Below are 288358 nucleotides of genomic sequence, written 5' to 3'. Positions count from 1 at the left end.
AGTGATTGACCTCATCAAAGTTAAGTTTTCCTTCTCTATTGAAATGTTTCTTCACTAAATTGCTTGTGGTGTGCCTATGTCAATGGCTTCAAAGCATTTTATTGTCTTAATGTTAAAATGTCTGTTCTCCCTACAGAAATTTCATGCAGTCCTTTAAGCTGTTGGAATTCAAATCCCTTAATGGCAGTAATAATGATGTTAGCTGACATAAATGTTCAGTAGCTACCCCAAAGCTCTGCATCAAACTCTAAGTGAAAATAGGATATTTCGTGTTTTATTCTAAAGACTTAGACACCTTTGTAAATGGGCATCAAGAATTAATAGGTATTTGTGGTTTCCTAGGGAAATTCTGCCACCTAGAATTTAAATGCAGGAATCTACATGAAATAGACCTCATCGTTTTAAGGGAGAAAACATGTAGTGTGGAAGAAGGGAGAAAGGAGGAGAGGAGATCTGAGTGATACAATCACAGTGTTTTGGGACAAGAATCATGTAAAGTTCACAAAGCAACTTTAATTCTGGTTTGAGCAGCTCTTAGGGTATAAATACAGTTAGCAATCATAACACTAGGTCTCTCTCAGATAAAACCTCCAGGTATCTGTAGAGTGTGGAATATTTAACAAGCCTTCATTAAATTACTATATGTCAGGAAATGTACTATTCACTAAAGATGTAAAATTCAGTTCACATTCTACTGAGAAAGAGCTACCTTTAAAAGAAAATTACAGCCCTAGCCGGTTTGGCTCAGTGGATTGAGCATCAGCCTGCAGACTGACCAGTCAAGGGCACATGCCCAGGTTTCAGGCTCAGTCCCCAGTAGGGGGCGTGCAAGAGGCAGCCGGTCAATGATTCTCATCATTAATGTTTCTATCTCTCTTTCCCTCTCCCTTCCTCTCTGAAATCAATAAAAAAAATATATTTTTAAAAAATTTACATTTAATACCCCCCAAAATTGAAAGCAGGGTCTAGAAGAGGTGGTTGTACACTCATGTTCATAACAGCATTATTCACAATAGCTAAACAGGGAAGCAGCCCAGGTGTCCCTGGACATATGAATGGATAAGCACAATGTGGATATACACACAGTGGAGTATTATTCAGCATCAGTGAGGAAGGAAACTGACATAGGCTACAACATAGATGAGGACATTACACCAAGTGAAATAAGCCAAAATAAAACTAATCGAGTGTGATTCCACTTATATGAGGTACCTGGCATAGTCAAAATCATAAAGACAGAAAGTAGAAGGGTGGTTGCCAAGGCTGAGGAAAGGGGAAATGAGTTGTTATTTAATGGGTAGAGTTTCAGTTTTGCAAAATGTAAAGGGTTCTGGAGATGGATAGTGACAATAGTTGCACAACAATGTGAATGTATTTCATGCGACTGAACTGTACACTGAAAATGCTAAAAATGGTAAATTTATGCCAGGTGTACTTTATCAATAAACTTTTTTGGGAAAAAAACCTACATTTAAAAATTATGAATATATAATAGAAACACAAAGAACATAAGGCTGAGTCCTGAAAGGAAGAAATTACCTCTGTGTCCAATGGGGTGGTGGCCAGAGAAAGCTTCCAGCAAAGGGGCTGGCTGAGTGAGGCCTCAGAGGACACAAAATTCATTAGTGCCTGTTTAATCACCTCCACTTAACACACTCCTCTGCCCCCCCTGTAAACCATGTGACTGGTTGCAGTTATAGTAACCGCCTTCTTGAGTGCCCCGGACTTCCCTGTCCCCCATGGCTTGTGTGCCTCTCAGGAGTCGGAGGCACTGATTCTCCAGTGTTATACTACTGTACTTATGGTAATTCCCCAACCAAATGATATATTGTGTAAACCAATTCTATGTCACCATGAGGAAGAAGAGACTTGTTGGTCTACAAAAACAAATGCTTTGGAAAGGCTCCATAAATTAGTCACTATAAAAAAGTTGAAATTGGGTATAGCTAAGCCACCTATCAAAAGCTGGGAGAAAATTGTAAACATCTAGATGGATTTTGCACTCAGGTTACTTTGCAAGTGCACCTAATTTCTCTCCTCTTCAGTGAAATCAAAACTAGAAATTGTAGAACCCTGCAAAAAGGACACAGGTAATGCACAATGAACTCTAAGGAACTTGAGAGAGCAGACTCATTCTCAAAGAAAAAAACCTTGATCACTAAGATTTGACAAGGAAGTGAGACATTTATATGTTTTAATTTTAAATATACATATGATCTTGTATTAAATCCCTTTTTCTACCACACCATCAGTTGCAGGTGTGATTTTCTTGGTTAAGAAGACACCATGGTTTGGGGCGCAGGCTCTGGAACGAGATTGCCTGGGCCGAATAATGGTCCTACTACTTAGAAGCTATGTGACCTCCGGCAAACGAATCTCTTTATACTTTAGTTTTATCAGCTATTAAATGGGGGTAATAACAGTACCTATCTATGATATTTCTTTTAAGGATGAACTTATTTAGAATATGTAAAGCACTTAGAAGTGCCAGACACAATAAATGCTGTGTGTTAGCGGTCACCAGTACTAGTAATGGTACTGATACTACTAATACCAACTGTATTTTGCCAGGGAGAGAGGAGCCAGGTGAAGAATGGGACGAAGAGAGAGCATTTGGAGAGGGAACGGCCTGCGGACCATGGAGTTGTGATCATGCCAACGGGAGGTACAGTACATGTGGGAAAGACGAATGATGAGGGGTCTCAGATCTACATGGTGACGCCACTTTCCTGTTCCATTTCTAACCCACCCTGTGCCTCTAATTCTCTCTGCTCTCTTGGTCATTTTTTAGGTGTCACATTATAAGATACTAATGAACATAGAGACTGAGTGGTCTCAAGTCCTAATGAATTTACAACTCAGCAAGAGGTTCTGATACATAAATAATATGAGGTAATACACATTAAGAATACATTGTATATCCTTTATGTAAAAATGTACTGATGCAAAGAAGAGGGTATGACAACTTGGCCTGAGAGAATATGATAGAAAATGATAATTGAACTGGATGTTAAAGATGAATAAGAATTTGCAAACGATAGCATCCAGCATGCATAATTGCCATCACTAGAATTACTAGTAATAGACAAGGTAATCAATGTGCCCTTTCCAAGTAGTTACAGCAACAAAGAAACCTCTGTCCTGCACTAAAGATCTGGAACGTGTAACATCTGTATCCCAAGGTCACGGCTATTTTCTCTTTGACGTATCCTTGATAAAACTCTGAAATATGTCATTGAGCCAAACCGCTTATCTATGATTAAGTCATCTAGATGGCTCCTGAAGTGTTCCTCTCGTCCATCTTCCTGTATTTTAGCTCTCTAGTTTAGACAACTGGCAAGATAAAAATGAACATGAAATGTTGAGTACAACCCAGAAAAAGCTATAATCATTGTTCACTGCCTCTCCCTTCAATACAACACAATAAAAGGAGATTCCATAAAAATCATTCCACTTTGGTATCATCTGTTATGGGTGGTGTCATTCTGGCATTTTTGTTCTGTCTCCTGTTGGTAGTATAGACATAGGAAGGCGGAACTAACTTTTTCCCGAATGCTCACTACAGGTTAGAAATGGGCAATGAAGAGATCAAGCACCAGGCAGGGGGTTCAGCACAGAAAAGCAGCCACAGCATAGACACTGGAGTCAGCCAGACTCCTACCTCACAGTGTGTTCAGGAACACTGCAAAGTCATGGAACTTCTGTTAAATGTAGACACTGAGTCCTATCCTCTGGCTTTTCTGGAGGGTTAAGTAAAATACTTATTATAGAATACCCGGAACATTATAGGTATTTAGTAAATGCTTCTTGAATGAATAAGCTTACAAAATACAGTTCTTTTCATTTTTCATCTTTTTCAAGAATATTGTATTGGTTTTTATTTTTATTTTTTTTAAATATATTTTATTGATTTTAGAAGAGGAAGGGAGAGGGAGAGAGAGATAGAAACATCAATGATGAGAGAGAATCATTGATTGGCTGCCTCCTGCATGCCCCCTACTGAAGATTGAGCCTGCAACCCAGGCATGTGCCCTTGACCGGAATCGAACCTGGGACCCCTCTGTCTGCAGGCTGACACTCTATCCACTGAGCCAAACCAGCGAGGGCAATATTGTATTGGTTTTTAATTTCAACAGTAATTGTATTCATTTTCCTAGGATGCCATAACAGAATACCACCAACTGGATGGCTTGATCAACAGAAATTTGTCTCACAATTTTGGAGGCTAGAAGTCTGAGGTGAAGTTGTTGACAGCAATGGTTGGCACTTTCTGAGGCCATCGGGGAAGGACCTGCTCCGGGCCTCTCTCCTGGGCTGTAGATGGCTGTCTTCCTCCTGTGTCTGCCTGTGTGTCTAAGTCTCCCCCTCTTTTAAGGACACCAGTCGAAAGGAAACCTACTCTAGCATGATCTCATCTTAGCTTAACTAATTACATCTGCAACTAATTTCCAATAAGGTCACACTCTGAGATACTGGGGATTAGGACTTCAACATGTGAATTTAGGGGTGGGGCACAATTCAACCATAAGAGTAATGAAGCCTTTGTGTAATAATTCAAGCAATATAAAGATATAAAAAATTAATAGTCTCCTCTCCCCCATCCAATCCCATTTCTCTGCTTTTAACATTTTAAAATGAATCCTTCCATAAGTCTTTCCATACCTACACACACACCTCATATTACATTATATAGTCTTATATTTAGACACACACATATATAGTTTTTTTCTTTTTATTTAATCCAGTCATATTAAACATATTACTTAGCCCCTTGCTTTCTTCACTTCACATGGATATTTTTCTAAATATATGAGTATAGACCTATGTAAATATTTGCCTAATATTCTATAGTATCCTATCTAATAAAGAGGGGATATGCAAATTGACCATCACACTGTGACAAAGATGGTGGCACCCACAGCCACAAGATGGCGGCGCCCAGTCTCCTCAGCCTCGCCGGAGTCCCACAGTCCTTTCAGCCCAGCCGGAGGGCGACAGGTGCATGGTGCAGCCAGACCCGCCCTCAGCCCCCCAGCTGCCCAGGGCCGGCCCGAGGCACAGGAAAGCCTCAGATGGTGGCTTCCCAGCCGCCCAGGGCCACCCAAGGCTCAGGTAACCAGGGCCGGCCAAGGCTTGCACTGCCAGCAGTGGCAGCAGCAGAGGTGTGATGGGGGCATCGCCTTCCCCTGATTGCCAGGTCGCCTCCCACCCCTGAGGGCTCTTGGACTGTGAGAGGGGACAGGCTGGGCTGAGGAACCCCTCTCCAGTGCATAAATTTTCATGCACCAGGCCTCTAGTGAATTAATAATAATCTATTCTGTACTTTTCCTATTGGTAGATATTCAGAGTAATTCCACGGTTTGCTTTGTTCATTTTTTTAAATTCAGCAATATGCAGTTTTACTCAGCTTTTCCCATAAGACTAGTGCTTTTCTTTATGTAAGTTAGATTCCTAACATAGCCTTTTTAAGTCAAAGATATGCACATTTAAATTTAATATTACCAGGTGACTTTCAAAAATGTTTTAGCTATTCACACATTCATCAGTAGTGCCTAAGAGGTATTTGTTTTCCCCACACTTTTGCCAAAGTAGATTTGATCAGATTTTTAAATTTTCTGCCTCTCTGATACATGAAAAATAATCTCTTTATTTCTTTAATATACATATCTCTGACTACCACTTAGGTATAGCAACTTTTCAAATGTTTACTGGCTGTTTGTATCCCTTATCTCAGAATTGCTCCATCATCACGTATACCTATTTTTCTATTATATATCTTGTATTTTATCCATTTGCAGGAATCATTATATTTAAGGGAAACTAACATCTTGTCAAATATGCTGCAAATATTCTTTCCCAACTATTATTTCTCTTTTAACTTTACACTGGTGCCTTTTGCCATTCAGAAATTTTAGATTTTTAGGTAGTGAAGTCTCTCCATTATTTTTTTTAATGATTGGTGGATTTTTCTGTCTTGCCCATGAATGTTCATACACACCCCCGCCTAAGATTCTTGATCTCCTTAATTATATTCTAATATTCTGTTTGCTGTAAATTACAAGTCTATCTTTTTATGCCAGGTGAATATTCCATTACTTTAACACTGCATATAAAGTAACTCTTCCTTTTCTCACTAAATTGAAATGTAAGCATCACTACTAGTATATACCAAGTTGTTATTTTAAAGAATGCTTGAATCTGTTTCAGTACTGTGTCTGTTTCCTGATCATTTTGTTCATCCTTGAGCCAATGTCCATATTACTTGGATTGTAGTCACCATACAGGGAGTTTTAATATGGCAAATTCTCCTTCACTCTTTGTTTTATTTCATAACTAGTGCCCCAGTGAACAGATTCGTTCACATTGAAAGGAAATTAATTAGAAGGTGGCTAGCAAGGTGGGACTGGGCAAGAAGGGCTGGACACGCCCTGGAGCCAACCTCCCGCGATTTCTCCCTGGCCGGCTGCATCTGGGGTGGCACTACAGTTCAAAGGTCCACTGTGGAGTGAGCAGGGTCCCTCTGGCAGGTGGGGTCCTGTGGCCTGACCAGCAGGAATCGGGCTGAAACTGGCTCTCCGACATCCCCAAGGGGTCCCGGATTGCAAGAGGGCAGTTCTTGGGTGATGTACCCCAGAATCAGGCTCCCTCCTCTCTGGTTCCAGGTGCATCACCGAGAACCACTGCTGCCAAGTCACCGCAGCTCAGCAGCTCCTGCGTTGAGTGTCTGCCCCCTGGTGGTCAGTGTGCATCATACCTACCAGCCAGTTGGAGGGTCAAATGGTTGCTTAGCCTTTTATATATATCAATTTTCTTGACAATAATATACACTTTTTCTTCCATATCAATTTTAGAATTATCTTGACCAGTTAAAATAACAACAATGGGACTCTGATCCAAATTGCTTTAAATGTGTATACATATTTGGGACAGTTGATGATTATCCCTATTCAGGAGTCACTTACATCAGCCACATGAGTTTAATATGAAAGCTGCAGCTTGGAAAGGTTTTGTTACTTATCCAAGACCACACAGCTGGAAAAAGACAGAGGCTGCCTTTAATGTCTCCCTGATGCAAAGTCCACAGCATTAGTTACCTTCTCTGTTCATATCAGAGGAGGAAGATGATAAATTAAATTACTGAGATTGTCCTGACTAAAGTACACAGCAGCGTAACCATTTACAAGGCTGTCAGACGCAGGCAGAACTTGACGGAGCCTGACACCCGTTTGTAAGCAAATCGTTAGCTTTTATACTAAAACAAAAAAAACAAAAAAACAAAAAAAAACAAAAACATTTATTTTCCTTCAAAAGACCTAGGTGGAATAAGAATGAGAATAGACTTCCACTGAATAAGTTCCTGGAAGATTTCTGATTGAAATACATCTTTACTGATAGGAAATTCTGTCATTGTATCTTCATTTTTTGGTTTAAAAACTTACTCTTCTAAAATGCAAATACCCTTAGAAAGATTACTACACATATTGGTGTGAATTGATTTAATTGCTACTCTTAAAACTAACTGGTGAACTCCCTGTTGATATAAAATTTTGGTCTTGGACAGTGGGGCACGGGGATAGAAGCGGATGTGGAAAATGGGACAGCGCCTCAGGGTGGCCGAGGTTAAATAGAATGCTGGTGGCCGGGAGCCTGGAAAGTTGGACAGGTTGACAAGCAGATAACTGCAAAGGCTCTCCCATCTGGGAAGGAGTGCAGTGTAAGAGGCAGAGGGCCACACCTTCACACTTCACTTTGGCCAATAAGTTCTGCTCGACCATCGGGGGACATTGGTAGTGAATCGCCTTGAAGAAATCAGTTGGCTGGCCTTGCTTTGCTCTGCCTTTCTGCATTGCCTGCACTGATCTCCCTCCTATTCCCAGAGCAGCCACTACAGCCACTGCTTTGCTTAACAGGACATCTGGTCACAATTTAACATCTCTGCTGCTCAAAAATAAAGCTGTTTCAAGGACATTTCAAAAAATGAAACAAAAGAGCAGCTAGAAGTTCATTTTCAAGTGAAAAGCCTAGCCTGAAGGTGGAAGCTAGTTGTTAAGAGATGGACCCACCAGGCAACAAATAGGAAAACAGATAAGGACTAAACCAGCCAAATCAATACCTTATCACAGTCAGTTAACTGACCAGTCAGTAGTATTGAGCACCCACTCTGTGCAAAGCGCTGGCTAAATCGAGTTTTAAAAAAGTACTCAGTGTAATGGACTGATGTTGGAGACACATCACCTGAATGTCCAATGCTTCGGCATTTCTCCACCTCCTTTTTATTCTTGGCAGAATAAAATTATATTGTGCTGCACTTAGTAAATGAAAGTGGTGATGTTGACCATAACTTTTTCTACTCGTCCTGCTTGTGTATTATGCATATTTCTTTAAACTATTGGATCAAAGGCATGCTTAGAATATTTCCTCAAAAAAAATCAATGGGCCTGGCATAATCTGATGAGTGAATAATTTTCAGTATAGAGAGAAGTAATGTCAAATTAGTACTCCATGATGTAGGATGAAATATTAGTCAAATATTTGTGTTGTATTGTGGTGTGCCTCAGTAAAAATGCTAAATGCCAATATCAAAAGTCAATAGAATATTTAAATCCAATGCTTAAATTCAATAGAAAAGCCCACTACTTGAAGGATTTTGTAGTTTTTTGTAATGCAAAAACCATTCTAAATCAGTTTGTTTTGTGAATTTATTTGGTTTTCTTAAAATGAGGTTGCTTTATTGAATATATACAGGATAGCTTCATTTTTGTTCATATCATTGATTCAAAGCATTCTGTGCGCAGAGGTCTCCTACATGCTCAGTTTGGTAGTGACTACTTTCCGTCCAGCCCTCCTATTCAGGACACAGAAAGAAAAGGCAGTGCTGCCACCAACAGGAAAATGGAAGTCCCGGTAACTCCACTTAAACCCCACGTCTCCATTTTCTCCACTTAGAACTCTCGTTAAATAAACTAAGTAATAGTATGCACAACAGAAAAAAAAAAATGGAAAAGAGCTCTTCAGATGAATGAAACTTAAATGTAAAAACGAAGAAAAATAACATTCTATAACAACAAAAACAAACAAACAAACAAAAAACAGTGTCCTGGAATAATAGACCAAAAGGCAAGTGTTCTGCATTAGAGTGCAGCACAGTAAGTTAAGAAGTCTCCATGAAAATCTTCTTCCTTGTCTACATGATGGAAATACAGATTTCTTAAAAGCCAAAGAAAATACTAACATGCATTAGGAAGGAATTTGATTGGCAAAATATAATTTCATTATAATACTGTTGTATAAGAGTATAGATGTATAATCTGCACTCCACATGCTGCAAAGTTTTGCTTTTATTGCAAAAATAAAGGTTAAATGTTACAAAAGCATCACTCAAAATTACCAGGAAAAAATGGAATACTAACATTTAAAAAGTATATAATATAATTTTCTTAAAACTAAAAGGTTTATGCAATTATAAATTATAATTATATACATTTATATGTTATAATTTGTATTTTAAAGTTTGGACACAATTGAGGGGTAGGTTTAGATATACCCATGTAAGATTTTTCCAACTCTTACACTCAAAGTCTCTCACAGTCCTTGATCTATAATCATCTTTTTGATCATTAGAAAAAATTAGAAATGTCCTTTCTTTAGTCACAGACATGAGAAGAAAAGTGTGGGGTGCCATTAAGCCCCCAGCTCCTCCCATCCATTTTTTTAAACTACTCAACCCTTCTCATTTCAAATAGATCACAATTACAAAAGACCAAATTTCTCACTCAGTTACACCCACACAATTCCCACTGGGGTTCTTTCTTTCTTTCTTTCTTCCTTTGTTTCTTTATTTTTCAGTAAATTGTATAAACACATCTGAAGCTACATTTATCCCAAATGAATATGGGCACTTATATATTTTACTTTCAATTAATATTTCTTTGATATTACAGACATTTCTTAGAATATTAATGAAAATTATCAAAGGACCTAGAAAATCTATTTTAGTCAGTGTGTTTTTCAATTACAGTTTATATTCAATATTATTTTGTATTAATTTCAGGTGTAGAACATAGTAGTTAGACAATCATATACTTTACAGAGTATTCCCTCTGATATTTCCAGTACCCCAACTATGTAATATTGCAATAGATAGTTATTACAATATTATTTCCTATGCTGTACTTTACATCCACAGGGCTATTTTGTAACTACCAATCTATGCTACTCAATCCCTTCACCTTTTTCACCCAGCACCCAACCCTCCTTCCCTCTGACAAACATCAGTCTGTTCTCTGTATTGATAAGTCTGTTTCTGTTTTATTTTTTGTTTATATTGTCCTTTAGATTACACATATAAGTGTAATAATCTGATATTTGTCTTTCTCTGACTGACTTATTTCAGTTAGTATAATACCCTCTAGGTCAGTGGTTGGCAAACTGCGGCTCGCGAGCCGCGGTTTGCTGCTCTGTTGACTAATGAGTTTGCCGACCACTGCTCTAGGTCCATCCATGCTGTCGCAAACGATAACATTTTGTTCCTTTTAATGGCCAGGTAACAATCCATTGTATATTTGTACTACCACTTTTTTATCCACTCTTCTACTGATGGGCACTTGGGTTACTTCTATAGCTTGGTTATTATAAATAACACTGCAATGAGCATTGGGGTGCTTATATTTTTTCAAATTAGTGTTTGGGATGCTTTGGATATATAACCTGAAGTGGAATGGTTGGGTCATAAGGCAGTTCCATTTTTAATTTTTTTAGAAACTTCCATTCCATAATGTTTTCCACAGTGGCTTCACAACTCAACACCAAAAAAAAAAAAAAAAAAAAATCCAATTAAAAAATGGGCAAAGGGCCTAAATAGACACTTTTCCAAAGAGGACATACATATGGCCAATAGACATATAAAACATGCTCAACATTACTAATCATCAAAGAAATGCGAATTAAAACCACAATGAGATATCACCTCATATCTGTCAGAATGGCTATCATCAATAAATCAACAAATAGTGAGTATTGGGGAGGATGTAGAGAAAAAGGAGCCCTCATACACTGTTGGTGGGAATGAAGATTAGTCAGTGTGGTTTTAACTCTTGACTTTCAACCGCCTATTAAGCACTTGCTATATGACAGTCTCTGTCTGAGATACGGGTGTGCCAAAATGAACCAAGATACAGTCTTCTTGATTCTAAAACTAAGAATTAATAAAAGGACACATTTTTTAGCTCTAACCTATGCATATATTTATTTGTAGCTATTCCATGTAGAATTCACAAGATGAAAATGAAGGTTATAATAGCAATTGCTGGGGAAAGTTGACAACGCTGATAATTTTCCTAACTTGTTTCATCCACCTTTTAAGTACTCAGATGTTAGTATTCAGTGTTGAGTAACATTTTCCTTCTTTCACATTACATTATTTAGACCACACCATTCTGAGTATGTGATTCTTCAAAAATGAAGATGACATGATTTAATTCCAGACCAGTTCAAAATTTCTCCACCTCTATCTCTTCTTTTTTCAGAAAGCTTTTGATCCACTGAACACAACTGTGAAGAAGGTGTGAAATGTTGCTGATTTGATATATGGCCCTCTAACCCAGCATGCTTTCTCAGCTTGCATTTTTTCAATAGTCCCTCAACTAGAATCCTTGCCCCTAGACTCACCCGCATGCCAATCCATTCTCTCTACACTTATCATTTTATCTACTTAAAACCCTTCAATGTTGTTTTATAACCAACTATATAAAATCCAAACTTCCTGGAGTGGCATTTGAAAACCTTCACATCTGATTCTTTTTCCTTAGCTACTGAACAATAAAGACTTATTTAAGAAAATCCAATTAAAAAAGAAAAAAGACTTAAATAAGTCTTTATTGTTCAGATTATTACAGTTGTTCCTCTTTTTTCTCCCCATAGCTCCCCTCCACCAGGTTCCCAACCTACCCCATGCCCTTACCCCACTCAATGTCCTCATCCATAGGTGTTTGATTTTTGTCCAGTCTCTCCCCGCACCCCCCACATCCCCTTCTCCCCGAGAATTGTCAGTCCACTCCCTTTCTATGCCCCTGATTCTATTATATTCACCAGTTTATTCTGCTCATCACATTTTTTTCACTTGATTTTTAGGTTCACTTGTTGATAGATATGTATTTGTTGTCACTTTGTTGTTCATAATTTTTATCTTTACCTTTTTCTTCTTCTTCCTCTTCTTAAAGAATACCCTTCAGCATGTCATATAATACTGGTTTGGCGGCAATGAACTCCTTTAGCTTGTTCTTATCTGTGAAACTCTTTATCTGACCTTCAATTCTAAATGATAGCTTTGCTGGGTAGAGTAATCTTGGTTGTAGGTTCTTGCTATTCATCACTTTGAATATTTCTTGCCACTCCCTTCTGGCCTGCATAGTTTCTGTTGAGAAATCAGCTGACAGTAGTATGGGTACTCCCTTGTAGGTAACTGTTTTTCTCTTGCTGCTTTTAATATTGTCTCTTTGTCTTTTGCCCTTGGTGTTTTAATTATGATGTGTCTTGGTGTGGACCTCTTTGGATTCCTCTTGTTTGGGGTTCTCTGCACTTCCTGGGCTTGCAAGTCTATTTCTTTCACCAGGTTGGGGAAGTTTTCTGTCATTATTTCTTCAAATAGGTTTTCAATATCTTGCTCTCTCTCTTATTCTGGTACTACTATAATTCAGATGTTGGTATGCTTGAAGTTGTCCCAGAGGTTCTTTACAATATCTTCATATTTTTGGATTCTTTTTGCTTTTTGCTTTTTCGGTTGGATGTTTTTTGCTTCTTTGTATTTCAAATCTTTGACTTGATTCTTGGGATTCTCTAGTCTGCTGTTGGATCTCTGTATATTATTCTTTATTTCAGTCAGTGTATGTTTAATTTCTAATTGGTCCTTTCACAGATCCTTGAGGATCTCACTAAATTTCTTGGAGGTTTCTAGAAGATTCTTGAGTAACCTTGTAACTGTGGTTTTGAACTCTATATCCTGTAGTTTGCATTCCTCCATTTCTTTCATTTGTGACATGTTTCTTTGTCTCCACATTTTGGCTGCTTCCCTATGTTGATAGGGTGGCTTTGTGTGCTAGGTGTCTTATAGGGCCCAGTGGCCCAGCCTCCCTAGTCACCTGAGGTGGATGCTCTTGGTGCACCCCTTTGTAGGCTGTGTGCACAGTCTTGTTGTAGTTAAGCCTTTATTGCTGTTGGTATCACTGGGTGGAATTGAACTCCAGACCAATGGGCTATGAGGACCAGTTGTGTCTACAATGGGAGAGCTGCTGTATTAGAGACACCCTTATGTGGCAGAACTTGCTTCAGTGGGGCTTTGGTGCTCACTGAGTCTACCCCCTGAGTGTATCTCTTATGGATCTGAAGATTTGTAATCTGGATGGTCTCACTTTGACCACTGGGTGCACTGGCTCTTGGATCTCCAAGGAGATGGTAAGTCAACCCCTGCCTGAGGCCACCCAGCAGGAGCTACAGAGAGATCTTCAGTTTCCTCCTCTTAGTTTGGGGTTTGGAGGTGCCCAGATGGGGCGCAGCTGTGAAGCAATGCAGGCTGATGATGAGCCTTAGGCAGTCTTTTGGAAGCTCTGGGGTTCTTTGACCCAGCTGCAGTTTTTAAGGTTAGGTTGCAAAAGGCCAGGCTATTCATATGCAAACGCCTCTGCACTCAGCTTGGGTGGGGTTGTAAATTGGGTGGCGCAGGGTCTCAGGGAATCACAGGGCGGAGCAAACAGCAATGGCTTCCTGTCAGCCCTGCCCCAAAGAGGCCCCTGGGTCTCTGTGTCCCGCAGCACCGTGCAGGAACAATGAATGCTGCGACCACCTCTGAGAGAAAGCCACCCTCATGTTCCGGCCCGATGCCAGACAGTCCAGTTTCTCCCCGTATGAATCTGGGTCCCCAGAGTCTCGCCCGGTACTGGAATTCAGAGCAGTCGGGAGTTTGTATCTCCCTCCTGATTGAAAAGGAGCACAGCGTACTCAGTTGCCAGCCCGGTTCCATGCTCGCCTCCATACCTTCACTCTTGGCACTTCTGCACCTCCTACCAGTCTAGGTGCACTTTTCTCTTTCCTTCTTGCTATAGAACTTCCTCTCAGCCAGCCTTCCCGTGGTTCTGGATGATATCTGTTTTTTCTTTTAGTTGTAGTTTTGATGTGGTTGTGCGAGACAGCAAATTCAGGTGTTTACCTATGCCACCATCTTGGTTCCTCCTCTATACCGACTTCTTGTAGTCCAAGAAATCTATTCTGCTGCCTGTCATATCCTGACCTTTGCATATTTTAGTCCTTCTACTTGGAATTCTCTTCTTTCCTTCTGTTCCCTTGTTCTGGATATACTTCATATCCTTCAGTGCTCTGCTTAGCTATCTTATTCCCCAGAACCTTCTGTGGTCTGGAAAGGGGTCAAGGGACTATTGTAGAGTACGTTAGGAGCCTATTGAAAATTTTCCTTAGAACCATGTGCTCACCCCATCCTGTCTTTGTGCATATCATTTTGGGGGAATTATCTGTTTAATTATCCATTTTTCCAATTATAAAAGCAGGGTGTCAGCCTTATTCACCTTTGGATCTTCACTCCATGACACACAGTAGGTGCTCAGTAAACATACTGAAGAATTAAGGAGTAAATTTGCTCTCCCTAAAATGAAGACGTGTCTGCTCATATTAGCATGAGGTTCTAATCTACCAAACAGAGTGCTCATGGAGATTGATAACTCACAAGAGAAGATTCTCTTGCTATAAATTATGCAAATGGAATCTGTATGAGGATAATTGCTTAAAACATTTTCTTTGTTTAAGCATTAAGAATCAACTTACTCTGGTTTTTAATGTGCTGACCAGCAGGGCAATTCAACATATCAGAGAAGGGATGGGGAGCTGAATGCAGATTGAGGAGCCATAAATCATGTCTCTTCGTCCTAACAGGCTGCTCATTGAGTTGATTAACAAGCAGCAATCAATTGGCTACTCACCTTTCAGGCTTTGTCAAATGGCCAGCTGTCCTCCCCAGGTGACACCGTTGTCATCTCCCAACTGTAACATACCTCTCTACATATGAGTATCGAGAATTAGAGTCATTACTCACATAATGAAAGGTAGGTCAATCCAGGCTGACTAAAGACCCAGTCCTGAAAGTGGGCCAAGTCATAAGGCATTCCCACGGCTGCCATTGATACTAGACTTTCTTCATCACCCAGATAGGTACACTTAAACCAGGGAATTCTTCCCAGCACCAGCAGTCTGGAATTCCATTCTCGTTCTTTACACTTCTGTTCTGCATTTATGTGCTGCTGTTGCTTTTGTTTGTACAACTTATTGCACTTTAAAAAGAAAACCAGGTTTAGCATATTTCAAAAAATGCTTGGCACTGATTAAAACAAGGAGGATTAATGATCAGTTCCAAGAAACCATTTCTGCTGCTGCTGGTAACACTGTCTAGAATTTTCACTTTAAATGCTGAAAATAAAGCTGAAAAAAATCTGAAAATGAAAAATAATAAATTTTAAAGTGTGCAAAATAATAATACTCTAAGTTTTATATTATGGAAGGGTAAGGTTTGCCACCAAACACAAGCAGTATAGATATCTTGATAAATCTTCATTTTCATGTATAAGCAAAATATCTATATAAAATAATTTTTCATATTAGCTTAAATAGTATCACTAGCAAAAAGCAATATAATGGGGTTTACTCCAAGGGTTGTCTCGCTCTTCTAGGATTTAATTAACAATTTTTCAACTGTTATTTCTCTTAGCTACAGGATGATAAATGGCATACATAAATGTTAGCCTAAGGCACTGTAAGATTATGTGACTTGGGAATCATCAAAGAGTAATTAAATAATGGTTAATCCTGATCTAAGATTTAAGTGTGTTTTATGGTATTTGATAGCTGCAAAGAAGAACAAAGGTACTGAGCTCTGAGTCTCAGTACCTGTTTAACTTTAGGTTTGTGATTTGGAGCAAGTCAAGTCATTCTCTCTGCCTGCCTTCATTTGTTCCCTGTGCTAGCCAGTGAAAATACAAATATGATTTAGCCAAGGTCTCAGAAGTTTCTTATTCTCATTTTCCTTATCTGTAAAATGGGGCTTTCATGATGATAATTAAATAAAAGATGTTAAAGTACTATTTTTAAAATGTATTTTTATTGATTTCAGAGAGGCAGGGAAAGAGAGAGAGATAGAAACATCAAAAATGAGAGAGAATAATTGGTCAGCTGCCTCCTGCACACCCTCCACATTGAAAATGGAATCCTGGAAGTTAACCACAACTGATCCTTGCCTTTCTGAGCTGGTATTCTTTAAAGGCGCCATACCACATTTCTATTCTGTTCTATTTGAAACACAGTCCAACAAAATAAAACTTCAGGGATGGCTTCACACGTGGCGGTTGACCACGAGTTTCATCAAGCTATTTTTTTAATATATTTTAATTGATTTCGGAGAGGGAGTGGGAGAGATAGAAACATCAATGATGAGAGAGACTCATTGATCAGCTGCCTCTCATACTCCCCACACTGGGGATCGAGCCCTCAACCCAGGCATGTGCCTTGACTGGGAATCGAATCATGATCTCCTGCTTCATAGGTCAACGCTCAACTACTGAGCCACACCGGCTGGGCTTGAAGTACTTTTTAAATGGTTAGCAGTCATACAGATGTCAAATGTTATTACAGCTAAAATAATGACAAGAATGTTTAATGAATAGAGGACCTCATTAAAATATTTGCTTCACTTTTTGAAAATTTTATGTGGAAATAAAGTCAAACTTACAGAAAGACAGGCAAAGAATCTCCATATATCTTTAATCAAGGTCACTTATTTATAACATTTTACCTCATTTGCTCACTCTTTCCCTCTCTATCTCTCTTTCCTGAACAATTTAAACATAAGTTACATGCATCATGGCCCATCACTCCTGAATATTTGTGTTTCCTAAGAGTATAGGTATTTGCTTACATAACCACACTACAGTTTTCAGCTTTTGTAAACTGTGTTGATATAGTACTGTTATCTCATTTGCATCCATATTCCACTTTGTCAATTGACCCAATTACCTTCCTTTTTGTCTTCTCTAGTCCAGGCTTCAGCTTAGATCAGGAATTGCATTCATGTTAGTTGTCATGACTCTTTAGCCTCCTTTAATCTGAAACATTTCACACCCTTTCTTTGTCTTGTCTGATGTGGACAATTTTTAAGAATACAGTCCTCCTATATTTTGTAAATTAGAAGATTTCTTTAGTTGTTTCACATTTTAATGGTTATTTTATATTTATCAACTGAAGGTTCTCTTCCTCCCACTGGGAATCTAAAAGCCATCTCTTCATGTAAAACAGTAGCATGCACATGGGGTCTGGCTTGCCACAAGTGATAATGTAGTGTTCATTTCATCCCCTCCTCTCCTGCCCTGTTTCTTCCCTTCATTCTTCTGTTTTTCTATGGGTCCTTAGACTGTGACATCCAACTTCCTCTCTTTTCCTGGTATCTGCACAAAATGGATCATGGACGGAATGTCATATCTGTTCACATCATTCCCACAAGGGGGAGAGGGACCAGAAAGGCTCATCCTTGATTCTTCCACTGTATCTCTCACCTTCTTAGTCCCCTTAGTTTCTTCCTACTAAATGACAGATTCCCATCATATTGCACTTTTCCAGCATGCAACTTGATTTCACTTGAACCTTTGAGCAACCAAATGTGTTTGGCAGCATTTATTATCACCATTTTGTAGATAATGAAACAGAAGCTCAGACCCATTGAGCCTTTTTCTCCATTCTCAGGTGCCTAGAGGGTTATAGGTTCAGGCTGAAATCCATGGGTTTGGGTTGCTATCCAATGCTTCCCCACTACAGCTTGATGCCTCCTTATAGTAACTTTCCATCTATAGATCCTGTGTGATCCCATGGCATGGTGGCCGAAGATGCAGGACACTGAGGTTAAGCTGCCTTTTCTTTTGCGGAAATAGTAGAGGTAGTTATAGCTGGCACATTTAGGACATATGGTGCTTAAACTCTTATTTAAACAAACTTGAAATTTGGCAAACATAGAGAAATATATTTGTTGTAATATGCACTTAGCAAATTTGAAAGATATAGCTCAGAAATTTTCCATAAGTATTCATCAAAATTAATGTGAGATATCACGAATAATAGCTTTTAAATGAGTTCATATTTCAAGATATTAACTTGCAAATACACACAGTCATGAAAACATCAAACAAGAGACAGGGAAGGGATTGAAGGGATCCTGCCCAACTTTCTTATTAACAGCATAACATGCTCCTTAAACAAAATTTAGAAATACACAAAATTTTTGAAGGGGGGTTACTAACTACAAATGTGGAAACTAAGAGAGAGTCTTAAGTATCTTGTATGTGGCCACATTGGGTGTTAGTGACAGACGTGGGCTTAGACCTTGGACCTCCTGCTGTTAGTCCAGTAAGTACTTGCCTACATTTTTATGAGTTATTTGTTATATAAATTTGAAAATGTTCTAGTCCTCTCATATAGAACAAAAATATGCACTGACCTAAGCTATATAGAGCCAAGATAGACTTTTAGCAAAATTAAATATTAAATTGAGGAAATACTATTTTTTTAAAAAAAAAGAATGTCATCGTTTGGAGCCTCTACCGAGGAAAATACAGTGAGATGCCTTTAGCCTCAGGTAAGTAGGAGAGAGTAAGGTGTACTTCAATTGTCTTGTCTCTTTAAGGATGTTCTCAAATTGGAGAGTCAGCTGAGGCTTGGGGTATTTGTGATAATCACACCCATTTTAAATTAACTGTTGTGTATGCTGCAAGATAAGAGTTGAGGTTCATTTTTTGGTACATGGATGTCCAATTGTCCCAGCACCATTTGTTTGATATTTTGAATAATAAGATATAAAATTAACTCCAGAAAATCTCAAACATCAAATCTGCACATAGGCAACATGCATATTCCATAAGCAAGCTCTTTCCCCCTTTAAATAGACCTCTCTAGGAAATAGAATTAATCTTTTATACAAGTAGCCAGAGGAAAATGAGGAACTTGCTTTCTCTCAAAATATGCTAAAATAAGGTAAGTGCCCATATTGTTGTATGTCATAAATGCTTTCATTGGGAATTTTCTTAGAGAAAAACCACAAATAGGAGTTAAAGAGAATAGGATTTCAAGAAGCATAAGTGAAGCAATTATTCTAATTTATCAAGCATCCAAGATATACAAATGCAGAGTATCAAATCTGCAATTCTGTAAACCAGCTGGTCACAAATGCTCCAGTTCCAAAATGATTTGCAGTTCATGGTGACTTGAATGTTTTCAAAAACTGTCCACTTGGTGGCACCGTGGTGCTGCTTCAAGAAAGAGCCTGTTGATTTGGATAAAGGTCCAGTTAGGGGCTGATTTCTTATGGAGGGTTTTGCGATTCTTAAACATGTGGTCATACCACAATACGTGCCAACAACTGACAATTGCCCTAGTCATTTGTCCAAGAGAAGAACAAGAAAAAAGTATGTGTGGGTTGTTCAAGTAAAGACAGGGCAGGATTTAAGTGGACTTGTAGGGCAGGTTGAACAAGTGGATGGATGGAAGTCTACCGGACCTATCTTTTACCTATATTCTTAAACAGAAATGCCTCCACGGAGTTTTTTTCTTCTCTCTTCTTATCACTTGATTTTGAGCAGAAAATTTGACACTAATAACTTTAGCACAAGTGAAAATGCAAGTTGAGCTTCATTTGCTCCGTAATAAATATTTAGAACCCGCGGTGCCATCATTATTGGGCAGCATAAGTTACATATGAGAAGGCTAAACACAGTCCTTACCCTCAGTGTCCTTGCAGTCGACCTGAGAAGACACGATGTATGTGTAAAACAGTAATTGCTGAATTGTGTGCTAGAGAGAGAGCCAAGGGGAGGCCATAATTATGAAAGCCTTCGCTGAGCAGGTGGGACTGTCGCTGGTCATAAAGAATGGCTTCACTGTGGCAGGCAGCCTGTCGCTGCACAGCTGAGTGGAAAGAGGGCAGGAGGGAGCGGGACTTGGCAGGTGTTCTGGTGGCCTGGCTGGGAAGGGGGAGGTCAGAGCCTCCTGCTCTGCAGCAGTCGTTGGAGAAGCAGCCATCCCAGCTGGATCCTCTGGCCTCTCCATCCAGCTGGTCCGTTACTCAGTGCATCCACTGACTCACTGATCCATTTGTAAAATTATGTACACTTACTTCTTCCAGATATTGGGGTGAATACAAACTATTGATTCATTTAATTTATATTTTTTGTAGTTGAATTAGAAATTTGTGATAGATGCTCCCTTCCCCCAACTGATGGACGGAGTATGACGTAAACTCCACCTGCAGCCGGACATTCCTGAACACCTTATATGGACTGTACATTGAACCATCAATCAGCACCTGCCATATACCCTAAGCCCCCAATTCCTAAATCCCTAGGCCCCTAACCATGTACCTTACATGAAACCACCAATCAGCGTGGGCTGAGTACCCTAAGCCCTGTCCCCTCCTTTCCTCCCCTCCAAAGGCCCTCTCACCCCTGGCTCTCCCCTTTTCCCCTCCTGAAGGCGGCCGGCAGGGTGATCTCCAATAAAGCCTGTGTCCTGGTAACCCATGGTCTCCGGCCCTCTGTTTCATCTTTCAATCTGAATACCAAATGAGTGAGGTTTTTGTGAAATAATTTGGTAAATAATGAACCTAGAGAATAAAGTCCCTACTCCTTAGAAAAGTATTGATGACATTAAATGCGAGTGTCGTTCCCCGCCCCCCCCCCCCCACGTCCCGCGTGGTTCAGGGTTCAGGTTCAGGGTTCGGGCTCTGGAGGAGGCCGCACGCAAATGAAAGAGACTAGAAAATATTAATTTGGAAATATTGGGGGCCAGGAGGGAGCCCAACTCAAGGGGAAGGACTCCACCCTGCTCTGGCCTTGCTATCCCTTTTATTCAGGTTTTGGGATACACCCATAGCCTTTAGGCAGGCAATTCCAATAATAGCCAATCAGCAAGGATTTACATAAAACTAAAAGGTGGAAGTTGCTTTAGCTACCATTGTCTCAACTAAACAGTGGGTGGTTGGCTCTGACCTTTCAGAACTTCAAGGTTGACCAGCCTTCTGGGTTCCTTGTCCACACCCCTCTGCTAGTGAAGGCAATGGGCAGCTTCCAACAATTAAACATCTTTATTTCAATCCATATAGGGGTGAAATGACATGAAGCCTTGGGTATACTTTAAAATATTTCAGCAAAGGAAAAACAGTACATATAGTAGTGTTGTATAATTTTGCTAATTATTGATTTTGGATGATGGGTATATAGGGATTTATAGTACTATTCTATTTTTGTGTACGTTGGAAATGTTTTATAATTCCTTCTCCTTACAAATTAATTGATCGTTTGAAAAGATAATTCTGGAAATGGGCAAGACTGATCCTGAAGTTAAGGTAGGTGGGCTCAGGTGAGGGTGTGAATGATGAGGAAATGAAGCAGAAGTTAGCACTAAGACCCTTCAGCTGGGAAAACCCCATTTATCAATGTATTCTACCCAAAGCATGATGAAAATAATGTGCTTCCTCCCAGAGAGATTTGCCAGATAAAAAAGTCTGCAGGAAGTGGACTGCTGCTTCATACTTCAGTTCACTTGCCCAAATGTGACAAGGAGTTAAAGAGATGATCAGTCACGTGTAGATTATCAGGGACTGTGCAATGGGAAGCGATTAAATTGTTTCTAGTGTTTGGCTGTTGCTAGTAGATTTTTAGGAAACACCCTTTATTAAATTTAAGAAGATTCTTTGTACTTATCATCATGTAGGACGTTTTTACAATAACTAAATCTTAATTTTTATCAGATATTATTATTATGATTATCTACTAAGATGTTTATATATGTTTACTTTTTAAATAAGTCAATGCATTAAATTAACCTGGATAGAGTTTTCCAATATGAAACTATCCTTGCTTTGTGATATAAACTCAACAATGGTCATGATTACTGTTTTTAAATACTGCTACCTGGATTTAGTTTACTAATAATTTGTTTCTTAATTTCCCATTTATATCCATAGATGAGATTTGTCAATAAATTGATTACTTAGTTTCAGTGTATAAGGTTATGCTGATCTTATACCTGAATTGAATATTTTTTTTCTTGTCTAAAAATGTTTATCTACCTGTTTCTTGAAACTTTCATGCAACTCATCCTTTGTTCCCTAAAAGATATTCTTTTGGAAGAGTAGAGTTGTTAAAATTGATACCATTTATCTAGTGGTTATTCATTTATTTGGGTTTTCTATTTCTTCTGAGTTTGTTTTAATATTTATTTTTTCCAGAAAATTGTCTATCTTATTTGTTTTTAAATTCATCAGCAAAACAGTTGGTTAGACTGTACCCAGGTGTAGTTTTCTGTATTGAATTTAATCAGTTTTCATAAGGATATATATTTTTATTTATCTTTTGGAAAAATAGGTTTTGAGTTTGTTAATTATTACCATTGGTAACTTTTCTTTGCTTGTTTTCTCTGTTCATTTTTACTCTTATGGTTGTGAACTTCTTATATTTTTCCCCCATAGGTTTATGTTTTATATTTATAGCATCTTCAATTAATTCATGAAATCATTTCTTGAAAATAATATTTATTGTTTATAAGTGAATACACTAAAGTATAAATTTCCTCCTAAATATTGTAGCTGCATAATACAAAGTTTGAAATATAATGTTTTTTTGTTCAGTTTCTTTGAAGTTTCCTCTTTAACCCATGGATTTTTTAGGAGTACTGGTGTTTTGTTTTGTTTTTAACTATCATTTTGTTATTACTTTCTAATTTAATTACATTATAGTTTAAAAAATATATGGTCTATCTGATAGTAATTTTTTTAAATTTGTTGAAACATTCTGTAACCTAATAGATGTTTAATTTTTATAAATATTTTATCTATGCTTGAAAAGAATATCTATTCTTCATACATTGGGCAAAAGGATTTGTGTGTGATTTGCATGTCTGGGTACGATAAACTCTTATATCAGTAAACCAAATATTATTTATTCTTACAAATTTTTATTTTTGTCTATTTTATCTATCTGTGTTTGATCAAGGTATTTTTTTAATTATTCAAATATCATTGTTGATTTTTCTACTTCTCTTTGTGGTTTGTTTGCTTTTTATAGTTTGAAGCTCTGTTGTCAAATCTGTCCTTGCTCATGATTACTGTGCTCTTTGTGGATTGTTCTTTTATCATGTGTAGGTCTGCTTCAGTCCTATTAATGCGTCCTTTTGGTCTGACTTTAACCTTGCATAATAGGTTCTGTTTTGATTATGATCCTGGTGTACTTTACCTAGTGGTTTTCTTTTATGGGAATGTCTATACACAGTAAGTAGTTTGATTTTATGAAATCCTTTATTGGTATTTTAATAGCTGAGTTTAATCATTTGATACTTACTTTGATTATTGAAACATTTAGAATTACTTGTCATATTGTGTTTTCTATTTACCAGGCTTTTCTTTCCTTCCTTTTTACTCTTTCTTTTCTTTAGTTGATTTGATAAAGTTACTTATTAAAAATTAAAGATTTTGGTATCTCTTTCCTCATATTAAATTATAATTTTTTTGCTATATACTGAGCTTCCCTTTCTCATATACAAGCATTAATTAATTTATGAGTGTGTTTATCAATTAGACATCATACTTTTTCCCTACAAATTTGTTTTGTTGTTAATCTTTATAAAAAGCTCTTTAGTTGAGGGACTAGGGACAGAAAATTATTTTTGTGGATCTGAATAATGTCTATATTTTAAATTAAATCTTGAACAGTAGATTGGCTGGGCATAAAATTATATTTCTGTCTTCCAACAAAACTCCAAGAAATTGGAACAAACCAGTCCTTCACTGAAGGGGAACGTAGGCAGTACATCACAGTGTCCCCTACACTTCTGTGATGACATGATTTGAGGGACATCAGTGGTTGAGTCTCCACACGAGCAATTTGGTGCACATGATAACTGCTCAAGTGTTTTATCTTATCTTACCACCCCATATAGACCACTTTATGTAAATTATAAAGCTCTGGCAGGTGTCATGGCCCCTTTTGAGCTTACCTTTACAGTCTGGGGGATCTACTATAGTCCCCATTTCTTTTACACACAATGAGTCTGGCACAAGTCCCCAATAATACATGAAATTTGGTGTTGAATTTTATCAGTGCCATTTCACTACCCATTGATGTTATTTTTTTCCTGAGCCTATTGATTTGATTCATAGTATTAATAAAAGTCCTGATAGTAAATTATTGTTGTGGTGGACAAATATTGTAACACAGTGTGGAATTCAGTTTGCTAGGCCAACTGCACAACAGAATATTAAATACCCAATTAATGGGAGGTTCTGAAGAAACTTTTATGACATTATGAAATAATGTTTTCTTTATTCTGTTTTGTTCCTTCTGGTGTGTAGAAAATTATACATCTTTATTCTCAACTTTAAATTTCACCTCGTCTGAAATGAACACTGCCAGTGTGGTTTATTGATAACTGGTTGTCTCCAGGAGTCTGTCAAATGGTCTGCTGGTAGTTTCTCAATTTTAGAGGCAAAAGTAATGAAACCATGTTATGCACATACATTTCCCCAATTTGAAATGTTAGAATGATTAATTCTAATTAAGAATGATTTTCACAGGAATCCCACCACCCTCTAATAACCACTGTGTTTTCTGAAAGCTGTGCAGTCCTGGAAGGACATGTGTCAGTTCATTTCCGCTAACATGAAGTTAATACATGAAGTTCCTCTCAGTTAATGTATTTCACATTATTGCACATTTCTGTTTATTACAGGACCTTATCCAAAGGAGCTGACAAGTTAGACCTCTTTTCTCTTCCCCAAACTTAGCAACTGGTAACAGGTCATTTGCCTCCAGATTAAAGTTGTAACAACTTCTACCTGTGAGTTCTACTTGTAGAAATTAGCTTTTTCCACATTTATCTGCATAATATTCACATATTGGCCTTGTTTGCATGTTATTTGCACTTGCTATATTTGCATTTACTTTTTGTGTTAAAGCTCAAGTTCAATAAAATGGGTCAGCTGGTCAAGGGTGTGATATTAAAGAGTAAGAGAAGTAATTGAAAAGCTGATTCTGAGATGCATATGAAAATACAAAGAATCTAGAAGGGTCACAACTAAATAAAGGATGAGGTTTATTTATTTTTATTGATTTCAGAGGGGAAGGGAGAGAGAGAAATATCAGTGATGACAGAGAATCATTGATTGGCTACCTCCTGCACGCCCCACACTGGGGACAGAGCCCGCTATTTGGGCATGTGCCCTGACCAGTGAATTGAACCGTGACTTCAGAGTTCATAGGTCAAGGCTCAACTGCTGAGCCATGCTGGCCGGGCAAGGATAGGATTTATTTTATGAATTTAAAAAGAACAACTTTATGATTTTGAATGACTGTGCAACATATTATTATCTTGAATAGTCTGAACATGTCACTTTAGATTGAAATACCTTTGACCCTTGAACAACATGGGTTTGAACTGCACTGGGCCACTTCTATGCAACTGTTTTTCAATAAACACACACAGTTCTGTAAATGTATTTTCTCTTATGATTTCTTAAATAATATTTTTCTCTATTATTTAATTGTAAGAATGCAGTACATAATACATATAGCATACAAAATATGTATTAATCAATTGCTTATATTATCAGTAAGGCTTCTGGTCAACAGTAGGCTATTAGTAGTCAAGTTTTGAGGTTGTCAAAAGCCATATACATATTTTCAGTTGTGTGAGGAGTCAGCAACCCTAATCCCTTGCATTGGTCACGAGTCCACTGTATATGGGAAATAAGATGTCAGAATTTTTTTTTTTTCCAGACAAGAAGGTAAAGGGAGAGATAGAAACATCAGTGATGAGAGAGAATCATGGATCGACTGCCTCCTGCACTCCCCACTGGGGATTGAGCCCACAACCCGGACATGTGCCCTGCCCGGGAATCGAACCTTGACCTCCTGGTTCATAGGTCAACTGCTCAACCACTGAGCCATGCCAGCCGGGCAGGATGTCAGAACTTTTAATGAGACAAAGCAAATGGCACAATGGTAGAGCATGTGACCTTTCCCATCACCGGCTGATTTTCTTCACTTGTACAAAAAGAGAGTACTGGGGTCTGTTTAAAATCACATCTAAATGCTGCAACTTCTTGCCTCCTCTGACTGGAAGAGGAGTCCAGCTTTCAGTAGGGCAGAGCATATGGTGGCCAGTCCACTGGAAGTAGGACTTCCCTGTGCTTCTTCCGCCCTAGCTCCCGGCTGTGTGCCTCCCATGCCACAATGTCTGCTCAACTCCGTAGGTCTATGCTAGGAGAATGTACTGAAGTCTCTGGTTCCCTTGCCTCTTCCTCCCCCTAATGGTTGTAGAGTTCCAGACAACTCTGATCCTTCCTCTAGACGCCCAGTTCAGGCTAGACCAGCACCAAGAATTTTATTCACTGTATTTAAGTAAAAGTTATTGCCCCTTTAATCTAGAGCAGTGATTGTCAACCTTTTTCATCTCACGGCACACATAAACTAATTACTAAAATTACGCAGCACACCAAAATTATATTTTTTTGCTGAGCTCACACACACACAAAAATAGGCATAATTGTTACTCACCCATACCGGACAGCCATTGTTGTGCTGGCTGTTGTCATTTTTATTTGACAATCTAAGGGAAAAGAGGTCAGTGCCCTAACTAAATAGTCAGGTACTGCATGTTTTAAAAGTTTTTGCAGCACACAGCTTAAAAATCGCTGATCTAGAGGCAACCAGCTTGCTCAGGATGGGGAGAGAAAAGGAGTCCAGCTCCATCAGATAGGATTAATTATCCTGATCATTGTCCCCGGCCCCCGGCCCCTTCATGCTCTTCATGTTGGTTGACCCTGAGCTGGAGTATGACCCTGAGCTGAGGAAGGAGCCTGGCTTGTGTGAGGGTGCTCCTGGGAGTATTTTGAGTTTTGTTTATTATTCTCTTTTTACCCCCGCTGAGGAAAATGAGCTAGCAGAACAGAGACTGACAATAAAGAAAGGAAGAAGTAATTGACCAAAAAACGTTCCCAGAGGGTCTGGGAAGGATAGAATTGAGAACACAGGTAGAATTGGAATAGGAACGCTTTCCTGCTCTTAAGTGGAAAGCAGATGGGCAAGCAAGGAGCCAAGGCAGCCTTGGGTAAATTATCAAAGTGCCTGTACTTAATAGGGACTCAAGTGCTCACTGAATTCAGTGGAGGGTAACTAGCGACACAGACTACCAGCTCCTGGGCATAAGGAAAGCTGTCAGTGAAACATCCAGGAGTCAGCACATGGGAAGTTAATGTAGGTATTTAGAGTCAATGTAGTTGACTTAGTAGAGCAAATGGTATCCTTAGTAGTCACCCATTCTTTTAATTATAATGATTACCAAGTGTACATTGTTAACATACCAGGACTGCCCTGCACCAGCAGCACAAACCCTCTCCCACCTTTAAACATTTCCAAAAGATTAAAGGAATAAAGTAACAAGGATTGAGACCTTAAGTGCCAGGCTCTATGCCAAATACCCTAACACACTGTTTTATTTAACTCCTCACTACGACACTGTTGAAGAAAATGACCCAAAGAAATTAAGTACTTTGTCAAGTCATGGATCTCAAAAGCAGAGGTGGGACTCAAATTCAGATCTGCCTCGTTTAAAAGCCCACTCTTTTTACATTCAACAGTACAGCAATGCAAACATAAAAAGTAAAGTAAAAGCAAGTTTAATCTCCAGTAAATTCATTTCATGGCAGAAAGAGACAATTCAAGTATCTAACAAAGAAAATGTCCAGCCGAAAAACATTCCCACTTAACCTGACTCTTCTCTGTAACTCTATAAAATGTCATAGATTTGTGGGTATTTTCAGGAAACTGACAACTTGTAGACGGAGCGTAACTTTTGTTCGTCTATAGACTTCCTCTATTCCAGTGAGAAAGCAATTTTAAAAAGCCTTCTATTTCTCTCCCTCTAAATGTGAGGTCCTCTATTATTTTCTGTTGTCAAAACTCAGACAAACCTTATTATTTTATTAGGTCATTGGCTATGATTTATATGTCTCCTAGGAGCAGTGACTGTAGACAGAGAGAGTGATAGGACTTACCAGGCCCCGCGTGGACTGAGCTCACCCATTAAGTTAGCCTGTCTGCCCTGCTCTTGACAGTTATTAATGCTTCCACTTCCAGGCGCTCCCAGTGCTTTTCCTTCTGGAGTGCCAATTCCAGCTGCTATGGTTACATGTGGCAGCACTTACAACCCAAGCATGCCAGTGGTTTCTGTGTCCTGGGCATAGTCTTGCTGTAACAGCTCCCTGGTTGGCTCCCTTCCAATGCATTATCCAAGAAGCACAAAATGACCAGTCAGAGCCCCTGAAACAACCAGCGTGTCCTTGCTCAGGCAGTTCAAACTGTCTCTCAGTAAACAAAGCATTGTGTGTTGCTAACTCCCCACTAACCTGACAGTCCTTGCTTTACCTTCATCAGCCTGCATTGTGTCTGTAGCCAACGAGCCCGATGAACCAGCTCTTTGCCCACAGTAAGAACTGCTTCCTGTTGCAGGGTGGGCGAATAGGGACAGTGAGAGATGTGATTTCCCTGTATCAGTCAGGTGTGCTTGGTTTATTATGCTGTGGTAACAAATGATCCCCAACGGCTTACAATAATAATAAATAGTTCTATTTTGCATTTATATTTATAGCCGTTGTGGGTTGGCCTCAGCTCTACACTATGTTGTCCAGGACCCAGGCTAATGGGGCACCCTCTCCGGGGAACATTAAGTCTGTGGCAGAGACAAATAAAGCATGACGAACACAAGCTCGTTCTTAAAGCTTCTGGCCCCACTTGGTCAACAAAGCAAGTCATACAGCCATTCCTGGCATCAACAGAGAGGGGATGTGAAACCCTCCTTCAGGGAGCAGTACCCCAGGGCAGGGCAGCAAACATTTTGAGCATTAATACAATCTACCACTCTCACTTTGATGGAGACCTCTCCTGCCTAAAAGGAGCACCATCTATGGAGCCCAAGTCTCAAGATTTCACAGGATTCTGCCAGGGCAGGGGAGACCCGCTCCTTTTCTCGGCCTCACCGGCCGCCTGCCACATTGACTTGAGCTCCTGACATTGACAGATCGGGTGGGTGTCCTGGAGACTCCCTGAGGTGAGGCAAGGCATGGCTCCTGGTCTTTGTAATTCCTAGGCTGTGTGATCCCGATGCCTGAAGAAGCAGACCTCAGCCCTCGCCAGCCCCTGGGGCAGGGTGGGGAGAGGAGCCCCTACATCAGAGCCCACATTGGTGTCAGCAAAGGACACTCCACTCTGAGTCACTTATTTCTGCAGCCTGTCAAAGACCAAATTAGATCACTTTGAAGGAATACATTATGACCATCTGTCCATTCAGATAAATCACTGACCTTCCTTTTTTTATTTTTTTTTTAGCCTAGCAGTCGGGTGTTCATGACAGTTGTCTCTGTGATAAATCTTTACCAGTTTAGTAGCATAAACATGGTTGTGCTTGATGTTTTATGCTATGATTATTGCCGTGTTGAAATGTATAGGACTTCAGGAGTTAATGCTGTCCTCAGCGTCGTGAGACACATATGGAATAAAAATAATTTAACGATTTGAATTATATTAATATGCAGAAAATGCCTTGCAAGAAGTTCTTCTAAATACAACCACTCCAAATCTGGTTGAAAATAATTTCAAAAGTGTTAATAACATAACAATTTTAAATATATCATTTTGGGGCTACACGTATGCACACACACAAATACCTTTATATATAAAATTCATTAAGTATCAAGCATTTATTACTCATGTGAGTCAGGGAGACAAAGAGAACCAACTTAAAAAGTGTCTCCCACAATGATTATTATAAGTAGCCTATAATTGCAGTACCTTTGTTGAGTTGTTAAACGCAACATTAAAACAACTGCTATTCCTTCATTCAAAAACAATATTTATCGAGCACCAATCATGAGCCAGGCACAGGGGATACAGAAGAGAATGAAACAGGTAAAAATCCCAGTCCTCATGGAACTTAGGTTCTAGTTTGAGGAGAAGTATCTTGTGGATATTTCTAGTTGGAGGAGAAATGTCCTTCTGTGGATATTTCTACTCAGAGCAGAAATATCCTTCTGTGGATATTTGTACTTCGAGGAGAAATGTCCTTCTGTGGATATTCCTGGTTGGAGGAGAACTAGCCTTCTGTGCCAGTCTTCTGTGTGCTCCTCCTGACCCCCTCTCCAGCCTTCTCCACCTTGATCTGTGCATCTCTACAGACCTCATCAACAAGCTCACGTGGTTTATCTCCAGTTGGATTTGGCCAGTAGGAGGCACTTGAGGCACAAGAGGAGAATAAAGTTGTAGTGTTTATTCGTCATAGCTACATTCTTCCTCCAAAGGCAGCCCTCTCCATGCTGCTGTGCTCTCTAGGTTCCTCTCTCCATCCCCATAACCACTCTTTCAGTTTTTCCTTCAAGCTCCCCCCGACCACCAGCATTGTTGCTAGTCCCAAGTCACTACATTAGCCCCTGCCGGTTTCCCTGAGACTTGCTCACACTTTTGTTCATCATTCTGTTAGTATGTTATCTTCAGATCACCCTGTTCAAGGATACTTTTCCTGTTATAACCCTGACCAATACACAAGATGAAAAAATCATATAGTAACTTAGGTATTGATAAGTGCTGATGAGAAAACGGGTACAGAAGATAGAGCATGCTGAGTCATGCTGAGGCAGGTGGGTGCTCTTTAAATAGCGTGGTCAGAGAAGGCTACATAGTAAAAATATATTACACTACAAATTTGCACATCTCCCCCCAGCACTTTGCTTTCAGAGGAAAGTTGGCAAGAAACCCCAAAAGGTAAAACTTAGACTCGAGGAACATCCCTGGTTGAAGCAGAGGTAGAAGTAGAGGTGAAGACCGGTCTCCCACTGCCACGTGGCCGAGTCCTGCCTCTGCCCTCAAGGCTGCACAAAGTCATCCACCATCCCACGCTTGGCTTCTGACACACCTCTATCGCCCTAGGCTCTGAGCCACACAGAACCGAGGCTGATACAAAATAGTCAGTTCTTAATCCTCCCAGTTTTATGCCACATCATTTCAAAGAAACATAAAACTACTCATCTCACCCCCAGGAATAGCTTCCATAGAGCCATGATTTAATGCTATGTCCTAATCTCTCTCCCACTGCTTTAAAAAAAAAAAAAAAAGTGACCTCACATATATTTGCTTTTCATCTTTATTTGTAAAATGGGCATTAAGGATCGTTTCCCAATATTTCTCAACGTCTTCTTTACAAACACCCATATGATAAATTATCCCAGGAAAAGGTTTCTCTCTCCTGATGGACATACATGGTCCTTCTACTGGAAATGAGAAGTATGTTTTCCTCCCGGCATTGGCAAACAGGAAAGTCAGAAGCAAGTGTCATGCTAAATTGCTATGACTTTTCTCAAAAATTGTTTTTTAATGTGATTTTTTTTCTTTTCTAGTTTATCTTCTCTGGTTTTTGTCATATATGTTTTATTCTATTGTATTTATGATTTTCTTATAAAAGTAGGTAAACTAAATAAATATTATAATGCAATTAAATTAAGATATTTTATTTTTATTTTAATTAACTATTTTTCCTGACTGTCTACATAAAAATAATCTATGAATTTGGAAATGTTAGCCAATTAATAATTTTTGGTTTCTATGCTAACCAAAATGACCAATTTGACTGATTTTTCTTTTTTTTAAATTACTTTATTGATCAAGGTATCACATATTTGTCCTCATCCCCCCCATTCCCATCCCCTCCCCACGCATGCCCCCACTCCCCTGTTGTCTGTGATCACTGGTTAGGCTTATATGCAAGCACACAAGTCCTTTGATTGATCTCTCTCCCTTATCCCCACCCTCCCCTACCTTCCCTCTGAGGTCTGACAGTCTGACCTGTTCTTGTTCATCAGTCTATGTTGTTCATCATTTCCCCTAGATAAGTGAGCTCATGTGATACTAGAAATATACTTATAAGAACTGAAAATGAGACAAGCAGTAATGGTTATGCTGAGAGGCAAATGAATCAGTCTGTAGTGAGTTTCTTTCTGGGCCAACAGTTCTTTTGAGTCCCAATTTCTATGTCAAACAGTTCCTTACGTGTACATGTCAGCAATGATATTTCAGTTCTGGATGGTGGACAAATGGTGGTAATGCAGGTCCGACCCTCTCTGGTTTGGTCCTGGGCAACCTGCAGCGACGCACAGCTGCTAACTGCTAGTGTGGGAAGGCGTCGTCAGCGTCTTCCATCTCTGGACTGTTTCTCTTCTGTCTTCATGGCTGGAGCACTCCTGTCAATTCTGATTTTTCTTTCCCATTCAAGAGATTGTGCTTCTTCATTCAAGAAAGGACAAGCAGTACTTCTAGTTAATTCTTTATTTCCAGGATCAGTGCTCAGTACTGGGAGGTGAATGTGGAACAGACCCTATCCTCAAGGAGTTACTTTTCAAATTCCTCATTCAGAACCAGTGTTTATTTGTAGCTAAAAACTAATTTATAAAGGAACACATTTTGGGGGGTAATAAAAAAGAGTTTTCTCACTTAGTTCTCTGCTGCCGACAGATACAGAGGTAAAAGAAATAAAAATTCTAAACCATCTACCACTGTAGGTTGCTCCCAAACAAACATAAGACTGTTTAAAAAATACTTCCTGCAGTAAGGATTTATGGAGGGCGGCCTAGGCTTCCGACAAGCCACTGGGGCCATGGTGCTTTTGCTCCTGATCCATCCTACTTCCGTCAACATCAAATCCCCTTAAAGCATTTAAAATCAATATTTGGCTTTGAAAGCTGAAATGTGTCTGCCTAATAGGTCAAGCTACATTTTTATGTCAATCATAATTCCTAGCAAGTTTTGTAGCTTTCCGAGTTTGACAAATCACTTTCTGCCATTGACTATGTGAAAACTACAAGGTATTTGAAGGCCTCCAGGTTACAGATGTGGTCAGCCCCAGTGAATCTCCAACTTCTAGTATACTATTCCTCCACTTGACAAAAATTTGCTAAGCACCTACAGTATTCCAGGCTCACTACTACGTGCTGGGATATAAATGATAAACAATACAGATGTGTTCTCTGCCCTCATGAAGCTGCATCTAACAGAAAACACAAACAGTAAACAAATAACTTGAAGTGTAAGGAAGGCCAGGATTTTTGTCTGATGCCTTCACTGTTGTCTCTCTCATGCACATAACAACGCCAGGCTCAATACATATTTGCTGGGTGAACAGTAGGAAAGAGGAAGCAGAGCGTGCACAGGAACATGTCAGGGGCGTCATCTAGTCTGGAGAGCTGAGGAAAGTCAACCTAAAGAAATGCCATTTCATCTGATACCTAATTGAAGAGTTGAAGAAGCGAGGGAAGCGCGATGCCAGTGGAAGAAAACAAGGTCCCGGATGTAAAAGAACTGAAGTTTTATAAATACACACATACCTACCCATATTGGCTGACGTGAAAAGAGCATAGAGCGGACTGACAAGAGATGGGGTTGAAAGCTTGATGTAAGTGGCAGCTCAGACGATCTCACCAAGCAAGTTATGAATTTTGTACTTTATCTTACAGGCAGTGGGAAACCAGTGAAGTGTTTTGAGTAGATGGGTGATATACAGTGCAATATACAGATCTTGTAACATAGAAACCCACACCTGAAACCTATGTGTTCATTTTGACCAATGTCACCCCAATCAATGTAATAAATAAATAAATATATTTTTAAAAAGTGCTTCCTTCATTCGCATTATCTTCCTATTGCTCTACACTCTATTTCCCCCTTCTGCTTGCTCTGTAATGTTCCATTATTGACACATCTTTATCTCAATTCCGCACCTCTCCTGAATGCCCAGCGTCCCCCACAGAGAGGGCAGCATTACTGTCTCCCAGACAGTGACCTAGTTCATTCTTCCATGATTTCTTACTCCAGGTACCCTTTCAATCATAAGCATATATCTTAATTGACAATACAATATACCTGTATTTTATATACCAAGACTCTCCTCACTTGTGTCATGACTTAGTGCCCATCTACACTAATAAAAGGAACATGCAAATTGACCATCCCTCCGCTACGCCCACCAGCCAATCAGGAGTGTGTATGCAAATTAACCCAACAAAGATGGTGGTTAATTTGCATAGCAGGCACTGAGTGAAGACTGAAGACAGCGTAGAAGGAAGCCAAGCACTGCAGAAGGGAGTGAAGCGGTGGAGACAGGAGGGAGCAGAGACAGAAGGGAGCGAGGCAGCGGAGAAGGGAGGAAGCCCGGTCACAGGAAGCCCTATTCTTGCAGGAATCTTCCTGCAACGGGCCTCTAGTATAAGGTGACCAGAGGTCCCGCTTTTGGCGGGACAGTCCGATTTTTAACAATTTGTCCCGCGTCCCACGGCATTTTAAAAAAGTCCGATTTTTGGAAAGAATGCACAACAAGCTAGGGAACAGCGGGAGAACTGGAAGGGAATATACGGTTTTCGGCGGCCATCTGGCTATTTAGCCAGGATATGAGTTTTATATTATTTTTGTTAATTTTATAATGTTAAACTTTAATAATAACAAATAATTGTTGAGAACTGATTATCAAGAACTACTTATCAAAGTTCGCATTGTTGATCAGTTGTTAGAATTCGACCACCATTGTTTGGACTTAATGAACAATGGCATTTTTTGGGATTGGCAATGATGAAAACATTTTGTAACTGTCTCTCAGACGATACACATCGTACTGCGTGCTAGTAAGCTAGTTAAACAAGTGATGTCATTACAAATCAGCTATTCAGATAATTTAGGTAAATTATTTATTTATTTATTTCATAAATACATAAATTTTCTTGAATTTAGCAGACAGTACTCGTATTATTTAAATTTTATAGTGGCGGCAAAAAGTCTAGCGCTGGCCTTGAAAGTGACACTTATGATTTACGTTACGGCAAATTCAGAGGAAAAATAATACAAGTTAGTATTGTTACTATTTAGAAAGAAATATAGGATTAAAATAATTTTTAAAATATAGTTACTTTATAACAATCAAATTAATTTAATGTATAAACTAACAATAAAATATGTTCATGTAATTATGTACCTACTTACTGTGTTTTTAAGCAATATGTATATAACTAGAGGCCTGGTGCATGAAATTCATGCACAGGGGGTGGGGGTCCCCTCAGCCCAGCCTGCACCCTCTCCAATCCAGGACCTCTTGGGGGATGTCCAACTGCCGGTTTAGGCCCAACGTCCCTCTCACAATCCTGGACTGCTGGCTCCTAATCGCTCACCTGCCTGCCTGCCTGGTCACCCCCAACTGCCCTCCCGCCGGCCTAGTCGCCCCTCACTGCCCCCCCTGCCAGCCTGGTCTCCTCTTACTGCCCCCCTGCTGGCCTGGTCATTCCAACTGTCCCGCCCCCTTGCTGTCCTGGTTGACCCTCATGGCCCCCCCACTGGCCTAGTCACCCCACGAAGCCTGCTGTTCAGTCATTTGGTCATCCCTCACTAAACCCCCTGCTGGCCTGGTCATAAACAGCCATCTTGTGAGGGCATGAGGGTTAATTTGCATATTACCTCTTTATTATATAGGATAATTTATAATATAATTTTAAATTATTTTTTTTAGATTTTTAACATAATGAGTAAGAAAAGAGGATGCAAATTCAACGATGATCTAAGAAGTGAATTTCCTTTTATTAAAAAAAACAAAAGCGATTACAATATAGACCAAATTTTTAATCAAGAACCACCCCCCCACCACCCCCCCGGGCCGAAACCAGTTTGGCTCAGTGGATAGAGCGTTGGCCTGCGGACTCAAGGGTCCCAGGTTCGATTCTGGTCAAGAGCATGTACCTTGGTTGTGGGCACATCCCCAGTAGGGGGTGTGCAAGAGGCAGCTGATCGATGTTTCTCTCTCATCGATGTTTCTAACTCTCTATCCCTCTCTCTTCCTCTCTGTAAAAAAAATCAATAAAATAAAATAAAAAAGAACTCCCCTCCCCCCTTCCCCCCCCCCCCCCCGGGTCAATGGTGTCCCGCTTTACCAATGTTAAAAATCTGGTCACCTTACTTGAGTAATATATAAACAAGTAAGTTTGAAGTCCCCTGCCTCAGAAAATAGAGAGCCCTGCACAATTCTGAGAACATTCAGAAAATGTTTCCATTCCCCTGTTGTTGTTTGTTCTCTCATTCCAATCTGCTGCTCCCCAGATTTCCCTAATCATTTCTCCTGGTCTCCGCAGCAATTTATATGCTGTCCCAGAATTCGGTCACATTGCCCCCGAACACAGACCTCCCTTCTTCCCCCCTAAGCACAGCTGGAGGCTCAGGAACAGAGGATAATTTCAGGGAAGAAAGGCAGAGCCCACATTTGGTTATCAGCTCACTGTTACCACGCCCTTTGAGTGGCAGTCTGCGCCATACCCCCCAGCCAGCGCTATGTTGCTGGAACCAATGTTAGTTCAAATGAGTCTCCTGTTGCCTTATTTATACAATTTTATAGCAATTTCTATTCTGCAACCCCTAAACTTAGTAATTAAATATGTTTGCCTATACAGTTGTCTACGTCTTGTGTAATACTTGCCCCTCCCATCATACTTTTGGATGCTTTAAGTCAGGGACCAAAATAATATAGCATAATAGTTAAAGAAATGGATATGGGACAATTTACTAACCATTATAAGCCTCAGTTTCTTCATAAAATTCTTCCTTTATAAGTAGTAAATGAGATAATGCATTAAAAAATGCAATTTTGCCGAAACCGGTTTGGCTCAGTGGATAGAGCGTCGGCCTGCGGACTCAAGGGTCCCAGGTTCGATTCCGGTCAAGGGCATGTACCTTGGTTGCGGGCACATCCCCAGTAGGGGGTGTGCAAGAGGCAGCGGATCGATGTTTCTAACTGTCTATCCCTCTCTCTTCCTCTCTGTAAAAAATCAATAAAATATATTTTTAAAAAAAAATGCAATTTTTTTGGTAAATGCCTGGCACATAGCACTTAAGAAATATTTTATGTTGTACTGTCATAATTGTTATTAATAATTATTTTTCATACCACAAATCAATAAAGTGTGGAATGTACCATAAATGTTTAATAAGAAATTTGTTGAATGATCCATGTGGGCTGTGCTTTTTAAAATAATGCTTCTATACAGAAGGAATAAAATACTTCTCTGGGTCTTTTTTATTTATTTGCCTAATGAAGGGATTAAACTCAATTCTCTCAAAACTCATAAAGATATTCATTAGTAGAGTTAATTATTTTTTGTTGAAATATCTATTTGCAGTTTCTATTAGTTACTAGCAAGCAAATACAACAACATATACTATTATGGAGAAATTATGAAATAAGCTCTGGGTGTGTAAGATATGATTCATATGATGACACAGGCGATGTTCCACTTAGATATCTAACCCTTATCAAAACTGAATATATATCACTCATTTATGGATAGTAAAGAACATTATAAAGTGATGAACAAAAAGATAGATACAGAGACAGTAAAGCATCAAACAGACTTTGAAATTACAGGGGGAATGTTAGGGAGAGGTGGGGGAGATATGAAATCAAACAAAGGATTTGTATGCATGCATATAAGCATAAACAATGGACGCAAAACTCTGGGGGGTGAGGGCATGTATGGGTGTGGGGTGGGGGGGGTAATGGTAAGATATGTACACATATAATACCTCAATAAAAAAAATAAATAAATAAAATAAACTGAATATATACAAAACTACATCATCATCTCCTCCCCTGCATCATCATCTCCTCCCCTAAAACTTATCATTGTGTCTCTAGCCCAAGGACTACTACAGCGATTTTCAACCTGTGTGCCACAAGATTTTTTAAAACATGAGATACCTGACTAGTTAGATGCACTAACTTCTTTTCCCTTAATTCTCAAATAAAAAATGACAACAGCCAACACAAGAATAGCTGTCTGGTGTGAATGACTCAAAATTATACCTATTTTTTTATCAGATTGGCAAAGTATATAATATATATTTTTAGTGTACCACAGAATTTTAGTAAGTAGTTTATGTGTGCCATGAGATGAAAAAGGTTGAAAATCACTGCTCTAATCCATTCTCCACATACCCCAATAAGCCCATTTTAAACTAAATCTATCTCCTCCATAACTGGGTTTAATCCCTCAGTGTCTTCTGTGGTAGATGAGATTATGGTAGAAAAAGTACTTCCTCCTTCCCCCATCAACCTCCTTTAGGAGATTATCCACTGTACTCCATTGATGTTGGACATGCCCATGTGACTTACTTTGATCAACGGGATGCTAGTTCTTCTGACATGAACTGAAGCTGTGTTGTTGTGTGCTATCAGGCTTACTCTTTTGTGCTTCTGCTCTCACCATGAAAAGAGTTTCCTTGGGTAACTACTGGCCCTTAGGCCTGTGCTCCTGTATGATACATGTGGAACAGAGCTTCTGTAGCGATCCTCAGACCTGTAGCCTGACACCAAGCCTACCCATTTGACTTGTGTAACCAAGAAATAAATGCTGTTGTCTTATACTCTTGAAATTTGAAGGTGGTTTGTTACGAAGCTATAGGTAACTGATATAACTTCATATAAAATCAATTTAAAAATTCTTACCATGACCTAAAAGGTCTATTATGAGTTTCTAGACTCACCATATAGCATGCTCTCTCTTCTTCCTCCCCACACTATACTGTAACCACTCTTTTAGTCCTTTCAGTACACCAAAGCCCTTTCCCAGCCTGCAGTCTTCTCTTGGCCTGGATGTTCTCTCTCTCTCTCTCTCTCTCTCTCTCTCTCTCTGTCTGGCAAACTTCCAACTTCCATTCTATTTATCCTTCTATGTCCCTGCCTCAGGAAAACCAGCCCTAAAACTTCTCTTCACCCAAGTACCAGACTAGGAATCATCCCCATTTTACATATTTCCACCTCACTCTTCACATTTCTTTCATAAGCAATCATACAAATTTTAACTTACTAAGTTGGGAAAATGTTTATGTCATGGCTCTTACACTAAAGAGTTAGCTCCATCACAGCATGACAGGGTCCGTCTTGTTTACTTCTGTACCTTCACGGCCAGCACATGCCTGACATGATAAGTACTTGAGTAAACAACTTGATTGGAACAGGCTTTACACACTGTTTATCTTATATCAATGTCAATAAAACTATCATATTTTAGAGCCCTTCTGATATGACAGGTGGCCTTGGTAGAGCAAACAATTTTCTTGTCTTTCTAGAATCTAGTCTATTTCTCATATTCTTATTATTACAATACATTTAAGTATGTCACCGATCTGAAATGATAGCTAACAATCTACCTTTTCCTTATTATATCTCTAGCAGTAACATTGGACAAATTGATTTATGGTACTCCATATGCAAACAAAAATATTAAAAGAAATTGTAGCCCTGGCTGGTGTGGCTCAGTTGGTTAGGTGTCATCCTATGCACAGCTCAATCCCCAGTGGAGGACATATGGGAGGCAGCTGATGGATGTTTCTCTCTCCCCATCCCCCTCTTCTCTCTCTAAAAATCAATAAGAAATAGTAATTAAAAAAAGAAATTATGCCCTAGCTGGTTGGATGAGTGGATAGAGCATCGGCCTGCGGACTGAAGGGTCCCAGGTTCGATTCCGGTCAAAGGCACATGCCCAGGTTGTGGGCTCCATCCCCAGTAGGGGGCATGCAGGACACAGCCGATCAATGATTCTCTCTCATCATTGATGTTTCTATCTCCCTCTCCCTCTCCCTTCCTCTCTGAAATCAATAAAAATATATTTAAAAAGAAAAAAGAAAGAAAGAAATTATAACATGCCAGAGCTTATTTTTTTAGTGTGTTAAGGGAATTTTTAAATTAAAATGTTACTAAGGAAGAAGGGTAAAGTGAAAATATCTTGAGTCCAGAATTGTGATAGTGGAGGAAAGGGCATACCGGGTAACTTAAAAAAAATCGGTATCCCCCCCCCCCCAAGAAAAATAAATAAATACATTTTTTAAAAATCAACCTGTTATCCCATATGTGTAAGAAATTGTCATTGCAACAAAAATAAAGAGGTCGGGAGAGAGAGAACAAGGAAGGAAGGGAAAGAAGGAAGGAAGGAGGAAAGGCTAAGAAGGTAAGGAGGGACGGAGGGTGAGGGAGAAAGAGGAGAAAAGGAGACTTTCAGTATCATAGATCCCACTGGTTCAAGCTGAGTTGGAAGAGAAGCTCCTGCCTGTAGAATCCTGTCCCTCACCAGGCTTCTGAAATAGCTGCTAAGGGGTTAACAAACAGTCTGAGGCTGGAGCTCTGCCTGGGGCTCTCTGCCAAAGCAGCTGTGTAAGCAACTGTACCCTTCAGAGCAGCTGTTAGGAGCAGCAGAGAATAAGGGTCAGCCCACAAGGGGAGAAGAGGTCAAATCAGCATTTTTACACAGGAAAATTCAAGGTAAACCTCGCAGAGTTTTTTGATGGGACTTCCTATGGCATCTAAAATCTCGAAACCGGTTTGGCTCAGTGGATAGAGCGTCGGTCTGCGGACTGGAAGGTCCCAGGTTCGATTCTGGTCAGGGCATGTACATTGGTTGCGGGCACATCCCCCGGTGGCGGGGGGGGGGGGGTGCAGGAGGCAGCTGGTCGATGTCTCTCTCTCATCGATGTTTCTAGCTCTCTATCCCTCTCCCTTCCTCTGTGAAAAATCAATAAAATAAAAAATAAATAAATAAATAAATAAATAAAAAATAAAAATAAAATAAAATAAAATCTGTTCTCCCATCACTATGAACCATTAGCAAACAAGACCAGGAAGGTAAGATTTTATCCCGCTTCTCTTCAAGGATGGGCCTTCAAAGCACCTGTGTTTCTATACCTGGGGACAAAGCCATTGGGTGATAAACTGAGCTGAATCTTAAGGGTTGTTTGCATACTATGGCCAGATTCTCCTAAGTAATACGCATAAGATACTTAACACTACGCCCATGTGGTGAATGTGCATCGTCTAATCCACCCAAAATAACATCTGTTCCTGGGTTATTCTATTGCCTCTCCTTAGCCATATGATTAAAAGGGAAGTTACCATTTTCTTACATATCTCAGTCACCACCATGGATTGGCCCAAGGTTGTTTATCCAACAGAAACTAGATTAGCAAGAATATTCTACATCCTGGACACAAGTTATTGATCTGGGAGAGGGTACCTGACATCTGTTGAAGTAATTTCAAGTTTTCCTTCTGGGGGAGGAGAGAGAGACAGAGAGGGAGAGAGAGAGAGAGAGAGAGAGAGAGAGAGAGAAGCACTTTGGTCCCTTTCAGTGGCACATTGAGAAGGAAAGAGGAGAACAGCTGCTGTTTCCTGCTACATAGAGAAAGCCAGTTTGAGAGAATGAAAGTAACATGCCAAGAAAAGTCAAGAGAAGAAAGTTAGAACAACCTAGGAGCTGTTGAGTCCATGTTCCCGTTGCCTCTAACACCAGCTGGGTCCTGGTTTCTGTCACTTGCAACCCAAAGTTCTGACTAACATACACCAGTATCTAGCAACAATTCAATAATGATGAATACTCTTGTTGAGCCTGTTGACCATATGTTAGAGACCCCCCTCAAATCAAGTGCTTAGTCTGAAACATGATTTCTCACATTTGGGATTTTCCTATATCAAATTCTTACAATTAATGTCCAGTAATACTTAGTCAAATATTTAATACATCATCTTTTTAAAAAGGAATACATTTATATGCCTGAACTAGCTGGCAAGTTTGGGTGCCATAATCTGGGGTGATGAAAGCAATAGACATCATATGGGAAGACACAGATTGGACTGTTCTTTCATAAATGAAAACAATTCTGAATTGAAAAAATGAGTCCCAGTGCCCAAAATTTAGATTAAGATTGTTATTATACTCGTAGGAGTGCCAGAACAAATTATATATTATCTGATTATTGCCCTAGAGAATTTCATGTACAGAACTATGAAGAAAGAATATTTATAGATGACACATATGATATTAAAATGCATCTAAATGCTCTCAATCTCTAAGCAAAATAACTTCAGTAGCTAAGAGTCCAAAACTGTTTCTCCACCCAGTGTGAAAATCAAAAAGTGTGAAAGAGGCAAAACTTATCTTCAGTGCTTTTCTCATGAGGACTAACTAGATATGTGCATCTTCCAAATCTAACTGTGAACAGATTTTTTTAGGAAACTCTACTCTCAAAATTAATTTCTCCCTGCTCTGGACTCCTATAAGATTGAATCAACCACTTTCCCTGCTGGAATGCAAGCTTTTCAAGAGCAAAGATTGTTTTTGAAAACAATGTGTTAACCAAATTGTTTGTTCTCTCCTCAAAAAACAAACAAACAAAAAACTGAATTGAAATGAGTGAAAATTCAATAGCCAAAAAATTACATTTAGATAAGCTCCTTATATTTCTGTTCCCTGGGGACAAAAACAGTGGCTGTTTTTGGCCATGACCCAAAGTAAGAAATACATTTTACTTTGTAACACAGTATACATGTCCATAGGTATATAAAATTGAAACAAATTATATAAAACAACTAGAGGCCCGGTGCATGAAATTTGTGCACTGGGGGAGGGGTCCCTCAGCCCCTCTCTGTGGGAGGTGACCAGCTGATCAAGGGAAGGTGCCACCCCCATCACCCTGCTGCTGCTACCACTGCCGGCTGTCACAGTCACTAAGGTGTTTTCATCAACACAGACTCCAGTTCCTTCACCACAAAAAAATGACAACTTTCTTTAGGCATTTTCAAGATGTATCTTTCATAGGATATGACATTTCTTTCTTCTTCTTTTTTTTTTTTTATCCTCACCTGAGGATATTTTTCCATTGATTTTTAGAGAGCATGGAAGAGAGAGGGGAAGACAGAGAGAAACATCAATGTGAGAGGGACACTTCTATTGGTTGCCTCCTGCATGAGCCCTGACCTGGGCCCCAGCCAGGGAGGAGCCTGCAACCTAGGTACTTGCCCTTGATCAGAATTGAACCTGGACCCTGCGGTCCGCAGGCCGAGGCTCTATCCACTGAGGCAAACCAGCTAGGGCAGGATATGACATTTCTTAGCCCCTCCAGCAGTGGACCTTCGTTTTTCCCTTCAGGAGTGAGGTGGAAAAACTCTAGATCACCTTCTTGGATTCTTATTACCCAAGTTACCAAGAACACTGAGAGTGGCATACGGGGAGCTTAGCCAATGAGCAGTCAGAAAAGGCGTTTCCTCTGCAGCTCATGCACAGAGGCGGGCCTGCTGGCACACCATCTCCCAGCAAGGGCGGGCCCCCCTGTGTGTTGTGTCTCTGCTCCGGGCCCATCTGCGCATGCAGCCTCCTCCTGAGCTGGTCGTGACTGTTACGGCGTCCTGGCTAATTTGCATATTACCTCTAGATAGATAGATAGATAGATAGATAGATAGATAGAGATAGATAGATAGATATTCATTCTTAAAACATGTGACAAGGTCTAACATCTAGTCATTTTTTTTCTTTAATAATAATGGTTCTGATCCATTAAGTCAATCTCATGCCTCCTTATGAGTCATGACCCATAGTTTGAAATCATTGTGCTAATGAGAACCTATGGTTTGGTGCATCTATCAGAGAAGGTGGGAAAATTAAGTGGAATCCTCAAACCAGGTGAAACCTCAAAAGCAGCCATTATGTCTACATGGTTACTTAATGTATAGGCTGTAGAATTATAAACTCAGAAATACTAACCCAGAAGCAAAATTTAGAGGACTTATTCTCCCACTCTCAGAATATTTTTTATCTAAAGGTTACAAGATCTGTATACAGTAAAGTAAACAAGATCTTGGAGGATTTATTCGTATCTTCACCAATGTATTGAGCACTGTGTTTTAAGTGTTGGAGCTACAGAGGTAAGTAAAATATACAAAGTCCCTGCCTTCATGAAGTTTCCATTTTAATGAGGGGCACAAAGAATAAACACAGATGTGTCTAATATAATTTCAAGTAGTGACAAATCTTATGAAAGAAAAATAAAACATGGGAAAGGGCTAGGAAGTAATGAGGAAGAGGAAAGGACTATTTTAGACAGGAAGTCCATGAAGGCTTCTCTCTGAAGGTGATATTTGAACAGAATATAAATGAGCCACTTGAATGCCTAGAAAAATGTATGAAGCAGAGGGAGCAGCAAGTGGCATAATTATGTTCTCTAAAGAAAGGGGGCTGTTAGGCAGGTGGCATGGTCAGTAGAGTTAGCAATCAGATCTATGATACAGATGAGCCCAACCACAGCTCCTTCCAAGGGAAACTACCTTGAACATAATCATGGGCCATCTGGCAGATATGGGCAGTCATTGTGACATCTCCCACCCTCCTCTTCCAGCCACAACCATTTGGACCAGGTATGAACTCCTGACCCTAGGTATCAGAGATTTGGAACTGGTTTCAGTAACTGAATAGAAAATAGAGGTTATAGCTTGTTATGGGTCGAATTGTGTTCCCCTCCAAATTCATGTATCGAAGTCCTAACCCCTAATACCTCAGAATGTGGCCTTATTTGGAAATAGAGTTGAAGATGTCATTAGCTTAGATGAGGTCCTGCTAGAGTTGAGTGGGCTCCTAATCCAAATTCTGGTGTGTCTTTCCAAAAGGGGGGGAATTTGGGCATAATGTTCATCCAGAAACAAGCCCTGTGGACATGACAAGGCTCTTCTACAAGCCAAGGAGACAGACCTGGAACAATTCTTCCCCTCACAGCCCTCAGAAGGAACTAACTCCACCAACACCTTGACCTTGGCCCCCAGAACTGTGAAATAACAAGTGTCTGTTGTTTAAGCCACCCAGCTTGTGGTATTTTGTTACAGCAGCCTTAGCAAACTAATACATCTAACCTGGGGAGAGTGGAGTGTATTCTATGTATAGTAAGACGGATAATACATGGATGAATTGTGGGGCGTGGCGACTGCTACCTCTGTAGTTGCATATTGCGACTTTGTAACTGAGACAAACTACATTTCCTCCTCTCTAATGCAGCTATCTGTGCTCTCTCACTAAGTTCTGGCTAATGAGCTATAACCAGTTGTACCTGGTGGCAGCTCCCAGCAGCCTTTTGTAAAAGATAGCTGGTAGCTGTCTCTTGCCCTTTTTCTGCATCCTTCCTCCTTCCTGGTGGCTATAATACGGATGTGATGGCTGTGTTTAAACTAAGAGTGGCATTGGGAGTGGAAGCCATGAAGGATGAAGAACCAGAATAAAAGGAATGTGGGTAATTAAAAGCTTTGTGGAGCAGAGTCATCATACCAGTACTGGACTGCCCACATCTGGACTTTGACATGAACAAGAAATGGCCTTTTAGCTCATCTAAACCACTGTTTTGTTTTGTGTTGTTTTGTTTTGTTTTGGAGAGGAGGATTACTGTTACTTGCTGTTGAATCTAATCTTAACCAACACAGGCATGCAGAGTCCAGACAGGAGAAAAACAGAATCTGAGAGGATTTTAGTTTAGAGGCAGAAAAATCAGATTGAGAAGGAGCAATCAAAGAAAAGCCAATAGAAAACTTTATCTGGGAAGCTAAAGGATATCTAAATGAAGAGAGAAACAAAGCATTAGATATTCCTGACTCTAACAGAAGGACCAAGCCATATCTAACGGTAGGTCCATGTTTCTCAAACCTTAATGTGAATAAGAGTCATTTGGTATCTTGTGAACATAGAGAATGTGACTCAGGAGGCCTGGGGCGTGGCAGTTCAGAAAGCTCTCAGGTGATGTCAGTGCTGCTGCTACACTTAGAGTGGCAGAGGTTTAGTAAGGAGGGGTCTCAAAGTGTAGTTCTGAACCAGCAGCATCAGCATCAGCACCAGGGAACTTGTTAGAAATGCACATTCTCAGCCCCAGCCCAGACTCACTGCATTAGAAGCCCTGGGGTTGGGGCCTGGCAATGTGTTTTTACAAGCCTACCAGGTGGTTCTGATGTGTTCTAAAGTCTGACAGCACTGGTGAGAGCAATAGTGATAATGATGATGATGATGATGATAATAATAATAATAATATTAAACTGCTACAGATGTTGCTCACCAACTGTGGGCCGGCCCTTTAACACTCTTCCTACATTATCTTTTTTAAAAAATATATATTTTATTGTTTTTTTACAGAGAGAAAGGGAGAGGGAGAGAGAGTTAGAAACATCGATGAGAGAGAAACATCAATCAGCTGCCTCCTGCACATCCCCAGTGCCCACAACCAAGGTACATGCCCTTGACCGGAATCGAACCTGGGACCTTTCAGTCCACAGGCCAACGCGCTATCCACTGAGCCAAACCGGGCTTCCTACATTATCTTATTTGGTCATCACAACAATCTATTTCATCAATGAGGAAACTAAGACTGAGAAGAAGTTAAATGTGTTGCCAAGGTCACAGAAGGAGCATGTGGATCCAAGAAACCACATCAGTCTGACACGTAGGCCCATTCTCGGGCCACCTTGCCACTCACCTTCAAGGGTCAACATTGATACTCTGATAAATAACTTCAGCAGGGTATGAGGACAGAAGCCACATTGCAGTGGCTTTGGAAGGGAGGAAATGGGGAAAGTGAGTGCAAAATACCTTTTAAGAAACTGACTTTGAAAGAGAAAAGAAATAAAATGAAAACTAGAATATAATGAGAGAGAGAGAATTCATTTGCTAGCTTGTTTGTTTGTCAGAGAGAAAACACTCAGAGATAAAAGAGGAAAAGAGTTTCAAGATGCAGGAATGTGCTTGAATTTTCAAAAGATCAAACTTGAGCACAATCAGGGGAGAATGAATGAGGAAGGAAAGATGACTGATTATGTTCTTCATGCTTTGAGGAAATAGGATATTTATCAGGAACGAGGAGAGACTTGGGCAGAATGTAAGAGTTAACTTTGAAGATCTAGGAGGCTATTACATAGAAGGGGAACAACTCTTATTTTTATAGCTCCAGAGAGTAGACCAGGGGATGGAGGTTACAGGGGATAGATTTCACCTTAAAGTGAGAAAGAAAAGTCTAATGATTCAAGTTATTTGAAAACAGAATTACTTGCCCTTTGAGATGGCGATTTTCTTATTACTGAAAGCAGTTAAGGAAAACCTATTTGACATCCACGAGGCAAGTTGTAAAAGGGATTCCTGTGAATTCACTGGGGGGTTTTAACTCTGCCAAAAGTCTATGCTATGTTCCTACACTGCCCGTTCCTTTAGTAAACCAATGAAGAACAGCGTTGCTTACGGTAAGGAGGATTTTCTCTGTGAAGTTTACAGCTTGAAGCCTTCCCCTTACAATTTACAAGTAATGGAGGTGGAAAATAGGTGATTGCCTACATCTCTGACATTTTCAAAACAATTCATGTATTTGGAGTAATTTAAGTCACCATTTGGACTTCAAATCCTCACTTTTTTAATAGATCCTGTTTCTAAGCCTCCACTCACTTGTCTTTGCCTAAATGATTTTGACTACCTAAACAACTGACTGGATTTTTCTATGCCATACGGGAGCCCCTTTGTTATGTATTTATCTCAGCATTTCTGCCTCCAGCAGATTTTGTTCAGAGCATTCTGCAAACATCACCATGATTTACTAGGTAGAATGTCTCCTCTCCCATGTTACCAACACCATTATTTCCAACGCAGAGGAAATCATAGTTTGACAAATTTATGAGAAGAAAACCACAGAACCCACATGTCTCCTAAACTGAACCTGCAGAGGCTCGATCTGTTTGTTCTTTTTTTCTTGCAGCCGAGAGACAGTGGTGTGACCTGAAGACTCCCTGGTATCTTCACTATGGACAACGAAGCCATTGGAAAAAGGGCCAAAACGGAGCCCTCCGCCCTCCCAGGAGATGAACACAACTCATCAAAGTAAGTGGTAGCTTTTGTGCCCACTGGTGAAGGGCAGCACAAAGGCACGTGTGCGCTGGGGGCGGGGGGGGGGTGGCACCATCTGTTGCACCTGTTGTGAAGAACAGTTGATCCCCAGACCATGCTGTCGATTGCAATCAAGAGTTGGCATTTACTGAGTTGCTATTTCCTCTTGGATTCAAGTGCTTTGTAAAACTTGCTTTAAACAGATTTTGCAAAGTTTTGAGTGACCAGAACCCGCCATCTCTTAGGGTAAACTGAGGAAAAAGGACATCAACCCTTTGTTCTTGGCTTGTGAATTTGGAACGATGGTTTCTAAGGTTACACTTGACTTTTCAACTTGAATCACAATATGTGGGTTTGCTTTTGAGAAGAATGTCTTTAATATTTAATTGTACATGCATGCATATGTATACATGTGTGAGTGTGCATATGTTATATGTGAAATTTTGGACCTTTATCTCTGAAGCTTCAGATTGAAAGTGGGAATTCCACTTGATATATTGTCACATGGTTTTTGCATGCATATATATTATTAGGGGCATAGGAGAGAATGAAAAGAACATAAACCAAGTGTAGTCTATTCCTTTGAAAGACTTTATTTTTTTAAATATTTTTTATTGATTTTTTACAGAGAGGAAAGGAGAGGGAAAGAGAGTTAGAAACATCGATGAGAAAGAAACATCGATCAGCTGCCTCCTGCACACTCCCTACTAGGTATGTGCCCACAACCAAGGTATATGCCCTTAACTGGAATCGAACCTGGGACCCTTAAGTCTGCAAGCCGACGCTCTATACACTGAGCAAAACCAGTCAGGGCTCCTTTGAAAGACTTTAAAGAGAAACAGTATTTTTATATGGCAGAATTTATATCCAATATTAAGAGTCCTTCTCACAGTCTTGAAGGTCAATAAAATTTTCAAACAATATAGTCTAGAAAGACAGAATCCTAAGATTCTAGGGTGTCTCTTGAAAATAATTCCAGGGTGTCCCTTGAGCATAATTTGCAGGTGAAAACACACTATAATGTTTTCCAATGCTATTGTATTTATTTTCCTCACATTTTAAAATACCAAATAATCCTCAAAGGGGCCTTTTAAATTTAATGCAATCGTGGCATTTTAGCTAAATTAGAAGAATTTTTGATAGGGTCATTATTCCTAAAAACATTTGAAAGAACTAGTTTGAAAACTAATGTAAACCACGTATAAGATTTCTTTCTAATTTCTTCTGTGAATCAGTTAATTTATCTCTTTTGATACGTCTTCTGAGGGAAGGGAAGAGGGGCTATTAACAGGAGACCACTAGGGGGCAGCACAAAACTAGGAATCAAGAGCCTTGGCTTTGGGCCAACTGGTCACCAGCTGTGTCTCCTTGGGTGCTGGCCATCTAAACTCCCAGCTTCATTCAGCCTTTGGTGGATGGCTCAGTTAGCAAGGGAGCCATGTCTCCCTCGCATATTGATGCCTCTCTTTCTCTCATTCTCTCTCTCTTCTTCTCTGTCTAAAATCAAGAAACATACCCTCCAGTAAGTATAAAATATTTTTTAAAATAAACTCTGAGCTTTAGTTTCCTCATCATAACCATGCCAGAATTTGATATATCTATTGTTATTGCTGCTTTTAGGATTTTGTTGTGACTATGACCAATTAGGAGGGCCTGACGTTCTGGGGGACACGAGATGGGAACCCAAGGGTGGACCACGAAGAGTCTAGTTGTTTGAGGAGAGGTGGAGCCTCCTGGAGACACTCCATTCTACAGCACAATGGTTTGGTCCAAGTTCAGTGAGAAGCCCAGGAAAGGGAGGGACTCTGAGTGCAGGCAGGGGTGTGCTCCTTCCTCTGACGCATAATGCAGGATGTGATGTGTTCAACTCTGTGGGCAGAGCACATGCAGATGAATATCAGTCTGTTAATTTGTAAGAGGACATTACTGTGTCAGGGGTTAGAATACTCCTGTTTCTGTAATCAGAGCGCTCTCTCCCTTTGGGCAGACTGACGTGAAAAGCCAAACAGCAGTCGGAAGGCTGCCGGGTGACAACTGGGGAGTAGCATCTGGGTATGGTGCATCTGTCTCCCCTGGCCCAGTCTTCCTGGGACCAGAACTTTTGAAGTCTGATGAAGAAAGCCCCTTTCTGTTCTTGGTGTGGCATACACACTGGCCACCAGTGCTGTTTTATTGACGGGCTTTGGAGAACAATGGTTATGTGTATTTTAAAAAACTTGAATAAATGATCCCTGATTTCTCTTCTGAGCTATTATTTGTGTCTAGACGTCCGGTGCACAAATTCATGCACAGGTGGGGTCTCTTGGGGTGGCCTGTGGGGATTGAGCCCCAGCTCACGCCCCCAGCCTCACAGCCCCATAGCCCCACCTGGCACCCCGCCCCCCCTTACCTGTTCCACCATCCGGCCTGCAGGGCGATCAGTGGGGGCTGGCTCCCACCCTTCCCCCCACCCCTCCCTCAGCACATGGGAGCTGGGCAGTAGCCCTGCCCCCCCCCTCCCTCCCCCCCCCCCGCACCACCACCGCTGGTCGCCATCTGCGGGCTATCAGCAGGGTGATCAGGCCCATGCTCACACCCACCTTGGCCTGGCACCGCCCGCTCACCTGCTCCACCATCTCACTGCAGTCCCGCTCTTGTTGGGGCCCATGGGGCCAGCAGCACCTCAACTGCCGCCGCTGCTGCCAGTACCACGTCACTGATGCCCACCATGTTCCGCGCCGCCTCCTGGTGGTCAGCGCACGTCATAGTGAGCAGTCAAACTCCCGGTCGAACAATTTGCAATTAGGCTTTTATTATATAGGATTCTGGAGTGTCACCAAGCAGTGGCATAGCTGAATGGTAGAGGAGTTCTGGCCCTGGCGTCAGACTGCCTGGGTTCAGCCATGCCCACTGGACAAGTTACTTGATCATTCTGTGACACTATCTTCTTCATCGCTAAAATGGGAGAATAATAGTATCAGGGTCCAAAACTGTCATGAAGATTAAATGAGTTAACACATGAAGCATTTGACATTCTTCTTACCACATAGTGAGTGCTTAGATGTTCGCTATTTTGAGAATGCGCTTGCCTTTTTCTTTGCAATTTTTTGGGTCTTAATGAGTTTAATATAAGTAACTACTTATTGTGTTTTATAACAAGGTGGTTTTATAACACAGTCAAGTATTTAATTTTACATGCTTATTAGTTAGTTGACATACTAGCCAATTTTTAACAGTAATAGTATTATTACTAGTATCATTGTAATGAATCATACTAAAACAAAAGTGTAAAATTAATGAGCATGTATTTCTTAGGCACAAGAAAATACAGTAGTCCCCCCTCTTATTCACAGTTTCCCTTTCCACATTTTCAGTTACCTACAGTCAACTGCTGTCTGAAAGTATTAAATGGAAAATTCCAGAAGTAAATAATTCATAAGATTTACATTTTGGGCTATTCTGAGTACACGAGGAAATCTCGTTTGGCCCGCTCCATCCCACCCGGGACGTGAATCAGCCCTTTGTCCAGCATCTCCACGCTCTTGACACTCCTGCCTGTTAGTCACTCAGCAGCCATCATGGTTTTCAGATCAGTCACAGTATCACCGTGCTTGTGTTCAAGTAACTCTTATTTTACTTAATAGTGATCCCCAAGTGCAAGAGTGGTGATGCTGGCAATTTGAATATGCCAAAGAGAAGCCATAAAGTGCTTCCTTCAACTGAAAAGGTAGGTACCGTACAATGAGATAGTTTGAGAGAGAGAGAGAGAGAGAGAGAGAGAGAGAGAGAGAGAGATCACCCTCATTCACATAACTTTTATTACAGTATATTGTTATAATTATTCTATTTGATTATTAGTTATTATTGTTACTCTCTTACTGTACCTGATTTATATGTTAAACTTTACCATAGGTGTGTATGTTTAAGGAAAACATAGTATATATATATATATGGTTCAGTACTATCCATAGTGTCAGGCACCCATTGGGGTTCTTGGAAGGTATCCCCCATGGATAATGGGGGACTCTATTTACACCTGGTTGAAGTTCTTTTCAACAAGAGTCATGGCCTTCCAAGAGAGACAATCTATTGATCACAGCCAGAGTTGTGCCATGGAAAAAGAGCCTTGGGGACATGTCTTGCACACATTAGTCAAGTTCAATATGAGCTTTTTGCATCAGTTAGTTGACATACTAGCCAATTTTTAACAGTAATAGTATTATTACTAGTATCATTATATGTAATGAATCATACTAAAACAAAACTGTAAAATTAATCAGGGTATGTTTGTGCTCTCTATTCCCATTCCCATTGTAGGGTCAGGTCAGAGTAATTAAGAAAAACAAGTAGTTCTATAAAGTACTGGGTAGCACTGGCTGAGTAGGTAGCTCAATTGGTTAGAGCATTGTCCCAATACGCCAAGGCTGTGGCTTCAATCCCTCGTCAAGGTACTTACAATTATCAACCAATGAATGCATAAATAAGTAGAACAACAAATTGATGTTTTCCTCTCTCTTCCTTCCCTTCTCTCTTTAAAATCAGTCAATAGCCCAGCCGGTGTGGCTCAATGGTTGAGTGTAGACCCATGAACCAAGAGGTTACTGGTTCAATTCCTGGTTAGGGCACATGCCTGGGTTTCAGGCTTGATCCCCAGGAGTGGGCATGCAGGAAGCAGCCAATGGATGATGTTTCTCTCTCATCCATGTTTCTGTCTCTCTATTCCTCTCCCTTCCTCTCTCTCTCTAAAAGTCAATAAAAATATATTTAAAAATCAATCAATAAATAAAAATTCAAAGCACTGGGTAAAAATAAAAATAAAACACTAAATAAAAATAGAGGACAGTTTTAAGTCCCATAAATGGAGCTTTTTTAGCAATTTTAAGTAGATGCAATTAAATTGCTTCTTTTGCAGTTGTTTTTGAATCATTTTATTCATGTAAAATATATTATTCCAAGCAATTTTTAATCTCATCTTTTAAGGGTTTAAGACTTAATAAGCAGAAAGCAAAAAAAAAAAATGTAGTAAAATGTGTAAATCATATGTACAAATTATCGATAATAGGATTTATTAGAGAATATAATAGCCAGTATAACACTTAATCTTGAGTAACTGAATAATTTGTGAAGGACTTCATGACTTTTTAAGAAATTTATAATCGCATGGTTAGATTTAGATCAGTGCCTGGGTAATTTCAGGATATAAAATAATAAAAATATTGTAGAATTAATTCTTGAAATTTGGAATGTAAAGACCTTGATTGATGCTGTGCAATCATTGTTTTCATCACACTTTCTTTAACTGTTGGATTAGATCCATTGGCTTTTAGCGCCAGTTTTTGTACTTAGAAAAATCCCCCTCACATTCATCTCTGTTTCCAGCACCCTCTCCCTGCTGCTTTACCTGTTCAGAGTTGCACGTGCACAACACACGGAAAGTCTGGGGCAGGGCAGGAGACACTGCCACTAAAAACAAAAACAAAAATCAATGTTTGTGTTTCATATTTTTCAAAACACGTGCATTTGTATGGCAGTGTGTATGAAATGGAATAAGAACTGCTCCTTGCAAACCCAGCCAGCATGGCTCAGTGGTTGAGCATCAGCCTATGAACCAAGAGGATCCCGGTCAGGGCACATGCCTGGGTTGCAGGCTCAGTTCCCAGTGTAGGTCGTGCAGGAGGCAGCCGATCAATGATTCTCTCTTATCATTGATGTTTCCATCTCTCTCCCCCCTCTCCCTTCCTCTCTGAAATCAATAAAAAATATATATATTTTTTTTTTAAAAAAAAAGAACTGCTCCTTCCTGGTGAAAGTAATGAGAGTGGGTTAGTTCTCAGAGAAATGTGCCCACAGAGGCAGTGCCTAGGCCACAGGTCTTCCGTGTGCCTCCACAGTTGATGGTTTGGCTCTTGCTTAGTAGGTTTAGAAACTCAATTTGGTCCATGTATCTAGATAATCAGCCTCTTACGGACTCACATTAACCAATTTATTTCAGATTGATGCATAAATCAAAATCCCAATTAGGTTGCAATAAAGAAATATGTAGTCTTTCCTGCTACCATAATAACTAAGCTGGCCAGAACAGGGTCTCTTTTTGCTCTGCTGTGATCAAGGTGCCGGGCACAGAATTTTGCACACAGCAGCCGTTTAATAGGTATTACCTAAATTTGCCAAGAAAGAGAAGAGAAAGGGAGTAGACTAAGAAGGGATATAATTCTGAGTGAAATGTCATCCAGATCATAAAAGCTTTATATTCCATCTTGCCTCCTCAGAAAACATAGTTGTCGATTTACTAGTTCATACTAGTTCATACTAGTTCTTCAGATTCCATTTCTCCCCTTGAGAAAAATAAAATTAATTGAATTATTTTTGCCTTTTAGCGTTGCTATTCAGCCTTCCTCATTCTCTTTATAACTTGGTCTTTCTTCAGAGAGATTACACTAGAGGTGATGAAATCTCAACTTTTCCAGCCCTATCTCTCAGAGACTCAACCCTGGTCATGTTGCCCAGACTTCCCAAATCTCCCTGGGTGCATATTAACAGATAATCCCTTTGTTCTTGGAGGTAACCTCTTCCAAATTCAGGGTCCCCTTCCTCACATGCATGTATAATCCACGAAAAGCATCTGAAAGAGGAGCTAATGCTGCACTAGAAGATAGTATATGTCAACACCCCCACCCTCACACACAAGGTAATGACAAAAAAGAAAAAGGATTTTTCATATCTAATTTGTAAATTACTGTATTTGAAACAAATGGCTAAACTTGTTACTTCAGAGTTACAGCTATGTACAGTATTGACAATACAAATCTCATCCTGTCTGACTTTTGGGGCTCAGGGTTGTGCAACAGCTTTCTATGTGAAAAAGTTAAACAGTCTAATAATTCCCTTATTCTAATTATTGGCTTAAATCAGGACTATGCATACCTGAAACAAAGAACCACTTAACTGACAGCTCAAAGCTCCCATGGCTGATCAATAACCTAAATAGCTCTGAATCCTGCTTAGAAAGTGTGCAGGAGGCAGAGACCAGATGGGGTCCCCTGGGCAATGCCAAGGAATCCTGCAGGCCTTTCCCTGTCCTGGGCCACAGCCTCTAACACAATGTGTATTGAATTGGGAAGGAGCATGCACAGAAGTCAGGCTTCTCTTAGCTTTCTATCCCAACAAATAGTTAGGGAAATTCTCCCTGTTAAGGTTGTTACTATTATCTTTATTATTAATGCTAAAAATAATAATATAATGTTGAGAATTATGCCAATTGTTAGTGGTGCTAATAATGACTTATATTAATCAAAAGTCTGTTCTGGCCAAGCCTTTTCCTAATATTTTACAGATATTGTTTCATTTATTCTTCAAGCCCTAGCTGATTTACGTCAGTGGTTAGAGCATTGGCCCACAGACTCAAAGGTCCCAGGTTAAATTCCGGTCAAGGGCACCTACTTCAGTTGCAATGGCCCCAGTCAATCCTGGTGCGTGCTGAAAGCAACCAATCGATGTGTTTCTCTCTCTGTCTCTCCCTATTCCTTCCAGCCTCTCTAAAAAAAAAAAAAAATAAAAGTCAATGGAAAAAATAAAAAATAGAATAATAAAACAACTCTATGAAGTTGTATCTCTTTCATTAAACATGAGGAAATTGAGGCCTGGAGGGTTTAAAAACTCGCTTAAGATCATACAACAATAAGTGGCATAACCAGTATTGTTTGACTCCAGAGCCAACTTTCTTAACTAATACTTTTGGCCTCTCCTATCTTAAATTCCAGGAAGGTAATTAGCTGCATAACACATATCAACAAGGGAAATCTCAAATTTCTAAAAATCTCATTAGATTGTTTTTTACATTGACCCTTTGATCAGTCTTGAGTGTTCTGGGGGGCATATATGTGTAGCTCATCTATCATTATGCTCTGCTAAACTTTTTATCCCTTTAGGATGTACATCCCATCCTATTAGGAGGAAAACTAGGAGAGGTAGACGATAGATCAGTTACTTGTGTTACCATAACAGCTTTGAGTGCAGCTGAGAGCCTTTGAAACTGATGCATAAAATTAAGCTTCAGGATTATCTACTTCTTTAGTTCTTCATTCATCTGGATATAATGAGATGAGTCAGCCAGTAACCAAATCCCACTTACAATTGTGACGTATTAGGAAGAAAAACTTCATGTATTATACTTCTGCCGTTGTTGCCCTAAGAACATTTGCTTTAATCTTTTCTTTTTGTGGTTGGAATTCTGTAAATACAATTTCTGAATAGCATTTAATTACTATGGAATTATAGTTTTCCAATGTCTTAGTATTGACTTCGTTTTTTCAATTTTTTATAAAGGCAAGCTAATATATTAATTACTTTCATGTCTATTTTTTTCTATTTTGCTTTTGTATGATGTTTTAGAAATTGTCAATATTAACAGAAAGATGTGCAGACAAATGAATCTATCCCATTTTTAATGATGCTTAGAGAAGACAATATTTCTTTCTCAAAAATTTTAGTACTTATTGAAGAAATTACTCTCTAATATCTAATCTCTATCCCTGTGGGTGAGTTGCATTTTTCTGGCTTCATCCCCTTGCAGATGGAGAATAGTTTGTCATAGGAACAGGGAAGGGTTTGCTTATACGCTATAAAATATTCTGACTTTTAGATAGGTGGAGAAGACCCAGAAATTAAATTTTAATAGGCCTTCAGATTTGGGCAGCAATCAAAGATTTTCTCTATAGCAACAATTATACACACCACTGATCTGAGATCAAATATTTATGTCTTCCCCGCCTGCTAGAGAACTAGCGTTTTGCTAGTTATTGCTATTACCAGGGCAATTCAATAGAGGGCAAAAGAGACTAAAAATGTCATTTCACAGGGGAAATTACAAGGGAAAGTAGTAACGAGCCTGGAACAGATTAAGTACAATTGGAAATGAGTCTGAACTGAAATAAAATAGTATATTTGAGTGCATTTTTTAGGGCTGTAATGTTAACTTCTACTAAAGAATTTTTGTTTTGCTTATCCCTAAAACACATACACACACACACACACACACACTCACACACACACTCACACACACACACTCACACTCACACACACTCACACACACACACTCACACACACACACACACACACACACACACACACACACACACACACACTCACACACACTCACACACACTCACACACACACACTCACACTCACACACACTCACACACACACACACACACACACACTCACACACACATTCACACACACACACACACACACTCACACACACATCACACACATCACACACACACACACACAAAGAAGCCTGATGCCAGCAGGAAGCAAAAGCTCTTCCTCATTTCCTAAAAGTATAGTTTGAAGAAGACTCATTATGCCATGGGGGAAAATGTCACCATTTTAAAAAATGAAATAGAAATTATACTTTCCTTTGGAAAAACTTTGTTTCCTTTGTTGTTGCAACCTAGAAGGCAGTAACAGAGTAAATTCTGCTGACGAGGTCTCATCCACCTCCAAGGACTAGAGCTCTCTTCACATTGCTGCCATCAATCACCGCCTCTATGGTCACCACTTTACCAATTGCTACACTGTAACATCTTTGGGGGTACAATCTTGCAACAAATTCCCCCAAACCAGGTACTTTTCCGGAACTATTATAGGGCTGCCTTGAAGAATTTATGATTTAGAAACTTGCATTAAAGTATTATATTGCCATTCTTTCATGACTTTATTTCTTTTCTGTTGACATTTCTGGTGATTTTATTTGGTTCCAGGGAAGCTGTGAAATTCTGTTATTTCTTCCCATTTGGCTCCAAATATACATTCCAACAGATCTTGTTAGGATCTCTACAATCTCAACTGGGGGGCTTTAAACTAGGGATGGCTCCAATAAGGGAGAGTAGTCCCTTGGAAAAGTGCTAGTGTAACCCAGAAGGGCAGAAGGACCAGAGACAAGGGAAGATAACTAGTAATAGAAGGCAGTTCTGAATGAATGGTGTGCCTGGAGAGAGTTCAAAAGAGGGAGGGAACGCTGGGTCTGCTGGAATCTGGGAGGGCTCCACGGAGAAGGCTCTTGCAGAGACAGGCGGAAAGTTGATGTCTAGATGATGTAAATAGCAATTGTGAAGGCTGGGAGGATGGAAGGAGTGAGGATGCTCACGGAGCAGTAAGTAGATCTGTCTGTGATGGGATGTTCATCAAGACAAGAGGTAGGAGATAAGGATGGGAACAGCTGTGGCAGGCCTTGAACCATAGGCTAGGAGATTTGAACTGTATTCTCCATTCATGTGGACTCAAGTTGTTGAAGATTTCTGGAAGAGGGAAGTGACATCATAAAGGAGGTATTTTCGGAAGATTCATGTGGAAGCCAAGTGCAACACACATGTGAGAGGAACGGGAATTCCCTCCTTAGAATGGGAAGACACATTAGGAATTCCTATAAAATGTCAGGTATCATTCATTCATTAGCAAGCATTTATTGAGTGTTTATTCTATGATAGGCAGCACTCTAGGTCTCCGGAATACAGTAATTAAGAAGGTGGGTCTAGATTTTGCAGGGCCTGAAGTTCAAGCAATTTGAGGGGCCTTCTTTAAGAAAAAATATACAAAATGAAAGATAGGGTTTTATAATTTACTCAAAAGATGAAAAATAAATAAATAAAAACAAAAGCCTGCCATATTATAGAAACAGTAGATTTAAATGGATAGGGTAGTTTTTTTTACCCCCCTTTAAAAAATATCATTATTTCTTTCTTTGCCAAGAATATACAAACAAGGTATAGTCCTTTTTTATCCTAAGATATACTTTCAAGAATCTCGGTTTAGAGGAGCGATGGGAAAGAAACCTTAAAAAAAGAGGAATTTCACTTAGTCTTCCTGATGGACTCTTCCATATTAGCCAATTTTAAACACATCTATAGTTTGCTGCATTGTACTGCCTTTAAAATATTTCCTCTTAAGGATTTAGCAAGGAAATGGCAATTTTATTGAAATGGCTGTATTATTTCCTCTTTCTTTTGTAACTTACTTAACAAGTAGTTCACTTGCGTCACAAGGCCAGACTACTAGAAGTTTGAGATATTTCCAGGAAAACTGGGTGTGGGGAGGAATATCAGAATCTATGGGAAGAAAAGTTAAAAAATAATAACCCTATGTTTCTGCGAAGTTGACACACAATTCCAATTGCTTACTCCTAAACTATAACAATAAAATGTTGCTGTTGTTATTCTGCATTGCAGACAAATGGATGGGGAACCGGAGTTCTCTAGCTCTAATGTCTAAGAGGCAGTGGCATGAAATTGGCTTCAAGCAGAAAATCTGAGTTTGAATTCCTGCTTCATCGTTTACTAGCTATGCCAGGAACTACTAACTGACCTAAGTACTCATTGCCAACTTATATTTAGTAATAGAACATCATGTGTTTTAGCAGGGCACATGGCTTCCCAGGCATAGGCTACATTTCCCAGGCTTCCTTTGCAGCTAGGTGTGGCCATACAACCAGGCTGAGGCCAGTGGGGTGTAAGTAGAAAGGATTTCTCATCTCCTTCAGGACAAAGCTACTTGCCCTAAATGTTGTCTTTCCCCCTCTCATAGGCTAGAATATAGACATGGCAGTCACCGACCTTTGGCAACAAATGGCAGTGGCAAGATGAAGGGAACATGGGTACTGGAATGACATCATGGAGGAGAGCTGCTCCGACAGCCTGGATTGTTCACGTTGGGACTGTTATGAAATAAGCATTAATTTAATTAATTAAGCCACGATGTTTTATGGTCTTTTAATTGCAACAGTTCCAAACTGTAACCTCGAAAATACACTTGTTAAGTGCCATTTCTGATCTCCATTTCTTTTCTGTAAACTGACAATCATGTCTATCTCACCTCCTAGCTGTGAAGATTAAATGAGAAAATGCATGGGAGGATGACAGGAAAGCCACGTGATAAAAATTTGTTGTCTTCCCTTTATCCATTTGGGAGCTTGTGTTTTATTTATCTTTTCAGAGAATGTAGAAAATGCAGAGATTTCATGTCAAGCTGCTGAATAATAGGATTCACACTGTAACAGGAGACACTCACTCTAAAACATTCCAACTGTTGTTTGAATATGCTCAGGAAATAACACATTAATCAGATGAAATCCAGTTGCTCCAGCAACAGATTTCCCATTAAGTCTCCAGTACCTAGCACAAAGCCTGGCACACAGTAGGCCCTCGATAGATATTTATGGAAAGAACAACTGCTCAGCCACAGACCATTGGGAGTGGAGGTGTATGAGTGCTCGGGAGTCTGAGCGATAACAACTCCTTTTGTGGGGAATTGGTTAATGTTAATGCACGTGAAAGTTCCTAGCAATTGCATGATGTACATATATTGGCACTCAAAAGTTTTAATGAGACCATAAGTTTCTTGAGGGCCAGTCCTGGGTCTTGTTTTCTGCTATATTCAAAGTGCACAGCACATAGTAAGACTAAGTAAATATTAGTTGAGTGAGAAGAACACTGATATAAAATGAGAGTTAGCCATTTTTATCTCCATCACTTCCCTCTTCTACCCTGACCCCTGCTCCAATGAATTAGGAAACTGACATGCAAAAGTGAAGCAACTTGCCCACATCGACACAGTTAACAAGTAGCAGAGTCAAGATCTGAACCAAACCCAGGACATACTGGGTCCTCATTTTGAAGTCTTTCCACCTTGAGCCTAGGTAGATATCCTTTCTTGAGAGCAGCCTTTGAGATAAGTAAGATATTTGTATACCAGTGGGTGAAGAAAGGCAACTTGAAGGAGAAATGAGGTGGTTGGAATACTTTTTTTTTTTCTAATTTTACAGAATTGCCTTGGTAATGCACAACCCAATAGCTGTGGTCATTCTTTCCATTCCTTGCTTCTTAGATGGTATAAACAGTTCTTTAAAAAAAAAAAAACCCTCTCATTTTCTTCACCAATCTATGGTGTAACTAGAACTTTTGAATCCCTATGGGCAAAAAGTTTAAATAATTGTTAAAGACTCTGTTAAGTGACCAGAGTAACAAATCTCCAGCCCTCAGCCCTGGGTGGTGTTTACACCGGGAGAGGAGAAAAAGGAGAAGCCACGAGCAGGGCTGTCGCGCTCTCACTCTAGCTGGTTTGCAGTGCCCTTACTTGGCATCCGAGATATCAGAGCAACAGATGAGCCACTGATGCTGAGCAAGATAATTCACTGCCCTTCAGCAGAGCCAGTTCCCCTGAGCCAATGTGGCGGAGGAGTTGCTTGTGAATGGCTTGGTTAGGACCGGCTTAAGATGAAATTCTGAGGAAGACAAGGTTTTTCTCCCCAACACATTGCCCCTCCAAACGTATCTCTGCTACCACTGTTTTTAGAGGCATGTTGTTTTTAGCAACTATCTGATAAGAAAGATATTGGCCAACTAGGTTTTAGTTGGATGCTTTTACAGGGATATTTGTATATTTAAGAAGCTGGTGAGGCCTGGCCGGAGTGGCTTAGTTGGTTGAGCATTGTCCTGTGCACTGAAAGGTTGCCGGTTTAATTCCCACTCAGGGCATGTACATGGGTTGCGGGTTCAATCCCCGGCTGGAGCATGTATGGAAGGCAGCCGATCAACGTTTCTATCTCACATCAATGTTTCTCTCTTTCTCCCACCCTTCCTCTCTCTAAGTATATCCTCAGGTGTGGATTAATAATAATAATAATAAGTAACATTTTTTTTAAATAGCTAGAGGTCTGGGAGGAGAGCGGTGGCTACTGAGCATGGAGGAGTCAGATGAGTGAGATGTCCTGGAAGCCTAGAGAAGAGTTCAAGAAGGAGGAAGTAGGATCACTTTATGAAGCATCTCCTGTGCTAGGATTTAACTTTTTCAATAACTTTATTGGGTGACATTGGTTAATAAATTTATATACATTTCAAGTGCACAGTCCCATGATACATCATCTGTACATTGCACTGTGTGTCCACCACCCAAGGCCACACCTTCCGTCACCATTTATTTAGCCCCTCTGCCCTTTATTAGCTGCCCTTCCCTCTGTTAACCACCACACTGTTGTCTGTGTCTATGAGTTTTTCTTGGCTTGTTTTTTCTTGTTTGTTCATTTGTTGCTTTCAGTTCTGTATCCCACATATGAGTGACATCTTATGATTCTTAACTTTTTCTGTCTGACTTATTTCACTTAGCATGATATCCTCAAGACACATCCACATTGTCACAAATGGCAGTTATTTCATCTTTTCTTCTAGCTGAGTAGCATTCCACTGCATATAGGTACTATATCTTCTTTATCCAATCATCTATAAAATACCATGTGCTTCATATATAGAGTAAGCTATTCATACAAGTTCTCCCTCCCCAATAGAAAATACAGAGAATTAAAATATAAGTAACAAATCAGCATTAATATTAAATGCCAGCATGGGAAAATACAGGATGCTTTGCCAGTGTATATCAGAGGCATTCAATATAGACTGGGGCAACACCAAGGAAGTCTTCCAGGAGGAAGTGAAATTGAAGCTGAGACCTGTTGGGTGAGTGAAAGCCAGTTCAAGACGGGAGAGAAGTGGTCAAAGTAAGAGAAAGCATGGGCATAGTCTTGAAGGTATGATAGAGAATGAAATCTCAACGGAAGGTTCTGAAGGTATTCAAGATGCTGAAGAAGGATGTGAGGGCGATCTGGCTGCAACATCTGACACCCCATTGATCGCCAGGGTTGATTCGGCTGATCTGGCTGGCTAGGCGGGTGTCCCCCTCCTCCCTCACCGATCCATGTGCGTCCCTCCCGAAGCTGCGCGCTCGGTCGAAGAGGACGACCGTCCCCCCAGAGGAGAGGACCGGTCTTCGGTCAAGGGTATACGAGTAGCTGCGCTCCCCTGCTAGAACCTCCAAACAAGCTCTCAAGATGCTGAAGAAGTACTGAGGATGAGGCTTGGGATATGGACAGGAGCTCAAGTGATGGATTGAAAAGGAGTCATTTCATCAGATTTTCGTGTCAAGATCACACCAGTGAGAATGGATTGGAAAGAATAAGAAGTAAGGAGGCTTCGGCAGCAACCCAGATGAGAAATAGCTGCAGTGATTTTCATAATCCCACCCATCCACCAGAATATACAACTTTCTGATCTTACCTTTTTTTTTTTTTTTTTTGGAGTCAGGTCCTCACTGCTCTATACTTTGGATCCTGTTAAAAGCATTCCTGCCCTAGCTGGTTTGTATCAGTGGATTGAGCGTCAACCTGTGGACTGAGGGGTCCTGGGTTCGATTCCAGTCAAGGGCACATGCCCAGGTTGTGGGCTCAATCCCCAGTCTGGGACGTGCAGGAGGCAGCCAGTCAATGATTCTCTCTCATCATTGTTGTTTCTATCTCTCTCTCCCTCTCCCTTCCTCTCTGAAATCAATAAAAAAAAATATTTTTTTTAAAATAAGTATTCCCTTGCTTATACCATCAGCTCCCTCCCCTTCCATCCCTCTGTTGAACTTACTTGACAAAACCCTTCCATAGTTATAGCCATGCCCACCTATTTGACATACAGTAGCGAAACATGACTAGGGGGAAAATATATGACAATGCTGACAGGTTTCAACTTAAATTCATGACCTCACGTGAGTCTTAGGTGTGATCCTGTGCATTGCCTCTAGTTGTCCTAGATAACGGTTCCAAACCCTCTCTCTGCTTAAACCTCGCTCCACATTCTCATCTTCTACTAATGACATTTTTTTTTTCTATTTTACTAAGAAAATAGAAATTATCCAAAGATAGTTTCTGGGCCTTCAACACATTGTGTAAATAAAGTAAGCCAGTCACAAAAAGATAAATACTGTATGAGCCCATGTATATGAGATATCTAACATAGTCAAACTCAGAGAAACAAAACGTAGGATGCTGGTTTCCAGGGGCTGAAGGGAGGAAGAAATGGGACTTGTTCAATGACTATGGAGTTTCAATTTTGCAAGATGAAAAAGTTCTAGAGGTCTGTTGCACAACAATGGGAATATGTGTGACACTGCTGAACTGTGTACTTAGAAATGGTTAAGATGGTAAATTTTATATTGTATGTTTTTTATACCATTTTAAAAAAATAGCTTTCAATTTTCAATCTGGTCTACCCTCGGCTAGATGCACTGTGCCCACCCCACATATCCTGTCCCTGCCACTGCCTCCCCACATGGCCAGGGGGTCTGATGCCCTTTCATATTCAAACAGAGGTGGCGATGAAAACAAACCAGAGGTGTGTGATACAGTGACATCTTAGCAGCGATCAAAAAAGCCTTCCCTCACCACTTGATAGAGAGTCTTCTCCACCCCCACCAACCATTGTTCTCTGTTGCCCTTGCCCTGCTTCATTCTTCTCACTAGTATCCATCATTTCCTGACATGTACTTATTTGTCTCTCTCCACTAGAATGGAAAGTCAGGAGGGCAGGGATGTTTTCTATCTTTGTTTTTTGTTTTTCCTATTGAGTCCCCAACACCAGAAAAGTAACCAGCAAATAGTTTGTCTTCAGTAACTAAGAATAAAGAATGACGGTAGTGTTCAAGAACAAAATTCAACCCATTAAGTTTGAAGATATAATTGGCTTTAATAAACAATTCATGGATCGGGGAACATCCCATTTAACAACTAGAAGGGTGCTCCAAAGAGCTTTACAAAATGGAAGATGTTTCCATGCAGAGAGAAGGAGGGATCTGAAGTTAAAAGAGTGGGTTACTTTCCCTTAGGAGAAGGCAGGGGGTCTTGTTGGGCAGACCACCTCACTAGAGTTGATCAGGAAATTCCAGATGAACTGGTTTAAAGTTTCACTCCTGGAAGAGACTGAAACTGCAGTTAGGTCAGTTAGTACGTTTTGGTTTGGTGGTGTGGCTTACCAAAGGTGAGTCCGTTTTGGCCTGTTGTCCCATTTTAACAACAGTGACACTGAAGATGTGTGGCCCCCAGCCTCCAAGATGGGTCCCAACCGTCCCTGCCTCCGCTATTCGTGTTCTTGTATGAGCCCCTCCCACAGTGAGTGCAGCGGACTGACCCCTGGAACCGATGGCAGAAATGACAGTGTGTGACTCCCGAGCCTAGGTCATAACGGATGCTGTGGCGTGCACCTCGCCTTCTCCCGTGGGTTGCTCCCGGTGTCATGGGGACGCTCAGCAGCCTGTGGACAGGCCGGTGTGGGAAGGAACAGTGCTCCTGCTCACAAGCAGCACGACTTGGGCGTGAACTGCTTTGAGGGTCAATTATCTCAGGAGCAGATCTCAAACCTCTCAAGCTTTCAGGCCAGAACCCCGTGACTATGCTACTCCCAAATTCCTGACCCACAGAAGCCGTGTGATATAACACAAGTTTGTTTGGGGGTAACCTATTATGTCACAGCTGCCGTGACCTCTGCTGGTTCTCCTCCGGACTTTTGCCTTTGCTTTTCCTTCTGCCTAAGTCTCCATTCCCTCAGAGAGTTGCATGTCTTCTCTCACTTCCATCAGGTCTCTGCTAAAATGTCCTGCGATGCAGTTATACAGCAATGCAACAATAGATAACAAATACAGGATGTGCTTGAGATATCCAGGAGGTAGATGCAACTGGATGTAGCCACTGATTGGATATGAGGGATAAGAGAGAGGGGAAGGAGTCAAAATGATTCTCAAATTATTGGTTTGTGTAACTAGTTTCCTGGGTTTAGGGAAACAGGCTTGGGAAAGAGATTATAAATATAGTTTAGGACCTGCTGAATTTGAAAGGTCTAACAAATATCCAAGTGGACATGTCCAACATGCAGGCAGATACACCATTTGTAACACAGAAGACAGATCTAGTCTAGAAAGTAAGATCTTAGAATCAGGGCCAGCTATACAATGTTCAGAACCCAGTGCAAAATGAAAATGCAGAATCCCTTGTTCAAAGACTGCATGATATCCATCAGCGGCCAGGGCCCCCTCCTACCAATCTGTAGCACTGACAGACCATGCTCTGGCTGAGGGTAGGGAAGTTCAGTCAGGTATCTCCTCTTCTCATGGACTCTATGCTCCAAATTACATTGGAGGAGCAACATCCAAGAGATTGGCACTTCTCTGCCAGGATGCACAGGAATAGGGGATGGGCAAGAGACTCATCTCCACTGAGTCACTTCTGGGTACCCTGTGACACTGCCAGTCTAGGGCAGAAGTAGATGCCACCATGCCCCAGCCTAAGATACCATGGGTACATACACATGACCTTGACCTTCCCCGTGCCCTTGCCCAGGTCTCCCCAGGCCTTGGTGATCCTGGTCCTGAGTGGGGCAAAGGGGAGGATGGGCAGGGCTGAGGTGCCAGGGAATAGGGGAGCTGGCACTGAGAACCCACCCCAAGGAGGCAAGACTGCATGTGAACTCACACAAGCTCTACTGTCTCTTTGAACTTGACTTACAAAACAAAATTCAAAGGTGACATTATTAAGAATTTCAAGCCAGCAGCCACAGAGCATTAAGACCCCAAGCATTAAGCCTGTTTGCGTGCAGGACCCTGTGTGAATGCCATGTTTGAATGCCTATGAACCTGGCCTTGCTTGGGATAGTCAAGTTATAAGACTGAATGAGTTTAAAAGGGGCGCAAGGACTGAAACCAGAGAAACACCAAGATTTAAGGGATGGGCAGAGAAAGCACATCCTGTGGCCAGTCAAAGGTTGTAACTAACCAATGAAGGAGATCAATGACGGAGAAAATACTTGGCCTATGATCTCTGACTTGGGAAAGCTTTGCAAATCCAATAGCCTGGCCACATGAATTTCATGTGCCGGGCCTCTAGTTACCATAATAATTCTGGTACCTCAGTGGAAAAAAATATTAAGGACATTTTATTTCACAAACTATTCATGATATAACTGATATTTTTTCAGGGTCATAGGTGTGGTTCTTACAAACATCTGGCCTATTACCTTGATTATTTTTGAAGCATATATTACTTGGTTGAAAAAAAATGCATGAGAGAAACTGCAAGGAAGAAAATGTGTTAAATGAAATAATGGCGTTTACTAATAATAGACTCACAGCTAACCTAAGTAAATAATTCACTTCCCTTCCAGCCACAGTCACCTTTTTACATAAGGCCAGCAGAGTCTCTCTGCAATGTTTATCAAGCAAGAAAAAATGTAAACTCTAAAATCTGTGAAGAATTTTAGATGACTCACTCAAACCTGTTGCAAAATCGACCGCAGGAGTTTTCTAACTACTAATTAACTTTGAGCGAAGTCTTAGGCCGTAAACACCAGACCATTTGGTGAGAAAACCCTGGCTGGGAGTTGATGAGCATTTGGGAGTTTGGAATTGGTAGGGAGGGTGTTGGTTTGTGCGTGTTTGTGTGTTTGTGTGTGTGTGTGTGTGTGTGTGTTTAACAGATTTAGAAATGTCTTTGGAAGTGGTTTCTAACATGGCTAAGAACAGAGATTCTGGAACAAGCTGTTGGGTTTGAATCCTAGCCCTGCCACTTACTCCCTGTGTGATTTTGGACAAGTTACTCCATTGCCCTGAGTGTGGTAATGACCACTAAGGTTGGTATGAGAATTAAATAACTGAATGTAAAACATTTAGAACTGTGCCTACCACATAAAAAGCACTGTCTATGCACTTGTTAAGTGAAAATAGTGAAAACAGATCACGTAACTAAAATAGCTCTGGAATTTCTATTACAGTAGATCCCACAAGTGCTGAGGAGAGAGAGTTCACTAAAATAAAATATTTTTTTTTTGCCCTGACCAGTGTGGTCAATTGGTTGGGTGTTGTCCTGTACACCAAAAGGTTGCTGGTTTGATTCGGGTCAGAGCACATGCTGGGGTTGCCACTGGATCCTCAGTAGGGGGCTGTGCAGGAGGCGGCTGATCAATGTTTCTCTCTCACTCTCCTTCCTTTCTCTAAAATACACACACACACACACACACACACACACCAGTTTTTTCTTCTCCTTTTTTGGTGTATTCTTTCATCTTTCCCTCCCCCACCCATCTTCAAAGTACTATATTGTTTTCTCTTTATATTAAAAGGAAATTTCTTTATTCAGAAAGTTTTCCTAAGAAGTAAGTATAGTGTTTCCTGGATATTTTCTTAGAAGCAATTTCCTCATGTCTTAAAATGCATAATCATGGCTGTTTTCCCACTTATGATTCATCTCAATGTTTTATTTCTTTCACATAAAAACATCAAAAATATGTGTATGGGAAAATAAAATGCACAGAAGCTTTAGGGTTCTCATAATCCTATATAATAAAAGGGTAATATGCAAATTGACCCTAATGGCCCAACAACCACTGGACCAGTCACTATGAGGCACACTGACCACCTTTTAGTCCCTTTCCCTGGCCTGCAGGCTCCTATCGCCTGATGGCCACCCTCAATGGGGGTGGGGCCCGGTGAGCAGGCGGGAACAGCTGACCTCTCAGTACTTTCCCCCAGCACCCGAATCACCCGATGGCAAACGGGGACCTGGGAGTGGGTGGCGGTGGGCGGGGTTACTGCAGGCAGCTGGGGAAGATGGCCCTGATTGCAGGCCAGGCCTAGGGACCATACCTGCACATGAGTTTCATGTGCAGGGCCTCTAGTTATCATAATAATTCTGGTACTTCAGTGGAAAAAAAATACAAAAAGTTTCAATGAGAAGTGTTAGAGAGACAATGACTATAACAAGAATTTCAAATATACCTCTAGCCCTTTTGAGAAGTCAAAACTGACCCATCTAAATTCCCCAGCCTTCTTGAAAAAAAAAAAAGATCCACAGAAACGTGATCCTAGGAGCCTGCAGTTCAAACTGCGCCACGTGTGTTCAAAATAGAATCCCTTTGGATTTGTCCTATTGTTCCCTTTGGTCTCCAGGAATGCATTCTTCTACTCTGTGCCTCAATCTTATTTCAGCACCTTCTTGATTTCCTCGGGTTGTTACCGTTTTCCACAGGACCTCGGCTTTCACAGGGTGGAGGTCTTGGTTTCCTTCGCCTTTCTGACACGTAGGACTAAGCTTCACCAGGCCCTGATGGGAGAACGCTCAGCGATCCTCTCCTGACCACTCCCTGCGCGTGCCCAGCGGGCGGGGCTAGGGGGCGCCTCTCTCCCTCGCTAACCTCACTTGGGGCGGAAATCCTCCTGCCTTTTGAGAACAGGCTTCTTTAAATCTCGCTCCTTTCTTCTCGTGTTGCGTCTCATCTACGAGTTTTGCCCCTTTCTCTGCCATCTCCCTCCCCACTTCCCCTACCGAACATTCGTTTCCCCTTTCGAGCCAGAGACATTGATACTGGAAGTTCCTCCATTGGCTCCACGTCGCCTTTTAAAAGCACCATTCAAATGGGCTCGCCCTCGGGGTTCTTCTCCCCGCGAGCCGCGGCGGCGTCTCCCCCTCTGCAGTGACCGCATCAAAGAAAGCAAGCCCCGTGCATGTGTGTATCTGTGACCTTAGAACAGAAAGCCGCCGCGCCCCGGGGCAGCGCTGGAGAGCTGTGCACGCCCCCCCCCCCCCCGACCCCCCTCGCGTGCTCCCGCCTCGCCCTTCCACGAGGTCACTAGCGTGCAGAAGGCGAGCGCAGACTACACCCTCAGCCTCCCGACTTCTCCCGCCGCCTCCCGACTTCTCCCGCCGCCTCCCGACGTCTCCCGAGCGCCTAGGAAGCGGGGGAAGGCGAGCGTTCCGCAGCAGCCTCGCCGCGCACTGGGCATGCTCAGTGGCGCGGGGTAGCCCCGGGCGCTGGGTTCGGATCGGCGGCCGGATCGGCTTCCCGGAGCGCGGGCTGGGCAGGGCGCAGCGGCCCCTGAGCCGGGAGCCAGACCCGCCCCGCGGTCCCCATTCGGGCGCCGGGCCCGCGACAGCTGCGTCGTTCCGGGACCCGGGAGCCCCAACTTCGTGCCAAGTTCGGAGCCGCCTCCGGAGGGAGCAATGATGACCAGGGACGTTCTGTTAGACCTGGAGCTGGATGAGGAGGACGACGAGGATGGAGATATCGGTGAGCCAGGGGTTCCCATGGGGCGCCGGCCCCGCGTCCCCGCCCGAAAGCCCCGAGCCCACGCGGAGGAAGTGGGGGACTCCGCGGGGGAGGTTTGCGGGGACCCTCGGCCGCTCCGAGGAGCGCAGGCGGGCGGGCGGGCGGGCGCCCGGGGCCGGGAGAAGGAAGCCCGCGCCGCCGTCCGGGGGGCCGCATTGCGGACGCCTGGGGCCGCCGACCGGGGTCGCCTCCCGGCTGCGCTTGCGGAGGCCGACGGCCCCCGGGGAGGCCAGGGAGGCGCGGGGCGCGCAGGGGCCTCGAGAACAGACTCTGGACGGGAAAGGACGCAGCCCTGGAACAGTCACGGGAGACAGGGGGCCGCCGCTGCGTGCGGAAGTCTTGACTCAGAAACAACAACTTTTGGGTCATTTCCTCCGCCTCGAACCGGCGCTGGGGTTCCTGCAAAGCCGGCGCGGGCGGCGAGCCTGTGGGTGGGGTGGGGGCAGCCGGTTCGGGCTGGGAGGACTGGGGTGTGACCACCTGAATCCTCTTTAGGTGGAGGCGAAGGCCGGGCTCCGGGGGGCAGGACTGGGGCGGGTGGAGCGGCCGGGGAACTGATTTGTGGCCGCGGGCCGGCAGCCTTCTTTCATCCGCAGAGCCCGCGAGGTGGTAATCAGAGGTGGAAGCCCTTAGGTAGGTGGACCGCAGGCATTTCCTAGAGTCCAGAAGGCCCCTGGAGCTTGTGGGGCGGGGCAAGCCCATTCCTAATTAGAGTTAAAAATGCACAAAGTTGTAAAAGGGGTGGAGGGAGAGCTGTTTAACAGCTAACAAAAGGGTAGGAGGAAGCGGGGAAGGGGGAGAGCAATTGGAGGGGTAAGGAGAAAAATCAGGTCTCAAGAGAACACTCTCAGACAGTGATGGAGACCTTGGGTCCCTCCAGAAGACTGGCAATTAAATTACCAGGCTGGTCTGCTCCACAGACTCCGCCTCAGTTTCCTGGATGCAGATCACTTTAAAACATAACAGTTCTTGTTCACGTCTTAAAGCCCTAGTCTTCTCTAATAACTTTAGAAAGTAACTTAATTTTAGGAGTTAGGTGTGGTTTTTTTCTTCCTTTCACAGCCTTGGCACTGCTAATTTATTTGTTTAATTCTTTTTTTTATTTCTATCGCGATATAGTTGACATGTAACACTGTATAAGTTTAAGGTGTACAGTGTGTTGGTTTGATTCTCATATATTGCAAAAATGATTACTACCCGAGCTTTACTTAGCTAACACCTCCATCACGTAACATAATTACCATTTCTCTCTCTCTTTTTTTTGCTAAGAACATTTAAGCATCTACTCTTTTAGCATCTTTAAAGTATATGACACAGTATTATGAACTATAATCACTGTGCTGTGCAAAAGATCCCCAGAACTTACGCTTAACTAGAAGTTTGACCAACATCTCCATCCCCCCCATTCTGTTTCTATGAGTTCAGCTCTTTTAGATTTCACATATATGTGCAGTATTTGTATTTCTATGAGTGGTTTATTTCACTTAGCATAATGTTTTCAGGTTCCATCCATGGTGTCACAAATGGCAGGATTTCCTTCTTTCTCATAGCTGAATACTGTTACTTTATCTCTCTCTCTCTCTCTCTATCTCTATCTCTCTCTATCACACACACACACACACACTCACACGTCATATCTCCATTCATCTGTAGCCAGACAGTTAAATTGTTTTTATGAATCATCTATTATAATCACTGCTCATTTTAAAATTCATAGAACATGATAACTTACTTGTTGATTAGAGACAAAATGAATAGAGGGGATTTTACTCCATGGTTCAGCTTTACTTGTCATTCAGTTGAGAACAATTTATTAGGTATCCATCCTTATGGAGGGAGCGAATAGTGTTTTCCTTTTGTATAAAAGAGAAGACTGAAGCTCACAGGTTGATCTACCTGCTTCTCCCACAGCAAGTTCAAGTTCAAACCCAGGTTTTCTGATTTGCAAGACCTGTACAGATTAATGCACTTTCCCTCTGGTGACTCCAGCTGTTAGATATAATGCTATTGGCAGGCATTAGTAGTAAATCATCCTATCTAATAAAGAGGGACTATGCTAATTAACCCTCACACCATCGCAAAAGATGGCGGCACCTACAGCCAATAAGGAAGGAATATGCTAATTGACTGCTCTGCCCTCAAAGATGGTGGCACCCACAGCCAATATGGAGGAAATATGCTAATTGAATTCCCTGCACTCAAAGATGGTGGCGCCCACAGCCAATAAGGAAGGAGTATGCTAATTGCTGCCCCACCCTCAAAGATGGTGGCGCCCACTGCCACAAGATGGCGGCGCCTGGTCCCCTCAGCCCCTCAGGGGCGGCAGGTGCACAGCAAGGTGGGCCCGACTGCTCCATGCACCTGTCTCCGGAGTCCCCCAGTCCCCTCAGTCCCCCAGCTGCCCAGGGCCAGCCCAAGGCGCAGGCAAGCCTTGGATGGCGGCTGCCCAGCCGCCCAGGGCCGCCCGAGGCTCAGGTAACCAGGGCCGGCTGAGGCTTGCGCTGCCGGCAGTGGCAGCAGCAGAGGTGTGATGGCAGTGGCAGCAGCAGAGGTGTGATGGGGCGTTGCCTTCCGCTGATCGCCGGGTTGCCTCCTGCCCCTGAGGACTCCCAGACTGTGAGAGGGGACAGACCGGGCTGAGGGACGCCCCTTCCAGTGCATGAATTTTCATGCACCAGGCCTCTAGTGATTACATAAAAATATAAATCATAGGAGCAAACTTTAAAAAGTTATAAAATTAGCAGTCTGTTTCATTGGAAAATACTCTTGTTTATTATGGTGAAGTGTAACTGTTTATATTGAGTATGGTGAATAAATAATGTTAAAAACCCAAATGGAAATGAAAGTAGAAAGGACACTCTGAGCTTTGTTTGTCCCTCTGTGCTATTGGTACATCTCAGTTTAGAAAGAAAGCTAACTTGGTCTAGTCTGTGCTTGCATGATGAAGCATCATAAAATTCATCTTTTTATTTATAACTAGAGGCCCAATGCACGAAATTCGTGTAAGAGTAGGCCTTCCTTCCGCCAGCTGCCGGCACTGGCTTCCCTTTGGCACCCAGGACCTGGGCTTCCTTCGCAGCCCCGGCTTCATCCGGAAGGTTGTCTGGAAGGACGTCCGGTCTAATTAGCATATTACTCTTTTATTATTATAGATTACAGGTGTAATCTATGCTAGTTCTATCAAGTCAAACAGGGTAGATAAATTTAAGAAAAATTAAATATCTTTGCCTCTCCTTCATCCTTCCCTCCATAGGCTACAGATATGAATACTTAAGTGTGTGTAAGGATCAATTTAACATATTTTATGCTAGGCACCAAATATCACTTAAATATGTCTCAGCAATTTTTGGTTATTACATACATTTAAAGTGGGTTGCCGTGATTTTATATCAAGAAAAAATGTTTACCATACCAAAGGAAAGTTGATGTCATTGTAACATAAGCCTTTCAAAAGGTTACCAGAAGTAAGCTGATAGTATACAGCCTTTTATGAAATAACTGTAATTTCCAACTGTGGGAGAGGAGACTCTGGTGAAATGAAGATTATAAATTTAACCTCTGACTCTAGTTTTGTAATGCAGGGCCATGTTAAAGCTGTTGGCTAACCTATTTTCCCTAGTATTTGATTGTCACTACTGATAGCTGTATAATAATTTAAACCTACTCAGGTCCTGAAGATTTCTGTGAAATCTCTCTATAGTGTTAACTTTATTATTCAGAACAGAAGAGTGATTTTGATATAAGTTCCTAGAGAAGACATCTACCATCAGCTAATTTATAAGAGGCAAAAAAGAAAGACAAACTTTTAAACTACATGTAGTCCCTGGTTACATCATAGAGATGTTTTACATACATATATATGCCTTCTACTAGACTGGGATTTGGGAGCCTTTTTTTTTTTTTTTTTTAATTAGTTTTGAAGAAATGTTCATTATTTTAAGCAAAAAGATGTCCTCCTTGTTTGGCATGAACCAATCTAGAGAAGCAAAGATGGTATGTCTTACCATGGGTATCTTTTCCATATTTACCTAACTCGTGCCACCAGACATTATGCCCAAAGATTTGCAAATGAGGCAATCTGTTGGCACGGGAGCACTTTTACAAAAGGCCACTTATTTCCCCATGAGCTTCAGCAACCAACCACAGATGTTGTTACATCCAGGATGTAGTGGTGGAAGCACGCGGCCTGCAGCCCTGTTGCACTGGTGCTGGTGGAGGTCACATGTTGAGGCAGCTGGTGTGTGCCTGGTGTGCGAAGAGGGTCTGTGGCTGCCGTGCCTCCGGGAGCACCCTCCGCCACCCCCAGTTCATCGGAATCGAATCCAACATCTCTACCCGTTGATGTAGAAAGTGATGGAGACATCTTTTGTAGCCAGAATGTAGCTGTTGTATTTAGTATGCTGTTTTGTTTTGTTTCCCACATTTCCATGGTTCAGACTTTACTGAGAGAGGAAAGTGTTCTTGAAAAAGAAGGGGGCTACAGAAACAAGTCACATAGTTCAGGCAAAAAGTCTCCGGTGTAGGGTTGGTTGTTTTGCACTCCCAGGCTGCTTATGGAAAGCACTTCCTGTCTGATCCCCACAACTAATGGTCATGTCACTGGGGTGGGCGGGGTGGGCAGAGGCCCATTACCTCTGAGAGGTGATGGTTCAGCTGTACCTCTCAGTTTTTATTGGCTCCCTTTTCTCTGTCTTCCCACACAGTCTCTATCCCCTTGCTACCTACTTTATGTTTTGTTTTGTGTTTAATCCTTACTGCAGGTTATGCTTTTATTGATTTGACGAAGAGAGAGAGAGAAAGAAGAGAGACATCGATATGAGAAACATCCATCTATTGGTTGCCTCCAGTAAGTGCCTCGACTGGGGATTGAACCACAACCTAGGTATGTGCCCTACCAGGAATGGAACCTGCAACCTTTTGGTGTTGGGGATGACACTACAACCAACTGAGCCACCCGCCCAGGGAGGGCCCTACTTTAGGCTTAATTGTCTGTAAATCTTGTCCTAGCTTCAATTTTGCTTTATCAGCATTAATTGAGCAAAGCTGCTGTGCCAGGTGCAGGATTAGGTGCTGGGCTGGGTGTTGGGTGACTAAAGATGCACCTCTTGGCCGTGGAGAGATAGGTTCCCTGGAACCGGACATTTACAGGAAGTGCCATTATTGAGGTACATGTACAGCCGAGAATGGGAGAATGGGAGACAGCTTCTCAGGAGGGATTGGTGGGCCAGGTGTTGAAGGACCGGGCAGGGGCAGTGGCATAGAGAGCAGGAGAGTCTGGAATTCCAAGCAGTCAGCTCTGGTGGAAGGGAGCCGGCACAAGCCTGGGACCGCAGGAGGGGGTGGCACCATGAAGAATCTTCCGCCCGTCTTAAGGATTTGGGATTTTACTGTGTCTGTGATTTGGAGTTCCTGAAAGGTTTCAAGGAAAGGAGTGATAGGAGTGAATTTGCTCTTGGAAAGCTCTCCCTGACAGCATATTGGAAAATGGATGGGAAAGAGCTGATAGAGGTTAGCCTTTCGAGTAGTCAAGTTCAGAAATGCCCGCAGTGGCCATGCAATTAGAGATGAGTGAGTCTGAGAGCTTTTGAAAGATCCGCCATCTGTAAGGTCTCAAGAGACACTGGATGCTTCCAGCAGAGAGGAGATCTGGGTGAGTCTCAGACTTGAATAGAGTGATTAGGAGGAAAGTGGTGGCCAGAGGAGGAGGAGAACAGGTTTGCAGGAGGGGAGAATTTTTTTCTTCTTCCAACAGGTCTTACACATGTCTCCTCTGCTTTGGCTCTGACATCTCCCTCCCTTGTAATACCAGACTCACATCCTCGTTTCCTCAAGCCTGGCACAAACAGGCTATTACTGACCCTCCTAGCTATTACTGACCCTCCTAGCCCAGGGGTGGGGAATGTCCGGCCCTCGGGCCGTATAAGGCCCCTGAAATCATTTGGTCTGGCCTCCCAAGGCAGTAGGGGTGAGTTAATTAAATGTTTGACCCAATATAGCAGGCTAATTTTTAAGTTGATAATTTTGTATGTCCCTCCAATGATGTTATAAATATCCAAATGGGCCTTGGCAGAAAAAAGGTTCCCACACCTTTGACCTAGCCCCGTGGTCGGCAAACTGCGGCTCTCGAGCCACATGCGGCTCTTTGGCCCCTTGAGTGTGGCTCTTCCACAAAATACCACGGCCTGGGCGAGTCTGTTTTGAAGAAGTGGCGTTAGAAGAAGTTTAAGTTTAAAAAATTTGGCTCTCAAAAGAAATTTCAGTCGTTGTACTGTTGATATTTGGCTCTGTTGACTAATGAGTTTGCCGACCACTGACCTAGCCCAACGTGTCCACCAATGAATTCTCACACCCCTTATCTTTCTGTTCTACCCAATTAGTATTCACCTTGTTTTTGGTCTTTGTTGTTCGTTATCTTTGCATTAATTATCCCCACAACTAGAGTGTAAATTTCTTGGGGATTGGGACTAGGTCATTTGGGCTGTCTAGGGATCATGCAAAATAGCTCAAATCTTGTATAGTTAAAAAAATTTCTTTCTCTTCCTCACTGTCCTCTACATTGTAAGTTCCTTGAGGGCAGATGTCTGTGTGCTTTGTGTTCTAAGCTATGTCTCTGGTGTCTAGAATGGTGCTTGATAGTCAGTAGAAGTCAAGCACATCATTGTTACAGAATGAATAAATGAATTGCTCTTTTAAAATAATTTGATTAACATAAATGCTTAGGGTTTTATGGTCCTAATAGAATTCTCTTCTATGGCATTTGAGATTCCCTTAGTCATCTGTGATAAAAATGTTGATACTCAGACCTAGCTGACCTTCAGTGCCTCACTATCTAGGGAAGAGGCGGATATGGGAATAGATAATTGCAGTAATCTGCAATTAGTGCTGTAATCAAGATGTGTACCAGGGTCAGTCCTGGTACCAAGGAGAAAGTTTGCAATGTTGCTTTGGCAAATCCAAGGTAGTTCTACAGAGGCAGTTCCTGATCCAGCCCTAGAAGGAATGAGACGATAAGGAGGGGAATGGGACAAGGACAAGGGAGTGTCCGGAGTATTTCGAAATGCAACATGATTTCTCAAAGAATAAACCTTGATGCTGCACTTGCCTTGTTTGCTAGGGCAAGGGGATCATTCATATATATATGAAAAAAGTCCCCCCCCCCCCTTTTTTTTTCCTATCAGGGTGATGACAGCTGAAAACAAAACAAACTGTCCTTAAAGTGTTTCTTTTTGAGCATAGTCAAGTTGACCCTTTTTCATAAACCTTTTGTTATTTTCAGTTTAAAATCCACAGTCACAATTTACCTTCTAGATTTTAACTCATGGGTCAGATAATTACTTTCCAAAAGATTCCTTTTATAATTCTCATGATTCTTTGGGTCTGACAAGTCAGCTCTAGAAGAGTAAAGGAGTTCCACACACACCCCTTTCTTTTTTCTTGAGTGGCTACAACAGTCACATATGTTGATTGCTGTACATTTCATTTTCCTTTTAGAAGTCAAGAAATTCAGACTAAAAGCTCCTATGAAGGTTTACATCAGAGATACTATTTAAATTCAGAAATTCTTGAGGGGGGATTATAATATATTATTAAGAATCCCACAATCTAGCTTTAAAGGATGGTCTTGATCTCTCAAAGTGGTATTTGTGGCAGGCTGAATTAAAAGGATTATATTTTAATAGAAGTTTTCACTCTGGCTAATAATACTTTAGATTTTCTTCTGTTACCATACTTCTTAGTTGTTTTGTATTCCAGAGTGTCAGTAGGGCTATCTTATTGACCTTTGTACCCCACAGCTTGCATATCATAATGCTTTGCAACATTCTAAAAAACCCAACACTTATTATAGATACTAATTTCCTATAAGTTTGCTGTGCTATCATAGACACGTCAAGAAATGAAGAAACCATTAAATATTTAGAAACATTTAACATCAGAAGCCTTAAAATCTAACTTTATGTAGTAGCCCCTCAAAAAGCTACAGCCTGCAATTTTTTAAAAGTATTTTCTCTACAAAGAATCTTATCGGTTATACAAAAATCTGTACAGGTTTTATACTGAAACTAATATTGTGCTGCACTTGAATTCACATTCTTCACAAAACAATTGCCTGAGCGCACACACATTCCACAGACATCATTACAGGATAGCCTTTTAGTGGTCGTCATCTTCCTTTTCCCATCTTCAATTGTAATGGAGGGTTTGAAGCTGCTTGAGCTGCTTTTGATACAGTGCATTTAGGTCTGGGTCTGGGGAAAAATCACTAGTTTTAGAACTGGAAAATATCATTCCCAATTACCTTCAGCCAAGGAAATGCACTTCTTTTTTTATGTTTTGAATAAGTGTTTAATGGTCTTCATTAAAATCTCTTAGAACATAAAAATCATCTAAAATTGCTCCAGTAGTCTTCTTAACAGCAGAATGAGTACAAGTAAAATTGATCATTTGCCCAAATTACTAGTAAACAATGCAGCCCCCCATATTTTGGTGACTCACTAAAGACAGAAGATGCAATCATAATACACTTTTTTATGGAGAGAACAATAATCTCAAGAGAATATCAGTTCTTGAATACTCTTATTCTTTTAGACCAAGCTTGTCAAACTTGCGGCCTATTGGCCTCAAGTTTGACATGCTTGTTAGACAGTATTATATCAAGCATAATATGATATATTTCAACCCAAGGACAGATCAAGAATCAGCACACTAGAAAAATGTTTGCTTTTTTCTGTACTTCTTGACTAATAGGTTACTCATATGTAAAGATGGAGACTGAGAATTTAATAAATCAAGTGATTAAGTCATTATCATTACTTTTATTATTGCTTTCCTTTAGTTTGATCTTGCTTTTTAATACTGCAAGTGAAATTAATTAGCATTCATTCTAAGAAGCAGCCAGTTTAAAGAATACTGGCTGAAAAAGTCAACAATAAAATATTTTGGACGTGTACCAAAGAGCAACTCAAATACTATTCAGCCAAAACATCCAAAGAAATGTATGCATGGAAGGCAAGGTGAAGGGTTAATAGGCAACTTTCTCTTCCATGTATTTATTACTGCCCTGGCTACACATCTGAATACTAATGCAAAGAACTTGCTGCAGTAAGTTATTCAGTAGCCAAAAGTACAAATGAAAGAAAATGTATTCTTTTGTGAAGTCCAGATGTTGCTTTTATATTTAATGCTTTCAATCTAGGACATTGAAACTACTATTTCCCACATTGTTTTGAGATACAAATACTTGAAATTGGAGGGAAAAAAGGATATTGGTCTTTAAAATTCTCTTTTCTATAGTTTTTATTTTAACTTTGGCAGAACTTTAGCCACAGGTCATAGGCATCTAAATAGATGTTCTTTCACAAAGTATAATTATGCAAATTATAGGTTTGTTTATCAAGCTTGTTTTATATAAACTAAGATTGTGTTTACATAATTTAATTTGTTACGATTCCTCCAGACATTCTATCTAGCTGTTTGTAAAACAGTCTTTGAACAGACAAAATGATGGCTACATTTTCCTTGTGGCATCACACAGACACACCGTAAGCACGCCCCTGCAACTCTGACTTGTGCTAAGTCTTTAGGAAAAATTACTTCCCATTAAAGTCTAAACAGAAATGATGCACCCTTCCCACATATAAAACATTATTGTAAAGGTTTTGTTATTTATATTCTGAGTGGAAACAGTCGTGTTCCTTATTCTATTTCCTTCTGTTACTTAGGAAACAAACCCTGCATGTTTAATGTGTGTAAAACATCATAAGATGCTCTTTCTCGGAAAAAGAAAAACCAACCAATGAAGCCCACCATTGTTTCCAAGTCATACAAGTAGTAAAGAGACAGCGTTTCTTGGAGGGGGGTGGGGTTAATCCCTAGGAGGATAGGAAAAAAAAAAAATTAAAAGAAGAAAGCAGGAGTGAAGGCTGTGTTGATCTCAGCAGTGAGGAGGGAAAAGGAACATCTTGTTCTCAGGAGACTGGAGTTTGCATTTGACTCTGTCACCTGGAATCGATCACCTGGGGCAAGTTCCTGGGCTTCTCAGGGGCTGTTTTCCAGCCTGTGGGATTGTTAGGAGGAGGAAGGTGGCATAGGCAGTGCTGGCACTGAGCTTTTTCACTCACACTCCAGGAGGGGCAGTTACAGTTTTACCATCCTAATGAATTGTTGTATTTAAACGCAGTCATGGGAACTGTTACTCTTAATCTCAGCGAGCTCTAAGTCCTTGCCTGCTGCCTGGCGTCGCTCTGGGTCACGCTGTGTGTGCAGGCGCTGTCTGGTGAAGGATGATCATGACAGTGGCTGTGCTGCAGACACGTGTATTTAAAGATAAAGGACTTGAAGAATAGCACGTCGTCTCTGCAAAGAGATAAATGACGGTGTTTCCTGTACTCTCACAGATCTCCAGACCGACTGGGTTCTCCGAATTCCAGGAAACCTATTTCAGGGGGGATCTTGGCAAGAGGTCCTGGGGCCTATCTTTCCAATAAATGGCTCATGAACGTAGGCATTGTGGTTCCATCAGGGGCGCCTGTGGCCTATCCCATGCTCCCAATTGCTGCCAGGCAGTTGTCACCAAAGTCTGTGTGCTCCCCTGTGTCACCGTAGCATCGAATGCCCAAGAAATGAGTAAGGAGACAAGAAGTAAATGGCTTTTATTGTAAAGTAAGCCTTTAGAATATGACAGGAGAAGAGAGGAGAAGAAGGTTAATGGTGAGATTCTCAGGGTTCTCCGTGATTCCATTGTCACCACTGAATTGCGGAAACTTGGAGGCTCATTCAGAGAGTTCACCGTTCACTGGAGGGAAGGCAGTCACGAGGCACGTGAGGGGAGTGACCTTTGACCTGATATTAAAAACCCATTTGACTTTGACATCCTTCCCTCCATCCCCTTCCCAGGTTTTGACCATTGTGTATGCAGGCAGCTCACTTTTGGCACCTCTTCTCTAAGTGTCTTCAGAATCGGAGATTATCTTGGGTCTCTGAGAGAGGACCTTCTCAGCTTCCTTATTGTCCTGCACACCCAAACCCCACTCTCGGAGGGCAGTGGGGATACTTTGGGAATCTGCACCCCCTTGGGTCTGGAGGGGTGAGAGAGAGTGGGTCCTTCGTTTCTCTCCCTGAGGGGCCCCACCTTCTCCCTCCCCAAGAGCCTTAGATGAGTGTAGGTATGAGGGACCAGGTGAAAGTGATATTTTCTTGAGGTTTGGATTTGTAGATGAAAGCCTGAATTTGATTAGCAGTACGTCTCCTGGAGATTGAAGTAAAAAGATGACTCCTCCCTGTGTTGAAAGATGAACTTCATTCACCTGCTGCAGGTGGCCTCACTCGACTGGGCCAGGGTGTGGGCCAGCGTCCTGTTGAATTGCAGCTGAGTGTGGATGAGGAAGGAAAGGGCCCCTCTTCTGGCCTGTGGTCCTTTTTATTTATCCCAGGTCAGCTCCTTTTCCTGCTCTTCAATTGCCCAGCAGTCTCCGGAGAGTCCTTTATCCTTCCTCTGTCCCAGTATTTTCATCGGACACTTAGCCTGCTTCTTCAGAGAAATAGAGAGCACCAGTATTCAGGAGCATCAGACTAAGGAAAGTGAGATACTGTTTTCCGTTTGGGTAGGAGACAACAAAGGGAAAGGAAGAAGGCTGTTTTTATCCCCAGATCTGGTAGAATTTAAGGTATTTGCTGTATAGATAAGCCTTCCATTGTAGTGACTTCTCAGTAAAAACCAAAATTCCATTCTTCAGTGACTGCACTTAGAATTGCAGTTCTTGTCATCCAGGGGTTTCAGCCTGGACTCCATTCAGAAGATTGCCAGACTGTCTCGTATTTCCTGCTGCCATTTAAATTGAAATAGTATTCAGTACCCACCGGGTCCTTGCTTCTCTAACCAGCACATCGCAGCTTACAGAACACAGGAGGCGTGAATGTTTCTAGCTGGCCTTGTCATCCGCTGTAAGGGTAAGCAACACAGCAAATGGCTTTAGAGCAACAGGGTAATCATGGTTTTCCTGAGAGGCACAGTTCTCTGAACTGTGGCTGCAGGCTTGTTTTACACTCCAAAATACTTACTTTGAGGCGTTCCATCACAATCTCGACTTACTTGGCACACACAGAAACGTCCCTTTGAAAGCTGACTGTGGAATTTCCCAGCACTGGCCTTCATAAATCAGGTCTGTTGCCCTTTTAAAAACTCATGTGCATAGAGATTTAATTTAGCTCAGAGCCCTGGATTGATCTTGTCTCACAATCTTTATTCATTCAGTATTTACAGAAGACCTCCTGTGGGTCATTTTAGGGTTTGAGGATCCCAAATCAGGTATAGAGGACCCTGTCTTCATTGCAGCTTATATTCTAATAAGCGATAAAATAAATCAGAAATGCATGCTGAAATTCATTCATTTTCCCCATGTCTATCCAGCACCTTCAGTGTGCCAGGCATTGTGCTCAGCACTAGGTATTTAGCAATACACAAGGCAGAAGCAGCCTCTGCCCTTGACGAGTAGGCAGACTGGCAGGGAAGACAAATGTGCTGACAGATTACCAGCAAATTATATTTGAAGACTATGAAAAGGAGACTGAACCGGGATAGCACTGCTGAGAACAGAACTTGGGTGTATCCGAAGCCAGGATGGGCCCTCACCTCGGGATGGCTAACCAGTGCAGCTGCTGTTTTCATAATTTTAACAATAACATGGCCATAGACCCTTGAAAAAGCAGGTCTATGAGAAGGCTCAAGATGTACATTAGATTAATGTGTAAAACACAAATGTTTTTAGGCTCACAATTCCATCTGCGCTGGGAGAATCCTCCATTGGGAGCTTTGTTTATATTAATTCCTAGAGCTATTAATGCACCTTGCAAAGGTGAGCAAGTAGCATTGTCACTGTACACTGAGTGGCCAGATTATTATGATCTCTGAACGCATAATAATCTGGCCACTCAGTGTGTGTGTGTGTGTGTATTCATACACCGAGCCTCTAATATACATATATATATATATATATATATATATATATATATGTATATATATATATATATATATATATATATGTATATTAGAGGCTCAGTGTATGAATTCGTGCATGGGTGGGGACCGGCCAGCCTGGCCAGGGGGAAGGGACATGGGCAGTTGGCCAGCCTGCCTGCTGGTCTAACTCCTGGTCGAGGGGACAATTTGCATATTAGCCTTTTATTATATAGGATATACACTGAGTAGCCAGATTATTATGCATTCAGAGATCATAATAATTTGGCCACTCAGTGTATGGTCGTATGTCCCTTTTTTTCTTGGTAGATGGGCTAAAATGTTAGTACTGAGTAGGGAAGGACCAAAACTTGGCAGGTCATTTCCAGTTCCCTTTATTCTCCCTTTGTAACTCAGTGCAGCAGCATCTTCTCCCTTCCTGTAGTTAAAGGAGAAGGAACTGAGAGGTTGGGCCTAAGCAATCTGTGCTGCTGCCTTGAGTTGACAGAGGAGGAGGAAAGAGGAATGAAGCAGGTCCAGCTGTTCCCTGCACTCCACCTTTCCTTTCCCTGCTTGAAAAGGGCAGGGAGCTAGGAAAGAGCCCGTTTCCTGGATTCTCAGCCAGGAACTGGTTCTTTAGTCTTCCTGCCATGCTGCTGAGGGGTGTGACTCATTCCGGTCGGAAGTGACTGGCATTGGCTGGGAGTCATAACCAAGCCCCTGAGATATGAATCAGAATGTGTGTGAGCATGGAAAAGCCCCACCGGGACTCTGACCTGCTCCACCAAGGATTTTCCCTTTGAGAAATCCTGATATTAAGTAGTGTATCTCCCCTCCCCTCCACACACATACACACACACACACACACCCCTTATCTGAGGTTTTGCTTTACATGTTTTCAGTTATCCACGGTCAACCACGGTCTGGAAATATTAAATGGAAAATTACAGAAATAAACAATTCCTAATTTTTAAATTGTGTGCCAATCTGAGTAGCATGGTCTTGCTCTGTCCCGCCCAGGCCAGCGTGTCCACACTGTATATGCTCTCTGCCTTTTAGTCACTTAGTAGTCATCTTAGTTTATCGATTGGTGATCAGAGAGAGAGAGAGAGAGAGAGAGAGAACATATAATTTTTATATTTATTATTGTTAATCTCATACTGTGCCTAATTTATAAATTAAACTATCATAGGTATGTATATTTAGGAAAAAAACATGGTATATATATAGGGTTCAGTACTGTCTGTGGTTTCAGGCATCCATAAGGGTCTTAGAACATATCCCTCATAGATAAGGGGCTGGAGGTGGCAGGGCTACTGTACTAGAGAATCCCTCTCGAGAATGCCTTCCCTGTGAATAGCCAGAGTACCCTGGTAGTAGAGTGATGTGGAAGATGCAAATGAAAACTTTTGTTTCCAGTTGATAGGGCAGAAAGAAATGGATGCAAATTCTGTTTTCATTACTATTTTAAAACCCTGTTAGTTTTCCATGTTAGGATCTTCCACCCATGACTGAAATCTGTGAGGCAATATGACTATATTATTAAACTTCTTGTCATAGCCATTACATTAAATTCTTTCCAAATTGGGTATATTTTCTTTATAAATGCTGTTGAGATCAAGTATACCAGATACTACCATTAGCCCTTTGCCATGATTTTATCTGACCACTCTGTTCCTAGTAATATTTATGTAGTCCAAGGGTATTTTTTAATATTTAAAAGTCATATTTTACATACAATAAAATAGTTAAATCATTCAGTTTGGTAAGCTTTGTATAACTTTGGCCTTTCCACTCAAGCCTTCTCCCCACATTCCAGATGTCACACGTGACTTCTACTGCCATAAATTTGTTTGGCCTGTTCTTGATCATCATATAAATGGGGTCATATGGAATGTAGTCTTTTGTGTGCCTGATTTCTTTCCCGTAGCATAATATTTTTGGAGATTTATCCATGTTGATGTGATTACAAATAGCAGCCTAGGCTATTGTATTTATAAGAATATCTGGAAAAATATTTTGAATTAAATCCTGAAGTATTATATCATAGATAGTGAACTAATAATCCTTAACCTTTAAATTCTATTTTTACTTTAAAGTAAGTTTTTTTTTCTTTTTGTCTTAGTTATTTTTGTAATCCCTTTAGCAGCTCACACAATGCCTGACCTATAATAGGACATTAGCAAATGTTTTCTTAAGCTGGAAGCGGTGTGTGTGAGAAAATGAGCTCATCTCACTTTACAGAAATTCAGATTTTAATTGCCCAGCTGCGACCGTGAAACCATCCTATGCATTCGTTCTGAGCATTGGTTTTCCTGGTGAGGGGAGACCAGTCCGGAGTGGATGGTTGACGGACGCCTTCCTTCTGCGTAAGGAGCTCAAGTGTAATACTTTGATTTGCCAAAAGGTCAGCTCTTATTGCTGTTTTATATCAGTAAAAGTATTACGAGCCTCATGTGGTAACCAAAGAGCTCTGAGGACAGAAAAGTAAGTGATGACCTATCCAAAATGAAGGAACGATTCCATGTTGATGCAAGACATTACATTCCAAAATATTTGTTCAAGCACATGTGTTCCAAGTTCCCAGAGAAGGTACTGACGCTGACGACGGTTTCCCTTAAGGGTGACTCATGATTTCTTGAGTCTGGTTTCCACTATTAGTCATCTTCACGGCTGGAGTTAAAGCAGGCGTTCTGACTCTGCCTGGACTCCAGACCCCACCCCCTCTGTGATTCCCATCTCCTGGCTTAGCCACACAGCCGTCTCGAACCAGTTCTGACTCCAGGCGGGAGGGATTTTAAGATTCTGCATTTAGCTATTGGTTCAGCATTAACCTTGTGTTTGTGTTTCAGTTTTGATAATTTGGCTTGTCCTCCCCCTCACCCCCCATTTGCCCAGACTCCTTTCTCAGAAATACGCTCAGATCCCTGGTATCTTTACTCCTCAGGTCCTGTCTTACTCCTGTGAGTGTCTCCTCATTGCTCTCATGCCTGGAAATGAAGTCCCCCGCCCTCCGTGGTGCTACCTGTCCATGCCCCCCCCCCCCGCCCCCAACCTGTAGCAGACCCAGATAATAGTCTGCTTGTGTCCCCAGATTGAATAACATCAACTCTACCTCTGCGCCCTCCTCCAACTGCTCTACCAGTTGTACCTTAAATCTGGGCCCTGCTCTGTCATCAAAGTGTCGTATTTACTTTCACTCCTTCATTAGCCATGCCCTGCTGGCTGCCGCTAGCTGTCCCTGACTGAGAGTGGGATTCGGTTTCCTGCAGTGAGAGACGGGAGACTTAAGCCTGGCACCTGAGAAAGATCAGGTGTTTACTGGAATGTGGGGAAACGGCCTGGAGGGCACCCTGGTGCCTGGCAGTGAACTTCTATTCTCAGTCGGTTCCCCAATACCGAGAAGTGACCCGTTGAGCAGCGGGACATCCAGCAGAGTAGCTCTCAGCAGCCCTCATAACACTTACGGTTGTGGCTGTCCGCCACTCCTCGCTAGTTTCCAATATGGAAACCAAGTATTTTTCTCAATCGTATGCACATACAGCTCGAAGAAAAGGCTCCTGTTCAGAATTTCCCATGTTTGAAAATGCTCTGGGAATCTACAAAGTTGAGAACCACTCCTGGCTGTTCCCGTCCCTGCCTGACGCTGGTGGCGTTCCTGAACTCGCATGCCTGTGTGTTCCCACTTTTCTTGGTTACCACATCCTCTCTCAGGTGGCTTCCCCGGGCTCGGCTCCCGCACTGGCTTTCTTCCCGGGGCCTAGATCCACTCTGGAGGCAGGCCGCCTTCCTCCCAGGCAGCCTCAGCCCCACCAGCTCCTGGGTCTGTCCTGAGCCAGAGCCTGGCTGTCTTTGGGAGCCCGAGAGGCTGTATTACAGGGAAGGCAGGGAGAGGCTCTTGTCTGCCTTAGGAAAGGGAAGTGAGCTGTGGTGAAAGCACAGGCCAAACAGACCTCACCTCCTTGTGACAGAACTTCGAAGGCATCTGGTTCAAAGTGGAACTTGGGGGAGAGGGGAGCAAAAAATGCTGTGACCTGGTAAGCTGTGGGGTTCACTGTCTGACCCCGGTAGAGCTAGTGTGTGCCCCTGAGATTTGGTTAAGCTTTGTGTGAGCTCGCACGTAGAAAGTTCAACGTGGATCGAGAAAGGTTTCCTTCTGCACTTTTTATTTTATAAAATGAGTAAGGTGCTAATGTTTCACATGCCTTTTAAAAAGTTGATTGTGATTTCTGACTGTTGATCTGCAACTGGAATAGGGAAGTATGTATTTGTCATTGTTTCACAAATACAGTGGACCCTTGAGCAACACAGGGGCTAGGGGGGCCGACTCTTAGCACGTTGACAACCCACATAATAACTTTTGATTCCCACAGAATTTAAGGACTAATAGCCTACTGTTGACCGGAAGTCTTACTGATAACATAAACCATAAATTAACATATTTTGTGTTATATGTATTATATACTGTATTCTTACAATAAAGTAACCTGGAGAAAAGAAAATGCAATTAAGAAAATTATAGCCCTGGCTGGTGGGCTCAGTGGTTAGAGCAGCATCCCACACATTGAAGGGTCTCCGGTTCCCCACCCCCAGTCAGGACTCGTGCAGGAGGCAACCAGATGATGTCTCTCTCTTGCACACATGTTTTTCTTTCTCTCCCCCCTCTCCCCACTCTCTCTGAAAAGCAATGGGAAAAATATCCTCAGGTGAAGATTAACAACAACAACAAAGAAAGAAAATTACAAGGAAGAGAAAATTGAAAAAAAATTTGCTTATAAGTGTACACACATAGTTCAAACCTGTGTTGTTCAAGAGTCAACTGTATATGTAGCAAAGCTATCATCTGTAATTTCTGCTGTGTACCATGTTAGTATATTTGTCCATAATTAGTGAGAGACTATTTGGATAATAAAATAATTGTGGCATTTAATTTTCTTGTAGCTTTTTGAAGTGTGACATATTTATTGTACGTAGGGATCACCTTGGCCATGCATTCTGAACTTTTAAAAGCACCACTTTCTTAATATTATTCAACTAAGATAGCTGGGAATAAAGCATTTAATTCTTCTGCATATCTCTTGTTTCCTGATATATAAAGCAGTGATTGAACTTACTGGCTTCTAAGTCATATTAGAGATGCTTATAGATGTATTTTAGTGTAATTAATTACTGCAGATTAAATGGTAGAGATTCAGATATAGAACTCTTTGCCTTCTCATTTACAGCAAGTCATCTCCTGGAAGTGTGCATTATAGGAAAAAATAAATTGAAGTTCATTTTTTCAAAGGAATAGTGTATAAAGGAAGAATATACTGTGTTTTTGTCCTGTGTTTTATAGAAATAATTACAAGTACTTTCATGAAGCTTTTTCAGTAACTTAAAATTGATTGGTCAGGGAATTGTAGAAATAATATAAAAACATATTTGATAACAGAATACAAAACGTTCTGTTCATGTTTTTCATGATTTCTACCTTATTTTTGTTGTAACCACTGGAAGGTGAGGAATGAAAGCCTTTACAGTTTGGTGGGATGGAGAAAGGTTCTTGAAAGAATGACCGTTAGGCATCTTCGAGGAGATGTGTCGGGGACTCCCGGCACAGAGAAAGACCTTTTTGAGAAACCGACCAGGAAGATGCTTGTTGCTCTATTTCTGTTTCCCAAATTGCCCAAGCATTTGGTACTACATGAGTTTTTACAATGAGGTCTGTGGATCTACATGGTTGGGCTTGAGGTGGGGGAGTTCTTGAAACCCCTAAATTGTCTGGGAAATGTGTCTATTTGCATATTTTCACGTCTCTGATGAAAGGAATCTGGAATTTTCATCAGATTCTTAAGGGGATCCTTGATCCAAAGGGACTGAATTGCCAGTGTAATAAAACTGTGATGATTACGATACAGAACTCGTGAGTTTAAGGTTTGTCAACTGCACAGTGCTGTAACATTGTTAACCAACACTGCTGCTTTTTGAAACTGAACATCTCCATTTTCCTGTGCTGTGTCATTAGCTCCAACACTGACTTTTCTTAAGGTCCGTCCATACGCTTTAAAATGTGGGCACTATAGTGGATTCTCTTCGTTTTATTGGCGGGAGACCAGAGAAGGAATAGAGGGTATAATTTTTTAAAATATATTTCTTGACTTTAACTGCCTGTTTTAATTAGGAATCTTTGGTCAGAGGGGACTGGAAGCCAGAACAAATGTCCTGACTAATAAAGGGGACTTATTAGTGCCTTAACTGAGAGGTATAGAGGTAGTTTTACCGGCAGGGGCCAGCCTCGCCCTCAGGTTGCATACCAGGGAGCCCAGCAGCTCCAGCTCCTCCCTCGTAGCTAAGTGGCAGTGGTGGTTTCCATCTGTTAATCCCCCTTCACCATGCCATCCACAGGAAGGAAGAGTTCTGGTAACCTTTTCCCTAGAAATCACAGCTAAAGGCTCTGATGGGATTATATACTCATTCCTGAAACCAATAGTGGATATGACTATAGGGTATGTTGATCACTTCTAAATGAGAGTGGAGTTACTTAAGCCCCATAAATGAAAATGGGGAATGCGTACATTTTTAAAAAACTTGTATCATTACCTTCTAAACCTAAAACTGCAGTGAAACCATCTGTTAATTCACTGTACTGAAATGTAATTTTTAATATTCATAATAATCTAGTTGTTTATGTTTGCTTTTAAAAATATTTGATTGATTGATTCTAGAGAGAGAGGAAGGAAGGGGGAGAGAGAGAGAGAAACATCAGTTTGTTGTTCCACTTACTTACGCATTCATTGGTTGATTCTTGTATGTGCCCTGACCGGGGATTAAGTCCTCAACCGTGGCCTATGGGGATGATGCTCTAAACAATCAAACTACCTGGCCAGGGCACGTTTGCTTTTCTTAATATAAAAAATAGAGATAAATAATATTTTTTATTGCTCTGTCTTTAAAAAAAAATTAAAACTGATTTGATTGGGAGACTTCATAGGAGCCCTCGTCTCTCTCTCCTTGGGTTGGTGTGGTGGTGACTCCTTATAGAAAAGGTATTTCCCTAACTTCTTTTTCACTCTGTTACCACAATTATTTTTCAAATATCTCTGCAGTGCAAGCTGTAGAAAAGGCTCATTGGAAGGGTTTTCTGATGTTAGAATGACTGAATTAAAATTTTTACTCTGCTGCTTGCTGATGGTACAACCTTAAATTGTTGAATCTCTGAGCTATTTTTTTCTCATAAAGATAAGATGAGGTAAAGTACATAAAAGACTTAGTACAGTCCCTGTGTACATTAGCCAAATTATGCAAATCTCATAATTTCAAATAAAATTATTATAATATGTACAAGAACTTAATTACAGGCATTTATGAATAGGCCCATGGCTAATTATGATGTCTGTGGAATCAATCTGTTCATTGTAATTTTGCATAGATTCTCTTGGGTAGGATTCTAGAAGTTAGATTGACATTTTAATAAAAAAAAAAACACCAAGAAGATATTAAGTTGACAGAGATAGAATATGGTATATTAATATTATTAATAAGTATTACTTGTGTTACTGAATTAGAGCTGAAAATATCAAGAGGGAAATTAGCTTAAAGCATTGAATATCCAAGTCTGTCTGCGTGTAAGTACACAGTACATCTTTAATTGATTTTATTCCTTGGGTGACTTTTTTCAGTTTATACTGGGGCTCATTTTTCATAACATTATAATAGGATTGAATAAAAATGAATATATTCATTTACCTTCTAGAATAAATAGTTCCTGTCAGAATTGTTGAATCAGTGACGTCCTTTGGAGCCAATGAGGACAAGACTGACACCTACGGAAAGTTTACTTTGTGGTTTTTGGTTTTCTTGCCCTTTCCAGTGTAATCCTTTTTGAGTTCTACAGGATTTTTTTAACCTGGGTCAATATGGTGCCTGAAATATTTCTACATTTGGGAATTCAAGTAAAAATAAACATTGCTAACTGTGAGGAAGGAGTAATGGGCCCAGGTTGTTGGGCTTTGAAAAGGAAAGCTGCCCAGTAGCCTGTCATAAGGAGAAACCAGCTGGGGAAATGGATATAGAGGGAAAACTACTGGATTTAAGGAATTCATCCTTATAATGAACCTAAATGGTTTAGATTGTTAAACACGTAATGAGGTCCAAATATAGACTTTTCCCCTGAAGATGTTTAAAAATAGACAAGGCAAGGATTGGCCCAATTGTTTGGATACAGCCTTGCTTCCCATGAAGTCATATGGGAGTAGACCAGATGACTTCATGTGGGGTATTTCCATCCTACTTTCTAATGAAATCCATCAACCCAGGGATTATTAAGTGTCTGTTCTATGCCTATCAGTGTTAAAGATTAAGATGGTATATAAAAACAACATTTGAAGTGCCAGGTATAAATATGAATACTTTATACATATTAACACATTTAATAGTTATAACAGTGCTATTAAGTAGGTACTGTTATAATACCCATTTTATGGATGATAAAATTGAGGGTCAGGAAAGTTAATTCACTAAAGTCAAACAGCAAGTAAATGGTGAAGGCAGAATTGGAACTTAGGCTCAATTATTAAGCTGATTCTTGGACAGTCTAAATGTGGGTACAAGAATGAAAAATAAAACAAGAACAGTAAACATTTGATTAGCTAATGTATTGGGGGATTATGAATGTTTTTCATAATCTATAGAAAGCTCATTTTTATTAATTTTGTTGTATGCACTTGAAAATCCTGCCTGTTTCCTCTTACGGAAGGCTGATCTGGACATGATGGGGAATTTTTGGAGTTATTGGAAAGAAAAGTTTGATAAATATTACTGGAAAGTTATTTTTTTCCTGGCATGCTTATATAGTGGAAGTTACTTCATTTTGTGTAGCTGTGGCACTTTACAGTTAACAGAGGACTTGTCTCACTTGATTCTTACAACAGTCATGTAAAGTGGGCAGGACATCTGTTTTATGGATGAGCAAGCTGAAGGGCTGAGTCACCTTGAACTTTGGCCATACACTGTTCTGTTACTCAGTTTAGAAAGCTTTTGCCAAGTAGTACCGCTGAATCATTTGTGAGCGCACGCGCGTGTGTGTGTGTGTTGTGTGTGTGTTTGTGCGCTCGCATGTACAGGAAATATACATGAAGTCATAAAGAAAATGTATGTAACGGTAACTAAACTTACAAACGAAGCAAAACCACACATTTGGAGTGAGTTGACCTGAAGGAATATGGAGGAAGACACCAGCAAGTCATTTAAACAAAGGGTCGTGTCACTGAGGAGATGCTGGCTCCACTGAGTCAGCCCTAAAATGCTTCTCCAATTCCCTGTGTTTTTATTTATATCCCTGTGACTATTTTGTAACTGCCAATGTGTACTTCTTAATCCCTTCACCGTTTTCACCCAGCCCCCACCCCTCCCACCTGCCAACCATCAGTTTTGTTCTCTGAATCTGTGAGTCTGTTTTGTTTGTTCATTTATCTTATTTTTAGGTTCCACGTATAAGTGAAATCATGTGGTATCTGTCTTTCTCTGTCTCACGTATTTCAGTCTAGGTCCATCCATGTTGTTGCAAATGGAAAGATTGCATTCTTTTTTATGGCCATGTAATAACCGATTGTATATATGTACCACATCTTTTTTTTATTGATTGATTTTAGAGGGAAGGAAATGGAAGGGGGAGGGAGGGAGGAAGGGAGGGGATGAGAGAGAGAGAGAGAGAGAGAGAGAGAGAGAGAGAGAGAGAGAGAGAGAGAAATCAATTTGTTGTCCCACTGATGTATGCATTCAATGGTTGGTTATTGTATGTGCCCTGATGCTGACCTGGGGATTGAACCTGTAACCTTGGCGTATTGGGACGATGCTCTAACCAACTGAATTACCCAGCCAGGGTTGGTTGTACCACATCTTCTTTATCTGCTCATCTATTGATGGACACTTTCATATCTTGGCTATTGTAAGTAATATTGCAGTGAACATAGGGATGCATATATCTTTTCTAATGACTGTTTTGGATTTCTTTGAATAAATACCCAGAAGTGGAATTGCTGGGTCATAAGGCAGTTCCATATTTAATTTTTTGAGAAAACTTCATATGGTTTTCCACAGTGGCTGCACCAGTCTGCATTCCTACAAACACTGCACGAGGATTTCCTTCTCTCCACATCCTTGTCTGCACTTGTTTGTTGATTTATTGATGATCGCCATTCTGACAGGTGTGAGGTGATAGCTCATTGTGGCTTTAATGTCCATTTCTCAGATGATGAGTGACATTGAGCATCTTTTCATATGTATTTGACCATCTGTATGTCCTGTTTGGAGAAATGTATATTCAGGTCCTCTGCCTATTCTTAAATTGAATTGTTTAGTTCTTTATAAAATTTTTATATTAACCCATAATCGGATGTATCACTGGGGAATATCTTCTCCCATTCAGTAGGTTGTCTTTTTGTTTTGTTGATGGTTTCCTTTGCTGTGCAAACACTTTTTAGTTTGATGTAGTCCCATTTGTTTATTTTTCTTTTGTTTTCCTTGCCTGAGGAGATAATCCAAAAGGATATTACTAAGAGCAGTGTTAGAGTTTACTGCCTGTCTTTTCTTCTAGAAGTTTTGTGATTTCTGGTCTTACATGTAAGTCTTTAATCCATTTTGAGTTTATTTTTATAGGTCATGTAAGAAAGTGGTCTAGTTTTATTTTTTTGCATGTAGTTTTTCCATCACCATTTATTTAAGAGACTGTCTTTTTACCTCATTGTATATTCTTGCCTCCTTTATCATAGATGAATTGATCATATAGCTGTGGGTCTATTTCTGGCCTCTCTATTCTGCTTCATTGATCTATGTTTTTTTATGCCAGTACCATGTTGTTATGATTCATAAGGCTTGTAGTATAGTTTGATACTTCTAACTTTGTTCTTCTTTCTCAAGATTGCTGTGTCTCCTCGTTGTTGTTGTTGTTGTTTGTGTGTGTGTGTGTGTGTGTGTGTGTGTGTGGTTCCATACAAATTTTTGGATTATTCTAGTTCTATGAAAAAATGCCACTGGTATTTTGATAGGTATTGCATTGAATCTATAGATTGCTTTGGGTAGTTTCAAGTTGTCTTAAAATCATTATAGTATTTAGCAATGGTATCGTGTCAGACTTTTTGTGAGAATGAAATGATAGAGTACATGTTAAACTGCTTTGAAAGGTTTTGAATTGCAAGTTGAAATAGAGCCTTGTCTATAACTTCTGGAACTAGAATGCCTTGTAAATACAATAATTTAGTTTGAACTGGAGTTGCAATTTTAACATCAAAGAAGCAGAACAGCAAAATGGGTAAAGACAATTATTTGATAATAGGAAACAGTATATTTACAGGAAAATGGCCTAATTTATGTCACGTTCATGAGATATTCACAAATATTTTTTAAAGTTATGGTTAGCATTTCACCTTGAGTAATTCTGAGATGTTTGTTTCTTTGGATTACAATCTGCCATTTTGAATTTGGTTTATTAAATATCCTGCAAGTGTATATAGGTTTGCAAATTTGGAAAAAACCTTTTTAATGTGATAGGATTCTTCTGATTCTTGGGATGCAGCCACGCATTTGAAAATATGTTTTCTCAGGATAATTCATTGGTAGGACAAGGCACTCCCATTTTAAGGCCTTTGAGGGATCTCTTTGTATTGAGGATAGAATATGGAGAATATAAGTCTGTTGAGGGAAGAGGAGGATATCCATCAGATAATAAACTTGATTTTCAAAAATTTGATCGTATTCCATGCAAATTTAGAGTAAAGTTTCTTCAGGGGGAAATGTTAGATACTGATGATTCTCCAAATCAGTCAGCCATTCATGGCCATATAATCTCTAGATACTAACAGGGGAGCCAGGTGCTTGCATGCCAGTATCTTACCTACTTTTCCTTTTCCAGTGGCTGCCAGAACTTGTTTATCTTTGGAATTGTGTTCTTTTCTTTACTGATTAACAGTTTAATGAGCACAGTATCTAAAAGACTTAAATACTCAATGACAAAACTTCCTTGTTAATGACAAAACTTAATTGTTAATCTGCAATTTCAGGTTCATATAGAGCCTAAAGAATACCTGAAAGGTTTGCTGTAAACTGCTCATACGAAAAGCTAACCTTGGTACAAAAATAATAATAATAGTAAGCTAACCTTGGGAAGAAGCTCAGGGTTGCCTTGTAATGTGTTTTTGGCTGACTGAAGAAATAAACTTAACTATGTTACTAAATCTAATAAAAGGTCATATAGTTGGAGCAAAACATTGACTCCTATAAGTGCCAGAGGTCTAGTTTACCTGAAGATATTTTTCCTGAAATGGAAATAAAGAGGTGAAATCTTAGGCATACTTTTCGGAGCTAACACTACTGTCTACATAGTGAAGCTAATTTTGGTTCAAAATTTTATTCCATACTCTCCAAATAGTAATTCTTTTCCCATTTCACGCAAGGAAAATGTTTTTAAGATAAAGGCATAAGAAAGGAAATAGGTCAGAATTATCCTTAACTTTTAAAGATAGATAGAAGATACAACTTCTGAGACCATGGCCTGAGTTCACACAATAACAGTGAAAGGGGTAGAGGTGGGATGTGATGGAATCAAGATGAGCTCTTTCCCAAAACAGAGCTGGAGACCTAGATTCTAGTTTTAACCTGACTGCTAGCTAGTAACCTTGGATGCTTAACCAGTCTGGATCTCAGTTTGCTCAAAAGCAGTGTTTCACCGGCAGATCGTTAAAGTCCCTTCCAAATTCTGTGACTTTCTATGCTGCATAGCTAATTATCCTAAAGCTTAGTGACTTAAAGCAGCAACCATCTTCTTCTGTCTTGTGGTTTTGCACAGAGATTCAGCCTGGGCTCAGCCGCGTAGTGTTGAGCTGTCAGATGGTCTTCACTCACGTTTCTCTGACGGTGGCAGGGTTGTCTGGGAAGGCTGGGCTCGGTTGGGTCTGTTCATCAGAGTGACTACATGTGGCCTTTTCGGCATGGTGGCTCCAGGGTAGTGGGACTTAACTAGACTCAGAGACTAGTTAGTATTTCAGCGCACAAGACGGAAACTGCACGGTCTCACGGATTTAGCCTTGGAAGTCACAAGTAGCATTTCCACCATCCTCTCTTAGAGGAAGCAGTGCAAGCCTGCTCCAAATCAAGGGAGGCTAATAGCCTCCACCACCTAATAGGAGGAGTTTGAAAGGATTGGTGGCCATATTTTATTTTTATTTATTTTTAATATATTTTTATTGATTTCAGAGAGGAAGGGAGAGGAAGAGAGAGATAGAAACATCAATGATGAGAGGGAACCACTGATCGGCCGCCTCCTGCACGCCTCCCACTGGGGACCGAGCACGCAAACCCAGGCATGTGCCCCTGACCGGAATCGAACCCGGGACCTTTCAGTCTACAGGCCGACGCTCTGTCCACTAAGCCAAAGCAGCCAGGGCGATGGCCATATTTTAAAGTTGCTCTAATCCCATTCACCATGTATGGTAAAGTGTGTTCAGCTGTGGTAAACTTGCTGTTTTAAATTTAGCCTTCTCAAACACTTGACCAGATGGAAAAGCCATTCTTGTGCCCAAGGAGAGAGTGCTGATGACCAAAATTAACACCCTGTTCTGCATTCCTTCTTTCTTCCTCGTACTCTGTAATATTTACTTATTCATTTAATTTTTTTTTAATCTTGGATTTTATTTGTTCAGCCTACATCCCAGGTTCCTCAACCACGGCTTCAGCTTTTTATTTAAAAAATATTTTTATTGATTTCAGGGAAGAAGGGAGAGGGGAGAGAGAGATAGAAACATCAGTGATGAGAGAAAATCATTGATTGACTGCCTCATGCACACCCTCCACTCCCCCACTGGGGATCAAGCCAGTAACATGGGCATGTGCCCTGACCAGGAATCCAACTGTGACCTCCTGGTTCCTAGGTCGACACTCAGTCACTAAGCCATGCCGGCTGGGCTGGCTTCAGCTTTTTAGTTTATTATTAGAGGCCCGATGCACGAAATTCGGGTAAGGGTAGGCCTTCCTTCCCCCGGCTGCTGGCTTCACAGCCCCAGCTCTTGTAGCCCTGGCCCCACCCCTGCCCGCATCCCCCTTGGCCTGGTGCTGCCCATATCCACTGCCATACACCTCAGGTTCCGTGGAACCCCCGATCGATCACCCCGCAGAGGGTGGCCTGGGCCTCCCCCTCTTTGGGGCGATCGTGGAGCTCCCCGATTGATTGTGCCGCAGGCCAGTGGCTTGGGCCTTCCTCTGTGGGGCGATTGTGGGGCGATGGCGGGGTCCCCCCGACCAGTCGCATGGTACCCAACTTGGCTGGCCTGGTGCCAGTACGTGTCATAGTGTGGTCGTCTGGACGGTTGTTCTGCTGTTCGGTCAATTTGCATATTACGCTTTTATTATTGTAGATTGTTATTTAATGTTAAGAATACTGATTCCTTGAAAAGTGGACTTTGAGAGCATTTTCTGTGGGCTTGACTTGGGGTGAATGAAGCACACAGGACATTTCCCAGCCTTTTCATTTCCAATTCGGGGGTGCTTGAAGAAGCTGATGATGACTCTGTCTTCCTTGGGCAAAGCACACAGGCAGTCACCAAAAATCATTTCAGCTGTTGGAAAATAGAGAGTAATTTGGGATTAAATAACCAAACTGCCTGGTGGTTTCATGCATCCTATTTCCATAATTTTGAAGTTCACTGAAATAATTTGAACTCATTTGTCCAGGAGACCCATATTTATCCTGAATATAACAAGCAGTGTTATCAAGAAATTATTTAAGCAAATTTTACAGGAAAGTCTAAACACAAACACATCTGTATTTCCAAAGATGTTTAATCATTTAAAAAAAAAAAAGTCTAGGTGATTTTTTTAAAAACTACCATTTTTATTGACTACTAGAGGCCTGGTGCCCGGTGCACAAAATTCGTGCACGAGTAGGGTTCCTAGGCCTGGCCTGTGATCAGGGGCGATCTGTGGGGCAACCGGCAGGGCGATTGGGGGGCCCCCCGCTGGCACCCACCTTGGCCAGCCTGGTGCTGCCTGCTTGCCAGCCCCATCCCCCGCTGCCGCTGCTGGTTGCTTCCCTCTGTGGGGTGATTGGGGGCCTCCACTGGCACTCGCCTTGGCTGGCCTGGGGCCTGGTGCCTGCGGGCTGGGGGCAGCTCCTACATTGAGCGTCTGCCCCCTGGTGGTCAGTGTGCATCATAGTGACCTGTTGTTCCACCGGTCGTTCCACTGGTCATTCCGCTATTGGGTTGATTTGCATATTAGGCTTTTATTATATAGGGTAATTTATAAGAAATGGCATCTCTTCATTTTTTCTTAGACAGGGGCACATGCTGAAATTTGGCTGGCAGGCCATGTTTTCATTAAATACTCATTTCATAGCTATACCTAGGCCCATAAAGCTTAGTCTTGTTGGAGCGCAAAGCCATAGAAGTGCACTTAGCCACAGGTTGGAACAGCTTTTACAGTTAACCAGAAGGAGTTGGTAGGAAAGCATTTATTTTATTTTAATTTAATTTAAAAAAATACCATGTTGTGTTATTTCATTTCATTACATTTTGTATGTAATGGTTTGGTCATCAGCATTATTACATAGAAATATCGGCTCTGAGGGGAAAATCACAGTGAGGATGCAATCTTAATCGCTTTCTCTAAATTAGCTTTGGAAATTGTGGAAACCTTTATGCAAGGAAATTGTCATGGTTCCTGACTAATTTGAATGTTGATCTATTTCTTTTGAGACTTCTTCAGGGAAAATACTAATTACTGTATTTTTTCTTGCTTACTCTGCAGTAATGACATAATTGACACTGTTTTATTAAAAAGCTGATCATGTCTGCTTTTTAAACTGACTGTCTTTCCTTGTCTGTCAATAAATATCTTTGCTTTAATGATAGAAAGATGTGCTGTAGACTGGCATAATGTATATTAAGATCCTTACAGGGAGTAGGGAGCATTCTATAATTCAGGCTATTTAATATCACATTTGTTTAATTGCATAAGTATTGTTTGATTGCTGGAAGAAAATGAGAATATACAGAGGAAGAAAAAAATAACAACACCTGATAATGTCTGTTAACATTATGGATTATTGCAAAAGTGAAATAAAAAAATATTTAACAAGCCAGTATGGCACAGGCACCAACTAGTCAGAATAGACTCCAGCCTTGCACAACACATGCCGCCTGGTCACCACTGGTCTCGGGTTGTATTCGTCTGAATGGTTTCCCATCCCTACAAAGATAAGCGGTATGTTTTAAGCAATGAGCTTTCTTCCCTTCACCAACAAAAGCATCTGGAATGTTTCATAGACTGATTCTACCAACTTAAATCTACATATAAGAAGTAGAAGTTGAGTCCGCAGAATTGAAAAATAAAATTATTTATTTGTTTAGTTTATGAATTTACTTTTGACTTAGCTTGTTAAACACAATGATGGAAGATTTTTGCTTAGTAAATGTAAAATGATACGTACATCTTTTAAAAAGCAGAGCACATCTTAGGAAAAGGGTAGCCTTACGGAGCATCTGATCCTGCCCATTCCCAGAGGGCTTTCCCCATGAAGTCAGTGGGGGTCCGCTTTTCATCTTGCCACTGATTCAGTTGCAGAGAATAATTCAGAAATCTTTAACATTTGCACAGTTGTTCAAAAATAATTTATGTGAGGCATGTTGATGCCATTAATAACAACAAAATGTGAAATTGGGGTCCATGAAAGAAGCAGGTTTTAAACAGTTTAAGTATTGCTCTCAATCAGCATACGATTACAAATTAAGAGATACACAATATCATTAACATTCTGGATTTAGATGATTAACCTCTTGCAACATTAAAACATAAAAATGTGTAATTAAGGTGTGCCTTAATGATTGCGTTAGATTCCTTTGAGTCAGTTGTTATTTTGGTGATAGGCAAACACAGCATCATAGTTCCCTTGTCTGTAAAACGAGGAGTTTAGACTAAACTATATCCAAGATTCCTCCCAGCTTGCTGATTCCATAATTGTATATTAATAACACCTATAATGAACGAGCTAGTAGTATTTGAGTATTTGGTTTACACTTTAAATTTTCAAAAGCTTTCCAGAACTTTCCATGTAATTTCAGAAAATTCACCAATCTTCGGAGGGGCTTGATGGATGCTGAATGGTACAGACAGGAAAGGGCAGTAGGGAAAGATGCATGAGTTATATAGTCAGGTGAACCAGGGGAAGGTTGCTCCAGGATCCTGGAAACCCATATTTGTCACAGCTTCTGAAGGTGGGCTGCGAAGTAAGGGGAAAGACGGGGGTGGGAATGTTGTTGCTGCTCATTGCCTGGGAGGCAGGACCTGCTAGATCAGTGATGGGCAACCTTTTGAGCTTGGTGTGTCAAACTTCGCCAGAAAACTGAGCATAACTCGGGTAGTGTGTCACTTTGAGGAAAAAACTAACTCCAAGACTCTAGTTGCAAATGTTTCATCCTCAGGAGCAGCAAGTGTTTCATCCTCGGTATGCGGCCGCGTGTCATCAGAAATGGCTACGCGTGTCAGTGCTGACACGCGTGTCATAGGTTCACCATCACTGTGCTAGATCATGGCTTTGACCCAGTGACCATTATTTTCTTGTCCTGTTTTCACACACCATCACCATGCGGCCCAAACTGTGCACTGGGATGTTTTGACTGTATCTCCACTGTTTTTACTGTGATCTTTGGGGAAATATTTAACTTCGTGTGTTGTTTATTTATGGTCTTATTTTTGTAGCTGGTGCTATAGTTTACTGAAAACCTACCGAGATTAGAGGCTACCATGAGAAGGAGCATCAACATGACTCAGAATACCTGGTCCAGCCCTATGTCCACCCCACACTAGCCGGTGATTAATAATTGTTTTCTGTATTTCACCAAGTCATGGGCAGATCTCACATTTTAACTACGGTATGCTAAAAATGTGGTGGTCTATCAATTTAGGAAGAATCACCAATAGCCATTTTTGGATTATTAAATTCGTCTCATTAGTCTTGACTAGTTGTGACTCTCAGTTCTAGGTGGTTGTTAAGAGGGCTTGATCTTGCAGATCCTTCTGACCCAGGTCTCTCTGTGACAATCTTGACGTTATTGCATCTCTTCTTATGATCGGGATACCATCAATTTGAGTGTGCACGTTGCGCACAAATATATATGCATACATCCTTTAGACAAAGATGACAAAAGAGGTAGATTTCCCATTATTTTGCCTTTCCTGGCTTTCTCAAACACTGCCACAGTAATCATTTCAGATCCTGGTGCTCTCCAAACCACATTTACCTAAGGCAGCGAAGGCCATTTATTTTCATATCTGTCTGTTGGTACCTTGGAAGGGCTAATGTTTTTTATTTATTTGAATGTTACTACTCTTAATCATTACAAAAATCTTATTACTGCCCATATATAAATCAGGAAAAACAAATTTGATTTTTAGCATTCTAATGTGGTTAAAAAATTCATGAATAAAAGAAACTTCTTATGCAAATGTAAGCTACTGACAGAATAAATATGGGTATAAACGCTTGCTATTATAACAGTCTTTTGACCTTAGCCATCCTTTATATAGCCAAAGTAATGACTGTTTGATATTTATTATAAAGCATATTAAATCCCTTGATTAACTGAACCTTTCATTTCTCCTTTTTTTTGTTTCATGTAGCAATGAAAATAGATTGTTCTATTATTATTCTTGCCAGGAAATTTATAAAATATATAAAATTATTCATAAATGTATTTTAAACTGGAGAAATATTAATGTATTATTGGGTGTACTGAGCAGAAAACATTTCTTTTCACATTTGAATGGCAGGCACATGATTATAAATTTACTTCCTACTGAATATTAATCATCAACTCCAAATGGCTGGTGGATAAAGCTCAGAGAGGCAGCTAAGAGATGTAAATTCTTACCCTCATCATGGACTTTTTATGTGATTTTGATTAATATTTAAAATTGAGTGACCTCCGCTTTAAAAGAAAAAAAGAAAATCACTTTCCTGAGAAATCCAAGGGCAGGATGGTCTCAAGATGGGTTATCATCCCTTCTGCTCCCCTCTTGGCTACTGTGATCTAGGCTCTCTCGTTCCTCCTCCTGCATATGACTTCCTTCTTGGTCCCTTGCTTCCTCTGCTCCACTTAAAACCCTGGTGTACATAGCGTGCCAACCTCAGTCCACTTCTGTTCTCACTCCCCTGTGCACATATTCTGAGGACGTTCTCATTCATACTTACAGTTTATAGGCGCTTGCCTGTCCTTGGACTTCAGACGCCTCTCCAGGCCACCTCTACCAGGACAACTCCCTCTGTACCCCCTTCGCTCTCATTCACCTTGTCACCCTCCTCCCACTTGTCCTGTGACCTCTTCAGTCTGGTTCAGCACTGACTCCCCCGCACTCAGCAAGCCCCTAGCATGGAGTAGGCACTTGGAATGTGTCCGCTGATTTAATGCACACAATTGAACTCATTATTCTCCCCACTCCCAACCCTGTCTCTTCCTCTCTCTCTCTCTCTCTCTCTCTCTCTCTCTCTCTCCTCTCTCTCTCTCTCTCTCTCTCTCTCTCTCTCTCTCTCTCTCTCTCTCTCTCTCTCAACAATGCATCTATTTCCTGTGTTGTGTCTCTCAATGAATGACACCCACCATCCAGTCTCCCCTACCTCCTCTCTCGCCCAGCACCGCGCTGCTGCTTCTTTTGCTCCATATCCAGTCTTTTAAAGTCTGTCTTCTGTGTGTTCTGGGTCCAGTTTTCCCCTTCACCCAGCATACCACTGCCTTGGTCCTCGGCTTTCGTGTATCTCACCTGGATTGTGGCCAGATCTTTCATTTTGTACTTCAGCCTTACGATCTGGTTTTCTCAAATTCATCTTCTTCATATGCTGCCAGACTAATCTGTCGAAAGTATATATCTGAACATGTACCTCCTAAGGTTACAAGAAAACTGGAAACATTACTAGGACTGCAAAGAGATCCAAATAAATGCCAGGGGTTTCCTGTGCTCCCTGTGTAGGAAGACAGTACAGTGAGGTGGTCATGCTTTCTGGATTTATGTTTTCGCTTTATTACAAGGCTAATCAATCAAGAGCACAAAGCAGTTTTCTGAGAAAATTGGATAAAATGATTCACTTGTCTTATAAATTAAATGAGTGAGAAGAAATGAAACTTGAAATGTAAGTTTATAGTCTTTGCAGTAAGAAAACTTGGTGTTAAATCTCAGTTCTGCTACACATTAGCAGTGTGGACATGCATAGGTGTACTAACTCCCACCCCTTCCCTATGTCTGTCTCTTTAAAATAGGATTACAATAGGAACTTTTTCCTAAGAATTTTTGTGAGGATTAAATAACATGACAGAATGCCTGTGGTGTGTTTAGCACAATGTCTGATGCCTAGTAAATGCTTAATAAATATTAGCAGAATTACAAGAACATGAAAGTCATACTCACACACATACACGTTTATCTTACACAGAGATGAAAGAATAGTAATAGTGGTTGTCTCTATATGGCAGAGTTATAATTTTCCTCACTTGTGTCTTCATTCTCGACAATTATCATTTGTTACTTTTAAGTAGAAAAAAAAAATCTTTCAGTGACTTCCCACCTTCACATAATAAATTCCAGCTCCCTTAGACCTCATTCAGTGTCCTCCTTAACCTCACCTCTCCTTACAGCTGCTTCCTGCCTACCTCTTTAGTCATCACGAATCCTGAATTAATTAATTCCTTGCTCACATTACTTCCTGTCTGCAAGCCTTGCTGCCTCCTCTGCCTAGCATGTCCACTCCTGACTTTGATTTATTGTAGCTCCTCTGTCTAAGATTCAGCTTAAAATCTCTCATCCCATCAGGTTCAGCATTAGGATTTCTGTGTTTAAGTTATCTGGTTTTGTGTCTGTCTCCCTCTACAGAATGTTTTTCTCCAGAATGAGGACTTTACCAGAACCTGAAATTCAAGATAACCAAGTTAGAGTCCCTGCCCTCAGGGTGCTTCTAGCAGAAGGAGAAAGGCATGCAAATGCATGAAGGTGATAAATGTTATAGGATCTCTGACACTGGCACCGTAGAGCATAGTAGGGCAGAATCAAGGGTTCAGTTAGGTTCTCTCGGGGCAGGGGTGGCGGGGTGGTGGTGGTGGGGCGGTGAGTTAGGGTGCAGAATGTTTTCATTCAGGAGGTGAGATGCTTCTGAATAGGTGTTTCCTGGGCAGAAGACTTGGGGACAAGTGTTCCAGGCAGCCTGTGGGAAAATGTTCCAACATTCAGGATGGCGATGAGTTGAGTTTGAGGTCGGGTCTCCATGCAGCTTGGCACATAGACGCTCAGACCAAGGTGAACAGGATTCCTGCTCCTCCTGGTAGCTGTCTTTGGGCCTCTGGGGTTTGGGCATCCCCAGAAGTTATGTACAATCCCTGATGTTTATGTGCTTCTGAGAGGTTTTCTAGGAGAAGGTCCTTGAATTCCACCCATTGTACAGATTGTCCCAAAGCGTTGCACGGCCTCTGAAAGGTTAAACCACTCTTGACAGACAGAGTGCGGGAGGTGAGGGTGAAGGCTAGAAAAGAATTTGAAAGTAAACTGTTCCAGCTGCAGCAGGTGGGGTGCCCCTGGGCATCCACAGGGCACTTACCTGCTGGAGCCATTAAGGGTCTGGTCACGAAGGGCAATTCTGTTCATGGTTCCAGTCACCGTTTTCTAGCTCCTTTCGGCAAGCAGGCTCAGTCCTGCATCTTTGGTTTGCCCCAGCTAAGTCAGTTCCAGCATTCTTTCCCTGGTAGTAGTCAAAGCAGCTCTCCAGGGCGGGAAACAATGGAAGCACCATAAGTTTTATTCTGAAACTAAATTGAGGAGGTGAATATGTGAGGAGGAGAAGAAAGCAAACACGGTAACCAAAGCAGGTCAGTGGCAATGCTGTTCCATCGGCTACATGAAAAGATAGAAACAGCATCAACCCTCTTTCCCCCGCCCCCGCCTCCCGCCCCCGACTGTGCAGGTCAGCTCATTCATTCCTCAGCCGCTGATGAAGAGAGATGTGAATTATCTAACTCCCAGAGTCTTGCCCAGGCAGATCCTCTGCCCTGCTGTGCTGCTGTAGTAATACCCCGTACAGACCTTTGTTCTAGAACACATACCACTGTGGTGTAACTGTGGATATCCTTTTCTTCCAAAGGCAAGCCTGGCTTCTTTTTGAATGCCCAGCGTTTAGCGCTGGGCTCAGTTCATGTTTTTCAAAAGAATGAACTCCAGCTTCCTAGCCTGAAGATACTGGAATTCATAGTTTACCATACACGAAGGAAACCCCAAACTGCTGAAAATGTCCATTATCCCTTTGCCCAGTGAGGCACTCAAGTGGAAGAGCTAATCAAGGAAGAGAGAGATCTGCAAAGATAAGGGCTGCTTTTTTGAAGGGAGGGTTTGGCAGGACGTGGGATCTGATGCCAGACACTCAGCTTGCCAAACAAACGTTGATAACCACGAGGCGAGGCAAAGGGCAGAGGTTACAGGAGCAGACCTGGAGGGCACTGTTGGTCACACTAGGATCTGGCATCTGGCTCAGAGGCACCCTCTCCTCCCTCCTCCCCATCTGTCACCCAAAGGCATGTAACCTTCAGAACCATAATGGTTAGTTGTATTTTCCAAGGTTGTGCCCTGGGATGCTCAGCTCTGTTTAGAGGGCGTCGGAGGATCCCAGCAGACAGTGCGGGGTGAGCGTGCAGAGGGCTCAGAGGAGCCACAAACGTAAAGATGTAAAAATGGGAATGTTGAAGAAGGAACTGAAGGGTGGCTTCATGATCTCAGGTCTCAGGTATTTGAAATTCTCAGAGAATAGTGATTAGTCTTTCCCAGTTACTGGAGAACAAAGAACAGGAACATTGTTTTGAACTGTATCGTCAAGGCTCCTGAATTTGATGGGGTGAATGAGAAGATTGTTGAAACGATCTTCCTATCCTCCTGTCATGTCAACTTTATTATAGATAGTTGGTCACTTTTAGCATTCAAGTCACGCCCACACTATTGTTTTCCCAGACCAGACACTTGATCTGGAGCGGGAAAGGGAAGGGAACTCGTGACACTGATTGAGCACCTGCTGCCAGCAGGCTCTAGGTTTTCCTGCCTCCCTGATTTGAAAACATCATCCCATTCAGTACCTAAGGGGTAGGTATGATGATCCCCATTTATTTGTGGGGAACCAGACCAGGAGTCCTCAGGATGACAAGCATAGGTGGCAATCCTGGGTCTATAGTATGTGTTCCTTCAGTGCCGAATCTGTGTGACTCCAAAGTTCTAGCTTCTAATTTATCTGTAAATGGGATGAATTTAGTGTTTACCAAGGCCGTGTGGATGCCTCCCTCTCTCTGAGGCCTGTCCCAGGTCCTGAGAGCCTTCCCCTCTAGAACAAATGCACTTTTGATCCAGTTTGGCACTTGTATGTCCAAAACAACCATCTATTACCTCTCAGTCTGCACACAGCATACTTATAAAGCAGCAAATCTGTAATGCATGCTTTCTGGCACAGCAAAATGAAAAAGAAGAAAAATACACTCCAATATAATAAAGATAAAATTGGAACTCCCACAGCAAGCCTTTGGACTGTGCACAGGGAAGGCAGGCACAGATGTGTGCCACATACAGGCACATCAGGATCATAGCAACGTGAACGGTCCCCATCCAGGTTAAACCTGCTGGTGGCCAGACCTTCCTGTCCCTGCTGTCTGCTGTGCCTCATCTGTTTCTGATTATAAGCGTCATACGCCAGCCATTGTGGATATTTTGGAAAATACAGAAAATTGCAGATAAAACAAAAATTACCTCTAATGCTACTGCCCAAACAGAAAACAAACATGAATACCTTAGTGTGCTTCTTTCCAGCTTTTTAAAAACGCAGATGTAATTTAATATAGTTTAGACATACAGTTTCCTGCCTTTTCACTTACCTTGCCTCACAAGCATTGTGGCAAAATACACGTAACACAAAATTGACCATTTTACCCATTTTCAAATGTACAATTCAGTGACATTAAGTACATTCACAATGTTGTACAACCATCATCACTATCCATCTCCTGAACTTCTTCATCATCCACATTCCCTATACTTAAAAATGCTTCACAGGCCACATTTAATAGTGGTGGAATACTTCATCATGTAGTATTTACTTGAAAGCATTTCTCACAAACATTCAACAGGTAACTTATTTTGTGATTCCCTATAAGGTCGATTTTATGGCTAAGGCAGTGAAGCAAACATGGTTTTTGCCTTCTGGGACCTTAAATCTGGTGGAGGCAATGGCCGTCAGCAGGCAGTTTGAGTCCTGGAGAGCATGTAATGGGAGAACCTTGCAGTATAATTTCCACGCTCATTTCTTGATTATGGCACATCTCGTGTGTAGCAGATTTCTTTTATAAATAATGCGAGATATTTGTAGGCATAAATATATGTTCACATTTCAGGTTATTTTATGAAGATGGCAAGAAGAAGTGGCATTAGTGGGCTACTCATTGTAAGGCGGCAGTCGGAGGTGTTCTTCTGGAATGCTGGTTAGCACTACCCACGGTGCCATTCCCAAGATGGGGAGCTGCTGCCCCAAACATCCTCTTTGCCTTTTACACGTGATAAGCTCTACTAACCTTTTTTTTATAAATGTGTATCTAGTTTGCATTGAGCAGGATTGAGGGAAGAGCTAAGGAGGGAAGAGACAAGGGATCCTGGCTGAGGTGGACACTGTGTCACAAGTATCCTGCCAGCGGTCCAGCTGTTTGTACATTTCCAGGCTCGGGCTTGACCCCTGCTTTCGGGCTGTGCTCCAAGTGCATGTTGACTGAGCGTGGCTCCCTTCGGTGAAATTCCAGACGTGGGAATTCGAGGCCCATTGTGAACTAAAAGTAGCCTCAAAAAAAAAAACCCACAAAAAAAGTATGTTTATCATTTGAACAGAAACTCCATCTGTTATCAGAGCAGGAAGAGACCTCTGAGTGTCACATAATCTTCTCTGTTCAGAGGAAGATTCTGAGGCTTACAAAGCTAAGAAATATTCTGAAGGAAACCAGTTGGATAAACATCAAAGAGGGATTAAAACTTAGGTCTCTTGATTTATCTGGTGGTCACCCCATGACCTGCCCGAGGTTGTCTTAGCCTTTGTTCTTCTGTTTACAGGAATTCATTTCTTCTTTTCCCTTTTAAATTCCTGACTTTATTCGCTGCTGTTTGGTTCTGTGACGGTACTCATTTTCAGTATTGAAGACCATGCTCGTGCTGGCTAATGTCTGTCAGCCGTCATCTCATTATGCCAGTGTGTTGCATGCCTTATTCCATGTTTGTCCTTAGCCTACTAATTTGTTTGACTACTGACTGCTCTCTTTATCTTGGCCCCATTGGTGACTGGAAAGTTTCTGTTGACTGTGGCCAAAGTAATCGGTAATGTCTTATTTTGCTTTCTTTGGATCAATCAGTAATGTCTTATTTTGCTCCCTTTGCTCTCTTCATGTTAGTCCCTTTGGGTAATTTTGTTGGGTTTTGTATTTTTTTAAAATTAATTTTAAGAGGTAAGACACCCTCCTGTGATACAGTAAATGTGAACAACTGGTCCAGGGCCAAAGAGGAAACAGTTTTTAAGTAGATCATTGATGTTGAGAATAGGAATATTAGCACAGATTTCTGACGTATTCATTTCGTCGATAGCGGGTAGATAATGATTAGTTGGTAAAGCTTTACCATGGATACATGTGACTATATGTACATGTACATGAACTATTTTTATGTGTAGCCAATCTTCCTTCAAAGATCAAATTTACAAAAAGAAAAAAAAAGTTAGCATTGCTTTGTGTTAGACAAAGTGCCATTATCTTCAGTAGAACTTTATGTCCACACAATGACTCTAAATATAGGACCATGGACCCCTGATAATAATTAGAAAAAGGAACTTAAAAAGCACAGCACCAAATTTGGTCTGAGGCTGTCAACCCCAATAGGAAGTGGTTGTCATGCAGTTGGAAAATCCTATAGCTTAGTTTCTGTACAATTTCTGATAATCAGTCTCTCAAAATAATTCAGGTCCTTTCATTTATGAGAGAAAGGGACAGTCTCTCATTTATCTTAATCTTTTATGTTCATAAATTCACCCTTAATGAAAAAGGCAGTGGCATTTTCAATGTGCAAATCGTTTTCCTGAATTTATACCTGAGTCTATTATTGTAGTGTTTCAAAACCGATTGGCATTAGCCTGGATACTTATTTTTATACAAAAGCAACTTAAAATTTGATTTTGGAATGTCTTAATTTTAAAGATCTTTTCAGACATCTGTGCCTCCTGTGTTGGGTCTACTGTAGGGAAGTATTAACTAGAGATCTAAGGAATAAATATAGCAAACTCCACTTCCAAGAAAGTTGGGTAGCCACTGCCATTCCATATTCAGCCCAAAGAGACACACCCTGGCTATCATCATAACATTTAATTTTTTTAAGTGCCCAGCAGGCCATGTGTTACGTCCCATTTAGTATTCATAACAGCCCTGTTAAGAGAGGTTAGGGTGATGCCCACTTTCCAGATTAGGAAACTGGGATTTTTCTCAACTAATCATCTGGTTAACATCCTGATGACCCTTGATTGATTGGTTCTTGTCATTCTTATCACCCCCGCTCCATTCTGAACACCACAGCTGGTCCCATCCATGGTCTTTATAACATTCTCCTGAAACTCTTTCAAGATTCCACCCTGCATAGGGATAAAGCCGAAACTTCAGTATATTCAGCTTGGCCCTATTTCTTTAACCTTATAACCTTATATCGCACAACCTTCTGCTAAGAACTTGCAGTACATACCCACCCTAAGGTGATTAATAAATACTGTGTACTTTCCAACCTATTCCCCTGCCCCAGCATGCCTACTTTGCCAGGCACTCTGCTAGAATCTTAGGGAGACAGTTCTTGCCTTCAAAACTTTACGCTTAGTGGCAAGATTAACCTGGGCATAAATCACTTCTCCTTATGTAGTTATTGCAATATTATTAACTACATTCTCTGTGCTGTACTTTACATCCCATGACTGTTTTTTAACTATCAATCTGTATTTCTCAATCCCTTCACCTTTTCACACAGTCCCACAACCTCCCTCTTTCTTTCTGATAACTATCAGCCTGATCTCTGTATTTATGAGTCTGTTTCTGTTTTGTTTGTTCATTTATATTATTCATTAGACTCCACATTTAAGTGAAATCAGGTGGTATTTTATCTTTCTCTGACTGACTTATTACACTTAGCATAATACCCTCTAGGTCCATGCTTGTTGCAAAGGATAAGATTTCATTCTTTTCTTTTTTATTAACCTTGGAAATAATTTTCAACTTAAAAGCCTTCAAGTTGTTTTGAAACCAGTGATGACTGACTAAAGCAATGCAATGAAATGCATTTAGTTTTCACCTTTTTCAAGTAAAGGTTTGAGGCAACTTACAACCAAAAACATGCATAATAAAATTAATAGGTTAGAAATTAAACAACAACAGCAACAACAACAGTACCCAAGAAAAAGAAAACAGCAAATATAACTATCCCATGCTTTATGGTTCTCAAGATTGCTGTGAATGAGTTGCAAGCACTGCCTTGGTGTTCCTGGCAAAGTATAATTATTCTCATTATCACACAAAAATAGTAAACCTCTACCTACGAAATGATGTAGAAGAAGCTCACATTTTCTTTCTTTTGTTAATATTAAGAATAAGGAGGATCAACATTGATCTCTGCCCTCTTTGCAATCCTGCAGCACTGCATGTGCTAATCCAAGTGCTACCCAAGACCAGCAGCCGTGGTGTGACCTGGCAGCTTGTTAGAAATGGAGACTCTTAGGCCTCACCCCAGACCTGCCAAGTACTATTCCATTGTATATATGTACCAATGCTTTTTTTTATCCATTTGTCTATTGGTTCCATAGTGGGAACTTCGCTTAGCCACAAGCCGGGCCTAAGCCACAGTCAGACATCCCCCAGGGCTCCCGGGCTGCCAGAGGGATGTCTGACTGCCAGCTTAGGCCTGATGCCCTGGGGAGCGGGCTTAAGCCGGCAGGTGGACATCCCCCAAGAGTTCCCAGACTGCGAAAGGGTGCAGGCCAGGCTGAGGGACGCCCCCCCCCCAAGTGCACAAATTTTTGTGCACTGGCCCTCTAGTAACTTACAATGGACATAAAATAGGAGTGTATACATCTTTTTTAATTAGTGTTTTGGGTTTTTTCGGATAAACCTCCAAAAGTGGAACCATTGGGACATAATGCAGTCTCATTTTTAATTTTTTGAGGAACCTCTATACTATTTTCCACAGTAGATGCACCAATATGCATTCTGACTAATCATGCATGGGGATTCCCTTTTCTCCACATCTTTGCCAACACTTGTTGTTTGTTGATATATTGATAATAGCCATTCTGTCAGGTGTGAGGTGATATAGTTCATTATGGTTTTAATTTGCATATCTTCGATGATTAGTGTTGAACATCTTTTAATATGTCTATTGCCCATCTCTTTGGAAGAATGTCTATTTAGGTTCTTTGCCCATTTTTAAGTTGGGTTGTTTGTGTTTTTTGGTGTTGAGTTGTCTGAGGTCATTATGAATTTTGGATATTAACCCCTTATCAGATGTATCATTGGTGAATATGTTCTCCCATTCAGTGAGTTGTCTTTTCATTCTGTTGATGATTTCCTTTGCTGTGCAGAAGCTTTTTAGGGGGAACACTTTATAAAGTATATAAATGTCTAACCACTGTACTGTACACCTAAAACTAATACAAAATAATATTGAATAAATAATGGGGAAACACCTTTTTAAAATTTTAAATTAAAATATATCGGCAAGTTAAATGAAAACAATGTAAAAAAGAAAAAGGGTACAATTTTAATTATTCTATTAAAATAATCTTATTTACATATTTTTTTAAATCACTTGTCCTTTACCTTTATTGCAATTCTAGATTGGCGTAGAGCTCTTGCCCTTGGTGGAACTTGCTCTAATTGCTCAAGGCAAAGACGATCCTGCCTTCCTCTGAAAGCAGCCTGAGCTGGCATCTTCAGGTTTTGATCTTTTCCTGTGATTAGATATTAACCCACTTTTTGGTTATAGACTCATAGGCAAAGTCTGGATTTTAATCTATCTTTGATGTCTAAACTCTCATATTTAAAGGGCAGATTGATTAATTTGTAAAAATCCATAAAATTTTACAAAGAAAATTTTAGCCTTGGACTACCATACTTTTGATGCATTGTATTGTGTTCTGAGACCACATGTATTAAAGTATAAAATATTAGGCTGGCACACATATATGGCATATCATTTATTTTTCTGGATGTTTAAACCCTGGTGCCAAGTCTTTTTAAAAAATCAAGTTATTAATATTAATACTCCTTCCTTTCATTAGTTATCAGCACGAGAAGAAAGCCTTTTGGATATAAGCCAAGCCTTAAAATGGCACTAATAAATAAAGTGTCCTGGGCTCTAGTCCTTCACGTTGTGGGATTTGTTAAAATGACCATAAAAGAATAAATGGCGTGAGCAGAAAGAGTCCTGAATCAGGAAGTAGGAAACCTGTTTTAGTCCTGGCTGCATCCCTTAGCGGGTGACCTGATGTCATCAGAAGCACCATGAGCTTCAAGGAGACCATCTGCATCATTGCGGACACAGCGGGTTTCTGACCCAGCAAAGACTTTTATGGGTGCTTCTCTCCATGGTGTTAGGTGAATTTTATCCGTGTACTTATTTATATGTTCTGTTAGCTGGCTAGGGCTACCGTAACAAAACACTCACAGACTGGGTGGTTTAAACAGCAGAAATTGATTCTCACATAATTCTTGAGGCTTTAAGTCCAAGGTCAAGGTATTGGCACATTTGGTTTCTTTGGAGGCCTCTCTCCTTGGCTTGCAGAAGGCACCTTCTTGCTGTGTTCTCATAAGGTCTTTCCTCTATGTGCTAATCCCTGGCATCTTTGCATGCATTTATATTCCATGTTCTTAAAAGGACGCTGGTCAGATTGGATTAGGGCCCACCCTAACAGCTTCATTTTAACCTCATCACCTCTTTAAAGGCCTTGTCTCCATATATAGTTGCATTCTGAGGTCCTAGCGGTTAGGGCTTCAAGCTATGAATTTTGAGGAGACCCGATTGAGCCTATAACATCTATTTAAAATAGCATTCTTTGTTTTACATTATATATAAAGAAACTAGGATAAAGGAGAAACTGAAAATAGCTTTCTACCCACTTAATGCCTATTATTAAAAGGATTAGGATATAAGTATAGGAAAAGATAATTAAGACTGTACTAAAGGGTATAAAAGGCAAAATAATACCCTCCTGGCCCTTCCTTCTCCACTAAGGCAACTTCTTTCAACACCTTTACATCGATGTTTGCTATACAGGCAGCAGGCACATTTTTTTCATGCCTTAATGTTTCATACAGAGTACAGATATCTCTGTATCTGCTCATGCTCTCTGTTGGCCTTCTCTTAAAAGGCTGCATAGTATTCCATTGTGTATGTACCAGATTTTAATTTAACTAATCACCTACTAATGGGCATTTAGGTTGTTTCCAGGTTTCCTCCTCCTTGCTCCTCCCCCCACTGCAGCAATTGCAAGCAATAGAGTTTGATTCCTTTAAAAAAAAACAACAAACCAGGATCAAAAGAGTAGCGAGGAGTCACCTAACAGAAATAACTAGCCCCCTCTTTGGGGGAAGCCAGCCTTTTCTCCTTTCTGTTTATTGGTCCTTACCAGAGGTGTGGTGACAGGTGTTCCGAGCTTTCCTACCTCCCCATACCTGACCGTATGTGCCAGGGCATACCTCTCCGTCCTGGCTTCCTTTGGCGGCATCAGCTCCTCTCTACCCAGCAATCCCTCCTCCTCGGGAGGAAAGGTCAGTTCGAATCATTAACAAGCATAGGCTATTTTTGTTAAGGAGAACAGCTTTTTTTCTAAGAATTGCTGTTTCCGTGCCCAGGGCGGCCCATGAACCCTTCCTGGCTGCTTCCGCCCTTTGGAGAGGGGCCAGCTTGCTAATGGAATGCGAGCAGACTTACTGCTAATGAAGATTTACTGTTGAGACGGGGATGCCTGGCGCTCCTTGCATTTGCAGACCTTCCCAGCTAACAGTGCAGCCCTGCGATGCAGTGCAGCGCAGAGCAGTGTAGTGCGGAGGTCCCAGTCCTGGGCACCCGGCCCTCCCTCCCTCCCCCCAGGCCCTACCGCTTCTTCGCCACAGGTATCATCTGGCATTGTTTTGCAAGCTGCGCCGCGATGCAGATGTTCTCTGCTGAAGAATTACTTTCATTTCTGACTCGTTTTAGGAAACGAGGCAGTCTGTCAGAGGTGTTTCTTCATTTCCAGACCCCCCGAGAGTTCATTTTCTCCTGGGATTTCTAACCACATGTGGGCAGCGCTTCATTTACCCAGATGCGAGGAACAGGAGGAATGAACAGTCCCCTTCTAAAGGAGCCCTTGACTTCCCCGTAGAACCCGAATGTGGAGGCTCCGAATTAGCTTGTGCTCTTATTCATGTAAATATTTCTGAGGCTTTGGTTTCATGAGGCCTGTAGACGTGCTGTGTGTACGGGCTTTGGTGCAGAAAAAGTATAATTTAGCAACAGACTGAAAAGGTAGTCTGGAGTGTTTCTAATTACTGTTTGTTCAGTTCACTGTTACCTAATAAGAGGATTTAAGTAACCTTGGGGGTGGGGAATGTAATGTTCATATTGTCGTCAGCCATGCAAATCACATTCTAAGTATTGCAGAGAGCGCACCATGGAGCCAGTTTATAGATGTGTTCCATTGAATGTTAAATTTAGAACTGAGAGCATTTTGGAATGGGCTTCTTCTGCCTGTCATTCGCCACCAAGAATTATGCACGTGTCCAAAACCAGCCCTACTGTGTGGTGCAACCCCATTTAAAATGCACCGGTGGCCTCTGGCATTCAGTTCATAAACATATGAGTTAAATGCTAACTTATTTCCTTTACCATATTGCATCTGTAGCTTTAAGCATCCACATTTCGTTAGCATAGTTGAATTAAATCCTTAGGCTTCTCTGGATTAATATGTTAAAGTCTTTTCAGTTGGTTAAACAAACTATTAATTTCAGGCAGGAATGAGAGAACAAGAACTCAAGAGCTTTCCTTTGCTCCCTTTTCTCATCCTCCCTCAGGGGCCGTAATAGGAAACGGAAGTACCAAAAGGGCCTGGAAGAGTGGCTCTTAGCCTTGGATGTACCTTGGAATCAGCCTGGGAACATTAGAACATACTGATGCCTGGGCCCAACCCAGAGATTCTGGTTTAATTGTCTGGAATGCAGCCCTCACTGGGATATTTAAAAGCTCTGCAGAGGAGGCTGTGGGGCACTGTTGGTTGAGAGCCACAGACATAGATGTCTGGGACTTAGGAGGTCATTGCATTCAGTGGTTCTCAGCCTCAGTTGCAGACGGGTGTTACCTGGAAAGGTTCTTAAAGACACACCGGTGTCCCACTGGTTGAAACCATATTTCTAGGGGAGGGAGCTCCTAGATGATTGTTAGAAAGCTTCTAGATGATTCTTATGCACAGCAAGGGTTAAGGTCAACTGACATATCTAACCATCCCATCTCACAGAAAATGAAAAAGGAGAGCAAGGAAGGCCACACAGTTTGCTCAGGTTGTTGTGGAGCTCAGGCCTGGGGCTCAGGCCTGAGGCCTCCAGCTGGTCTTGCTGCTGCTGACACTGCCTCCGTGTATATTGATTAATGCCTCCTCATCCTTAGGTGATGTTCCCGCCTCCAAGAGGCCTTTTCTGAGAACTCAGACTCTCCCGTCCGGTCTGGGTAAGATGCCCTCTTTATTTGAACCGCACCCTTCCTTATCTGTCCCGGGTGTCAGTCACCTCCTGAATCTCTCTTGTTCTTTCTGGAACTTGCTGGCATGTCACTGAGTCCCATTACGCTATCCTCACACTTTTGGATTCTTCTTTCTTTCCGCCTCTCTGGTTGGGTGTTTTTTTCTTCCTCATATTCCAGATCTTTGGTTTGACTCTTCGGGTACGGTGGTCTACAGTTGAGTGTCTGTATATTCTTTATTTCAGATAGTATATGCATAATTTCTGACTGGTCCTTTTCCATTTTTTTTTTTTTTTTTGGTATTCTCATTAAGGTCCTTGAAGGTCTCTTCAAGTTTCTCAGCAGTTTTTAGAAGATTCTTGAGTAACCTTATAAATATGGTTTTGAACACTGTGTTGTCCATTAGTTTGCTTTCCTCCATCTCTCCTACTCGTGACATACTTCAGTGTCTCCGCATTTTGGCTGCCTCCCTGTGTTGATGGAGTGGCTTTGTGTGGTCAGTGACCTATAGGGGCCGGTAGCTCAGCTTCCCCAATCACTCTAGGTGGTCGCTCTTGGTACACCCCTTTGTGTGCTGAGTGGAAAGTCTTGGTGTAGTTAAAAGCCTTGATTGCTGTTGGTACACTGGGAAGAATTGACCTCCAGGCCAGTTGGCTGTAAGGACCTGCTGTGTCTATAACGGAAGAATTGCTGTGCTGAAGACACAGTAGGGCTTTGGTGCTCACTGAGTCTGCCTCTTGAATGTGTCCCTTATGAGAGTGGTTGAAATCTGGTGTCGTCCACACCAACCACTAGATACCCTAGTGTCTGGATCTCCAATGGGGTGCAGGTCTGAGGCCTCCCAGCAGGAGCTACAGCAAGAGCTACAGTTTTCTCCTCTTTGCTTGGGCGGTTTTGGAGCAGTCTGACTGGAGCTGCAGTTAATTTGGTTGAGCTGCCACAGAACAGGCCATTTATATGTAAAAGCCACTGTGTGGAGCCTGGGCGGGTTTGTAGAATGTGCAGAGTGGGGTCTCAGGGCGGGGCAGGGTCTCAGGGCGTCACTAGGCTGGGGCATGGCCAACGGCCATGGCTGCCTTCAGCCGTCTCTGCCTTTCCACATTTCCAAGTCCCCGTGTCCCGCGCTCCAGCGCAGCAAACCCTGATTGCTGGGCGTACCTCTGCAGAAAAGTCACTCTCACTCTCCGACCGATGGCCGAGAGTCCAGCTTCTCCCCATACGTATCTGGGTTCCTCGCGTGTCCCCAGAAACTGGAGTTCAGAGTGATCGGGAGTTTGTCTCCCTTCAGTTTGAAGAAAAGCCGCGTGCCCAGTCGCCCACCAGCCCGCTTCGCGCCTCCGTACCTCAACTTTCCAGCGTTTGCGCTCCCTTCTCTTCTTAGTTGTAAATCTACCACTCAGCCAGCTTTCCCGTGGTTCTGGGTGGTAGACGTTTTGTTTTTTAGTTGTATTTTTGAAATTATTGTGCGAGGCGGCAGTTTAGTTGTTTAACTTTGCCATCTTGGTTCTTCCACTAGACGATATTTCTTGGCAAGAATTTTTTGAATCTGACACCAAAAGAAAAAGCAATGAAAGCAAAAATAAGTAAGTTGGACTGCGTCCTGCCACAAAATTTCTGTGCAGCAGCAAAGGAAACCAACAAAATGAGAAGACAGCCTACTGAATGGGAGAAAATGTTCACAAATCCTATCTCTAATAAGGAACTAATCTCCAAAATATGTAAAGAACTCATAAAACTCAATAGTAAAAGAAAAAATAACAATGCAATTAAAAATCTGAATGGACCCTTTCCCAAAGAAGACATACAGGTGGCTAACAGGTACATGGAAAAATGGTCAACATCACAAATCATCAGGGAAGTGCTAATCAAAACCACAATGGGCTGTCACCTCCCACCTGATAGAATGGCTGTTATCAAAAAGACAAGACGTAACAAGAGTTGGTACAGACGTGGAGAAAAGCGAACCCTTGTGCACTGTAGGTAGGATTGTCAATTGGTGTAGCCACTATTGAAAACAGCAGATATTCCTCAGAAAATTAAAAATAGGACTTTCATATGATCCAGCAATTCCATTTGGGTAGTTATGGAAGAAAGTGAAAATTAACTAGAAAAGATATATGCACCCCTATGTTCATTGCAGCATTATTTACAGTAGCAAAGATATGAAAAAAAACACACCTGTGTTCATTGATGACTGAATGGTTAAGAAAATGTACATATATAATGGAATATTACTCAGCCATAAAAAAAAATGAAATCCTGCCATTTGCGACAACATGGATGGATCTCCAGGGCATTATACTAAGTGAAATAAGCCAGAGGAAGACAGATATGTATGGTGCCTCTTATATGTGGAATCTGAACAACAACAAACCATGCTTATAGATACAGAGAACAAATTAGCAGTTGGCAGAGGTGGGGGGCAGAGTATTGGGAGGAAGGGGTTGAGGGGGTATAAATTGCTTTAAAATATCTGTTACAGATGCATGACATAACAAAAAAAATAACTCTGATTATATTGTGGAGTAAAGTGCAAAGATTTTGTGACTTTTTAAAAAAATGGTAAAGTATGAAATTTTAAAGAACCACTGTCTTCCAGTTTCTCCTTTGTTGCTATTTGGATACAAAACTAACAAACCAATAAAAGTTTTTGCTAAATAATCTACTTCTATTATCCTAATTTCAGAGGCTCAGCAGTATATTCTGGAAGAGGAGAAAAAGAGGGAGGAGGGTTTGTTGACTAAGAAAGGCATCAGGGTCAGTGGTTTCACCCAGGTTGTGCCATAGGATCTTTATGACTACCTGCACATTAGGCCTATTCACACAGATTTCAACGTGTGAGGAGCTATATGTGCACCTGTCCACTAGGGAACAGGTCTGTCTGATTCCAGAGTCTGTATTTTTTTCACCAAAGGTGGCCTCTTATGTTATGAGAGTAGCAATGTCTGCAGAAGAGATGTTGTTAATTATGAGTATTTACCATGCTGATAGAGGATGGCTGACTCTTGCTCCTCTTAGGGTTTATTTACCACCAATAAAATTAACATTTATAAACGTCTATGAAACAGTTAAAAGCATTTCCTCATAGTATCCTATAAAGTTCTGACTTTAAAAATGACATGTTATTATTGCAATGGTGTCATTGTCATGCATTAAAAGGAAGGAAAGGAATAGCAATGGCCATTTTTGTTCAGAAGACATAGAGCATCAGGTAGGATTCTGTGCTCTATCTCTCAGACATGCATTTGACTTGGGGGAGGCAGCAAAGCAAAATGCTTGATAATTTGTGGTTTGCCATGCAATAATTCCTGGGTGTGAGCATCCTGACTCTGCTACCTGCTACTAGCAGTGTGATCTCCGGCAAGTGACCTGACCTCTTGGTGCCTTAGTTTCTTTTTAATAAGACGGGAACAATAATAACTTGATGGCATTTTTAGAATTGAATAACCTAAAGTATACAAAGAGCTTAGAACATTGTGTGATGCAAAGTTAGTGCTCAGTAAATGTTTATCTCTTCTTAGAGGACAAAGGCTAGATGCCACCTGGCCCGGTGATCCACTCCCTGGTATTGACCCCAGAGAAATGAAAACCTGTGTTCACCTAAGACCTTTTGGCCAAGGTTTATAGAAGTTTTTTTTTTTTTTTCATAATAGCTAAAACCTGGAAACAACTCAAGTGTTTGTCAGCTGGCAAATGGATAAACTGTGGTACCTTCATGCTATAGAATACTATTCAGGAGCACAAAGGAACAAATTCCTGATCCTGGCAACTCCAGGGATAAATCTCAAAAGCGTTATGCTAAGTAAAAGAAGCCAGAAGCATCCCATGTGGTTCCATTTATACGACTTTCTAAAAAGCCCAAACTGTAGACACAGAAATCAGATCATTTCTCGCCAAGAACTGGAAGTGGGTGGAGGTTGACTGCGCAGGGGCAAGAGGGAGCATTTGGGGGTAATGGAAATACTCTCTCTCCATTGTGGTGGCGCTCACATGATTGTATATATTTGTCAAAACACATCAAACTTAAAATGAGTAGATTTTCACCCTATGTAAGTTAAACCCCAGTAAGTCTGATTTTTTTAAAGTCAGGTGCTGCAACATGAACAAAGAATGGTGGCAGAAAAGGGGTGGGACACAATGGATAACCAGAAACTGCAGCTGCTCTTTGGTTTCAGTGATTGTATAAGATGGAAGGAGTGGTTTCCTTCGTTTATCTCTCACTGGCTGTGAGTTAGAAAAATGTAGTGTCCTGTGAAATAGTTCTGTCCTGCCCTAACATATGTGACTCTCTGCTGTGAGCACTGGTCTGCGTCCCATTTCTGAGGCCTACCCATTTGGAGCTGTCTCTGTTTTGCAGGCGCAGGGCTCCCCTGGGTTGCTTCCTGGGAGAATCCTGAAGGAGGGCTTGCCATGTGGGAAGGCATTTGTGGAAACAGACCGTTGGCGTTCTAGGTGAACAAAGGGTTGCTTTTCCAGATTACTAAGTAGTCTGGGTACACGTATGAGTAAGGGATGTTATCTCAGAGCATTGTTCATTCATCATGAGTCACAGCGACCCTTGGCACTTCCTCATGGAGCTCATGTCTATCTCAGCAGCTCCCTCCTTCCCGAAATTCTTTTCTCACTTGGCATCTGTGATGCTACTCCATCTTGATTCTGCTTACTACTCTCTTGTTTTTCCTTAATCTCCCCTGCTGGATCCTCCTCTTCCTATTCCCGGCCTGTAAACGTTGAAGTGCCATGAGTTTTGTTCTCTGACCACTTCCCTAGCTCAGCTCATCCTTGAGATGATCTCATTCATTTCCAGGGCCTGAAATACCATCTGTATGTTGATGACCTCCACCTGGTTGTCTAATAAGACATCTCAAATGTAGCATGTCCAAAACCAGCTTCTTGAGTTATTTTCTAAATCTACACTTGCTCCATGGTTCCTCATCTCAGCAACATGAATGGACACGGGCCAAATAAACCAGGCATGCGGCCCGCAGCCAACTCCACCCAGTGGCTCAGTCCAGAAACCTGAAACCTGAAACCATCCTTGATTCCTGCCTTGCTCCCACACTCATGTTCGATCCATTAGCATCTATCCCCAATCCAGGCTCTCCTAATCTCCACCCTCCACCCCTAAATCTGAGCCCAGGCCACCCCCGAGTCTTCCTAGAACTTCTGCAAAGGCTTCCTAAGCCATCTTCCTGTCTCTATCTGTGTACCAGATGGTCTGAGTTCACACAACGATCACAGCGATTACTCTGTTTTATACTTTTTTACTCCTTGCAGTGGCTTCTCTACAATCAATATAGTGTCCAAACTCTTAGTCATGCCCTGTAAGGCCCCTGCTACCTCTCTGCCCAACAACTGAAGGAATAAGTGAATTAGTGCTCTGGTACCTTAACATTAAAAAACTAAAGAACCAAACATCCTCCTGGACCCTCATATACCTCTCTATCTTTCACCCAATTTTAGTGTTCCCTTTTAAGGCAGAATTTCTCTCAAGTGTTATCTGGAGGTACTATAGCTATTTATTATTCACTTACTCTTTACTCTGTTACAATTTGGTGTCTTTTCCCAACACTCTTGTGAAATTCCTCAGGGTCATTCAAGATTTATGTGTTGCTGCTACCAATAGATGTAGTCCTGTCCTGTCTTACCGGGTCTCTGAGTAGCTATAAGAACAGTTTGCCATTACATTTGAAATTCCCTTCTAACTTAGCTTCCCCCTTCCCAAGTAGTCATTCCTTGATCCTTTTCTGCCATTTCCTTCATTTTGGGACCCCAGTTTTGAGAATTCTTGTGTGGCTTAGGCCTTCTTTTCTCTCTACACACTCATCTGTTCCCAGGCCTTTTGATACTATTAATGAGCGGATGGCTTCCCAATGTATATGTACAACCCTGACCTCTTCTGAGCTCCAGACCCTACCTCTGACTGCCTCCTTGACATCTCTTTGGATGTATCATACCCAAGGAAGAACTCTTTAAAAAAATTATTTTTAATTTTTCAACTACAGTTGATATATAATAGTTTTAGGTGAACAACATACTAATTAAACATTTACATAACTTATGAAATGATCACCCTGACAGGTCTAGTATCCATCTGACATCATGTATAATTATTATATTATTGACCATATTCATTACACTGTACTTTACATCCCCATGACTATTTTTGCAACTGGCAATTTGTACATGTTAATCCTCAGGAAGGAACTCTTGGTTCACTTCTATGTTCAATCTACCTAAACCTGGCTTTCTACATCCTGTCTTTGCTATCTCAGTCAGTGCTACCACCCTCCTCCCAATATCCAATGTCAGAAACCTGGGTGTCATTTTTAGTTTCGTCTTCATTGTCCCCCTTTCCCAGCACTTTTAGTTCTACCTTCAAAATATATTTTGGCCCTGGCACGTGCAGCTCAGTTGGCTGGAGTATCATCTCGTACAACAAAAAGTTTGCAGTCAGGGCACATACCCAGGTTGTGGGTTCAGTCCTTTTCAGGGTGTGTACAGGAGACAACCGATCCAAGTTGCTCTCTCATGTCAATGTTTTTCTGTTTCTCTCGCCCTCTCCCTTTCTAAAATCAATGAAAATGTATCTTTGGGTAAGGATTAACACACACACACACACACACACACACACACACACACACACACACACATCTTAGGCCAACATTGTTGCCTGGACCTCAACAGTATCCAGTAACAGGTCTGTTGTCTCTGCTCTGCCACAGCAGAGTGCTCTGCCATGCTATCGCGCCAGACGCTGCTTACCTATCCGCATGTGGTGGAATATGGCGCCTGTCTCCTCTTCAGCCTGGTTTTGTTCCTAGCCTCTTGTCTCTTCATTACTTCTCAATCACACTAACCCACTCCCCTTTTTTATTTTAGGTAGAGAGGGAGGGAATGAGGGAGAGATTGATTGATTGATTTGTTGTTTCACTTATTTATACATTCATCGGTTGATTCTTGTTTGTGCCCTGATGTGGGATCAAACCTGCAACCTTGGCATATCTGGACGACACTCTTAACAACTGAGCTACCCAGCCAGGGACACTGAACTCTTGGCCATACCCTTGAGCACACCAAGATATCTTCTGCTTCAGAACCATTGGCTTACTTCCACCACTTCCTTGCATGTTCTTTCTTTAGCCCTGCGTGGCCAACTCCTCATCTTTCAAGTCTCAACTTAAATATCACCCCTCAGGGAGCCTCCTCTGACCACAGTGCCCAAAATACTTCCCTCTCTTACGCTCTCTCATGGAAACCTATTTATTTCCTTCTTATCCACTAAGCAAGTCAGTCATTTAAAAAGTATTTACATTTAGATTTTATTATAGAATACTAGAGGCCCAATGCATGAAATTCATGCAAGAGTAGGCCTTCGCAGCCCTGGCTGCCTCGGCGCTCACAGCCCCAGCTTCGTCCGGAAAGTCATCCGACGGTCATCCGGACAGTCATTCCGCTGTTCAGTGGTTCGGTAGATTTGCATATTATACTTTTATTACTATAGATAAGTACCCTGAAAAGGGACTTTCTCTGTTGTGTGAACTGTTCTGTCTTCTGCATCTAGCACAGTGCTTGGCAGTAGTGGGTGCCAGAACAGTGATGCTTATGTTTCCATGTCTCACCGTATGACGTGTTTGATGTGAGTCCTCACCTCCATTTTTTTTAAATAGAGAAAAACTTAAGTGTTTATTTTTTCAAGGTTTTGTATAATTAGTAAAGTTTACATAATTAGAAAATTATATAATACTATAAGATTTGTTACGAAAACAACAGCATCTTCCCTTCCATTTTCTGTTTGCCACGGCAAGTGGTTTCAGCTTTAGTTGATTATCTTACTAATGACATCTATATTTTTCATTAACATCCATAGAATGTTACTTACCTACTTTTTAGTTTTAGGAATTATCTCTTGATGAAAAAGGGAGTATTCAGCTCACTTTTATCTACCTCTGCTCCTCTCCCCTTCTCACAAAAATTTTCCCAACCCTCATTCTCCCATTGTAATTGTAATTTTGGTGAGATCAATATGCAATGTGTATTATCCCTATGTAATACTTTCCACAGAAAAGCCCTCAAACACAGATTGATTACTTTCCCTCATAAGACGACTCAGCAGGCATGATTTTTCTCTAAATTTTGATGTACTTATAAATATTTAACCCCCGACACTACCCCAGTTCTAAATCTCCTCTCATTGTAGTCAACTATTTAAGAGAATCTATCCAGCTCCCTGAGCCTTCTGATCTTCTATCTAGATTGCTTTCTCGGCCCCCCAAAAGCTAGGGGTTCCCCTTCTCACCCGCCCTGAGGACTCTGTTTGCCTCTCTTGCCTTGGAGCTGTCGGTCTCTGGAGCTTTGGGCTTCCTCTCTGTTGGTTTACTGCTGCATTTTGGTGGAGCACATTCTCCAGTTTCCTGTGGACAAAGGAGGTAAGAGGTGATTTTTTGAGACTTGCAGATCTGACTGCCTTATGGCTCGTCACTACTGGCTTTGATGAAGTTTGTAATTCTAAGGTAGAAACCGTCTGTTCTCAGAGTTTTGAAGCCTCTGCCTTCCAGAGCTGCTCTTGCGAAGTTTCCGCCATTCTGACTTGAAATCTTTTGTATGAAACTATTTTCTCTCTGGAAATTCCATAATGATGCACCTTGGTATGGGTCTGTTTGCACTGAATATGGTGGTAACTTGGCTGGCCTTTTCATGGTGGAAACCTCAGTCTCTACTCCTCCCCCAGCCCCACCTCTGTCCTTTCTTTAAACAGAAACAGTCTCCTTCAGTTCTGGGGGGAAAATGTCCTTAGTCCTGGGGGAAAGATGTCCTTAGTTCCAGGGGAAAGATGTCCTTAGTTCTGGGGGAAACATGCCCTTTGATTCTGGGAGATTTTTTTCCTTGACAGTTATTTCCCCTCCATTTTCTTTGATAATGATCACTATTATTTTGATATTGGCTATCCTAAATTAGCCCCTAAACTCTCCATCTGTCCTGTATTATATCTGTCTTTTTGTTCAACTTTCTTGGACATTTCCTAAGTTGTATCTCATATTGAATTTTTAATCTGCCATCATTTTATTCTAAGCTCTTTTTTATTCTCTGAACGTCTCCCCCCCCCCGCCCCCCCCCCCCCCTCTGTCTCTCACACACACACACACATATCTTGTTCTTATTTCATGGATGACCTTTTCTCAGATCTCTAAAAATGTTACAGTTTTTATTTGTTTCTTTAAATTGCTTCTTCTTGTGATTTTTTTTTCTCCTCTAAGTTGGTTTGATGTTTCTGTTAGATGGTTTCCTTAGTGTTGGAAAGTCTTGTTGTTCCCTCCTGTTTTAGAGTAACTATCTAAAAAGACCTCTAGAAGTTCTTTGAATAGTGGATAGGGTTGGCAATTCTGGGCTTCATTCTAGGGTAATCAGGCTGTTTTGTTTAGAAAACCCTGATGTTAGTATTCTTAGGTTGTGGGTTGTTTTTGTTGTTGTTGTTTTTGTGTTTTGTTTTGTGTGTGTGTGTGTGTGTGCGTGTGTGTGTGTGTGTGCGTGCGTGCGTGTGTGTGTGTGTGTGTGTTTTACCTCATGCAGCAGTAATCTTTGTTGTAATCTCTCCTCAGTATGGAATCCTCCATCCAAGGATCCTTCTTTGACTTTTCAGACAGTACATTTCCAGTCTCCTAGGTGGGGCCTGGGGCTGTGGAGGCAGTCACTTGTCCATAAGGAGAGAGGGACAGATTCTGGGGGTCTAGCTACTTAAATAGACTTTCAGCCAGTTTTCCAGCCCACATTCGCCCCCATTTCCAGAGGAACCTGGTGCTGCCAGCCCTCAGCCTTCTGGGGGTTTTATAATGTAAATGAAATTGCTTCTTAGGTGGTCCTAGTTTTGGACCAAGCTTTCTCCAGTCTGCTAAGCCAGTTTTGCCCCTTGTCTATTTGCTCTCCATCTTCCAAAATTGTGTTGCTATCTCTTTTCTACTCTTTTTGTTTTACTGGTATTTGAGGAGAGAGCAGAACTAAATGCATGTGTTCAGTACTCTATATTCAAATAAAAGTTTCCCTCGACATGAGTTTTTAATTGTTGTTTATGAGGCATTTGATCACACGTGTGAAACAGGTTTCTGGGTAGGCTGCGAATCTCTATTTCCCCTACTTCAATCTTTTCTTACCTAAGGTGGGGTGGGGCATGGTGGAAACCCCTGAACTGGGAATTAAGACACTTGGGTTCGATTTCCAGATTTGTTACAAACTGATATGGGCATTCTCTTGTCATTATTTCCTCATCTGTAAGACCAGGGAATTGAAATAGAATAGATGATTTTAAAATCTCTTTATGTATACAGGTTGATTTTATTTCCAAGAAATTAAGATACTCATGTGTAATTTTATTTTATTTTTACATAAAGTGGAAGAGAGAGAGAGAGAGAGAGAGAGAGAGAGAGAGAGAGAGAGAGAAAGAGAGAGATGTGAGAGAGACACATCGATTTGTTACCTCCCGCATGCACCTTGACTGGGGCTGGGATCAAACCTGCAACCCAGGTATGTGGCATTGACTGGGAATTGAACCCACGACCCTTTAGTGTGTGGGCCAATGGTCTAACCACTGAACATAGCCAGGGCTTCATGTGTAATTGAACACCAGATTAGGAAATAGAGTTGTAGCAACCAGCTGAAGAAATGCAGAATGTAAGCTTTTCCTTGTGTATGTCAGTCATTCTCTGTAACTCTGACATTTTGAAAGTCCCAAGTAAAATTGCAGCCCATAATCTATGAACAAGAAATTGGTAAAAGGTTAAAAATTCTAAAGTTTTTTCCTCTGGGCTATTTTCAGCTGTTAATAGTTCAGCTCCAATGCATACTTGGACTCATATTCTCAATGGTTAGATAAAATGTTAGTTTTGAGCCAGAAAAACAGGAGAGAGAATAGAGAATGAGGCCTATTTTCCCCCTTTCCCCTCTGGCAGGGATGGCCATCCTGGTAGCACCCCACCAGGAAATGTGTCCTTCTCATCCCAGCCATGTGTGAGTAGATAATAGTCCCATCGATATTATTTCTCTCCTCCACGTTGCTGTTTCTGTCGGATGGAAAGGCAGAGTGGACATTGCATGTCACTGTGGTTTTGACTGCTGGCTTTGATCACGAACCCAGTGTGCTCAGCGGTGGTTAGTATAATGACTGAGGAGAACATGCGCTCTGTGAAGCCAGTGAGCTTGTGCTCAGAGACCAAAGGGAGACCTTAGGATCGTGCTTCACTGAGGGGTACATTACAGCCGCCCGCCTCCAATTACTAGAACAGTCTCCATGCGTTGGGGCGTCAGAGTCATTTTGTCACAGTTCCCCAGCTTATTAGGATGCACTTGATTCTTGTACTGACTGGGAACTATCGTGGTAGGGACAGGAGGCCAAAAAGAAAATCTGAGTCCTGAGCATTTGCAGACTCAGGGAAAAAACAGCAGGACAGAAACTGAACCCAGCACACCTAGCAGGCTGCCACTCTATCAGTCACAGGAACTGTTTCAAATTCTCTGCTTTCCTCTTATCTCTGCTCTACACCCTTTCTCCTCATTCTTAGATCATCTTGCTTCTGAAACCAGAGAGGAAATAGAAACCTTCTCTCCTTCCCTCAAAAAAAAAAAAAAAAAAAGTGTGTGTGTGTGTGTGTGTGTGTGTAATGCATATATAAATGTGTATTTATACTCATCTTCACTTTTCTAATGAGGGTTAACCCCTCTACCTATGCCTCTCTTTATCAATGATCCCTCTATGTATTTTTCACTGTTTTCCATCATTTGTGTGTATGAATATGTGATATATGTAAATGAATGCATATTTCATTTTATAAAACAAGGCACAACAAGCAAAAATGTACTTTCCTCAACTCTATGGCCATCCTAGGTTCTGATGTGTATCTCATTCATTCATTCATTCATTCTATTTATTAGGGTCAGCCTTGGCTAGGCCCTGGGCTTCTCCAGCAGACTGAACAGGCATAGTCCCTGCTCTTGGGATGCTTCTAGTCTCTTTTAGCCAGACTCCTTTAAAATTTACTGTTCTAATTTCCCCTCATTACAGAAAAAAGACATATGCTTGTATCATAAATTTGAAAGTCGGCTCCTAATGGGAAGTCTTCTAAAGAGTTTAAAGCAGAAAATTACTGGGTCAGAATTTCATTTTCAAAGATCACTTTGACTGCTGAAGGGAGAAAGGATTGGGAGGGGGTGAAAGCTCAGCAGGTTATGGGTCAGGAGATTCGTGCTATAGTCCTAAGCGGGGCTACTAGGGGGTTGGCAGCGTAAGATGGAGAGAGGAAGGCAAAATCAAGAAATATGCAGCACCAATGATGGTAAAAGCTTGGCTGTGGGATGAGAGAGTGAGGGGAGTCCAGGATGACACAGGGCTTCTGGCTTAACCAGCTGAATAGATGGTGGTACCATTTACTGAGACAAGAAATAATGAAGAAAGAGTAGGTGTGTGTGTGTGTGTGTGTGTATGTGTGTGTGTGTGTGTGTGTTGTGTATGTGTGTGTGTACACACACATAAGCCCTGAGTGCACACTCTGAGTCTGAGATGCTGGGAGGTTTCCAAGTAGAGGCGTCCCATAGGCAGTTAGATGTGTGAACCTGGCGTTTAGAAGAGACGTCTGACGAAGAGATGCATTTGGGACCCTTAGCCTAAATGTCTTAATATGCCATGGGATAGGTTACAGAGGAGCGGGCTCCGTGGAGCCCTGGATATCTTAAGAAATAAAGGTCTAGGCAGGGAGCAGGCACCAACAGAGGAGGGAAAGGAAAGAACCTCTAAGAGAAGGAAAGCAAGAGAAGAGAGTCATCAAAAGAAGTCACATTCAGCTGTATCAAAGATTATTGCAACGTCAACTAAGGCAAAAGTGTGAAATGGAGGTTAGGATTAGCAGTGTGCCAGTCATGGGTGCCCTTAGCCCGAGCTGGGTGGTGGGAGTGGAGGCTGAACCCATTGGCAAGGTGCCCACTCACCTGAAACGCTGTGGCAGCACTGGGAAGACTTTCAGACTACACGGTGGACAAGGCTGATAAGGTTGTCATGTTTCCTTTTTATGATAGCCTCTTTATTGTTTTATTCTGATTATCAAAGCAGAATGTGCTCATTGTAAAAGTTTTAGACATTGAAAAATAGGACAGAATAATCCTCACAATCGCACTCCCTCATATACAATCACTGTTAATCATTTGAGGCATATCCTTCAAGATTTTTCTGTGCCCATGCTACCACATACACACACTTTTACACCTTTACTTTTAAAAATCGGGTTGACTGCCCGATAGTCTGTTAAAGCTTGTATTTTGGCCTGTACATCTCAGACATCTCCCTATCTAAGCAGATGTATTCTGTTGTGCTATAGTATATTCTCTGGGCATTGGAGTTTTATTTAGGCATTTTTGCTTCTCACATAGTGCTCCCCTGAACATGCTTGTGCATATTGTACATTCCTTTCAGATGTGTACAGGAATTTCTGTGGGACAAGTTCCTAAAGTGGAATTGTGGGGTCAAAGGGCAAGTACATTTGACATTTTGTTAACTGCTACAGTGCCCAGAGAAAAGGGCTTTACCTTCCTTTTTTTTTTTAAAGATGGAAGAACTTTGAGCATGAAAAATGTCAATGAGGTGCAAGTGAAGGGTAGATTGAAGTCACAGGAAAAGTGCTGAATGCTCTATAGTGAGGCCAGTGGGAATGGAAACCAACGCACGGGTGGAGCCTTTGGGCTGAGGGGGTGGATAGGATGAAAGGGGGCAGGGCCTCAGTGCTGGCTTGTGGCAGGCACTCAACACATACTTGTTGGTTGACTGCATAAAGGAATGTTGTTTGATTCAGCAACGGACTTACTGATGTTTCCATCAGGAAGCATCTAGTTTCTCTCTTCCTCTGCATAATAGAAGATTAGGATTTCCTACTGAAACTGGGAAAGGAGGAGTTGGAGATTTGGAAGGCTATTCTTGCTTAGTGAACCCAGTTGCCCTGGTCAGATGGGATGCCAAGTCTAGGTATCTCTTACCTTCCTCTCCAATCACCCTGTAAGGCCTCTTGGTTCTGAGGCCTTCATATCTCTGGACTCTATCTAATTCTGTTCACCCCCACTGTTATGGTCATTCCAGCCTGTATCCACACATTATTGATTTCAGAGAGGAAGGGAGAGGGAGAGAAAGATAGAAATATCAATGATGAGAGAGAATCATTGATCGGCTGCCTCCTGCATGCCCCACACTGGGGATCGAGCCGGTAACCCGGGCATGTGCCCTAACGGGGAATCAAACCGTGACCTCCTGGTTCATAGATTGATGCTCAACCACTGAGCCTCACTGGCCCGGCCAGCCTGTACTCTCTTATCAGAGCAGCCTCTCAGAGGGTCTCCCATCTCCTCTTGTGCATGGCTCAGGACTCTCTTTTCCCACTCCCCAGCCCTTTGCAGGCAGGTGCCTATTCTCCCTGGATGGTTACTTCTTACGTTTATTTACCTACAGCCTTAACAAGTAAACGCCTTAGTGGCCATTTTTACATCCCCTAAGACCTACTGTATTGCGTAGCTCATAGTGCATGCTAAATAAATGAGAGATATTGTTTTATATAGGGAAGTCTGATGCTTATATTAACTTGGTACATGAAAAGGAAGAACAGGGACAAAAACAGGCATGAGATGAACTCACAGAGGACTGGGAATTTAAGACATTTGATCCTTGAACAAACTTCAGTATTATTACTCCCTCGCTAGGAAGAGGCAATCTGATTTACGGGTCATTTGTATTATTTTTATAATTAGCATGATAAATGCATATTTTGAGAAAATTTAAATGCCTCACATCTCGGGTGTGATATTAGCTATATTTAGTTGATCTGTATATTTTTTAAAATTACAACTAAAGAACTATGCTTTGTGGTATTTCCTAGAGTAGAAATGCCTCAACCTTCTTAGCTGCTTCTGGCCAGCCAGAGGTTAATCACACGGTTGAAATCCCTGGTGGGATTCTAAAAGGAATGGCCTTCCAACCCACTAAATAAAGACCTCCCAAATTGGGAAGGAATGTTCCCATTTGGATCTTCCTGCTCCCTTGCATCTGCATACACCACCCCCATCTACTGGGAGAGTAGTAGCAAGTCCTTACCAGCTGGCAACTGAACTAGAATTTCAAGTTACATAATCAAAGTGTAATGAGAGAAGAGACACAAGGAGTTGCTTATTTTTTTGTGGAGCAAACAGCAGGGTTCAAAGCTTCTAAAGCACTATCGCAGCTGAGAAATGCTGTGGTCAGAAGACCATGAGAATCATTGGGACCTTGCAGAGAGGTGCTTGTCCCGAGGGTTGCAGTCTTGGAGAAGGAGACGTGTGGCCTGGGATCAGATGCTTCTGGCTGTGGCTCCTCCCTCCCAGCCGGGTCCAAGTTTCCCTTAAACAGCCACCTATTCGTAGCACAGTGGATGTGTCCACAGCAATTAGAATGGCCATCACCCTGGCCACTTCTTCAGCACAAGGGAGTGACTGGGGTCGGATGTGGGTGCCCCACTTCTGAACACTCTCCTGAGGAAGAGGAGGCTTTGATGCCAGGGTTGCACTTGACTCCCTCCTTGCCTGTCCGCTGAGTAGAGCCAGCAGAATGGGTGGTAGTTGGATATAGGCACTTACACTATTTTGCCTCAAATAATAGCCTGACTTACTAAAATCAATTTATTTGGAAGGAAATTTTGTCATTTAAGTGCTTTCTTAACTGGTGGCTTAAGAAAATGTGCCCATACATTCAAAATTTAAAGAATGGATGTGATTTAGAAATCTATACTAAAAGGGTAATATGCTAATTAGACCGGATAGACCGGACATTTTCCCATTGTCTGGTCCTCCTTTTGGACAAAACCATGGTGGCAGGGGCCGAGGCAGAGGCTGTTAGGGGCGATCAGGCCAGCAGGGGAAGGCAGTTAGGGGCGATCAGGCCGGCAGGGGAGGGCAGTTACGGGTGATCAGGCAGGCAGAAAGGTTAGGGGCAATTAGGCAGGCAGGCAGAGTGGTTAGGGGTGATCAGGCAGTCAGGCAGGTGAGCGGTTAAGAGCCAGCAGTCTCAGATTGTGAGGTGGACATACCCCGAGGGGTCCTGGATTGGAGATGGTGCAGGCCGGGCTGAGGGACCCCCCCCTCCCACCCTGTGCATGATTTTGTGCACCAGCCCTCTAGTATCTAAATAATAACACAGTATAAAATGCATAAACATGAGGTCTACATGTTTCTTGAGTTTTCTTAGTTTTCAATATTAGATTGAATTTATATGCACTTTCCTCATTTCTGTTGTTACACAACATTTAATAAACTGCCATTAGCATCTTTATTACTTGCCATATCCCAAAGGCTATATACTATATGCCCCTTTAAAAAAAATAAATAACACTTTAGGGAGGTTCAAACATAACATTTTTCCCTCTCATTATGTAACACTTGCAGCTAATACTTACTTAGTGTTTACTATGTGCAGATTCAATGCTAAGCACTTCATATGTCACAACTCATTTCATCTTCAAAACAACCCCACGGGGAAGTGCTGTTCTTCAGGGGCAGACACTGAAATACCGAAAGCTAGAATAGGCTGCCCAAGGTCAATAGTTAGGAAGTGGTGTCTGAAGTTTGACTTCAGGTGTGTCTGACCCCTGCGGCCAACCTTCCTGACAGAAGGCATTCTTTCAGCAGGTAAGTATGGAGGGCCTAACATGGCCCAGACGCTGTTCTAGGTGCTTGGGACTCAACTACAAACCAGGTGAAATCTCTGCCCTCATGGAACTCAAAGAATATAGAACAAGTAATTATTAATTATGTGCTAAAGGAAAGTACACAGGGCGAGGTGACAGAGAATGGGGTCTCGGTTCTGAGGCTGTTAGAATTTCAGCAACGGCCTCTCTTGAGGCAGGGATATTGAACAGATAGCAAGAGAGCAAGCTTCCTAAGACCAAAAAGCAGTATCAGATAGTAGTTACAGGCATAGCAGCCTACGGTCAGATCCCAGTCCTCCGGCTCATGAGCTGTGTGATGTTGGGCAAAGTACTTGACTTCTCCGTGCCTCTTCATTGGTGATGTAAAGCTAACCATAGTACTTACCTTTACCCTATGGGGCTGATGTGAGGATGAAGTGGGTTCATATATGAAAAGAACTTAGATATAAAACAGGCACTAGAATTTGATAAGCACTCTTACCATATTAGTGTTAAGTGCCAGTTATTATCTAAGCCCTATGGGTGGTGAGAAGTCAAGAGCTGGTTTCTGGGTAGATTTTGAAAATTCAGCTGACTGGTTTTAGAGGAATTGGGTGTATGAGGGAATGGAGTCAGGGATGACTCCAAGAATTTTGGTCTGATTAATCTGGTGGATTTGGGGGCCATTTATCAAAACGGGGAAGATATGGGGTATAGTACAGTTCAGTATCATTAAGAACATTCTCATTGTTGTGCAACCATCCATCTCCTAAACTTTTTTATCTTGAAGAACTGAAACTCTGCACCCATTAAACAACTCTCCATTCTTCCCTCCCCCTCACCTCTGGCAACCACCGTTCTATTTTCTGTATCTTTGAATTTGACTACTCTAAGGACCTCATAGTAGTGGTATCACATAAAATTTGTCCTTTTGTGGCTGGTTTATTTCACCTAGCATAATGCCCTCAGGATTCATCCACGTCATAGTGTGTGCCAGAATTTCCCTTTTAAAGCTAAATAATACTCTGTTGTATGTTTTGTTTATCCATTCATCAGTTGTTGGAAACTTGGATTGCTCCCACATTCTGGCTATTGTGAATAATGTTGGTGTGAACATGTGTGTGCAAATATTTGTTCAAGTTCTCCTTTTCATTCTTTTGAGTACATACCATATAGTTTTATCATCTAGTTTTTCATATTGAAATATATTATTGGAATTTTCTGTGTCATAAATATTCTTTTACAAAATGATTTTTAAATGATTACATTATATACTACCATTTAGTGTATTTAAGCAAGCATTTATATTTCCTAGAAATACAATAAGATTAAAGGATATGACTGATAGTAAAGCTTTTGCTACCTTTTGCCAAGTTGCCACCCAGAAAGCTCATACTACCTGACATGGGCGATACCTGTGTGTGCTCCCTGTCCCTCTGCTAATTAGACAGCATTAACTCTTTCCTGTCACTTTGATAATTAAAAATGGCATATCAATTCTGGTTTTCCTTTTAGACAAATTTAGGGTTCACTTTCTGGGTTAGAGTTGATTACTAGGGGAAATCAATTTGGTAAATACTCAACCTGTGAGACAATGAGAAAAAAATGAAAATCTGTGGAGTTCTTTCTTCTTAGTCTTTCATTCTAAGGCAGTTGCAAGCCTTTTTCTCTGTGTATATGTGACAGACTGCTGCAATAGGGTTTTGAGTTCTGCTATTATGTGCTGAATACATTCTTAGTTACAGTTCCACAATTTCTTAAAATTCAAAAATCAAAAAAGTGCTGGAAAACAGTAGTTTCTGCTCACTCATTTGCTGATAGAACCTGACAAGTCTGAACTCATTGGATGGAAAAACCTGACCTCAACCAACATGAGACTGTATTTTTTTTTATTCCACTTAGAGTGACTGTTCATATTTTTTAGTGCAAAATAGGGAGATGTTTGTGTAAGGGGTGCTATCCCAGAGCCTACTAGGGGTGCGTAGTAACATACAAGTAACATGTAAGAGTTTTTTTCTTTATTAATTTATTTTTCAATTACAGTTGACATACAATATTATATTAATTTCAGGTAAACAACGTAGTGATTACACACTTATATAACTTAGTGATCACCCTATAAACCTAGTACCCATTTTCGCCATACATAGTTATTAAAATATTATTTACTGCTAGAGGCCCGGTGCATGGGCTCCCTCCTCTCTGGTTCCAGGTACGTCACCTGAGAACCGCAGCTGCCACGTCACCGCAGCTCGGCAGCTTCTGTGTTGAGTGTCTGCCCCTGGTGGTCAGTGCGCATCATAGCTACCAGTCGGAGCGTCTGCCCACTGGTGGTCATTGTGTGTCATAGCTACCAGTTGGACGGTCGGATGGTCGCTTAGGCTTTTATATAGATACTAGAGGCCCGGTGCACGAAATTCGTGCATGGGGTGGGGAGTCCCTCAGCCCAGCCTGCACTCTCTCCAATCTGGGACCCCTCAAGGGATGTCCGACTGCCCATTTAGGCCCGATCCTACCAGTAGGATCCCAGTAGGATTGGGCCTAAATGGGCAGTCAGACATCCCTCTCACAATCCAGGATTGCTGGCTCCGAACTGCTTGCCTGCCTGCCTGCCTTCCTGATTGCCCCTAACCACTTCTGCCTGCCAGCCTGGTCACCCCCTAACCACTCTCCTGCCAGCCTGATCAATGCCTAACTGTTCCCCTGCCAGCCCAGTCATCCCCAACTGCCTTCCCCTGACAGCCCTGTCACCCCCAAATGCTCTCCCCTCCATATTACCTCTTTAGTAGATAGGGTTTTTTTCTTTAACATATTGGACAGTGTACCTGCCGTGGTCTTCACAAACCAGTAAAAATGTAAACCCAAACTAAAAGTGTCATAAAATAAACTTAAACAGGAATTTCATGAGACCTTAGAAAGGTGATATGATGTGGTTGTTTCTTCCTTTTTTCTTTCTTTTTCTTGATGTTTCAACTTTTGTCCTTTCTTTCTTTTTTCCTTTTATTTCTTTTCTGTCCTCTCTTTCTCTTAACTTTTCCGTTGGTAGAATTGTCAGTACTTGAATCTGTCTTGCTTCCAGAAGACAAAGAAGAGGGAAACACACAGTCATCTGAAGAAAAAGATGGTCTATGATGGGATCGGTGGTGTTTCTGGTTTTGCTCTTTTCCCGGTTTGATTGTCATTTCTGCCGGCCCCAGCATCTTCAGGACTTGTGTGTGGGCACTTCTTATTCATGTCTACAAAACCTCCCTGCCTTGGTGAAAACTGTAGGGGAAAAGGCCTTCCTGGGCGGGCTCAAGCCCTGCCCAAGGTGCTGAGGAACCAGGGTGGGTAGCACTCTGCACCGCCGCTGCAAGAGCCAACCTCCGGACCTCGGGGTACTCTCCAGTAATGTAACTGCAATGTCCAGGTTTGCCTTCAGAAATTGGTTGTAAGTTACTTCCGATGTGAAACCCTACCTCAGACATTTCCATGTGGTTCCTAAAGATTTTAAACAAAACTCATTTACCTCCCTAACTTGATCAGAAGTTTCTACCCAATGGGAGAGGTTTGCTGGGCAGCATCATTCAGATATCACCGCCCATCTCCAATCACTCGGCTGGCGGCAAGGGAAGTTCCAAGGCTATAGTGTGTGTGTGGGATCACTCCATGGGGGTGCAGCCTGACACCCCAGGCTGCCTCTTGGAGGGAATAGCTCTGGGGGGCACGGCTGCCTCCCAGGCCTACACCCCCCAGCTGCAGATGGGAGCTGATCTCAGAGGGGGCGGGGTGGGGAGGTGGGGAGGGAGGTGTATAAGCAGCTCCTGGGTCTCCCAGGCCCACAGCCCAGGCTGGGACAGGCAGCAGATGGCTCCTGCCCTGCATGGGCACCTCGCAGGCCCAATGCCCAGGCCGCTGTGGGCAGCTGATCGCGCCGGCCTTGCGCAGTCGCCTCCCAGACCCACAGCCCGGGCCTCGGCAGGCAGCTGATTGTGCACGCCTTGCACAATGTAACTGCAATGTCTAGACCAGACCCACGGCCCTCCCAGACCCACGGCCCGGGTTGGGGCAGGCAGCTGATGGAGGCGGCCATGCGCGGGCACCTCCCAGACCCACGGCCCGGGTCGAGGAGGGCAGCTGATCATGGCAGCCATGTGCAAGCGCCTCCCAGACTCATGTCTCGGGTCAGGGTGGGCAGCTGATTATGGCGGCTGTGTAAGGGCGCCTCCCAGACCCACGGCCAGGTTCAGGGCTAGGAGAGGATCTGGCCGGAGGGCAAAGCTGCCTCCTAGGCCAACAGGCTGGGCTGCTCGCTGCCTGCTCTCAGCGGCAGCCTTCCCTGGGACTGGGGGACTCCTGTGGGCCTGAGAGGACTGGGCGCCGCCATCTTGTGTCTATGGGCGCCACCATTTTTGTCGCGGAGTGATGGTTAATTTGCATATTACTCTTTTATTAGATAGGATTTCCTATGCTGTACTTTACATCCCCATGACTATTTTGTAACTGCCATTTGTGCTTCTTAATACCTTCACCTTTTCACCCATCTCTCAATCCCCCTCCCATCTGGCAACCACCAAAATGTTCTCTATCTTTGAATTTGTTTTTGTTTTGTTTGTTGTTATTTCAGGTTCCACATGTAAGTGAAATCATCTGGCATATTTCTTTCTCTGACTTATTTCACTCAGCACAATGCCCTCTAGGTCCATCCATGTTGTTGCAGATGGCAAGATTTCATTTTTTTAATGGCTGAGTCATATTCCATTGTTTATATATGCACCACTTCTTTGTCCACTCATCTATTAACAGAAACTTTGATTGTTTCCATATCTTGGCTATTGTAAATAATGCTGCAATGAATATGTGGATGTGGATGTGTTTTTGAATTAGTGTTTTAGGTTTCTTCAGATAAATACCCAGATGTGGAATTGCTGGGTCCCTACTTGTCTCTTATTATATATAGCCTTTGTTTTAAAGACTATTTTGTTAGTATAAGTATTGCTACCCCAGTTATTTTTTTGTTTTGTTTTTTTAAATTCTCACCTGAGGATATATTTTATTGATTTTTAGAGAGAACAAGGGTGAGAAAGTGTGTGTGTGTGTGTGTGTGTGTGTGTGTGTGTGAGAGAGAGAGAGAGAGAGAGAGAGAGAGAGAGAGAGAGAGAGAAAGAGAGAGAGAGAGAGAGAGAGAGAGAGAGAGAGAGAGAGAGAGAAACGTTGATCAGTTGCCCTCTGTACACCCCCTGACTGGGGGTCGAACCTGAAACCCATGTAAGTGCCCTGACTGGGAATCGAACCAGCAATATTTTGGTGCACAGAACTATGATGCACTAACTGAGCTCCTCTGGCCAGGTTTGTTTTTGGTTTTGTGAAATATCTTTTTTTATCCTTTTACTTTCAGTCTGTATGTGTCTTTTGATCTGAAGTGAGTCTCTTCCAGACATCATATGTAAGGAAGGGTCTTGTTCTATTATCCCATTCAGTCACTGTATGTCTTTTTTAATTGGAGCATTTAATCCATTTACATTTAAAGTAATTTTTGATAGATATTATTGCCTTTTTATTATTCATATTTTTTATCTCTCTGTTTTCTACTTAAGACCCTTTAACATTTCATATAATACTGGTTTGGTGGTGATGAACTCCTTTAGCTTTTTCTTATCTGGGAAGCTCTTTATCTGTCCTTTAATTGTAAAGGATAGCTTTGCTGGGTAGAGCAATCTTAGCTTTAGGTCTTTGCTTTTCATCACTTCACATATTTTGTGCCAATTCAGTGTTGAGAAATCAGCTGGCAGTCTTATGGGAGCTCCCTTGTAGGTAATTAACTGCTTTTCTCTCACTGCTTTTAAGATTCTCTCTTTGTCTTTAACCTTCAGCATTTTAATTACAATGTCTTAGTGTGGGCCTTTTTGGGTTCCTCTTGTTTGGGACTCTTTGTGCTTCCTAGGCTTGTATGTGTATTTGCTTCACCAGGTTAGGGAAATATTCAGTCATTATTTCTTCAAATAGGTTTTCAATTCCTGGATCTCTCTCCTCTCCTTCTGGTACCCTTATGATGCAAAGGTTTGCATGCTTGATGTTGTCCAAGAGGCCCCTTTAACTATCCTCATTTTTTGTTCTTTTTTTCTTTTTGCTGTTCTGATTGGATATTCTCTGCTACCTCGTGTTCCAAATTGCACATTCAATCCTTCCTCTGCTTTATCTAATCTGTTGATTTTCTGTAATGTATTCCTTCCTTTCTGACTGGTTCTTTAAGTAGTTTCTATGTTCCTTTTTATGCTGTTGAAGTTCTCACTAAGTTCCTTGAGCATCCTTATAGCCAATGTTTTGAACTCTGTATGTGATAGATTGTTTGCCTCCATTTAATTTAGTTTTCTTTCCTGGAGATTTCTCCTGTTCTTTTATTCAGGGCATGTTTCTTTGTCTCCTCATTTTGGCTGACTTCCTGTGTGGTTTCTATGTATTAGGTGGAGCTGTTATGTCTCCTAGTCTTGGTAGAGTGGCCCTATTTAGTAGGTGTCCTGTGAGGCCTTGTGGTACAGTCTCCCTTGTCACCTGACTTGGTGTGTCCCTTGTGTGGGTTGTGTGTGCCTTCCTGTTATAGTTGAGCCTTGATTGCTGTTTGGAGGGAATGACCCTCAGGTTGATTAGTTGTAAGAACTGTCCATAACTACAGTGGATGAGCTATTGTATAGGGACTGACCATTTGTAGCAGGATTTACTTTAGCGGAGCTCTGATTCCTCCCTAATCTGCCCTTTGAGTGTGACATTCATGAAGGTGGTTGGGTGGTACTCTGGTGTGGTCTGAAGTTTCCCATGGGGGTATGTTGGTTCTGGGGCTTCTTGGGAGGTGCAGGCCAAGGTCAGCTGCTGCCTGTGCCCTGCCTGGGGCCACCTGGTATGAGCTACAAAGTGATCTACAGATGGTTGCCACTTGTGCTGGGCTTGGAGATGCCTTGGAGAGGCTAAGCTGTGAACTGAGGCTAGCTGCTGCTAGTCCTCAGTTGGGGCTGCTCAGCAGGAAGTACAGGGCATGCCAAGGCCAGATGCTGCTTGTTTGGGGTTTATGAACCTTTGAGAGATTTTAGAAGAGTCGTCCCAGTATGAGACAAGATAGGCCGTTTGTATGGAAAAGCACCTGGACAGGCCTTGGGTGGGCCAGCAAGTTGGGTGGGGGTAGGGTCTCAGTGAATTACTTGGGCGGGCTAACAGTGTTAGCCAGGTTGATGGAAACTCAGATATGGTGCCAGTCTGGGCCTGCAGGGGGAGGGCTCAGCAATGATCCCTGGCTTCTTCTTGCGAGAAAGCTGCCCCTCCCACCCTTGCCTTGAAGCCAGACAGTTCAGTTCCTCCCAGTATGTCCCTGAGCCTTTCAAGCTGCTGCCCCAGCACTGGAGCTAAGATCTAGTGACTCCTTCAACAGGTAAGTCCATGTGGGCCCTTTAAGAGGGCACCCAAGACTCAAGCAGCCTTCAGTCTGAGCCACTGTTCCTGCTGGTTTTCAAGCCAAAAGTTATGGGTACTTCTCTTCCTGGCACTGGAACATTGTGCAGGAGAACCTGGTGTGGGGCTGGGGTCCCCTCACTCTTTAGGGGAACCTCTGCAGTTGAGATATCCCTCCCAATTTTTAAACTGCTGAGTGTGTGTGTGTGTGTGTGTGTGTGTGTGTGTGTGTTTTGTGTGTGTGTGTGTGTTGTGTGAGTGTCCAGCCCATTTCATGCCTTTGCCACTCCTGCCTGTCTCAAAGTGGCTTCTTTTGTATGTCCTTAGTTATAGGACTTCTGTTCAGCTCGACTTCAGGCAATTCCCAATGCTGGTTATTCTCTCGTTTAGTTGTAGTTTTAAAGTGGACATGAAAGGAGGCAACGGCAGTGCTTACCTATTCTGCCATCTCCATTGGAAGCCTGTCGAGTTTCTTTCTTTCCGAATTCTGAAAAATTCTGACTTCTGAAACACAAAAGTCTTTGCATCAGAGGTGTTGGATGAGGGAATGTGGACTTACAGGTTTTTCTTTTCCCTTACGTTTTTATATTCTCATCCCTCCTATCCATCAAAAACTGATTTTGAAATCAGGCCAGCTCTGGTAGTGAAGTATGGAGTTATGACTCACACGTGCTCTGAGTTTAAAAACAATAGAAATTTAAGAGTGGTGTCTTTCATCCCCAGGACATGTATAATCACTGTAACCTGGGAACTGACAGGTCAGTGGCTGGAACCAAGTTTCAGCTGAGCCATAGCCCACTGCTAATTTGGGGTGATGTTCAGCTGGGAACCCTGAGAGTCTTAGGAGATCTGAAACCGTTGAACTGTGAAGGGATAGTGATAGCTTTCCAAGATGTTGTTGGAACATCTATAATAATAAAAGCATAATATGCTAATTAGACTGGACATCCTTCCGGACGAAGCTAAGACTGCAAGGGTAGCCCCAGGTCCTGGGTGCCTGCAGGTGGCCAGAGGGAAGCCCAGGTCCCAGGTGTCAGAGGGAAGTCGGGGCCCGCAGCCGGGAGAAGGAAGGCCTACTGTTGCATGAATTTCATGCACTGGGCCTCTAGTATTTCTATAATTAAAACCATTTGTCCTTTAAGAACATCCGTTGTCTTAGCCAAGTTTTTAAAAAGCAACAACAGCCCTAGCTGGTTTGGCTCAGTGGATAGAGTGTTGGGCTGCAGAGTGAAGGGTCCCAGGTTCGATTCTGGTCAAGAGCACATGCCTGGGTTGTGGGCTCAATCCCCAGTAGGGGGCATGCAAGAGGGAGCCAATTGATTCCCTTTCATCATTGATGTTTGTATCTCTCTGTCCTTCTCCCTTCTTCTCTGAAATCAATAAAAATATAATTTTTTAAAAAGCAACACCAAATTAGTTAAATGAAATAAAATCACTTAATTATATGATTGCCTATCATTAATGTTATTAAATCTAAATAAAAATTTTATTAAAATAGTAAATATTGCAGAAGTGGAAAAGTTGACTCAAATTCATGTGGAATTGTAAGAGGCCCTAAGTAGCCAAAACAATTTTGAAAAGGATGAATGAAGTTGGAGGACTCACATTTCCTGATTTCAATACTTTTATAAAACCACAGTAATTACAATAGTGTAGTACTGGCATACAGATAAACATATAGACCAATAGACTAGAATTGAGAGTTCAGGACTAAATCTACATATCTTTGGCCAATTGATTTTTGAAAGGGTGTCAAGTATATCTAATGAGGAAATGAGAGTCTTTTAACAACTGGATTTCCACATGCTAAAAATTGGAATGAAGTTGGACCTCTGCCTCATATTGTATACAAAAATTAACTCAAAATGGATCAACAACCTAAATATAAGAGTTAATACCATAAAACTCTTAGAAGAAAACTTAGAGATAAATCTTCATGACCCTGGATTTAATGATGATTCTTAGATACTACACCAAAAGCCTAAGCAACAACAATGGATAAATTGGACTTTATCAAAATTAAAAACTTTTGTTCTTCAAGGACATTCACAAGAAAATGAAAAGACAACTAACAGAGTGGGAAACTATTTGGAAATAATCCTATTAATAAAAGGGTAATATGCAAATTAACCATCACTGTCACAAAAATGGCGGCGCCCAGTCCTCTCAGCCCCGCTGGAATCCCCCAGTCCTGGGGGGCAGCCACTGAGAGCGGGCAGTGTGAGCAGCCTGGTGGAATGCTTGCTTCATTGCCCCAACGATGAGGCAAGAGTCCCGTGTCCAGCCGCGATGGGCCTCTGGACTGCGGAGAGCCTTTGGGCAGCGGGCGCTGAGTGGCCAGGCCCCGCTGAGAGCTACTGGCGCACAAATTCGTACTCAGGGCTACTAGTATATCTTTAAAGCTTTAATACCCAGAATATATAAAGAACTCCTACAACTCAATGAAAAGACATCCTAATTGAAAATGGACAAATGATTTGAGTAGACATTTTTCCAAGAAGATACACAAAGGGCCATTAAAAGATACTTAGCATCATTTGTCATTAGGGAAATGCAAATCAAAACCAGAACACCACTTCACACCTGCTAGAATTACTGTAATATTTTAAAAAATTAGAAAATAACGTGTCAACAAGGATGTTGAGAATCCTCATACATTGCTGATGGAATGTAAAATGGTACATCAACTGTGGAAAATAATTTGGCGGCTCCTCAAAAAACTAAACATAAAATTACCATATGACTCAGCAATTCTACTCCTAGGTTTATACCCAAAAGGATTGAAAGCAGGATCCTGGCCTGTGTGGCTCTTTGGTTAGAGCGTCAGCCCATGCACCAAAGGGTCTTGGGTTCGATTCCCAGCCAAGGGCATGTACCTGGGTTGCAGGTTCAGTCCAGACACATCAATGTTTCTCTCTCTCTCCTTCTCTCCCTTTCTCCCTCTTTTCCACTCTCTCTAAAAATCAATGGGGAAAATGTCCTCAGGTGAGGATTAGCAACAAAAAGAATTGAAAACTGACTCAAATAGATATTTTATGCCATTGTTCATTGCAGTATTATTCGCAGTATCCAAAGGGTGAAAACAACTGAAGTGTCCATCAGTAGATGAATAGATAAACAAAATGTGATATATGCATACAATGGAATATTAGTCATAAGGAATGATACATGCTACAACATCAATGAATATTGACATCATTATGCTAAGTGAAATAAGCCAGAAGCAAAAGGACAAATATATGATTCTACAAATATCTAGAATAGGCAAATTCATACAGGCAGAAAGTAGAGGCTGTCATGGACTGGGGGGCAGGAGAAAATGGGGTTATTGCTTAATGGGTTACAGAGTCACTGTGGTAATACAAAAATTTTGGAAGTACTGGTAATGGTTGCACACCTGGGAAATGGAACTAATGCCACCAAATTGTACACTTACAAGTACTTAAATTAACTAAAAATTTTATCTTTAGTATATGTTACCACAATAAAGAATTTTTTTTTTAAGATGGTAAAGGAACCAATGAATTCAGCTGAAATCTGATAGGTTTGTGATAGTCATTGGGCTTTTCTACAGAGGCATTAGCTCATCTGGTTGGGGTGTGAGAATGAATTATGTGACGGTTGTTCCCAGCTCTTCAGAAGGGATGTGTTTCACTTCTGGGCACATTTTATAGAGCTGAATTTGAAGAAGGGGGAGGATTGTGGAAAAAAGGGAAGGCAGTGCATAAGGGGAGCTAAAACAACACCAGACATCACTGGAAATGCAATAAGATGGAGAAAATTGTGCTTACCGGAGATCTTCTCAGGGGCAGGAGTGTTATTTGTGAATGGAAGAAATCCTTAGAGTAATCACTTAGGGTAGGGCTGGGAAGGTGAGATGCCCAAGGGGCTCCCGGAACCGTTCTGTCCCTGGTTCAGCTGTGGAGTCTTGTACTGGGTAGGGGCATGTGTCTGATGTGTTGCTGGAGCAGTGGGCAGAGTGGAGGAGAGACTGAGCCCCTCCTTTTCATAAGTATTGTCCAAATATTTGAAGAATATAATCATGAAGGGACTCCATATTATTAGCCTGCTTTGTGTGTGGACATTATCTCAGTGTGGCCCAGGGCAATGGATTTCTGGAAATACAAAAACTCTCATTATTATGTAGGTAATTAAATTGCATTCTGAGGAAGTGAAGAGCACTATTAACTTTCGAGAGTGACAAAGAGCACTTTTGTCTTTCTCAAGATGGGAAAAATGAGAACTCTAATGGAAACCATCAACTTGAACTTGGAATTTGCATTCCAGAAATGATTAGAGGAGAATGCCTCATTTTTTTTCATTTAAATATTATGGTCATTGAATTTATAAGCCAGTAACAAGCTGGCGTCAAATTGAGCCATCCAGATTCAGAAAAAAAGGAAACATTTCCTGATTTACATTTCTTTTTATTAAAAGTAGTAGCCAAGAGTGCTTAGAACATTGAGGTCATTCAAAAATATTTGCTAAATTAATGTTATATTTTTCTATGTTGTAATTTATTTTATTTCTATGTTCAAAAGGGAGTGAATGACAGGGATAGCCAAGGTAAAAAATAACAGAAAAAAATTGGTGCCTAACAATGTTAAGGGTGCCAAAATTTATTAGATATTAAAGTAAAAAAAGTAATAATAGCCAATATTTATATAGTACTTAACTGTTTTCAAGTCACCTTTATGTGTCCACCATTTATTCTTCACAATGGCCTTCTGATGTAGGTATTATAATACACATTTTATTTATGTGTTCTCCACAATGATCTTCTGGTCTAGGTATTATAATAAAGCTTATATTGATATATTCTCTCAGTGACCTTCAGATGTAGGTATTATACATTTTATTAATGAGGACACTGAGTCTTAGGGCTAAGTGATGTGCCTAAAGCCACAAGGTTATACTGTGTAAAGGTCTTAAAATCCAAGTCCACCGTCCTGGGTGGCTGTATAGCCATCTTAGTCTTGAAAGAAAGTCTCCCGTCTTTGTGTTTTATGTTTCATTATTGACTTTCTTTTCACTAGTATCGACACTTTGGCTCTATTTTAGAATTTAATATCTCATTTAATGTTATAGGGCCTATAATCTGCAGGTGTACAACCTTTCTGTAATATGGGAAATTGATTTTTCCCAACCTAATATTCACCATAATACTGTACATCCTGCTAAACGGAGGCCAGAGAAAGAGATACTGGAAACCAAATATGACTGCGACAGTATGAGGTGAGGCCTGAGGGATAGACTGAGCTGTAAGTGATGTGTGGAGTGAGTCTGGGCAGGCCTCATAATATTTGGAAAGTATGGAATGATGGGAAATGAAGGCTCAGGGGTGTGATTGCTTTAAGAATAGTGGTTGGGAGTGTTGGCATTCAAGTCAAGCATTGTATGTATTCTGAGACCAGTTTTAAGAGACTTCTAGTCATTGGGAGAAGAGTTTTCAGGAACAGGACTGTTTGGCAGATCACTAGACATCCTGCCTAATCTGGATATGTGAGCACACCCTCATTCCCAAGGGGATATGGGCCATTCCTTTGACATCTCTTTAGTTGTACATTCACTAGATCATGGGATTCTGGCTGGAGGACAGTTTCTATACTTTTTTCATCTTAGTATTTATGCTCATATTATCTAACTTATATCCTTAACACATGAATGAATGTCTTTAGCTATTTGCCAGAATTTCACTGCTTTGGTTTTCAAAATATGTTAGGCTGTTATTTGTTAATTCTTTTGACTTATACTTACAATACTATCTTAATTCTTTTTTAAAAAAATGTATGTCAGAGAGGACGGGAGAGAGGGATAGAAACATCAGTGATGAGAGAGAATCATTGATCAGCTGCCTCCCCCACACCCCTTACTGGGGATTGGAGCCCACATCTCGGGCTTGTGCCTTGCCTGAAACAGAATGGTAACCTTCTGGTTCATGGGTTGATGCTCAACCACTGAGCCACACCTGCTGAGCTATGTTAATTCTTTTGTCAACTTAGATTTAGCATTGGTGCCCCCTTGGAATTATTCACAATAGCTCAAGAGACAAACTATTTAAAAATTGGAATTGGAAAGATTAAGATTCTTATTGTGTCAGTTCTGGTGGGTGACTTCAGGCAACTGGTAACCTTGAATGTTCATCTTTGGTAAAAACAAGGATACAAAGAAGATTAGATAAGATCAGACATTTAGAAGTGCCAGGTACCAAAAAACCCCCACATTCACGAAATTCTGATTACATTTTTTTCATAATCTCTGGGTTTGTGTACATGAACTTTATATTTATATAATGCTTTGTGGTTTTACAACATGCTTTTGAATTGTCATTTGTATCCTTTACACCAACCCTGTCAGATAACCAGGGAGAGTAATTTTATTATCAGCTTCAGATAAATAAACTGAGAATAAGTTATTGCCTATGATCATGCAGCTAAGTTGCAGAATCAGGACTTGAACCCAGGCAGTCCCCTTCATCCATGCCCAGTGCCCTTTGCACCAGACCCCTGTTGAGGTCTGTCATATATTCACTACATCTCTGATCATTTCAGTGTCAAGCAACCACCATAATAGACATGTCCCTTGGATCCAACCACCTCCAAGCTGCTGCTGTAGTTAGATGGCGTGTAGATGTATAATTCTGATTACATTTATTTCTAGGGAACTGCTTATCAGGCACTTCGGTTTTTACCCATGAACTTCCTGAAAGGTCATTTGTGTTTTATGATAGATAGTAAATTATCTTTGTTATAAAATTCTAGATAATGGTTAAAAAAAAAAAAAAAGGGCCATTGCGTTGTCAAACCTGACTTTGAATTGTGCTTTCATTGTGCACCCATACAAAATTCCCTTGACATGTCCATACCAAAGATTTTCCAGCATATCAGAATAACTGGTTTTCAGTTCTCTAGTCAGCTTTTTATAAAACGATGTGTGTTTTTTAATTGGTTTCTGAGAGAGGAGGGGAGAAGGAGAGAGAGAAATATCAATGGTGAGAGAAGTCATTGATCAGCTGCCTCCTGCATGCCCCACACTGGGGATCGAGCCAGCACAACGGAATCAAACCATGACCTCCTGGTTCATAGGTGGACACTCAGTCACTAAGCTGTTACGGAATTGACCAGGCGACCGAAAAATAGGCAGGAGTCCCGGAGGCACAGGACACACCCACTTACTTTCAGGTGTTTCTCATGTACTAGTGCAGGACTTGGGAGGCCGTTTCTCTCCAAATCCTAAGCAAGCTGATATGGAGGAAGCTTTCCCTTTATACCCCTTTGGTTTCTTTGTCCCCCAAATACGAGATGGGACTTCCAGACCTTTTGCGGGCTTTGCAAAAAGCCCCGTGTGCTGGGATGGTGGCAGTGAGACCACAACTCAAGGCCTGGCCTGGTGCCAGCACTGATAACTCCATCTGGGGGTTGTGTATTTTTCATGGTTGTGTATTGTTCATGGCCTCTCTAAAATGGGGGTAGTACTTAGGTAAACAGGTCTTGCAGAACCACATAATTAAAGGGGCAGTGACTACAGTATAGGCTAACAAGAATGTGCATTAGGTTAATAGCACAGATTCAGATTGCTAGCCAAATGTCTCATTTTCCCCATCAAAGCCATGCTGGCTGGGCTCTCTAGTCAGCTTTTTGATGAGCAGATAACATAGAGGTCCCAACTATTTTTATATTTCAAGTGCCCAAATAAAATGAACTAGTCACAATGCTATTCAAGGTGGTACATTTCAAAATATTACATTTAAAAAATGATTTATATAAAGAAAGAAAGAAAATGAACGTTTTTGCCTTTTTGGAATTCCCCTTGCCCCAACCCCCGCCTTAATTCTGCCCCTATTTTAATAAAAAGCCCCAACAGCATCACCTTGATTTTGATTATTTTATTTTTGCTGAGAAATAAACTTTTCAGCTGCATTAGATGACCAGAAACAAGAATGTCCAATTTTAACTGGAGCCCTTCAGTAGTGGAAGTATAATTATCATATTAGCTTCATAAATTATTTCTTTCTCAGGACTGTATTAGGTCCTTAGAGCAACAGCGGCAGCTTTTTTCTACCTAGGTGATGTTTCAATAAAGCTGTTTCTGTTTTTATTCACTCAAATTTCAGTTTCTCCTTTGTGTTGACATTAAGCAGTGAATCTATTAGTTCCCATTACCAGCAGAATAACACTGCAAATAGTTTTATATTTTCTCTCACAAATCCTTTCCAGTTGCATGTATGCCTTTAATTTGATAGAATGTCTGGGTAATACATCTTGTTTCTCAACTCTGTCTTCAGGCAAAATGTATATTTTGTTAAGTTTGTCCTTTCATTGAAAAAAAAAAAAAGAAAGGAAAAAAGGCAGCTTTGTCCCATCTATTGATCCCAGATTCACCCACTTGCTGGTTCTGTTCCCACCCTCGCCCCCAAAAAAAACACACAAAAAAACAACACAACAACAATGTATCATAGACACCAAAGATATAATTTTTTCAATTTAAATGCTATAAAATGGTTAGGTCTTTTCTTCCTAATGTAAACCAAGCTGCAAAACACCAATTAAAACACATCCTCATAGCCAGTAGTATAAGCACGTTTTAGCAAGTTTTAAAGGCGGTCTGCAGGGATGTCATTATCTTGGACAACTGTTGCTCTGATGTTGGAAATAACCGGTTTGTTACATGCAGTTCTCGAAGTGTAACTGACTGTGCAGTCCTTGCCCTTGCCCTTGCCCTCGGGGAGCTCTCAGAGGCGAGCACCTCAATCTGGCTTTGGTTGCAGCTCTGAAAGGCTTGGCCGGCCTCATCTGTTTCCTGTTTCTGCTTTGGTTCACATGTAGGGGTCCTGCGATGAACTGAGTTTTTTGGGAAGAATGGGAACCATTTGTTTGTGTTGTCAGTGGTATGAGTTTAGCGGACAAGACTCTTCGAGTGAACCTAAAATCAAATCCAGATATTGAGAGGTTTCTTAGCGCTCTGCCAAACCCAGGTATTGGGTAGCTGAACTGTTAGCTGATATTTTGGTTTTGTTAAACAATCACTTAGAGGGGTCTTGTGAATCTACCCTATACATGTCCAGCCTTCTTTTGGGCCACTGAAGGGAATTTTTCTGGAACCCTAGGAACCCATCCTTTTCTTTTACATAACTTTTAATGGATTTTTAAAAATTAGATTGCAGCCCTACCCAATTTTGATTCCCTCTATTGCAGGCCCAATCCCTGGGCCACTTGGGGCTCACGTGGGAGGCAAACAATTGATGTGTCTCTCTCACACCGATGTTTCTCTGTCCCTGTCTCTTCCCCTCCCTTCCACTCTCTCTAAAAAAAATCAATGGGAAAAAAGTATTTTTGAGTAAGGATTAACAACAGCAACAACAACAACAAATTAGATTGCATTAAAAAATCACTACAAAAGCAAAATAACATCATACTTCATAAAATTAAAAGTAATTTCTTAACATAATTTAATTCTATCCAGCTGAGTGCCACATATTGTTAATGATTGTTTTGGTATTGTGATTTATAATAACAAATACAGAGCCCCCCAAAACCCTAGGAGTTTCTTATGGGATAAGAACAGAGTGATAAATGTGCCTTTTAGGTTAGAGAGGTGACGTTTGCAAAGCCCCTAGGTAAACAAATTTGGGGACTGGTTGCCAGAAGAACCCACCAGGTGATCAGAGGGTTGAAAATTTTCAGTCCCCCCGCCTGACCTGGGTGAGATTTAATCAGTGGCCAGTGGCCAGTGGCCAGCGGTGATCACTCATGCTTATGTAATGAAGCTCCCTAGAAACCCAAAGGAGGGGTTTGGAGAGCTTCAGGTTGGTGAGCGTGTGGCGGTGAGGAGTGGCGCACTGGCGAGGTCATGGAAACTCTGTCCCGCTTCCCACACACTTGGCTTAGGTCCCGCCTTGTCTGGCTGTTTGTCTGGGTCCTTATGTTACCTTGTTGGGAGAAATAATTTTTCCTCCACCATAGAAAGGTGTGTTTTTTTTGTTGTTGGTCTAATAATCAAATCAATATTTAAAAGATTCATAGGGGAAAAACAAATGTTTACTTTTGTGCATACAGGAACCCACATAGACATGAGAGGCTTGGAAACAAAGGGAACAGGAGGCATAAGTGTAGCAAGGTAACTTTGGCTGCGTAGGAACATGTTCTTCATGAAATAAACTTAAATAACTACTCTTAAATATTTAAATACGTTTAAATAACAATGACAAACAGTTAAATAAGTTTAAATAAAACAGGTCCAACCTCTTAAACAAATCAATGACATGAAAAAGGCAGACTGTTAGAAATTTAAAGAGCCCACACCACCAAACAATTAACTGAGTTCTGGCACTATCTGGAGAGAGCACCAGATTCCACAGGTGAAGGGCTCAGTGCCACAAGACTTGCCATATTGAGCCAAGGAATGGGATGGGACAGGGCTTCCGAGGGGAGGAGGGTCATTCACGGGATGATAAGAAGAGCAGATGTTCAGTGACTAGACATTTGCCCTGCCATACAGATGGGTCATAAAAATTTATTTCTGGTGATAGCTTTAATTATGGGCAAGGCCTCCAATTTCAATTCTTTAAGGGAGAGATTAAAGTTTCTCTTGAGTCCTCAGGGTCTTGATTGCCTTCAGATCAGAGTAATCCACATGCCATAGTGGTACATCTTGGGGAGGCCTGTTCTGAACTCCTTCAAACCCTGTGTAATAAACTGGTAAATGGAAGGAAACGTTTCTATGAATTCTGTGCTCTGCTCTCACAAATTAATAAATCCCAAGGAGAGGGTGGTGGGAACCTCCGGTTTAGAGCCAGTCAGCCAAAAAGCACAGGTGACAACCTGAACTTTCCATTGGCGAAACCACACTGCACATGGTTGCTTTGTTCTCTCAGTATCTTTTAATCTGGAACAAAAACTGTTCATTCATGTCAGGAACTTGCCGATGAGAGTAATATCGTGCACAGTGGCCCACTTGGATCTGGTTCCTTTGTCCCTCTGACACTGTGCTGTCCACTACAGTGACCACTAATCACACATGGCCACTGAGCTTTTGAAATGTGGTTCGTCCCAATTGCAATGTGTTGTGAGTATAACATTCACATTGCATTTCTAAGACTTGGTACCCAAAAAAAGGTAAAATACTCCACTGATAATTTTTTGTATTGAATACAAATTCAAATGGTAATCTGAACATATATTATCCATCGGTCATACTACTAAAATTAATTTTATTTGTTTCTTTTCATTTTCTTAGTGTATTTAATGGAAAATTTTATTTGCCTCCCAGTATATTTCTACCAGATGGTGCTATTCAACAGTGGTATTCAACAGATTTTAAAACAAAATTGCTCCCCCAGAATCACTTCACAATCAGTTCTCTGAGATGTCTTGGAAAAAGAACATGGGTAGACTGAAGTGTTTTTTAGCTAGAGTGTGATAACATAGTTGCTGTGTCCTTCTAGGTAGGAGCTAACAGATTTTCCATGATAGGTCTAGCCTAAAGCATTTTCAGACCTAATTTCCTCCAAGCCTGGCATTGTTCAATAGATGAGACAGCTGCTGAAGTTTTTGAGTGTCTTTGATAGCTGAAAGTATTAAATAATATAAACCTATAAGTGTGCCACAAATGCTAAATATAGTTGGTAAGCCAGTGCTGCTGATTTAAAAACAAAAAGTATGTGAGCCGATGCAACGTCATGCTTCATTTGTTCATGTGTTTGTTTATTTTTAGCGTTGGAAAACTTCGATCAGATGGTTGGCTCCAGTTTTGGAACTCGGGAAAATCAGCCTGATTTCCGATCCCCGGAGTTTGTGAGTATTACTACTCTGTCTTAAGTCTGTAATGGTCAGCCAGAGCTTCCTCACCAAGCGGAGGGAAAGGTGTGGCTTTTTTCATGGATTCTTGCCTTCAGTGGCTCTTCACCTGGCACAGGTCTCGCTGGCAGTGCTGTGGTTCTTTGGGGAACAGGTGACTGTAGAACTGTGGTGTCTTGGCATCATGCTCTGTTGGCTCATTCTGCTACTTGTAATCGTCAGTGGGAACTCATTCTGCAGCACAATAGCATCGTGTTTCTGAAGTCCCCCCATCATCCGTTCCTACCCTTGGTATCAGCTTCTGTTGTTAGTAACTCAGGAAACCAGTCTTGACTGAGTACAGGCCCATTAACCAGTCTGATTCCCATTTCATTCTGGAACCTTCAGTCATACAACCTATACAGGTATATCTTCTAGGGCTAGGATTATTGTAGTGGTTATTCCTACCAAGAGAGGAACTAAATGCTTCCACTAAATTAGACTCATTAAAGGCTAGCCATGGTTCCTACCCTTAAGGAATTAAACATATTATTAGAAGCTACTGTGATTTTATTAATGCCTTGTTAAAAGAAAATTAAGCACATATTATGCTTTATGCAGAATGTCCTCGCTAAATAGATTTCATATTAGATTCACTTGAGGAGGGGGTGGGAAGAAGTGTTTTCTCTGACTCCTGTACCCTGTTATTCACCAGACGTGTAGGAAAGCATGCCAGGACCCACCGCCATGGATTGGTTTTTGCCCCCTGCTGCAGGCTTGTCTACCACTTTAGCAATGCAAAAATCTTTTCTGATTTATTTTCAAAGTGTAATATGCAGTCACCACTCCGGCAATTGGCAGAGCACCATTGTATTATTGATAAAGACAAAAAAAAAACCCAAAACTCATTATGTGTTTTTCCTCTCTCTTCTCACTCACTCTTTATGGATTGCCCACTCGATTCAGCCAGGAGGAAGAGCTCTGGACTGAAAAGAGATCGCACATCAAACTGTACCCACAGTGCCATTGTATTTCAAAGTGTGGGCTCCTGTGGTGTACTAGCAGATTGCCTACTGCGAAAATCACTTGGCTGTAATAGAAAGACATAGTGTTCGATGGCTTCCCTGTTATATTCAATGAGAGTTTCAGGGAAGGAAAATTGGGAGGGCTCACCAGTATTCCTGCATCTTAAAGGAGCAGAGCACTTTTGTGGTGGTTCTAATTTCTGCAGTTAGAGGCCGAAGTGGAATTGACGCAGATGTTTCACCTTTGAGTACGATATTGGTACAGGCTCGTGGAGGTGGCCCTCTTTGGTTCTGTTATTTTCGAATTGCTTTTTTTCTGATAACCTGTAAGCAACATATCTAATCTGAAAAAGAGCTCTGTGCAGGAAGGCGGTGTTGTGCTTGGTAAGCACATACAGTTCACGCCAATGCCCTGCGTGAAAATAAAAGTATTTTTTTCTCAAGAACAGATCTTAGTATATTATGACGTTGGAGATTGGCATGCCTCAGTGTTGTCTTTGCCACAGACAATTTACACTGGGAATCTTGTTTTACCTTCAGTATTAACTGCCTGCCCCATGTCCCTTTTTTCAGGTGTGAGGACTGGCCAGTCCAAGCTAGAATGACCAGGACTGGAACTTGGGGATCACAGAATAGACTTACTGTGACTTGTCTTAACAATGAGTCTGAGAACCTCCAAACTGAGAGTTTTAGGCTCTGTCTTCATATTTTTATTTTCCACTCAAGAATATCCAGTCATTTCTTTAGACCACAGTAGAAGAGCTGAAGTTGTAAATCACAGTTTCCTTCTATGTACGGTTGATATCGATGTCTATAGCCTCGCTATTATCTTTCTCTAATTGTGTGTTCGCACCCATGTTCAGGAAGGAATCTGTGATTTTTCTTGTGCTTTATGGATTTTCACGCATCCGATGCTCACTGCATGCCACATCCCTGTGTGGCCTGTGCGTAGCTGCTTCTATTTTCTCCTCAGCATCACTGTAGGCTGTATACTCCCAGTTCCACAGTAAACATGTCTTTCCCCAGTGCTGTCTCCATGGTAAAAAAACAGGAGGTGTGCAAGGTGCCTGGAGAATAGGTCCTCGAGGGAATCAGGCGTAATATTGAAGGGTAGCCTTTTTTGTAGGCAGACTGTTACAGCATCAGTGAAAATGGGTGGCTCACTGGGCCGTATAGGCAGGCGGATTGGGCAAACGCCAGGACAAAATCCTGTAAGTTGATCCAACCCCAAATTTAAAATCAGAAACAGGTGATACTGTGACCCTGGGAGCAAAGAGAACCCAACAGCAAAGCAAAATTGAAAACAGGGAGAAGACAGAGAAGAGTAAAAGGAGCTGTAAAGTCAGCATTCTGTTCTCCATCTGGCAGTTTGCTGAGCTGAACTGAAATAAAGCAAGGCACAGACTATGTTTACTCAGGCCTTATCCTCAAATAGTTCAGATTTTAGAAGGATCAAGAGTCTAGTGTTCTTATACAACGGGGTGTATTTATATAGTTTGGCCAACAGGGAGAACGAAAATGCTTATCATTATTCATTTGTTTCCTCCAGAATTTCCGTTTTTCTTTCCCTTAAAACAAGGCCTCAGAGAGCAGTGCTAGTGGAGTAGCCTTGGTTACCGGCATGATAAGCACATTAAAGGTTTCCTTCGCAGCTCAGGTGTCTATGAAGTGACTAGTCAGGCAGAGCCTGTGTTGCCAGATGGTCCATGTAAATGACTGTAAGTGACGGGTAAACAGATGCTGTTTGTGAACCCCTGTGTGGCCTGGAGACAGCAGCCCACTCTGTGCTCACCTCGTTCACTGCAGAGATTACCCATTCATGCTTTTGTCACCAGCGTGTCTGTGCTGCTCCTCTCCACCTCCCACCCCACTTTGCAGATGAGGCAAGTTTAGCCAAAGCATGCGGAAATGGAAAGGGGTGCACAGAGATGTGGACACAAGGTGGGGGGGGAGCGGGGCGGTGTGTTTGCTACTCTGAAGCTTGTGAGGTGCTGGGAACATGTTGAAACTAAACATGGGCCCACTCTGAGGTGAGGTGGACATGGGAGTGAGGTGGAAGAGACCCGGCTAAATGCTGACCTTACAGAGAGGAACTTGGTGATCTTGCTATGCTGGGAAACCATGTCAGTCCAGTGCAGGTTTTTGTATAAGCACAATGAAAATCAGTTTCATAACCTGCTTTCTTAATGTTTCATCCTGAATGTTTCCCTGGCTGTCTTTCCCCAGTTTTACTGAGATTTAATTAATATATAATTGACATGTAGCACTGTGTCCATTTAAGGTATACAGCACCATACTGTTTTTTCCCCCTCTAACATTGTTCCTTTGTGTCAATAAAGTATAATTAAGTTATAATTTTCAAAATAGTTAGTTTATGGGAGACCTAGTCAAGGAAAGAGTGGTATGGCCAGATGCCCTGGAACCAGGTGATTGGCAAGTATTGTTTTGGGACATGGACCCCAAACATAGACTAGGTACATGATGACAGGCCTCAGACGCTGGGGAAGGGGACTGGCCAGAGTGAGGCTGGGGATCGAATATCCCTGATAACCTTGCAGAGTTCAGACTTTGAAGCAGAGACGGCAGACCTAGGCTGTCTGTTCAGAACTGAGGGTGGAAGGCATCCACATGGCTGTGGAGCAGACAAAGGTGGTTCTGCAATGTGGTAACATGAAGATAGCGGGCACCTAAGCTCCCCCAGTGCTCTCAGTTTCAGGTCTGGTTAAGAACAAAGGTGACCTGAGGGTGCAGTCATGGCTGACCTCGCAAACCTCAGGTTTGTTCCAAGCCTCAAGGAGTGGAGGGGTTCGTAGGGAGAAGGGTTGGGTAGTGGTCAAGTCTGTTTCTAGAAACCCCATCTCTGTTGGTATTGGCCCGGGTACTCACATAGGCCTGATTGCCTGGGCACACCTGGGTGAGGGATGTGGGTGGGAAGAACTCGGATCTAGCAGTGGGGACTCTGCTTGCAGCAAGCTGGAGAGAAACCAGCCTGGGTCAACAGGAAAACACGTGGAAGGAAAGAGAAGGCTAAGGGATTGTGTTTTATGATTTGAGTCTCGCTAATAATATCCCCCTTTCAGGCCTTTTCAGACTTAAGATTTATATTTAACTCTCCTGGCTTTTTGGAGGCAGGAAGATTCTTATCACCTTTTGTCTCATGTTGTTAATGATGTTTTCCTTTGTTTAGCTTCTACCAAATTTAGAGTAAATAATGAGTGTGGGCTGGCAAAAGAATTTTAGGATTACAATAGGATGAACCAGGGGAGATGATGAGAAACCAGGATTTAGAGAGACTAAACTAGAAAAATAGACTCAGGAAAATGAGGATTAAAGTGAAGTAAGGATACTGCATGTCCCCTTCGTTCAGCACTCATGGTTACGCAGAGAGAAGGAGGTCTGAAGAGTATCCCATTGTGTAACTGACTCCCTTTTTTGAGGGAAGATACTACTTTCTAGAAAATACTGCTGATTCCCTGAAATTCAAATTTGATTGTCTTTCACTAGATGAAAATACAGTAGGTCCTCGGGTTACGTCGGAGAGCCGTTCCTACAGTGCGACGTAATGTGATTTTCGCCGTAAGTCGGACCCACCTACATAAGCACCTACATCACTCACATGGAGCACATACACAGCAGTAATGAAGTGAAACAGTAAAAAAAATTTAAAAGAAAGATAACAATTCCTGACCTTTACTTGTAGTAAATAAACATAAAGCACATATGTACATATGTCAAAATGACAGAACTTTATTTTTTTAATAAATGGAGATGGTGATGTAACCACGAAACCACGTATGTCAGGTCTGACATAACCCAAGGACTGCCTGTATATGTGATCCCCAAGAAAGAGTTAAAATATTAATTCATTTAACAAATATATATTTGAAGTCTACTATTTTAGGCTCTATAGTGAACAAACAAAATATCCCTGTACGTGTGGAGCTTACATTTGGTGGGAGAAACATGACAAATTAAATACATAAAATACACAAAATAAGTAAAATACATCACATGCCAAATCGTGGTAAATCCTAAAGGAAAATAAAGTAAGGCTTGTATGTGTACATTGAGGGGGAAGGGTTACAGTTTGAAATAGTGTTCAGGGCACATCCCACTGCAGAGGTGACAAGTGAAAAAACCTGAAAGCAGGGGTGCATACTATTTGGAAATCTAGAGGAAGCGCAGCTCAGGCAGAAGGAAGAGCTTAGACAAAGGTCTTGCGGTGGGAGTTTGTGATGTTTGAGGAAATGGGAGGAAGCCAATTTGATTGGAGTAGAGAGAAGGATGGTGAGAATAGCAGACAGTGGGGGCTTTATAGGCCATTCTAAACACTTCGGCTTTACCCCGAGTGAGGTGGGAAGTTACTGGAGGATAACGGGCGGTTCTGAGTAGAGGAGAGACTCGACCTGACCTGTGGTTTAACAGGATCACTTTGACTGTGGGGAGTGTAGACTGTGGAGGAACAAGAGCAGAAGCATGGAGACCTGTTGGACTTTTCAGGAATCCAAGTGAGAGAGGATGGTGGCTTGGTCCTGAGTGTTAATGATGGCAGTAATGAGACATATGCTCGTTCTTGATGTGTTTTGAAGGTAGAACCAAGAGGATTTGTTGACAGATCCGATGTGAGGTGTGCAAGAAAGAGCAGTCAAGGATGACTAAGGTTTTTGACCTGGAAGACTGCGGAGGAGCAGTTGGGGGGGAAAGTGTGCAGTGGAAAATCCCATTTCTGTTTTGTATCTGTAAAGTTTGAGACATCCAGGTAGAGAAGTTGATATACAATTGGATATATGAGTCAAAAATTAGAGAGGAGTCTAGCTAGAGGTGTGAGGTGCCAGCACACAATGGTGTTTAAATCTGTGGGACTGAATGAGAGCACCAAAGGAAAGAGGGAGACAGAGTTAAGAAGAGATCCTGGAGTGAGCCCTGGTCCAGTGTTTATAGATCAGGGAGATGAGGAAGAATCAGCAGAGGAGACTGAGAAGGAAGAGTCAGTGGGGTAGGAGGCAAGTGAGGAGAGTCCTGGAAGCCAATGAAGAAAGTACAAATAGGAGGGAGTGACCAAATACTGCCGGTGAGGATGGGAGATTGGATGTAGTAACATGAAGTTGACCTTGACGAGAAGTTTTAGCTGAGTGGTGGGATCCAAAACTCATTAGAGAGCATTCAAAATGGAATGGAGGAAGAGGAATTGGATACAGGGAGTTTAGATAACACTTTCCAAAAGATTTTGCTGAACAAGATGACAGAGAAAGGAGGTATTATCTGGAAGGGGATTAGGATGAAAAGAGTTTTATCTTAATTAGTTCGTTTTAAGATGGCAGGAATTACCTTTTGTAAAATAACCGAAATAATTCTGTAAGGAGAGAAAATCTGGCACTGCGGAGTGAAAGGGAAGAATTCCTGGCATGCCCTCTTGAGAGGACAGGAAGGGGATGGAATCTGGTCCATAAGTGGAGTGGGTGGCCTCCCCCCATAGCTAAAGAGATGGTTCATTTTAGAGCCACTATGGGGCCTCTAGTGGGAGGAATCACTTTGTTAGACTGGCTAGTAGGAACTTATTGAACTTTTTCTCTTGATTGCTTTTTATTTACCAGTATAATGGGAAGCATAGCATTAGCTAAGATTGAGAAAGGAAAGAGAAAGGAAAGAAGAGAGAGAGGGGAAGATATGAGATAGAGTGAATGCACTGGGAAATGTGATATAATTGCTGGATGGCCCTATGAGCCCACTTGAAGTGGGCATGATGATTTGTATGCTTTTTCCATTCAAGTCCAGCTTTGGGGAGCAGGCATGAAATAAGAAAAGAGTTTGATTTAACTTATTTTGGAGTTTCACCAGGTCAGTTCAGTGAAGCAAAACAAGACTAAGAGAGTTACTAGATGTTTGCAAGAGAGTATTCTTGCAAACATCTAGTAACTCTCTTAGTGTATAGGACCAGGGATAAGAGGAGGTGAGGCAATAGGATCAGTAGATTTAGATCAATAGGCTTAGTGGGGTTTGATCATTTTTGGAGTTGGGGTATTGGGGAAAAAGTGAACTGGAATAATAAAAGGCAGTAGGTGGAGAGTCAGATGTTTATAATTGAGGGAGGAGTTACAGTAACAAGTACAGACAAAGTCTGGGGTTTGAATATTGGAATGAATGGCTGAGGCAGGGTGGAGTTGCAAGAACAGGGTGTTGGGAGGATCACATATGTGGATATGAAAATCCCCAAGAGTTATGCCAGGCGTAATGTATTTAAAAAGTAACAGTGAGCCAAAGCTTAAATTTCCAAGGAATAGGGGGCAGTTACTCAGATCTGCAGATGGCTGCAAAAAGAAATGACCAGAGAGAAGGAAGAATTTGGGAGAATGCAAGAAGCAGATGAAGTGTTGATAGTTTCGGGTGTCTTGTAGGGATTCAGTCATATCAGGATTGCTCAGCCTCAGCGCCACTGAAACTCTGGGCCGGATTTCTCTTCATTGTGGGGAGCACTCCAGTGCATTATAGGATGGTTTAGCAGCTTTCCTGGCCTCTGCCCACAAGGTGCAAAGGACCCTCTCCCCAGTTGTGGCAACCAAATGTTTCCAGACATTGCTAAATGTCCCCGGGCGGCAAAACGATTCCCATTTGAGAACCACTGAGTTAGATGAATATGGAAAGGGTGTTGAGGTCTCTGGTGTCCTTTTAAAGATCTATTTCTAGGGAGTGTTGGGGACTCGTGGAACCTCTGAGGATTATGGAATGAGCAGGAGAAAAGAAAATAGAAAATATTGACCTATCTTTCAAGGAGTTTGACTGTGAAGGTTTGTGGAATGGTTTGAAGGATGATTATGAAGGATGAGGGAGATATAACTGGAGGAGAATATGAGAGTCAAGGATGATTTTCTTCTGTCAGATGCAGAAACTTTGAACGGGTTAAAGGATTGAAGAAGGATCCATGCGAGAGGAACAACTGAGTCTAGAGAGCAGTGGCTTTGAAAGGGCTGTGGAATGGTTTGCAGAGCGCAGTGGAGGAATCAACACTAGATAGGAGGCGCAGTGTCTTCTAAGAACCAGGAAGGAGTGAGAAGGTTGATGCTATTTGTCTGTGGATTTGATGGAGAGAAGCTGAGGGAATTCCCATCCTATAGCTTCAATTTTCAGCTGCTGAGAGCATAGAGAACATTGGGAGGAGAGGGAGGAGTTGATGCTCTGAAGTAGTTGTGGAGAGCAGAGACCAGGCTGACCTGGAAAAACCTAGAAAAAGCTCTAGGGCTTCTGGGCTGTGGTGAGGGCCTGTGTGGGGCCAGGGAGCCTGAACTTACAGAGATACCCAAACGCCCTGCTTTGGTTTTCTCCAGTATCACTCAGACGGCGAGAACGCAGGAGGCTTCAGCCAGAGGTGGAGCTGTGCTAAATGGACATGGTGGCCTGGCTGGTGTGGCTCAGTGGTTGAGCCTCGACCCATGCGACAGGAGGTTGCAGGTTCGGTTCCCCATCAAGTCAGGGCACATGCCTAGGTTGTGGGCTCAATCCCCAGTGGTGGGGTGTGGAGAAGGCAGCCCATCAATGTTTCTCTCTCATCGATGTTTCTATCTCTTTCTCCTTCTCCCTCCCTGTCTCTCTAAAAGTCAATAAAAACATTTAAAAAAATGGATATGGTGGAAAGAGTGTTGCTGAAGTGATGAGCTGGGAAATGGAACCTTAAAAAAAGAAGGGAGGGAAGGAAAAGGATTTGAAGATCGATGAGAAAAGATCCCTGGGCTCAAGAAGTCACTGAAATGAGAAGCAATGTTAGTTGTGGTCAACAAGAGGGATTCTCGAATAAGTGACTTTGGACAGAGAATTTTTCAAGTGATGACAAGGTCCACGGTGGGACTCTAACAATTCATGAAAGGGGGATGACCATTAGTAATAAGAAGTCAATTGACTGAGGCGCCAACGTATATGGGCCATGCCCGTGGATGCGGAAGTCCGGGTATGATGGAAGACTCGAAGTGGAGAGGGAAATTTGAGCCGGGCCAGATTTGCCGTGAACCAGGAGCAGCCGCTGAGAGGAGGAGATGATAGACTCTGGGGAACTCTGGGAGTATATTCTGTTGGCATGGACCTAAACGTTTTTCCCCAAGAGCATTGGGAGTAATGGTCTGCCAGTGACCTAGGGAACGAGCAGCCCTCCTTCCTGGCTCTGGTGTGTGAAAGGTGTGAGAGAAGAACCAGAACCAGCTGCCCACCGATCTGCAGGTTTTTGCAGGTTTTGTTTCAAGATAGTCAGGTTTGTTTCAAAATGGATTCAATGGAGTCTTCTGTTTTTCTCTTTCTGTAGAAATCCAGACCTCAGTTTGGTTATTTCTAGTTTAAGTAGCCCTGCAGTGAGTAACTCAGTGCTGGGGCTATTGAAAGAGATTACCGTTGATTTTATGGTCAGTCCATGGCCTTTCTGGCTAATCCCAGAAACCCAGCATAAATCACAAGGTCTGCCTCAAGCTCCCAGGATTTTCAGGATCTGGAAGACGGGCTAAAAGGAGGACTCTTCCATTCAGGCATTTCTTACTGGGCCTGCTCTGAACAAAGAAATAGGGCGATTTGCCTTACAGCTTTTGGCACTAAGTTCAGCAGACCAAAAAAGAAAAGAAACTCTGCTTCAAAGGGAAACCAAACAAAGGAACATTATTTTGGCAAAAAGGACGGTTAGAAGAGAAATGAGGTCAAAGATAAACTAGCTAGTAAGAATGGCTCTATTGGCTCATTTGCTAGGAGACGACTTCTCGTGGCATTTCCCCGTTGAAAGCTTTTTGTACATTCAAGAGCAAAGGTAATGGAATGTGTGCTTTTCCTGAGTATGGAGGAAAGGGGACCTCCTCATTTGCTTTATGTGGTTGATTCAGAAGCTACATTTGTTAGGATTAGGGGGTAGGAAAAAGCAGGCAGTCCCAACACGCACAGATCTGGGTCAGAAATTTATTTCTGAGTCACTTCGTTGGAATGCAGCATGCATTTTCCCAAAGAAACAGTCATAAATGGTGATTATGCTTTTAGGCCCTGCCAGGATAGACCCACTGAAGCCAATTTGACTTAGAGCAAACACACTATCATTCTGTACTAATAATTTTTTGGAACACCCCAATCTTTTCCATTTTGACTCACAAAAGCGAGTAAAATCCAAGTCAAGAGTGAGTGAGTTGAGGCTTGTTTAAAAAAAATATATATGCTTAACGTGATAGAGATTGATTGATTTTGAGTTATGTTAGACCCTGAAGAGGCAGCCAAGGGTCGAAACTTGAGGAAGACAGCTTAGTGGTACAAGAAGACAGAGAAGAGAGCTCATAGGCTTCTGTATTACTTCTGTCTTTTCTGCTAATGAAGGTGAACTTCAGATTGATAGAATGGTTCGAGCCCTGGGTGTGGGGGGGTGCTGCAGAAGCCCTTTCTGCAGGAAGCTACTTTAGAAAGAAATATAATTATTCCAATGAGTTTAAATTTCCCGACTAGAAAAATTATGTATCAACCAGGGTATTAAAAGAGCTTGTAGATTTGCTCATGGAATCACAATTAGTAATCTCAAGGCGATATGGAGAACAGGACATGTTCTAGAATAGTAAAGGGACATTTGTGACAGTTTTCACAAAGGGGTGAGGTTAGGGTAGAAGTTGGGCATAAACTATATTCTGATCAATAGAGACATTGAAGCTGGAGCATTAATCACCAGGAATATTACAGAATGAGATTTTTTAAAAATATATATATTTTATTGATTTTTTTTACAGAAAGGAAGGGAGAGGGATTGAGAGTTAGAAACATCGATGAGCTGCCTCCTGCACGTCCCCTGCCCCCCCCCCCGCCCCCCCCCCCTCCCCGCACTGGGGATGTGCCTGCAACCAAGGTACATGCCCTTGACCGCAATCGAACCTGGGACCCTTCAGTCCGCAGGCCAACGCTCTATCCACTGAGCCAAACCAGTTAGGGCCAGAATGAGATTTTGAAACACATGGTTGGTGAATGTTAGCATCAGGAACCAATATGAGTTCAATGTCATGTCAAAGTGAGCACATTGTTCCCCCCCCTCCCTTTTTTTTTTAAATAAGGGGAATTACTAGACAGAGCAGAAGAAAGCCACAGATATTTTTGTGTGTTTTGATTTTAGCAAGTTGTGTGGAAAAAATTGCATTTAATACAGAACGAAGAAATGCAGGCCTAGTGAGTGTGTGCTTATCTGGGCAATTGATCTTACCAAGACTGTGGAATAATGGGTGGAAATCAATTTCTAGAGGAGACAAAAATCAATATGAATTAAAGTGAGCTCCTGCTCCTAATTCATAAATATCAGCTGCTTAACAAAAGATCACAAAGGCCGAGCCTACTGACTGATCACGTGAAAAGGCTAGGTATTATGCTAACTAAACTAATTATGAATTGAGAATGTAATAGTACCTCTAGGTTGCGTTCATACCTCTGTGGCCAGAACAAAGGAAGTACTAGGCTTCTCCCGTTCAGTATTGGTAAATCCACCTCCTAATCTGGGTTCTCCATTTTAAAAGGAAGACTATTGAAAGAAGAATCAACATGGTGGTGGCAAGAACGTACTGACAAGTTTAAACATTTGACAATAGTAACTGGTAAATGTAGTGTTAAGACCCATGAATAGAAAGTATATATAGGCAGATGGATTTCATTTCAGAAAAACGTTCTCATAAATAAAATAACTTAATTCCTTGGAGTAGTTCAAATACAGATAAACTAGATAACAATCTAGGTAGGACATGATGAGTGCTTGGACCAGGATGTCAGTGGGGACACATGCTGTATGTGTAGCTGGACTTGGTAGTTGGTGGAAAGTAGGGAATGAGAAAAAGAGAGGATGTTTCTGGGACTGGACCACCCCAGCGAGATGCATGTGGCTCACCGACGTATGAATTGCTGTTTTATTTTTTTCCTTCATTTAACCTATTATCAGCTGCAGCCAAATTGTGTAATTAATTAAAACCCTTTCCTCCATATAGCAGTGTTCATTCTACCTGGTTTTATTCCCCGATTTTCTGAAACCCTTGACTGCAAAATGCTTTGTGAATTCCTGCCCCACAAAGTAGCCCAAATGAAATTCAGCAAGCTATCTATTATTATCTGGGGGATGTCAAATTTAATTTGACAAAAACATGCGTGAGGAAGGCAGGGAGCCCTGGGCATTCTGGGGGCATTCTGAACAAAGATGTGATATCATATTTACCAGAGAACTCATTTGATTATAAGTCGTCTAGAAGCATATCACAATAATGCCAAAAAGCCCACAGAGGCAAAAGAATTGAGTTAAAATTGAGAATCTGCTGGTAAATAACCTGACCGTGCCATGACCTTAAAAAAAAAAAAAAAGCCACATTAAATTAAAAATTTAAAGAGAAATACAGACTTGGTGGAAATGGATATACAATATGAATTCACAGAATTCTTGGAAAGTCAAAAGGGAAACTAGTGGGATTTCAACTGCAGTTGTCCATCCCAAATTTTGAACTCTTAATTTGGAAGTATTAAGGGCTTTGGAGAGATGATTTAAAATCATTTTATTTCTGAAGTTCAACTAGTTAACTGTCGTTTTCCTTATTTCAATAATAACTATAAATAAAATAAATATATTTTTATTATAAGTCTCAAATGTATTCCTTAAGTCTGTTTCTGGTTAAAATAAATAAATAAATAAAACTATAAATATGCTTTTACCCAGAAAACTCTAATAGCTCCTTCAAAAGGGAAAAATGCATTTTATAGTGCCTTCTCCCAAGTCATTTTTTGAAATGTAGATTAATGTGATCTGACAGATGTAGTAACTACCAAAGAGCATTTTCATTAATTATAATGGGCAGGCCAATAATGTGGCTCTTTATATGATGTTAGTATGAATTAGAATATATCAGATCAGGACTATCATTATAGCCGGAGTAAAATTTGACTGCAAAGTCCAAATCCCTTAAAATAAAAACACATCATGAAAATTTGGACAGATCATTCAGTGATGCTAATGGTATCACCACCATTTCATGTACTTTCGTTAGTCTTAAGTGTTTTTAAAAAGCAAATGTACTGTCTTGTAAAATAGGAAGTAATAAGATTGAAGAATAGAGGTTAATGAGGTGAGATATTTCTGAGACTTTGAGAAGTGTTTTTACTTTTTTTTTTTAAACACACATGCTTTCTTTTTAGTAAGGGAAAGTCATTTTCAAAGTCGTTACTCCCTCCCCTCCCCTCACTCCCCCCAAGCTGAGAGGAAGATGGAATTTCAGGGAATTAGGAGCCTCTATTCCCAAGAAGCTCTGCTCTCTGTCCCCTGTGGGCAAATTGCTTTTCCTTTTCGGACCTCAGTCTCCTCCTGTATAAAGAGCTGGAAAATCAGCAGATTTCCTCACCGAGGTGTCGTTCTGTGACTGCACAGTGATTGGAAAGCATTTTAGCTATCTTAAAAGCATATTCATAAAATAATAATATAGCGAGAAGTCTTAGCTCACATTTATGGATGCTTATAGTTGGCAACGCACCTTGCAAGCTCGGGGCTAGCCAGCCTTGAAATGGCCATAGCCCTCCCTTGCTCAACCCAGCCATGCACCTTCCCATTTCCTTTCAAATGAAATCAGATTGTGTTGGCATCAGGACTTGGTTCTTATGAGCACACAGGAGCACGTGTAACTTATGCTCCTGAGAAAGTAGTCGGGCCCTTAGGTGCCTCCCAAATTATCAGTGGGTTGAGAATTAATCATAGACAGCAATCTTATAAAATACCCACAGTACAGTCTGTCAATAAATAAATATGTTGAGCATCAGTAACACTTGCTAATAGAATTTTCAATAGAACTAGAAATAAGAGCTATTTAAATTATGCACTATTTTGAATAAACCCCTATCAGCTTCACTAAATTTTGCAGTAACTTTTTCATTTATTTGATCATTTAGTGTTTATTAATCAATGTAGTTCAAGGAATGCCAAGCTGTGTAACTCAATATTTACCCTCAAGGCCAACATTGCCTCTGTCTTATTATCTGACAAATGTTAGTCATGCAACTAATGCTGGTTGGTTGGTAGGTTGGTTAAATGGAAAATATCCGGCAGTGTGCAGTGTTTGATTAGTCCCAGCGGCACTTTTACAATAAAAGTGCTGGAGGAGTTTAGTTAGGACTGGAGCTCTCAACCCCGGCTCTGTGTCACAATTACCTGTAGAGCTCTTTTGAAAAGTGGAGGCCCAAGCTCCACCTCCATGAGCTAATCTTGCTCTTTGTTAGAACCCATATATGTTGGTATAAAGTTTACAAAGGTGACTTTATTATTTTCAACCTGGCTGGTGTTGTCCAGTGGTTAGAGCGTTGGCCCGAGAACCAAAGGGTTGAGGGTTAGCTCCCAGACCCTGGTCCAGGCACATGCAGGAGGCAACCAATGGATTTGTCTCTCTCACATCAGTGTTTCTCTCTTTCTCTCCCCCGCCCTTCCTTCCACTCTCTCTCAATGGAAAAATATCCTCTGATGAAGATTAATAAAACAAAGAATCATTGTTTTTTAAAAAACAGGTGTGTAGGTACTGAAATCTGTGCCAAAATCTATACCAATCAAGGTTTTACCAGAAAAGAGAACAGTACAATATATATTTACATACACACATGTGTGTACATATATGTATGTATGTGTGTATACACATATATATGTGTGTATATATCTATATCATCTATATTTATATCCATATCCACACGTGGCACAGTGAGCAAGAGAGTTATTAAAGAATTTATCTCCAGACTTGGCTTCTGCAGTTGTGGGGTCTGATCCGTAGGGCACTCCAGGAGGCAGGGCAGGCTGGAAACTCTTAGGCTGGCACTGCAGTCTATAGATGGAATTTCTTCGAGAGAAGCCTCAGTTTTTCTCTGAAGGTCGTTCATCTGACTGGCTGAGTCCTACCCAGATCATTGAGAATAATCCCTTTTACTTCAAGTTCATTGACCATTGATGTTAACCACATCTGCAGAATACCTTCACAGCAACACCTAAATCCGTGTTTGGTTGCATCACTGGGTACTGAAGCCCAGCCAAGATGACGCAAACCTGCCTACAAGAGGGTCTCCTGACAGCATTGCATGAACAAATGAATGAAAGTGGAAAGGCGTGTGCCCAGGTTGCAGAGTTGATCTAGGAGAGTGGGAGGAGATGAAGTTAGAAAGATAGCGTAGGGTCGAATGTAGAAGCCTTGAACTCAGGGTTTGGATTTGTGAGCTGAAAGGACAAAGCAATGCGATAGCAGCACTGTCCACAGAACTTTCTCAGATGCAGGAAATGTTCTGACTCCATGCTGTCCACCACGATTGCCATTAGCTGCATGTGGCTGTGGAGACCCTTGAAATGTGGCTATTGAGACAGAGGAACTGAATTGTTAATTCTGTTTAATTTTAATTCATGTGAATTAGCCACACATGGAGAGTACAACTGTAGAGAGATCGATCTGACAGGAGTAGACAGGATTCACTGGGAGGAAAAACAGAAAGCAAGCAGTCCGGTTAGACTCCTCTCACAGTCCCGGTGTAGGGTGGGGACAGAGGCAGGGAATGTAGAAAGGAAGACAGATGAGAAGTGAGGAAGAAGGGAATCAAAAATAATCTTATGGTTGGCCACTTCTCTATCTTGCCAGCCACTTCTCTATCTTGCCAGCCACTTCTTAAGCCTCCCAGCCACTTCTCCATCTTCTCCTTCCACCCGGGCCCTCCCTCTGTGTCAGGTTTCCTCAGAGCTCATCCCAGCTGTCTTTTCTCACCTGCTCTTCTCATGCTCACTTCTTTAGTTTCAATGACAAGCTCAGTGCTCACAAGTCTCAAGTTCATACTTGCAGTTCTAGATCGTTCCTCTCTACCCCAGACCCCTGTTATCGCCACTTGGAATCTCACAAACTCTTCGTCTTCCCATACTACTCATATTTCTGTTTCAGTTTCCTGAATTTGGGCAAATATAATTGTCATCCTCTCAGCTGCTCAAGCTGGTCCCCTGAGAATTTTCTTGACACCTTGTTTGTGACCTGCTGATGCTCAGTATAAGTTACAGCTGCAATCTGTTTCTTTCTCCTCCTCCCCATTGATACCCACCCTTTCCCTGTAGAATAGGTTGCCCACTTTCTCTGGGCTCTCTCATTCTCTCCATGACCATTTTTGTTACTCACTGTTTATTCTCTAAACAATTCCTTTAAAAACAGAAATCATACTGTGTCCTTTTTTCTGTGATGTGTAATGGAATTTCCCCCCGTGGCTTTATCTGTCATACTACAAAGTGTCACAGGACAAAGGGTTAATGAATTTCAGTTGATTTATTTAACAATATTTATCCATTTAATAGTTCTATAACCCTATTAAGCAGGGACAGTTGGGAAACACAACGGAAATATCCCTCGGGGCATATGTGCTAGTGAGAAAGACAGGCATTAATCAAATAATTACACAAATAGCCAGGCAATTAAAATTGCAAGACGTGACATTTCAGGAGGAGTATGTGGTGCTCTGAGAGTATATCAATACTAGTGTAGAGAAGGTCGAGACCTAAGCCAGCCAGGAAGGTCAGGGAAGGGCTCCATGAGGAGCAGTGAGCCAGGGAAAGGGAGAGAAGATTCCAGGAAATGGGAACTGCATGTGCAAAGATAGGAGGGCAATACTGTACTTTGATGGAATTCAGTGTAATCATTACAAACCTTCACTGGTGTACAGAAACTGACATCTGCGTGGGGAGGAAATGGGGTCTTAAATTTTCCAAGCCATCCGGAGCAGCCTTTGGAAGCCAAGGATACTGAGCCTCTATAAAACATGAATAAGATGTTTCTATTAAACACTTTGACTTGAATCTGTTATCTCAAGTCAGTTCAGAAAGTACCTCTGGTGGCTTACTTTCCTAAAAAAACAAAAATTAGGGTTTCTTTCCTTTATTGCTAAATACAATTAAAATGATAGTATGTGCACATAAAAATAGATGACATTATACTATATATGTATTATATCTTGCTATTGTAATTTATATAATGCAAAATTAGGAGCCAGAATGAATGGTATAGAACATATATATTCTTATATTCTTAGAGTTTACACTCTTAACCTTTTGCACTCGGATGTCGAGTGTGACTCGACACGGTTAGCATTAGAATAAAGGAATCGAGAAAAAAGCAAGCGAGTGCAAAGGGTTAAAGTATTGACACCAAGGAACATTTTTGATGTGGGTGTATCAATCGAGATTTACTGTATTGGGACTTACAACTGAAATTTTTAAATATTTATTAATTCAAAAAAAATTTATTAATTCATTTAAACATAACCAATAATAAACTCAATGCACATTAACATAATTAAGGCATTTAATGAAAAATAACTGTTTCCCAAAACAAAATTTAGTAAGAAAGGTGGCATTATTTTGTATACTTTACAAATCTCTTTAAGAGAAGATAGCTAGATTCTTTTTTGTTGTTTTTATTGATGTAAAATTGGTTAATAACATTATATAAATTTGAGGTACACAACATTATAATTCACTATCTGTATACACTATAGCGTGCTCACCACCAGAAGTCTAGAGTCTGTCCCTATACATTTGACCCCCTTTACCCATTTCACCTTCCTCTAAAAGTTACCAATCTGCTGTCTGTATCTATGAGTTTGTTTTTGTTTATTTTATTTTTGTACTAAATTTATTTGGGTTTTCCCTAGCTCAGTGGTCGGCAAACTGCGGCTCGCGAGCCACATGCAGCTCACGAGCCGCAGTTTGCTGCTCTGTTGACTAATGAGTTTGCTGACCACTGCCCTAGCTGGTTTGGCTCAGTGGATAGGGCTTTGGCCCACGGCCTGAAGGGTCCCAGGTTCGATTCTGGTCAAGGGCACATACCTCATTTGCAGGCTTGATCCCCAGCCCTGGTCAGGGTGCTTGCAGGAGGCAACCAATCCATGTGTCTCTCTCAATGTTTCTCTCTCTGTCTCTTCTCCTCCCTAAAAAAAATTATGTAAGTTTCAAGTGTACATTTCTATGATACATGTTCTCTATATTGCATTGTGCACCTACCACCCAAAGTCAAATCATCTTCCGTCACCATATATTTGGCCCCCCTTTACCTTTACTATCCCCCATCCTCCCTTTCCTCTGATAACCACCACACTGTTGTCTGTGTCCGAGTTTCATTTTTATATACCACATACCAGTATTTCTTTTTTGTTTTCTTTTCCACGTGAGTGAATTCATACGGTTTTTGTCCTTTTCTATCTGACTTATTTCACTTAGCATAATACCCTCAAGTCCATTCATGTTGTCACAAATGGCAATATTTCATCTTTTCATGGCTGAGTGGTATTCCATTGTATATATATACCACAACTTCTTTATTCATTATTAGTCAGTAGACCCTTAGGTTGTTTCCATATTTTGACTATTGAAAATAATGCCATAGTGAGTATCTGTGTGCATATATCTTTTCAAATTAGTGTTTTCATTTTCTTTGGATAAATACCCAGAAGTAGACTTGCTAAATCATGTGGTAGTTCTGTTTTTATTTTTTGTGTGTGGAACTTCCATACTGTTTTACAAAATAGCTGCACCAATTTACAATCCCATCAACAGTGCACAGGGGTTCCCTTTTTCCACATACCCACAAACACTTGCTATTTGTTGACTTTTTTTAATAATAGCCTTCCTGGCAGGTGTAAGGTAATATCTCATTGTGATTTTGATTTGCATTTCCTGGTGGTTAGTGATGTTGAGCAACTTTTCATGTGTCTGTTGTCCATCAGCATTTCTTTTTTGGACACATGTTTATTGAGGTCCACTACCCATTTTTAAAAATCTGATTAGTTTTTTTATGTTGAGTTGTAGGAGTTCTTTTTATATTTTGAATATTAACCCCTTATCAGATACCTCATTTGCAAATATTTTCTCCCATTCAGTAGATTGTATTTTTATTTTATTATTGGTTTCCTTTGAACAGATGGATTCTTATATCTGATCTGCTTCTGCAGTGAGAAACTTACAATATGTTTTTTGAGGTTGAAGTATGTGAAATAAATCCAGCCTTACACAGATAGTCAGAAAAGACTTGTATTTTATTTAATTATTTAAAATATATTTTTTATTGACTTCAGAGAAGAAGGGAGGGAGAGAGAGAGAGAAACATCAATGATGAGAGAGAATCATTGATTGGTTGCCTCCTGCAGGCCCCCTACTAGGGATTGAGCCTGCAACCAGGTCATGTGCCCTTGACCCGAATCAAACCCAGGACTCTTCAGTCCACAGGCCAATGTTGTATCCACTGAGCCAAACCAGTTAGGGTAGAAAAGGCTTATATTTTAAAGACTTGTTAGGCAATTGTGGATATTCTTCTTTGATACACATTAAAAGAATGTAGTAGTTTCGTAAAGTAGTTGGTTGCAATGTGGAATGTAAAACCATATCAGTGAACTTTTTGTTTATTAAAAACCTATGTTACATTTTGTACCCAAGCATGATTTTTATCACCAACCATAGGGCACGTGGAAAACACAGGTTCACTGAGTTCAGTAGCTCTTATAAATGTTGACCTATTTTCTTATACAATGTGAAAGAAACTCCATTTGTTAGCACACGTCCAATCTCATCAGAAAAGCCATGGAATATTGAGAAGCTGTCAAGTTCAGTGGTGAATACAAGTTGCCTTAAATTCTAATACTTGCTTGAAAGCTCTCATTTTATCATTAGCAAAAATAGTGTCCATTGTTTTCCTTGAAATGACAGTTTCATTGTCCACTTCCTGGAAGAATATCTGCCAAATACCCAAGTCTGTATAACTGCATTTTCTGTCAGTCATCTGTCAAGTAAAAGGAGTGTGTGTGAAAATTGGCAACTCAAATGTGCAAACATTTTTCCTCAAGACAACCATCGTACTTGATGTGCAGCAGAAGTGCTTTATGGGTATTTTCATTTCTTCACAGAATGTTACAAAGCCGTGTACTCAAGGGTCAAGATTTAATAAAGTGGGCAACTGTAACAGCTTCATCAAGAACATTCTTACATGAATTATTTTTTTTTTACTGTATGTGGTGGAGAAGAATACAGTGACGACTCATACAGTTTGGTACCATTGCTGAATTGTGCTAAGGCATTGGCAGTTTTACCCACCATTGCTCTTGCCCCATCATTGTGGATGTTAACACAATGAGAAAGACAAATCACATCTTAGTATTGTTATAAAAATGGTTGTGACCTCATGGGTCCCCTGAAAGGTTTTCAGGAATGTCCGGAAGTCCACAGACCCACACATCAATTGGCATAAACAGTAGCACAGTGAGGCAGATGGAAACATGCACCCAAGTTGCTAGGAAGGCTTCATGGAAGAAGAATTGAGCTGGACCTTGAGCAGTTAAGATTAGGAAAGGTAGGAAGGGGAAGAAAAGGGATTTCAGGAGAAGGGAATTATGTGCACAAAGAACTGGAGGTGAGAAGCAGCATGACATAGTCAAAGCTCTGATTGGAAAGGATGGTTGGATTAGAGGGGTAAGAATGTTAGTTAATAAAAGGTGGGCTATGATCAGATTATGAAAGATGTTCACTTACCCATTTGAAAAGTTTGCACTTTCTCCAGAGGTCACTGGGAGTAGCTGAAGGTGCTTGGATCCTATGACTTGAGTATGTTGGTTTAGGAACACCCCTAGGGTGGCAGTGTGTGAGGTGAACTGGCAAGCAGGAGAAGTGGATGCAAGGAGACCGATTGGGATATTCATTGTAATTTGGGTAGTAAGGGTTAAGATCACGGACTAGAATCATGGCAGTATGTGGGAGAGAGTGAAATGTAGACTAACTGCTTCAAAGGTAGAAGAGATAGGAGAACTAAAAACAAAAAAGTCAGAGGTTACCAATTGATTATATTTTATAACCTCAATTTCAGGCCAAAGACATTGTTAGGGAAGTAGATGAAAACTGGGTGTTTCTATATAAGGTCTAACATGAGACTTTTTCCTTCTCCCTCCAAATCAGATGCTTCCTTTTTTTCTGATAGGAAGGGTTGTATCATGGAACACATTTCCTTTCTGCCCTGCCACCAGAGGCTTTGCGCCAAATGTCATGTTAAAATCACAACAATTACAATTGTCCCAATGGTTAGTACGTGTTCTTCCTCCTACTTTCTCTGGCTCTGATTTTCTTTCTCTATTTATAATTCAGTAATCGTATTTGTTTTCATTCTGTTTGGTGCCAGATGCCACAAGACCTCTTTTAAAACTGATTGAGGGGATGGGGAAAATATAACATAATGATAATATATTAACCTTTACCATATTTTATTTATTTGTGGTACAGGGCTCTCCTCTTCAGTCACATTCTACTCAGAACCTGAAGAAAGCTAAAAAGCCTCTGATGTCCCAAACCAAAGCACTAAGGCTTAATTTCAAAGAAAATCAACAAATTCAGTTAATTTGGCAGTCCAATTCAAAGCAACAAATAAAAGAGTAGGGGAAGACCTATTAAAAACAGGTAAAATGGTAGTAAAAGAAGTGACTGACTGACCTTCATGCTTTGAGCATGACAGAGAAAGAACAAGATGCAGGTTGGATTCCTGATGGTTATAAAGTATGTGAATGCACCCAACAAAGCTAGAGGTCAATAAGGAACAGTTACGTGTTAAAATAGAGACACCAGCAGCCATATGTGGGCTTTTACTATGTTTCAGGATCTATATTACTGCTTTACATGCATCATCTCACTTACTCTTCACTGTAACCCTGCATTTTTTCTGTGGGTCTTATTTATTATTAATCCATTCAGCCACCCTATGTCTTTTGTCCATTTACATTTAAAATAATTAGTGGTAGGTATGCCATTATTGCCATTAATTGTTTTCTGATTGTTTCGTAGTTCTTCTCTGTTTCTCTCTTATTCTCTTGTATGTTGATGACTTTCTATAGTGTTATGTTTAGATTCTTATCTCTTTACTTCTTGTATCTCTTGTAGATTTTTGGTTTGTATTACCATGAGCTTCATATATACCAAGCTATGTTTATATCAATTTATTTAAGTTGATGGTTGCATAAGTTCAAATAGGTTCAAATACATTACTACAATTTTTACTAATCCCTCCATGTTTGTTCCTTTTTACATCTTGTGTGTGTGTGTGTATTCCTTAGTTAATTATTTTAATTACATGTAATTTTTATACTTTTGTCTTTTAACCTTTGTACTAACTTTATAGTTAGTTGATCCTCTGCTTTTACTGCTTGACTTTGTCAGTGAGCATCTTTCTTTCTTATATTTCCATTTTTATATTTTTTTAATTTTCTACTTAAAGAAGCCCCTTTAACATTTCTTCTAATACTAGTTTAGTGGTGGCGAATTCCTTTAGCTTTTTCTTGTCTGGGAAAGTCTTTATCTCTCCTCAATTCTAAATGATAGCCTTGATGGGTAGAGTAGTCTTGGTTGTAGGTCTTTGTATTTCATGACTTTGAATATTTAGTGCCAGTCCTTTCTGTCCTGTGAAGTTCCTGTTGAGAAATCAGCTGACAGTCTTGTAGAAGCTCACTTGTATGTAACTGCTTTTTTCTTGTTACTTTTAAAATTCTCTCTTTGTCATTAACTTTTGGTGTTTTAATTATGATGTGTCCTGGTGTGTGACTCTGGGTTCATCTTGTTTGAGATCTCTGTGTTTCCTGCACTTGTATGTCTGTTTCCTTCTCCAGGTTAAGGAAGTTTCTTGTCATTTTTCTTTAAATAGGTTTTCAATCTTTTGCTGTCTTTCTTTTTTTTTTTTTTGGTACCCAGTGATGCAAATGTTGGTACACTTGATATTGTCCCAAAGGTCTCTTAAACTATCTTTATTTTTTTTTTAATTCTTTTTTTCCCGAGTGGGTAATTTCTACTATCTCATCTTCCAGATTGCTGATTGAATTCTCCGCTTCATCTAATCTGCTATTGATTTCCTCTAAAGTAGTCTTCATTTTTTGTTTTTGTAGTCCTTTTTTTGCCTTGTTTTTTTTTTTTTTGGTGTGGTGTGTGTGTGTGTGTGTGTGTGTGTGTGTGTGTTGCTTTCTCCCCTTTTTTAAGGTTCTCACTGAGTTCATTTATTCTTTCTCTAAATTTATTGAACATTCTTAATAACCAGTATTTTGAACTCTGCATGTGTTAGATTGTGTGTCTCCATTTCATTCATTTCTTTTTTTGGAGTTTTGTCCTGTTCTTTCATTTGTGACATGTTTCTTTGTCTCTTTATTTTGGCTGGCTCCTGTGTTTATTTCTATGTATTAGGTAGATCTGCTATGTCTTTCAGTCTTGTCAGAGGGGCCTTAATTAGTAGGTGTCCTGTGGGGCCCAGTGGCACAGTCTCCCTGGTCACCTGATCAGTATGCTCCAAGGGTGTTCTTTTGTTCTTTGTGTGGGTTGTATGCCCTCCTGTTGTAATTGAGTTTTAATTTCTGTTGGCATGTCAGTAGATAAAATTGACCCTCAGATTGACGGGCTGTGACTATAGTGGACAAGCTATTGTGTGTGAGCTGATTCCAGAGAGCAGGCATCTCTTTAGCAGGGCTCTTGTGCCAGCTGAGTCTTCCTTCAGTTGTGTCATTTGTAGAGCTGTCTGGGTGGTGCTCTGGTGTGTTCTGAAGCTGCCCACCAGGTGTTTTGGTTCTATAGCCTCTTAGGAGGGACTCAGGTGCAGGCCAAGGTCAGCTTCTGTTTGTGACTTGCTTAGGGCCATCTGGTAGGAGCTACAAAATGATCTGCTGCTTGTGCTATGCTTGGAGTTACTTGGAGGCTATGCTGTGAACCAAAGCCAGTTTCCACTAGTGCCAGACTTGGGACCCTTAGGTGGGCACCACAATGTGACCTGAAGCCAGCCACCACTTGTGTCGGGCTTATGGCCACTTACTGGAAGGTACATTCCAAGCCAACACTGGCCACACCTTATGCCTGGCCTAGGGCCATATGATGAGAGTTGCAATGCAAGATGAGACTAGTCACTGATTGTTCCAGATTTGGGGTCTCTTAGAAAGATGTACAGGGCACACCAAAGCCAGACACTGCTTGTTTGGGATTTGTAGACCTTTGAGAGTTTTTAGGAAAGTTTGCAGCGCAAGGCAAGGCAGGCTACTTGTGTAGAACAGTTGCTGGAAGTGTGCAAGTTGTATGTAATGGGTTTCAGGGATTCGCCATCTTGGGGCAAATGGTGTTAGGTTAATGGAGACCTCCACCTCCATTTGGCAACCCCTGTGTCAGGGCGGCTGGATGGGGGGAGGGCTCAACAAGAGACCATTGGTGCCTGCCTGTGCTTCCTTCCCTGGAGAGAGCTGCTCCAGCCCCTCCTCTCGGGCCCTTGCCCTGAAGCTAATCAATTCAGTTCCTCTCTGTATTTCCCTGGCGTTTTTGAAGATGTGGCCCCTGTAAGCTTAGAGCAGGTGACTTTGTGAGTGAGCATGTCCATGTGCATTCCCCTCAAGAGGAATGCCTGGGACTCCAGCAGCCTTCCACCTTTCTTAGATACAATCTCCACTGGTTTTCATAGACAGATGTTGTGAAGACTCCTTTTCCCAGCACTGGTGCCCCTGGTTGGTGAGCCTGATGTGGGGTTGTGACCCTAGCTCCTCAGAGGGGACCTCCATAGCCAAGTTATCCCTCCTGATTCCTAATTATCACATGTGAGTGTGGGATAAGCCCATTCCACTTATCCGCCCCTCTTACCAGTCTCCTCCTGGCTTCCTTATATCATTAGTTATAGCACTTTTGTTCAGCTAGTTTTCAGGTAGTTATCAATGATGGTTGTCCTGTGATTTAGTTGTAATTTTGGTGTGGTTGTGGGAGGAGGCGAGCACAATGTTTACCTCTTCTGCCATCTTGACTGAAAGTCAAAACCCATGTTCTTTATTCTTATTTTGGGCTCCCTTCATTTTTACCTCAATAATAATAATAATAATAATAAAAAGAACAGTGTAATAATAACTATGTTTAATATTTCCTCTTTGAGAAATAAAAAAATACTGTGTACTATATTTGAGAAAAATTGGAGCACAAAAAGCTTACAGTAACCTTTTGAAAACTGGTGTAAAGTTTATTGGAAAACTTATTGCCTTGGAGTACTTTATCTCTTGAAATTTTCTAATAACTGATGGGAGGAGGATTTTTTTAAGGTTTTTTTATTATTTACTAGAGGCCCAGTGCACGAATGCATGCACAGGTGGGGTCTGGCCAGCCCCCTCCAATCAGGGCTGATCAGGCTGGGCTGGCCTGGGGGAGGGGCCACGAGTGGTTGGCCGGCGGCCCTGCCCTCTTGTCAAACTCTGGGTCAAGGGGACAATTTGCATATTAGCTTTTTATTGTATAGGACTAGAGCCCTGGTGCATGAAATTCATGCACTCGGGGGTGGGGGGGTGTCCTTCAGCCCAGCCTGTGTCCTCTCACAGTATAGGAGCCCTCGGGGGATGCCGTCAGTTCGACATCCTTAGCACATCCTTAGCACTGCTACGCTCGCTAGCCTTGAGCCCAGCTTCTGGTTGAGCAGTGCTCCCCCTGTGGGAATGCATTGACCACCAGGGGCAGCTCCTGCATTGAGCATCCGCCCCTTGGTGGTTAGTGCACATCATAGCGACCAGTCATTCCACCGTTCGGTCTATTTGCATATTAGCCTTTTATTATTTAGCCTTTTATTATATAGGATAGTCAATTTAAAATATTTTTGTGTCATTGTTTTAAATGAGTCTTTGTTTTTTTCTTTATTTTGTTTTGGAAACATATCTGCATCTTCTTTTTCATACCACAAAGAATAGTCATTCTTGTAAAATGCATCTTGAGTTAAAGGAAAGCATTATCTATATAAAACATTAACCAGCTGATAGGAGTTGTCACAGTCCTTTGCTTTGCTGGGCACAAGGTGCTCTGATTTGTTTATCTTTCTCCTGCATTGAATGAGGTTGCAACCATCAATTCCCAGACAAGTGGTCTGAGAAGTTATGGCCAAGGGATACATGTGCTATAACAGTTTGACAAGGGAGTTTCAGTTAATGACAGGACACTTGTGCTGTAAATCCTGAGCAGCTGACACACTAAAAATAACTCAGGGTAGTCCTTAGACTGGGAATGGAAACCTCCTGTGAAAGATGAAGAGCTTTCTGAGAATGACGGATTGTAATTTTAAGGGATTCTGCAGAAAAGAATTATACAGGAACCTGGTAAAGAGCTTAAGTCTTGTTGCCTAACTTCCATCTTCAATTGTACTTCACATATCTTCTTCAGCTCAACAGTCTGAGTAGCTATGGCTTGAAACTCCCTTTTCTGTTCATTCTCAGATTATAGTCACCTATGATATTGGCTCTTCATTCAAAAGCATAACATTTTAGAGACTACAGCTATGGATTTGGTGAATGGGAAGTACCAGTAAATATTTCTGAGTCATATAATCAGTTACTTTTTCAAGAATTGAAAATAGATATGCAAAGACATTTGAGATACTGTTAAGAGGAATAAGAACATAGGGGGAGTGGAACATGTGGTTTTTAAGTCAAGCTAAAATTATTATTCCTTAAGACTAAAGATCTTAAAGTTGTAGGTAGAATATTGTGAAAGTCCTTTATGTCATGAAGGATCTTACTGTAGCAAAATTATTTTGGTTCTAACCATAATATACGATTAGGAGCTATTTCTTAAAGGTTCTAATTTAGAACAACCATCTTGAGTAGGTGGAAAACCTACACAGTTTCTTCCTCGTCCTGGGTGGTGTGTCTCAGTGGTCCTGTACACTGAAGGGTCACAGGTTCGTTTTCCGGTCAAGGCACATACCCAGGTTGCAGGTTCGATCCCTGATTGGAGTACATACAAGAGGCAACTGATCGACTTTTCTCTCTCACATTGATGTTTCTCTCTCTCTCTCTCTCTCTCTCTCTCTCTCTCTCTCTCTCTCTAAAATTAATAAAAACATATTGTTGGGTGAGGATTTTAAAAAACAAACAAACAAAAAAAAACACACACTCCAGCCCTAGCTGGTCTGAAGGGTCCCGGGTTCGATTCCAGTCAAGGGCACGTAACTCAGGTGCAGGCTCAATTCCTGGCCCTGGTTGGGAGCACATGCAAGAAGCAATCTGTCAGTGTGTCCCACATAGATGTTTCTATGTGTCTTTCCCCTCCATCCCTTCCACTCTCTACAAATCAGTGGAGAAATATCCTTGGTTGAGGATTAACAGCACAAGAAAAACATTCTTCCCCAGGAGGTGGTGCAACCTGAAAATGCTAATAGGTTAAAAATTGTTTTAGGTAAATGGCTGGATGTTAAATCTATAATGGGATATTAAAGCAAAGCAAGACATTTTGAAACCTTAAGAGCCCTGGAAGATAATCATTCTCACAAATTCCTGTTGTACCACTTGTCTTGTTTTAATATAGCTATCACGTTATCGTTCCTAAGATTTTATTGGGCATATCTTATAGCTTAATCTCACCCACAGTTCTTTCACCAGTGTTAGTTACCACTGCCAGATGAGAGCAGTGCAAACAGATGATAGCTTCTTCTAGAAAAGGAAAAGAATGAAAATCACCACTGAAGGCATTTCCACATTTTTCTTTTCTTTTTCTTTTTTGACTTTTCTTTACTTGTTCCCCTTCTTTTCTGCAGATCATCTTTAAAGAAGGCTAAACTGAGGTTTTAAAATGGTAAAAAGCCTGTGGGGAGATAGGAAAGCCAAAAACGTTTGAAATGATGCTAATTGAAAATCCCAGTTCTAACTCTTAACTGTGGGTTTCAGGAAAAGGTTCAGAGTCCCACTTCTATGAGAAGGCTCCAAAGTAAGCATATCATCTACCCTGCTTCCTTAACTCCTTTCCAGCAAGTTTTATTTTAAAAGCCATGTCCAAGTTCTATATTCATATTTCCTATGGCCCAGTTCAGAAATTTTAAGAATATAATATTTAAAATCATATGAGAACTCCACTTGATAAAACTACTGCTTCCTTGGCATGGGCCAGAGGGAAATATTTAACAGTAATCACTCGACATCTGAAAGGCAATGCCCTAGTAACAGAACTCTAAAGTTTATGTTAACACAGGCAAAGAGAAATAAAGGCAAAATGCGTATACCAAATGAGGAAGCTGTAGGCCTGTGAACATTCCCTCGTGTGTGGACAGAAAAGGAAAAAGAAGCAGCAGCAGCATTTTTATGGGCAATCTAATGATATTTATGTTACCCCTGATGAGAAATGACTGAAAATAACAAGTTCAGCTATTTGAGAACTGGTTATAGCCATTTCCCAATATAAAATAGCAAGACTGTTTTTAAAGAATTTGTATATCCGTTTTTAATTTGTAACAGGAGTCACACACCAAATAACTAGTAGGTTCTAAATCTAAAGAAATATATGAGTCAAAAGATATAACTGACATTTGGTAGGTACACTGTGTTGGGAAGTGTATGCAGGGAGGCGGGGGCAGGGTGGGGACCTTGTAACACCAGCATGGCACATTCCAGTTCAACCTCAACATTGCTGAAGCCAGGACCAGCTGGCAGGGCCCTAGACCAGTGGTTTGCCGCTCTGTTGACTAATGAGTTTGCCGACCACTGTCATACCCTTTACCTCTTTGTACACAATATGCCACAATTGCCTAATCCTCACAGCTTCCAAATACACAGTAACAGTTAGTCTAGTTCAGTGGTCAGCAAACTCATTAGTCAACAGAGCGGCAAACCGCGGCTCGCGAGCCGCGTGAGGCTCTCAAGCCACGGTTTGCCGACCACTGCCCTAGACTATTTCTCACTTTTTCTTTGGAGACTTACTTGGTATTTTTATGGGTCTCTTTTTATATCACCATTTAATCATTTGCCTATATGGTTTTTGGGATCTCAAGATAATTTACTGGAAAGTGATTGCATAATAAGCTAGTTCAGTTAAGTCAAGAATCGAAATAGGCACTTCACAAAAGCAGTCATTCATTTGGGCATTCCCCATAAAAATGCTAGAGTTCTCTAGTTAAAAAATGCAAATGTAAAAATGGACCATCCTGGGAAGAGTGAAAAGGATTGCTATCAGGTGATGGTGGGTGAAGGCACGTTCATCCTCTGCTAGTGGACGTGTTCATTTTTATAAATAGTATTTTGAATGACAATTTGGCAACCTACATATCAAAAGCTTCTAAGAAGGCCATGCTAGTTAAAATCTGCCTCTAGAATTCAGCCTAAGGGAATCGTAATTGAACATGTGCACAGATACATATGCACAAAGATGCTCATTGCAGCAGTGTTTATAGAAGCAACAAATGGGAAACAACTTACGGATTCATCAGTGAAGGCCCTGTTTAACTAAATTATATTGCAGCTATTACACGTGGTGATGCAGAGCTTAATATACAGCTAGAAAATCTCTATGATGGATGTATATAAAACTATAATCTGTATTGTATGGTACCATTTGGTTAATGTGTGTGTACACGCGCAAGTGTGTGTGTGTGTGTGTGTGTGTGTGTGTGTGTGTGTGTGAAACCCTAAAAAGATGTACTCCGAAATAAGTCCTGCTCATCTCTGGGAAATGGGATTACATATGACTTCTATTATTTTTTTATACTTTTCTCTACAGAATTTTTTGTATTGAGTATATATTACTTTTATTGTCAGGCAGGAAAAAGCTATTTTTATTCTGAGACAAAAGTAAGCCAGGCTCCTGCTACATGCAAAGGGTCAGCAGAGAACTCAGGGTGAACAAGACCTGGCCATTGACTTTCAGAAGATAGTAGTGTGGTTGATAGAGCGGGGAAGGAGAAAGTGTGAGTTAGACAAACATCATTCCGGGTCCTTCCTGAGTACATCTCGATGGTCTCAGAGTCACCACCGAGGGACTTTCTTGGAACATCCTGACACTGGACCCTAAGAGACTTGGAGTTCTGGCTTCTAGATGCACCCTGCTCCTCGAAGGAGCCCCTTTCCCACCACAATTCCATTCCGTCTGCACTGTCCTGCATGCCTGGGTCCCTTCAAAAGCATGCTCACGCATCCCCTGCCGCATGTCATCTACTGAGCTGACTTCCCGTGTGGCGCCCCTGCGTGTCCGGGAACCTCTCCTTATTCCTGTTACTAATATCTAACTTCTTTTTCTCTCCCCGCCCCCCGCCCCCCCCCCCCCCCACACACACACATCTCACACTATTAGTCTTTCCCCCTTCAGTGTTCAGGTTTTTGTACCTCCAGTTCTTGGTTGTTTTTCTTTGCACTTGGCATTTTCTCACTATCAGGTGTTCTTACTGGCTGGGGAGGTGATCTAAACCAGCGGTCGCCAACCTTTCAGACCTCACGGACCACCAGTGGTCCACGGACCACCGGTTGGCGACCGCTGATCTAAAAAGCAATAAAATTCGACCTGCTGTCTCTTGTATTTTCAGAATTTTGCACAGTTGTGTCAAGTGGGGGAAAGTGTCACTGTTACTTGTGCCTCGAATCTGCCTGAACTCTGCTGCAGTCAGGGAAAACATTTCAGAATAGATCTCATTCATAACTGCGTGACATGTACATATAAAACTATTTGTAGTATGTTCCATATTGTGTGAGAGCTAAATATTTACATGAAGGCTTTTGCCTCTAAACATTTGTTTCCCTAAAGCTTGCTATGTGCATGGGTTTGGGATTTAATGAGAAATTGAAGCTCCTCTATTTTCACTGTCGTCCTATGCTCTGATTCAAGTTTGTTTTTCTTTCTGTTGTGTATTTCTTGGAATTAATTATTTTGTTTTGCTAGTCTTAGAGACGGCAGAGAGCCACATGTTTTTTTTTTCCACATGCACCTATCAGTTGCTCTTTAATTGTGTTTTAATATTGTTTTCCATAGTGTAATTCCTTCACTGTTATTGTTAGCCCATCAACCTTCCTTGCATCCTGCTTTGTGCAGAGGTCAAGACCATTAGCCCAAATAGTCTTGGAATGCTCTCTAGTCTCATAGTCGGTGAATAGTTTATTTGGAAATTCTAGAGATACAATCAGATAATATCACTTGCTGCCCAAGGCCTATTTCCAAAACCCTTACACAGAAACGAGAATTTGAGCAATGATCCCAGTCTGACTACTTTGTATCCAGATCTGGGACAAACACCAGCATTTTAAATGCTAGGAGCAGAGGCCTCTATTGCGAAATGGGACTCCAGTCTTGATTTGCAGGGTTAGATGAGAGGCTTGAGAAGTGTTGGGCAGAGGTTAAGCAGCGGGTTATTTCACGGGCTCGCCAGGTGCTGACGATGCCTGGGATTTCAGGACTGCTCACCTGTAACCGGCCTGAGCCCCAAGAGGAAGGCCGCTCAGGCAGGTTCCCCCAGGTTCTCTCTCCCTCCGGCCCTTCTCTCTCTGCCCAGGAGGCATGCCTGTGACCCTTCCTATTTTTGAAGAATACCATCCTGTCCAAGGGGAAGTCCAGTGCCATATTTCATTCAGAGACTGCCTCTGAGAAGTTTTCCTACCAAGTAATTTCTGGAAAATATTTATCTTTGGACTTGTTTGTCCTCTGGGACAGTGATTTTCAACTGTTGTGCCACAAGAATTTTTAAAACATACAATACCTGAGTGTTTGGTCAGGGGCACTGACCCCTTTTACTTAGATTGTCCAATTAAAAAATGACAACAGTCAACACAACAGTAGCCATCCAGTGTGAATGAATCAAATGACTGTATGCCTATATTTTTTGTAAGATAGGCAAAAAATATATTATTTGGTACGCTGCAGAATTTTAGTAATTGGTTTATGTGGGCCATGAGATTAATAAAAAAAAAAAAAAAGAAAAGGTTGAAAATCGCTGCCCTAGGACCTCCTTTTTCAACCACTCCAGGGACAGGACTGGTACCCACACATGCTTCCTGGCCTGTGGTACAGAACAGAAAGAGTTCATCCACCCAGCGCTAGCACAGCCAAACACGGGACACTGAGAACTGCAGTGGAGAAATATTGCCTATTGTATTATAAATGGCACCCCCCAGGAGAACGGGAGGCTACTGCTCAAAAGCCCGAACTCCCTGACAGCCTGTAGGTTTCAGATTATGTAGGGCAAAATCAGGAGACTTCGGGGGTTAGGGGTTGGGGTTGTTAGGGGAGCTGATTGGTCAGGGGCGAGTTAAGGGTGCTGAATCATTTCTTCAGGTCTGGAGGACAGCTCGGGGGTCTGTTCCAGGGTCCCTCTGTCTGGTTTTATGGGAAAGTAGCCAGGAGCTCATTCCACCTTAGGGCTCAGGAACTAAAACATAGGTAGGTCAAGATGTTATTTTTAGCCTGCCAAAGGAGAAAGAAAGAGAAAAGGCGGGGGGGGGGGGGGGGGCGCTAGAGGGAGAGGGAGAGATTATTTCTAGAGCTAGGATTTAAAGCCAAATTTAATCAAAGTCATAGGACCCTTGGTTTTACCAATAGCAAAAAATAAAAATTAAAAAAATCATATTTTCTTCATGTTCTCAAAGTCATAACTCTAGCTTGAAAGCACTGGGCAGAGTCATTTTACTGCTTGCATTTTTTATCCTGATTCGGTTGAGGAGGATCCTGCCCTTCTCCACTCTTTTGTTGAAGTAGCCGCCCACAAATAAAAGGAGAGAAGCCAGCGGAGAGGAGGGCGGCCTGGAAAACATCGCTTGGGTAAACCGCATGTGACCTCCTTCCTAGTCTCTTCTCCACTACAAGGCTAAGCCCCCCTCCTTTCCCAGGGCTCCCCTGGCTCAGACCAGCGTGCCTCCTCTTCATCCCGCGTGTGAAATGAAATGTCTCTGCCGACACCAGGGGCAGAAGTGGTCAGGTCATTGTTCTGCAGTGGTTGGCAGCATTGTTCTGCTTTATTTGTTGTATCAACAAATGAACATAGGTAGGCCTTTTAACCACTGTCGCCTTCAACTGTTAGGATAATGTTAGGTCAGGTCACTTCGAATGGGTAAATGAATGCTAGATTGGTGGAATGTTGTCTCCTTGGGACCAGAGAGGGCAATGGGTGTGAACAGACGTAGGGTTTTCTAGACCCCAAACTGTGATTAGAAATTTGCTTGATGTTTTTTCCAGTAAGAAAGAAGTATTAACAGCCAGTGATTCTGTTGACTTCCTTGGCACTAAAAACATTTGTCTAAGACCCTCAGGGTGACAATTAGTAAGTTACCCAGATGAGTATAAGGATTGATAAATTTCTTAGCTGGAAAGTCAGTAACCGTATGTAAGCTCTGATCTGGAAAATGATCTTACCTGATAAATGTTAAGGCTTCTCGTCAAGTTTTTTTATTTTTTATTTTTTTTATTTAAGCTGCTGAACAGGAAGAGTTGTGTTTCAAGGGTTTTTGTATTTCATCTTGGTGCCATTTGATTTGGTAGAAAAGACTAAAGATAAAATTTTTAGTAGATCTGAGAGAAGGCATGGAGACCAGGACATGAATAATCTATCTCTGAATAATCAACCAGTCATTTAAGGAAGATTCTCTGTATTTACCCTTAGAAATTATCAAAATTTTACTTTATATAAAGCAAAAGTTTAGGAGAGGAATTTTTTTATTTTTTTCAGTTTTCTTTCATTTCGTCTGGTTTGGGGAGTTAGGCCTGTAGTAGAACATATCACTGAAAAATCCAGCTTTTTTTTTTTAACTTTCGTTCATAAATCAGCCTTCTTTATTTAGTCCAGTTCCCTTGTTTATTACATATTTGTTCCAGCCCAGCCTTTAGTTTCTCTCTTCATCCCGGTTGCCTAGTAGAATGTCTTCTGCCAAGAGATGGGAAACCTGGATTTCACAGCCATAGAAAATGGGCACCTTTCCCTGGCACTGCACTCTAATAACCCCGTGTCAGAGTTTGACCTGGTTATTTCTCACGGACGGCTACTGCCAAGTCCATTGGGGTTTCCCTCCACACATATGGCCATGGTGTTCTATCACATAAAAGAGGCCTGGGAGCTAGCTGCCAGCCTGTGCAGCCAATGGCCGGGCAGGAAAGAGTGCCTGGAGTCGTGTGCGAATGTGGTTCTCATTCCAGGCCTGATTCTTCAGAACGTAACTTCATCGAGCTCCCGCTGGACACCACCAACGGCAGCATAGTGTGGGCAATAGAGAGCAAGCTGCTTTTGTACACTTTTACCAGCATCTGCCGGGATGATCAGGCCTTCGTGACTCTATTCCACCCTGCCTCACCTACTGTTTGCCTTTCTGAGGACCCCACTCCCCCTACATAACATTTTTCCTCTAGCAGCTGCCCTGGTTGTCACCAGTAGTAACATCTTCATTGAAAGGAAGAGAAATCAAAGTGGCTTCAAGGACTCTAGCTGAAATGAAAAAACACAGGGTTTAGCACTTTTGTATAGCTTTAAATACTCTTAAAAGAACACTTACTGGTTTTAAATAGCTGAAGTTGCAAATAAAGGAATTGGATAGTGGCCCGAGGCATTGATGTGTCTCTTCAGTGCCTCGGCTAGGGAAGATCTCAAGGCACAACCACTCCGTTTGAGGTTAGAGTCCCTGGTTGAATGAGGCTGAGATGAAGGGGAGCTAGGTTACAGCAGCGGCAGCAGCAGGCATCCTGCGGGTGAATGACCTGCTCAATGGGAGGAGCTTCGAATACTAATAAACCTTCACAGGCTCCCTGGTGGAAAAGGAAAGGAATCACCAGTACCAGGTTGGATATGCTTAGCAAAAAATACATCTCAAAGATGTGACGAAAAGCAGGAAGTGGTGATAAAATTAGGTGATTTTTGTACTAATTGATGGTGAATGCAGAGGAGAATTGGTCACATTTAATGATTAAGCAGTTCTACCAAATGACTGCAAAATGCAGTCTCCCTGGGAGTTTTTAATTTAAAAAAACTGAAAAATTACAAGATACTATTTAGTTAAAAAGCAGTATGATTCTTAAATAACAACAGAACTAATGTAAGCATCCTGACAAGTTGTGTGAGACACAAATTCAAGGCTTTTAAAACAATTCTATTCAAGTCCATATGTAGTAGAGACTGTTTTCAATTGTATTAGGTCTGTGTTTTGCCATTATTTGTTTTGTTTTTAACCCACAGGCTTTTAAGATCTAAATTAAAAGGCTCATTTATTTTGTTGCTGTTGCTGGTTTGGTTTTGTTGTTTAGTTTGTTTTTCCCTAGGAGTGAGAGGGTATCCTTTGTGGACTTGGGAACAAATAACCAAAGACCACACAGTAGCTTTTGTGTAAATTGGAGCATCTTCTGATATTTGTTTAAGGTTATAAGATGATACCTTCTATAAAGGGGGAGGTCAAGAGAGGTCAGGAAAAATGATGGAAGAGTTGGAAAATAAGACATAGGAAGGAGGAGATTTCTATCAACAGTGCTTTGTCTTAGATTTTTCTTGTTAAAATAACTTCCGTCCTTCGGATAAGCATCTCTGGCTACTGTGTTCATTTCCAAACTTGCTACTCATTTTGCTGTTTGAGGCAGGAATAATTCTGGGATGAGTGTGCTACATACACAATACTGATATTCTTTCATGCACTTACAGAATAATGCTAAACTGCTCAAGGACTTAACTTCACCAAGAAAAAATTATGCTTGCGAAGATCATGGTGACCATCATCTTTGTCAAGTAACTAATAATGGATGTATTTCTCTTTCTCTGTAACATGTTGATGTGCCCATTAAAGCTGGAAAATAAACATTTTTTTCAAAAATTTATATTAAAGTTTGTTTTTCATTCTACACAGGAAGAATTTAATGGGAAACCCAACTCCCTCTATTTTAATGATGACCAGCGAAGAATCGACTTTGTTCTAGTGTATGAAGATGAAAGTAGAAAAGAGAACAATAAAAAGGGTTCAAATGAAAAACAAAGGGTAAGTTTTTATGCTCTTTCCTTTTACGCCTTATAATATTGTGAACTGACAAAGTGCTATTTTTATGTAAGCAATAAAGTGAAACTGGTATTTGAAATATCATACACCATCCTTACCTTCGTATTTTCTCTGCCCATCATTCCCTCAGGGCATGTTAACAAATTGTTTATTTTTAATTTGAAATAGAAACTTCCGCAGGCTCTTAACCTCAGTTGGTTTCACAACTGAAGGCAGACTTCCTTCCAAGGAATTGTATTTTTCTATCTGTAGAAGACATGTGTATTAAAAGCACACTCAGGCCCTAACCGGTTTGGCTCAGTGGATAGAGCATCGGCCTGCGGACTCAAGGATCCCAGGTTCGATTCCGGTCAAGGGCATGTACCTTGGTTGCGGGTACATCCCCAGTGGGGGGTGTGCAAGAGGCAGCTGATCGATGTTTCTCTCTCATCGATGTTTCTAACTCTCTATCCCTCTCCCTTCCTCTCTGTAAAAAATCAATAAAGTATATTTAAAAAAAATAAAAGCACACTCGGCTGTTTGCGCTTAGGTGGGGAAAGAAGCTAATGGGTAATAATGACACCAAGTATAATAGTGATTAACATTCAGTGTGTGCTCTCTGACGAATATATGCCTTTTGCATATATTTTCTTATTTAATTCTTATAACAACCTGTGAAGGTCATTCTGTTATCATAATCCTAGATGAAAGAGTTGACCCTTAGAGAGGTTAAATGACTGCCCAAAGTCACGGGCTCTGGTATAAGAAATAGTGGAGCCAAGGTTCAAACTCTTGTCTTGAATCTGGAACTCACCCATTTTCTGTCCCCTTTCATCCACTGCCGGTCAAGCCGCTCCTTCCTCCCTTTCCTTTGCTTCAGGGTCTGTCAGGTAACAGGCCATCTCTAGGTTGAGATATTACTAGTAGACCAGTGAGTAGGCGGCGGTTATGACACCTGCCTGGATCTTCTTCACCTGAACCCAAACTGTGTCAGACCAAAGCAAAACATAAAAGAGAGCATACATGTTAGTGTCCCTTCTACCCACTTTTGAAATCACTCCCTCATTCTTCATTTTTTGTTTTTCCTCGCACATCTGTGCTATCACACATACAACTTTAATTGTCCTTGTCCAGATTTTCTCTGTGAAATACATCATTCTTAAATCTATTTATGTCCGCCCTTCCTTCAAACCGAGTGATGAAAACTGCTTAAAATGAAGCGATCAGTCCTGTTTTATTTTGGATTTTTGTTTGTTTGTTTTGGAGGTTTCTACTTGCCTGGTGTCACAGGATCAGTTCCAGGCTTTGGAACCTGACATTCACCTTCTCATTCTGCCACAACAGTATTGCAGTAATGCTAGTTGATGTAACACACTAGCCCCGTATGATAGTGGCTTAACAGAATAAAAGTTTACTTATTGCTCATTTTATTTTATTTGTAATGAATTTTATTTATTTATTTAAAATATATTTTATTGATTTTTTACAGAGAGGAAGGGAGAGGGAGAGCTAGAAACATCAATGAGAGAGAAACATCAATCAGCTGCCTCCTGCACACCCCCCACTGGGGATGTGCCTGCAACCAAGGTACATGCCCTTGACCGGAATCGAACCTGGGACCCTTCAGTCCGCAGGCCGACGCTCCATCCACTGAGCCACACCGGTGAGGGCATGAATTTTATTGATTTCAGAGAGGAAAGGAGAGGGAGAAAGAGATAAAAACATCAATGATGAGAAAATTATTGATTGGCTGCCTCCTGCACTCCCCGCACTGGGGACAGAGCCCACAACCCGGGCAAGTACCCTGACCTGGAATCAAACTGTGACCTCCTGGTTCATAGGTCAGTGCTCAACCACTGAGCCTCACCGACCAGGCTGTTGCTCATTTTAAATTAAATGTGGCATCCCTATTTGGCACCGTGTTTTGGGGATACAGGCAGGGCTTTCTTCCCTGCAGTCATTCAGGAACCCGGGCAGACACAGAGGCTCTGCCATATTCAGGCAGTTTCTCACATCATCGTGGGCATCGGCATCCTATAAATGGTAGATGGGATACGAGAGAGGATGGAGACAGTACCCTCACGTCTTTACCTCTTTGGCCTGGAAGTGACTACATCAGTTGTGTTCACAGTCTGTTGATCAGGATTCAGGACGGTGGAAGGTGTAGCTTCTGGCTGGACAGCCATTTCTCAGTAGGAACGTCACACTCTGGAAGGGGAGCAGGCGTTGCGGTGGATAGCGAGCTTGTCTTTGCCAAGACTACTAACTGGCGGTGTGACATCAGTGATTTCTCTTTCCAATATCCTATGTTATTATTTTTGAGATGCCTGTTATTTTTTACATTTTGATAACTCTGATATCAGGGCACATCTTACAAATGGTGTGTCATAATTTCATTGGCTGAATATTCTCTTATTGGTACACTGGAGGCTCAGTGCACGAATTCGTGCACGGGTGGAGTCCGGCCAGCCCGGCCCCAATCTGGGCGGATCAGGGCTGGGCCTGTTGGGAGGAGGAGATGGCCGGAAGTTGGCTGGCCAGCCCACCCCGATTGGGGCCTGATCAGGGCCGGGCCGGCTGGGGGAAGGGGCCATGGGTGATAGGGCAGCAGGCCCTGCCCCCGATTGGGGTTGGGGGGCTGATTGGGGACAGGACTGGCCATGGGGAGGGGCTGTGGGTGGTGGGCCGGCTGGCCCCACCCCCAAATGGGGTACGGTGTGCCAATTGGGGGGCAAGCAGCCTGGGGGAGGGGCCATTGGTGGTTGGCGGGCTGGCCCCGCCCCCTATTGGGGTGGGGAAGTTGATTAGGGGAGGCCAGGCAAGGGGGTGCCTCAGGAAGTTGGCTGGCCAGTCCCGCTCCCTATTGAAGTGGGGGGTGTGATCAGTGGTGGGGCATCCAGGGGGAGGGGCTGCAGGAGGTTGGCCACCCAGCCCCGCCCCCTATTCGGGTCGGGGGCTGCGATCAGGGACAGGCCAGCCGGGGGAAGGGGCTGCAGGCCTATTGTGGTGGGGTGGACTGATTGGGGACAGGGCTGGCCCAGGGGAAGGGAGGGGGCGTTTGGCCATAGGCCTGCTCTTGATCCGGGTGGGAGAGTCCGATCAGGGCCAGGCAGGCGGGGGGAGGGGCCGCGAGGTTGGCCAGCCAGCCCCAGCCCCTGATCAGGCGGTTCGCTGGCCACAGTGGGCATCACAGCAACGAATCATTAAGGTCGTTATGGCCGTTACAGTCGCTGGCTTTTTGTATATATAGATAGACTATTGGCTCACCATACAACTACTGACATCTGAGATTCAGGAAAATGGGAATCTGAATACATAGTCCAGAGGATTATGGTTAAAATAAAACAAAATAGTATATAGAGATATCATAAATTTTCAGCACACATTAGGTCATAGATGTTAATTCCTGTCCCTTCCCATTTATTTGGGGCTTTCTTTTTATATAATTTTTTTTTCAATTTCAGTTGACATTCAGTATTCTTTTGTATTAGTTTCAGGTGTACAGCATAACGGTTAGACAGTCATATACTTGTAAAAGTGTTCCCCCCAATATTTTCAGTACCCACATGGCACCATACATAGTTATTACAATATTACTGACTATATTTCTTGTGCTGTACTTTACATCCCCATGACTGTTTTGTAACTACCAATCTGTACTTCTCAATCCCTTCTCCTTCTTTCTATTTGGGGTTTTCTTAAAACAGCGCATTACTATGAAAGGCATGACTCTCCTTCTGTCACTGCATAATTTTATAACTCGAGTTAAAGAGCTTAGAGTACTTTATCATGTTCCTGTGGACACAAAGGTATCTTCTGTGCAGTCGTAGTCACTGTCATCAAATATTCATTAAGCATCCATATGCCAGTGGAGCTGGGTTGAGTACCACAGAAAGGGAGTTAAACAAATCTAATCCATTAAAGCAGGAAGGAAGCAGTTCTGGTTTTAGACAAGAGCGTCACTGCCGTGGAGAAGGAGCCCAGAGCTGCTTACATTATTAACAAGTTCTGCATTTGCTTTACAGGGAAACGTAGGTCCCAGGGAAGCTCTCATAAATCGGGAGAAAATAAATTATCTTTAATTTCGGCAATCCCTGAACTCATGGATTGATATACTGTGATGTTGGTTTTTATAAGCCGTGCTTCGAAGTGTTTTGAGTTTCTATTTGTACACATTACTTAATTTTAGACTCCACCAGAATGCAAAGCTCAGCTTTGGAGTCACATTTTTATTAATTTTAAAAACATCTGCAAGTTCTGACATATTCCCTGTCTGGCTTTATTCAAGATTTAAGACAACACCAAGGAAAAGCATCTTCACAGTCCTGTTTTCTTTGAGAGAGAAGAAGAAGTCTAAATCATATTGATTTCCTGAAGCAACGCCAGGTTGACTTTGCCAGGGGCTCATCTAAAGAGTACTTACTGTTACATACTTTTTTAGAGATGATGGAGAAAGTTAGACATAATAAGGCCACAAATATAGAAAAGGCAGAGGATAAAAGGCTGCACTTCCCATGAGCAAAAGAGAAATTATTTTTCTATCCAAACCTCCAAATAGCATGCAGCTTTGTCCCCTTTTATTAGTGAAAACACTCGAGATACCTCACACCTTCCTATTAAAAGCATAAACCGTTTACATTGAGATTTTGCAAGGGGATGATTATAAGTAGTTTCAGTAATAAGTACTCATTTAGCCAGTTCTCAGCACAGAATCAGTTTGAATTTTCTTTTTTACGGTAACAGGAACATCAAACTCAAAATGGCTTAAATACTAACAGGAAATAATTTTCTCATGTCAGAAGTAGCCTGAAGATAGGACCATTTCTGGTTTAGATAATTTATTGGCTTAACGAGGTCATCGGGAAACAAGGTTCATTCCATGCTTCTGTCTTGCCATCCTCAAAGTGTTGGCTGCTCTTAAACTGGCTGCACTTTGTTCCCAGATGGCTGCTGCAACTCCAGGCATCCAGAGGCAAAAACGGGGACTGCCTTTCTCGGGGCCCATTTTTAAGGGGGAAGAAAGGCCCCCTTCTAGGGCCCTAAGCAGACTTCCTTTTACAGTTCATTGTCTATCGCAAATCTATTCCTAAACCAACTACGGGCAAGATGAGTGGAATTACCTTGATTAGCATAGACTCAGCAAGATAAGTCTTTCATCTCTTGAATCACCTAATATCTGAAAAAACACTAAACTTTTCTTACTAATGAAGAAGGGGAGAATGGCGTGTTCAGTAGGCAGCAGCAATGTCTGGCACAGTAAATGATTGAATATGTCTAAGCATGTTTGATCTATACTGTGAAGAGCAAAAATGTTTTAAATTAAACAAATTTCCATATACTTTTCCTACTCTTCCTGACTTTTGTTAGTAATGCTTCTCTCTTCCATTTCATTTTTCTGGAACTGCTAACAAATGGAGGAATTGATCTGTTTTTAATTTCATTTTGTCTGACACTTGGCCTCCCTTTAAACAGTAGTGTTTATGACCAAGTACTAGTATAATTCAAATGATGGTGAAGAGGGTGGGGGGGTCTAGGTAGCACAAAAACAGTGCAAGCAATCCTGAATATATGTTCTATATATTATCTTTTTTATCAGCAGAATGCATTCCTAAAATTTGAAATTTTATTTCTTTAAAGTCGATGAAAAGTATATATGGAAGTAAAAATTTGTATTTCATATCTGACCTTAAAAATTCTTTTGTGTATGGCAGATGGATTTGTCCAATGGAGACTATAGAAAAAGAGATTTTTGAAAACTGAGTGATTAAATTATATCTAAACTTCCAAATAATGTGAGGCAACTGACTAATTGGTTATAGATTCTGTGCATTTTTGAAACTGTTATACATTGTTTTTAGATGAGTTATTATGAGACTGGAACAGTTTGCCTAGAACAGTGATGGCGAACCTATGACACGCGTGTCAGCACTGACACGCGTAGCCATTTCTGATGACACGCGGCCGCGGCCGCATGCCAAGGATGAAACATTGGCTGTTCCTGAGGATGAAACATTTGCGAAATAATGTTTTTTCCTCTAAGTGACACACTACCCGAGTTATGCTCAGTTTTTTGGTGAAGTTTGACACACCAAGCTCAAAAGGTTGCCCATCACTGGCCTAGAAGCTGGGTGAGATCTCTTTGGATGTTTCAAAGTTCATCAAAATGTTTTAGTATGGTGAAAACGGTACATCACTTCATTTATTGCAGTCTTACATACTTTAGAAAAGTTTTAGAACAGTGTCCATGAAGATCTTGTACATTTTTATTAACTACTAGAGGCCCGTGTAAGAAATTCATGCACGGAGTGGGGGTGGTGTCCCTCAGCCCGGCCTGCACCCTCTCCAATCTGGGACCCCTCGGGGAATGTTCGACTGCAGGGATCGGACCCAAACTGGCAGTCGGACATTCCTCTCACAATCCGGGACTGCTGGCTTCTAACTGCTCGCCTGCCTGCCTGATTGTCCCCTAACCGCTCCCCTGCAGGCCTGATTAATGCGTAACTGCTCCCCTGCCGGCCCAACCGCCCCCAACTGCCTGTCAGCCCGATTGCCCCCAACTGCCCTCCCCTGCTGGCCATCTTGTGGTGGCCATCTTGTGACAACGTGAGGATAGCCATCTTTGATGACACGAGGGCGTCACGCGAGGGCCACCTAGGCTTTTATTAGTATAGATTATTATTTTAAAATTTTGTTGCTCTTGTCAGAAGGATTTTAAATGGCAGTTTGTGATGTACTATTGTGTGTTAAAAATCGATTATAAGTTCTATCTAGGGACCTTGCTAACAAACACTTTAGTTGTAGTAGTTTCTCATACTTGTTTTAGGTTTTCTCAGAAGATCATATTGTCTAAAAATGGCAGTTTTGCTCTACGATTGCCATCTTTATATTTCTTTCTTTTAATTTTCCAAGTGCAATGGCTAAGACATAGAACCGGTAATACATAGTGATCACAATTGTGTTGTTCCTGATTTCAATGAAAATGTTTCAACAATTTCACCATTAAATATCACACTTGCTATAAATTAGGGGTAGTTTTCTTTTAAAAAGTTAAACGAGTTCCCTTTTAGTTCTAGATTGCTATGAGTTTTTATAATTGTGTTTTAAATTTTATCAAATGCTTTTTTAATTTTTTGTATCTATTGAAGTGATCATATGGCTTAATTTCTCATTAAGTTTTATGTGCATTAAGTGTATGGTTATTTGAGGCTAATAAGATGATAATTCAAAATCATTTGTTATTGGCCACAACGTGCAGTGTATAATTTTTACAGTGATTAGCTCCCTACTTATGCCAATCCTGTTAACATAGTTTACTTACATATAATTCATTAAAAAGTATTTGAGGTCAGTCACAGAAATACATCAATCACAGAATATGCCCAGCTGGTGTGGCTCAGTGGTTGAGCATTAACTTAGGAACCAGGAGGTCATGGTTCAATTCCCAGTCAGGGCACATGCCACACCAGCTTGATCCCCAGTGGGGAGCGTGCAGGATGGCAGCTGATCAATGATTCTCTCATCATTGATGTTTCTATCTCTCTCTACCTCTCTCTTCTTCTCTCTCTAAAAAATCAGTAAAAATATTTTTAAAAAAAAAAAAAAGAAGAAGAAGAAGAGATAATGGCAACCAGTGTTGGATGGTTTTACCTTCACAGATAACTTTGGGTAGAAGTTCTCTCTTTTGTTTTAGGAAGCGAAATCAGATCTAGTTTCAACTCCTTAACATTGTAGACTAAGGCAGAGACCTCTTCTTTATATTTTTATCTCCTTCATTCACACCCTACTTGCTTTTATACTAAGATTGTAGGTTAAAAGGAATAAATTAAATTAGTGTCAGCTGTGTCAAATTACAGCTACAAAATGTGTTGCTGGTATTAGCACATTTGGTTTTATTTTTTAGTACTCAGCATACGAGCAGTGAATCCAAATCTTGCTTTTTATTTCCAAAATGAGAAGTTTTCTTGGACCCAATCCTTAAAAACAAACAAACAAAGAGGACAGTTAAGTTCTGAAAAGGAAAGTCTGAGTATTCCATTACATCTCACAAAGATGTGGAGAAGAGAAAACCCTGTCCCTGATTAGTCCTGCTGAGGTCGACCTTAGGTTTGAATGAAGAAACTGTCATTCGCCCTGGTTCCCAAAGTCACCTGTGTCTCACTTTTTAAAGAGTCATCTGTAAAAGTAAAGGATCGGGAAAAATCAACTATACTGAATTTCCATAAAAACAGGCTTGAGGGGAATACATAATCACAAATAGCTGCTTGGATGCACAGAAAAGGAGTGTCCTGGAAAGCAGAATTTCTTAAACTCATCTGATGATAAGAGTCATCTCCTTTGCTTATTAAAACTAGATTATTTCAGATCCCCGGCTCTACCTACTGAGTTAGAATCTCCAGGAGAGGGGCCCAGGAACCTGCTGTTTAAGCAGTGCTTCACGTGGTTTGTATAAGAGGGTAACTTTGGAAAACACCGCCCTAAAACGTTTATAGTAATCTCAGCAGTGGAGGGTAGTTGATTTTTTTTTTTTTTTCATTCTCGGACCATTTGTTTCCTAAGTTACCATTTATGTATTTATTGTTGTAATTATGCCAAACGTGTTCATTTAAAGAGAAAAGTTGGACGTGAACATAATCTAAATATCCACTTCCATTTTCTGCTCATCACTTGGGATGTTCATGTTTTTCTGTCCTCTGGTGAGTACACGTTACCCATTTGAGTAGATCCCCCATCAGATCAGTCCACTCACGTGTAAGGATTTGTCACCAATACATGCATTTAAATTAAGTCCCATTTAAATGCTTATTCTGCTTACTGAACCTTCTTGAACACATGATATATATATATATAACTAATAAATAGCACTTAGAGTAATTAGGCAGTAATTTTTTGCACAAATTAAGTACCTTTGACTTTTTCCTCATCCATCTTTGTAGGCTTAATAGAGATTGGCAAGTTGAAAAATACAGTGACAGCACCATCAGTATTTTGCCTTAAAAAGCTATAAGAATATTTGAAATTAATCTATACATAATATTTCATTAATCCCAACTGATTTGTGCTTTATTATCATCACAGTGTATTTAGTAAATTTTACTTTATTAGACATTACAACCCCTGCTTTTTATGCTGAAAAAGCTGGGTGACATTTTTTAAAAAAATGGTAGGTTGGTGTTTACAATCAGTGCTATTACTTTCTATTCACAGGCAAGGCTTTCCCAACAATGACTTTATTAAGCCAAATGAGATGTGTAATCGAAGGTGCTTGGGGACAGAAAGCTTCCTTAATTAAGCCAGTCTGTCCTTTGTGATTTTGATTGCTTTATTCTGTATTTCTCTGACAGCTTTAATAACCTCTCAAAAGAGGTATGAATAAAATATCAGTTTCTGGAGTGAGATGGGTACTCTTGTCTTTTTTTACTTTGAGCCCCTAGTACAGTCCTGCACCAACAGTGATAGAATCACATGCATCTTTTTGTGATGCATGTAGCTCCTCAAAAATTTTAGTCACTTTGGCTTTACTAGAAGTAGGGAAAGAAAGTAAAAGAAAGGAAGGAAGGACGGGAGGGAGGAAGGGAAGGGAGGGAGGGAGGGAGGGAGAGGAGAGAGAGAGAGAAAGGGAGGGAGGGAAAGAGGGAAGGAGGGAGAAAAGGGAGAAAGAGGAGTGGAAGGAAGGGAAAGAAGGGAGATAGATAGATAGATAGATAGATAGATAGATAGATAGATAGATCGATCGATCCAGGTTGCAATGCCGATAAATTTGCTCCGCTAGAGAAAGAAAAATTTACAGCGTAGTTTAATGTACAATAGGGCTTTTCTCAGAGCCTGTGAGTCTAGTTTAATCATTTTGTGCTGCCAAATACAGATCATAGACTGTAGAACATAGTTTAGGTTCTTATAACTAAGATTCTCTAACAAGGCACACAGATAATTCTTAGTGAAAGATTGTGTGGCCTCAGCTATTCATTTACTCAACAAATATTCATTGAGCAATGGCTATGTCAGGCAATACACAGGATTAATTTTCTTCCATTTTTAACGTGGAAGACAGCTCTAACCTAATTTTTTAAAAATGTCAAGAACACTGTTACTTATCCAAGTGTAAATTCTACAGAGAAGTAAAGATGATGAGTTCATATTAAACAGACCTAATCAATCTTTTCTTAAGTAAGCACTCTTTTCCTGATATGCGCCTGTTTGACAAATACAGCACATATGCTCATTTACTGTAGCTACCTGACAAACCAAGAAAACTGGTTTGATCAATTTTTTAAATATTCCACTAGTTCTTTGTGAATTGCCTTGCTAAAGGAAAATAAGAGCTGTTGGCCCTTAGGGAAAGAAAACAAAGATACCAGAGGGGACCCTGAGGCAGGTGTCCTTGCTTTCTTTCTTGAAGGGCACTTCTTTTGCCTCCTTAACTTCTTTCCTGAGTCCATGCAGCCCAGCTGGCTCACTTCTTTTGCCTCTGTGGCTTTCTTTCTAAAGGGCCAAGGCAGTCATGCCTAGGTTCACTCCTGTTGCTATGATCTTACCTCTTCTATCTTAAGCCCGCCCTTTTGCTTCACTGTCCCCAGCTTTTAACAAACATACTCTAAAAATCACCTGGACTCCTATTGTGAAATCTTTCCTGCACGAAAGTCAAAAACTGGGCCATCAACATACTATTTTACTAAAGTAACACCAAGGTGATACATTAACCTGTTTAAGCAAATTAAAATGTCCTATCCTTGACTCAGCTGTTTAAGTATTCATGGTTGGTGGTAAAAGAGAGGGCATGATCAACCAACTTCAAGATCTACCAATTATCTTTAGAGAAATCAGGAGTTCTTTGTAAAGAACCAGATAAAAACTAAACGTGGTAAATTTGTACAGCCTTTCTGAAGGGCAGTATGGCACTACATATTAAAGAACTTAAAACTGCATACATTCTTTGATTAATAATTCTGCTTCTAGGACTTTATCCTGAGGAAGTAATAATGGGTGCACAAGATTATCCTACAAGGATTTTCATAGAAGTGAAAAATGTGAAACAACCTACATATCTAACAATTTGAGATTGGTTAATAAGTAAAAAGTCCATCTGTCTGAGAGAATGTTATGCCATTAAAATGAGATGGGGAAGAAGTATATCTAATTTTTCTGCATCTGTGATATTCACATGTGCTATATACTCTTCTCAGTGACTTCCCTTAATACCCACAGAAATGGGGCAAAAGAGGGGAGATAGAGAGATGTGTTTATATCCTTCGGAGAATGAAAAGGCTGTTCAGCCATCACATAGCAAAGAAGACAGTCCAAGAACCAGGTGGTAAGGAAGAGTCAAGAAGTGGGAGGGCTGAGTGGCTCCACATTAAGATCCATGTCCTGGAGTTCTAGCAAAGTGGTATCACTGGTTACGATGTCATTTGGGTGCACAGTACGGAGGCCAAGTGGGAATTAACCTATTCTTGGTCTGGGAGTTAGAGGTGTGGAGACTGAGGAACACCTTGGAAGTTTGGAACAGCTCCCTGGTGGAGGAGAAGAGGCTAGGAAGGAGATGACTGAGCATCATGGTGGGCTGGCGACAGGATCCGTGAATTCCTAATAAGGCCAGTTCACATTGTTAAGTGTGGTTTTTGTGTGTGTGTGTGTGTGTGTGTGTGTGTGTTTTTTATGAGCACTTAATTGTTAACATACCCATTAAAGCCAATGAAGAAGCCACTCTGGCTGATTTGTCTACTCTTCCAACTAGAAGGACATTTGTCTGCCAGAGCTAACGTCCTGGCGTCGGAGCTTCACATCCTAATTGAAATTATTCCTGACTGGTGTGGAGGATACAGAGGACAGTCATGGATCCTGCTTCTGACCTGCTAGTGAGACAGTGTGGGTGGCCCCTTGCACAGGCTGAGGGTGAGTCATCTCCTCGGAAGGAGAGGAAGTCAGAGTGTCCCGTCTGCTCAGGACACCTGCCACCTTCACTGGACAGATTTGGGTTTGAGGCTGACAAGTTTTCCGTAGTCCGTGGCTTCTCTGTCAGGATTCTCTCACTTGGCAGTGACAGAAATGAGCTCAAATTTAAGCAGGCAGGGAGTTTATCAGGGCATGTTAGAGAGCTCACGGATTCTGAAGGGTCGGGCAGACAAGCCTGGAGACTAGGCAGCCAGAAACAGTGCCCCAAATCCCACCGCAGAGCCAGGATGGGAGAAAAAGCGTGGCCGCCAGGGCCCGAGCGATGGCTGGCACCACTGCCGTCTCTGGAACTGGCATTTGCTCTCCCGACCTACCGCCCCACGGTGCTTTCTGCTTGGCCCGATTTCTTTGCGTTGCTAGCTTCTGAGGTGGTCCGATCAACAAGGCCTCGCTCGAGTGTCAGTAACTGAGCTCCACGGGAGACGAGGACCCGAGTGTCTGAGTTTCCATCCGCTATTGTGGACGTGGGTTCTGGCAGGAGCTGAAATGTCAGGTGGCCATAGAGAATGACAGCTATCCATTGCAGTGCCGTGAAACACACGCATGAATGTTTTAGTCCCCCTGCATCGGGAGACTGGCCACTGGACAGTTTCTCTGTAGTTCCTCTAGGGCAGACTACTTTAAATTCTTTGAATCTCTTAGGATGCTCTCAGAAAATGTTTGTGGAATGAATTAATAAGTGCCGTTGCGTATGTTCTTTCAACAGTCATGTTTTGGGCATATACTCTGTGCCAACTATGCTGAACATTCACCACAGGATCAAAAAATGCGTTTACGCAATAGCAAAGGCAGCAACGGGAACGAGGAGTGGCTCCCATGCAAGAATCAAACTAAGAGAATTAGGGTCCAGAGTGAAGAAACACGGCCTCAGTACGAAGCAGGATGAGCCTGAATCAGCTTCTCCAAGTGGAGGCTGGGGATATGGCGGATCAGGGGTAGAGGGGGCTGGAAAACTTGGCAGGGAGGATTGCAGAGATGGCGGGGGTGGGAGGCAGGCAGAGGGGACAGTCGCTTGCTGGGAGCACCATGGAAAAGCTGCACTTCAAGCTCTCGTTCATCTGACCGGGCATTTCTGGGCAAGTTGTTTGTTTATGTTTAAGGGAGCTGCAGTACTTGCTGGTTTTTCTCTGAGTGACTATTATAGGTTCAAATTGTAACAGGCAATGAAGTCTGTTACATTTGCAAAGCTCTGATACGGTGTCTGGCATGTTGTAGGTGCTATATAGCCACTTATTAAATACATAAAAATAAAGCAATGTTCTGTTGCTGATAATTGCATAAAATGCTAGGGATTCCACCTTGGACTCACATTTAGCCAAATGCCAGGTGTGTTCTTTTCACCTTTGGACTGTCAGTCTTTTTCCTACAGCATCTGCATTCCATTCATTCAGTGCTGCACGTTGGAGGCACTGTCTGGGTGTGCGTGCACACGGCAGCTCTGCCCGCTCGCAGCGGCAAACCATGAATGTGCTCCCTGGGCAAAGCGGCCTGACTGCCATCCGCTCCCCCCCCCCCCCCCCGGATGTTACCTCAGCCTGGCTCAGCGATTCTTCTCTATCTTAGCAGCTAAAGTTTAAAATAAAAATTTTAATCTAGATTTTTCAGTTTTCTCCAGTGGGAGACTTGGTCCAATTTACCTTCTGTGATTACTAGAGATGGAAATTCTAGTTTATGTGGTTTAAATCATAGGATCCTCACGAGAACCTCAGAAGGAAACTGGTAAGGTGCTCTCCATTCTACAGATGAGAACAGTGAGGCAAAAGGAGTTCGTTTCCTGCCGAGGGCCAGAGAGCGGAGTTTGAACACCGTCTGTTTTCAGAGCTTGTGTGCTTCACCCGTGTCCACTCATTTTTCTCCTTTTCATAACGCAGTACAATGCCTCATCATCAAAAGCGTTCTTCTAAAAGGTCTCTACCTTCACACACTTCCCTTACGACTCAGGACACAGTTTGGTAAAACCCTCGCCAGATAGGGAATTCGGTGTCAGTAAACACAGTGCTATATTCTGTGCCTTTTCAAACGGCCACATTACATGGACAAATATTACCAATTAATTAGTTCCCTGTTTTTGTAGACTTAGATATGTTTATAGCTTCAGAAACATTTCGGTCTTGCAGAGAGAAAAATTCCTTTGTTTTGCCAAAGTTTCCTGTGTTTTATTGAATTTGGTCAAGGCATGCCGAGATGAAATACATATGTCTAAAATGGAGCCATTTGAATGTTCAGGATGGAAATAAAATTTTTAAAATATTAGAATATCAGATCTGGGCTATAACTGGTAAATGATATCAGTGAATAGTACTAAAAACAAACCCTTCATTTTTGTGCAGAGCCTCTTATAAGCCAATAAAAAAGTCCTTGGAATTGTGCCCAAGTTAGAGATTTTTACGTACCTCTAATGGCTGAAAATCCATGGGGACAACCAGGGGCTTTCCAGAATGCTGAGAGAATAACCCCAGTGCACTGACAGCACACTGTCTGAGGACCCAGCACCCACAGGTCACCACGGCCAGAGCACCTCCTTCGCTTCTGTGCCATTTTAAGCAAATGTCTCTGCATCAGGTTCAAACTGGTTTGTTGTTCATATTTTCTTTAAAAAAAAAAAAAAACCACAACAACAAAATAACCCAACACCTTTCTTTCTGGCCTTGGTAAAACTAAAGGCTTAACACAGTGGTCAGCAAACTCATTAGTCAACAGAGCCAAATATCAACAGTACAACGATTGAAATTTCTTTTGAGAGCCGAAAACCGACTTCTGCGCATGGGCCACGAAGTTTCAATCGCACTGTATGTGCGTGCCCGCACGTGGTATTTTGTGGAAGAGCCACACTCAAGGGGCCAAAGAGCCGCATGTGGCTCGCGAGCCACGGTTTGCCGACCACTGGCCTAACATATTTTGTGATTTCTTTTGACAGAGAAAAAGACGAGCATATGAATCTAACCTCATCCATGATGGCCTGCAGCTAGAAGCAACCAGATCGGTAAGTGGCAGTCCCTTTCCAACCCGTGGCTGACACTGGCTCTTGGGAACCTGCGTGTCACTTGGAATGCTGGAATGGCGTTTGAAACAACCCCAGCCCCACGCCTTACTTGTAGGCTGGGAGGGGAGTCAGTCATAATCTGCATTATAGAATGTGTGGTTCTGATCGAAGCCAGCGGTAAATGAATGGAACAGTAAATACAGGTATAAGTGATTGTTTTCTTCTTTTAAGAATCTTTCTAAAGATTTTTTTTTATTATACAAGTAATAGTATTTAAAAAAAAAAAAAGATTAGGAATAGTGAAAATAAAAATCATTTGTATCTTAATTATTCATAAATAACCTTGTAGTTCTTCTAAACTTTTTGCTCAAATATATACATTTTTCTCCTCCAAAAAGAGAAATTATTATATCACAGGGATTTAATTCACTTTTTTCCCCTTTAATATATAGTAAATGCATTTCTGTATCAATAAACATCCTTTATAATGACCGCATAACATGATATTGAACAGATATGTAATAAATTAAACAGTCCTAGGTTTAAGAAGTTAAAAAATTGTTATTACAATAACATTGCAGTGAATATTCTGGTGTTTTTATTTTTATTCACTAATTTGGATGGAGTGATGGACAAATTAAGTTAATTTTTCTTCATTTAAAATATTAGGAATTTTATGAAAGAACTATGATAAGAATTTTAATTACTTTCTCAGTAATTCAAACCAAGAAATTACCCTTAAGGCAAAAAGTTTACAGTGGTTTGCAAATCTACTTTGTAGTGTATCTTCACTTTTACTAATGTCTGTGTGTGTATGCTCATGTACTCATGTGTTCTAACTATCAGCAACGTAAGAAAAACTTATGCGTTTGGTTTCCTAGATTGTGTTTTTATTCTTCCAATACAGGTTTTGGATGACAAGCTGGTATTTGTAAAGGTACATGCCCCGTGGGAGGTATTATGTACATATGCGGAGTTAATGCACATCAAATTGCCTCTGAAACCCAATGATCTGAAAACCCGCTCTTCAGCCTTCGATAATTTCAACTGGCTTGGCAAAGTCCTCCAAGTGGATGAAAGCATCATCAAGCCAGAGCAAGAGTTTTTCACTGCCCCCTTTGAGAGGAGCCGGATGAATGATTTTTATATTCGTGACAAAGACACCTTCTTTAACCCAGCCACCAGAAGCCGCATTGTAAGTCCAAACCAGATTTACTAGCTGTCTTGGGGTGATTTGCATCCTGCTGTTGAATAATTAGTGGTTTGGTTGGTCGGCTCAGTTTTGTGTTTAGAAACTGCTACACACAAAAGAGAAGAGAAATATGCCTACAGATTCCCATTATGATAGTAAACAGTGATTGGTTAGTTACACTGTATAAACCACACACGCTGCTTTGAATCTTTTTAGGTTTACTTCATCCTCTCTCGAATCAAGTATCAAGTAAGCGACAACGTTAAAAAGTTTGGAATTAACAAACTTGTGAGCTCTGGGATCTACAAGGCAGCATTCCCTCTCCACGATGTAAGTCAAATAGCAAAAATGAAATAAAATACCTAACGTATACTGCAGTGTTAGTAGGGAAGGGCTAATCTTCTTGACCTTACTTAAGTTTCTTTCTCAGTAAAATGAAGATAATATATGGAAAGATATATCCAAGACAGGAACCGGGTTGTATTGTTCACTGCTAAATCCTAGGTACATAGAGAGCGCTCAGTTTAAATAAGTGAGTGGGTGATGAGTGAATGAAGGAATGAATGAACAAACAAGCAAGCAGTAGCTCTCCCATAGTTAATGTGATAAGCATTGTAGGTTAGTAGTTACGAGCATGGACTCTGGGGCCAGAATGCCTGCTCCACCATTTTCTGGCTGGATGACCTTGTGCAAGTCGTTTAGTCTCTCCTTTCCTCAATTTCTTCATCAATAAAATGGGAATAATAATAGTATCTACCCCAGAGTTGTTTATGAGGATTAGTCCATGTCAAATGTTAGAACAGTTCCTGGCACATAATAAGTACTATATGTGTATTAGCTATTTTCATAATTACTGACAGATGTTATCAACCAGAAAAGTATTAGTTCTTTGTAAGCAAAAACACATGTTAGAACTTTTCATTTGTCATTTTCTGTAACATGGGTTTTTTTTCTCCTCTGAAATACCATTCCACGTTGTGCCCTGGAATACCACGGGCTTTTAGAAAGGCCTCTGTCAGGATTCTTGTCATAACGGCATATGGCAAAGTGTTGACATTTTTTAAAGGACTACGTTCTGAGATGATAGCAACTTCTCAAATCCAAGAGCACTTCTCTAGCTGATAGCATCTTACACGAAATGAAATTTTTTAAATGTGACTGCTGAGACCCTTAGCGATTTCATAAATGCAGGGATATTATACCTAAGCTCCTCAAATAAATTCTGCTACTGAAATAAATGAAATACTGTATTATATGATACTATTACTTTGTTGCATTCACCATCAATTTACCTGAATCTCTATGACCAAAGAAAGCAACCACTGAGATTGATCATTGCTACTGTGTAGTACATGTATTTGCAGATGAGGACAGCATTGAAATGCACCATGTAAGGTAATGAGACTAGGACCCATGCGTACATGGAGAACAGAGAGAAGGGCAGAGAAGCAGATGCTGAGCTTCCTGGCTAAGAGACCCAGCACAGCAGTCCAACCATGCGTTTTATATTTGTGCCCCAGCAAGATTAGCAATTGTAGCATGACATGAACTTGGGGGACACTTGCAGAGAGCTCTCATGAATATAACCTGGGATGCCAAGGGTCTCTAGTATTCATTTAGCAACTGGCCATGCCCAGGTTTTTTTCCTTTGAAGCTTCTTGACATTGCAAAGGGGCCTTATCCAGGCTCAGGAGTGATCTCAGATGGTATTTGGAAGGGAGGTGGGTGGAGGTCAGGGTACTAATCCAGTTACAGGAGGAAGGAAAGCCAGTCAGGTGGAAAGAAGAGTGACGGAATTTAAGCAGAGGCAGGAAGTTCTGTTTCTTGAATAAGCTAAGTGTATATAACATGATATCAAGCTTCTTCGTCATTTGCGTGTTCTCCATGTCACTGAATAACTGTTGAATTGGGGAAACAGAAGTCTGGGTTTTAGAACCGATCCTGCCACTAACCAGCCAAGGCCCTGGATGTCTGAGGAGTGGGCTGGGCTATCAGGTGTCCTCCAGTGTGGCAGCTTTGGCACTCGAGTGCCCCAGTTTCCCATTGTTTGTGACTGACCCACTTGTAGGACGTTAGCACCCCCGAGGTTCCCACCCAGTGCCTGATGTGTTCCCCAGGATTGTAATAACCAAGCATTTCTCGCCACCCACCTTGGCAAATGGCCCTCAGGGGGTTAGTAATACCCATGGTTGAGAGTCACTAAAAATTACATGGTATTTTCATCCGCTTCAGCAAATAAGGGCCCCTTAATTCACAAATGACAGAAGTATTGGCACCACATGTAACACACACATCTGTGAGCACATGGTGATTGCGATGCTCACTGGTTTGATTCTGCTTCCCAGTGCAACTTCAGCTGTCCGTCAGAGGATTTCACCTGCCCGAATGAGCGGTACCTCCTGTACAGGGAATGGGCGCATCCTCGAAGCATATACAAAAAACAGCCCTTGGACCTTATCAGGTAAGGCAGTGATTGTCCACCAGTGTGCCGCAACACTTTTAACATGCATGACCTGACTATTTAGTGGGGGACACCGACCTCTTTTACGTTAGATTGTCAAATTTAAAGAATAGCCACCCATTGTGAATGCCCTATTTTGAACTATAAATATATAGGTCATATAATAGATTTGCATCTTTTTGGTGACGTGGCATAATAAGGTTGTATCTGGTTAGTTAATTCTTGGTACCAGGAAATCCTTATATACAAAGTATAGCCTCTGATTTTTTTTTTTTTTACAAGGTACATAATTACTATTATCGGAGAAATGTGTGAATTGTCTTTCTTCGTTGCTAGTGGGAGTGGTGTTCTTGGGATGCGGCTGGAATAAGCATTTCTGGAGCCCCCACGGGAGGATGAGATGTGGTATTACATCCTTGGGTTTTAGAGTCCCGTTTCCCTTAATCCAGTCCTGGAAAATGTGCAGCTGGGGATTCAGGAGAGCTAAAAGCAAAGCCAGTGTCCAGAGTTTCCATTCCAGCAGCGAGCTGGGTCTGGTTTAGCATCAGGCTAGTTGCAGTCCATTAGTCCATTGTGTGTGGGGTCCACACGGCCCGTGGCAAATGCAGGAGCGTGAGAGTCCCACAAGCCAGGAGTTAAGAGCGCAAGAGCGCGAACTTCTTTGTTTAGGACGGGGGTGGGGAACCTTTTCTCCGCCAAAGGCCATTTGGATATTTATAACCTCATTCTCGGGCCATACAGAATTATCAACTTAAAAATTATCCTGCTATATTTGGTCAGACATTTGATTAACTCACCCTTAATGCCTCAGCAGGGCCAGACCAAATGATGTTGAGGGCCCTATATGGACGGCAGGTCGGACGTTCCCCACCCCTGGTTTCGGAGGTTAACTATCGTAAACCTTCACGGGCTTGCAGTGGCCAAGCCTTCTCTGGCCCATGACCTGTTCCCAGGTGTAACTGACAGATAAGTACCTTCCCTGTGTCACCCAGACTTTGCTGGACACGCATCTGAACTACAGCTTCCTGGCAAAGCTGCACACGTGGCATGCCTTTGCTCCTTTCCTGTGATTCATAGCTCGGTTAAATTACAACGGTATCAGTCACTATTATTATTTTCTTTTGATCACTGAGCTAAAATGCTGTGGACTCAGGGCTGCCCTTATGGCATCAAAATGTGACAGTGCTCAGAGTACCGCCAACCAGGCCAGTTCGCCTGGAACGCTGAGCTTTGTTGCGCAGAGCCTTTACATAGGCATGCTTGGTTGAGTCATCACCCACATGACGCCATCTCCAGCCCCTTTCTCTCCCCAGAGGTTGGACCAATCACGTGGCTCAAAGCCCCAACCCTCTCATCACACAGTTGGTGTTTCTGGCATGGCCAGCCCCCTTCCTGAGTCAGATCATTAGCACAAACTCTTTAGGGGGTCACCATGCATAGTAAAGACACTTCTTTTTCCAGAAGCTTATGTCGCTTGGAAAGCCTGCTGGAAAGAGATAGATCACAACCAAACAAACAAATAAAAATAAGCAAACAAAAAATAAACAAAATGTGTGGTTAAAATGAAGAAAAGAACAGTGATGAGATGGGGAGTCGGGTAGGGAGAAGTGGGCAAGAAAGTTATCTCTAAGTGGCATTTGAGCTGAGACCAGATGGTAAAAAGGAGCCAGGACTGGAAGACATTCCAGGAATATGGGGCAGCTTGTACGGTGGCCCTGAGGCACAAACACATTTGTCTAGTTTGAGGACATATCAAAGGCCAGTGTTAATGAGAAAGAGACACAGGTTCAGCAGGGCAGCAGGGGCCCAGAAAGGAGTTTAGACCAAGTGCTGTTGTGATATTTTAAGCATGCGAGTCATTTTATCTTGTTCGCATTTTGCAAAGAGAGTGAGGGGACTACAAGAGGCACAGGAAGCAGGGAGACCAGAGAGCAGGCTGGTAGAGTGGACCAGGTGAGAGATCGTGGGAACAAATTGGAACATGTTTTAGGAGCAGAGTTAACAGACTGGATGTTGAGGGTGAGGAGAAGAGGCGTCACGGTGTCCCCGAGGTGGCCTGGAGCCACGTACCTGTTCTTTCTACAATACTCAAAGCTCCATGCACTTGCCCACCTATTGGGGGAAATCTCTTAGCCTGACATGTAAGCGTTTTAAATCGGGCATTTTCTAGGGTGGATGGTTGATAGGAATATATTATCCAAAACATCTCAAAGCCATCCCCAGGCTTTCTCTCCCGGGCCCTGTCCTGAGCCTGCTGTTTGCCTGCCATGTGTGTGTGCGTGTGTGTGTGCGTGTGCGTGTGTGTGTGTGTGTGTGTGTGCGTGTGTGTGTGTGTGTGTGTGCGTGTGTGTGTGTGTGTGTGTGTGTATGCGCGCGCGCCGGACAGCAAAGCCCCAGTACTTGAAAACGGATACTCTGTTCTGATTGCACCTTGGTCTCACCCCTTTTTTTTCCCCTTGGGTGTGACCTACACCTGCTCTATAACTAGCCAGCTGCTCTCACAGCTGCCCTGTGAGCCCTGGTCCAGCCCATGGAGGTTCTGTCTGGACTCCCCCAGATACCCAGGTTCTCAGAGCTAAGTCCCCACTAGGTAAACTCAGGGAGCTCGTGCCAGCTCCATGCTGAGCCAGAAACATCTTAGCGGCCTCAGAGTTAACAGTAAATCTTCAGCTTCTACCCACCAATACTGAGACAAGTGAATCAGTCCAGAGAAGTATCAACAGCAGCAACCATCACCGACATAGTCATTTCATTATTTTCTCCCTATACCTTTCTTTCCTGTCTCATTGTATTTGTCTCCCCTTCAGGAACAATCTCCCGTTGCCCAGTCTCTCTTCCCGTCTTGCCTCCCTGGCCTCTTCCATTTTACCCCAGAGCACACCACTGATCAGTTTCAAAATCTTGGAAAAAAACTAAAGTGCTCGGTGGAAGGAATACAGGGTGGTGGCTTCCTCAATCGTGTCCATCCTGTCCTCTCCCACTCTCACAATGAGTTTTATAAATATTTTGATCAGAGGCACATTCCACTACTAACTATTGATCTGTACAATACATAAATGTAATGTATTAATTGTGGTTTATATTACATTTGCTCCAAGGAAGTTCCCTGGATAAGTGAAAGCAGGTAACTGTGAGTGGGTTGTTCATGTTCATTTGTTTCATGCAGATTAAGAATCATCTTTCGGAGAATGTGTCCAGTGTGCTGCTCTTGACAAAGAATGGTGGTGCTCTCTCTCCCTGGTCCATACTCAGCGTTTTTCCTTCCTTGGCTCTATTCTAATTTACTTTGCTTTCACAGGTTAACCAGGGATCAAGTACTTCCATGAAATGTAAAATTCTTTTCGGTTGACAGTGGCATTTGGGGTCTGCTATGAGCCTGAGTATGTTTTAAGTGTGAGTTGAGTCCGATGTTTAAGCTCAAAGGCTCCTCTTTTTAAAATCGGAAATTAATATTCGGGTAAAGCTGCAGAGTGGTTATTTGTATCTTCTAAAATTAATTTCTGTCTTTGTTCAGGAAATATTATGGAGAGAAGATCGGAATCTATTTTGCTTGGCTGGGCTATTACACTAAGATGCTCCTTCTGGCAGCAATAGTGGGCGTGGCTTGCTTTCTCTACGGATATCTGAATCGAAATAACTGCACTTGGAGGTAACCCCTGTTTGTTCCTTGTTACCGCGCTGAAGGTTGATGAGACATAAAATTATTTTCAAGGTCTTTGACGTTTTTCGTAAAAGAGGACTCATCGCAAAAACAGTTACTGCTTTGGACGATACATCTTTTTTTGATCTGAGTCTAATAAGTGGAGTGGAAAATATTTTTCTTAGATCATGCAGCCCAGTCTCTGGCAGGAATATTATCCTCAGGAAACACTTCAATATTTTCAGACAATGCTTTGTTTGCAGAGGAAAAGAGGGATGTAGGGAGGATCATCCTTGAACTTCTGGCCTCCAGAGGAATGCTTTGCTTAGCCCTACAGATGTGGCCAAGAGCAGCTCTGGTCACTTTAAAGTTTCAGTGGAAAAACTGGAAAAATTGGTGTTTTTATGCTTTTAGAAATGATTTCTTATACATGTCTAAAAAGTTAAGTAAACAATACTTTTTTTTTTTTTACTTTTTAAAAACTAGCCCTTACAAAATTAGGGGAAAGAATAAGTGATAAAGAATGAGTTTGCCGAAACCGGTTTGGCTCAGTGGATAGAGCGTCGGCCTGCGGACTCAAGGGTCCCAGGTTCGATTCCGGTCAAGGGCATGTACCTTGGTTGCGGGCACATCCCCAGTAGGGGGGGTGTGCAAGAGGCAGCTGATGTTTGTTTCTCTCTCATCGATGTTTCTAACTCTCTATCCCTCTCTCTTCCTCTCTGTAAAAAATCAATAAAATATATTAAAAAAAAAAAAAAAAAAGAATGAGTTTGTGCTTGATGTTGGAATGCAGGTACCAGCTGTACTGTCTAAAGAGAAATATGCGGGAGCCAGAACACTGCATTGCACCATCGCTGTTCTGAATTGTGTTGTTATGCCTCTGCTTTTGGTGGCCTCAACCTTCAGCAGACATGCAACACTAAACCAAGTATTTTCCTTTGACCTTCTGGCCTCTACCCAGATGTGACAGCCAGATCGAAATGTCTGGACACCAGCTATGAGCAGACCAAATTTTTCTAGCTTGGGGCATACCAGGCTGGCTCCCCAGGCACGCAGCTTACAGGGCAGCCCTGATGTGTAGGCATCATGATCCGTCCTGTTTAACAGAGTTCTGAGCATTCTGTACCCATGGGGCTTCTTAGCCAGAAAGCTGCAGATGGTCTTTGAAGTCCTCACTTCTCTTCACTGAAAAAGAGTTTAGGGCCAAGGGCTGAATGTTGGTACGTTTTACCTACATTTGTCTTTAGCCTCTCCATTGTTTTGTATATACTTCCAGCCAAGAAAAAAAAGGCATCTCAAAAATTATACTTTCAAAGTGATAAGTTACATTTTTATAAAGTTCTTGAATGGTGGTTGTAGACTGTATTCTTACAGAGATTTAGCTGTTTTTCCTTAAATAAATGCCCACTAAGTTGCTGTACGTTTTTGTTTAATTTCCAGAGCTCTGCAGAGGTTCATTTTGACTAATTTTGCCATTGTTCTCTTACGTAGAAGAATAGACTTTCCAAGATTTATTTTATTTTATTATTTTATTTTATTTTATTTTTTTGTTTTGTTGATCCTTACCCGAGGATATTTTTCCATTGATTTTTAGGGAGAGTGGAAGAGAGAGGGAAAGACAGAGAAACATTGATGTGAGAGAAACAAATGGATTGGTTGCCTCCTGCATGAGCCCTGGCCAGGACTGGGGCCGAGGAGGAGCCTGCAAACAAGGTACCTGCCCTTGACCAGGATCAAACCCAGGACCCTTTGGTCTGCAGGCTGATGCTCTATCCACTGCGCCAAACTGGTTGGGGCAACTTTCCAAGATCTTTACTCAGATACTCTAAATGATTCTCTTATCTATTTGTTTGTAACTGACTTATTTGTAAGACCAACAAGCTACCCAACTCCAGTCCTATTCACATAAAAGTCCCTCTGAATGGTTTCTAGAGGGAGCAGTCTGCATCCTGTTGTTAGTTTGTTATTTTTTTCTTATTAATTTGTAGGAGTTCTTTAAATACTCTGGTGAATCATCCTTTGTCATTTTTTTTAATATATTTTTATTGATTTCAGAGAGGAAGTGATAGGGAGAGAGAGAGAGAGAGAGAGAGAGAGAGAGAGGGAGAGAGAGAGAGAGAGAGAGAGAGAGAGAGAGAGAGGGAGGGAGGGAGGGAGGGAGGGAGGGAGAGAGAGAGAGAGAGAGAGAGAGAGAGAGAGAGAGAGAGAGAATATCAATGATGAGAGATAGAATCATTGATTGTCTGCCTCCTGCACGCCCCACACTGGGGATGGAGCCCACAACCCGAGCATGTGCCCTGACTGGGAATCCAACGGTGACCTCTGGTTCACAGGTCGACACTCACCCACTGAGCCACACCAGCCGGGCAATCCTTTGTCATTTTTATGTGTTACAAAACTTCTACCAGTTTGTAGCTAATTCTTTTTTTCTCTCTCTCCCTTTATGGTGTATTTTGGTGAAGTTCTTCCTTTTGAAAGATTTTGAATTTATCAGTATTTTTCTTTATGATTTACGCCTTTTGGTTTCTTATTTATGGAATCTGTCCTTATCCCTAAAATTATCTGAATATTCTCTTTTTCTTTTTTTTATAGTAAGTTGGTGCTGTTGCATTCTCATTTTCCACCTGGAATTGATTTGTATGTGATAAGTTTGGGAGTTGAATTTCATGTTTTCCCATATGGATATTTCATTGCAGCAACCCCATTTATGAAATGTCAGTTCTCACCTTAGTGATTTGATGGGCTAGCTAGTCAGTTTTTGTATATGCAGATGTCTCTTGTCTCCTGAACTCTTTCTTTTGTTTTCTAGGTCAGTTTTTCTTAACCTAGGCCAACAGCATCTTGTTGTTGTTTTTTAGTGTGTCTTAAATTTTCTAAGCCTTTTGGTCTTTTAATTGAATATATAGCTCATATGGGGGAGAAATGACATATTTAAATATTGATTCTTCCAAATTATGAACATCATCATATAGCCACTTATATATAGGATTCACTATATGTATCTCTTTCAGGACAGTTTTATAATTTTCTCCATATAAATCTTATACATCTTGAGTTAGATTTATTCTTTGGCTCTTTATATTTTTTAAGCTGTTGAAAGATGCTATTTTAAAAAATTAATTTCTAATTGTTACAGGTCTGTAGGGACACAATTCCATTTGCGACCCTGGGTATATTTTGTGTATTATTTTGTGTCCCACAAATTTATTAAACTCACTTATTCTCATAGTTTATCTGGGGTTCTATTAAGTTATTTATATTGACAATCATGTAATCTATTAGCAATAGCAGTTTTTTTTTCTTCCTTACCAGTTCTTCTATTATTCTTTTTTTACTTACCATGCTGTCAGTGACCTCCACTGAGAAGAAGTAAGTGGTGATGGAAGGACCCATCGCCTTGTTTCAGATCTAAAGGAAATACTTTCAGCATTTTATCATTAAACATAATGTTTGTATAGGCTTTAGGTAGCAAGCCTTTATCAATTAGGTTAATGGAGTCCATTTCCATTCCTAGTTTTATAAGAATTTAATTTTGTCTTATATTTTCTTATATGAATAGATGTTGGATTTTATCATTCTACTGGAAAGGCAGTCCTATTCATTAAATTTTTTAAATTAAAATTTTCTCTTTTCTCTAGCAAAGAAGTTTGTGATCCTAATATTGGTGGCACCATCGTAATGTGTCCTCAGTGTGATAAGCTTTGTCCATTCTGGAAGCTCAATATTACTTGCGAGTCCTCACAGGTAATTTTTGTTACTCCAGACATTCCCAAGTAATGAAAGATAATTTTTCCTCTAATAATTTTAGCAAAACATAGCAATTATATTTTTTTCCTCGGAGGAATTCAGAAAGGTAATTTTGAATTAACCCTTTATTCTGAAAGGTAGATATAAAACACATGTGTTTATTCCTCTTTTGCAAATAATAAATTTATTCTTCTTTTACAAATAATGAGTTGAGATTAAAAGCCTTATCTATAATCTCCTGGAGGATCCGGGAGGAACTGTGGGGTTGAAACTATTTGATATTTCAGGTAATCAAAGCAGAAATCTCAGACTCGGCTTATTTCATGAATACTTTCCATTACGGTTACTGTTATAAGTATTTTCCTGAATTCAAGTGAATGGAAACATTGTTTGGATTTTTAAAGACTTTGATGGTCATATTTCAACTGTATCTGTAAATATGCATGAAAAAGGTTTTGTATACAAATGACAGCAGATACTCACTTTGTCTCAAAACATTCCCATAAAACACATCTGGTGCCCTGGCTAACTGCAGTTGATCTTGAGCTGTAAGACTCCTCAACTCCAGGAGGTTTAGGGCAACAGTGATCCTGGAGGGAGCTTATTAAATGGCACCCCCCCCCCCCGCCCCCATAGGGAGAAAGCAGGTCCGCTTGCGTTGGAGAGTTTTCCTGACAACGTTGACATATTACCACTGAAGCGATGCCACTTTATATTTTATACTTTGCAAAGTCTTGTACTTATCACTTTTGGCACACACAACAACCCTATGAGATAGGCAGGACAGGTATTATCTCTGCTTTACAGATTAAAACACTGAGGATCTGAGAGATTAAATAGTTTGCTCAAGGTCACCCACCCGTTAACTAACAAAGCCAGGAACTGACAGTGAGTCTGCCTTTCTTGCCATCCGTGTGTTCCTCCCCAGCTGACAGTAGTACCAGGCACTTCACTCTCAAGTTGAGCTCTGTATTTGAAAAATTGTTCCACCACGTAATTAAGATGATTGCAGGGTATCGTCAGCGCATGGGTTTTTATGCTTAATTTATGAATTAGAATAGATTTCATTGCCCACCCTGCAAATCAACACAAATGCTAGCCCACAGATATCTTCCATAGATGACACAAAGTAAAAGATTTGAAGCTGGTAAAAGTGAAGCTGCCTGCCAGTGACGTTAACTCACAAAGGTCAGGAGTTAGTGTGTGACCCCAGGCACTGGATTTAAGGCAGATGCCAACAGTAATACCAGAGGCAAATTGCAACTGTAAATTCCACTTTCTTTAAGGAATTCTCTTTCACACACTCCACCCCCATTTCTTTTCTCATTTCTTTTGACCCGTGTTAAACACATGACTTGCAACTATATCCCTGTGCACATATTTTTTCCTTGTTTTGGAAAAAAAATGAGTCATTCTACTGCAGTTTCCTGAACGATCCCTTGAGCCTTGTCAGAGTGATTTACAAAGGGAAGGAAATATATAAAAGATGGGATGAAAAGTAAGTTTAAAAAAAATTTTATGCTTTTCCTTTTGTTGGTTAATTCAATTATTTCTTTTTTTAATAATTTTTTATTGCATGATTTTAGAGAGAGAGAGGAAGAGGGGGGAAAGAGAAACATCTCTTTGTTGCTCCACTTACTTATGCATTCATTGGTTGCTTTTTGTATGTGCCCTGACCTGGGATTGAACCCACAACCATGTTGTATCAGGACAATGCTCTATCATCTGAGCTACCAGGCCAGGGCCTCTATTCAATTATTTCTTTATACATTGACATATATTTATTTCTACTTTTCTTTTGGAAAGAGATGGAGTATCCACTAATTGACATGTATGCTAAAAGGGTTAACAGACTACACATATAAATATGCATATAAAGTCAGGATCAGGGAAATGAAACAGTTATAAAAATAATCAGGATTAATATTGTTTTTTGTGATTGAGCATTGAGTCAAGTCCTTAGCTTTTGGCTGGCAAGATAAAAGCGAAACATGGTAAATTATAATATTTTTGTTCTTAGAAATACATTAAGCTATAAAATGTTGATTTTGTTCTTTTGCAGGAAGAAAGCATAACAAAGGGTCATTTTCCTAGGTTCTGATTGGTTCCTCTCTTAAAATCGGCATGCCTGCATGCGTAGCTCTCTTCTTTCCTGCTCCATGTGACTGCAGCCGTGTGCTGACGTGGGGCTGCCCTTCACACAGCTGGCTTTCCCCTGCGCCATCCTGCCAAGCACGCTAAGCCAGGCTTCTAACCAGGAAAGGCCCTTGCTTACCTTCTTTCCTACTTCCTGCTCCCATGTCACTATGGGCCACCTAGAGCAGAGAGGCCAGCCATCTCCTTTTCTCTCTTGGGTCCTTGACTTTTACTCATGTGGCAAAAATGGTAACTTGATCCAAGCCACCTAACTACCGGTCATAGGCATGCAAGGTGCATCCCTTGTCTTGAACCAGACAACTGGTGCGATCTTGGCATCGGCGATAAACCTGCTTTTTCTTGCTGCTCCTCTTTTTTTTTCTCTCTCGCACTGGTAGATGTGCTTCCATTGGGTTTTTCAGCATAGTAGGGCAAAGAATTCACAGGATTTTCTTCTTTATAGTGTGGATGGAGCAGAGGGGTCAGGGTGAGCAGGGAGGTATCAGATAGAAAGAGGCTTGCACTGATTCCTGAAAGAGAAGAGTTAACATTGGGCAGAATTGTCGGTAATAGTGTGATAACTCACAGAATGATTTTTCATGGCACTTTTCTTATAATTTTCAGTAAGAGATAAGGCATAGCATTCAGAGACAACTTGGAGAAGATGGTTCCATAAGAGTCAAAGCTAAAATGTTTGAAATGTGTGGTGCATGGAACCCCAGGGCGAGAGGAAAAGGTGGAGAGCTTTGTTCCCAGGGCCTTCTCTCACGTGTTCATTGCCTCCCCTGAGGGGGAGTGTTTGAGAGGAATAGATGGCAGCAACTTGGGATTGTGCTTTCTGATCAGGGTGTGTGCATGGATGACTGAAGGGCATCTGCTTTGGGAAAATGAATGTCTGAGTAGAGGGTTAGGTGGATAATCTTTTATGAAAATAATATAACTAATGTTTCAACATTGATGAAAGTTGACCTACTTTACATCAATAGAAAGGGCAACCCAACCAGTTACCTAAAACAAAGATGTGTTTTCCTCAGAAGCAGCTTGGAATGTTCTTCAGCATTTGAAAATCTGGCTTTTTAAATTTGTTTTGTTTTCTTTTTAACCTAGAGCTTCTTTTTCTGTCCTGTTGTCTTTACTTTTATTTTTATCTACCCTGAAGTTGATATTATATATGTTTGCCACTATTTCCATTAACCTTACAGATATTTTTAGGAGCTGTAAAAAAAAAAAAAGCTCACTCATGAGAAATGAGTAACTAACGGAAGGATTTTCCAGGAATTTATAGAGGGAGATAGGCTATTTATATAGTAGCAAAAAGATGAAGCGTGGCAGAACTTGTGAATAGAGCCTTCTTTGTGCAGGAGTGTCATTTATTCCCTTTGTAATGGGCACTGTACCCTTTGCAATGTCAGCAGAAGCCCCTGTGCACCCTTATTCTGCTGGAAGCCTCTGTCAGTGGTGGTAGAAAGGCCTTCCTTGGGTGTGAGGAAGCTGAGCTCTTCTGGGGGAGAGCCATCTCAGAATAGCCCAGCTTTGTACTTCTCTTATCCAGACACGCAGAAATTCAGGAACCTATCCTCTGAGCAGGGCAGGATGATGATAAGATGCAAATCGTCATCTAAAAGTTGCATGGAGTTCATTGTATTCTTAGGACCATACTACTTCCTCAAATTCTTTTTATGACAGCTCGTAGATGAGGCCATTATTCAGAAGTCTGAGAGAGGCTTTAAACAGAGTGGAGTCTTAGCAGCTTTCCTATTTCTTGATCATGAGATGGAAAGATTCCATTGCAAAATACACTTGTAAACACAGCAAAGGCTGTTTGCTTCCAAATGAGTGAGAAACCCCATCTATAAGAATTTAGTACATATCGTGATTGTTAAACAAGGTGTCAGCTTTAAAAAGAAATTCGGACTGTATACACACACAAAGCATTGAATATTTGATGAATTCTAGTAAGTGGAGAACAGGATTAATTTATATGTCATTATTGTATTTTCCAGAAATTGTGCATCTTTGACAGTTTTGGAACCCTAGTCTTTGCAGTATTTATGGGGGTCTGGGGTAAGTTTTCTTTTTTGTTTTTTCAGTTTACTTTGCCTCTTAAAAAAAAACACCTAAGATCACACAAATGCCCCAACTTAATAGCATTATGCAGTTTTGTACAGGCTATCAAAGTAACCCACTTTTAGGACCTTGGATGGCCCAAGCTTCAGCTCCCCTACAACTCCATCTAGAACTTTTAAAGGCCATTGTATCAGTTACTGCATAAGGGACTGCCTCAAAATGTAGTAGCTTAACACACACTTTTATAATTCTCCTCATTCTCTGGGTCAGCTAGGGGGTTCCTCAGCTATGGGCTGGCTCAGCTGACCGAGCTGGCAGCTCCCCTGGGCTAGTCTGGCAGTGGTTCGTGGGGCTCAGCTGGGCCAGCTCATCTTGCTCCATGCTGTCCCTCATCCTCCACTGGGCGTGCCCAGGGTCTTCACGTGGTAGTTGTAGGGTTCCAAAAAGAGGCAAGAGAAGACAAGCCTTAATGCATATATATTTTAAGCCTCTGGTTGCATCAAGTTTGCAAATGTCCCATCAGCCGAAGTAAGTCATGGCCACGCCAGCAACAATGTGAGGTGGTGGGAGGACTCCCCAAGGGCTTGGATGGAGGGAGGCTTGGTTCACTGGGAGCCATCATGTTCACGGTCCCACAGCTGTCCACCACCCTGACTTGCCTGGGGCTGGGGTTCTGGGGAAGTGCCAACACAGTGGTTACAGGTAAGCTTTCTTCTTTATACACTTCTCTGTAAGTGAGCATTTAATAAGCATGTGCTACTCTCATCATGCTTTCACATCCCATTTAATAAATCGAACAAGTATAATCCTAAACAACATAATCGTATATAGAAGCTTTAACATTATATTTATATAATTTACTTTGAATAGCATCATTAATGAGGCGATTATTTTCTTTAAATACAGACTTTTACATGTTTAATTGATGTAAATGTTCTACCTTAGAAGAAAGCATTTTCACTTTCAAAGATAAACACATTTCCAACTTCATTGCGTAAGAGGAAAAGAGGGTTCAGCTTATAGGTCGGTGGGGGAAGAAACAGAACCAAGTCTCTTATTCTTAAGACAACACATCAGCACACGGGAATCACAGGCACAGTTCTCCACAGGCGTCCTGGGCAGTATTTCTCTTTCGTGGTGACTGCGCCTGTGAAGGTCACCAAATGGGTCTCAGAACAGACATGGTTTGGACACTTTTTAGAGATACTAGTTGCCACTCCTGGATTCACTAGACTATCAGGTGGCCAAGCTTACCTACAAAGTTACATTGCCATTCAGACACTTCGCATGTTTTGGCTGAAAACCAAATACTGGTTAATACATGACACATGGAAGAATAAAGATCAGATCCATGTGTTAAGATCCTCGGTACTCCTCCACTGTTACATACATCCGCATTTTCCCCCAGTAAGAGCACCGGTGCCACACGCATGGGTGGTGGGCACTTTTAACTCATGCCTGTGCCTTAGTCTCAGCACTGATGCACAACAGATAAAATTCTGACCCATCTAATGGGTGATGATGGGCCTAAGTTAAAAATACATCTTAAATAACGCAAAAAAAATACACAACAGGGTGGGGCAAAAGTAGGTTTACAGCGGTAAGTACGTGAAACACCGAGTTTATTCTTGTATTATTATTCATTGTTGTGTTCTTTTCCATTTGAAAAAAAATGTAAACCTACTTTTGCCCCACCCTGTATATTAGTTTTTGCACTGCCAGACAACCCTCATACTTCCTAGCTAGCCTTGGTTTCCATGATCATTAACTACACCAGGTTTACCGAACTGACTGAAGCATAGTGAGCTACTGATTTTATGTCACCCGATTTTAGGATGCAGAAGACATCTCAGGCCTGCTTGCAGCACCATATGTGTATCGTTAAGGACATGTATGATGAAGTCTTTATTTTAAATGCCTTATATTGCTTTTCTTGTTACCTCTGCCTTATGAGGACTGCTGCTGTGAGCCTCATTACAGAAAGCCTGAAATTGTAGAGCTGAAGAGGCAGGAGGATCCTGTGACTTTTTCATATCACCATCCTCACATTCCTGCAGCATCTCCTTTGTGCCCAGATATATGGGGCACTTAGTGTTGTTCTGTTCCCTAGGAGTTATACAAGTTGAGAATAGAAAAGCTTTTATAAGAAATACAGTACAGCCCTAACGGGTTTGCCTCAGTGGATAGAGCATCAGCCTGCAGACTGAAGGGTCCCAGGTTCGATTCCGGTCAAGGGCGTGTACCTTGGTTACTGGCACATCCCCAGTAGGGGGTGTGCAGGAGGCAGCTGACTGATATTTTTCTCTCATCGATGTTTCTAACTCTCTCTCTCTCCCTTCCTCTCTGTAAAAAATCAATAAAATATATTTTTAAAAAGCTTATTAAAAAAAGAAAAAGAAAAGCTTTCATAAGAAATACAGTACAAATCATATACTTATTTTTACCCTTCTAGCCAGCCATTCATATTCCTAGAGTCCTGCACACGAACCCATGATTGAAGTAAAGGTTCTTTGCATATCACGCCCCACCACCCCATTCCTTGTTGCTTCTTACCTGCCTCTATCAGATCTTCCCTGGCTCCAGGCTCTTGGCTGCAAGACTGCAATTTTTCATTTTCACCTTTGAGTTCTAGTCTAGGCCTAGTGATTTCCAGAGAAACACTGGCCACCTGGCTTATAAGGGTCCAGGGAATCAAGAAGACATTACTCTAGCTAGCTGGAGGCTTTTCGGGGGCTCAGGAAATGGGAGCTCCAGACCTGTGCTAATCCTGCTGGTCCACATCAGCGAAATAGCAGCTTGCACAGCCACCTTTGCTCTGTTCAGCTCTGCTTCTGATTCAAGTGACTCACAGATGCAGGTGATGGGCAGTTTACAAGTTGCATCTGGAACTCCAGTCACAGGAGAGTCCGTGAGAAATGCAGTTCTCACTTGCAGTCTTTCCGTTAGGAAGTTGGAATAAAGGCTAAGCAAGCTCTTCTAACTCATCTACCTTTGTGAGTAAAGAGATCTGAATACTTTCAAGGCCTGTCAAAATATTCCAGCCCTTGGGCAGCAAAAAAAAATTGTTAAACTTAATTTTTTTAATTAAAAAAAATTTTAATTACAGTTGATATACAGTATTATATTAGTTTCAGGTATACAACATATACATTTATTTAAATTATGCAGTGATCACCCCAATAAATCTAGTGGCCATCTGACACCATACATAGTTATTATAATATTATTGACTATATTCCCTTGAGCAGCAAACACAGCAACCAGAACACTCCCATCTACCCAGAGTGTGCCTCTTGTCCTTAGATATAGCTGGACATAATGCCACCAATGCCTTAGTGACCCGAACACCTATTCCCTTTATGGGCATCTTCTTCATCTGATTATACTTTCTCTAAATGTAAGAATATCATGATTAAAAGGACAAGCTGTTCTTGCCTTAGCAGTTTGGCTCAGTGGATAGAGCATCCGCCTGTGGACTGAAGGGTCCCAGGTTCGAATCTGGTCAAGGGCACAAGCCCTGGTTGCGGGCTCAATAGAAGGCATGCAGAAGGCAGCCGATCAATGATTCTCATCATTGATGTTTCTCTCTCTCTCTCCTTCTTCCTTTTTTCTCTGAAGTCAATAAAAGTGTGTGTTTTTTTAAAAAGGACAAGCTGTTCTTGACTCCCAAGGTCCTAGGCAGCCATCCCTCTTCTCTTGTTATAACTGTGTCTCTTTAATCAACCAGAGCTTCATGGTATGTGGTTTGCCAGAGAAATAAGTACAGTGCCTCCCACTGGAGTTCTGCCAGGTGTTTTATTGCAGGGAGAGCGCAAAAGAAAGAGAACAGGAAACTCCTGTGTGACATCATGCAGGGTCACCCCAGGTCCTGGTGTTCTCCATCAGGGATGTGCAGCAGTGTGACTCAGCAGGGACATGGCCAGGAGTGCTCCAGAATGTTGGGCGGCTATACCAGGTTGCCATGTCTTCCAGGGACCCTGCAAATCCTCCGCTGTGTGAAATGAAGAACTAAGAAACTCCCACCCATTCCGGCGACTCTCCAGGTTTCTGCCTCTGAGGTTCAGGATTTGCTAACAACTCATTCTTTTTCGCCAGGTCATTTCTTGCTTGCTTGGCAGTCCTATCACTTCCTAGGCAGAACTGCTCCTTGGGGTCAGCCTTTGGTGAACAGCAGCCTTTTTACCCCTTATGTTCAAGTTCAGGGAGGACAAGGAATAGTACCCACTCTTCTTCCTTCATAGTGCTGATCAGAATTGCTGATACTGCTTTTTGTGAGAAAAATACGTCTTCTTTTCGTAAATCATCTCCTGTTGATACTGTTGCTAGCTAGTGAGCAAATGGATGGCTATTCTACTCCCATTTTAAAGATGAGGAAAGTGACACGCAGGAAGATTAACCAAATTACTCAACTCCCCCGAGACAGAAAGTGACAAGCACAGAATAAGAGCTCTACAAATAATTTGGCTGTCATCAGCCTTTCGATCGGTGACAAAATGCAGCGTATAGTAATAAAGTTGTAGGAAGCTTTTAGAAAGATGCCTAAATATTTACTTGATTGAAAGAATAGCACTGTTCTGTCTGGGGCTTGGAATTATATAGGAATGGGTTAGAAAACCTTCGTTCCGTGACTTTGGTTCCGCCTCACCTGACACACATAACGGGAGGAAGAAAGCCAGACTTGCAGCCTGATGCTACCAGCCCGATGAGATAAGATAGCTTCATTTCATTTATGCCTGCCTCTGGGCGTCACCGTGAGCAGGCCTTTCATGTTTTCAGTCAGTTTTCTTTAAAAAGAGAGATGACTAAAGATATAAATTCATGAAAATAAGCTGCTTTGTTTTTTAAATGAAAAGTAACTGTCTTTACTTTGCAGAGAAGGAAATTGGAGATTTTTATGCATTTTTGAAAAAGGATTTCAAAAACATCTAACAGATTAAAATTGCAAAATTTAGAGGAACTACAGTAACACAAGGAAGGTATCTAGCCTGGCTCCCGAGAGGGCTCTCCCAGCAAGCTGGGCTCCTAAGGAGGCCATGATGGGCAGACACCGTCTTCCCACCCGTAGTTTCTTTCCTCAGGTTGGAAGGGCCAGAGTTTCCGCTGTTGTGATCTTGTGCTTCCAGTGAGTTGTGAGGTAGGACAGAACTCATGACGATTCCCTCAGTCCGTCTACCCTGACATCCTCCCAGCGGTCAAGGGGCTAGGGCCACCAGGACCTCCCCAGTAAACTGGCACATTCTCCATGGCTTGTTCTCCATCTCGGCTTATGCAGACCTGTTGCCGGGCGTAGGGAAACTGGGAGCCCATGTGGTCCGCTGTAGCAGAGAATGATAGTGAGCGGGTGGTCATGCACAGAGGGGAGCAGCTGGAGTAGATGGTTCCATCCACCGGGGATCCCAGATGGTGGGGGTTCTCCAGGCTCTGGATTGGCTTCCGACAGCTCATTCATTCAGCTGATATTCATTCAGTGCCCTGCTGTGTGCTAGTACTTCCGAGTGAAGAAACAAGATTCCTGCCCTGAAGGTGGCATTCTAGTGGGCATGATCAGCAGTAAATGTAGAAGCAAACACAGGTCAGGATCGTGAGTGCTGCCCGTTTTGAAGCACAAAAGTTGAGGTCAGCATAGGGAATAAACTGTGCCGTTTTTGAGAGAATGGACACTACCACTGGACGGATTTAACTGTTTAGAAGGAAGACACAGTTGAAAGAACTTCGGGGGTGGAGAGTTCATGCAATACTAGCAGAATTCTCAAGTAAACTTAAACTTTAAGCTCTTCTACTTGATGGGGTGCATTGGGTGTTTCTCTAGGAGACGTGAGCCCAGGGGACTTTAGTAAGTGGATATACTGTGCTGCTTCAGATGAAGCCCAGGAGAGTTGGCTCATGGGTGACTCGTTTGCCCACTAGGGGTCTCTTGGGGAGTATCTGCCACATGCAGCCAGCATGCATCAGGTGGGAGGCGGGACCAGCCACGACAGCTTGATCCACAGAGATACCTAGTGCCCTGAAGACTTTCATCCCACCGATGCCTCATTTCCTCCTGGTTGGGGACAAGGACACACATGGCTGGGCAGTTTCTCTGTGGAGTCAGCACAAGCTCAGGAGAGAGGCCCAGGCCCACGGAGAGGACCTTCCTGAGAGCAGGAGCAGCCACATCAGTCCTGCTCTCAGGGGTCTGACAGGTGGACCAGCTCAGTTTCTCTCACAAGTTATTCCCTCACAGGATTTGGGGCATTTGAGGAACTGAGAGGGTCAGGAAATAATACCCAAGGGCTCTGTGGATTTCGTCCTCCAATGTTAACTCATCCGTGGTAGCTGTTGTGCAAGGAGATGGAATTTGGGGACTATTGGGCCATTCCCTGTGCTCCCTGTTGGGGCCAGTGGATTACAAGGTAAACTACAACTTGGTGGCAGGGGAAGGGGAGGCATCATTCCTATTTAAAGAGGCGAGGAGGCCTTACATAACTCCTGCCTCAGGTTTCAAAGCTTTATAAGGAAAACTGGCTCCAAACCAAGTTGGCGGCAAGAAGTGACCTCCCCTACTAACTGAGCTCTGTGCTTCCATTAACAATAGCACCCGCCGCAGGAAGCTGGCCCTCCACCTATATTCCCTTGCAAATATTCCGGCAACCACAGCAGGCGCCGCCGAGGGCTCGTGTTCCCACAGAGGCCCTGAGTGGGGACAGGACAGTTGCTAGCAGTGTGCCCGGCGGAGTGCCAGAATCAGAAACTGGAAAAGCAAGCGGCGATGACACCTAAGCAAAGCGTTGTCGTTTACCTTGTAATCCACTGGCCAAAGGAAGGGGATTGGAGAGCAGGAGAGTTAGGGGCAGAGCTGGGGCTCCGGAGCCAAGAATGCCTGGGATTGATTCCTGACTCAATACTAACCTCAGGCGAGTAGTTGAACCTGCCTGTGCCTCCGTTTCTTGGTGTCTAAAATGGGGATCAACAATAACAATGACCTCAGAGGGCTTGGAGGGCCTTGACAGCTATTGTTTCAATAAGTTCGCAGTAGCCTGTGGGGTAGGTTCCGTCTCCCCATTTTGCAGAGCAACACAAGGTCCTGCACTCTGTCCACCTGGCTGCCCCGCTCTGTTCATCACCCAGCTTCTGGAAGGTACCTGGCTCTCTCCATCCCCTTGCCTTTGTGTGTGCAGCTCCCTGCGGGGAAATGGCCTTAACCTGATCAGCCGAAGTCACCTCAAAACTCACGTAGGCTCCCCTCCTCTGCGAGAGCCGTGGCTCCATGTTGGTTACTTGTTCTGGCTCTGTGTGCCCAGCAACCTGGGCTGGCCTTTGTCAAGTACCTCTTAGGAGTCTGCTGTAACTCGCACTTCCCTGTACTCTCTGTACACCTAGGAGCCCCTTGACATAGAGATTGTGTCTTTTTTCTCTTCTCAGCACATAGTAGAAACTCAAGCAGTATTTCTGGATGGAACAGTGGTAACACAGAATTTCTACACAGGAAGGGCTTAGAGGTAGCCCCCTGGAAGGAGGGCCTAGAGGATTTACCCTGAAACCACATTTTCAATTAACGTGTAATGTCCTCTTTATTTCGTATTTTAAGTTATAAATCTTACAAAATAATAAGAATTTCTAAAAGTTACTTTATGTTTTACACAAGATAGAGAAAAATACCAGTTTTCTATATTTAAGAATATTATGTTACTTTGGGGTGGCTTGGGTGGTGGTAAAGAGAGATTTGGGAATTACTAAAGCATCCCCCCCACTCAGGCGCACAGGAAGGACGTGAGGGAGAGGGACGTGGGGAAGAGCAGCCTGGAGGATGGGCCGTGAACTGCTTTGAACCGTACTGGTTATTGGTGTTGTTCAGGTGGCGATGAAAAGTGCCGGTAGCCCATGCTTCAGCACTAGGCACTCACATACCTTCCGACCATCACATTGTTACCTTTCCCATAAGCTGTAGGCTCTTCACAAGAGCATTAACTTGTTTTCTGCTCTTTAAAATATTAATGTCACCTGTAAATTAGATGCTATTGACCGTATACAAGTGTTATGGGTAATTAATACTATTTAGTATAGATTTATGAAACATCAGTCATCATTGAAAGCCCACATGATCCTGTTCTCTCTCTCTCTGTTAGTTACCTTGTTTTTGGAGTTCTGGAAGCGGCGCCAGGCAGAGCTTGAGTACGAATGGGACACAGTTGAGTTACAGCAGGAAGAACAGCCCCGGCCAGAATATGAGGCCCGGTGTACTCACGTGGTGATAAATGAGATCACTCAGGTAAGGAGGTAGTCTACTTATTGCAGGGTTGATGCCTGGTCCCATCACTACTTACTCTGATGGTACTTGGTGGCCTGGGTGTGTTCTGGGCACAGGGATTTTTTAAAGCTCCTCCAGGAATCCTGATGTGTACCCAAAGTGAAGAAGCTGTGCTTAGAACAGTGGACATGGGAGATAAATGTAGTCCCTTCTTTCACAGTAACAGTAAAAAGGAAAAAAAAAAATACCAAAACAACTTTGACATAAATGTACAGTAAGTCCTCACTGGATGTGATTATAAGTTCTGCAAACCTTTAAGTAAATGATATATAATGAAACCAATTTTACTCTAGGCCAATTGAGATAAACGAAAGGTAGGTTCCTACATCCCCTCATCAGTGTTCTAATGAAATGACGTTGAATGAAACGATATTATTTGAGAACCTGCTGTATAAGAAAAAGATGCCCTGGTTTGCATCCTTTCTTTCCAATTCCAGTAGAAAATGCACACACAAAAAATAGACTCTGTGACATAAATGGAAAGATGCATAGGTTTTTAGAGTTAATTCTCAACTGTTCACATGCACCTCCTTCATTATTTCAGCCCCTTTCATCCTAGGCTTAGCTGCCCCTTTGTCTTGCACTAAAGCCTCAGTCACTGCTCCCCCTTCTGGTTGGGATGTGCACAAAACAGTGTGGCTCTTTCCCTAATTTGGGGGGAAGGATGGAAAAGGAAAACGTTTGTTGAGGTCCGACTATGTTCAGTCACTGTGGGAGGCATTTCATATCATTGGAAAGGTAAATTTGCTGCTGCTACAAAATTTAAAACAAAACAAAAAACCTATATATCTTTCTGTATAAATATTCCAAAGCCAGCAAAAGATGATTTTTTAATCGTCTGAATTATTGCTTCTTTCCATCAACACAGACAATTTAGAGTTGATTGTACTTGCAGCAATCCGCTTAAGGACAGTGGCTTCTGAAAATGAATAACTCTTAGAAAAAAATGCTTTTCCCAAGAGCTTCTGAAATGTCCTGATTCTAGATTTTATAAGTTGAGTCACAGATTTACAGACTGTCAGCACTAAAAGGGACCAGAGGGAGCAGTTCAACTCCTCATTTCATAAGTGGGGGAAAATGAGGTCCAGTTATCAAGAGAAGGTGACATTTGGCTTTGCAACTGTAACAAGCTTCGAATAATCCCCATTATGAATAACTCCCACTGTTGACTATGGAAGACAGAGCCAAAGCATGTGTTTTTGAAAGATCGTAGATTCAGAAATGAGAGCCAAAACTTAGACAGAATTGTATGTTCATAATGTTTGTTGAGTCCTGAAAAACAAAAGCTTATATTGGCAACATAAGGAAAAGACTGAAGAAAAATCAACTTGGTAATTTAAACCTGCCAATGTTACTTTTAAAATTACCAACTAATAGGCTTAAATTTCCATTGTTAAAAAAATTAAAGATGAAAGTTTATTTTAACCTTTATTTTGTATGTCTCATTTTACTTTTCATGCTAATACTACATGCTCCATTGGTTTAGAGAGGCATATAGTGCAGTGGTCAGGACTTGAGGCTGAGGTTGCCTAAGTTAAAATCCAAACACAGCAAGTTAGTGGCTGAATGATTCTGGACAAATTATTTAACTTCTCTGTGCCATTGTTTCCTCAGTTATAAAGTGGAAACAAATATAGCTGCTTCCTCAAATGATTGTAGTAAGGCTGAATCGACTTAATGTTTAGAACCTCCTTAGAATAGTACCTGGCACAGAGTAAATAGCACCAAACTATTTGCAGCTATTGCTGTACTATAGCTTCTCTTACTATCCAGGTAAATCCTGAGAGGTATTGATTTCTGCTCTTAAAATTTTAAATATATTCATATAAAGGGAAAACTTTAAAAATTCAGTTATGACAAAGTAAATGTGTAAAGCTCAACCAAGAAACACATACTGGATACCTAGCATTTGCAAACATCTGTAAGGCGCTTTGTCTTGCACGGACTCTGGGCTCTCTACCATTGCTTCACTTCTAACACCTAAGACACGCTCAGAAATGCAGCTTCACAGCTTGGCATTGTCAGGTACCCAACTCCCGAGCTCAGGTTATGGCAGATAAATTATTATTCACACTTGCATTTTTAAAAATTTTATTAAAATGAGCACTGCATATGTTTTGCTGTACATATGTTTGAAATTGTTAACAAAAAAAGGTGCAATTATGAGGAAAGAGGCTATGTTTGAAAACTAATTTTTAGAAAAATTAAATTCAGCCTAGGATATAGTGACCCATCAGGAGAAAAATCATTTCATTGGAATAATCCCTTGATTGTCTAAACTTCTATTTTTTATTTTATTTTTTTTTAATCAGGAAGAAGAGCGGGTTCCCTTCACTACCTGGGGGAAATGCTTACGTGCTGTCCTCTGTGCAAGTGCTGTCTTATTCTGGGTGAGTTCTTCACAAAATTTAATATCCAATTTTAAATGTTGAGGAAGCTGAACACTGAGCTGGAAACTATGTAATCTTATTTGTTTAAATCAGATCAGCGGTCCAGTATTTTCCAGTTTCTGGTGAAGAAGCCATATGGGAGGCACTAAGAATTCTAAAATTTTTCATCAGTAGCGACTAAAATAAAATTCAGTTATGACAAATTAATGTGTAAAGCTCTAAGAATAGTCTTAACAAAAAGATACAGGAGCTATCAAAGAAAAGGCATGAAAACTAGTGAAAAATGTAAAAGAAGCCTCAAACAAATGATTCTAAATCAAAAGACAATATTTCTAAAATATTTGAACTTATGAAATTAATTTTGAGTTTATTACTAATAAAATCATATTAGAAATATAATGATTTGTAATATACAGAGAATTTTGTAGTCTCAAGAGTAGCCAGATTAGAGAATAGGACATGAAGCCCAGAATGGGCTCTGATATTAGTAATATAGGAGAAGGGAAATATTCTAAATCTGGCATAAGATTATTTAATAAATACACTTGTTAGCTATTGGCAGAAAAGTTGAAGAAAGAAACCATATCATAAACCACATGCTATAATAAATTCCAGAAATATTAAAGGTAAGTAACACCAAAAATAACTAGAAATAAATATTGATGAATATATGATCTCTAGATATAAAAAGATTTTCTAAACTTAATAGCAATGGGAGAATTTTTGGAAGAAAATATTTAACAGTTTTCATACATCAAAAGAATATTAAGCTTAAACAAAACACCAGAAGTAATAATTATTAACAAATAGGGCAAAGGGTTAATAACTTTAATACATAAAAAGTCCAGATTACTCCTAAGCTAATACTCAAGACCTCAGGAGCTTAGAGGCAGAGAACATGAGTACACAGTCACAAAAGAAAACTGTCATGGCAGATGCCAAACCTCAGTAGTAATTAGATTAGTGCATTAAAATGAGATGTAATTTTTCACCTCTCAATTGGTGACTCAGTGTTTGAGAGGATGAAATGCAGTGATCAGCACTCTCATACCTAAGCCGTTAGAATTTTACGCTGCTCTGGCCTTCTTAGAAAGCCATTTGGCAGTATCAAGAGTCAAAAATATTCATATGCTTTAATCTACTAGTTCAGGTTTTAGAAACTTTTAATCAGGAAGCATTTCAGAATAAGTACCGTAAACGTCAGTAAAGATTTAGTCGCTATATACACTGAGTGGCCAGATTATTATGATCTCTGAATGCATAATAATCTGGCCATTCAGTGTATATCCTATATAATAAAAGGCTAATATGCAAATTGTCCCCTCGACCAGGAGTTTGACCAGCAGGCAGGCCAGCCAACTACCCATGTCCCCTCCCCCTGGCCAGGCTGGCCAGACCCTACCCATGCACGAATTCATGCACCGGGCCTCTAATATACATATGTATATTTCAGCCAAAATATTCTTTTAACTCTTTATACCATGGGGTATTGTGCAACTGTGAAAAGCTATGTCCATGAAAATATTTTATGACATGTAAAAATGTCATGGTTATGATAGGCTTAAGGAAAAGATATAACTATTAAAATGACTTAATATGCAAACTACCTAGTTCTGAAGGAATTATGCCTACAGATAGATAGTAGATACATTTCTCCTATTTCTGTGTACGTTTTAGTCTTTACTTTTATAGTTAGGAATCTTTCAGTTGTGGGTGACAGAAAAATCAATCTGCTACGAAGTGGGGGTTGGAGGGTATCGGTTCCTGTAACTGACAATCTCAGTCTGAGGTCTGGCTCTGGTCCAGGAGAGGTACTGCAGCCCCGATGATGTCAAGGGCTGGGTTTGGTTCCATCTTTGTTCTGTGTCCTGTGGCCTCCCGCCTGGTGGTTCTGGGCACTCTCCCTTATGGTTGCAGAATGGCTGCAGCGTTCCAGAGCTCACATCACGTGGAAGCCGAGAAAGGCCTCTCTCAGCAGCGTCCTCTAACGGAAGCTTCTCTTCCCCACGGGCACGAGTACATATCTCCTCCCACAAGTGGCTCTTATTGGGTTGCCAGTCCCGGAGTCCATTGCTGAGGTCAATAGGATGAGATACCTACCTGTCTCAATCTAATCAGAACCCCCGGGGAGGAAGGGCAGTCTAGCCCAAACCATGGGACTAAAAGTAGAATTCCCCCCAAAAGCAAAACCTGGGTCCTTTTCACAGACTGGAAACAGACCCCGGGCAGCAAAGGCAACTATTGTTCACTACAGAGTACTTTCAAGATTTTCTGTGATGAGTGCAGATTCACAGTTATGGTAAGAAAAGTACATTGAAGTTAGAGTGAGGAAAGATATGTAAGAAGCTTGAGGAAGGCGAATGCAAAGCTTCTCTGCCTCCTGTGGAGAAATATTGAACCGGTCACGTGCCTGAAGAAGTTTGCAAACATTAAGTTTGTAAAAGCTCTGGAATGAATTAGAATTCACTTCAGAAACCACGCGGGAGGCAGTGCCATGTAGAGGTTAGTGGTCTTTGGAGTCCTTGCGTTTCTCAGTTACTTCACTTACTAGTTGTTACATTTGGGGCAAGTTGCTTAGTCTCTATGTGGCTCCCTTTCCTCCTCTGTGAAGGAGATCTGATCTGCCTCCCTCCCTGGGCTGTGTGAGGACTTAAAGATATATGTGTGCTGAGGCGAATAGTGAGCACTGAAAGAATCTTAACGATTATAATTCCTTAATAACTTCAAAAATTATATGGACTATATGTGTTGTGCTGAGAGAGAAAGAATTTGATATACCCTCTCTAATACATATTTCTCAGCCTTGGAAATTTTCATATATGCACCACATATATATTTTTTTAAATGTTATTCCTTAACAGTGAAGGAAAGGAGATAATGAGAGAGGTCAGAGGAGGAAATATAATCCTTCTCTACAAACTGATGGCCTAAAAAGGTAAGAAAAACATCTTGTTTACACTTTAGCTGCCATAATCAGAGCTAATATTTATATAGTAATTTTCATATTTTTCATGTGTCTTTACTGACAGCAGCTCACTGAGTCCTCACAAAAAGTCTGTAAGTTAGTTGCTATTATGATCCCCCCGTATATGGGTGAGGAGATTGAGGCCCCCAAAGGTTCAGTCATTTGTACAAGGCAGCGCCGGATTCCCACGCAGGAGGCTGGCTCCAGGGCCGTGCTTGCAATTGCTCCCTTGACTGCTCTCCAAGGGGAGCAGTCGCCTTCCTCTGTTACTGTAACCATGACACCATTTGCTTGGTCCTAAGACTCACCCTCTTTGTGGATGTTCTCTCTCGTGGTCGTCCTCACCTGCAGTCACACACTTTGAGTTCATGCTGTCCAAGAGGAAGATGCAGGGCAAACAGTTTCAAAACGGGACCTCGGGTGTGGACTGTTCAGTGGCAGAGAAAACCTGCCTGGTGAGGAAGTGAAATCCTAGCAACCACGTGCAATCTGTTGCTTCACACACTCCTGCTGACATGGGGCGTGCAGTCCTAAATGCAGTGGGTTAGGGAAATGAAGCTTGTGCAAACGCAGGTTATGAATAGCTGACAGTTTAAGGTCTTACGATGTGAGCATGAAAAGTGTGTGAAGCTTTGATAAGTAGAGACCTGCTGCCATTTCCAGAGGTTACCCTGGGGCATCTGCACAGCTTAGGAGCTCTGGTCCTGGTCAGACCCACCCTTGGCACTAAACTAAGACGAAAGCTGGCACCTGCTGACTGACCCTGAACCAGAGATATGTTCTCTGTTGGGAGGACACATATGCCCTTAATGGAGCAAAAAACCACTGAATCATAACCTAAATGATTTCATAAGTATACAGGGATGTTTTCTCTGGTCCTGCTATCACAAAGACTTTTTCCTTCTACCGGAACGCGTTCCCAGTTATTCCACTTTTACTCCATCTGAAGACGCACTCTCTCCTTTTTAATAGACCTTTTTTTTTTAGAGCAGCATTGCATTTACAGAAACATTGCTCAGAAAGTACAGAGTTCCCATACTCCCTCACTCCCTGCACACAGCTGCTCCTACTTTAACGTCTCACTTTAGTGGACACACTCTCTTGTGACTTCCTTCATTCCTTTTCCTTTCTTTGACCTTTAACGCACTTGATTTCTTCCTCTCTTGTGGCAGTTCTGTGAGACTTCACATCACTTCACCCATGCACCTTGTCCACTTAAGGCCTGAGGCCGATTTTTCAGTGTAAAATATGACTGGGGAGTCTCACGCTGCTGTGTTCATTGTGCTTTCAGATCCTATTGATCATCGCTTCAGTCATTGGGATCATTGTCTACAGACTCTCAGTGTTCATTGTATTTTCTGCAAAACTTCCCAAGAACCTGAATGGAACAGACCCAATCCAGAAGTATCTGACCCCACAGACAGCCACATCCATCACCGCTTCCCTCATCAGCTTCGTCATCATCATGATCCTCAACATCATCTATGAAAAAGTGGCAATCATGATTACTAATTTTGGTAAGTTCCTACCATAGTTTCAGTCGTGTCTAGGACATTTTCAGAACCTGGTGGAGATGGAGACCATATCTTTTTGGCATTTCAATTCCAGTCTCGGAAATTTCAAGTGTAAACATATTTTCTCTGGCCTGGATGGGCAATGAAATTATCTACAGCTTGGCATTAGTAAAAGGGACAAAGCAGAGACAATCATTATAATGTCCGAGCTTTGTATAAACAGATCAGTGCTGGATAATATTTGCAATTACATTACATCATGTGCCCTATTGTTGAAAGTAAATAGTCTCTTTATTGCAAATAAGTGGAGCAGGGTCATGGTTCCAGTGGCAAATACGCGCCTCTGTTGCTGAGAGGACAAGCGATCATGCTGTTACATGTCTTCCCCCATTCTGTTCGCATTAATACAGCTCCATTCTCATCAGCTCTCGCTTTTGCAATAAGTGATTCTCCTCTCTGGCTTATATCCCAGGCAGCTGCTTTGTGACCAAAGTTAAGTGATTCCCAGTCGCTGCATGTGTCTGCTCAGTGGTCATGTTCTGAGAGCGATCAGCCCAATCTAAATTCTAAACTAGGAGGGGGACCTGGTTTGTCTTCCCCAAATGCTTCTAGCAAGTTTCCCTTGTTTTGTTGGTTTTCTTCAACACCTACCCTAAAAAAGATGAGAGAATATCATTCTTGCCCATTTGATAACATTGTGCTTGTACATTTTAAGGAACAGTTGAATATTTTTTTGCCTTGTGGGATATATTTATGGGGGAGAAGCTCTTATAACAATGTGTAAACTTGACTTAACACAGCTGTATTAAGGAGTTCAAAAAAGCTTAAATGGAAACAGTGTGAATTGTATTTTTAAAACATTTTAACTCCTATGTCTGTGTCTTTGATTAGGGTCTCATCGCTGTTCACAGTTTTTAAAACTTAACTTTTCTTTGGTTAACTCCAGAACTCCCACGGACCCAGACTGATTATGAGAACAGCCTAACCATGAAGATGTTCTTATTCCAGTTTGTCAACTACTACTCCTCGTGCTTCTACATCGCCTTCTTCAAGGGCAAATTTGTAGGTTATCCTGGAGATCCGGTGTACTGGCTGGGAAAATACAGGAATGAAGAGGTATGAATGCAGAATTGTATTCTCTCAACAATTGAAGACAGTTTCTTCATTGTACATGCTTAGATTTTTTTTTCAGCCTAAAGAGAAGATCGGAAAAATTAAAATGAATGATTCTGTTTCGTGTTAGAGCCATCTGATTTCTAAATGAGATTCTTTTTCATATTCCAGTGTGACCCAGGTGGCTGTCTCCTTGAACTGACAACGCAGCTGATAATAATCATGGGAGGAAAGGCAATCTGGAATAACATACAAGAGGTGTTACTTCCGTGAGTATCGCGTCGTGTAATCCGGGATGTGGGACAGGGGATAACAGCCCGCCCAGCCGAGTCTTTTGCCTACGTGTCCACGTAACTGCCTGCCTACCGCTAAGGTAGCGTAGACTCGGTGCTTATTAAATGTCTCCGGACAAGATGGTCCAACCAACAGTGTAAACGTGTCTGTGTTTACACCTTCATTTCCCGTAAGCCCGTGGCTACAAATCATAGGCACCTGAAGTTTGCCTTCCGATATTTCTTCTCCTGATCTAAAACAGTGTGTTTTGAATCATCTTTTTTCCTGTTTGAAAACTGGGAATGCTAAGTGTTAGCCAAGTTAGAGAGTGACTCAGGCTCTTCTCGTCACTGCTTCTTCTCGGTGTATAGATGTGAGTGTCCTTCCAACTCTTTCATACAAAATTCTAATATACTAAAGATATGTTAGTTACTCTTGCTACCCAGTGCTACCCCCATCCCAAAAGTAGGTCGGAAGGGAGAGAAAAGCCTTTTAAGTCAGTGGCTCTTTTCACACTATTGAAATGTGTCCTAGTGAAATGGATTCCACCGTAAATGTACCTCTTTCTCTCCTCCCCCCCCCCCCCCCCCCAGCCCACTTGGGCCCTTGGCTAGGACTCTTGGAGTAAGAGAAGCAGCACACCCAGCACTCTGCCCGAGGTTCCGGCGGGTCTCATCAGCACCTGGTGTTTAATAGGCACTCGGCACCCACTGAGCGAATGAGTGACTCATATGCCTGAAATCCATAACGTTAATAACTTAATAGAATTAGTAAGTTAATAGAATTGTTTGTTGGACTCAGGACAACGAGCTCAGAGCTCCTCGGCCTTCCTGGCCTCACTTAATGTTGAGGCATCCCTGGGAATTCTATTCCCGACATACTTAACGAAAGTCCGGTGCAATTTCCGCATTAAGCAACTCACTCTGGAGAGATTTTTATGATAAAATGTTAAGGAAAATAATTAAAGTTAAATATACAAAATGCCAACAGCGTCATCCTTTGGTCAAAGTTTAGATAATGGATGGCTGTAATTTTCTTCATGTTTTCTGTACTTTCCTCAATGGGTATGGACTAGTTACAAGAAAAGTGAACTGTTCCCTTGAGAAGAGATATTTTATGTGCATTGGCTAGAGGGGGAACCAGAGACCTACAATAAGAGAAGCCTGAGTACAGGTATCCCTCATTGCTTTTTAAATTCAGGAACAGTACAAACTCAGGCATGAAATAGCTTCAGGGAGTAACGGGTGCTTGTGTTCAAAGTTAGCGAGTGGGAATCCTATAGAACATTCAAAACACAAATGGTGATTTTCTGCCGTATGTGGATTAAATGTAATAACGAAGATCAAAGAGAAAATGAGGTACAAAATACTTCACACTGTGCTCTACACCTAATAAAGGCTTTGTAGAAGGCAACTTATTACGATGCTGTTATGCTAATAGGCCCGGTAAATTCCTAGGAAAATTATTTAGTAACCCCTGCTGGAGGGAGGAAGCGTGCAGCCTTGGCCAGGGGAAGAAGTGTCTGGTGTCTGTATTTTTTAAAATTGCTCTAGGCGAGTCTCACGTGCAGTCAAGACGGATGTCCCTGCACTAGAATCATGACCCAGTAGATAACCCAAAAGACCAGGGGCGATGATGGACGGACTACAGCCCAAGATTTCCTTCCATGGATGAGTGGCTCATGCAGGAAGACTGAACAGGAGGCTTAGCGTCTGTAGCTCAGGAAGGAAAGCTCTTCAGAGAGACTGTGACCTCTGACGTGACTAGTTCTGGGTGAGGGAAGGCAGGACAGTAAGTACCCAAGGGAAGCGCCAGATGAGTCAGTCATGCCAGGACAGAATCCAATCTGTGATGGATTTGGAATCCCAGTAGTAAAAGACCTGCCTCTCTGGGCGCCGGAGAGGATTCAGCAAGAGGCTGAGGCTGGAAGTGTGAGGCAGAGCAAAACAGAAGCCAGTCAAAACCAGTAATCTCGAGTTTGGGGTCAGCAGGGGTGATGGACACGTGTGGTCCCTGGTGCCACCTGCGTCACAAGACGCCTGTAAAACCACGGATTCCCAGACTTGACGGATTTCAGAGCTTTGGGTTGGAGCCTCGGAAGTAGCACTAGCAACTAGCGTTGTGTTGTTCTCGTAAGGGCTGGAGTGAGAGCCGCCGATCCAGACAGCGCTGCGTCCCCAAGCCAAGTTCTAAATCACTTAGGCCTGGGTGGGTCAAAAACGAATCCTGTGTGGTGGGCTTTGAGGTGTTAGGAAGTGTGCTAAATGCTTTACCTGTTTTGAATCATTCAATCCTGTCAGCAACCCTGGGCAGTGTAGGGTTTATCACGCCATTTGATTTGAACTTGACCAAAGGTACATAGTGACTAAGCCGTGAAGTGTGGATTCAGATTCAAGGGGTGTCTGCGTCCACATCCCCCCCACCTTCCACAGCCTCCTGCTTTGTCCCTAATGTCATAGAAGAGACAGCAGTGGGGGAGGATCGTGAAGCCAGGGGCACGTTTGTTGTAGAGAAATCTCCCTTAGTAAACCTCAGGGAACGGTCAGTGCGGAGTTAATGCTGAGATCAGTAGCAGTGGGAAACGCAGCATGGTGAGCTAGTCATATCTTACCGTGTGTGTGTGTGTGTGCGTGTGTGTGTGTGTGTGTACCCACGTGTGTGCATGCACATGCAATATAAACAAGCTGCCTTCACTTAGTGGGAAGCCTTCTCACTGTCCGAATGTGAAATCCCTGTGAACATGGTGTTCCTTCAGCCGAGGCTCAGTCAGATGTTGGTGTCTGCATTTGAAGTTTGCTGTTGTGGCTCCTCCTCTGATGAACGCCGCGAGGAAACCACAAGCCCCGCTGCTTTAGGGGACAACGGTTCTCTCAGCTGCAGGTGCACCCTCAGGTCGCTGCCAACTCCGATTTCTTTTCAGGACAAATTGCCTTAAAAAGGGGAGCATTTACCTGGGCCACCAGGCTCTGAGGAAGAGAAAAACACACAACATCGAAGAAGGACAGCAGACAGCTGTGCGGGGACAGTGTGCAGCAATGGGCAGATCACTGGGCCACCCACGGCCGTCTCCTCCTCGCTCTGCACGATGACTTCCAGGAAGTTTGTCGTGTCTCTGGTCCTTGATCTGTCCAGCTTAGCATAGGATCTTAGAGCTGTTTTATCCAATCTCAAACTATGTCACTTTTCTCCGTGTCCCTCAGTGGCTCCCCAGTTCCCTCAGAGTAAAAATCACCCAAATCCTCACAATGGTCTCTTTATCTCCCCTGCTTGCTCCTTTGCCTTCTCTTTTGTTGTTGTTAATCCTCACCCAAGAATATTTTTTTCCATTGATATATTTTTTTTTTTTTTTTTTTTTAGTGGAAACGAGGGAGAGGGAGAGAGAGAAAGGAACATCGATGTGAGAGACATAGATTGGTTGTCTTCTGCACACGCCCTGACCAGGGCCAGAGATCGAACCTGTACATGCCCTTAACCAGGAATCAAACCCAAGAACCTTCTGGGTGCAGACCAATGCTCTAACCGCTGCTCAGTGACACCCTTTTACCTTCTTAATATCTCTTTTCAAATGTTACCTTTAATAAACCAACCTGCCACCACCCCACTCCCTACCACAAATGCAAACACTTTTTCTCCACAGCACTTATCACCAGCTCACAATCTATGTCTTTGTTTTTCTCGGGAAAGACAATTTTGTGTAACAACATAGAAATGAGAAGGAAAAAAAAAGAAAGTTAATCAAAAGAGGGAAAACATCTTTTAACTGAACTGCCCATATGAAAGGAGCTAAGAGAAAATGTAGCAGTCACCATGCTGATACACCGAGGTACACAGTCAAAGCACAAGATGTATTTATTGGGAAGATGATGCATTCAGCTTGAGATACCACTGAAGACTGTTGTGACCTGGTCTGGTAATAGTCTGACTTATCATTTGGTCCTTTTGGCAGCTGGGTCAAGAATCTAATTGGACGCTACCGCACAGTTTCGGGTTCAGAAAAGATAACCCCGCGATGGGAACAGGACTACCATCTGCAACTCATGGGAAGACTGGGATTATTTTACGAGTATCTTGAAATGAGTAAGTCACAAGTGATATTTTAGATGATGTAAGTTATAATGGAGCATGTTTTGGATCCCAAAAGTCATGGTTATCAAGCCAAATAATGATCTAGCACCGTGGTCGGCAAACTGCGGCTCTAGAGCCACATGCGGCTCTTTGGCCGCTTGAGTGTGGCTCTTCCACGAAATACCACGGCCTGGGCAAGTCTATTTTGAAGAAGTGGCATTAGAAGAAGTTTAAGTTAAAAAATTTGGCTCTCAAAAGAAATTTCAATCGTTGTAACTGTTGATATTTGGCTCTGTTGACTAATGAGTTTGCCGATCACTGATCTAGCATATTAAAATGGGATATGTTTTCCTCCATTTGAAAGCCTGATTATATAGTTTTATATAATCAGGCTTTCACATAAGGTGACTGTGTGTATCTTTGTTGTACAGAGTTAAAGATGTATTACCGATGAAATGGAGTAGTCACTGAGGTTCATCTTCACCATTAGTTCTTGGAGCATTCTAACCATGTAGTCTGAGAGTGAACTTGAAACCACTATTAGGTGTGATTCGGCTCGGCTGGAGTCCACACGGGCACAGCTGTTGGCCGATACACTTCCGAGTCCAGTAAGCGAGGCTGTGCAGAAAGCCGGGCGGGGGCGTGTTGCTGCTTGTCCCGGAGGTGATACAGGGTCCCCCCGCCTGCTTTCACACCTGCCTCTTGCAGCATATCTATTCCTTCTGGCCGGTGGTTTCTGCCTGGTTCCTTGAATGACCTCATGACTCACCACTGGCTTGAATTCAGAACCACTTGGCTGGTCTGGAATTAAGATTTAGCACAGGCCTCCTCCTCCTTGATGGCCTTTGTCCATTTGTGGAGTGTTTGCTTCGGCTCTGTTTCTCTTCAGTTGAACTGGATTTTGAGCTCTCAGTTGCCTTTAAATGGATGCACCTCAAAATAGATTTCCAACATCTTTTCTATTATGCATGGCACGCTTATATCTGTCAGAAGGCTAACAATGTGTATGTTGTGTATCTGTGCCCTTTCAGCTAACCATTGCAATGAATTACAGTTTCTTAAGCTTAGGAGAATAGAACAGGAGGCACAACATTGTGGGTGACAGACCTTGCATTTATGCAAAGGAGTCTGTGTGTTTGCACACACCCTTTGTGGCTCCTGTTTACAAGTCAGCAGGGAGAGAGGGCGGCTTTTATTAAATCTCATTCTATATATAAAATAATTGCTTGTAAAAATACATGTTATCCATGGAAACACAGCTGCTTCCTTCAGTGAGTGAAAGGTTCATCTTGGAGCTTCTACAGTCAGCAACGCTGTGCAGCCTGGAGTCTGATTTGAATTTCCTATTTGCTTCTGTTGTGTTTTGTGACCAGGTTCAATTAAGGGTGTAGCTGCCATACATAATGCAGAAGCTATATTTATTCCGTTTATTTCCAAAAGGACTTTCAAGACACTTACCTGTTGTTCTAAAATGAGTCATAATTATAAATATTTCATGGGGAGCCATTATCAGCATTAATAACAGCTTTCTGGGGCAGAATGTCATTTGCTATTTTAGCACCAATAAAAGTTGGAAAAAAAAAGAGTTATTTTCCTGGAGTTGATTAGTCAAACCAGTAACATTGAGAGGAAACGTTACAGGGTTGTGGCTTTGGGAGAAGTTGATATGACCTTTAGGATTTCCTACTCTCATTAAAATAATTTCCAACTAAATAATTTGGCCTCACCCTACCGTATAAGAAAAGATGAAATAACGACTATTATAGACAGTTTTTTTAGATTTATTAAATTGTTTTCCTACTATCTAAACAATACCTAATGAATTAGAAAAATTAATCAGTTTATAAGAGTAGGCAGTCCGTTATTCCGTCTTTAACTCCAGAGTGCAATCGATCATTTTGTGGGTGATAGAATTCCTAAGTGCCTTTTGAATTATTTTTGTTTTTCTAAGGAGAGCGCCTTTGGTGGTGGTCTCATCACCACACGGTTTCTCCTTGCTTCCTGTTTCCCGTGTCATGACGATACCACCATCTGCCTGTTCGGTTATGAAGGGAAACACCTTCCGACAAACAACCCGGGAGCCTCCACCCCTGCGCCGGCCTGAAACACCTGCCTTCTGTTCTGTCTGAGGGATTCCTGCCCGGCCCCCGCAGCGACCCTCCACTTTCCACACACACTAGCTGCCCTTTTCTCAGGCCTTAGCTTGACCCCTGGGTGGAGTAGTGGCTGTGCGAATGCCTCTCCCCGCCAGCCTGCTCCCGAAGGAGGGAGCTGCAAGGCCTCTGCTTCTTTCAGTCGCGGCTGGAACACCAGCGCCTGGCCCTAGTCCTCATAGTCATTTAGGTGACCTGAGCTTGGAGTTTCAACACACACACATCCCACTGTGAGTGGAATTTACATTAAGATTGCCCCAGCCACCCCCACCAAGTTCTGTACGGCATAGGTTTTGGGGAGGGGGCAGAGGGCTTTTTTAAAAAAATACATTTTTATTTCAGAGAGGGAGAGATGGAAACATCATTGATAAGAATCATTGATCGGCTGCCTCCTGTTCCCCCGCAACTGAGGATCCAGTCCACAACCCAGACAGGTGCCCCAACTGGGAATCAAACTGTGACCTCCTGGTTCATAGGTTGATATTCAACCACTGAGCCACACTGGCTGACGAGAGGGTAGGGGGCACTTTTTGAGTGAAATTTCTTTTATTTAGCGAATTCCCCACTATCCTTTGAGATTATTAGAGTAACCTGGGGTGTTAACCAAAATTGCCTCCCTGAGTGTATGATTGTGACTTCTGAAATCTTGGGCATGGGACATAAGAGAAATGGTCTGTCAGTCTGTAGTCCGGAGGCCGTAAGCTAGCATTTCGTACATAGAGCATGACACAGCACAGGCACCAGTGTCTCCAGAGCGTGGCCTTCCCAGTGGGCACGAGCCATAATGGAATGCAGTGAAGTGATGACATGGGCCCTGTTTGACCTCACCTTCCTCCATCCCTAATTTCAAAAAATTGATTAAAACAATGTGTTAATTTCTCCATTTAATTTACTGTAATTAATGTCAGCTGTCTTCACCTGCTCCTTGCACCACCCCCTTCCTCTCCTCTTGCTCCAGGTCTACAGCACCCCCACCCCATTCTCTAGGACGCAGACCTGTCTCCCCCACTTCCTCACCTCTGCTCTGTTTCCAGCCACCACCTGCATTGATGTTTCCTTGTCTTGGTGGATGAGCTTTCCAAAATGGAAAAAGCACTATAGCTAGGTAGCCTTTTAAAAGAATGTGTGTGTATAAATATTTTTATTTATTGTTTTATATACACTGAGTGGCCAGATTATTATGATCTCTGAACATCTGGCCACTCAGTGTATATCCTATATAATAAAAGGCTAATATGCAAATTGTCCCCTCGACCAGGAGTTTGACCAGCAGTCAGGCCGGCCAACCGCCCATGTCCCCTCCCCCTGGCCAGACCCCACCCCACCCATGCACGAATTCATGCACCAGGCCTCTACATACACACACACACACACACACACATACACACACATACACACACATATATACACACACACACTGAGTGGCCAGACTATTATGCGTTCAGAAATCATAATAATCTGGTCACTCAGTGTATATGTATATGTACACACACACATACCCCATGGCTTTTCAAAATTTAAGGAAAACAGTAACGCAGAGGAAACACATGCCACAGAGAGGGAAATGTTTGGCCATATCAAAATCAGCCTAGTAGTCGCATCACTAAGGACTGAAATGTGAGTGGCTTTGGAACATGCAGCTGCGGGCAGATGCAGCAGGAGTCTCGGTGCAGGGGTGAGGGCTGCGGCAGGGGCAGCGAGGGGTGGTGAAAGACTCAGTGTACATACTTCAAGAAACTTGACTTTAAAGTGGTGAAGAAAGCGTGGAAAGTATTAGCATGTAGGTCATGAAGAAGTGCCAGGCGAGGGTTATCTTTGTTTTCCCGATGGGTGTTTTTGCCTTGCTGAATTGAATTAATAGGTTGTTACTTTCTCTTTCTTGCTTGCTTTCAAAAGTTATTCTCACTTGAATATCAGAACAGACTATACCATCTGGAATTGATTTTGGTGTCAAAAGTGAGGACTCTATGCCACTTTTTTCAGTGTGGAGCTAACTGCTCCATGCTCGAATCTACTGATTTGAAGTTTCATATTTATAATACATTAAAATCCCATGAATATCTGCATCTATTCTGTATAATTCATACTATCTACTAGTGCACCTGTTATAAACTGTTTCAATTATCATAGCACTGTAATATGCATTAATATCTCGTAGAGCTAGTCTCGTTTTGTTGTTTTTCAGGATGTCCCTAATACTGTCAGTTCACACATTTCTCCTATTGTTTTATTTGTGTATATTTCTTTAAAAATTTCAGCATCACTTTTCAGCTTTTTTTATTCATTTGGGATTATTAACTAAATTTGCATTCAAATGCTAAATTATATTTTAGAGAAAAAAATTATATGCCCCCAAATGATATGTCCCCTAAGTTGAGTCTGCGCATCATTTATTCATTCATCATTATTTGTTTTACCTTATTTTTTAAAGTCATTGTAAGAGTCTTAACATTTCCCACTAATTTATTTCTAAATCATCTGTACTTTTGTTGTCATTATAAATGGTATCTTTTCCTTTTTTGGTTTTTAGCTGAGCTTATGGAAATCTAATCCGAAGTTCTGACTTCCCTTGAATCAGGAGGTCTGGCAGCTGTGAGTGGTCCCTTCGTTAGGACACGCACTTGCCAGTTCACACCTGTAGGTAGTTGAGTTCATTTAGGGTTGGATGAGTCATAGACACAAACATTGACATCACTGCTTGATGCTGTGCTGCTGACTCGATGACATCACCAACTCCAGTCCTTATCTGATTTCCCTGAACATGTCCACACCTGTCTGTACCACACCCTGCCTCTGAGACCAGCAGCCACTGCCCGCTGCTCCTGCCCAGCAACCCTCCACAGCCTGGCCCTGGTCTAAGCGGTAGCCCTAAAAGGGCTGACATTCTCCCCTCCTCCACAGTCTTACTTGCATGCTGCACTAGTTTACTTTATAAGCCTGCCAGTTAGGAGGAAAGAGTCTAAAACGGAACATAATATCGTAGAGTATATATAGTGTACGCCACATAAATTACAGGCAAGAGGAGAACTTCTAAGTCACCACTTGTATCTTGACTTACGGTGACCACATCAACTGCGACAACTTCAAGATAAAACTTCCTCAAGAAGGATTATATTTTACCTTAAGACCCGTTTGTCACGTACATTTCTGTGATGTGTGGTAATACCTCAACTTCTCTGACAGACTCAGGGGAGCTTTCTCATTTGCCTGTTTTCAGCATATTTCCTCCACCGTTCTCTAAGCAGAGTCTTCCCAAAGGTGCATGTCTTACTTCTTTTTAGCTTGTTAGATAGTGCCACAGTTTTGTTTTGTTTTCCAATCCTAACTCACAAGTCATCCTCCAACGTTCTATTATGTCAACATTGAGAATGAATAATATGCTTAGAGTGTCCCAGGTTCATTTACCAGCAAATAACTTTGGTTGATTAAAGATGTTTAAATATATTATTCCTATTAAGTATATAAATGTGAAAGAAACAGGCTATAATTCATCTTTTGCCTTAGAGATCTCGTATTTGTGTTTTAATTACTTCACTGTTGAATATTATTAGTGCCACAAATGTCTGTTCTCTTTGGGGGTTAGTTTGTTGTTGGCCGTTGTCTTTCCATCCCTCCACCATCCATGATGTGTGTCCATTTCATTGACAGTTATTCAGTTTGGCTTTGTCACCTTATTTGTGGCCTCTTTTCCACTGGCCCCTCTGTTGGCTCTGGTGAACAATATATTGGAAATAAGAGTGGACGCGTGGAAAATGACTACCCAGTACCGCCGCATGGTGCCAGAAAAAGCCCAGGACATCGGAGCGTGGCAGCCCATCATGCAAGGAATCGCAATTCTGGCTGTGGTGACCAACGTGAGTAAAACCGAGGTCACGGGGTCAAGTCGTTGAAAAGGCCAAAAATGCATTAGCATCGCTACCTGAGGAATCAGATGTTTGGTATTTCTTAAAATGGGAGAAAGATGTCAAGACTGTCATCCATATCAACAACATAGTTGTAATAGTTATAATTGTTCATATTTTTAATGTATTTTATTTGTAATTATGACTCATGACTTACAAAGTCAAGATCTCTTACTGAGGCAGTTGCTAAGAAGGCTAATCATTATATTTATTGTTGCACATGTGCTAAAGTTTTTATTCCCTAGAAACATGGTAATAGTAATAACAAACACTGACTTTTAATCCTCACGTGACTGTAAAAGGAATTATCCAAAAGTGCTTTTATAATGGAGATAAAAATCTATCCATTTAAATGTACGGACCCTAAAATAACGGCTATCATTCCACCATGGTTTACCATCTATTCCTATTTATCAATGTAAAATATTAACTATTTGGTGGTGAAATATAAACACTTCCTGCATTCCCAATCAGTGTCACCTTCCTTGTCTCCTAGGACAGGTTCTTTAAGGAGGCAGGTCCCATCTCTCCTCCCCACCCCACCCCTTAGTCACTGCGAGCCATTCTCTGGTTATTAGCTAAGCTGCCTCATACCCTGCGTGTATCCCAGCTGTAAGGGAACAGAATTCAGTTGTTTACAACCTGTGTTGATTATGCACCTGTCTGAACAATCTCTCTCTCTCTCTCTCTTTTTCCCAACAAGCCAACAGGAAGCTCTCAGGCAGACCAATTCCCATGCCAGCTTATCAGGGGACCTTCTGCCCCAGAAGTATTATTACAACCAGGCTATTTCTTCCCTTATTTCACAGCCAAGTTCACTCCCAGGTTGCAATCCCCAGCAACATGATATCCCGTTTTTAATTTATTAATCAAGCCACATTTGCCCTGAGTCCCTAGCCTTTTCCCACAAGCACTTACAGACTCAGAACTGAATTCGGCAGTGCCTGTGGGCCAGGCTCCTGGATGGGGAGGGTGACCGAGCACTGCAGGCTCTGGGGTCAGACCCGAGCTCCAGCTCCCAGCTCTGCAGCATCCCAGCCGCACCACCTTGGGCCAGGCCTTAACACTCAGAGCTCGTTTCATCATTTGTAAATTGAATACTAATTCCCGATCACACACTTTAAGAATATCATATGCCACGAAGGGCGGTTAGGGAATTCAGTGAGTTAATGCGTGGAATGCTCAGCAGGGCTTGGGCCTCCTGGAATGTTAGTTGCCGCTGTTTATCCTCTTCATCATTCACAGTGACTCCGTGGAGACTTGGACAGGTGTCTAAGCTAGAGGCACAAGAATTTAACAATGTGCTACTGTCTGGACCATGCTTAGTTATAGCTCTCTGGAATCCAGCTGTCACCCCCAGAACCCTCAATTTATCTGAATTGCATGTCATCCCTCCTTTTTGGAGAAAGTTGCAAACCACACACGCAAAAGCAACTAATAGGTTCTACAAGTGTCCATTCCCCCAGAGAGCCCACACCTTCCACATCCACAGCGCTGCGAAATGCAGACCGACGTTCGGAAATATGACAGTGAGGCTGCCAGTGCCACAGTCATAAGAGAATGAATCTGTCATGTTCAATACGCTGCACGGCACTAAGCGGGGCGGGAACGCGGACTTGTGTGCTTTAGCAACATTTTCAGCAACAAGGTTTGAAACCAAAAGCGTTTTTGTTTGACCTTCAGCTAACCAGAAAATTCAATTGAGTCATACTCCCTGTTCCTCAAGTGTCTGGTTTGATTGTATCAGGCACCTGTCCTAGTATCCCCAGCCTGGCTCTACTCCATCAGCGCAGATGGAGTACTGGCTGTGTTCCCTCTGTGTATGTACGAGTGTGTGCACACACAGGCACACGCGTGCATGCTCATGGTGCTGCTGGTTCTTACCCAAGTAGGCGTCGTTTCTTGCACATGTATATTATCACCTCGGCTACCTAATGCTTGCCTCCCCAGTCTAACATGCACAAGAAAGGCTAGCTTTCCAAAAGAGGGGAACTTTTAACTGTAGGAAGAAGAGAATAGCTAGCAGGGATGAAAATGGACATGACGCAGGAGTTTGGTATACAGTCATTCATTTTAAAGCTGCTCGCTCAATAAATAAGCTGAATTGACATTGTTGTATTGTGCCAGAGCATCTGCTATTGAAGACCAATTTTAATTTATTTTTACATAAAGGGAGAATTGTGTTAGGAACAGCATGTGAAATGAAGCACTGCATTTATTTGTACTATTGCAGCGTGTCTCAAAGCAGCTCAATTCAGGAGGAGAAAGTATCTTGTCTGAAGATAATAGAATTAACTTCCTTGTCGGAATTTTTGTAGCTCCTTAAAGCACATCTGCAGGTGATTCTCTAAAAAGCTATAGTTGAGTAAAATAACAAAAATGTTCTTGCCTTATAACACCACCACCACCACACACAGAAATATTTCACTTTGGGGGAAATTTTGCAATACAAATGCCCCTTATTTGGTTTCCTAGTTTGCCTGAGATCTTGTTTGTTGACTTGTGGTCTCATTGTATCTAAAGCATATGTTCCTATGAATACTCTTAAAAATCATAGCGTGCCAAAAACATGACTGTTCTTCTGCTTCAGTAAATGCCCAAATCAGTGAGCTTTGTTTAGTCACATAGAATTTGGATTAAAATATTCTTTCTCCTTCCTTCAAACCAGTTTTACACATTGGAAAGCTTAAAGCCCAAATTAAAAACTTCTGGAGAAAATTCATGTAATTCATAGTAGCTTTCCTTCTGAGTAGACGTCTGCCTAGCCGCCTAGTTTAGACCCACATTTAACTTTGACCCATACTTATTCCTTTAGTCTGGAATAATTTATAATGTTCACAACTTTATATCCACTTAATATTTTGGAAGTTTAGAGGCTTAGATACTATATCTAACAAAACAGACATCATTGCTTGACTATGTGAATGGAACAACCCAAAATAAGTGGGGTTTTTTGTGTGTTTTTTGTTTTTTTCTACATTTTAATAACATTAATTTAAAAATAGTTGCTCTCTAATGAAGCAACTTCCATAAGTATATACTGACAGTTTAAAATCAGATTATAGACTGACTTGTCTGAACAAGTCTAGATACTATAGAGTAAAAGTATGAATTTAAAGGCCATTAATTTAGATCAAGGAAAATGTATTTTATGCAGCTTACATTCCTATTTTAAAATCAGTTTTGTATTAATTATTTACACTACAAAAGAATTATATAGAGCCAAATTATTTTTAGAATATTGAGCTCAGTATTACACCTTCTCATCTAAATCATAAAAGGTTTAAAATATATTGAATAGAGCTCCAAGGTTGATTGAATTTTGTTATATTCTAATTTGGGGGGGAAAAATTCACATACATTATATGTGCAAGCGGCTCTTGATTTATCCACAATATCAGAATCCACAATTATTCTTACTGTACTTAAGAAACATCTCAGGCAACTTGTTTTTGAACTGTAGGTAAGATTTCTGGAAATTTTTTAGAATTGAAGACCAAAAGGAAAGGAACTATTCTACTTTAAAGCAACTGCTCAAAGATTTTAGGATATTAACTCTCTATACCCACTTGTTATATAGTTAGGAAAGAATTAAGGTTTCTGAATCTTTAATTTTAAAAACAATCAACTGATAAAAATGTAATTCTAGCATCTTTGTTAACCATACCTAAAAGGGCTCTACATTAATGCCCCCTCTCGTTTCCCTCCCAACACAGGCCATGATTATTGCTTTCACATCAGACATGATCCCCCGCCTGGTGTATTACTGGTCCTTTTCTGTCCCACCCTATGGAGACCATACAGACTACACGATGGAGGGATACATCAACAATACTCTCTCCATCTTCAACATTGCGGACTTCAAAAACAGAAGCAAGGGAAATCCATACACTGGGCTTGGTAACTACACCACATGCAGGCAAGTTTTGCTTATGTGTTTAAAAATGCATTTCATCTTACGACTTTTATTGTAAGGCAATTCTATTTGGTATAATTTAAATAAAATAGCTAGAGATATCTTTTCCTAGCTTTCTTTTAATACGTAAAAGTTAATACAGACTAGGGTTAGAGTTTCCAATCATAAAGCAAGGTTTAAAGGTGAGAATTTCAAATGATTACAGGGAGACTGATCCTGAAGAAAAGCCTTATATTTTAGAAAGAAGAAACTTAAGAGTTCCAAAAAGCAAGGTAATTCATTTGTCATGACTAATGTGCTATTAAGCACAACCTGACAACATTGAATGATGACAAACTAGCTCTCTCATTTAACAAAGAAATGCAAAGACAAGAAATGCAAATACCTCCACCTAACCAGCAATATTCTCTAAAGGTATCCCAAAGTGCTCTGCCTTTATTTTAATGGTTGTGGGATCAACTGTGGACAGTATACGTGAACTAAATTACCCCTTGATAAAGTCTGTTGACTACAGGTCATTGAGTAATCTTTTTTTTTCCAATCAGTGACTTAAACCTAAAGGAGGATTTAAAATGTATTTAGTTCTACTCAAAGCCTTCTTCAGTTCAGATTCTCAACAACATAACCAAGAAACCAGAAATAAGCCTCAAATAAATGTTTCAAATTTACACATAGTAGAGCTTCTTCAGAATTCCACATTGAATCTGCTTTATATAATTCCAGAGAGTAATCAAACTCTTCTAGGTCTAATAGGTTACAGGAAGAAAATTAGAGGTTTGCTACCTGAGGGAGAGACACTATCAGCAGTAGCACATGACATCTGACCACAAGGAAATGAGCAAGAAACTTATAACAAGCAGACAGTACTCTCAATAGCGGGGGAGAACCCCATAGCTGAGTGAACCCCGATGGCACCATTATATAAATAAATTTATAAATATATTTCAGAAAATACACTCAATTCTTTTAGTTATATAGTCTTAAGAAAGCAAGGATAAAATACTAGGGGAGAAATGTACAACACCTTTGTTCTCTTTTTACAAAGATGGGATCTGTCGATACCATCATTTTCCTATATCACTGGAAGAGTATTTCAGGGTTTTGTTACCAAACTGAACTCTTGGAGAATATTTATATGATGTCCAACTTTATAAAAGCGTTGTTTTAAATATAACCTCTTCCTAAATGGGCCCTTTGTTCACAGCATTTGATCAAAAAGAATGACCTCCTGATCTGCCTCCTCTGTGTTTGCAGGTATCGTGATTTCCGTTACCCTCCTGGACATCCTCAAGAGTATAAACACAACATCTACTATTGGCATGTGATCGCCGCCAAGCTGGCTTTCATCATTGTCATGGAGGTAGGAGAAGCAGACAGACTTTGAAATAATTTATACGGCAATATATTTGCATACCTTTTATCAGCTTTAAGTGTTGCTGACTCTGACTTAAAATGTACAATACATTCTTATCTCTTTCTAACAATTATTTTAGGACATGTATTAATCAAATTTGACCTGAGAATACCCATAAAGCTCACATTAATTAAATGAAGTTGCTTATCTGCTTTAAAAGTTAACCCTTTGCACTCGCTTGCTTTTTTCTCGATTCCTTTATTCTAATGCTAACCGTGTCGAGTCACACTCGACATCCGAGTGCAAAATTAAAAGCATGTTGTGTGCTAAGAGGATTCAATTCTTTTCAATTCTGTATGGAGAGTCTTTGGTAGGGGTTGGGGCACTGAGCTACATGTTAGGCTGAGAAGGGGCTTATTCAAAATGAATAAGATGTGATCTCTGCCCTTGAGAAACTTATTGCTGTAATAGTTTTACTTGTATTATTATATCTATTAGTTTTACTTGTATTATTATATATATTAATTTTCATAAAATTCCTTCTTATAATATTTTTATATTCTTAAAGTGAACCAGCTCTGAAAAATGATTAAGGCAGCTATACATTTGAAAATGATCAACTTTACTTTTTACACTGGGTGAATAGCTACCACCAAATTCCAGAGCCTCAGAAATTGCTTGCTGTGGTCAGTTAGGGTTACATTTAGCTGCAAGAAACAGAAAGTCCATCTGTAGTGGCTTAAACAAATAAGGGTTGATTTTTCTCACATAAACTTCACTGGAACTAGGTGATTGCTCCTGAATCAATACCAGCTCACTGATACAAGGAGCATGTCTCTGATTTTCTAGGTTTTCTCTCATTCATTGCCACTTTATGGTTGCAGTATGATGGCTGCAATTCCAGATAACATGTGTATGTCCTCGGTCAGAAGAAGGAGAAGGACGATGCTAGCCATATCTGTTCCTTTTTGTCAGGAAAGAAAATACTTTGCCAGAACTCCCCAGGGCAGACTTCTTCCATGTACATCTCATTGGCTAGATTTATAGCAAAGGATTCCTCCTCACAGCAGAGAATGCTGAAACAGGAGGTATTTGGTTTGCTCTGAACAAAACCATAATTTGTTAGCAAGAATGAAGTGGGATTGGGTACCTGGCTTTGATCATTTTTCTAGTATTTTTTAATAGTTACCAAATACTAATAGAAGAAGAAAATAATTCATCATTAGCTCATCATAATAGGTGGGTTCTAGAAGTACTATATCTGGTATACAGCAAGAGTTACTAGTTTATATTCAAGTATGTCATTACCAAAGTGTTTAGACTTCTACTTTTGATCTCATGGTATACTAGTTACTATGAGGGGCCATCTCACTACAAAACATTTAGAATCATCTTAAAACATAGTTTCCTTTGCTTTTGAGCTCACAAGAAGGGAGGAGAATCTACAAGAGGAAAGAAAAAAAGGTGACGGGGCTAAAATAAAAGTACTGAGCAGCGAGTACCCCTGAACTGAAGTTCAGGAATGCTCTGAGAACCAATGCAATTATCAGTGTTTCCATCGAAAATCTCAAGGAGACCACGACTGTGGTCAGAAGCAGGTGGAAGAGCAGACCTTGCGGCTCTTAGATTCAAGAAATGTGTATCTTCTCTAGAAAAAGTGTCCTCAATTTAGACCCCAGGTTTTTCTCAAATTGAAATAATCAAGATGAGCTTACAATCCAAGATCAAACAGGCTTCCAGTCAACCTGGTGGCTTAGGTAAATGCTGTAGTTGCCTCCTCCATGACCACTTCAGAATTACAACTAAACTACAGAACAGCCATCACTGAGGACCACCTGAAGCCCAGCTGAACAGAAATTCTATCACTAAGGATATTAAGAAGAAACAGCGACAACACTGATAGGAGGAGCCGAAATCCTCCCTGGAGGAGTGAAGAGTTCCAGCTCCCCTGCCGGGGGTTCCAGTGCCCGGAAGAGAAGTCCCCATAAATTCTGGCTTTGAAAATCAGCAGAGATTGGTGGCTGAGTGAGATGTAGGGCTGCTGGGGTCCCAGGCATTTCTCTTAAAGATCCAGTGCATAGACTTATTTGGATTCACTTGCTTTGAGATCCAGTGCTGGGACAGGAGCTCAAAATGAATCAGGGATATACCTGGAGGAACTGAATTGTCTAGCATCAAAGGCAAGAGCTAGAGGGCAGCTTTCTCCTAGATAGAAGTGTAAACAGAAGCATTGTTCCTTTGCTGAGTGCTCTCCCTCAGGTGCAGACTGATGCTATACCTAAGTTTCCTGCAACCTGGCTAATACAGTTCTCCCTGCCCTGGTGATTGATTCCCTGAGCCCTCGCCCCACCCAATTTTCTGGTCCCCCAAGCCGAGTTCAGTGGCTTTCCCATACAAAAAGCCTGTCTGGGTTTATGCTGCAGACTTTTCTAAAATCTCTCAAAGTTTCACAGACCCCAAACAAGCAACATCTGGCCTCAGTGTGCCCCGCACCTCTTGCTAAGAGACCCTAAAAATAGCACTAGGGGCACAAGGCTTCAGTTCAGGGCTTAGCCTCTCCCAGACACCTCCAAGCCCAGAACAAGTGGCAACCATCAACAGATCACTTTATAGCTCATACCAGGTAGCCTCAGGCAGGGCACAGGCAGCAGCTGACCTTGGCCTGCACCCCCCAAAATCCCTCAGAAGCAACATACCCTGTGGGCAGCTTCAGACCACACCAGAGCACCACCCAATCACCTCCACAAATGGCAGACTCAGCACGCACCAGAACCCCACAAAAGCAAATCCTGGTACGGAGGATCAGCCCACACACAACAGCTCCTCCACTGTAGTCACAACCAGTCCTTACAACCAATTAGCCTGAGGGTTAGTCCCTCCAAACAGCAATCAAGGCTCAAATACAACAGGAGGGTACACACAACCCCACAAGGAACACACCTGGAGCACCTGGGTCAGGTGACAAGGGAGACTTTGCCACTGGACCCCACAGAAGAGCAACTACCTAAGGCCACTCTTCCAAGACCCTGAGATGTAACAGCTCTACCTAAAACATAGAAACACAAGGAGTCGACCAAAATGAGGAGACAAAGAACATGCCCCAAATAAAAGAACAGGAGAAATCTCCAGAAATATAACTAAATGAAATGGAGGCAGGCATTCTATGTGATATAGAGTTCAAAACAATGTTTACAAGGATGCTCAAGGAACTTAGAACTTCAAATGCATAAAAGAGGACATAGAAACCACACACACAAAAAAAAAACAAACAAACAAAAAACACACACAGAAATGAAGAATATATTAAGAGCAGTGGTTCCCAACCCTTTTTTTTTTCTTTGCCATGCCCCACCTAAGCATCTCTAAAATCCTGATGCCCCTTCCCCCCAGTGACATATAATTCTTATTCAAAAAGTGAACTCCTATTCATGTGGAAGAAGCCTAAAAGGCCATTAATTTGGTCTAAACAAGCTTCCAAAGAATATGGCATCCATGAAAGAGAAAAAAAAAAAGAAGAACAAAAGGACAGTTGAAGTACTGAGGAAGAAATCACTAAGAAATTGTAAAAAAATAATAATAATAATATGAAGTGATATGAAAAAATAGCAAAGTTTCAAAACATAAGGAACTGAAATGCATAAGTATGTCACAGTGTATACTTATATACTGTATATGAGGCCCCTAGAACCTTAAGAAATGCAAAAAATGCACTGTTAATAGCTCATTCTCGAATTGCCCCCCTCAAAAATCAAATTGCCCCCTCCTTGTGGGTCATGTGCCCCATGTTGGAAACCACTGTATTATAGGGAATCAAAAGTAGATTACATAAAGCAAGGATTGAATCAGCAGTTTGGAAGATAAGGTTGCAGAAAACACCCAATCAGAACAGCAAAAAGAATGTCCCCCCCCAAAAAAATGAGGATAGTTTAAAGAGCCTCTAAGACAACATCAAGCATGCCAACATTCACATCATGGGGGTACCAGAAGGAGAGAGAGAGAGAGAAAGTGAGCAAGAAATTGAAAACTTATTTGAAGCAATAATGACAGAAAACTTCCCTAGCTTGGCGAAGGAAATAGGGATGCTTTTTAAGCATTCTCATCTTGAATTTTCTGGACGTACCTATCCAGCACAGAGAGTCCCCATTGAGGTGAACCCAAAGAGGCCAACACCAAGACACATCATTAAAATGACAAAGGTTAAAGACAAAGAGAGTATCTTAAAAGCAGCAAGAGATAAGCAGTTAGTTACCCAGAAGAAAGCTGCCATAAGACTGTCAGCTGATTTTCCAAAAGAAACTTTGCAGGCCACAGAGATGGCATGAAATATTCAAAGTGATGAAAAGCAAGGACCTACAACCAACATTACTCTACCCAGCAAAACTAACATTTAGAGCAATTTAAAAACACTGTATACAATATCATGAGTATACTAGTTACTGTGAGGGGCCATCCCACTTCATTCTTGCTAACAAATTATGGCCCAACAATATATTATTTTGGGATGTATACATATTTTGTTAAACTTTTTTTAAGTAAAAAAAAAATATATAGTTTACTTTTGGGGAAGAGGCTTGGGAACCAGATAGAAAAGGCACACACCCTAGAAATGCACAGAATTATCAGTGTTGTGGTGAGTGTTGTAGATACTAGATCTGTTCTTTTCTATCAAATAGTACTCCTGGCATAAGTAACAACATGGAGCGCCTAGGCACAGCCTGGACGCACCTGTGCAGTGCCCACCCTCTTGTCCAGATGCCCTGCCATAGTGACCAGCAAAAGTAAATGAGAGGACCGTTTCCCTCTATGTCTTTGTGGCTGACTTGTTTCTTTTTCTCTCCTTCAGCATGTCATCTACTCTGTGAAATTCTTCCTGTCATACGCAATTCCAGACGTATCGAAAAGCACGAAGAGCAAGATCAAGAGAGAAAAATACCTAACCCAAAAGCTTCTTCATGAGAATCACCTCAAAGACATGACCAAAAGTATGGGGGTCATAGCTGAGACCATAATGGGAGCAGCAGATAACCATTTACGACCCAAATTAGAATGAGAGCTTTATGTTCTGAGAAGCACTTTAAAGAATTTTGCTCTGTCAAAAAAAGACTATGAACCTCTGATGAAAATGCTTAAAAAGCGCCCCTTCTGCAAGCAGGATGGACTGGGGTTTTCCTCTGTTTGATTGTTTTTAGGGAGTGTGTCGCCGCTTCACTTTGCCAGACCTGTGCCAGTCACCTTCCCCTCACAGTGCCATCCTTAGAGACGAGACACGCCAGCTTCTGCGTGACTGAAAACCGCCGACTCAAGAGTTCCGCCTGAACGCTGTATGAAGTGGCAAATAGACTCAAGGATTCCTGACATTTAGGCGAATTATCACAGGCCTACAGACAAGGAAACCTCAGTGAACAGGAAATAGTTTCAGTCTTCATGGTGGCGATCTGTCCATCTCACAGAATGCGCTTCATGCACCGGAAGGAAGGTAGCGAGGTTCTGCAGCGTGTTCGTGCTAACCCACAGCGACGCCTCTTATCTCCCAGGAGCCATCCCAGAATGTTCTGTGCCTAATCAATTGCAGCTCAAAGGGAGTAAGATGACAACAGTGGGGAAAGTTCCAGATTCAAATAGAATTTCATTCCTATTGATCAGGATAATTAATTTACCTTTCCTAAAGATGTATAGTTTCTTGGGGCGGGGGGGAGATCAAGGAATTAAAATTACCTCTTCTAAAGATGTGTAGTTTCTTGGAAAAACAAATCAAGGAATTAAAAATACATTTCTATCAACGTAATGGTCTGGAAAAGATAAGCCCATCAATTTCCCACAGTTGCCCTTTATCCACTAGCTACAGGGCGCACAGTATTACAGATCACAAGCGCCATCGCGAATGGCACCCCCTGCACAGCCACTGTGACATGATGCTGAGTGTGGTTACCAGAACACCAAGTGCCCTGACGGTGAGCCACACTGTGTCCCTGTGTGGGGAGCACCTTTCGGCAAGGATTCCATGGGATCCTGTGTCCATGGGATCCGCATACCAAAGCCTCTGCCCTAGGTAGCTCCCTGCACCCTCCATTCTCCTGTTCCCAACTCAGTAACTTGTTTGTAATTGCATATTTGCACCAGGGGGGCATTTGTGGGGAAGGAGGAAGACAGGAGTAAACCCAGGTTATTCCCAACCCAGAAAAGACTCTGGGTTTGGTTTGTACGTCCAGCCTCCTTAAGGCCAGTCGGGCATGTAGGCTCTGAAAAGAAAATGGTTCGGTCACAAACCCTGCCCTCAGCCGGAGGTCACTTCCTGCTGAACGCCTGCACCGTGCCCGTCTTGCCCGCGATGTGTTCAGCTGAGCAGTCTTTTCAGCGCTTTACTGCCTTTCAGGTGCTAGGCCCGCCGGGGAACTCGAGAAGATACGGAGCCCGCACTCCTCACCACTGACTGGTATCGGGAGCAGTGGGTGCGGGAGAAGGCGGCTAGCGCCGGGTCCTTGCTAGATGGGCCGCCACCCACTGGGGTGCTGCTGAACGCCCAGGTGCCACGGGAGCCAAGCTGCTCGGGTCCCAGCAGCAAAGGGAAAGGAACCGTGTTTCAGTGTTTAGAGGCTTGTTCCCATAGGGTAGTCGAACTCCAGGTCACAATTCTAAGTACCTGCCATGAATGTTTAAAAAAAAAAAAGCAGTATTTCCATAGGACTCCTCAAAGCAGTCTCTGGACTTTTGAATTGTCCCAATGGACCAGGGACAGCATTTCACCAACGGTCGGGATAAGGCTGCTGATGTGATCAGAACGTGGCCATGAGGGGCCGATGCACCGGGAGTGAGAAAGGAATTTCTTCCCGGGGGAAGCGTTCTCATCCCACACCGCCTAGTGCCACTGCTCCTGTCCCCACTCCCCTGCGATACTGCCCCTGGAGGTGGTGCGCATCCTCTCGGATTACCTCTTCTCCTCCCTGAACTGTGTGACTCTCTCCTCGTGTTGGATGTGGCAGTTACTCGTTGTGGATGGAAGCATGGAAAGGAAATGCTCTTGCCTTATCTCCTCGTATATAAAAACGTTAAAAGAATTAAGCATTTATGTTTTCATAAGCCATCTTGCATACATTGTCTAATTGGTCTAAAATATGCTTCCGTGGACAGGAGGGCACAAAACCTCTACACCTTTTAAGGCAGCGGATGTGACACATGACACTGCCAACATTTCCCAGGCAGCTCCGTTGTAGCGGGCGCCCAGGGTCACCCAGGACACCAGCACTGGTAATGGAAGTCGAGTGCTGGCTTGTCAGTGGTGAAGAAAAAGGTGGGGCTCTGTCTGCAGCCATCATGGCTGGGTCTGAGCGTGCGCAGAGGCGGCGCCCCTGGGGAGATGAGTGGGTGTGGCAGTGGGCCGGTGAAGGGGGAAATCCAGCCCTAGAGCTGCCCAGCGTTAACCACTAGAGAAATGTTCATGTCCTACCCTTTTGTAATGCCTGTGAATTTTAATAGAGCGAAGCATTTGACCAAAATACTCAGGGGAGTTTTCTTTAACTATCCCTCCCATGTTTTAGTTATGTCAATTGAGAGAAGGGGAAAGCTACCATTTGTGTTGGAAAACTAAACAAGGCCATCTTATAAACTGTCACCGAAGTCTTCCCTTTGAATTGCGCACACATCTTGAATTTCAGAAAACAAGAATTCACAATAGGGGGGCAGAATGTGCTCTGTTATTGAAACACTTCTTATAACATTTGTCATGTTTGTATTATATTTTAAGATGTTTAAAAAATTAAACTGTATGAGTAGCTTAACTAAAGTAGAACTGAAATATTCATAATGCTCTTCATACACCGTGGCATAAGATGTAAAGTTTGTAATGTTTTGTGATTTCTGTGCATTTTAATATTCTTTTATAATTATGAGAATTTTAATAAAATTATTGTAAAAACAGTACTGTGGTCTACTCATTTAATTGTCTTAATGTTTTTTAAAAAAGAGCAAATATACCTGCTGCGTACCAATTATGACTCAGATAACAAATGTGCACTTTTGTATAGATTACTACAGACCTGGTGCACAAATTTGTGCATGGGTGGGGTCCGGCCAGCCTGCCTCAATGGGGGCCGATTAGGGCTGGGCTGGGCCGGCCCGGGGGGCAGGGCTGCGGGAGGTCTGCTGGCCAGCCCCACCCCTGATCAGGGGCAGGGGCAGATCAGGGGCAGGCTGGCTGCAGGGAGGGGCCGCAGGAAGTTGCAGGGGGCCAATCGGGCCTGATCAAGCCAGTTGGCCACTGCAGTGTGTGTCATAGCGACTGGCCATTCCAGTTGTTCCAATTGTTCTGTCATTCTAGTCGCTTGGCTTTTATATATAGAGATATCTAAAATTATATTTTTTCACAGCCTGCACTTACTTTGAAGCATGGTTTTTCTGGGATAAATTGTGGGTGGAGATTCAGGCAAGGCTACTGCATACAGTTGTTGGGTTGGAACCCTGCACAGGGCACCAAGCCTGGAGACCAAGTGGGAGCTGCAAACCAGCCCACCTCTCACCTGCACTGGCGGGAGGAGGAGGTGCTTGCTCTAAATGCATACCGACAGCTTCTGATCACTAAACCATGTTGGTAGGGGCAATGTCGCCCACGGAGGGCAAGTGTCTATGAGTCTCAGTAGGTTCTGTTTGAATGTAAAATGGCCCTGGGTGCAGAAAGGGGAAATTATGGAGAATATAGGACATAAAAGTTAATCTCATTACAAAAATCAATCTTTTTTTGTTTGTTTTTTGTTTTTTAATCCTGCGTTTCCTGTTTCTATTTCTGCCTCTGGACAATATAAAATCCAGATTTTAACTCACTTAATCCTTTGATTTTTTTTTTTTTTTGACCAGCTTAATTTTCATTAGACTTCCAATCAAACTAAGTCAAATATAGGCCATAACTGAACAAACAGGAAGAAGCTTTTTCTGATTCCTAAATAACACCTTTGGGACTGGTACTAATAATGCTTGAAGGGAAGAATAACGTTATAAGTCCGGCAGAGGGCAACTAGAAGTTCATTTCTTAAGCACAGTACCCCCCCCCCCCTTTTCATTTGAGTGGGGGGAATGGTGAGATCTTAAATACAGTAGTTCCCCCTTATCCACAGTTTTACTTTCCATCAACTTTTTTTTTTATTGCCAACTGGGGTCTGAAAATGTTAAATGGAAAATTCCCCAAATAAAGAATTTGTAAGACTTAAATTGTGTGCCGTTGTGAGTATCGTGATGAAATCTTACCCTACCTGGGACATGAATCATTCCTTTGTCCAGCGTATCTATGCTGTGTATGCCACCTGCCCATTAGTCATAAAGCAGTTAGATCGACTGGCGAGGTGTCACAGGGCTTGTGTTCAAGTGACCCTTATTTTACTTAATAATGGCCCCAAAGCCCAAGAGTAGTGATGCTGGTAATTCAGATATGCCAAACCTTACGGTGCTTTCTTTAACACATTAAGCGCCAAGCCTGTTTTGTCTTCCTTTCCGTTTAGCCCGCAATATCCAATTTCACCGATATGCTGGCTGCACCAGTGACTGACGAGGTCGGGACGGAAAGTCTAGTGTCAGTCACCGGTGACTGACATGGTGCTTAAAGTGTTAAGTGGAAGGTGAAAGGCCTCAATATGGAAAGAAAAGGTCATATGCTGAGGTTGCTATGATCTATGGTAAGAACACCATGAAACTGGAAAGGAAAAAGAAATCCATGCTGGTTTGCTGAGAGAGAGAGAGACCATATTCACATAACGTTGATTACAGTATCTATATATATAAAAGCCTAAGTGACTGTTACAACCGCTCGACCACTCGGCCAGTTGCTATGACATGCAATAACCACCAGAGGGCAGACATTCAACACAGGAGCTGCCCCCTGGTGGTCAGTGCACTCCCACAGTAGGAGCGCTGCTCAGCCGGAAGCCGGGCTCACAGCTGGCAAGCGCAGCTGTGGCGGAGGTAGGAGCCTCTCCTGCCTCCACAGCAGCGCTACTGAGTGGTGATGGCGGCAGCTGCAGCGGGGCTGGGATAAGCAGGAGCGGTGCAGCGCTGGCCCCGGCTCAGGCCCCTCCCCAGCTGCCTGCCGCTTCATGCACTGCTACATCTCTCGGGGGATGTTGGACTGCTGATTTGGGCCTGACATCACCAGAGGGATCCCAGATCGCGAGAGGGCACAGGCCAGGCTGAGGGACCCCACCTGTGCATGAATCCATGCACGAATTCATGCACCCGGCCTCTAGTATTGTTATAATTGTTCTATTTGATTATTTGTTATTGTTGTTCATCTCTTACTGTGCCTAATTCATAAATTAAACCTTACCATAGATATGTATGTATAGGAAAATATATATATAGGGTTTGGTACTAAAGTCATAGTATGTGTGTATAGAATTCAGTACTAATCGAAGGTTTCAGGTACTCACTGGGGGTCTTGGCACCTATCCCCTGAGGAAAAGGGGGGACTATTGTAATTGGTCTTTATCTGCCCCCCCAGTACCATGTTTGATGTTTATTTACACATTATCTCACTGGTAACATGATTTTTTTTTCACAGACAAGTTTTAAGTAACTTTTTAAAAAATGATTATAAAAGAAGTACATGATTATAAAATAAATGCAGCATGTTAGAAAAACAACAACAACCCCAAGCTGTACAGAAAGGCTGTGCAGGAAACCGGAGTCCTGCCCTCAACCCAGCCCACTCCACTCCCAGAGGCCCCAGGAGTGTGAGTTGGGGGCATCAAGGGCACTCCAGAGATTTGCTTTGGTTTTTAAAAAAATTATATTCTGTGTGTTAAAATTGCAGATCAGGAAAGCTAGTTCTTTCCTTCAGCTCTTCAGCCCAAATCCTATTCTTTTCATAAATGTAGCAAATTATCACTTTTTCAGGAAACTTTTTGTCTACTTGCAAAATTAATAAAGTGCTTTTAAAGTATCTGAAATGACAATTATAAATTTAGTCTATTCTATTTCCTTTAAGTACTCCAGTTCCTGACCAACTGTGGCCAAGAGGCCATAAGTAAGGAGAATGCAAACTTCTTTCTCCTGCTCCTCTCTTTAGAGGACACCTTCACAAAGCCATTTAGCCCACGTTCTCCTTGTCACCCTTTGTTACTGGGAGACTGAATATGCAAGAGGGCAATGGCCGGACCATACATAAAAATAACACCCACAACCTGTAACCACCAGCCCAGGAAATCAACCTCTTATCTACAATAATCAGACAGGAAGCCAGCCAGACTGACAGGAAGTCAGCCTGTTTTATCTGTAGTGACAGTCCAAGAAGCCAAACAACCCCTGAAAACAATCAGCCCCAAATGGCCAGGACTTTCCTAATTTTTATACCAGTTTTAACTGAGAAACAACCAGGGAAAGCCAACTATGTACCCCTAAACAATTACATAGGACACCCCACTTCTAGTTAGCCTGCCCACAGCTTCCCGTGTCAACACCCTCCTAACAGGACACACCTAAAACCTTCCCCTGTTACCCTTATAAAGCCTTCCTGTTTCTATTTCTGCCTCTTAAGTCTGTCAAAATGCAATAGATGGTGGCTAACTCCCATTGCTATAGGGAGCTCAGAATAAATAGCCTTTGGTTCTCATTCAGTTTATTTCACATTACTGTCTGATAAAGGTGAAGAGGGGTTGCTGTGCTGAGCGGGTAGGACAAACACTGGGAATCTTACTTTGGCTGACTCCTGTCCCTGAGTCATTTTGAGGTTGAAGGGGAGGGAGGACTGGTAATTACAGCAGAAGAACCTTCTGGAAGTGTAGATTGGACCACCAGGCATGAAACTACAAACTTAACCCTTTGCACTCACTTGCTTTTTTCTCGATTCCTTTATTCTACTCGGGATTTAATTTTTTAAATATCCCAGATTTTACAAAGCGCGGCAGTAGAATAAAAAACTGGAGTTTCTTTTCATACAAACTTATTTATTTGGATTTTTTTATATTTCAAATTATTGATACATTCAAAGAGTAATTTTAATCTCGACATCCGAGTGCAAAAGGTTAAGTCTTGCCTTCATTAGGCAATGGAGAACCTATGAAGACATCAGAAGGAAAAACTGGTAGCAAGAATTTCATCTTTGTCCCTGGTGAAGACTCATTGCCCTTCTGTCTAAACTTACTCCTCTGAGATGTTCAGAAGGTTCCTGGGCACCTGCAGAGCCAAGGAGGAGTTGGATACCAGTTTTCAGAAGGGAAGCTGCTTGGCAACATTCCGGAGGCAAGGGAAACCCACCTTGGAGCCTTCACATCCCAAGAGAAATCAAAGCATAATTGGAGGGAAAGTGATCCTGGGATAACCAACTGTGGCCGTGACTATTTCACTTCATTTGGGGAGATGTTTTCCTTTGCTTCTGAAGCAGATGATTTTGCAAATGTTCTTTAAAAGACTAGCATTTCCGTTTCCTACCAGAAAACAAAGTAGATGGCCCTTTAAACCCTTGCCTCGTTTCCTTAAACTGTTTAGCACATGGGATCTTTTGCAATGCCAAAGTGATTTTTATTTTATTTTTGTCATTTAACCTATTGGAAGGGACCCCCAAGATCCCTGGCCCTACCCTTCATTTCTCATTCACTCATCTGGCACTTTGCCATGACCACACCTTGTTCTTGCAGTTAAGAACCAATCCACATGAGAACTCTAATGTAAGTAGCATTCAAGATCATAATCACATTAATGGTTACAAAATACCCTGCCACCACCTTCTCTCTCCAGTGTCCCCTGTGGTGACTCAGAGTGATGAGCCTGTATTACCAATGAGGAAACCACGGAGAAGTTTGCTGCTCTGGGATCCAGGCTGAGCTGCCAGCATCGATGGCACTGAAATTCAAGGGCTGACCTCGCCACTGGACCTCTTCTCTACTTTGTTTCTAAATAGACGCATCAAATTTTACCTTCAAGTATTATGGGTCCTTTGGAGCAAGCATTGTCCACTAACCCAGTGCTGTAGCTTCAAAATCAAAATTGTAGATCAACCCTTTCTTAAGGACTGGCTAGAACAGGAAGGTGGGAGGCAGCCCAAGGAGTCCAGGGAAACAGACAATCAGGAAAAGCACAAATCTCTCAGGAGATTCAGCAAGTAGTGGGAGGTTCCAGGTCCCTCCTTTCTGCTATGAACTGTAACTACCAACATACTCCATTTGGGTTGTACCCCAAAATACTTAAAAGCAAACATATGTGCAGAGCAGTTCCCAGGAAGTTGACTCGATTGCCTTTTTCATTTGTGGTGGTGGCGGGTCAGATACAACCCTAGGAGCCTCACTAGGGCCCAGAGAGAACCATCCTGTTACTGCTCACCCTTCAGTAAAAATGAGGCGGGTAACCTGTTTGGGGGACTTCCTTTGCAAGGATAAATCACTTCCTTTGCAAGGATAAATCAATTCCTTGTTGTAATTTGGAGATTGCACTGAAAGCCCTGAATAAAACTTTTCCCAGATAACAATCTTTTGCATCACCCAGTCACTGTGAACTGTGCAATCCCAAACCTCGAGGGTGGCACTCCACATTGCAAAAGGGATGGGTCTCTTCCTGTTTCCCGGCTCTCTCCCTGGCTTTTGCTGGGCTCCAACCCTTTGCAGTCATCAACCCTTATAATACCACAGTATCGTTTTCCAGACCTTGTCCTGCTTAACATCCCGATTCATTCATGGCTCCTAAATACTTAATATTTGTTCCTCTGCATTCTGCCAGCTGCCACACCTAAAGGTAAGAAGGACAGCACTGCTCAGCCAGTGTGGCTTCGCGGTTGAGCATCGGCCTATGAACCAGGAGGTCAGAGTTCAAAGCCCAGTCAGGGCCCATGCCCAGGTTTGGGGCTCAATCCCCAGTGAGGGGCATAAATGAGACAGGTGATGAATGATTCTCTGTCATCATTAATTGTTTTAAATCTCTTCCTCTTCCTTCCTCTCTGAAATCAATAAAACATTTAAAAATAATAAAGAGGGAGGGAGGGAGGGAGGGAGGGAGGGAGGGAGGGAGGGAGGGAGGGAGGGAGGGAGAGCATACCAGCATCCTGCTCACAAACCACCGCTGGGTGCTGCAGCCCACGATGCAGCCCAGATGACTAGTCTGTTACAAACATCTCTTTTCTTCAGCCCTCCATTTTCTTAGGAACTATCTTGCCAGTTGCACCACCCCAGGAATCCAAATCTTTATATTCTGTGAACCATGGCCTGGGGCAAATGTACTTCCCACCCCTCCCCACCATCCTACATATTGTAAGTGATGAGAAACAAGAATGGAAACTTTGCCTGGGTACAAAATGGGAATTTTAATCTATTTATCTAAGTATCCCAAGAATATAGTTGGCCTCACCAACAGTGTATCGTGTTTTAATTAGAGTCAAGGAGTACGTGTAGAATATAGCAGAAAATCGCTGGGGGAAAAATGAGGGCAATATTTGGGTGGAAGACAGTGCTGATGATTATTTTACTGGGGTTTGGAATAGAGGAAATCAAATAAGATTTAGAAACAGAGGACCTTGGTTCAAGTCCTGGATCTGCCACTGACGGGCCTCATAACCTTTAGCAAGCTGAGACAATGAATATACCAACAGACAATGTCCAGACCATATATAAAAATAGAACTCTGACCCATGACCTACAGCAACCTGCCCAGGAAACCAGCCCTTTACAATAATCAGACCAGGAAGCTAGCCTGCTGTAAGTCACACTTGTAGGAAGTCATATTCCTATCTCTGGTGACAGTGTAGGAAACCAAACAATAACCCCTGAAACAATCAGCTCCAAATGGCCAGGACTTGATTAACAATGGATTTAATGTCCCTAACTTTTGTCCCTGCTTCCAACTTAGGACCAACCGGAGAAAACCAAATATGCATCCCTAAACAGTCATATAGGACACCCCACTTCTAGTTAGCCCATGTCCAGCTCCCCATGCTAACACCCTCTAATCAGGATCAACATGAAGCCTTTCCCTGTTCACTGTAAAGCTTTCTCACTCCTGTGCCTGCCTTTGAGTGTCTGCCAAAATGCACATGATGATGGCTGGCTCTTTTGCTACATCCAGCTCAGAATAAACAGCCTCTGCTTGTTCTCACTTGGGTGATCTTTGCTTATTTCCACAAGTTATTAACGCCTCTAAGCTCTAGCTTTCTAATCCATAAAGTGGGGCTAAATAGTTCCCTCCACTCAATGTCATTTTGAGGTCCTTAATGTCTCACAGGGGATTCAGCATGCCACAAAGTATGAGAAACCACAGGGTAAACACAAGGTGTCCTCTTGGAGGTGAGTGTTTATTAGGGAAGAAACAGCCAAATTAAAATAAATGCATATATATTTTGGAACTGCATGTAGAATGTAACTGAATTTTTAATATAAAATAATTGATATTTACAGAGCCTTTCATCCCACAATATCAGAGTATACACTCTTCTCCAGTGCTCATGGAACATTCTCAAGGATAGACCATGTGTTGGGTCACAACACTAGCCTCAACAAATTCAAGAAGATTGAAATTATACCAAGCATAGTCTCTGACCACAGTGCCTTGAACTTAGAAACCAACTTCATAAAGGAAGTAAAGGAACCCACAAATATGTGGAGATTAAATAACATACTACTAAAAATGACTGGGTCAAAGAAGAAATCAAAGATGAGATCAAAAGATATACAGAAACAAATAAGAATGACAGTACAACATATCAAAACTTCAGGGATGCAACAAAAGCAGTAATAAGAGGGAAATTTACATCATTACAGGCCTATTTCAAGAAATAAGAGAAACTTGAAATAAACAACATTACATCTTAAAAACTAGAAAAAGGAGAATAAAAGCAACGCAAAGTCAGCAGGAGAAAGGAAATAATAAAAATTGTAGCATTGAATGAAGTAGAGAACAAAAAGACTATACAAAAAAATTAATACAACAAAGATCTGGTTCTTTGAACAGATTAATAAAATTGATAAACTCCTGGCAAGACTTGCTAAGAAAAAAAGAGAAAGACTCAAACAAAATCAGAAATGAAAGAGAAGTTACCATGGACATCACAGATATACAAAGAATCATGCTAGAATAACATGAAAGACTATATGCCACCAAATTCAATAACTTAAAAGAAATGAATAAGTACCTAGAAATATATACTCTTCATAGACTGAATCAGGAAGAACTGGGAAATCTAAATAGACCAATCAGCAGTGAGAAAATTGAAACCACCATCAAAATGAAAGTCCAGGACCAAACCAGATGGCTTCACCAGTGAATTCTACTAGACATTCAAAGAAGATTTGAAACCTTTCTCAAACTCTTCAAAAAAAAAGTGAAGAAGCAAAGTAACCATGATACCAAAATCTGACAAGGATAATACAAAAATAGAAAACTATAGACCAATTATCTCTGATGAATACAGATGCAATAATCCTAAACAAAATACTAGCACATCGAATACAATAGGACATCAAAAAATAATATATCACAATCAAGTGGTGTTAATTCCAGGGGCACAAGGATGGTTCGACATTCACAAATCAATTAATATAATACACCACATTAACAAAAGAGAGGATAAAAAATCATATGATCTTATCACTAGATGCAAAAAAAGCATTTGATAAGATACAACATTCATTTATGATTAAAACACTCAATAAAATAGGTATAGAAGGAAAGTATCTCAACATAATAAAGGCCATATGTGACAAACCCTCAGCCAATATCATACTCAGCCAATATTGAGTATGATATTGCTTTTCCTCTAAAATCAAGAACAAGACCAGGATGTTCACTCTCACTGCTCTTATTCAACACTAGAGGCCTGGTACAAGAAATTCGTGCATGGGGGGACGGTCCCCTCAGCCCAGCCTGCACCCTCTCCAATCCGGGACCCCTTAGGGGATGTCCGACAGCCAGTTTAGCCCAGATCCTGGGGATCGGGCCTAAACCGGCAGTCTGACATCCCTCTCACAATCCAGGACTGCTCACCTGCCTGCCTGCCTGATTGTCCCTAACTTTCCCCCCCCACGCCAGCCTGATTGCCCCTAACTGCCCCCCACCACCAGCCTGATCGCCCTCAACTGCCCCCTCCAATTCCCCACACCCCCGCTGGCCTGGTCGCCCCATGCAGTATGCTGTTTAGTCGTTTGGTCATCCCTCACTAACCCTCCTGCCGGCCTTGTCACCCCATACAGCCTGCTGATTGGTCATTACTATTACTGTGATGGCGTCCCAGACTATTTGCATATTCCTCTATTATTAGTATAGATCAGTGGTCGGCAAACTGCGGCTCAGGAGCCACATGCGGCTCTTTGGCCCCTTGAGTGTGGCTCTTCCACAAAATACCACCTCCTAGGCAAGTCTATTTTGAAGAAGTGGCGTTAGAAGAAGTTTAAGTTTAAAAAATTTGGCTCTCAAAAGAAATTTCAATCGTTGTACTGTTGATATTTGGCTCTGTTGACTAATGAGTTTGCCGACTACTGGTATAGATAGTTCTAGGTGTTCTAGTCAGAGCAATCAGACGAGAGACATAAATAAAAGGCACCCAAATTGGGAAGGAAGAAGTAAATGAAAGTATCAGTATTAGCAGAGGACATGATTCTGTACATAGAAAACCCTAAAGACTCCATACCAAAAACAACAAACTGTTAGAAATGACAAACAAATACAGTAAAGTTACAGGATACAAAATCAATGTACAAAAATCCACTGCTTTCCTATATACTAACAACAAAACTTTGGAAAAAGAAATTTTAAAAATTTCTTTTGCAATTTTAACCAAAAGAATGAAATACCTAGGAATAAATCTAACAAAGAATGTGAAAGAATATACTGAAAACTACAAAGCATTATTAAAAGAGATTGAAAAAGACACCACAAAATGGAAATATAGTCCATGTTCATGGATTGGAAGAATCAACATAGTTAAAATGGCCATATTACCAGAAGCAATACACAGATTCAATACAATCCCCGTCAAAATCTCAATGTCATTTTATAAAGAAATAGAACAAAAAATCATCAGATTTATATGGAACCACAAAAGACCCTGAATGGCTAAAGCAATCTTGAGGAAAAAAAGAATGAAGCTACAGATATCACACTTCCCGACTTCAAATTACACTACAGAGCTATGATAATCAAAACAGCATAGTATTGGCAGAATAACACACATACCGGTCAATGGAACAGAATTAAGAGTTCAGAAAAAAAACACACATATGGATATGGGCAGATAATATTTGACAAAAGAGCCATAAACACACAATGGAGAAAAGAAAGCCTCTCAATAAATGGTGCTGGGAAAACTGGAAAGCCACTTGCAAAAGAATGAAACTAGATTACATTTTGTCCAAGTGTACAAAAAATAATTCAAAGTGGATCAAAGACCTAAATATACGATCTGAAACAATAAACTACATAGAAGAAAACATAAACTCATGAACTTTGGTCACAGAGGACATTTTATGAATTTAACCCCAAAGGCAAGGGAAGGCAAAAATAAATAAATCAGACGATATCAAACTAAAAAGCTTCTACACAGAAGACACCAACAAAACAAAAAGGCAGCCAATTGAATGGGAGATGCTATTTGCAAACAACAGCTCTGACACATGTTTAATATCCAAAAATATATAAAGAACTCATAAAACTCAACACAAAACAATCTAATTTAAAAATGGGCCAAGGACCTAAACAGATACTTCTCCAAAGTGGACATAAAGATGGCCAAGAGACATATGAGAAAATGTTCAGAAACACACAATGATGCTCAGAGTCACCAATCAACAGAGAGATGCAAATTAAAAGGACAATGAGGTATCCCCTCACACCTGTCAGAATGGCTACCATCATCAAATCAACAAATGACAAAATGGCGAGGATGTGGAGAAAAGGGAACCCTAGTACACTGCTGGTGGGAATGCAGACTGGTGCAGCTACTATGGAAAACAGTATGGAGTTTCCTCAAAAAAATAAAAATGGAACTGCCATTTGACCCAGTGATCCCACTGCTCAGAATGTATCCTAAGAATCCCAAAACACCAATCAGAAAAAATATATGCACCCCTATGTTCATAGCAGTATTATTGCAATAGCCCATCAGTAGATGAGTGGATAAAAGCAGTGGTACATATACACAATGAAATACTATGAAGCTTTAAAAAAGAAGGAACTCTTACCCTTTGAGACAGCATGGAGAGAACTGGAAAGTATCATGCTAAGCAAAAGAAGCCAGTCAGAGAAAGAGAAGTATCACATTATCTCACTCATATGTGGAATCTAATGAACAAAATAAACTGATGAAGAAAATAGACTTAGAAGCAGGAACAGACTGTGGAATCTCAGAGGGAAGGCAAGGAGGGGGACGGGTGTGGAGAGATTAACCAAAGAACTTATATGCATATATACATAACTCATAGACTTAGACAATAGTGTGGTTAAGGCCTCAGGACATCTATAATACTTTCAACAATGAAGATAAAATTTTTAAAAATGGGCAGAGGACCTGAACAAATACCTCTCCCAAGAAGACATACAAACAGCCAACAGTTATATGAAAAGATGTTCAACTTCACTAGCTATTAGGGAAATGCAAATCAAAACTACAATGAGATACCACCTCACACCTGTTAGAATGGCTATTATCAGCCACTATGGAAAACAGTCAGACAATTCCTCAAAAAATTAAGAATAGAGTTACCATATGACTCAGCAATCCCTCTCCTGTGTATCTAGCCAAAATACACCTTGAAAACATGTATTCACAAAAATAAATGCACCCCTATGTTCATCCCAGCACTATTCACAGTGACCATGGAAACAACTGAAGTGTCCTTCAATAGATGATTGGATAAAGAAGATGTGGTACATATCTATACTAATAAAAGTGGAATATGCTAATTAGACTGGACGTCCTTCTGGACGACCTTTTGGATGAAGCCAGGGCTGCAAAGGAAGCTCGAGTCCCCGGTGCCAGAGGGAAGCCGGGGAAGAAAGGCCTACTCTTGCATGAATTTCATGCATGGGGCCTCTAGTATGCAATGAATACTCCTCAGCCATAAGAAAAGATGAAATACTGCCATTTGTGACAACATGGATGGACCTTGAGAATTTTATGCTAAGTGAAATAAGTCAGCCAGAAAAACTAACAACCACATGACTTCACTCGTGTGTGATATAAACTGAAATTTTATAAATGTTTAAAAAGTAAAGTAACAATATTAAAAGAAATTGAATGCTATGGTGAGCTGCTTAATCTGGACCCCTACTTTTGGAACCTGGGTGGAAAATCCTAAGACATATTGACATATATTGAAAACACTTTGTCAGCGATGGAATTCTACAACAGCTGTTGTCAAAGTGTGATCTAGGTTCTGAGGGTCTGAGACCCTTACAGGATGTCCACAAAGACAAAAGTATTTTCATAATAATATGGACATTATTTGCCTTTTTCACTTGCTTTCCCTTGAGAGTGTACAGTGAAGTTTCCAGAAGCTACATAACATTGAATAGGCCACAGATTGAACACAGAAGCAGTTATCAGCATCCAGCTGTTTTCTATTAAGCCAGACATTTAAACACACACACACACACACACACAGCAAACAAAAAAACAATGTACTCTTCTAAAATTTTGAAAAGGACAGGTTTTTTTTTCTTTAAAACATTTTGTTTCACTTGCAATAGATTTATTGTTGTTATTTTAAATTAATAAGTAAATCTTTAGTGTCTCATTTTTAGTTTCTATTAAACTAAATGTTAATAGATATTATTCACACAAATGAAAGTGATTTTGGAGTTCTCAATACTTTAAGGCTGGTAACCAAAAACTATGAGAACCACTGCTTCATAATAATAAATACTTTAACCAGAGCCAACTATGGCATTCACATTTGATTTAGACAATGAAACTTCAAGTGTGAAGATATCAGAAAAGACCAATATACCCTTTCCACTCTCAGTGCACATGAGATCCGCCCTCTGGTTCGTGTCAGTGACCTCTGTTGAAGCTCAGGCTCCAACACAAGGGGGCTGCGTTGGTGCTTCTGCTCAGACAAGACTGTCATCCTGCCCCGTTTCCCAGCTGTCTTCCTGGGCTGCACAGTTTGATGAGCTCGGCTGCAGTTTACTCTGTGCTTCCTGCCATACTTGGCACACATTTGTGTATATATTTTGGATTCCAGGCTCTGTTTTGCTTGGAAACCTTGGGGCTCCAAGGGAGGAAATGTGACCAGCAATATTAGTCGACTAGCATGCAAAAACAGTGGTCAGAACTACAAATCCAGGTATCACTTAAAAGCCCAGTGCAAAAAAATATGGCTGTACATTGATCATGCAAGTCAGAGGCAGGAAGCAACTTCATTAAAGATATTTCTTTCAAACAAGGAAGATAGTGTGTTTATTATATCCATAGCGGATCTGGCAGAGAACAGATGTGCAATAAATACTTGTTGAATGAATGAATGAATATTGCTAGGGGATTTAGAAAGCATGCCCAGGAAAGTAGAATAGGTTAGAATGGAAATGACAGCTGATTGTTCCAGATACCAAATTATGATGAGTGAAGCTGGAGGTATTGGTTTGGTACAACACTGAGCGATCAGGAGTCCTGATAGTGAGCTGTGAGGAAGTGTGTCCCGTGTCTTTACTATACATAGTGCTGGCCACCAATCACCAGCCAACCACTAAAGTGAGGCTCAGTCCAATATGCAGCTACAGTAGCCTTCTGAGGGGGGCTGACAACAATGATTTTGCTACAGGACATATAGAGGTCAACATAAAAGACAAACAAAATGGATCTAGGACTGTGAAGTTCTCAATCCCCATCTCCAAATGCTGCACTGAACAAACTCCTGGATGTATCTATGTGTGGTTCTCATGATTGATTCCTACTTGGTCTCTCCTATTGGAGACAGACCCCCATGGGAGGGAATCCAAGCAAGGCTACTATGATATTGGAATCCTACTACTCCTCACCCATAGGAGAATGCTAAACAGGAGCCTGTCTGAGCACATGAGCATTTGAATTTGGGCCTTTGAACAAACACTCAAAGGTAAATGCTGGCTCTCATTTTCATTCAGCCTCGCCGCAAACAATAGGCACCAGGATATGCAATATATAATTTGCCTGCCTCATTTCACATAGGTTTGTCTATGAAATTAGACTTTTGAAAGAACCAACTTTTGACTATGTTGACTCACTGTATTGTGTCTTAATTTTCTATTCAATATATCTATTTTATTCTTTTTTTGTTTTTTTCAGGTTTATTCTGTATTCTTCTCTAATTTTTTAAGTTAAATTCATTCAACAACTATTTGTGTGGCTATTGTGTAACAGGCTTTGTTTAACATATTGGAGATAGTGTTGCTTGGCTCATTAATTTTCTAATATTGGCATTTAAGACCATTACTTTCCCTCCAAATCCCATTTTAGCTATAATCCAGAGCTTTTATATGCAGAGTCCTTTGTTGTGGTGGTGGGTGATTAAATTCCAAGTACTTTAAATTTTTATCTATTTTGTTTTGCTTTTTAATTGAAATGCCTTTACGCCACTTTCATTCTTAAAGTTAACTTGAGTTTAATTCCTTTTTTGCCTAAGATATATGGTTGTGAGATTTGAAATTTGTAACAGCTTCTTTATATGATCAAGTCTGACCTTCATTGAATTATAGCAAGAAAAGTCTCTGTAAGACTCTAATACTTTTTTTTTTTTACATTTGTTAAAACCTAATTTTTCAACTGGTATAAAACCTATTTTTATAAATATCTTTTGTGTGCTCAAGAATTTATTTCTCAAATGATGTCAGCAAGATGGTGGAATAGGAAGCTCCGGACCCTGGTTCCCCCGAGGAAACGCCAAATAAACAGGCACAGGTGAATACAATGGACTTGGAATGGCTCTGGCTGGTTAAGGATCTGCAGCACCAAGTGAACATCAAATCAAGAAAAAGCCACATGCGGAATGGCAGGAAATTTAGGGGTGTTTTTACTCCACCTTGTCTCCCCGCTTCTCTGTTGTGGTGTATGGCAAGGTCGAAAAGAGGCACCCAATTCCAGGTTCCTTCCTACTGGATGGAAGGAAAAGGAAACATGTTTACAACACTCTAGCCCAGTGGTTGGCAAACTCATTAGTCAACAGAGCCAAATATCAACAGTACAACGATTGAAATTTCTTTTGAGAGCCAAATTTTTTAAACTTAAACTTCTTCTAATGCCACTTCTTCAAAATAGACTCGCCCAGGCCGTGGTATTTTGTGGAAGAGCCATACTCAAGGGGCCAAAGAGCTGCATGTGGCTCTCGAGCCGCAGTTTGCCGACCACAGCTCTAGCCTATCTGTTGGCTGCCAGGGGACTAGTTTCTGTCTCATCTGACCCAAAGCTCAGGCGTGAATGGCAGCATAGTTTGGACCTTAGGCTGAAGGCCATGGGTGGCAGTGGTAGGTACCTGGGCATGTGAACAACCACAAGGGACTGCAGACCATGAACCCCTGGGGGCGAGAGAGGGCAGGCAAAAGTCCACAATAGAGCACCTAGGCCCTGAGAAGCAGCAGGAACGAGACTCAGGGAAACTAAGATATTTAAAAGCAGCCGTGGATACAAGGCTATTGGGACAACCCTTCACACTGGCTGGTTAGGGGCTATCTTGCCCCTCACGGAGCTAGTCAGCAAAGCCTGGAAGCGGTGGCTGTTTTTTGGTAGTTGTTCTTTTCATGCTCAATTTTCAGTAAAAGATCACAAGGCATACAAAGAAATAGGGAGGTGACATCACCAAGATGGTGACAGAGGAGAGCCCAGCCTCCCTCCATCCCTGCAGCAAAGATCAGCAATTAGGCAGCCATCCATGGACAACACCAGCTCCGGGAGAGCTCTGCTGTCCATTAGGAAACTTCAGCAACACCACAGAACAAATAGCCTGTGATAACTGCACAAAAACAGAAAGAATACAGCTTCGTTTTGCCTGCATCGTCTCATCCCCCAAGCTGGCATAGCTCAGTGCAGAAGGGAATTCCACAGCTAGAAAGCTCCCCTCGCTGGGGAAGAGTGGGGGGAGTGACCAGCTTTTGCAGCCTCTCAAGGCACCACATGAAGGACCTACCTACTGCAGCAGCAACCCACACAGACTGGCAAGGCTGGGACAGAGAGAGAGCCAGGAGCCAGGAGGAAAAGCAGGGGCTACCTGTCACAGCCACACCATAGCAACCTCAGCTCAGTGACCTGCTCCACAGATAAACCCAACGGCCTTCACCGAGGACAGGACCAAGAGCCAGCACAGCTCTGTGGGCCCCTGCAGATGTCCCAGCTTTCACCCGACATGAATTTACATTCACTGATGCCAACCAACCGCATCCCTCCCTCCCTGCTTCTTACCCACCAAACCCCACCAGCCAGAGCCCGGGAACAGCTCTGGCAGCCAGTCCAGGCCTCTGTGGCCCCTAAGTACCAGACACCAGCATGGACCACCTGGCTGACTCCCCACTGCCTGCCTGATGCACCATCGCTGGGCTCCACTGCTGTGCAGCCAGGGGAGAGACACACGGACAGCCAGGGTCACGCAGCTGCAATGAGCCTGTCATTGGCCCTGGCCCTTGCTGCCTGCTCTGGCTGCCACCACAACGTGTGTGTCTGCAACCTGCCCCTGACACCACACAGACACCTGCGGCTGGTCCCCGCAGCCAAGCACATGTACGCCACTGGCTCCAGCCGGCCACCCACCGCTTCCTGCCCTGGTTCCCAGCCACTGGGCATAAAGGCACCGCTGAGGACACCAACAGCCCTTGCAGCCACGCACAATGCTCACCCAAGATGACACAGGTGTTAATGCTACGGACCCAGCAGCTTGAGCCAAACAGACATTAGGCCCCAGCTTAATACCCGATTAGTAACATGAAAGTACACAACACACTGGTAAGAATATATTTGGATTCAGAATTCTAATACTGTCATACTGTAGATGTTACCCACTTAACTCTAGTATAAAACAAGAGCACTAAAAATAACTATAGCCACAGTAATTTGTTAATAGAAACTTAATAAAGAAAGGTAAATTGTGACATCAAATCATAAAAGAAGGGGAAGTAAAAGGAAGATATGTATATGCGATTGAAGTTAAGTTGTTAATGTGAAATGAACTGTTAAATCAATAAGATGTTTTATGCAAGCCATGTAGTAACCACAGAGCAAAAACCTACAGTAGCTTCACAAAAGACTTTCTAAAAGGGAGTCAAATCATCAATTCTAAAAGGAAGGCAGCAAGAGAGGAAGAAAAGAATACAAACTACAAAACAACCAGAAAACAATTAGTAAGATGGGATTAGCAAGTCCTTACCCATCAATAATTACTCTGTATATAAATGGATTGAATTCTTCAATCAAAAAACAGAGGCTGGCTGGATTAAAAAAAACAACTCAAGACCCAAACACATGCTGCCTACAAGAGATTCACTTCAGGTTTTTTAAATTGAATTTATTGGGGTGACATTGGTTAACGAAACCACACAGGTTTCAAGTGTAGTCTATAACACATCATCTGCACATGCATCCAGCTCACCAGCCAGTCAAGGCTCTTTCCACCATTTATCCCCCATTGACCTCCCCCGACCCCCCTTCCCTCTGGCAACCATACTGTTGTCTGTGTTTGGTTTATTTATTTTTGTTTTCCCCAATTCTCACCCCAAGACATTTTTTTCCATTGATTTTAGAGAAAGTGGAAGGGAAGAAAGGGAAGAGAGAAAGAGGCAGAGAGGGAGAGAGCTACTAGTTGCCTCCCCACAGGCCCCAGGGTGTAGGAGATCAAACCTGAAACCCAGGTACATGGCCTTGACCAGGAATCAAACCCACAACCCTTCTGTACATAAGCCAATGCTCTAACCACACCGGCCAAGGCTGTATCTGTTTGCTTTAATCCCTTCATCTTTTTCACCCAGCCCTCCAGGCCCCCTCCCACTTCAGTTTAAAAGACACACATAGGCTAAAAGTAAAGGGATGAAAAAAGGTATTTCATTCAAGTGGAAACCTAAAGAAAGTATGATTATATAACTATACTTACTGAGTGGCCAGATTATTATGATTTCTGAATGCATAATAATTTGGCCACTCAGTGTATATCCTATATAATAAAAGGCTAATATGCAAATTGTCCCCTCAACCAGGAGTTCGACCAGCAGGCCGACCAACTGCCCATGTCCCCTCCCTGTGGCCAGGTTGGCTGGCCCCCACCCATGCATGAATTCATGCACCAGGCCTCTAATACACACACACACACACACACACACACACACACACACACACACAGAGTGGCCACATTATTATGCGTTCAGAGATCATAATAATCTGGCCACTCAGTGTATATCAGACAAAATAGACTTTAAGCCAAAAAACAGTAACAAGAGACAAAGAAGGTCATTATAACATGATTAAGGGGCCAATTCATAAAGAAGTTATAATGATTGTAAATATATATGCATACAACCTTGGAACACCTAAGTCTATTAAACAAATACTAACAGATCTGAAAGGAGAAATAGACAATATAAAAATAGAAGACTTCAACACCCCACTTTCAATAATAGATCATCCAGACAGAAAATCAAGAAACATTGGACTTGAACCATACTTTAGATAGAATAGAACAGACAAAACAGAACATTCCATCCAATAGCAGCAGGATACACATGCTTCTCAAGGGCATATAAACCATTATCAGTGAATATCACATGGTGGGTCACAAAAAAGTCTTAGCACATTTAAGAAGACTGAAGTCCTACCAAGCATCTTTTTCCACCAAATGGAATAAAGCTAGCAATAAAAAATGAGAGGAAAGCTGGAAAATTCAATATGTGGAAATAAAACACACTCTTAAACAACCAATGGGCCAAAGAAGAAATACAAAAGAAAATACAAAATTATTTTGAAACAGACAAAAATGGAAACACAACATACCAAAACCTATTGCATGGCACAAAGCAGGTCTAAGAGGGAAGTTTATAGCAATAAACACCTACATTAGGAAAAAACAAAGAAAGATCTCAAGTAACCTAACTTTACATCTTAAGAAACTAGAAATAGAACAAATTAACCATTCATTTAGCACAGGGGCTCATAAGTTGAAATGACATAAATATCAGGCAACAGGGAGAATTCTTCAGCACCTCTAACTCGGGTTACTCTGAACCTGTCTATTTATCAAGTACATTTACCCAGGTTACCTCCAGAGTTTCATACGGACTACATCCTTAGATCACTATGGTTTGTTTTATAATCTCATCAGGAAAGAAAACAACTCAGGGAGAATTGAAATCACTGGCATCAAAACCACATGCTTGTCCATCCTTCAGCCAGGAGGAAAACTCAGGATTGACAGGCTTTGTACCCTGTCCCTTTTCTCCCTCCTCTGCCCCACAGCTCTCCTGCACCATCACTGGGGAAATAGTTCACCGAGTAACATGAGGTGTTGAAGAATTTCCCAGGGAAGAAAATGTTCTGGAGGGCGTTTGTGAACTCACTCGGGTTTTGAATGGTTTAGTACAACCCTCTCTATCAGAGGGAAGTAGGTGCTGTGCATCTCTAAGACGACAGGTCAACACAGTTTTTTTTTTAATTGGTAAAACTAATTTACTTTTTGGAAAACTAAAGGAAAGAAAAAGTGAAAATTTCCTTAAACAAGGCTTTAACAAACTATGGCCCCTAGGCCAAATCTCGGTAGCCACCGGCTTCTATAAATAAAGTTTTATTAGAAAACAACCACAGTCACTTATTTATGTTACTATCTATGGCTCCTTCATATGCAATGGCAGAGTAGAGTGGTGACAGAAACCATGAGACTGGAAAGTCTATAAGAAGCACTTCACAGAAACGAGTTTGCTGACCCCTGTCTGAACTCTCTGTTTCAGTCTTCTTGTCTGATTATGACCCAATGTGACCAACGATAATAAAGGATGTTTTCCTCACTATTTTGCTGGAGACATTCCAGCCTTTATTTTATTCCTTGCCTCTACTCTACTGTTATACTACTCACTATACCAGTATCTCGAGCTCTGGTTTTCTCATTTCTAAAAGAGAATATATGTAGTGTTATTGTGAGAATTAAGGAGACAGGATAAAGCACTTCCTGTAGCCTTTGGCACGTTGTAAATATTCAGTAAAATCAATCCATTTATCTAGCACATGTTGATTGAGTTTGTTATGGGTAGAATTTTGCCCTCTTCACAAATTCATATGTTGAATCAGTAACCCCCGGTACCGGAGAACATAACCTTATTTGGAGAGAGGCTCTTCACAGAGGTAACCAAGTTAAAATGAGCTCATTAGAGTGAAATTTAGATGCAAAAACTTACAAAACTAAAGACAAGTGAAGATGACCACCTACAAGCCGAGGAGAGAGGCCTGAACATCTCCTTCCTTCCCAGCCCTCAGAAGGTACCAGCCCTGCCAACACCTTGATTTCAGACTCCAAAATATAACACTACATTTCTGCTGTTTAAGTGCTATGGACTGAATATGCCCCCACCTCCCAGTTCAAATGTTGAAACCCTAGTCCCAGCGTGATGGTGTTTGGAGAGGGGCCTTTAGGAGGTGTTTCAGTCATGAGAGCAGAGCTTCTATGAAGGGATTAGTGCCCTTACAAAAAGGGATACAGGAGGGTTTGCTTCCTCTCTCTCTGTGTCATGTGAGGACACAGCAAAAAGGTGACCATCTGCAAACCAGGAAGGGGGTTCTCAACAGGCATTGAGTCAGCAACACTGAGATCTTGGACTTCTCAGCCTCCAGAACAGTGAGAATAGATTTCTGTTTAGCCACCTAGTCTATGGTATTTTTGTTATAGCATCATGAACTGACTAAGACATTAAGCTACCCAGTCTGTGATACATTGTTGCAGCATCCATAGCAAAATGATACAGATTTCTAGAAGAAAACCAAACATTCAGCTATGATGAACAACTAGGAGGTGCTACTTTGGATTAGTAACTCATCTCTCTGAGATGACATTCGTGCTGTGGCCTGAATAGTTACAAGGAGCAAACCATATGAAAATCTAAGGAAAATTCATTACTAGAAGCAATGATAAGTGCAAAGGCCTTGGAGCAGAAATAAATTTGCTTTTATAGTTCTTACCTCTTCTACCGTTTTCTTACCTTGAACGTGGATAGTGTAGATGTGATGGTGTTGAACATGGATGGTATAGATGCGATGCCTATAGCTGTAAGAGCCATCTTGGGACCATGAAGCAACAGGGATAAGGTCACACTCCAATATGCTAAGGATGGCAGAGAAAGAGGACAGAGAAATGGACACTTCATGGAATCATTAAAAAATTGCACCAAACACCACCAACTGCTACTCAGGATTTCTTGTTCTGTGGGAAAAATTAATCCCATTTTGTCTAAAGCACTATTAGTTTTTCCATTACTTGGTGCCAAAAAGACTCTTAACAGACATAACATTGTACAATGTGGTAAGAATTACTAGACTTTGAAGGGTTTTAATCTGAAGGATGACAAAATCTGATTTAAGTTTTTAAAAGAACATTCTGTAAAATTAAAAATTGTAGAAAATGTGGTCATAGAATTCAGGAATAGATCTTTTAAGGATTTGTATGTAGGTCATGATAAGTTCAATTTTTTTCTAAATGTGTGAGGAAGCAACTATAGGACATGTCAAATCTGATTTGGTTGCAGAGTTCAGACATCAGTTCAAATGCAAATGTAGGAAGTAGCCAGGAAACACATGATGGTGGATTGTCGAGGTAATATCAATAAAAATAGGGGAAGCCAGGGGAAAGAATGTTCTAACTACTACTAGGAAAAACCTGTTAGACAGCTGTCATAGTCATCAAGGTGGAGAATAATGGTAGTTGGCACCTGATAGATTTTGGGAAATACTTGGGGTTGAATGTAGGAGAAATAGAAAGACAGTTGTTGATTTTATATATATATTTGCCTGAGCTACTAGGCAGGTGGAGATGATATTGTTTAGAAGAGATCTGTATAAAATTAAGAGATCTCTTTCACCATGTTAAGCTTCAAAAAATTTTTTAATATATTTTTCTTATTTATTTCAGAGAGGAAGGGAGAGGGGAGAGAGAGAGAGAGAAATGTCAATGATGAGAGAGGATCACTGATGGGCTGGCCTGTGCACACCTTCTTCTGAGGACTGAGCCCGCAATAGAGGTTGTGTGCCCTGACGGTGAATCAAACGGTGACCTCCTGGTTTATAGGTCGACACTCAACCACTGAGCCACGCCGGCCGGGCATAAGCTTCAGATCTTAATAAGACTTCCAAGTCAGACTCTCAAGTAAGCATTGAGTATATAAATGTGGAGTTCAGGGATGCCTTTAGACCCAGATATATAGTGGATTCATCTGCATGCATGTTTAAAATTGGATATGATCCCTTATAGAGAGAAAAGGTGATCATCCCAAACCAGGCTCTGGCATCTGTCAACCATTGAAACACTGAACAGGGAAGGAGGAGGAAGAGGCGGAGACTCGGACGACATTGTCCTAAGAAAGGAGGAAAACTGGAATGCGGTGTTATTGCGGAAGGCAAGAGAAGGTGTTTCAGATAGGAGGCAGGGTGGGAGGGAGGACTGTCCATTTCAAATGCTGATAGGTCAAGAAAGGTCAGAAGGAAGACACATTTGGGTTTGGCATGATGATAACCCTGGAGACAATTTCAGTGGATTGATGGGGTCAGAATCCCCATTCACACGGGCTGTGTAGAAATCATTAGTCATAGAAAAATAAAATAAAAAGAAGAGACAGGAACCATGATGGCAGAGCTGGGAGAAACACCTGTACTTCCTTGGAGGGCTCCATTCCTTCCACTTGTCTTTTCTTTTTCTTTTCACTGTTTTTCCCTTTCTGCTACATGGTCCTCGGCACTAGTGCCCAACGCCCAGTGAGAAGTAAGCCCAGGTGTGGTCCAGGGCACTCCCCTTCCTTTTGCTGCATTTCCACCTCCACCCCGGCACTGGAAGGTACATGCTCACAGTCAAAGACAAAATTCTAAATTCTCTGACTCCATTGTATGGCAAATCGTCAGCCGAGTAGTACCTTCATTTCGTTCTTTCATTTAATTTACCTAGTTTCTCAAAAGCAGCTGAGAACGAGTTGTGTTTGTGTCAGTTTATTTTAATGTATAATGAGCGATTCAAATGATTGCACATCACACATTCAAATTCTGTTGAATGTGTAATCACTTAAATGAACACAGGTGCCGCGCGCCCATGTGCGCCTGGCAAAACCACCCTCTGTGCTTCGTGTGGAAAGAAGATGATGTACTTGGCGGTACAAAGCTTGTCTCTTAATTTCTTTTTAATTTCATTCTTCCTCCACTGCGTTGCTTTCCATCCAGTAAAAAAACGCTGAGCCCTGGGTGCTATAATAAGGAGATAGTTGGCCCAGCAGCAAACCTAAAACCGTTCTTAAACACACATGAAATAGCACACTTGCAAGTGTGGAGTGTATTTTTAACTTTGGGGATGAAAATTATAAATCCGTGCTCTTTAAAATTCGCATTTTCAGGAAGATATGAAACCCTGGAAACAAGGATGAAAGAAATTAAATTATCCTCCCTAATGATGCGCCTGTGAGGTGGGGATAATGGCACTGCAACTTCTTTCATGTCACTCCTGACAGGTTAGTATCAATCCTCCCAGGCACGCTAACCTAACCAGCCTGGCATGTTTCCCTGTAGCGCTGACTGGTATGGCATTATTAATACAACCATGTTATTTCAGAATTAATGCATCTTTTATTTTTCACACAGGAACTACAACCTACAGTAAAAGGAAAGCACTTGCGGTTTCTCTGAACAGGCTCCTGAACTATCGAATACACGCACATCACCAAGGCCCCGTCGAAGCTTAGATGTAGGGCACAATTGATTCTCCCTACCTAACCTATTCCCAGCACCGTGGGGGAGTCAGCGGCCCCTGTGCACTTCCACAGCTAAGTACCACCAGAGAAATTCTTCACTACTATTTACTTGTTACACCTGAACACACATTAAGAACCGGCCGAGAAACGAGGGCTTCTCAAAATGAATATGTGGACCGCTTTCATTAGACTCGCCGGCAGGGCTTATGAAAAAGTGCTGGTTCCTGTCCGCCACCCAACTCATTCTGGGTCTGTGAAGGGAGCCCTGGCATCTGCGTTTTCAATAAGTCCTCGAATACTTAGGCACCACTGAATTAAAGTATTTTATGTGAGCCGTCTTTCACAGATGATACCACTTGCCCGTCATTACGCCACTCCTAGAGTGTGTGTTTGTAGGTATCATCTTGGGTCTGATTATATCACAGTTGGGATGGGTGCCCAGCCAACACCCTCTTCTTTAGCAAGACTGCTCTCATAGACTCTGCAAAAGGAAGTCATGATCTAGTGCTCACGGTACCTCACGCCCATGAACACCGATGGGCTGGCCATTGACCCACGCTGATCAAAATTAGAGCCTCTCTCAAGAATTGAAACTGAGATAGCAACACTGTAGCAAGGGTGGCTGTCACTGGAACTGGAGAATTGTATAGACCAGTGGTCCCCAATGTGGGGCACATGCCCCACAGGGGAGCAATTCGAGAATGAGTCATTAACAGTGAATTTTTTGCTTTTCTTATGATTCTAGGGGCCTCATATACAGTATATAAACACATATTGTGACATATTTATGCATTTCAGTTGTCTGTTTTGAAACTTTATTTGCTATTTTTTCATATCACTTCATATTATTATTATTTTTTTTTACAATTTCTTAGTGATTTCTTCCTCAGTACTTCAACTGTCCTTTCGTCCTTTGATTTTTCTTTCATGGATGCCATGTTCTTTGGAAGCTTGTTTAGACTAAGTTAATGGCCTTTTAGGCTTCCTCCACATGAATAGGAGTTCCCTTTTTGAATAATAAGAATTATATGTCTGAGGGAGGGGACATCAGGGTTTTAGAGATGCTTAGGTGGGACCCTCCTGGTGGGGAGTTTGGTGACTACGTGGATGGATGAGCAGGAGAGAGAACCAGACCACTGTTGAAAACAGATGTCCTAAAAGAGGTAGAAATGAAGTACATGCTGAAGAGAAAGAGAAGCTAAATGTGAGCAAGAGAGAGAAATTAAAAGAACGGAAATCATGGTCTCTGGAGAATTCCCAGTTTACAATTCCAGATTTTCATTAGGTTCAGCTACACTTCCAGCTCTTAGATGCCACTTACTTAAACTGGTGTTCGTTGGTTTCTGCTCCTTCCAACCAATAGCCCTGAATTCAGCCGGGATACTTTGCTTTTAAAGGTTCAAGATGAGCTAAAAGAGTCCCTAGTCTACTACCAGGACCTTCCTGGTAAACGAGTAAGACAACAAAAACAGGTAAACTCCCCTGGCTTTTTCTTTGGAAAACTGCTCTTTCACGCTCCTAGGCCGAGTCCAATTAAACTCGCAAAGCAGAAATGTTGAATGCATGGGTTGCAAGGCCACGAGCCAGAGTCTTCTGTTTCCCGCCCTCCCTTTGGACAAGTCCAGGGACAAGCTGGCAGGAAAAAGTCCAATTGCCTTCAAGGGTCATCCATCTGCTTCTTAGCCAACAAATACAGCCTTGAAAACCCGCATCTGGAATCTACTAAAAACAAACCCCAAAGCCCTGAAACCTTTGCTTAGAAAATAACAAAGGAAAAAAGCTGTCCGTGCTGACAACAGCCAACGTCTGGCTGGCTGGCTAATGGCGAGGGGGGAGCATGGGGCTCCGTCCACTTACTGTGTTCATTAGGCAGGAAAGAATTTTCATTTCCTCTCTAGACCGGTTCCAGAGCTTGGTGGGAAAACTCTGGGAAAGGGATGGCGTTCCACCCTCCCCCATCCACCCTCCTTCTACCTCCCCCTCTTCCACTCCTCACTCCACTTCCCTGGCAGCCGGTCCAGAAAAAGGAGCCGGGAGCTGGAGGGGGCGCCCAGGCTGGTCTGTGTAAGGGCAGCCTGTGCCAGGTTTTCAACTGCAATTAATTTTCCAGATAAGCCCTAAACTCTGAAACGCATTTGAAATTGAAATGCTGATACAGTCATCAACCACCGCAGTACCCAACCATAAATCTTGAGTACAGCTAGTTGTTTGTTGGTAATAATGAAGTACAATATACATTTAATTAGTGTGAGATTTAGAAAGTGTGCAGAGTAATAAAATGATAGTCTCATTAGGACTGGGGAAACTTGTTTGAATGCGATGCGTGCAGTACGGCCAAAGGAGTTCTCACAAAATACACAGAAATCTGCTTTTACCGAGAAAAACGGTGTAAACAGAAGAGAAGCAGTCTTGATGCCACTGACTGTTAGCCCCAGAGACAGCACCACAGTCAGAGCGAAAGCCTGGTGGGAGTGGAGGGGTCCGCCCAGGGGACAGGACAGAATCCCTGTGCGGAAGCCCTTGGTTGTTAGTAAAATTCAGGCTGTCCTCACACCTTAGCTTCTTTTCTTGTGAATTTATGCTCTAAGCTCCCTAACGTCCAGTTCAAAACCCACCGAGCTTTACCTGGGAATGCCACCTGTGTCCACGTTCCAGGACGCCGTGATGATTAATGACGCATCTCCTAAGAGTCCTCGAGTCCTGAGGAGGAAACGGCCATCTCAGCTGGCTCTGGGAGAGAGCCACAGTCTAATGGAGGAGAAGCATCAGGGTCAGGGAATTTAAGATTCTAATCCAGCCTTGATTGCAATTCTCTGTGTGACCTTGAGGAAGTCAGTTAACACTTCTGGGCTTTAATCTCCTTATCTGCAAACTGAGGATGGCAGGGTTTCACCTGAACAAGTCTTTCCTAGATCTCAGATAATCCCTACATAATAATGAAAATGAGTAAAAAGTGATGGGAGAAAATAGGATTGTAGCAACCTCCTCCTCTCTGTCACATATACATGCACACACACAGACACACACACACACACACGCATGCGTACGTGTACACACATGCACAGGTGATAACAATTGGGATTAAAAGTAGTTTCTTAGCTCATTGAATTGGTTTTTGTTTGTCTTTTAAAGGCCAGATATAAAGACCTTTTAAAGTCAGGGTACTTAGTATTTATCAATAGTTCATTTTAATTGTAAATCAGAAAATTTCTTCTGGATCTAGCAATTCACTTTAAAGTGGTAAGATAATTGTGTTATCTGCCTAAAGTAAAAGCTAGATATAAGTATTTTTTGAAGCTGTTCTTTGGGGGGAGGAGGGTTGGAATAGACCGATATATATTTTAAAGTTCTGGATTCAAAAAATCAAGTGTCAAGTTTTTGTGTGATTTGGGGCAATTTAACCCTTATATAGGGCTGTTTCCTCATTTGCAAAAAACATTGTCTTGCTGAGAATGTGGTGAGGAATAAATTGGCCAAACTCACCTTTTTTTTTTTTTTCCTCTTCATTTGGGGATGTAATTACACACTAGAGTCCTGATGCATGAAATTCATGCAAGGGCCTCAGCCCCCACCGCAGTGGCAGCTGCCTCTGCCTTGGCCCCCTCAGCACCTCGACAGTTCAGAAGGTCTTCCGGAAGGCCGTCCGGTCTAATTAGCATATTACACTTTTATTATTATAGATTATTATAGAAATGTAAATAATATAATAGAATTTCATAGTTGGCAACATTCTTTAAAAAAAAAATCTAATCTAACCCCTTCCTTTTGTAGGTAAACTGAGGCCCAGAAAGATTAAATGAGTTGTCCTAGGTCACACAGGTGGCCAGGTCTTGCCTATCCCTATGCAATGCATTTCTGCCACCCCACGGCTGCCTCCTGGGTTTGAAGTGGTTCCTGACCCCCTAAACAATAGACAGGGGGATCTATTCATAGCCTGCTGGCACAGTTTAACGCAGTTCTGCAGTGCTGCATGTCTGTGAAGATGTTACCAGTCTTTTTTTAATACTGAAAATATAGCAGGTGATGTTGCCATGATTTTGACAGTCAGCTAGAAATCCCAGAAAGAGGAATTAGCAGCTTCACATTTTAGAATACCTCATAACCCTATTAGGAAGAGTGGTTTTGACATTTTTATATGATTAGGTGTGGTTTATTATAAACATTGCATTTGCTTAGCTGACATCTATTTTATCCAACCCTGGTTTCTATCGAGCAACCCCGTAACTTAAGATGAAATTAAAAAAACACACACCTGGTGGCAAAATATGGCCCTAAGGTATATATAGCACCAATTAGTATGGGTTTATTATGGCATATTTTGCTTGTCCTATCAGCCACTGGGAAGGACCCTTGACTAATGGCTGTTTTAATCCTCAGCTAATATTCTTCTAAGTTTGATTTCTTCACATTGAGTGAAGTTAGTAGGTTAGAAAATTGGTTTTCTAGCTTTGGGTGTATATATCATGAATACTCTGCACCCCATCAAATTTAGGAGCATACATAAGATTTCTAACTTTCAATTTCCAACTTTTTATTTTGCTAAGAAAAAAACATGGCTAACCAATTATCATAAAACAAATAATTTAAACAAAAAGAAAATATCACATTCTCAAAATAGAGTATTTAAATTGAATCTTTGACTTTATGAAATACTAACCATTCTGTCCTTAATTTCCAATTAAACAGTGACAACTCAATCACAGAAATAATCATATGAGGTACTAGAGACCCGGTGCACAAAATCCGTGCACTTGGGGGGATCCCTCAGCCTGGCCTGCGCCCTCTCGCAGTCTGGGAGCCCTGGGGGGATGTCTGACTGATGGCTTAGGCCCACTAAGCCATCAGTCAGACATCCTTAGCATTGCCACGGAGGCAGGAGAGGCTCCCACCACTGCTGCTGTGCTCGCTAGCTGTGAGCCTGGCTTCTGGCTGAGTGGCGCTCCCCCTGTGGGAGCACTGACCACCAGGGGGCAGTTCCTGCATTGAGTGTCTGCCCCCTGGTGGTCAGGGCACATCATAGTGACCAGTCATTCCACCATTCGGTCATTTGCATATTAGCCTTTTATTATATAGGATACGCTGTAGACGAGGCCCCTAGAACCATAAGAAATGCAAAAAAAATCACTGTTAACTCATTCTCGAATTGCTCCCACTTAAAATCAAATTGCCCCCCTGTGGGGCATGTGCTGCACCCCTTGGGAACCAGTGGGCTTGACACTTTTCCTCTCTGAGCTTCATTTCTACATACGCATATACCATGGGAATTGTAACCTCTTCTCCACCTACCTCACTGGGTTGTCATGAGGAGGTTCTGAGCTAATAAACCTAGAAATGTTACATCAAGTAAGTGATGTCTAAACAGGAAGGGATTGTTATTTTTAAGCCCACGGGTACCCTCACAGGTAGCAGGTGCTGATTAGGGGAGGAGGGCATGATTGTTTCCTGGGACTGTAGCTATCAAAGCTTTGCAGAGGGTTCCGCAGGCCTCGGAGGGGCGGGTTCTGGCTAGCAACCCTGTAGCGGTGGTGGTCCCTGGAGACGCTGGCTGGGAGTGGGAGTTACTAGGGGGGTGCTAGAGGGGCAGCAAGGCCAAAGGAGGAGTAACTGTCAAACCTCCCCACTTGGTGCCATTCTTTAAATTGTATGTGGCCATTTCGCAGCTGTACGTGCTCAGAGAGGGGCTCCAATCTACTGGAGCAGGGTTGGGGCCGGGCCAGGGCGGGACTAGGAGGGCGGGTTTAGCTACAGCCCCCGGCGAGGTTCAGCGTGTTTCCGCTGCAGAGATGGCGCTGCTGCTGTCGGGGGTCTGACCCTGGGGGGGTCGCTCGGGCCTGCCTCTACCCGGGTCTGGAGTTGTAGGGAGGAGAGGCATGCCTGGCCCCAGTGGAGGGGGCCCAGCAGCGGTGTGCTGCAGGCTCCGGGTGCCTCGGGGGCACGGACGGGTCATCACCAGCGTGCTATTTTTGTGGGCACCCCTGGCAGGGGTGGCGGGGGTGGCGGGGGAAGAGATCAGGAGTCGGAGGTGCGGGGTGAAGCTACCCCCAAGGCTGGTTCTTCTCCCCATCTGGTCAGCCTCCCCGTCCCCCCAGGGGTGCAGGGGCTGGGGTAGGGTGTCCGTGCAGGGGGATTGGAAGAGCTCCCCGTGGCCAATTCCTCTTCCTTCTTTGCAGTCTGGGCTCCTGTCAGGTGCTCTCTTCAGACCCCAGGGAACTGGGCTCCGGCCGCCCCGCCCCTCCATGGCTCCCTGCCACCCCTGCCCCACTCAGCTCTCCCTGGCCGCCTGCCTGTCAGGAGGCTGCCGGGGCACCCTGCTGTGGGCAGCGTGGTCCTGGGGCAGGGGGTAGGGGTGTGGGGAGCAGCTCCAGTAAAGTTTAGTAAAACCGCGGGTCCACATCGGGATTTGGCTGCGGGGCCGCGGGGAAGTCTGCCTGGGTGTGATGAAATCGCATGAGACCTGGAGTCCCGCCCCACAGCCCCACAGCCCCACAGCCCCACCCACCCTGCTGAATGGTCATGCTGTGATGGCGTCCCAGATAATTTGCATATTCCTCTATTATTAATATAGATATTTCAGATATTTAACTGATTGTGAAAAATTAAATGTATTGGACAAAATGCACGAACACTTTACTTCTTTACTTTCCAGTCCTTTCAACCAGGAGGTCCGCAAATTACCTGTGTTTAATATGGATAAATGCAGATGTCTGAACTGCAGCCCAGATCTTTTGTGGGTAAGTCAGAACCTCTTCTATCCTTGGTGTGAGCTTTAAAAATTTATCTTTATTGTTCAAAGTATTACAGGTGTCCCCTTTTTTCCTCCGTTGACCCCTTTCACCCCATCCCAATCCCCCCCAGGCCTTCCTCACACTAACGTCTGTGTCCATGGGTTATGCATATATGCATATAGGTTCTTTGGTTAATCTCTCTCCACCCACCTCCCCACCCTGCCATCCCTCTGAGATTTGTCAGTCTGTTCCGTGCTCCTTGGTGTGAGCTTACTGAGGAATGGCAGCAGTGATGAGCAAAATCACTCAAGAACGTTTAATGTCTCTGCGTTGTGACATTCCACTGACCCAGCCCAACATGAATGAGACAAGGAAATACGCTCTCCCTGCTCTTGTGGGAGGCGCTGGAAAGTCACACAGCAAGGGCAGGGATGTCTCATAATTCCATAGCAAGGGAGGGAATAAAGAATTGGAACAGAATCCAAGATGCTACAGCTTAATAATATCTGCCAGTGTGCCAT

At 41.8% G+C, this 288358-nt stretch overlaps 1 protein-coding gene across 2 annotated transcripts; it reads left to right on the top strand.

Moving 5' to 3' along the window:
• Window positions 1-69367: 69367 nt before the first annotated feature.
• On the top strand, window positions 69368-257193 carry ANO6 (anoctamin 6). 2 transcript variants are annotated; one of them, XM_008140584.3, is made up of 21 exons: window positions 69368-69772; window positions 115500-115559; window positions 151382-151461; window positions 187050-187178; window positions 202042-202107; window positions 203015-203302; window positions 203516-203629; window positions 205645-205760; window positions 209275-209409; window positions 213039-213144; window positions 217287-217347; window positions 225456-225598; window positions 227950-228027; window positions 232284-232509; window positions 233453-233622; window positions 233791-233888; window positions 237839-237969; window positions 243759-243964; window positions 247729-247931; window positions 249183-249288; window positions 254126-257193. In XM_008140584.3, the coding sequence occupies exons 1-21, from the start codon at window positions 69706-69708 to the stop codon at window positions 254330-254332; spliced, it is 2790 nt and encodes a 929-aa protein (XP_008138806.2). In that variant the 5' UTR covers window positions 69368-69705; the 3' UTR covers window positions 254333-257193. The 2 variants fall into 2 exon arrangements, with proteins under 2 accessions (XP_008138806.2, XP_028000010.2); XM_028144209.2 differs by lacking the exon at window positions 115500-115559.
• The last annotated feature ends 31165 nt before the right edge of the window (window positions 257194-288358 follow it).

The sequence above is a fragment of the Eptesicus fuscus genome, chromosome 7 (assembly GCF_027574615.1).
Source record: "Eptesicus fuscus isolate TK198812 chromosome 7, DD_ASM_mEF_20220401, whole genome shotgun sequence".
NCBI lineage: Eukaryota > Metazoa > Chordata > Mammalia > Chiroptera > Vespertilionidae > Eptesicus > Eptesicus fuscus.
Note: the sequence above shows the minus strand (reverse complement) of the source record. Positions and strands in the feature narration are given on the sequence as shown.

Bases quoted from the DNA above. Each gene is read 5' to 3' on its own strand.
- ANO6 (XM_008140584.3), top strand. From the start codon at position 69,706: ATGATGACCAGGGACGTTCTGTTAGACCTGGAGCTGGATGAGGAGGAC. The intron at 203,303-203,515 runs GTAAGTCCAAAC...GAATCTTTTTAG, and splicing joins CAGCCACCAGAAGCCGCATT to GTTTACTTCATCCTCTCTCG. The intron at 233,623-233,790 runs GTATGAATGCAG...TTCATATTCCAG, and splicing joins GAAAATACAGGAATGAAGAG to TGTGACCCAGGTGGCTGTCT.